The sequence below is a fragment of the Microcaecilia unicolor genome, chromosome 8 (genome assembly GCF_901765095.1).
Source record: "Microcaecilia unicolor chromosome 8, aMicUni1.1, whole genome shotgun sequence".
Classification (NCBI taxonomy): Eukaryota; Metazoa; Chordata; class Amphibia; order Gymnophiona; family Siphonopidae; genus Microcaecilia; species Microcaecilia unicolor.
In genome coordinates, this window is record NC_044038.1 from 218,197,725 (window position 1) to 218,447,916 (window position 250,192).

Consider the following 250,192-nt stretch of genomic DNA (forward strand, 5'->3'; position numbering starts at 1 on the left):
GAAGCCCCGCCCATGCTCCGCCCTCTTGTATTTGCACACTATGCCACTTATGTGTGCGGTTGTAGAAACGCACAAGCACCCTCTTAGCATTTTCCTGGGTTAGTGTACCCTTGAACGCCTAAGTGTAAATTATTGTATACATTATTGTGCACAACGGGGCATGTAAATTTATAGAATTGCCAGCCCCAACTCCACCACCTTTGGTGCCTATTAGGTCAATATTGAGATAGTGGCGGTCAATTCGCTGGAAGATGGAGCAACAAAGAAAAACGAGCTGGTGTCCACCCCAAATTAAATAGTTGCCTAGAACCTAGAGTTCATTCAGGTGGCAGTACTTGACATTTCTGTTATCTATCTATCTATGAAGCTACAAAGTAGTAAATTTAAAATGAATCAGAGAAATATTTCTTCACTCAACATGTAATTAAACTCTGGAATTAGTTGCCAGAGAATGTAGTAGAAGCAGATAGCTTAGCGGGGTTTAAAAAGAGTTTGGATGGCTTCCTAAAGGAAAAGTCCATAGACCATTATTAAAATGGACTTGGGGAATCCACTTCTTATTTCTAGGATAAGCAGCATAAAATGTAGTGTACTGTTTTAGGATACTGCCAGGTACTTGTGACCTGGATTGGCCACTGTTGGAAACAGGATGCTGGGCTTGATGGACCTTTGGTCTGTCCCAGTATGGCAACACTTATGTACTTATGTACTTGGAATTCTGAATGGAATCTTGCTACTCTTTGGGGTTCTAAATGGAATGTTGCTACACTTTGAAATTCTGCATGGAGTCTTGTTATTCTTTAGAATTCTAGAATCTTGCTACTCTTTGGGGTTCTACATAGAATGTTGCTACTATTTAGGTTTCTGCCAGGTACTTGTGACCTGGATTGGCCACTGTTGGAAACAGGATGCTGGGCTTGATGGACCTTTGGTCTGTCCCAGTGTGGCAACACTTATGTACTTGGGATTCTGAATGGAATCTTGCTACTCTTTGGGGTTCTAAATGGAATGCTGCTACACTTTGAAATTCTGCATGGAATCTTGTTATTCTTTAGAATTCTAGAATCTTGCTACTCTTTGGGGTTCTACATAGAATGTTGCTACTATTTAGGTTTCTGCCAGGTACTTGTGACCTGGATTGGCCACTGTTGGAAACAGGATGCTGGGCTTGATGGCCTTTTTGAAGTCAAACATAAGCAATAGATGATTACAGCAGTAAAGATATTCAAACAACAATACAAAGTATGGCATACTATGCTTCATTACAATGTCAACACAATACACAATAAAACATTTTAATAGATAGCATAGGGTATAAGCAAAGATGGAACATATAGATAAGATAGAGTAACAGGAAAATAAGGAACTAGATAAAAAAAAAGTTGCTTGATCATTATCTTAGCTAGGGTAGGAGAGGATAAACATGTCCTGCTATAGTATGTGTAGCCGATGTCATTTACTTCTTCCGTTAAAGGCTTCGTTGAACAGCCAAGCTTTCACCTGCTTCCTGAAGTAGAGGTAGTCTTGTGTTAAGCGAAGCCTTCCACGAGTGCATTCCAGAGCGTGGGGGCTACTCTGGAGAAGGCTCGCTAGTGTGTATCACATTGTGTGATGTCCTTTGGAGAGAGTGTGGTCAGGGATACCCCTTGGGAGGACCTTAGTGTCCTTGGAGGTGTGTAGAGGGTCATCCTGATCTTCAAGTGCTCAGGGCCATTTCCTTTAAGGGCCTTGAAGGTCAAACAGAGTTTTAAATTTGGCTCTGTATTGTACTGGTAGCCAGTGAACTTTATGCAAAAATAGTGTGATGTGGTCACGTCACTTACAAACTTGTATTAGTCTTGCTACAGCACTCTGAATCTATTGGAGCTGGTGCAAACCCTTTATAATCAGACCAGTGTAGAGTGTATTACAATAATCCAGTCAATGTTATCATGGCATGCACAACTAAGACAAGGCTTGCCTTCTCCACAAATGCAATAGAGGCAGTGCAAGCACATCTAACGCATTAATATTCATTGCCGACATGTTTGTACAGCGCTGCGTATGCCTTGTAGCGCTATAGAAATACTAAATAGTAGTAGTAGTAGTAGTAATATCCTGAAAACCTGACTTGCTGCCGTATGCCCTCTTAATGGAATCCTTCCTAGCAACTAACAAAACCTGAGAGACCCTAGCAGGCAAGTTCGTGGAAGACAAGGTCAAGCTATTTACATCCAAGCTGTGAGGTGCTACGGACTGCAAACTGGGATGGAACAGCATACTTTGATTTTGTGTTATCAGCATTGGAAAACACTCCAGTCTCACAGAATTTTTGATGAAAAGGTCCAGCAGAAGCATGAACCAGACTTGCCTTGACCAAGAAGGGGCTATGATTCCTCGATCTTGCTTGAGTTTCTGAAAGGTCCTTGCTATGGAGGGGATTGGAGCATATGCATACAGAATACCCTCTCCTCAATGCAAAAGGAAGGCATCAGAGTTGTTTGCTGTGCAGCTCTATGCTGGAGCAAAACAGGTACATTTTTGTTGGAGTGGAAAATAGATTTACTGAGTGCTCCACTCTCAAAAGATCCCGTGGACGACATTGAAGTCCAGTCACCACTCATGGGGGGTCGCAGGACTCGACTCAGTTTGTCTGCTAGGATACTGTCCTTACCTATCAGATACCTAGCAGAGAATCATATTTTGTGAGAAATGGCCTATTTATACATTCCGATAGTTTCGCAATACAGGATGTATGACCCCATTCCGCCCTACTGCTCTTACCTCTAGGAAGTTTCCCTAATGAGGTCTTTCCTAAGCAGACCATAGACTTTGGGTGTGAAACCCATCCGGATGAGCTGCCCAGCCCGAATTTGGAAGGAGATTCCTTTTGCCATTGGAATGCAACATCTACCAGAGTCCAATATGAGTGGTGACAGGTAAGGAAGCCTGAAGGTTCCCAGGGTGAATAGGGTCTATTGAATTTATCTCAAATACAGGCATGCTATCAGAGTGGCATTAAGTGTTGATGCTATGTGTACCAACATCTGACCAACTGATATTACTCTCTTGATTTTTTTCTTTGGCTGTGGAGGAAAAATCAGATGACTTAATGGTGACAAAAAGGAGACTCTGACCAGGAACTTACAAATGGCCCAAACCAAGTTTGATGCAAAAAAAGAAATAAAACTCACCAAAAGAAAAAAAAAAAAAGGAACAACCAGTATTTACATTGACAAAGTTTGTTTTTTTTCCTCATTTCTTCTTTCAAGTCTGTAAGGCACTGAAGTGACTTGTGATAGAAAACAGTAGTAGTAGGGCCAATCTGCTCCACGGAAAAGATTAGACTGAGGAGGAACCACAGAACAGTGGCAGGCAGAAACAGGCTTGCATGTCTGGTAATCCTACCCAAAGTTGCTGGGGCGGGGTGGGGGGATACTGCATCCCATGCTGCACTCTTGTCAGTAAAGTCACTCATAGGTGAGGATTTTTAGTTCTGCTTGTCCTCAGAGAAATCTAGTTCCAGCACAGTTCAAACATTATGAACATCCCAGACTTATTCAACCTAAATTCAAATATTTGAGCACAGCACCCTCTGCAGATCTTTAATTAAATGCTACTCACTAGCAAGAGTGCAGTTAACATTTCCTAGTTATAAGATTAAAGGCACCAGCTGCTGAGAAATGGTAACACACACACCAATCAGATTTAGATCTTCAGTTCTCAACCCAGTCCTCAGGACACACCTAGCCAGTCAGATTTTCAGGATATCCACAATGAATATTCATGACATAGATTTGCATACAGTGGAGGTAGTGCAGATCTCTCTCATGCATATGACCAGCTTGGTGTGTTCTAAGGACTGGGTTGAGAAGAACCCTTGCTTTATTTATAATCTATAGAGGATAAGAGTACTGTATCTTGATATACTGCCTCTCTGTGGTACAACAAAAGTGGTTAATGAATGCAGGTTCTCTCTGTCCCTAGTGGGTTCACCATCTATGTTTTTGTACCTAAGGCAATGGAAGGTTGGGTGGTTCACCCAGTCACCAGGAGCCGCAGTGGGAATCAAACCCAGGTCCCCAGGACAGGAAGTGTTCATGAAAATGTAGAACCCTTTCGAAACATGGACAGTTCTTAAAACTAATTTACCACCCACAGCCTGTACCAATTCTTTTTCGTTATCATGCATCTGCTTTAACCTTAATAGCTCTCAGGTAACAAAACTAATACAAACCACTGTGAATGAAAATAGCAGTGTTTGTGCTTCATTTCTCTTAAGTTAGTCCAATAAAAAAGGTATCTATTTAGAGTATCATTTTTAGGTATCTGTTTCTGAACCATTAGCAGGGCCTTCTACTGGCCTGCCATGCTGCTGCCCTCTTAAAGATGCCTGCTGTGCCCTCCAGGAAATCCAGACCTATTAGCTCTGCTCACAAAGGACATGATTCAAAATGTCAGCAGATATATATTGCTCCACAGAAAAAAAGTTAATGTTTTGCAGATATGCAAATAAATCCCCAAGATCACTTGTTTACACTTGCTAAAACACTCATCAACCTGAAGAACCTGAACAAGTTCTAGTTCTGCCCCACTGCGTGCCTAAAAATTAATTCAAAAATCAATAAATCATTATCTTTTTGTATTAAACCAGCCTGAGAACTTTGTCTCCCTTCATGTGCAAGCAGACATCTCAATCTCAAGTCTTAGGAGGCCACAAGCTAGGTAAAAATGTGGAAATGGAAACCCAAAACCCCTCCCTCATCAGGGTTACAAGTACCTCACCTCCTCCCCCAAAAGAAGACACCCTAACCTAGAAAGAACTTGGGAAGGAAGAAGGGGGCCAGGCCCTGGATTTTTCTGTTGTATTTTCTACTACTTCCGTTAACTTTTTTTTTCTGTAGCATACTCAGGCTTAGGGGTGGCTATATTTTTTCCAGCTTTAAATTAAAGCTGCCACTGCATTGGTACCCTAGTGCGGCAGGGCAATGTTTGTTTTCAAAAGCTGGAAATAGCAGTAAAGCAAGAAGATAGGACACAGAAGTAGCTAATCATGACTTTATAGCTACAATAAGGGGAAGAAGTTATTTTAGGATTAAGTACATGCTTGTATAACTCAAATGTGTGTTACATTCAGGTACATTTAGTATTTCCCTGCGCGTGAAGGCCATAATCTCAGCTTGTACCCACAACACTGAAGGGTTAAATGACTTGCCTAAGATCAAAAAGGTGCTGCAGTGGGATGTTGGTGAGGCTTCCCTTGTTCTCAACTCTGCTGAAGATAGCAGTGAGCCCTGATTAGCACCACCAGCAACAGGAAGGTTTAAGTAACAGTAAGGTTGATTTTTTTTTAACTTCAAAACATCCTCTAATGAAAACCCATTTATTCAAGCAAGCCTATCCAAATTGACAGTCTATCATACGAAACCATCTACCCTACACAAACCCAGGAGACGACTGACCCAGACTATATCTCCCTTACCTCTCTCTACCTACTTATTTCTATTATACTTAATTTTTATTCTAACAATATTCTGTATTCCCTATTACTATGTAAGCCGCATTGAACCTGCTTTGCGTGGGAAAGCGAGGGATACAAATGTAATAAATAATGAAGCATGGCTGTGATGGTCATGAATGTCTGGATATTAGTATAATATACCAAAGCACAACCATAATATTTCCCAGATCACTTGTGGAAGAGAGCTCCCAAGGGTAGGTACTACACAGTATACAGCTAAGAAACATTTAGTATGAAAGCAAAACCTAGTAAAGGGTGAAATACAAAGGTGTTTTTATTGTGCTTTAGTATGTTATGCTAATATACTACACTTACCACTTGATCTACCTAAGTGGTGGTGAGATGTGCAGGTATTATACCTCTGTTGGTTGGGGAGTGTACCAGTGCAACAGAGTGACATGTTTGATAAATGTACAACTGAAATCACACCCAATGGACCAGATTAGCCAGGTGGTGATAGCAAGTGCACTTATGAAGCCTTGACAAAACTGGACTACTGCAATGAATTGTATCTGGGGATTGCTAAAACTCAGTGCAAGGCATTGCAGGTTATACAAAATTCAGAAGTACAAATGATATTGGGTTGTGGAAAATTTGACAATATACCAACATTGAAGGTTAGTGGTTGCCACATGAGTACAAGATTGAAGCTGGTGTATGATGTTCAGTACTGTTGTACAAGCCATTGAGAATGTTAATGGCTGAGGGGGTAAGACAGCTGGTTGTACTATCTTTGATAGGTATCCATTATGCAGAGACAAATGGGATGGTTTTTCAGGACAAGGGCCCATGTTATAGAATTGCCTGGATTTGTTCAACTGTGTTCATCAATGCAGCAGTTAAAAAGGGACATTTTATTCAAGCCTTAATGTTTTAGACAGTTGAAGTTTTGTTGTGTTACATATATGTTGATCATGTCTTTTACAGAGCACCCACAAGCGGTTCACTAACACCCTCATAATCAAAAGCAAACTCCAGCGCTAGAGGCTGTAACGCCATACTAGCTCCGGAGTTTGCTGCCGACCCATGATCAGAATCCTCGAGCGCCTGAAACAATGCACTTGAGGGCTCTTAGCACAATTAGCTTGCAAATGCATGCTAATCAGCGCTTAACGCATTCATCCCAATGATCAGCGGCCAGCGCACCAAAGATTGGGTCACTGGCCGCGGCAAAATCAATGCCAGCTCTGAGTTGGCGTGACTTTGCGGATCAGTGGGGAGGAATGGTGAGCCCTGTCTAGCATGCAGTTGCATGCTGGCAGGCCCCTGTTCCCCCCCCCACCCCCCAAGCAAACGCAAACGGGGACTGAAGGTCCGGTGGACCTCCGGTCTCCCCCCCCCCCCCCCCCAACAATCCGGCCCCTCCATGGCCAGGGAGGGCTGGAGATCCACCGGACCGCCAGCCCCCACACCCCTTCGATGGATAACAGGGTGGCAGCCACAACGATTTCTGGGGGTTTGGGGGACTTGAGACCCACCGTCACTGAGTGGGAGGGTGGGACAGCATTTGGCTGGAGGCGGTCACCACAATTTATGGGGGGGGGGGGGGGGCTGGAGACAACATTCGGTCCTCCAGCCCTCGTTCGGGCCTCTGCAGGCTGTTTGACAGGTTTGGGATTTTGACAGCCCAGACCTGTCAAACAAGTGCGGGAGGATTGTGCTGAGCGCATGCTCAGGCACAATTCTCCCGCACTTAAACATGATAATCAAAGATATTAGCGCTGCTTAGATTTGTATGCATTATCTTTGATCATCGATGCAGAAAAGCCCTGCGCTATTTGGAACAGCGCGGGGCTTTTGATCATGATGGCATAAGTGTGTAAATATCCAGCAAATGAGAGAACTAGCAGCACTTAAGTGGCAGACCAATGGTCCATCTAGTCCCATATCCTGCTTCCAATAGCCAATACATGCTGTGGGACAACAAGGAAAGACCGGAACCTGACCACTTGCTTCACACCAGCACTGTAGAGAGGACACAGCTGCCACAGCATCAAAACAAGTTGGGGGAAGCCACAGCTGTGTGCTAGACACCTCCCTCTATGCGCTAGTAGAAATGGCTTTTAGCTCCCACCCCCAAGAAAAGGGTGTTGACACTGAAAATTTTGCCCAATATTCATAGTAAAAAGATGGCTTACATTGGAAAGCAAGCATGATTTTACTACAAAAATATTTCTATAGCACTACTAGACATACACAGTACTGTTCACATTATATGCAGCTACTTTGTCGTTACAGGGCTTATAAGTTTTCGTATCTGGGGCAATGGAGGTTAAAGAGACTTGCCCAAGGTCGCAAGGAGCTGCAATGGAAATCAGACCCAGGTCACCAGGCTCAAAGCAACTGCACAACCCATTAGGCTACTCCACTCAAGTTTATTAGTCTCATTTTCTTTTGTGACTAAGCTATAAGAGTTCAAACTTCAAGACAAGATATTTTTGCAAGTGAAAGCATTTTATTTTAGAAAGTTACTCCTTTGCATTACACTGATCTGCAGAACTCCTGGACTAAGCTGTTCACATGTGGCCCAGTCTTCACCTGGGAAAAAAAAAAAAAAAGTTAACATATTTAAACATTTTAGCTAAACTACAATGAAGAAAGAAAAACAAGGCAGATACAATTTGAAGTCACAACAGCAGTAGTGGGATTTGACCCTTTGTTAGGCTGCTACTTTAACTTCTAGGCTATGCCTCCAGCTCCACTTATATAAACCTGTTTAGAGCCTGTTTTGTTTCAGTACCAAAACCCAGGTTTGGCTAAAACTCCATCTCATGCCGGTTCCAATCTCAAAATGGTGGCTCTAACCTCCCTTGGGGAAGTCACAGCTGCAATTCTGACTACACAACAGGTGTGGCAGGAATGAATCAGGATCACTCCTGCTCCAAAGAGGCAATAGGTTCCAGCCCAGTCTCAAAATGGTGGCCTGACCTCCCTTGGGATAGTCACAGCTGCCATTTTGACTACACAGCAGGTATGGGTAGGAGCCAACTCAGGATCACTCCTGCTAAAAAAAAAAAAAAAAAAGGTCACCTTTACAAGAGGCCTAGGAAGGATAGGCTTGTTGCATAACTATGGCTTTGATTTCACCTCTGGCTAAAACCAAGCAGTGAATTTCAGTCCGAAATGAAAGCCCCAGTTTTGGCCACCCTCTAAACCTGTTTAGGTCACATAGGACGTGCTATCTGGAATACAGAGTTCATGACAGCTCATGTCATGTTGGCTGTATTTCTATCAAAGAGTTGCAGCTCACTATTACTGCCAGATAAATTCCTCCCAACCACACATCAAACTAAAGCTGTGCTCCTTCAGCTTTATTCCTACACGTCTTATAATATATCAAGAATGACCATCTATAAAAAGCTACCGAGTGCTGCATCACCACCAGTTCAGCTAAACTATAAGTCTGCTGGGTGGAAAAAGGTTGCTCACTAATTCAGAGCTTGAGATGCCCCCCAGTTTCAAATCAGTGCTTCATTCAAGTACAAAGGGCAACCAAGGTTAACTAAATCTTTCTGAAACAAGTCATCACCCTAGTCAGAGAAAGAAGCAGCCATTTCAAAAGCATGGGAGGGAGAAAAAAAAAAAAAAAAAAAAAAAAAAAGAGTTAAGAGCAGAGAAGCAGAAAAGTGAAGAAAAACCTCACAATTCAAAGTAAAAGAAAGCACCATAACTGCTGCACAACAGCAACTCAGATTTCATGGGATAAAATGATCACTATTTTACAGCCTTCTAAAGCTTTTGATACAAACTTACCATATGGCAAGCGCACCACCATCTTACTGTCTTCACATTCAGAAGGCGGCATTTCAAAACACCTAGGTGTGGGACAAGGCACTTGTACAGACCTTATAAAAGCAAAAAAATGAACTAGTGTTAGGAAGGTTATAGTAAAAGCAAACTAATCCAGTGGAGTTTGCTGATATATCAGATTCCAACTGGCTAAAAAGCATGATACAATTCAACAGGGTCGATCTGTTGGGGAAAAAAGATTTAGTCATCATATATATCAGCAAAAAAAGACATTTCATGAAATGGCAGAATATATCTGTTCAGCCACAGATACAGCTTCATAGAGTCTAAATGTTATATCCTATAAAGCAAAAGAGGTAGCACATACTACCAACACCCCCCCCCCCCAACACAAAGACAATAAGGTAATCCACTAAGCTTTAAAAAAAGTCTTACTTTAATTGTTTCAAGGTAGTTGCTCCATTAGGTCCAGAGGCTAGTATCCCTGTTTCCATCAGGTCACCATTTTGAGGACAGCTAGGCATACCATGTGCTATGGTGCGAGTTTCCCCTCAGGTCACCATTTTTTAGGATAATTAGATATACGATGTGCTGTGGAATAGTGGGCTTTTTTTCCCCCCATAAAAAAAAAAAAAAAAGCAGAGAACAAGATTTAGAATAACCATGAACATATTTAAGGGAGGAAAAATTATATAAGTTTCTGCTGATGTATCAGACATTTTCTGGCTGAAAGTATCAGTACAAATCAACATTATCGATCTGATGGGGAAAAAAGATTAGTCATCACCTACATCAGCAAAAACCTATGAGAATCATATTAGCTGACTGCATACCTTTGCCCACCCCCAAAGGTTTTAATACTGTAAAGTCTCCCACTCGAACATAGAAAGAACCAGATTATAAAGTACATCAAAAAAACCTACAAAATGCGTTACACCAGTTTTCTCACTAAACAACCACTGCTGAAATCCCCTATTCTTTCTATAGACATTTTCACCTTAACTTAGGTCCTCCCTCTCAAACAGTGCTCGGTCAGTTTCATTTTTAAGACGTTTTCCATGCTTTATCACTAAATAGTCACGGACAAAAATAAAGCATACCAGATCAGATACTTTACCCTGACCCGCCCCAGTCGTGTAATTCCATTTTTACAGAGAGAGAGAAAAAAAAAAAAAAAAAAGAGCCTCTCTTGCTAACCAAATAATATCTCTACGAACAAGAGCAACGTGCGAGTAAAGAGTACAAATCCAATAATAGGGACTTTTTAACCCATTTAGACTAGGCAACTCTAGACCAACACGAGGCCAGGCCGAAGAAAAACCGCTCAGGGACCGACAGCTTCTTCAATTAAAAAAAAAAAAAAAAAAAACTTCAAAAACCCTTCAATCATACAACCATAAAGTACACTTCATACTAAATACACAAAAGAACCCATTTTTCTGTTTTACCATTATGGATGGTATTGGATACACAACAGCACACAAACTCACCACCCTTCGCTGTTGTACTAACTCCTCCGAAAAAGAACACGCAAACTCTGTGCGCGATCATTTAAAGGGAGAATCGATCGTTTGCGCATGCGCACTGCGGCGCTCTCATGAATGCTACGGAGTTTGCGCGCTAATTGGCCACTATACCGTACGGCTGTACGTTTCTGTACGTGATGCGTCATGACCCATGTCGTGCGACCAGTCAGATATTGAAAATTGGCTACTATGCCAAAAAGTGCTTGATGACTTTTCATATGATAGCATTTATTTATTTTTTCTTCTTTACAAGGTGCTGTTTGTCATATTTTGTTTCTTAGAAGCAGAAAATAACACTCACTCTTTCTCCATATGCATATACCCGGTTCTCACAAGGGTCCTACTAGCATAGACTAGGCCATGTAGCCTGCAACATTAGGAAGTTAAACTTGTCTTAGGCATATACATTTTTAATCACAGACAACAAATATTGCGCTTCCATGTGTTCCTGTTATAGGAGGGAGACTACTACTACTATTTAACATTTCTAGAGCGCTACAAAGTGTAAGCAGCGCTGTACAAACACAGAAGAAAGACAGTCCCTGCTCAAAGAGCTTACAATCTAATAGACAAAAAGTAAAGCATTTAAATTTAAAATATTTAAGCAGTCAAGCACAAGAGAACAGTCACAGAAGGACAGAAGATGTTGAAGGGTGGTCAGTGTGATTAGGTGTAACTCTGGTTGGAGTAGTGGGAGAAGGTGATAGAAGAATAGAAATGGGTGAGGTAAAGTAATGAGTGGGTTGATAGGGAGCAGGGTTGCCAGGTGGAAAATTTTTTTCCAGCCTAAAGGAGCCCAAAATCCAGCCCAAAACCCGCCCAAACTCAAACCCCGCCCCTGACACCCCCGCCCCCGTGTCATCACCCCCGCCCCCGCCGTCATCAACCCCGCCCCCGCCGTCATCGGCCCCGCCTCCCCCGTCATCAGCCCCGCCTCCCCGTCACTAACCCCGCCTCCCCGTCACTAACCCCGCCTCCCACATCACTAACCCCGCCCAGAAACGTCATTAACCCCGCCCACCGCGGCCGAAAAAAGCCGGCGAAAAAACCGCCCCGAAGCCAAAAAGGAGCCCAAAAAACCGCAACCCGCCGCGGGCAAAAATTTCCCGCGGCGGGTCGCGGAAAACCGCCCACCTGGCAACACTGATAGGGAGGTTATATAAGACATGTCACTCTAGGGGTAGGTGGGTAGAGGGGTAGGGTGGGTGGGATTAAGTCTAAAGCAGGAGAAGGTATTCTCTGCAGCCTATCTGTGAGATGGAAAATGCTCTCTGAAGCTGCTGCTATAAGTTGTTAGTTTTCTCTCCCTGTTGTACATGTTGTACTTGCATCTTAAAGCAGTGTGGTAGCCCTTGTCGCCGATTGTACTCATTACAAGCCATGCAGCAAGTACTATAATACACGCTGATAGGATTATTAGAAAGCCACGAATGCAGTGGTGTGCTGGTAAATTTTTAACAACAGGCTCTCTCCCAGGTCCACCTCTGCGCCGCCCCAAAATTGCAGAGCTGGCTATAGCCCCCGGGGGGGGGGGGGGGGGGGGCGGTAATGCATTACTCTCTCCAGGAAAAAAAATTTAAATGATCCCAGGTTCCAATCTAATTCATGTTTAATGTGGGATAAAATGCCGTAAATAAATATAAACTTTTAATGTTGAGCACCCCATTCTCAAAGTGATCATATTCCAAACACTATAATGAAAATAAAATGATTTTTTTTCTACCTTTGTTGTCTGGTGACTTTGTTTTTCTGATCATGCTAGCCTAGTATCCGATTCTGCTGCTGTCCTCTTAACTCCGTTTCCAGGGCTTCCTTTCCATTTATTTCTTTCCTTTCTTCTTCATTTCTGGTCCTCAACTTCTGCCTATTTTCTTCATCCATATGCAGTTTTTCTCTTCTCTTCCTTTTCCCTCATCTCATCTCCTTCCTCACTCTTCCCTCCCCGCCATCCATGTCCAGCATTTCTTCTCTCTCCCCTCCTCTCCCCTGCCCTCCATCCACCCATGTCCAGCGACCCTCCTCTCCCCTCCCCTTCATGCACCCATACCCAGCAACCCTCCCCTGCCCTCCATGCACCTATATACCCAGCGACCCTTCTCTCCCCTGCCCTCCATCCACCCATGTCCAGTGACCCTTCTCTCCCCCTGCCCTGCATGCACCCAGAGACCCTCCCCTGCCCTCCATGCACCCATACCCAGTGACCCTCCTTTCCCCTGCCCTCCATCCACCCATACCCAGCAACGACCCTTCTTTCCCCTCCATGATCCACCCATGCCCAGCGACTCCCTAGTTCTCTCCCCTGCCACCCCCTCCCGAGTTGTTAATAGAATTCTCCTCCCTCCCTCCCGTCACCGATCTGACTCCTTTAATTCTTCGGGGCAGGCGCTGCAAGCACTGACTCAGTCCCCCGCTGGCGCTGCCGGTTCGCGCTTCAAAATGGCCACCGAGATTTACAAGGGCGAAGTCTCGGCAGCCATTTTTAAAGCGCGAACCTGCAGCGCTAGCGGGGGAGAGTCAGCACTTGCAGCAGGCAGGCAAGACTGCCTGCCCCGAAGAATTCGTCAGGTCGGTGATGTGAGGGAAGAGGGAGGGAGGAGAGCCAGCTCGCAAGAGCCGAGCAAAGTTAACAAGCGGCTCTTGCGAGCCGGCTCCAGCACACCACTGCACGAATGGCTTTAAAAATTTCACTCCTGGAATTGGGTAACGTAGCAGCAGCTCTGTAGATAACACTAATATGGATAGCCAGCAGAGGCATTACACCATCCACTAACCCAATTTATTAAAACATGAGTTTTAGAGAACTAACATCGACTGTGCTCCCCAAAAGCTTATGCCTCAATAAATTGGTTGGTCTGTAAGGCGCCTATTTGTATTACTCACCACATACTACTGTTGTCATTAGCTAGTGGCCATTAAAATTTTTTTTTACATGAGCACTTACTGCGACCCCATTTTGTAAGAAGGGCTCAGGCAGCATCCAGTTAGCACACAGTAATGTAGCTACACTAATATAAGCGCAGGCATGCCCAGTCACTACCCTGAAGTGACCCCCTCAAAAAAAAAAATTTTTTTTAATTAGGGCACAGCACACACACATTCGACAGTTACTGCAGAATGCCTGAGCACATTCTACTGTACACCATTTTAAGCTACATTAGGCACACATTATCACCTCTCTTTCCTAAGACCCCCTTTGTAACTTGAGGGTGCATCTTACCTTTAGCATGTGGGACTTTAAATAAAGTGGATCCAACTATTTTTCTGCTTTAAAAGGCACCTTGTGTTTTGGTTATGCAAGTTACAGTAAACAAACCTAACAATTACATGGATTTGATACATGCAGATTTATTTATTTATTACATTTGTACCCCACGCTTCCCCACACATGGCAGGCTCAATGCAGTTTACATAGTAACAATATAAATAATTACAAAGTAGATGCGGTACCAGGTAGGAATGGCCTAGTGGTTAGGGTGGTGGACTTTGGTCCTGGGGAACTGAGTTCGATTCCCACTTCAGACACAGGCAGCTCCTTGTGACTCTGGGCAAGTCACTTAACCCTCATTGAGCCTGCCATGAGTGGGAAAGCGCGGGGTACAAATGTAACAAAAAAAAATAGACAAATTTAAATAGCAATTGAGAGTTTTTCCATAAAAAAGGACTTTCATGTTGAACAGATTTTCATTTTTATTTTTAAACATTTAAAAATGTTTTTATACAGCTTTGGTGTGAGGTAACTATGTTAATTTTTTTGACTCATAATTTGTGCTTGAAACTTGTTTAAACAGGAGATCAATGAAAATGTAGTTTTACAATACCACTTTTTGTATATTTTATAAAGGTCCAAAAAGCAGTGTTCGCCCCTGGACCTTTTGAATAGGCAAAATACTTGGCTGATTTTACCAATCATTCAGCTAACTTAACTGAAAATGTTACAATACTGCACAGTAAGTCTCTGCCTGCACCCATCTACATCTTCATGGCAGCCACCTAGCATCCATGAGAACACTGTAAAAGGATTCAAGTTTAGTCTTCACTATAAAAAGTTAGTTAGGCACTCTTCATACCAGGACCTCTGGAAAAAGTAGTTGATGCTCATCTGTCTGGATAGGGTTACAAGACCTACAGCTACCTATTATGAAACAGGTTACAGCTGGGAAAAAAAGGTAATGTAAACCAGAGAAAGAAGAGGAACAAAAGGAATCACTCCAGCAACAGTACAGGCACCAAAATAAAACTCAGCAGGGAACACAGTAAAATCTTTCAGTTGCCATCCCAGAGAGAAAGAAAAAGAAAATAACACATGCATTATGGGGGCAATGAGAAGATTTACCTGATTATATATATTTGAGAGAAATATCTGCATTCATGTTAATAATCAGCTGGGAAACCCCCAACCATGAATGCATCTCCTGGTCCCCCAAATAATGATCATTTTGGTTCTGGCACTCCTTGGCAAGTGAGTCAAATCTCACACTTCTTGGCATGAGGCTCTGATTTATGGATTAGTTTTACATAAACCAAATACATGAATTTCTGTTAAAAATGAGATGTTTGCAGTTAAGACCTTCTAGGGTGGTACGTAACTGCAAAAGGTAGCTCTTTGAATCATTACCTGACCCTTTCTGAAAATTTCTTTACAAAGACTACAGTGACTACTTACAAGCAATCATTCTGCCAAGATCACCAATAGCAAAGTGAAAAGCATCCAGTGATACAAATATTTCTAGATTAACCGAAGATCTGCAGGCTTCTTGCTGTAGCTGACGGGAGGGCTCATGCATCAACCATCAGGAAAAACCTGAATGGGAAAGGTAGTCATAGACGGATAGCCAAGAAACAACCATTTCTCTGAAAAACACTGCTGCACACCTCAAGGTTCACCAAAGAACTTCTGAATAATCCACAAATCTTCTGGAATAATTGACCTTTTTTGGTCACAACTAACACTGTTTAGTTAAGTGAAAAACCAAATACTACCTTCCAAAGAATGAATCTTAATCCAAATGTCAAGCACAGTGGTGAAGTATCATGGTGTGGGGCTAAGTGATAGAACTGTGAAATCTATTTTATATTACAGAATTACAAAGGAGAACATTAGCCCATCGATCCCATGAGCTCAAGTAAGCTAAAAGGAAGTAATGCTGTGAGATAATCCTGAACCTTCAAGTAAATCTATTACAAAATGTTAAGATTCCATGTTTTCAATGGGCCGGGTAAAAGTCCCAAACTAAACCATACTGAAATATTGTGGCAAGACTTAAAGCAAATTTGAATGCTAGAGACTGAGCATGTGTCAAATGGGAACTCAACTGAATAGTGCTCAATTTCAGAAATTTTTGTAATAGACATTTAGTTGAAATCACTTGCATGAATGCCAAATACAAATTGCATTATGAAAACTCAGCCTGTCATCTCAGTTTTGAATGGATAGCTAGTATACTGTAACAGATCTACAGAAGACTGGCAAATTACCACATCCTGCTGATCACTTTTTACTTTACTAACCAGAACTTCAGTATATGAGATATTTGCTGGTGAGTTGCCAGTTTGCAAGAGCTTTGCTGGACCAAAGCCATTCTTATAAGTTAAAAACTGGTACATTGGTACACAGCATCAAGAAACTCTTTGCCTGTGTTCCTGATCTTTCCATTTTTTTTTTGTTCTGGGTCAAAATAGCAAGCAAACTACATAATGGCACCGCAGGCAGATACAGACAGTAGAGCTTTCCAAACCTATTTTGGTGACCTTACAATAAATATGCATCAGATATGCATGCTTATTCACTGTGGATACCATGAAATTCCAGCTGCTTGTAGGGCCACCAGATCTGGATTGAGAAACTCTGTACTGGGGGGGGGGGGGGGCTTAAGTACAACTAAAACACAGCATTCTTATTGCAACAAAGTTTAAAAGACTGAGAAATCCCTATGGTATGAATAAACCAGATTAATTCTCATACAGTCTAGTAAATGCATTTGGAGTGGAGAAGTGTAATAGACCTATGGAGTGAGAACCAAGGAATAGAGAATGACACAGGGACAGGGACACATGGTTAACTGTGAATACAGAGCCCATGGGACAGGGGCAGGGAAAAATTTTGTTCCTGTGTCATTCTCTAAAAGTTTGAGACCAGCCTTAAGTAGGCTGTTCCAACTAGATGGAACAGCATCAATAAAATACTTGCATCAATATGTAAAAACTTAACACATTTTAAACAATTGGCAACTTAATTCAATGATAAATTTAAAAGCAGCTTCTGCAGTTTTTTTAAATGAAGCACTGTTAAATATCATCATTTGTGTCTGTCTTTGATGTGGCAACAAGAGTCTTTGTCTGCCGATCAGACTCCTACCACCTGCAAAGACCTTCCGTCAAGTGCCCAGTTGCTCAAGCATCTGTTACTGCAACAGATTCATCCATTGTTGCTGTCATCAAGGAGCATGACCAACACTTAATTGACACATTTTTCTGTGCATCCACTACAGTGTTGGTTCTTTTCTACACCCACATCTGAAAGACAATCCAATTATCTCTCCAGATATTGTAAAAACACAGGCAACCAAATCTTTGAGAAGGCTGTACAAAAACCAGATCGAAATGGAAGGCTCAAGTCCATCAACAACTCAGGATCCTTCACAATCCACATTCCCAGAAAGTGTCACATATGCACCCTAAAAAAATATGGATGTTAGCAGTTTTGAGTGACTTTTATGGAACAATGCTTCCTTTGAAGGCTATTGTTAATGAATTGGACAGTTATTTATGTTTGTGTGATGCAGACGACAGTATTTTGACTTTTTTGGAAAGACAAGAAAAAGTGCTGGCTAAAACTTGGCATTTCTGTTACCAGCACATCTTCTGAGAGGACATTTTCTATTGTGGGAAGGACTATGGAAGACAGGAGGGCTAGACTGAATCCTGTTGATGACTATTCATCTACAGATTTTAAAAAATCATTACAGTGCTTCATAAGGCATATTTCTCCCCTGCTATGGCATATGATCAACCTCTTTGATATTAATGATCAAGCAATACCACTTTAAACCTTATGTTGCATAGGGTCTCTCTATAGTCGACGACCTAATGTATGTCACAATCCAATTTATTACTCAGGAACCTTCATGCAATACCATAAGTTATTCTTCTTTACCATGTATGTATGCACATGGTATATACCATGATCTGTTCCATATTTGTTAGGTTCCATGTATGTTATCATGTATGTATGCACCTTAACGCAATACCATTTGTAATTCTGTTAGCCGGAAATGGCAATCGCCATTACGGCAAATGTAAGCCACATTGAGCCTGCAAATTGGTGGGAAAATGTGGGGTACAAATGCTACAAATAAATAAATAAATACAAAGCAGGTTGTAATTTGTTTACTTGGACATTTAAACAGGATGGTTTAGAGTTCTTTGGAGTAGAAAAAGTCAGCTATTATTGGAGTTGGAAGGATAGTGGGTAGTGGTGGGGGTATTAGAGTTGCTCGTTATTGTTGTTTTCAATTTATGGTTTATAAACAGTTGTACAGAATATTGTCCCTTTTTATACTTTAACAAAAAAGATTTAAATATAAAATAAGTGTTTGAGGCTTGTGCAGATGAGGACAGAGCCCACAAGGATGGGGCGGAGACAGAGCCCATGGGGATGGGGGAAAACTTTGTCCCCATGTCATTCTCTACCAGGGAAGGCAGGTTCAAATCCCACTTTTCCTTGTGATTTTGGGCTAGTCATCTAGGCCTTCACTGCCACAGGTACAAAATTAAATTGTAAGCTCTCTGGGGGCAAGAAAATATCTGTTTTACCTGAATGAATTAACTTCCCTTCAGATATAACTGAAAAAAATTCCTCCCTCTTTCGCTATCACAAAAATGAAGATAACCATCCAGTCAAAAAAAAAAAAAAGGGGGTAGATTAGCAATTAGCAAGTACTATGGAATGCTAATTTTTGGTTTTGACATGGTAGTTTCTTTCTACCTTTTTGGCTTCTAATTCAATTGGAACTAGCCTATGTCACCACAGGCCTTCATTTGCTACTACCCAAGGATTTTTTCCTTATTTTCCTTCTCTCCCAGCAGTCCTTCTGGAACATTGCAATCATGGACCCTAAAACCATCCACTAGGTGTTGCCATTTACAATGGCTGGACTCCCTCCCTGCCACAGGCTATGAACTCTGTCCCTCCATGGCATCCTTGATTGACCCAAGGAGCATAAGACCTAACCCAGGAAAAATGCAGGTCCTCTGACTGTTTCCTGGACTTAGTGAAACATTTGCATTGGCAACATCAGGAAGATATCGCCAGCTGCAGGACTGTATTTTTCTTACTGCAACAGACAAATTTGCATTTTTGAAAATTGTGGCTCTGTTGATTTCTGTATAGCCTTTTTGTTCAAAAGGCAAGTCTGATTGGGATAAGGGCCTCTTCCCTTCCAATCAATTTCCTCAGTTCTCGTCTCTGTAAAGGGCCACATAAGCGTTCTACTACTTAGATTGCCACTGATAAGGGAGTGATGAAGGGCCACTTTTCAATAAGAGGGTCTTTTACTAAGCTGCGGCAGCAGTTTTAGCTTGCAGTAGAAATCAACTAGCAGTAAATGCTGAGATGCCCATAGGAATATAGTGGGCGTTTCAGCATTTACTGCCAGCCGATTTCTACCGCGAGCTAAAAATGTTACTGTGGCTTAGAAAAAGACCCCTTAAGTGATCATATCTCCGCAGATACAAAACCTGAATAAAAATGCCGAAGCAATTAAAAGGGATATCAGACCATCAATTATTTAGTTCTTAAAGACATTCCTATTTACGAAAGCCTACTCCATACCGAACTCCTCCATTTGACTCTCCCGTTGTCGTTTGAAGTGGGACTCTAACCCTATTGCACTTGTTGGGACAGTTTTTCCTTCCCTTGTCTTTTCTGTGAATTCATCCCAGCTCTGTCATCCTATGTTTATACCTTTCTTTTATTGTAATTTTTCTTGAACTACTGTACGCCACATTGTGCCTGCGCTTGTGGGAAAATGTGGGATAGAAATGCACTAAAATAAATTAATAAATAAATCATGTTGGCAGTAAGGCTTACAGCCTTTACAAGAAGGGGATCTGTGAGGAGCTTGAATTTGCCGGGAAAACTACAGCCAATTCCTCTGTTGAAATCTTTCAACTTGGCTGACAACAGAAAACAGATGTATGTACAATCTGTACATTCCCTTGATGTTTAAAGCACAAAATTTCCTCATATTCCAGTTCAAGTTACGTCAAATATACTACATTTAATGAGGACAGAAGATGATATATGTTATTTTGGGACAGCAGCCAGATCCCTGCTATCTTTCACAGGCAAAGTCATATTCCACTTAATATACAAAAGAACAAAAAACCCCAAAACAAACAAACAAACAAACAAAAAAATAGGAGAAAATACTTTAACAGATACATCCAGCTTAGAGAGGAGACACACAGGATATTCAAATATTTGAAAAGGTATACATCAAGCACAGGAAGAAAGTCATTTTTAGAGGAAAGACAACTAAAGCAAGAGAGCACAGTACAAAGCTGCAATAGGTAAGAGGACCGACTCAGAAGCAATATTAGGAAATATTTCTTCATGAAGAGGGCAATGTAATATGCGATGACCCTCCAATGGTGGCAACAAAACAGTAATGGAGAAATCAAGAAGGGTTGTGATATGATCCCTAATTGTAAAGAAGTGAAGGGAAAGACAGAAATGAATTAGTGTCTATGGCATTACACTAGGAACAAGACTGAGCAGATTAGAACTTAGGTCTTAAAAGCCCGTATCTGCCATTATATTCTGTGACTTCAACTTATATGAGCAAATGCCAGAGGTAAACAGGCCACTCAATGTGCAAAGCCACCTGCAATTATCATTAAAGTTAACTGACTCAAATATGAAAATGGTTTTATTAATGTAATAATAAAAGCAATAGTTTTAGTTTAGATTTTTTTTTTTTGTTTTATTGGGGACAAACACTATGTTTTACTTACATTCCATGGGGAGAAAAAAATTCCAGCGTAAACAATGAACTGAAGCAGTACTTAACTTGCAAAGTTATCGTGCTTTACTTGACCATATGCAAAAAACTTACTGCCCACATTTCTGTGCACAGTAACACAACATCAAAAGCAACACAGTTTTTATTTATATCTATATATATAAATAAATATATATAGATATAAATAAAACATAGGTAAATTTTCCAGCCCTACATGGATATGTAATCACAGTATAAAGCACACAAGGAAAATCAATTTGCAATTTTATATGCACAACACAGATCATATCATGTAAAGCGGTGATAAGTTGTGTGACCTACAGGTCTCATCTTTGAATAAAAAAAGCTCAACTTGTTGTATAAAATTAAAAGTCCTAAGAACTTAAATTAGCTTAGAATTCCTAAATTGTTCAATTTATTCAACTGTTGAAGATTTAAACTTATATTGTCAAAATGGCCCGAGTATTATTCTTTATCTAAGGGCACACAATTTGCTTCAATAAAAATTGTATTTTCCATCTTATTAAAAACAAAAATAACCACATACATGGATATGATCTTCTCTAGTTAACTCACCTCAGCGGCAAAGTTTCTAAACTGTGCTATATTAATAGATACAATTAAGAAACTTAAAATGCATTAAGGTTGTTTTAATTAAATCATAATAAATTTAACAAAATAAACTTATCACCAAAGAAAAAAAAAAGAAAAGCAACTGTTATGATTTAGATACTACAGAATACTGTAGGTGCTGTAGTAGTCTAAAACAGGAAAGTTACAATAATACAGGAAGCATTTGATTTTCTCTGGTGCTCTCTGATTTGGGTCCAGTCAAATGCCCATCAGGCAGTGCTGTCCAGTGTTTGTCCCAAAGTGTTTGAGTTAGCCGGTTTGAGGAGAGTCACTTTCCATTTCTGGTTTCACACATCTAGGACAGAAATACAGAGGTTTAAAAAAAAAAAAAAAGGAGCATAGCATAATATTACATCCTCCTCCTGGCAACAGCAAAACAATCCACCCTTCAATGAAAAGTAAAAGTAGAACCCCACGCATCACCACTGTCAAGTAATTACACTAATTTGAATTTGAAAATGATTTTATCGAGAGAGGTAATCAAACTTCTTAAGTAATCACAAGTAAATTACCAACACCTTATTTAATTTTAATCATTCACCCCAAAGACAACTACAAAACTGAGGTGCTGGTTCATATTAAAAATATTGTAAGTATTTTTTTGGGGGGGAGGGGGGTAAATAATTAAAAGGGAATAGATATCCGTGTTAGTAATTTGCTTGTGGTTTGTTCACCATTCCAATGACTGATTGTGACATTTGACCATCTTAAGAAGTTTGATTATTTATTTTGTTACATTTGTACCCCGCGCTTTCCCACTCATGGCAGGCTCATTGCGGCTTACATGGGGCAATGGAGGGTTAAGTGACTTGCCCAGAGTCACAAGAAGGTAAAATTATGTATAATCATACCTGATAATTTTCTTTCCATTAATCATAGCTGATCAATCCATAGACTGGTGGGTTGTGTCCATCTACCAGCAGGTGGAGATAGAGAGCAAACTTTTGCCTCCCTATATGTGGTCATGTGCTGCCGGAAACTCCTCAGTATGTCGATATCAAAGCTCCATCCGCAGGACTCAGCACTTAGAGAATTACACCCACGAAGGGACACTCTGCCCAGCTCACCACCGCCGAAACGGGGGAGGGGAATTAACCCAGCTCATCCCCACACAAGTGGGGGAGGGGAATCCGTCCAGCTCATCCCCGCGGAGCGGGGGAGGGACACCACCCCGCCGATGCGGGGGGATCTGGCTTATCCTGCAACCGCAACCGCGGGAGGAGCTGACTGACCCGAACACCGCCGAAGCGGGAGGGGTACAAAACTGCCCTACAGCCGCACGAAGCGGGAGGGAGTGCCGGCAGAATTTTAAGTCTCAATCCAGCCCCGGAAAACGGAGAGGAGAGGAATGCAGCAGCTCACTGTAACACAAACTCGTCTTAACTCTTGAAGAATCCAAGTGAAAAAACTTGAACACGAAGTCTTTCTGAAGTAACTGAAGACTAAACTTGAACCTGAAATGCAACCAGAATAAAACAATACAGATATCTGGGAGGGGCTATGGATTGATCAGCTATGATTAATGGAAAGAAAATTATCAGGTATGATTATACATAATTTTACCTTCCATATCATCAAGCTGATCAATCCATAGACTGGTGGGATGTACCGAAGCAGTACTCACCCAGGGCGGGACATAGAAATCCCTGACCGCAACACTGAAGCTCCAAACCGGGCCTCCGCCCGAGCAGCCACAGTCAAGCGGTAATGCTTGGAGAATGTATGGGCCGAAGCCCAAGTTGCCGCCTTGCATATCTCTTCCAAGGAGACGGAACCGGCCTCTGCCATCGAGGCCGCCTGAGCTCTTGTGGAGTGAGCCTTCAGCTGGATAGGCGGCACCTTCCCCGCGGCCACATAAGCCGCTGCAATGGCTTCCTTGACCCATCTTGCCACTGTAGGCTTAGCAGCCTGCAGACCCCGACGAGGACCTGCAAACAGGACAAACAGATGATCCGATTTCCGGAAATCATTGGTCACTTCCAAGTATCTGATGATGACTCGTCTCACATCCAGATATTTAAGAGCAGAGTACTCCTCTGGGTAGTCCTCCCTACGAAAGGAAGGGAGACAGAGCTGCTGATTCACATGGAAGCGAGAAACAATCTTGGGCAGAAAGGAAGGCACTGTGCGAATAGTCACTCCTGCCTCAGTGAACTGCAGAAAAGGCTCTCGACATGGGAGCGCCTGGAGCTCGGAAACTCTTCTGGCTGAAGTGATAGCCACCAAAAAGACTGCTTTCAACGTCAGGTCTTTCAGAGATGCCCTCGACAAGGGTTCAAACGGCGGCTTCTGCAATGCTCTTAGCACCAGGTTGAGATTCCACGCAGGCACCACTGAGTGCAGAGGAGGGCGCAGGTGATTAACTCCCTTGAGAAAGCGCACCACATCTGGCTGGGAAGCCAGGGAAGCACCCTTCAGGCGGCCCCTGAAGCAAGCCAGAGCCGCTACCTGGACCTTAAGGGAACTGAGCGACAGGCCTTTGTCCAGACCTTCTTGCAGGAACGCCAACACTGAAGAAATTGGAGCAGTGAAGGGAGAAAGTGAGCCTGCTTCACACCACGCTGCAAAGATACGCCAAACCCTGGCGTAAGCAGTAGAAGTAGAGCGTTTCCTCGCTCTCAGCATAGTGGCGATGACCTTGTCTGAGAAGCCCTTCTTCCTCAGACGCTGCCGCTCAATAGCCAGGCCGTAAGACCAAAGGGGGAGGGATCCTCCATCACCACGGGACCCTGATGTAACAGGCCCTGCTCCACTGGCAGCCGCAGAGGATCGTCGACTGAGAGCCTGATCAAGTCCGCATACCAGGGACGTCTGGGCCAATCCGGACCCACCAGGATTATCCTGCCGGGATGTCTTGCCACCCGGTCTAAGACCCTGCCCAACATGGGCCAGGGTGGGAACACATAGAGAAGCTCTTGTGTCGGCCATTGTTGGAGAAGAGCATCTACTCCCAGGGATCGAGGGTCCCGTCCTCTGCTGAAGAAGCGCGGCACTTGGCAATTGGCCGATGACGCCATCAGATCTAGGCTCGGCTGGCCCCAGCGCTTCGTGATGTCCAAGAACGCCTGAGCAGATAGCTGCCACTCTCCGGGCTCCAAGGTATGGCGACTGAGAAAGTCCGCCTTGACATTCATGACTCCGGCAATGTGGGCCGCTGACAGCTGTTCCAGGTTCGCTTCCGCCCACTGGCATAGACTCATAGCCTCCTTGGCTAGAGGGGCGCTCTTGGTACCTCCCTGGCGGTTGACATAGGCCACAGCCGTGGCATTGTCCGACAGTACCCGTACAGGCTTCAGCACCAGTACCGGGATGAACTCCAAAAGCGCCAACCGAATGGCTCTGAGTTCCAGGAGGTTGATAGACCACTTCGCCTCTGCAGGAGACCAGAGCCCCTGCGCTGTCCTTCCCAAGCAGTGGGCTCCCCAGCCCGACAATGAGGCGTCCGTCGTGACGACAATCCACTCTGGGGTCACCAGAGGCATTCCTGCAGACAACTTGTCTGCCTGCATCCACCAGCTCAGCGCCTTGCGCACTGCTGGATCCAAGGGAAGACGCACCGCATAATCCTCCGACATCGGAGTCCAGCGCTGCAGCAGAGAGTGTTGTAGTGGTCTCATATGAGCCCTGGCCCAGGGCACTACTTCCATCGTGGCCGTCATAGAGCCCAACAGCTGCACATAGTCCCAAGCCCGAAGAGGAGAGGCTACCAGGAACTGGTCCACCTGAGCCTGAAGTTTGACAATCCGATTGTCTGGCAGGAACACTCTGCCCACTTGGGTGTCGAATCGAACTCCCAGATACTCCAGGGACTGAGTCGGGCGCAGCTGGCTCTTCTCCCAGTTGATGATCCATCCCAGGGAGCTCAAAAGAGCAACTACCCGGTCCACAGCTTTGCCGCACTCTGCATAAGAGGGGGCTCGGATCAACCAGTCGTCCAGATAAGGATGGACTTGTACTCCTTCCTTTCGCAGGAAGGCCGCTATGACCACCATTACTTTGGAAAAGGTCCGCGGAGCAGTAGCCAACCCGAACGGGAGGGCTCTGAACTGGAAGTGTCGGCCCAGGACTGCAAAACGCAGAAAGCGTTGATGAGGAGGCCAGATGGGAATATGCAGGTACGCTTCCTTGATGTACAAGGAAGCCAGGTACTCCCCTGCCTTCACTGCCGCTATAACAGAGCGGAGAGTCTCCATGCGAAAGTGCCGCACTTTCAAGGCCCGATTGACCCCTTTGAGGTCGAGGATAGGCCGGACAGAACCTCCTTTCTTTGGTACCACAAAGTAAATGGAGTAACGCCCCTTGCCAAGCTGACTTTCTGGCACCGGAACGACCGCACCACCGGAGACTTGCAGGGAGAGAGTACAAACCCGTCTCTTAAGGGTCGGCAGAACTCTAGCTTGTAGCCGTCTCTGATGACTTCCAGCACCCAAGCGTCTGAAGTTATTGTGGTCCACTCGCCCAGAAACGAGGACAGCCGTCCTCCAATCTGCACTGGGGCGTGGACCAAGACCCCGTCATTGGGTACGAGACCCTGGGGGAGGACCGGAGGGAGCACCTCCGGGACGGCGGTCTCTGCGAAAGGAACGCTGCTTGGGGGAGAAATGCCTCTTAAAGGAAGAGGGGGCAGAAGAACCCGACCTGCCCGGGCGGTACCGACGGGCTTCCTGAAACCGTCCTCTGGAGGTACCGGGACGAGCACTAGCCCGAGCCCTGAGCTCTGGTAACTTCTTGCCCTTAGATGTGCCGAGATCGGTCACGATTTTGTCCAGCTCGACCCCAAAGAGCAGCTTGCCTTTAAAAGGCAACCTAGCCAGGCGGGATTTAGAGGCGTGGTCAGCAGACCAATGTTTCAGCCAAAGCCACCGCCGCGCAGAGACTGTCTGAGCCATGCCTTTAGCTGAGGCTCTCAAGACATCATACAGCAAGTCTGCCACATAGGCTAAGCCCGATTCCAGGGCTGGCCAATCATCCCTCAAGGAATGATCCGAGGGGGAAGCCCGCTGCACCATAGTCAGGCACGCCCTGGCCACATAGGATCCGCAAACTGAGGCCTGCAAACTTAAAGCAGCCGCCTCAAAGGACGACCTTAAGGCCGCCTCCAATCTCCTGTCTTGGGCGTCCTTTAGGGCCGTGCCACCTTCCACCGGCAATGCCGTTTTCTTAGTCACCGCAGTGATTAAAGAATCCACGGTAGGCCACAGATAGGCCTCACGTTCACTCACAGCCAAAGGATAGAGGCGGGACATAGCCCTAGCCACTTTAAGGCTCGCTTCTGGGACATCCCATTGAGCCGAAATTAAGGTGTGCATGGCATCATGCACGTGGAAGGTTCTAGGCGGGCGCTTCGTCCCCAGCATAATGGCAGAGCCAACAGGGGCTGAGGGAGAGACGTCCTCCGGAGAGGAAATCTTCAAAGTGTCCATGGCCTGTAACAACAGGTTGGGCAAATCCTCTGGGCGAAAAAGCCGCGCTGCAGAGGGGTCATCCGCTCCATCCGAGCGGGGATCCGTCTCCTCCAAGGAATCCGCAAAGGACCGTTGGGAGACCTCAGACACGCTGCCCTCATCTACATCGGAGGAGACAAATTCCTCCAAGGCCTGGGAATCAACCCGAGGGCGTTTACCTCTGGGAACCTCAACCTCTTTACCAGACGAGGGAGCGGGGGCAGCGTTGTGCATGAGGAAGGCCTGATGCAGCAGCAAAACAAACTCGGGGGAGAAACCCCCCAGACTGTGCACTTCCGCAGCCTGGGCAACAGCCCTAGGCGCACTCTCAACCGGCGCTCGCAACAGCGGGGGAGAGGCCTGCTGCGCATCCAAAATGGCGTCCGGCGCGAAACTCCGCGAAGGAGCCGCGCGGGAAGAACGGCTCTTAACTTTAGCCGCTTCTGTGCCGTCGCCCAAATTAAGGGCGTTCATGGCATTAATGTCTCCAACCTCAAGGGCGGCCCAAGAAGAAGCCGTCCGAGCCGCGTGGCCGGCCAAAATGGCGGAGGCGAGGAGCGGGGGATGGGCGTTTATGGCGGGAAAAACCGCCACGCCGGAGGAAGGACCGGGACATTCATCGGTCACGAAACTGCCCCCCAACAAGGGCGAATCAGGCTTTAAGACCCCCGCATCCCCTCTAGAAGCGCTCAAGCGACCCGGGGAGCGACCCTTTGCGCCCTCGCCCTCCGACGCCATGTGCCACGAGGAGAAGAATCGGGGAACCCCCGCCCGCTATAAAAAGGTAAAATTACCTGCTGTCCGCTCCGAGTTGTAACGACCTGGTGTCCCAGTGAGTAGCTGCAATAGACGCTTAAATAAACGTCGAAATAAACGCCTTTAAAGACGTTTAAAATTTTTTTTTTTTTTTTTTTTTTAACGGAGCCAGCGGGAGGGGGGAGAAAAGGAGGGACCTGGCACCACCAGGTTTGCACTTGCTCAAAAGAGCCCTCAACCCCAGGCACTCAACAAAACCTAAAAATTAGGCTTGGAGGCCTAGCCAGAGCTGCTGCTGCTGTGTGTGACCACCACCTGCTGAGATAGAGAACATACTGAGGAGTTTCCGGCAGCACATGACCACATATAGGGAGGCAAAAGTTTGCTCTCTATCTCCACCTGCTGGTAGATGGACACAACCCACCAGTCTATGGATTGATCAGCTTGATGATATGGAATCATTTTTTTCATTTGTGTAATAAATTAAGCCAGCGTGAAGTATGGCATTCTACTGGTCCAGCTGTGACAAAAGACTGGGGACACCGCAAATGTAAGCAGTGTTCCTTTTGTCCAATAATGATTGAACCTCAAATCTACAGAGATCCTGTTTATGATTACTCCCAAATGGCCTCTCTCCGTTATTAAACTAATTTGAATTTGAAAATCACTCTGGCAGTGGTGCTAGGTGGGATTTTACTTTATGTTATTGACAGCGGGTTTCATGGAACTCCATCCCCTTAGCCTCAGAGGAGAAACAATGAGGAAAGGCCAATGAGGAAAGGCTACCACCTCATTGTTTCTCCTCTGAGGCTAATATAGGAAACACATTTGTTGCTCAAATTTAACTTGCTAGAAAAACAATACATTCAACTGATAATTTATTGTTATGGAGAAAGAAAGTTGAACAAAGAGAAAATTAAGAAAAAAATCCTAGCCAATTATTGGTCGTCCACAATTGTAAGTTTGCTTCTGTTTGTGCAGTATGATTAGACACATGTGAAAGAAAGACTCACACAGACATTGGTCCATTTCCTGTTCTTGGCATATCTGTACTTTGTTGGTCCAGCTCAGACAGCAGCTTTAATATATTCAATGCAGCCTAAAATAAAATAAAAAAAGGCAACCAAAATGAATAGCAAGTATGTTGGCTCTTTCTACACTCAACATTTCCTGTTTGATCAATGTTTCCAGAACTTAAAAACACCTGATCGTCCCAAAACCATAACCCTTTCTAGCTGGGTTCACAGGTCTGGGTCACTCTGTCTGCCTTCAGCCTCCCCTTTACTTTCATATACATAAAGGAGTATGAGAGGTGTAGGATGTTTGGATATGGACCTGACTACAACTTTTAGCCTATAACAATGTTCCATATACAGAACTTTACTCTGTTCAGGGTTTTAGATGCAAATTCTAAAAGTGGCAGTCAACAGCTCCATCTCAATGCTACTGTGTTCATTTTTGTTCAGTAAGGAAACCCCATTCAGCCATCTCGGTTCTAACTGTCATGACTTCCCTCCACACTAGCTTGTCATTGAGCGTAAAGGTGCTACCCCCACCATGAAGAGAAGTGGTGGCACTAACACTTGGCTACTTAAGACTCCAAACGTTTAGACAGGTGTTTGAGAAAGTGACAGGAAATGGCATAATGCTACGAGTAGGACTGCATGTAACCCTTGATGTACCACCTATCTTACCATAAACACAAAAACTGTAAAGCAGACCATCCCACACTCCCACCCTTACTTGTTCAGTCCTATGCCAGAGAGCTTGAGCTAGCAAAGGGAACATCTGCTGGCTCTATAGATATGGCAGGTGGAAAGGGACTGGCTCTTTAAAAGCCCACTGCTGGCCCTCCCCAGCCTGACCAGAGTGCTAGGAATAAATCAGAAAGCAAAAAGGAGACCTCCTTTATAGTCCAAGAAATGAATAATGCAGAAAACTTTCAAGGCTTTAATTTCATATACCAGTTCTGTAAATATAAGTCTTGCAAATAGTCATCAACATTTAGAATTTTCCTAAAAATATGTCCAAGTAAACTTGTGGGATGTTGTGAGGCCACCATGTTGTCAACAATGAAGTGACCAGTGCTGAACAAAAAAAAGAAAAAAAAAAACACAGGACCACTGCCCACTTCTTAAAGAGATCAACAGAAGACAAACACAAAATCAAGCATAAAAAAAAACTAGGAAACTAGATCATGTACTATGAAAAGTGAAATATTGTACCCTAGTCTTCAAAGAGTAAGTTACTCTAGATGGAGGAATTTGCTCACATACCATATCATGGCAGGATTCCACATCCTTCCCAATTCCGTGGCTGATCAATGATGGCTGAGAGGAACAGTTTATAAGGGACACAAATTCATTTTTGTTGTTTTTAGGAAAGTCTTTGTATTCGATCTGAAAAAATAGGACACGTTGAAAAGGATAAGAAATGGTTTGCTCCCTTCCTACTAAAACCAGATGAAGTACCAAATGGTTCCCAGTGTAAAAACTAGCCACAAATACAGGATACAGTTAACGTGTTTTACATGTATATCCAGCCTAAATAATCAACCTCTCATATTTAAGGGTCCTTTTACTAAGCTGCCCTAGTAAATTGTCCTTACATGTTAAATTGTACAGTGCTGCGTAACCCTAGTAGCGCTTTAGAAATGTTAAGTAGTAGTAGTAGTAGTAAATGGGCTTAGCACGCCCTTAAGTAGGTCTGTCCCGTGCGCTAAGCCTATTTCTAGCACAGTCGTAAAATAGCCTTTTTTCTGTTGTTGAATTTCTGGCCGGGCACTGTCATTAGCGTGAAACTGGAACGGACTTTACCACAATGTTACGAAGAAAGCTTCCTAATACTTGGAATGCGGTTTTTGGTCGTGGTGCTTAAATACATATGAATAATGGAGGAAAAAAAGCCTCTATATCCCCGGTCAATATTTCAATTTTTTTATATGACTCGTGGGGTGGACTCCTCATTGGCTTAAAAAACCTCCGATTTTTCTTTTAATCTTTGTTGTTTGTGATTAACTCTGAACTTATAGTGTCTAATTAATATGTATAACTTTTAATTTAATTTGTGCGTCCCTTTAACATTTCAGCCCATGGCCATCTTTTTGAATTAATGAGCGTCAATAAATTTGAGCACCATTTTTAAATGGATTGTTGAGAACAGTGGAGAGGAGACACACTGCATAATAAGTAAGTCCTTACAGCGTCTTTTGCATAATGAATTATACAAGAAAGGGCTTTTCTTACCACATTGTGTTGAAAAGTTCCCCCAAACGGGAGCAAGAAATTAACAACTAAAGCATGACTTTCTGAGGTAACAGTTTTAATGACCAGAGGATGGCTGACTAATGTGGCTTCATTTATTACAGATACAAGCATACGGCGAAACGGGACCCTGTCGGACAATCAAGAGAACTGCTATATGCTCAAATTCAATTAAAATTTACAGATATTAATTAGTTCAGTTAATCACAAAAAATAAAGATTAAAAGAAAAATTGGAGGTTTTTAAGCAATGAAGAGTCCACCCCGCGAGTCATATAAAAGATTTGAACTACAGACCGGGGATACAGAGGCTTTTTCCCTCCATTATTCATATGTATGTAAGCACCACGACCAAAAACCGCATTCCAAGTATTAAGAAGCTTTCTTCGTTATTAGCGTGAAGCCATTTTTGAAAATTAACACACAAGCACTTACCATCACCAATTTTGGAAGTGGTAAGGGCTCTTGCGTTAAGTTTGCATTATTCAGTTAGTACGCACTTGTGTCAGTGCATTAGCTGAATAGCACATCCCTGCCCATTCACACACCCTCCCGAAAATCTTTTTAAAATTACCGTGCACAGATGGAAAAATGCAGAACGCTTTAACGTGTCCCACATTAGGTCATTTTTGCTGTGTTGGGCGCACATGTGCCTAATGCAGCTTAGTAAAAGGGCTTCTTAAAGCTTATCTCTACTTATAAATAGCTTTAAGACAACTTTTCTACATTTATTTCTTTGATAAAATTGCTGAAAATTAGTATGCCAACCTAGCTTCTTTAAAATCTGCAAACTTGAAATGCTTCCAGAAGGTGCACAAAACAATACAGCAATGTTCCAGGAACTGAGCCCCTTCCCCACTGAGCCTAACAGGAATCTGATGAAATAGGATTTAGCTCTGACAGGTTTAAACAGCTTACAATGTGTGGAAGAAAGGGACTGAGTTTCTGGCAATATCTCAAGTTTTTATTTACTACTTTCCCCCTGCGGTACTATCTAACACCAGTGAGTGCTTGAATTTAGCCACCTGCCAGTTAAGGTAAAGCTCTCCTCCAAGAGATATACTAACGTTTTTTCTTCAACTTTGCAAGCTGAATTTTAAAAAAATTATTTAACTTTTTGAATAATACAACCTGTGAAGTACTGTTGTTCCTTCAATATCCACTAGTATTAACAAGCAAACCAAACTCACGCAGTAACAAGGATACCCACTAACTTTCCCCCATTTAGCCCCCCTCCCCCAAGTACCAACATGGAGATGCACAGCCAATGTATATTATACAAAGTCCAGAAAATTGTCTCCATATCCACAAACATTGCACAGATAATGTCCATGAGCTATATGGACTATAAAGTCAGGGAAATAATCCCAGTACTCAGGATAGAAAATGTCGTGTTATACTACCTCTATCCCTCCAGGGTCCCAAACCAGGTGACCTATAAATACCAGTTTCTCAAACTTTTGTTCTCAGTGGTATTTATACACTCCTGAAGCTGGAGATAAATTTGTTTACAAGTTTGAGCAAGTCCAATTCTGGCCATAGTACAGGAGTGGCCTAGTGGTTAGGGTGGTGGACTTCGGTCCTGGGGAACTGAGGAACTGAGTTTGATTCCCACTTCAGGCACAGGCGGCTCTCCTTGTGACTCTGGGCAAGTCACTTAACCCTCCATTGCCCCATGTAAGCCACATTGAGCCTGCCATGAGTGGGAAAGCGCGGGGTACAAATGTAACAAAAATAAAATAGATACTATTGGAGATTCTACATGGAATGTTGCTACTATTGGAGATTCTACATGGAATGTTGCTATTCCACTAGCAATAGCAACATTCCATGTAGAAGGTTGCGCAGGCTTCTGTTTCTGTGAGTCTGACATCCTGCACGTGCAGGACGTCAGACTCACAGAAGCAGAAGCCAGCATAGCCTTCTACATGGAATGTTGCTAGTGGAATGGCAACATTCCATGTAGAATCTCAAATAGTAGCAACAGTGGAGGAGTGGCCTAGTGGTTAGGATGGTGGACTTTGGTCCTGGGGAAACCAGGTGACCTATAAATACCAGTTTCTCAAACTTTTGTTCTTAGTGGTATTTATACACTCCTGAAGCTGGAGATACACTTGTTTACAAGTTTGAGCAAGTCCAATTCTGGCCATAGTACAGGAGTGGCCTAGTGGTTAAGGTGGTGGACTTTGGTCCTGGGGAACTGAGTTCGATTCCCACTTCAGGCACAGGCAGCTCCTTGTGACTCTGGGCAAGTCACTTAACCCTCCCCATTGCCGTATGTAAGCCGCATTGAGCCTGCCATGAGTGGGAAAGCGCGGGGTTCTGGAACAGTTTATTTTATTTCTTTTACAAGGCATGATATATTGCCAATTGCCAAGAAATGGCTTAAGTTGTTTACAAAAGCAATACATGCTATAGAAAGCAAAAGTAATTAACAACTATAGAAGAGCTAGAGGTAGGGAGGGAATGAAACAGACTAATGGGGAATAGCATAAGCAAGAGTAAAAAGTTGAGTCTTCAAGGCAGATCTGAAAGAGCTGTAGGGGGGTTCAGACCAGAGAGTGGGTGTGTGTGTGTGGGGAGGGAGTAAGTTGCATAGCTTGAGTCCAACATAGCTAAAGGCAGAGGCTTGTGTGGCATCAAGTTGGACAACGGTGGAACATGGAAGCTGTAACAGTCTAGTGTTGGTTGAGCAGAAAAGAAAGGCAGAGGATAGAGTATGATAAGGCAGGAGAGGTAATCCGGGGAGATGGAATTTGAAAACCAGAACTAGTCTGAATTGAATCTGTGCTGATAAGTGCAGCCAATGTTCCTGAGAAATTAAGGAGTGATTAGAGTGTGGCATAGTGAAGAAAGCGGGCTGCAGTGGATTGCACTAGTTGGTCCAGACTAGGTATGTTTTTTTTTCCTACCTGCACTAAACTAGTTGCGACTTACACAGAGTAATTCAGTTTACATGCACAGTCTGTCATTGCCCTCAGCTTAATTTACATCAATCCAATGAAGGAAGCAGGACTCAAGTTAGTCACAGAAAGGCACTTAGTTCAACAAGAGGCACCACCATAGCTTGTTTAATAATTTCTAATAAAATAGGAGCATGCAATACTACTGCTTATGTAAATACAAAATAAGCTTTCCACTCCAGATAGTGGCTAGAGAGTCTTGCACCTGGGTATTTATTTATTTATTGCATTTGTACCCCACATTATCCCACCTTTTTGCAGGCTCAATGTGGCTTACAGAGTAAGGTTATGATAAAGTCAGTACATGATTTAAATACAGTTGATCATAAGCTGAGGTAAGAGAGGTGGTAGATGGGCTGATGTTGGGTAGGTTGTATGAGAAATGTTATAGGTGTGTTTGGGTGATTTGGGGGATGAATTGTATCATTGAGGGTGGTTATTGTAGGCTTTGTTAAAGAGGTGTGTTTTCAGAGCTTTGCGGAAGCTGGTTAGATTGTTCATGGTTTTCAGGGTTTTGGGTAGCGCATTCCAAAACTGTGTGCTTTTGTATGCAAAGGTTGTAGCATAAGCTTGTTTGTACTTCACTCCTTTGCAGCTGGGGAAATTCAGGTTTAGGAATTTGCGGGTACACAATAAGCCCCACTGAATAGGTGGAAAAAGGTTCTCTTTTAATTTAGGATTCAGTAATTATACTGTATGATCAAATAACCAGAGGAGGCTCACCATTCAGTCTCACGAACAAAGGATTACCAGTTTGGATACCAATCAAGAAATTCTATTCAAATTCAGGATACACAAATGCAAGACAAAAAAAATTAAACACATGTGTGTGCATGAATTTACAAGAACTAAACAAGTTACCTGGATTCCCTGAACACTGGCAAGATAATCTAGTTGCTCAGAAGGTCTAGTGAGGGGACCATGGGGCACATGGCCTGTGGAGTTATTTTTCAGAATGGTTTCAGCAGTAGGTGAAGTACCCCCATATAATAATTCTCTGGCAATCATGGCCGTCACAGTTGCCTTGGCAGGATTAGGAGCCGCACGGTTGAACTCTTTGGCGTTATGTCCTTGATTGGCTCCTACAGCTTGCGCAACCTCTGGCACCATGGGAAGAATTCCAGCAGGAAGCTGTTGATGACTAAGATAAGGCATTCTGAACTCATCCTCCTTATTACCTAACAACATAACAGGTATAAATTAAAAAGGGAAGAGCTCCTCACACCCAATCAGGAAGTGTTTACTCCCACTGTCTTTTCTTTTGCTGGTACAAAAGAGTGGAATCAAATTCCAACTCATCTCAGATTGCTAACCAACATTAGCACTTACAGGAAGTATTTGAAAGCATTTTTATTTTTGAAAAGATATGAAGAAGATTATGCAACAGGAAGAACTACTGTTAAATGAAAACTGTATGATATTTTATGCAATTGCATTTTTTATGATTATTAAAACATTTGTCTAGGTGTTCATCGTTATTGTGAATGTTTATGTACTCTGCTTTATTTATTTATATTCTGCCTTTACCAATATCAATTACAATTTTAGAGAATCAACAAAAATTGGATTAAGACTACAAACAAGGAGTATACTGATTAGATTCTACTTTGAGTAATAAAACTGTCCCATCTAATATTGGACTATGTGGATTATGCTATAAACTTGACAATCTTCTAAACTCTGAAACCTATAAAATGTATGCAAAACAAATTTCAAACACACAGCTTAGATACATAACAATTTACAGAATTTTATCTAGCTTTTAAATACAAGTCACATTCTTTACTACCTTTATTAGCTGAGCCATCATACTTACTAATTGCAGTTTCTTCTGCACCAGGTTCAAAAAAAGTTACTTTTCTTCCATCCCCTGGTTTCTTCATTGGTGTCTAGGGTGGGGGGTGGAAGGGAAATAGAACAATAAGACAATTTAGAATTATTTTCATCACTGAAGCTGGATCTAAGTCTACAGATTGCATACTTTAATTTTATAGTACAGCATGAAAACCAAGGTCAAATTCATATTAAAGGACTTCATACAATTTTTTCAGATGCGTTTCAGTGGAGATTTAATTCATAGTTGTGCGAGTCTCAGGCATATTCACTACTGGGATTTCTTGAATTGATCTTTACCTCCAGTTCCTGGGTTTGTTAAAAATATCAATCCAAAGACTCATTTTTACCCTTATTTTCTAGGTTCATATCGCCACCATGTAAGTAAACCCCACCCCTGAATAAATGGTTTGGAAACATGACTCGTCAAGCATAGGATTTCCCTATTTCTACTCAATTCTGTATATAGTGGAATTATATTAAAAAATATTGCTAGCAAACAACAATAGAAAATACATTGCCGCCTGTTATTAATCAAATAAAACAGCGTTCGGGGGAGGGGGGATACAGTTTGTTACCATGGATATAAAATATGAAGGTCTGACTTCCTATAGGCAGAAGACCATTGTATTCCATAAGTTGGTTATACTGCATCTTATAATAGGCCATTTAAGCCGTTTCCAGACAAACTATAACTTAAAAAAAAATGTTCATTTACATTGCCGGTGCTCTATTAATTCATCAATGCTATATAATTCCACTGTATGCGGACCCATTAACACTAATATAGCACTGAATATAACTGCAGAATTAGAAAAAGGTCAGAGGTAAAAATATTAGAAAAAAGCAAGAAGACATATGAATAAATAAAAGAAAATGCAAGTAGAAAAAAAAGAAAAGGAAAATGGTAATGGGTTTAGAAATGTAGGGGCTGCTGCTGCTTCAATCTCCGCAGCTACAACTTATGCTTGTTATCATAGAGTCATTTCTAACCCGTAGGGTCTGCAGTGGTTCTTCCCTATAAACAGGCCACAAAACGAGTGTCAAGAGGGCAAGAGATAACTTAGCAGGGATTTCCTACAAATTCTTTTTTTTCAAAGGATTTGTTATAAAGAAGGGCTCCTGCATGTCACGTACGTCCGTAGGATTACATTCTGAAAGGGGGTGTACAAAACAATACCTTTTCTTCTGTTTTAAGGGCCGGCTTTGGGGGTTGAGGCTGAGGGACTTTGAAACCTAAAAGCTCTAGCATATTTTCAGCTGCATTCCGTTTGGCCACCTTCTTATTGGTACCATTTCCTTCAGCAATGTGTGCACCAACTTTTACCTGAAACAAATAGCAAAGATCTAGTAAAAGCTCTGCTCCACCTAAATATCTACCAAAACATGAAAACGTATATGTTTACAAACCTGCATAACAAATTCCCTGCGTCTCGGAAGACCTCGTTCTGTGATAAGCATATATTCTGGTTCTTTTTCTTTTTTGGCTTGTTGGATTTGAGCAAGTCTGCTAATAGGGTTCATTCCCTGGCCATATTCTGGACTTGTCTGCAGCTATGGGGAGAAAATGTTGTTTAACAAAATACCAGGCAGATATTACCTAGATACTCGGAATGTGCTTTAACATGCAAATCTTTGTGAAATAAAACTAAAGCATTAAATCTTGTACTGAGTCCTCAATTTCTTTGCAAAAACAGCACATACAGTTAAGATCCTTTGCTGCGTCTTCTTCTTGCTAGAATGAAGAACACATGAAACACTTAAGTATGAGACCTAAAAGCAATCACATTTTTATTTAGCCACAAAGGCCACAAAATTAAGACAGCTGGCATAAAACAGGTGAACATTACATTCAACTTATAACATAAAACATGGAGAAAGAAAGTTACAAAATGTCATAAAAGAAAGTAGGAAGACTAAAAAAAACAAAGTTCTGCTGCATCCCAGGCCCTGATCCAATTTGCTCAGCAACAAAAAGCTACTGCATAATCAGGAGGGGAAGGGAAGCTTTTGTACAAAAAGTACGTTTTTAACCCCATTTTACATTTATGGAAAGAAATTTCCAAACACAAATAGCTAGGCAAGTCATTCCTTAATGATGGAGCCATTACTGTAAAAGGTACCAGATGAACAGCATCCAACTGAATGGATCAAAACAAACGTATCGCTAAGGCAAGCCTCAACAAATTTGTATAAACTTAGGAGCCAGCAATTGAGACCTCTCTTTGCCCCTCCCTAATGTACAGTGGGGGAAATAAGTATTTGATCCCTTGCTGATTTTGTAAGTTTGCCCACTGACAAAGACATGAGCAGCCCATAATTGAAGGGTAGGTTATTGGTAACAGTGAGAGATAGCACATCACAAATTAAATCCGGAAAATCACATTGTGGAAAGTATATGAATTTATTTGCATTCTGCAGAGGGAAATAAGTATTTGATCCCCCACCAACCAGTAAGAGATCTGGCCCCTACAGACCAGGTAGATGCTCCAAATCAACTCGTTACCTGCATGACAGACAGCTGTCGGCAATGGTCACCTGTATGAAAGACACCTGTCCACAGACTCAGTGAATCAGTCAGACTCTAACCTCTACAAAATGGCCAAGAGCAAGGAGCTGTCTAAGGATGTCAGGGACAAGATCATACACCTGCACAAGGCTGGAATGGGCTACAAAACCATCAGTAAGACGCTGGGCGAGAAGGAGACAACTGTTGGTGCCATAGTAAGAAAATGGAAGAAGTACAAAATGACTGTCAATCGACAAAGATCTGGGGCTCCACGCAAAATCTCACCTCGTGGGGTATCCTTGATCATGAGGAAGGTTAGAAATCAGCCTACAACTACAAGGGGGGAACTTGTCAATGATCTCAAGGCAGCTGGGACCACTGTCACCACGAAAACCATTGGTAACACATTACGACATAACGGATTGCAATCCTGCAGTGCCCGCAAGGCCCCCCTGCTCCGGAAGGCACATGTGACGGCCCGTCTGAAGTTTGCCAGTGAACACCTGGATGATGCTGAGAGTGATTGGGAGAAGGTGCTGTGGTCAGATGAGACAAAAATTGAGCTCTTTGGCATGAACTCAACTCGCCGTGTTTGGAGGAAGAGAAATGCTGCCTATGACCCAAAGAACACCGTCCCCACTGTCAAGCATGGAGGTGGAAATGTTATGTTTTGGGGGTGTTTCTCTGCTAAGGGCACAGGACTACTTCACCGCATCAATGGGAGAATGGATGGGGCCATGTACCGTACAATTCTGAGTGACAACCTCCTTCCCTCCGCCAGGGCCTTAAAAATGGGTCATGGCTGGGTCTTCCAGCACGACAATGACCCAAAACATACAGCCAAGGCAACAAAGGAGTGGCTCAGGAAGAAGCACATTAGGGTCATGGAGTGGCCTAGCCAGTCACCAGACCTTAATCCCATTGAAAACTTATGGAGGGAGCTGAAGCTGCGAGTTGCCAAGCGACAGCCCAGAACTCTTAATGATTTAGAGATGATCTGCAAAGAGGAGTGGACCAAAATTCCTCCTGACATGTGTGCAAACCTCATCATCAACTACAGAAGACGTCTGACCGCTGTGCTTGCCAACAAGGGTTTTGCCACCAAGTATTAGGTCTTGTTTGCCAGAGGGATTAAATACTTATTTCCCTCTGCAGAATGCAAATAAATTCATATACTTTCCACAATGTGATTTTCCGGATTTAATTTGTGATGTGCTATCTCTCACTGTTACCAATAACCTACCCTTCAATTATGGGCTGCTCATGTCTTTGTCAGTGGGCAAACTTACAAAATCAGCAAGGGATCAAATACTTATTTCCCCCACTGTATATGGCCAGCCTGTTCCCTCCTCTGTTTCCCAAATGCACACTGTCACCTCTTTCTGCCCCAAACACACACATACAACCAGAATATTTCTGTGCCTTCTCCCCTAACACACAGACACAAATACAGCCAATCTGTCCTTCCTTCTTCCATCAATGAACACAGCCAGCCTGTTCATCTATGTCCCAATTGTCAGTGCCATTTCGTTCTGACCCCCCCCACCCCCCATACATACACACACACACACACACACACACACACACACACACACAACAGCAATGCCCTAAATATTACTGTGGGCCCTAAAACATCAACACATCTATTGGGAAAACTGAACAAGCCATTATCACTATTGCTTAATCCTCTGGCTCAGCACTTTAGCCTGGGGAAGCAACCTACACACTAGTAACACCAGTCAGATGTTGAGCTCTGGGGGAGTAAGGGTGAGGAGTGCTTTCTATTTAATATTCTGTCTGACATTCCAAATCAAATATCTCCAGAAGCACACAAGTAAAATTTCAAGTCATTCTAAGAGGGAACCTTATTGTTTTATAAATTGTTACATATCTGCTTTAAAAAGAAAAAAAAAATTCTGCCTTACTTTAAGAGACCAAGGTTTGATAAGAATGGGGAAACAGAGGACATTACAAATTTAAAAGCGTAATTATGTTGACTAACTGATTGTTTGGCCCATGACAGCATGTCATATAGGTACAGAAAGTCCATATTTATGGGGTAGTATTAGATTGAAAACTCAGGACTCAAAGACTATACAGTAATAAAGTTGAAACATTTTCATATGGTGAATTGAGAAAGCTGGCACATTAAGTTAACACAGGTACTGGCCCCTTCAACGGGGAAGGGGGGAAAAAAAGAACCTAAGCCATAATTTGGCTCATCATAAAAATACCTGAAAATTACAGCCCAGAATAATATGAGCCATTGCTCAAAAAGATTACAGATTAAATTGTAGTGACATCATCACAGTACACAATTGCCACTTGCATCATGTTTAAAGTTCAGCTACCCATGGTATTCCTTTCTTCCATGACCTATAACACTACGGTTAAATGAAAGCCACTAACTTCAAATACAACCTTACAAGCACAATATCATTCTTTAATCACATAGAAATACTACAAGTTTCACAATCAAACAGTGGCGTACCAAGGGTGGGGTGGGCGGTACACTCCGGGTGCAAGCTGCAAGGCGGTGCAGGGAGCAGCTGCATGGCTGTTGGCTCCGCCGGTTCCCTGCTCCCTCTGATGTTACTTCCTGTTCCGAGGCAGGGAACCAGCAGAGCCACGCGACTGCTTCCAGCGGCCCCAAGAAGTGGGTGGGTGTGTTTGGAGGTGATGCGCCCAGTAGCAATCTATCCCGGGTGGAAGCTGACCTAGGAACACCACTGCATTCAAAGCAGCAAATTATCAAGAACACTTACAATACTAATCACTACTACTACTTATGATTTCTATAGCGCTACTAGACGTACGCAGCGCTGAACACTTGAACATGAAGAGACAGTCCCTGCTCGACAGAGCTTACAATCTAATTAGGACAGACAAACAGGACAAATAAGAGAAGGGAATATTAAAGTAAGGATGATAAAATAAGGATTCTGAACAAGTGAATAAGGATTTGGAGTTAAAAGCAGCATCAAAAAGGTGGGCTTTTAGCTTAGATTTGAAGACGGCCAGAGATGGAGCTTGACGTACCGGCTCAGGAAGTCTATGCCAGGCATATGGTGCAGCAAGATAAAAGGAACGGAGTCTGGAGTTAGTGGTAGAGGAGAAGGGTGCAGATAAGAGAGATTTACCCAGTGAATGGAGTTCCCGGGGAGGAATGTAGGAAGAGATGAGTGGAGAGGTACTGAGGAGCTGCAGAGTGAATGCACTTACAAGTCAATAAGAGGAGCTTGAACTGTATGCGAAAACGGATAGGGAGCCAGTGAAGAGACTTGAGGCTAATATGAGCATAGCGACATTGGCGGAATATTAGTCGTGCAGCAGAATTTTGAACAGATTGAAGAGGAGAGAGATGGCTAAGTGGGAGACCTGTGAGAAGCAAGTTGCAATAGTGTAAGCAAGAGGTGATAAGAGTGTGGATGAGGGTTCTGATAGTGTGCTCAGAAAGGAAAGGGCGAATTTTGGTGATATTATAGAGAAAGAAACGACAGGTTATAGCAGTCTGCTGAATATGTGCGGAGAGGATGGAGTTGAAGATGACCCCAAGGTCAATAAACTGCAAATATTTTGACAGTATGGCAGAAGATCATTTCATATTCAGACTTCCTAATACTTGGCGTGTGTGAAATTTGTAGATTATCACAGCACAGAAAACTGATGTTTAATCAGACGAACATGTATAGCATGAGCAGTGGCAGTGCCTACTTCCCCACACAGTCCTGGCAATGTGCTTCAGTCTTGCTTTATAAATAATCGCTTAGGGACAAGAAGGAAAGTGAAATCTCTACACAGAGGCCAAGTTGGGGGAGGTTAAGATTAACTGCCCACAAAAAGCTTGACCATTTACTCCATTCACACATGGGAAATACAGTTTCAGACAGTAATTTAAAAAAACAAAACAAACAAAAAGACACTTCAGTTATATGCTTGAGTTGGCATGTTAAACATGAAAAGGTAACTCCCATTTTAAATGCAACAAAAATCTGAAACTTTAAAGTAATACAGACCAATCTCAGGGAAAACCCACAGGTAGTACTAAGTATTCTACCTAATAAACCAAAATCAAAGAACAGCACAAAAAGAGAAATTGTGTCTTACCCAGGGGTGTAGCCAGACACCCAATTTTGGGTGGGCCTGGGCCCAAGATGGGTGGGCAGAACTCGGCCCTATCCCACAAATGATTTGGTCTCTCCCTCTCTCGCCTGCATGCCATATGGTCTTTCAAACATCCCCCTCCCCCGCATACCTTTTAAAAAGCAGATTTTCACTGGCAGCGAGCAGCAAATAATACACACTGCTCATGCTGGCCCCACAGCCTTCCCTCTGATGCAACTTCCTGTTTCTGCATAGGTGGGAATACATCAGAGGGAAGGCTGTGGGGCCGGTGTGAATAGTATGTATCAGTCACTGCTCGCTGCAGGCGAAGATCTGCTATTTACAAGGTATGCAGGAGAGACAGTTGTTGGGAGTTTTTGGCTGGTGGGGCTTGGGGAGCCCTGCCAGCCACATCATAGGTGTGCTGCTACTGGATGGGCCTGAGCCCAAAGTGGAGGCCCACCCTTGGCTACGCCACTGTCTTACCAGATAATTTTCTTTTCTCTAGTCAGTGACACAGTTCTGCACAAGTGGTTTTATCCTTTCCTGCCAGCAGGTGGATGTAAAGAAAACTGAATTCTACCAGGGGCATCACCAATATAAGCTGCGGTGCTCCCTGGAACAATCCAGTATGTAACTGCACAAGCAGAAGGTCCCTTTATAATGCACTCACGCCCTATCAACCACTGCAGCTGCAATGGTAGTCAAACGAGCAAAACAGCACAGAGTGCCACTCGCTACCCTGCATTTAGTAGGACAGTCATTCCCAATCCAGTCCTCAGGGCGCACCTAGTCCCATCAGGCTTTCTTGATATCCACAATGAATATTCATGAATTAGTTTGCATGCAATTGAGGCAGTGCATGTGCATATTCACTGTAGATATCTTGAAAACCCAATGGGATTAGGTGTGCCTCAAGGACTGGATTGGGAATGGCTGTACTAGGATATAACCATATCACGGGAACCCCGTACAGCAGCCAATCAGAAAATGGATTTTCTTTTGTTGTTGTAAGAGCTGAAAAGGAAGCACAGAGCACACCCAGGTCTTCCAAAGGTGGGACTGAAAAACAGTGTCACTGACTAAAGAAAAGAAAATTATCCGGTAAAACAATTTCTCCATTCTCAGTGTCAGTTCCACCATTCTGCACATTCTAAAGCAGATCTATTGGGCGGGGGAAAATAAGCCGCCCCCCCCCCCCCCCCCCAAATGACAGCTCTGGCAAAGTCCGAGCGGACTCTGGCCAGCACGTCTTATTTGTAGTACCTAGCAAAAGAAGGAAGTGATGACCAAGCACCACCCTGCAAACCTCCGCCAGAAGTGGCCTGAGCTCTAGTAGAATGGGCCTTCTGCCTCTGAGGCACTGGACTTGCAGATGTAGATGGACTCAATAACCACCTAGATCCACCTCATAATGGAGGCCTTAAAAGTCGTCTGGCCTTTCCAATGGCCCAGAAACAGCACAAAGAGATGGACAGACAAAACTCTCAACTCCTAAAAGTACTGGAGCAAAGTTCTCTGGACCTCCAGCCTGTGGAGTCTCTGGTCCACAGAAGTCAAACCTTCTGCCTCACAGGAGGACAGGCAGACCTCCAAATTCACATGGAATGGAGACACCACATCTGGCAAAAGGAGGGAACAGTATGCAAGGACAATGAAAAGGAAAGGGTCTCGGCACAAGAGGTCCTGCAGCTCCGAAACCTTCCAAGCAGAGGTGACAGCCACCAGAAACACTGCCTTGAATGTAAGATCATACATAGTAGATGACGGCAGAAAAAGACCTGCATGGTCCATCTAGTCTGCCCAAGATAAACTCATATCTTGAATTTGTACCTGTCTTTTTCAGGGCACAGACCGTATAAGTCTGCCCAGCAGTATTTCCCGCCTCCCAACCACCAGTCCCGTCTCCCATCACCGGCACTGGTACAGACCGTATAAGTCTGCCCTCCCCTATCCTAGCCTCCCAACCACCAACCCCTCTTCCCCCCACCTGCTCCGCCACCCAATTTCAGCTAAGCTTCTGAGGATCCATTCCAGGGAAGCTGATCACAGGGGCTCAAACGGGACCCCAGACAGCGTCCAGAGCACCAAAGTGAGATCCCAAAGAGGGAAGGTAGGACAGATGTGCTACTCTTTTAAGCAACCAAGTCACCTCTCTCTGTTTGTGCCAGAGAGCTGCCCTGCACCTTCCCCTGAAAACTGGAATTTGCAGCCACCTGGACCCTCAGGGAGCACAGAGCCAACTCCTAATCCAGGCCTTGCCACAGGAAACCAAAGATATCAGGGACCTGAGCCCTCCAAGGAGAAAGAGACCGCTCCCCGCACCATGATTCAAAACCAGACCTTGACAAAAGCAGGGACATAGAAAACTTCCTGAACTGGGGCAGGAGAGACCACTGCAGGGAAGAAACAGAGCTTCTCTAAATGCCTCCTCTCAATGGCCAGATGGAATCCGATCTTCCATTTTCACCAGCCCCTGCCGAAGCACAACTGATCCCTTGGCTAGGGAATAGGCTCCTCCACCAGAAGGCACAGAGATCTGTATACCAGGGCCTGCAAGGCCAGACAAGAACCACCAGCAGAACCACATAAAAATGACTTGCGATCCTGCACAGCATTCAGACTATCAAAGGCCATGGAGGGAAGACAAAGAGGCTCCTCCTCTGGCCAAACTGAACTAGGGTATCAATTCCAAGAGGCCAGCTCCCTTTGACGACTGAAGAAGCATTCTGCCTTCGCACTGACTCTGGACACCATCAGGTCGATGGGGGAATCCCCAATGGTCTACAATGAGCCAAAAGGCCTGATGCCCGAACTCTCATTCTCCTGGTTTCAAGAGAAAACGATTGAGAAAGTCCACTTATACATTGTCCTTGCCTACAATATGGACTGCTGGCCTCCGCGGCTGAGCCAATTGCTCTGACCCTCTAACACCACAGATGCAAAGTCACCACAACCTTGGAAAACATGGAGGTGCTGTAACCAGTCTAAAGGCCCAAAACTAAAAGTGCTGCCTCAAAAACACAAAAGTGCAGATCTCTCTTGTGTTGAGCCGCAATGGGAATGGCAGATAAATCTCCACGAGGTCCAGGGAGGCCAAGAACTTCCACAGCTGTACTGATGTGAAACCAAGCATAGAGTTTCCATCCAAGGAGCTGAGCTTTCAAGGTTAACCCCTTGAGGTCCAAGATGGACCACAAAATAGATGGAGTTACCTCCTCCGATCATGGTCAGCAGGTGGAACTGGTTCCAACACTCCCAGATCACACAAATGCTGCAAAGAGAGCACTAACAACTGGCACCTTAGGGCCAAGCCACATAGGAGACCCTAAGTAGCCAGGCTTAGGGTCTTGCACCTTAGGAATGGGAACTGGACAGTATCCCTGCTCGAACACCTGCAGGACCAACTGATCCGAGATAAAGCAGACCCACTCATCTCGGAAGGAGACAACCAGGTTCCCACCAGAATTAATGAGAGGCCCAGTACACCCACATTGGGCTGATCAAGTGACCGTGGTTTCCCTTTAAAAAGAACAGGCCTGCCCGCCCTGTCCCACTGCCTAGGCCAAAGAGCAGGCCAAAAGCAGCCCACCCATGTTGAAGACCTCCTAGAAGCGGAGGAACACTGGGCACTCTTCTGATGCAGCTCAGGGAGCTAGAGAGGCTGTGCCTCCCCCATGTCCTTCACCCAGCACAAGGATAAAGGGGGAAAGAAGGGGGAAATGCTTCTGGGACACCCTGAGCCCCTCCAGCAGCGGAACCCCCTAACACAGAGTCCAGTCTCCTCCAAGGGGATCACAGGCTCTGGCCCCCTCACCTTGGTTCCATATCTCTTAGTAACCAAAATTGAGCACTTGCTGCCCCCCCCCCCAGAAGTAGGGGGTCCCCTGTCCAACTGTAACTGCTGCTGGATCAACAAAGCCCCAGGGGCCCCATCGCCGCCACCCCCCAACAAAAAAAGGAGAAATTAAACCTTACCTGCTAATTTATTTCCTTTAATCCCTCCGGACCGGTCCAGGATTGGACTGATGGCTTGTGCTCGCCTACCAGCAGGTGGAGACTGAGAAAAAACTCTGACTCGAGAGAGCCAATAAGAGCCCTGGTCATGTGACCCTAGCCTCAGTATTTGAATAACAACGCAGAAAGGAAAAGAACAACCCATATTCTGTGCCGTGAGGAATGCAAGCAGCCAGGAAGCACAAGAGAAACGTGCTTAAACTACGGCGTAGCCGTGACACTGGGCCACCAACAACTCGCTTCAGAGCTGAGGTATGGCCAATTATGTACAGATTTATGTATTTCTTTAAACTGTTCAACTTGCATAACAGAGTTATGAAATTCTTCAAACTGTTCAACTTGAATATTATTATGAATTATTTAACCATTTAACTTGGAGAACATTATGCAATTCCTTTAACTGTCTAACTTGCAGAACAGCTCTGTAGATGTTAAGTAGTAGTAGTAGTAGACGACAGTTGAATGTCTGTACACAGTAATGTTGAACCTCGACTGAAAAATAGCACACGGGAGGGGCCTGGGCCGGTCCGGAGGGATTAAAGGAAAGCAAATTAGCAGGTAAGATCTAATTTCTCCTTCCTTAGCATTCCTCCAAACCGGCCCAGGATTTGACTGATGGGACATAACAAAGCAGCAGTCCTACGGGAGGGATCCCAGCAAACCCGCTGTGAGCACTCGGGATGCAAAGACCGCCTCCTGACGACACTGAACATCTAACCTGTAATGCTTAGAGAAAGAATGAAGAGACGACTAAGTCGCCGCCTTACAGATCTCCTCTGGAGGCACCAAGAAGCACTCCGGCCCACAAGGCTGCCTGCCCTCGTGCAGAATGAGCTTTAAGTGCCTCAGGAACTGTTCTGCCCGCCAAGAGATAAGCAGACGCTATCATCTCCTTGATCCACCGAGATAACGTGGGCTTAGAAGCTGACAAGCCCTTGCAGTGACCAGCAAAAAGAAGAAAAAGACGGTCTGAGCGACAGAAGTCGTCAGTAACTGTGAGATATCGTTTAAGAACTCTCAACATCCAGAGTACGCAACTTCTGCTGCTCCTGCGTTCCTGAGGCCGATCCCAGAACAGGGAGACAAACCGACTGGGACATATGAAAACGAGACATAACCTTAGGCAAAAAAGAAGGAACCACCGAAGGACCACTCGCTCTTTAGAAAATTCCAGAAATGGAGATCTACAAGAAAAAGCTTGCAACTCCGAGACTCTCCTAGCTGACGCGATAGCCACCAAAAACACTGTCTTAAGCGTCAAATCCTTCAGAGAACATGCTTGTAATGGCTCAAAAGGAGGCTTCGTTAGAGCCGAAAGAACCAGATTAAGGTCCCAAGATGGAAAAATTGGTCTGACCGGTGGACGAAGAAGACTAACCCCCTTCAAAAACCGGGCCACATCGGGAATACTAGCCAAAGACTTACCACGAATCCTACCTCTGAAACAGGACAGAGCTGCTGTCTGCACTCTAAGTGAAGAAAGTGAAAGTCCTTTATCAAAGCCTCGTTGCAGAAAATCTAACATCTGAGGCACGGACGCCCGAAGAGGTACAATGCCAGCATCCGTACACCAAGCCTCAAAAATTCTCCAGGTGCAAATATAACTCAGAAAGGTGGAGCGACGACGAGACCCCTCTTAGCTAAACGGGCCCGTTCAAGAGCCAGGCCGTAAGACAAAATCGAGCTGGGTCTGGATGAGGAACTGGACTTGTACCAGAAAGGCCTTGTGCACTGGAAGACGAAGAAGAGATGCCACCATTAGACGCTGCAGATCTGCATACCAAGGACGCCGAGGCCAGTCTGGTGCCACGAACACTACCGGCCCCCCGTGCTCCTCGATCCTCTGCAGGAGACGACCTATTAGTGGCCATGGAGGTAACGCGTAAAGAAGGCCGGAGGGCCACTGCTGCAAGAGGGTGTTGACCCCTACCGCTCTTGCATCTCTTCGGCGACTGAAGAAGCGAGGAGCTTTGGAGTTGAGACTTGAGGCAAAAATATCTAAAACTGGAGGACCCCAGTGGTCTAATATCAACTGAAATGCCCGATCGCTGAGAGCCCACTCCCCGGGATCGAGAGTGTGACGACTGAGAAAGTCTGCTTGAACGTTGTCCACTCCTGCTACATGCGAAGCTGATATGGCCGTGAGGTGAATCTCCGCCCAGGCGAGGAGACTTTCCGCTTCTCGACACAGCAGATGGCACCTCGTTCCTCCCTGGCGGTTGATGTAGGCCACTACCGAGGCGTTGTCCGAGAGAACTCGCACCGCTTTGCCCACCAGGAGAGACTTGAAGTGCTGCAGAGCTAACCGAATCGCTCTGGTCTCCAAGAAGTTGATGGACTGAGCTGCTTCCAGCGGAGACCAGAGACCCTGAGTCCACTTGTCTAGGCAATGAGCTCCCCAGCCTCGGAGGCTGGCATCTGTCATCAACGGTATCCATTGAGGAGACTCCAAAGGCATCCCTACAGTAAGATTCTTCATCCGTAGCCACCAAAATAGAGAGATGCGTTCCCAGTTGCGCAGAGACAACTTCTTCAGAAGATAATCCATTTGAGCCGACCACCGAGACACAACAGACCACTGAAGAGACCTCATGTGAGCTCTGGCCCAGGGCACTACCTCTATCGTGGCTGCCATGGACCCGAGAACCTGAAGATAATCCCGAGCACAAGGGATCTTGTAATGTATCAAATTCAGTATCTGAGACCGGAGCTTTAGAATCCTGCCATGCGGAAGCAAAACTCGACCCCTCGCCTTATCGAAGATGACCCACAAATACTAGAGAGACTGAGAGGGAAACAAAATGCTCTTGGCTAGATTCACCACCCAACCTAGGGACTGCAAGAACGCTACCACTCGCTCTGTGACTTGACAACTTTCTTGATAAGACTTTGCCCTTATCAACCAGTCATCTAGGTAAGGATGGACGAGAATCCCCTCTTTCCGGAGGGCCACTGCCACCACAACCATAACCTTGGTAAATGTGCGTGGTGCCATCGCAAGACCGAAAGGCAAAGCTCGAAACTGGTAATGACGGCCTAGAACCGCAAATCGCAAGAACTTGTGGTGAGCCGGGCGAATAGGAATATGCAAATACGCCTCTGTAAGATCTAATGCCGTGAGATATTCTCCTTCGCGCACTGCCACTATTACAGACCGAAGGGTCTCCATACGAAAACTTGTAACTTTGAGAGCCTGGTTGACAGCTTTGAGGTCTAGAATAGGACGAAAGGTATCCTCTTTCTTTGGGACCACAAAATAAATGGAATAGCGACCCCGCTTGTGCTCCGTCGGAAGGACAGGGCAAATGGCCTGAATATCCAAGAGCCTCTGTAGAGTCTCCCGAATCGCCTCCGCCTTGAGACGAGAGTGACAGGGAGACTCCAGAAAGGCGTCTGAAATAGGCCTTGCAAATTCTAAGGCATAACCATCTTGAATAACTTCCAAGATCCACTGATCCGAAGTAATTTGGGCCCACCTCTGATAGAACTGAGCTAGCCGAGCTCCTACAGGAATCAGAGGAGAGCCCCTCGAACCTTCATTGGGAAGCACGCGATGGGGAGCGAAAACTCACACCTGAGAATCTGCCTCCTCTGCGGTAACCGCGAAAGGATTGACTCCTGTTGAAAAACCGAGATCTCCGAGTCTGTACGGAAAGAGCGCATGCGACCACGACCAAACAAAGCCCCGCGACTAGACTGCCGAGGTCTATCCTCCGGAAGACGCGGAACCTTAGAATCCCCTTGGGAATGAACCAATTTATCCAATTCTTCTCCAAACAAAAAGGAACCCCTAAAGGAGAATTTACTTAATTTAGACTTGGAGGCCGCATCCGCCGACCAGCCCTTCAACCAAAGAGAGCGACGAGCTGCAACTAAGGCCAAGGACTTAGAAGAAGCCCTCAACAGATCATACTGAGCATCGGCTAAAAACACAGAGCCCGTCTCAATCTTAGCCACTTCCACATCAATTGCTCCTAGATCATCAGAAGAACGGTCCAAAACTCTTTCCGCCCAACGAAAACAAGCTATGGCCACCAGAGAACCACAAATGGCCGCCAGTACAGCCAGAGAAGAAACATCAAAACTATTCTTTAGAAGAGTGTCAAGTCTCCTGTCCTGAGCATCCCGCAGCACCGTTCCTCCATCCACTGGGACCGTGTTTCACTTAGTAACAGTCAAAAACACGGCATCTACCACGGGAAGTTTAAGCAGAGCTCTATCAGCCTCTGGGACAGGGTAAAGGTGATGCATCGATTTAGAGGGACGAAAAGCCGCATCCAGGACCTCCCATTGCGCTTTAATAACATCCCAAATATCCTGATGCATCGGAAAAGTTTTTGTAGAAGCTCTGGATCCCTTAACCAAGATATCAACCTTTCGCACCTCAGAGGCAGGAAGAGGATCCTCAAAATGCAAAGTAGAGGATACCATAGAAATGAGATCCTGCAAGTCCTCCCTATGGAACACTCTAGCCACAGCGGGATCCTCCCCCTGAGACAAGGGCACAGCGTCTGGATCTAAAGAGGAAGGATCTTCCCAAGAATGCTCCGCTAAGTCCTCTTCCTCCTCTAAAAGGGGCATTTCATGATCCTGAGTGGAAAGAAAATCTAATTGCGTGTCCCAATCCCTAGGTCTCTTGGGAGGGAGGATAGTTGTAACAGGCTCCTCTGACACTCCTGTTCCTGAAGTGCCCCTCTGCATCAGAAAAGCCTGATACATCTGCAGGACAAACTCAGGAGGAAACCCCCCTGCCTGAGTGCCTGCACCATAGCTCCTGAGTCAGGATCACTTAAGGTCGCTGAGCTGCGCAAAGCAGACGGACCCCCTGCAGGAGAAATCGGAGCTGGACTTAAAATGGCCGCCGTTCGTGCCAAATTCCCAGCGCCACCCCCCGAAGCCGAGCCTGAGGCCTCTGCAGTAGGGGCCAACGACCTCGCGGGAGAAGAAGGGACAACCGCCAAACCGGACCCAGAAGTCGACGGAGGGAGAGGAGCAGAGGAAACTTCGAGCGCCGTGCAATATTTACAAACGCCGGAGGCATTAACGCCTCGACGCTGACATACAGAGCACCTCTTCAACTTCTCCGACATTTCGGAGGAAAAACGTGCTCGCGCTGACGCGATTCGGGCGGGTTCCCTTTTTATCTTTTTTCTTAACAAAGAACTACCCAGTAGACAAGAAAAAACGGAACTGCTTAATAAAATACAGCACTACTAGAAAGGAGGGCACAAACGAAATGCTGAGTAACTGATGCAGCTTAATTAGTTTTTTTTTTTCACACAGCTGAGTCACAGCAAGCAAGGCATACCCAGACCATCAAACGGAGCTGTCTGCTCGTTCAGTCAGTGAGGAAAGTTTTTTTTTTTTTTTTTTTTTAACAACACTGGCTGCCTCTCTCAAAGGCACACACCTTTCCTCAGAAAGGGTGGCCCTTCCCTTTTTTAATAATTAATAATTATTAATAATTATTTCTGATTTGAACAAGGGAGATGAGGAGGAATGGGGGAGGGACCCGGGGACACCCGAGTGCGACACCCCAGAGGCTGAGAACGGAGAAGTAGAATAGAAAGCCTCTAACAGTATTCCCCAGGCACAGAAAGGAAAATAAAGAGAAAACAAGAATATATAGATATATATCCTACAAAGAGAGACTAATGGGCTCACTTCCTACCTGCTGGGAGACTGAGAAAATACTGAGGCTAGGGTCACATGACCAGGGCTCTTATTGGCTCTCTAGAGTCAAGAGTTTTTTCTCAGTCTCCACCTGCTGGTAGGCGAGCACAACCCATCAGTCCAATCCTGGGCCGGTCTGGAGGGATGCTAAGGAAAATCAGATTGCCCCCCCCCCCCCCCCCCCCCAAAGTCTCAAGAGTGAAGAGAAAACTTCCTGCTGCAGAACAAACCGCAGCAGAACACTAGATGCAGTCAAAATAGCTGCCATTCCCGCTGAAGATATTAGGACCGCAGGAGGGAGGGAGGTCAAGTCAACTCCAGCGGATCCCTCTATCCCAGGTCATTTACGAAGTCATAAATGGCCCTTTCCACTGTGTGCAGAGTCAGCAGCTGCATATAGCTGCCAGCTCTGCAGGCAGCACAGTGCTTGCCAGCCAGCATGCCCGATCATGTGGCAGGCCTGCACAGACCTGCTGAGTATCTGGGCCTACCTCGGCCTACAGACTCGGCATTTCCACCATTCCCTAGCTCCCTGGGGGTGCACTAGTAGAGAAATACCTTATACATCAATAAAAGGGATTTCCCTGTTTGAATCTGCTCTCTGCCTCCCCCCCCCCCCCCCCCACAAAAAAAAAAAACAGAGTTCTTAAAGCTGCAGTACACCCAGTGGCACTAATAACTGCAACTGGGGACCACAGAGCCAAGCTCTGCATTTGACCAGTTCGGGCAGGAACCGTGACTCTGGGAACAGCTGTTAAGCTCAACCTTGCTATGCAGCCATAGCCATCAGATCAGGAAGGCAGACCAGGGACCAAGCGTCAACAGCACAACCTACCACCTGCTGAAGATTGAGAAAAATACTGGATTGTTCCAAGGAGCACCACACCTTAAATTGGTGATGTCACTAGTAGAATTCAGCTTTCTCTACCTCCACCTGTGGCAGGAAGGGATAACACCCATTTACGCAGAATGATGGAGCTGATGCTAAGAAAAGTGTTTACATCACCCCTTGCTTTGTGCTGTTCTTTGACTGTCTTCTGAGCACCAGTCTCTTTCATACTTTTTTGATCTACCTCATATATACAAGGAACTCGCTGAAGACCTTGAGTACTTTGATTTCCATTAGAAGCATTTCAAACTTGTAGGTCTGTGATAGGAATATGAGCCCACCTTTACTATCGATTTTGTTTTCTTTTTGATTCGTGGTTTCACTTTCTCGACTGCAGGCAGAGGCGGCAGTTTCCTCAGCTCTTCCAACACTGTGACAGCAGCATTTTTTTTGGATATCTTCTTGCTCTTCCCCTCTCCCTCACCCATAAATTCACCAACAGTCACTTTAGTTACAAAGCTTTTCATGTGGGGAGGGCCACTCTCCTTGGTAACCTGCAGACAAGAAATAAAAACCCCAAACGGGTTACAAAACCCAGGAAGAAAAGCACTGTTTCAAGGTTACCTTAAGCCAGGGCTTCCCAAACTGTGGGTCAGAACCCCAAATGGGGTCACAAAACCTGCATTTGGGATAAGAACCTGGATGGGCGGTCCACCAGTGGCCACTTGCAATCAAACCGTTTGTAGAACTGACAAAACACTAATTCAAAATGATCCACACGGTGCTTTAAATACACTAAACCAAACTAGTTTTAGGATTCTATCCGCAGAATGAATTACCTGTTCATGCCCTGGCGAGGCATTTACAGCACCAGATGAACTTGAATTTAATTTTTGCTATTGGATTAAAGTTAGTTATCTGTACAACAGGCCTACTTGTCCAATATCTACACATGATGTATGACAGCACAATCTGCTAAACAAATTTGCCCCAGAAGTGTACACAGCCAGCACAATGGTTTGAAATTCAGCACGACTTAATCCCAAACCACAATACTAGATTAATACATTCATGCCATCTGGGCATTTAAGAAACCAGCACAAGGAACATAACATCCTCACCCTGAATAATTTCTCAAGTCAGCAGAGCTCAATAACAAATACAGGCCCCGAACAAGGTAACGTAATGCGTCTGAAACTCTACTGCATGTAAGGAGTTCTTCGTCTATGCCCATGCTCAAAGTCTGTGAGGGTTGCAAATTAACTTCAGAGGTTCTGTGCTTTAACATGATGATAATTATTTTGGAAAGCTATTAGCATTGACTGGTGTAACTGTCAGAAACCTGTTCTAACTATGAAAACAATCTGCTTTGCTGATGAACGGTTTTCTAGGTACAAATGTTTGAAGTAGAATAGTTTAACAATATTTGAGACACAGCCCAATGGAGATTCCTCTGAATGATTATATGCACAAGGTACAAGTGATTTGAAATTGAAAGAAACAATTTTGTGTTACTGAAACACACCCATAAAAGCCTTGCATTTTGTAGGGGTGCATGCCAGGAACTTGCGTGTTCAATATCCAATATGTACAAGCTTTCTTCTAGAGTACTTCAGTTATCAGACAGCTTCAACCTACTTTAAGCATGCCACATCAGTAAAAAAAAATGCAACATAATATTTAAACATGCATAACCCAAAAGCATAATTAAAAGGAACCATTGTTAAAACATGTATTTAAATGGATGGGACTGCAAGCTAAAGAGTCATAGTAATGGAATAAACTGGACTGAAAAGTTCTGAAATTAAAAGAATGTCGTACAATTTTGAACAGTGCTCACATTTTTGTATTTTCCCATTCATTTATTTTGATAGATCGAGTTCTTTAAGAATAAATAATAAAAGCCTCTAATTCCATAATAATTCATTTTCAGACAGGACAGATGGCTGTCATGGGAAATTTAAAACATCAAATGAAAAACATGAAGTGAGAGAACATTTCTTAAAAACATAACTTTATACAAACATTTTTAGCATATTCACAATATAAGCAGCCTTTAAACTTTAAAATAATGCACTTAAAAGTGCCAGTAGCCCCAATATTAAAATATGGAGAAATGACATCTTACCCGATAATTTTCCTTCAATTAGACCTTCCCACTATTCCAGAACCTGTAGGATAGCTGTGTCCATCAACCAGCAAGTGGAGATAGAGAACTGAGAACTGAGCTGAGACATCTCTCTTGGCATCCAGTCCAGCTCCTCTGTATTTACACTGCTTGTCAGAACACACACACAACAACTTTAAACAACTCACTAAGTAACACTAACCAGATGAGCAAACATATGTAAACTTCTCTCACCTGTGGACACCTTGAGAGAACAAGAGGTATGTATGGAGGAAGCACCATGCAAGGTGACAGTCTATTTAGGGCATTACTTCACACCAACTAAACATCTTATGTCAGTGTCAATGAACAATTGGAAAATAAGAAATCTACACTATACCTAAATCTGTATCATTTATCAAACAAAAGTTTTTAGTTTCTTTTGAAATGTTAGATAAATATGTTCCAAAAGTATCCATGATGGTTACAAATTCCATAAGGCAATTATAGAGAAAGAATATAAAGTACTAAAAATACGCAAATACCAAAAACCCCAAGAACAGCTGCCTCTGGAGTAGTGGGAAGAACTAACAGAAAGAAAATTAATCAGGTAAGCCCTAATTTCTCCTTCCATTACGTAAATTCCCACTTTTCCAGAACCTATGGGATATATAAAAGCAATCCCTAGAGGGGGTGGGATCCTGGCACCACCACTCTTAGGATCAAAGCTCCAAAACTGACTTCTGAGCACGCTGCAATGTCCACCCTGTAGTGCTTGGCAAAGGTATGCAGCAGACCACATCACCGCCTTGCAAATATATGGTGGAGACAGTAAGGTGGTCTCCACCCTAGATGTCGTTTCATGCTTTGTAGAATGAGCGTGCAAGCAAATAAGCCGACACAATAGTCTCCAGCCATCTAGCAACTGTGGGCTTGGAAGCCATGAGGCCATGCCACCGTTTACCAAAAAGTACAAACAGTGCCTGATTTGTGAAACTCATTCATGACTTCCAGATATCTAATGAGGCCTGTACACACATCAAGAAGCTTCAAGGAAGAAAAATGAGACTCTTTGTCCTCTCTGCAAAAGGACAGAAGCTTCAAAGATTGGTTGAGATGAAATGCTGATATCACTTTCAAAGAAAGGAAGAAACTGTGCACAGGGAGTAACCCACCTCTGAAAAGCAAAGTAAGGGATCCTGTCAAGAGAGCACCTGAAGCTCTGAAACTCTACGTGCCAATGCAACAGCGACCAAGAACGCTGTCTATAGCATAAGCTCTTTCAAGGAGGCCTTCCAGAGTGGCTCAAAAGGATGCTTCTAAAGAGCCCAAAGGACTAAATTAAGGTTCCACTCTAAACACGGCAAGTCCCGCTCCCCTCAAGAATCAAACTATATCTGGGTGAGCTGCAAGACATGTCTTCTGTAGTCGTACCCTGAAACAGGCCAAAGCCATAATCTGAACTTACTCAGTGCCAAGCCTTTCTAAAGACCTGCTTGGAGAAACACTAGGATATGCGTGATCTGAGCAGAGAAGGGAGAAAATCCACACTCAAAACACAAGCCCTTTGTCCACCACACAGTATGGCTGTAGAGCTTTTCTGAGACAAAGTAACAATAACCAAATCAGAATAACCTTTTCGTCTCAACCAAGCCCTTACAATGGCCAAGCCGTAAGACCAAAAGAGCATGGATCCTCCACGAGCACCGGATCTTGCTTCAGTACACCAAGTACCTGCAGAAGATGGAGAGGACCCCCATCCAGAAGTCAAATCAGGTCCGCATACCACAGCCAATCTGGGGCTACAAGAAATATTCAACTGCAGTGCAACGTGATCCTTTTCAACACGCGGCCTACCTTGGGTCAAGGAGGGAAGACATATAGTTGATGTGTCTCCGGCCTGGGCTGCAGTAGGGCATTGATTCTGGTTCTTTCTGATGGCGGAAGAACTTGGGCACTTTCATATTCCTTTCATCACCATTAACTCCAGAAGTGGAGAACCCCATCGGTGCACTATCAGCTGAAAACCCTGGCTATTTTCTCATTCTCCTGTGTTCAAGGGGTGCCTGCTGAGAAACTCCACCTCCACATTCAAGGGCGCCATGATGTGAGCTGCCGATAAGCAGAGAAGATTTTTCTCTGCCCAACTCATGAGGGAGGCCACCTTCACCTCCACTGGATGACTGCGGGTCCTGCCTTGCTTGTTGATATAAGCCACCACCATTGTATTGTCAGAAGAAAACTTGGAACGTCCCGCCAGAAAAGGAGTGAAGCTGTGTAAGGGACTACACTGCCCTGAGCTCCAAGCAATTTATCGACCACTGAGACTCCTGTTCCATTCAGGTACCCTGTGCCAGATGTAATGAGATCCCTAACCCAATTTCTTGGAGTCTGTCGTCACCACCTCCCATTGTGTTATCAGAAAAGGAGTTCTAACGGTCAAATTCCTGGGTGACAACCATCACTGCATACTCCGTTTAGCAACCAATGTCCACGAAAGATGAAGGTCCTAGTTCTGTGACATTGGAGACCAGCAACTGAGAAGAGAGTCCTCTAATGGTCCCATATGAGCCCTTGCCCATGACACCACTTCCACTGCAGCCACCACTGACCCAGAACCTGGATGTAGTCCCAGAACCTGGGCCTGCCTTGACTGAGAAGACAAAACTGTTGAACCAGCTTCAAACTCCTGCATTCCATGAGGACAAAAGGTGCCTTCCATCCTTGGGAAAATGAAGTAGATGGAGTATCTGCCTTGTTCCTGTTTGGCCTGGGAACTGGAACAATGGCCAGGAATGACCTGGACCTTGACCGCCTTGGTTCCCTTTCGACAAGGAGACTGCAAGAAAAGAAGTATGACCAGGCAGGAGACCTCCAACGTAACCTTCTATAAGAATATCCAGAACCCACTGGTTTGATACGATTTTGACCCATTCCTCCAAAAATTCCTGAAGACGTCCTCCCACCTGAGGAGAAGAGTGAACCAGCCTCATATCATTGCAAAGCTCGGGAGGCATTGGGCGGTCTGGATGACAAAGGAAGACTTCCTGTTCATACAAGACTGGAATGCCTGAAAGAGGGACTTCTGACTGCTGTCTTGAAACTGAGAGCACCCTGAAGTCAGACGACCAGAAGTTTTTGGCTTATCCTTCGGCAACCATGATGGCTTAGTTTTCCCCAGTTCTCTCACCAAGTTACTGAGATCTTCTCCAAATAACCACTTGCCCCAAAAGGGCAGTTTAACTAAACATGACTGACTCTGCATCCGCTGTCCAATGCCGCAACCAGAGTTGCCGACATGCAGTGACAGCTAAAGACATACTACGGGCAAACATGCAAGTAGGCCAACCCTGCTTCCAGCTGGGCATGGCACCTGTCTTGTGCTGCTGACTTCTGTTGCCACTTCAGGCATGCTCTTGCCATAAACAAGCTGCGCACTGTCACGAGGGCGCAGAGAGACTACCTCAAAGGCTATTCCGGTAATGGAATTCAAACATGCGTGGGATAAACATAAAGGAATCCTGTTCGGAAGGAAGGGATCTTCAGAAGCTTAGCCAAGATTGGGTGGCAGAGCCGGTGGTGGGAGGCGGGGCTGATGGTTGGAGGCGTGGCTAGTGCTGGGCAGACTTCTACGGTCTGTGCCCTGAAAATGACAGATACAAATCAAGGTAAGGTATACCCAAAAAGTAGCACATATGAGTTTATCTTGTTGGGAAGACTGGATGGACCGTGCAGGTCTTTTTCTGCCGTCATCTACTATGAGAACATAAGAATAGTCATACTGGGTAAGACCAATGGTCCATCTAGCCCAGTATCCTATTTCCAACAGTGGCCAATCCAGGTCAAAGGTACCTGGCGGAAACGCAATTAGCAGCTTGCTTCAGTGAGCCTTCTAGCTTCCTAGTCTATAGGTCTTTTAGGGCAATGCCCTCTTCCACCGGCATGGTACTCTTCTTAGTCACCACAGTAATAAGAGTCCATCCTGGGAAGCTGAAATTTATTTTTCTCCTCCAGAACTAACGGGTAGAAGTGAGCCATGGCTCTTCCCACTTTCAGCTTCGCACCTGGTGAGACCCATTCTGCTGTAACACACCCTGAATGTCTAGATGATTCAGGAAGGCCTTAGAAGGACCTCCAAGCTCCCTCATGATCAACGAAGATGGAACTTCTGATGCCCAAGCAGAAGGCTCCCCATTGCAAAGCACTGCCAGTGCCTCAGGAATAAGAGTACTGAGCTCCTCTTTATGAAACAACCTTTGTACTTTCAATCATCTCCCTCCTCTAATAGCTCCTTCAACGAATAGACCTAGGCCACATTAGATAAGGATGGAGAAGCAGAGAGCCTCATCTGCCCATTCCTGGAGGTTTAAAGTTCTCTTAAAAGCTGGAAGGGAAGCGGGCCGAGAAACTGAAGCACCATACAACAACTCTGTCTCTGCTTCAGTAAATAGGCCTGGTGTATGAGCTATATAAACTTTGGAGAAAAAGATCCCGATGCAGCTGAATGCTCTGTTGGGCCCTGAGGCTGTAAAATGGCAGCTGTGTTCCATGTGTGATCAGACAGAGGCTGATCCTGCCAGTCAGCCCCGACAAAATGGCACCAGTTCCCATGCTCTCCTGCATCAAACTGCTCACCGGCCCGGTCAGAGAGCCCGAAGAACCTGACATACTCAGATGATGCATCAAATCCAAAGATGTGTTTCCACCGACCATTTCCTCTGTGTCCCGTGGGATTCCCGGCTTGCATGCACTGCAAGACACCAGACACTGGTTGGTGAGTCCAAGAGCGGGAACAACACTTAACTGCCTCCATGGGAGTTGCCACTCAACCCAACTGTCACAAGCGCAGCACAACGTGTCTCAGGAGTCAGGATCCCTCCCCTGAACCAAGTAGAACTTGCAGCCCTTCAAGAGGGTCAGAGTCAAATTTTAGTCGGACTTACCACTGCCAGCTGCTCCTCAAAAGCTCATAGTCTCCACAAGTCTTACTAAAGATGACAAAGGCTCAGGACTGATACTCTGCCCCATGCTCTCCAACAAACCTCTTTCCTTCTCCTTTTTTTTTTTTCAGGTTGTCGTGCGGAAAAAGGAGAGCTCCATAGGGAAGAGGTGAAGGGAGGGGCACAAGAGACAGGGATCTGAAGACCTCCAGATATGACTCTGCAGACTCAAGCCACCTGCAAATCTCAACTGGAGGCCAGTTGACCAACTGGTCAGAAGCAGAGGCTGAGAAGCGTGTCCATCCACCTGCTGGAGATAAAAAATACTAAGGAACTGGACTGGATGCTAAGACAGATATCTCTCAGCTCAGTTTTCAATTCTTTATCTCCACTTGCTGGTTGATAGACACAACCATCCCACAGGTTCTGGAATAGTGGGAAGCTACGTAATGGAAATAAAAAGTCCCCATAAATTAACCAAAAGCATGCACTTTCCTGGGACAGTTTCCTATTATGTAGATTTTTTTATTTTACATACACATCGCTGGTCATCAATTCTAAGGCTAAAAACAAAAATATACCTCAAAATTCACAGGCAAGTTCCTTTTAAGTGCAATCTCAAACACCTGGCTTATTTCAGATTTGTTGAGATTATCATCGGGCTCTCTTCCGTTAACCTTTGAAATAAAAATAAAAAGGAAATTTTCAACTCTTTTTAAATATAGAAGTCAGCAAGTGTCTGTTGGAGATGCAAGGACAGTAAAAGATTTTTTGTTTTTAAATGGCTGTGCAATGATGTATTTCACGTCACACAATTTAAGAACAGTGGTGTTCATTTTCAAAAGAGAAGAACATCTCAAGAGGAGATGGACTTTTTTTTTTTTTTTTTTTTTAGCAAAAATGTCCAAGTCGTGATTTTTGAAACTCATATTTGAGGTGTTTTTCTCTTCAGGTTTGTCTAAAATCACAAGGGGGTGTGTTCTGGGTGGGCCCAGAATTTGGACCTTTTCAGCAATAAAAAAAAAAAAAGATAAAAATGTCTAGGGCAAAAATTGGGCCCTTTTTATCTGGACCTGTTTCAATTATGACCAGGTCAGAAAAAAGTGCCTTAACTAGTTGACCACTGGACGGATTAAGGCATGACCACCACCCCCGCCTCCCTAAGATGTGACAGTACATACCAGGCTCTACAACAGCATCAGAAATTATGGCCATTCCTATTACAGCAGCAACCTGGTCCCAGAAGTAGCCTAGTGGTCAGTGCAGTGGATTATAGAGAGAGGGACCCAGGTCCAAATCCTATTCTAACTAGAATACTTGTTGTGAAAATTGTGAGCCCTCCAAAAATTGTAGACTGTACACCGCTCTGCTCAGACAGGTACAGCAGTCTAGCAAGTATAAATAAACTATAAACTACACACTGTACCTATACAAAGGAGACACTTGAAGGCTTCAGGTCTATTGTAGTGGTGTCCAGTTAGTAACAGTGGGGTTTTTTTTTTAAGTTTCTGGAGGGCTTAAAATACAAAATTATAGTGTTAAGGTGGGATTTGCACCTAGGACCTTTCACGTGAAGTCCACGGCTGCTCCACTGCTCTGCTAGGATGTTTGTGTGGCCAGTCTATTAAGAATGCTGGACCCCAGACATCCCAATGGCTTGTTTTTGTGTTTTTCTCTAGGACATATATTTTTTTTAATGGTACCTAGAAAGCAGTGAACAAAAAAACATCTACAAAATAGTGATTTTTGAAACAAAAAGTTAGACCTTTTTCCAGTTCGAAAATTGCCATGTTCAGGATGACATTTCTAGACATTTTCAGCAAAACATCTACAATCTGACTTGGATGTCATATCGAAAATGCCCCTCCATGCCATTAGATCGAGACCATTGCTATACCTTGTTTTAATTTTAAGTCCATGTACATATGCAGCTACCCTAGAGAGTAAATAATCCCCCGATTGACTGATAATGGCTTCATCTTGGGATGAGTATTCTAATTATATTTAACTAAACTAACTTTATTATAGTTAAATTACTAATACAAAGTATGAAAAAAATTGAACAAAAATTGCATAAAATGTTATACTAAAGGACAGATGAGGAGGTGGGTGCATAAATCTTGCTGGTTCAAATGTTATATTCAGTAAGTGGAACCGCTGAGGTCCATGGTATATTTGAACTATACTGGAAGTAATTTGTGTACTGGATTAGCAAAGACTTCTTGAAAGATTGCTGCAGTTGCATTTTGGTACTACCCTAGAGGGAACTTTTTTTTTTTTTTATACAAAGCTGTGCCCGAGACTCCCATGGATCACACACTTCAGATATCATAAAAAAGGAATCAAATCAATATTTATAGACCGAAATGCTTCCCCCCCCCCCCCCCCCCCAGAATTTATCATCTGCTTTTCAAGACAGTTTGACTTTAAAATGAAAGGAAAATAATTCACATGTGAGTGACTATTTCTGATTTTTCAACATTTTACCAAAGGTAGCTCTACAATACACACCCTTTGTCATCACACACATTAACATATATAATCATACTGCAATAGCAATACCATATTTTTTTTGTTTCCTTTTGGCTGTTGTATTGTAAATCTTCCCATTCATTAATAAGAGTTACAAAAAAAACAAGAACAAAGAACATTTATAGTACTTCTATACTACCTCTCTATTCAAGGAACATTAAATGGTTTACAAGATTAAAACACACCAATAAAAATTATAAACAAGCAAACATTCCCCAGAACCTGATGGAGAAGAGTCAAAATTCATACCCAGCAAGACTATCACTCCAACAGACAAAACTCATAGATCAGTCTACTACCCCATATTCAATTCAATCCAACAGCCTTAGAAAACAGGAAAAAAAGCATTCAGAGGTGACAAGAGTGTCCAAGGTTAAAGGAACTTAATAACTGTTTCAGCAACTTTCACAAAAAAGTAATTTTCATAAGTACAAAACTGGCCAGACTAGTCTTTCCACATTTTTTTTTTTTTTTAGGAATAAACTAAGATAACCGAGGTTTCATTTAAACTGAACAGGAGCTTTTTTTTAGAATTAATGCACCCTGATTGGTTATATCCAACTACAGAGAAGTATAGTACAAGGGTAATTTTATAAACCATTTTTGTGCAAATATTCTGCTTTATACAGGTAGAGTAAAATATTATGTGGGCCTTGACTATTTTTTTTCAAATTTAGGAGCCAGTAGCTGAGACCTATCTCCCCCCCCCCCCCCCCCCACCTCAAATACCACTGTCTTGTCTCCACTGAAATGATGGGGACAGGGGGGATCTGAGGTCTACTACTACTACTATTTAGCATTTCTATAGCGCTACAAGGCATACGCAGCGCTGCACAAACATAGAAGACAGTCCCTGCTCAAAGAGCTTACAATCTAATAAGGTCTACTGCATCTCTTCTTCAACCTTATTTACTAAGGCTGTTTTCCCATGCAATTTTCAAAGGAAACCAAACCTTAGTAAATATGACCTTTGCATATTGATTGCTTAATTCTATTATGCCACCCATGTTCTTTATGTAATACTAATTGTATCTTTTACTCTGTAATGGTGACTGCCGTGACAGAACAATGTTAGCCACATTGAGCCTGCAAAGTGGTGGGAAAATGTGGGATACAAATGCAACAAGTAAATAAATAAATCATGTCCTTAATGTACCTCCAAATAGCACTGGCAGAAGTACATCGCTAGAAACCCCCTTCCCCATCCAGTCCCCCTCCCTCCCCCAACCCTGTCGCCACAGTTTCTCTTTTAGCCCATTCTACACCACCAGACTTCCTCCACTATCCGCATCACCTGCCACCTCCCTTATATTGGCTGCTATTCCCCCTTCCACCCCAGACTTGTCCTCCCTATCCAGATAACCCTCACCCCCCAGCGAGCCAGTGTCTCTCCACTCCCCCAAGCCTGTACCCCAGCAAAGTAGTCAGCCTCCAACCCCCTTAAGCCTGTATCCCAAGCTAAGCAGTCAGCTTCCACCCCACTGCCAAGTCTGTACCCCAGTGAGCCAGTCAGCCGCCAACCCTAGTCCAGCAAGGCAGACAGCCTTGCCCCTCCTCTGCTAGGTGAATATTTTCATAAAAATTAACACAGAAACATGACGGCAGATAAAGGCCGTATGACCCAGCCTGTCTGCCCATCCTCTGTAACCCCTAACTCTTCCTTTTCCTAAGCGATCCCACGTTCTTATCCCACGCCTCCTTAAATTCTAACACAGTCCTTGACTCCACAACCTCCACTGGGAGGCCATTCCACGCTTCCACCACCATTTCTGTGAAATAATACTTTCTTAGATTACTCCTAAGCCTATTCCCGCTTAACTTCATCGTATGCCCCCTCGTTCCAGAGTTTTCCTTCAGTTGAAAAAGGCTCATTTCCTGTACATTGATGCCCTTGAGATATTTAAACGTCTCCTCTCTCCTTCCTCTCTTCCAGCATATACATGTTGAGGTTCATAAGCCTGTCCCTATATTTTTTGTGTTCAAGACCGCTTACTAATTTTGTAACTGCCCTCTGGACCAACTCCATCCTGTTTATATCTTTCCGTAGGTGTTAATAAATCCCAACAAGCAAAAATCCCTTACCTGTCTGTAGCCGCCACCAGGTGTTGAAACTTTCTCTTCTGCATACCATGCAGCTCTGTGCAAGTCCTAGCCATGATGTACAGAAACTCATGCAGGTCTCGCAAAACGCAAGACCAACGCTAGAGTTCCTGAATTGCATGGACCAGACTTACTCAGAGCTCTGGTGGCCTTTGCAGCAGTTTTCAACAACAACATCAAGATAAAACTACCACACACTTAAAAAGGGGCACCAAAATCCCAGGCCCTGGAGACAATTTCTAGTCACCACAGCAACCTGGAGCCTGGGATTAGTCAATCCCTGAAATTAAGTCACAGCTAAAAGGTATGCGCAGTGCTCAGGGCAAAGTTTGAGCACAGTCTGCAATTTATACATGCATTTTATATTGTTTGAAGAAGCAGAATAACATTGATGTTTTCAATCTTGACAAATTCTGCAGGATTCGCTAGTATTTCATAAAGAGAGGCCTGTGTGTCTTTATAAATATGCTAAAAATATGTAATTTCTTGTCCTATTAACACAGGTGGCCTGATACAAAGTTATCCCTATATGATACAACTGACAGGTAAAACACTTGCGACTTCTCTGCACCTGGTGGCAAGAAACCAACGCATGTTACAGATAAGCAGTGGATAAGAGCTCTGAGGAACATCCACTTACTGAGCTGTCATTCATCTCATAACACTAACAGTGGTGGGCATCTCTGGTCCTCAAATGCCACAAGCCAGCTGGAGGTCACAATACCCAGAAGAAATATCTATGATGTGCATCTGCACATCATGGAGGCAGTGCAGCATATATACTTAAAGGACTCTATTTCAACATGACAACTTTCAAATCGCACATTCTAAGGGATGAAAACAAATATGGTAAAGTAAACACAGCATTGTCAACTGCAAAAGATGACCATTCACCCAAAAGACATGTTGTAACAGGTAGCTAACATCTGAAAAACAACTTTCAAAATTGCATTTTAATTTTTATGTTACCTCTGTCTCCTTGTCCTACTGCTGAAATGACATCACAACACCTTTTTGAATGTACATGATAGGACACTATAAACAAAAACAAAGCAAACTGTCTACCACATAGTTACTTCAACAGCTAACAAGTCGTCCCTGGTGAACTATAAAAATAAGTGGAAAAAAAATAAAATTTGATATTTTATCTAAACCCCTGACCTCACTCTTTAAATTCCATTTTTCTGCTGAAAATGTGCGACCTACTGAGCAGTCTCCATTTCAAGGACTCTGGAGGAACTTACAAGTAAGTCAATGGATAAGTGTGTTCTCCACATTACTCCTAAACTAAGGGATTATATGACAGCGTTCTTACCTCTGGTTTGTCAGGCAGGGGCTCATTCTGCAGTATTTTCAGTGCTTTAGCAGCTGCATCATGCTTTGCAGCCTGCCTTGTCCTTCCTTTTCCATGAAACAGCTGTCCCCCAATAGACAGTTCAACTTGATAAAGTACTGGTCCAACAGGAAATGGATAAAAATACCTGAAATTAAAATCGTGTATCAATAATAAAAAGCAGCAAAACAAAACATCACTGAATTGTCACTTCAGTCACATGTGCCAATATAATTTTAAACATTTTTAACCTGTTTGCTTGCCCTCTGATGGGAATCAGCAATTTTAAATAGTGTACACAAAGCATTTGCAATGATTTTTTAACCACCAACACTAAGAAATTTATTTTGTATTCATTATAAAGCAGATTCTATTTCAACAACAATTTGTGAGCCTTTCTTACTAGCGTTATTTTCCACCCTCTCTAGTACTACTACCTATTACAACCATAGTTACTCCACCACCCCAGGTCTGATCACTAAAGTGTTGCTGTTGTGATGGAATGCCCTCTTACCCTCTCTCTCAATGGAGCTATGTCTCTAAGGCATCTGCAGCCCTGTCCAGCCTAAGAAGGAAGTGTACAAGTCAAGCTTAGGATATTAAATCCAGGCTTCCTACATGGCAGGGTATTGTGCATTTGCTGAATTATAAAACTGCCTCTATATAAGCTGTTAAATGTAGTCAAGTAAATGCACAAACTGAGACAGCATTCAGCTTTGCTTTTGCTTTTTTGCATTTTAATTTACATCCCAAGCAAGAGAAAAAGAAAATAAAGAAAAACAAATAGACATAAGGAATAAAAATAAACAAAAATTTAGCCCATGTTAAGGAGAGAAAGACAAAAAAATAGAAATAAATCAGAGACCCTTTATTGCCTCTTCATTGCACCTGCTTACAAATTCAAAACTCCCCTGAGCATCCATTCTAACTCCAAATTTATAAAAAAGAAATTTCTCCAGATGGGTAGGATCCGTGAAAAGTATACATGTCACTGATACTGCAGGATACATTTAAAGGAGAACCATAAAAAAAAAGTAACCCTGATCTCTAAAACCCAGGGCTTCAACTGCAGAAATAACTTGCTGCGCATTTGAGTGGCACATGATTTATCAAGGAACACCAATACCTTCTAAAGGCAAAACATAACATCTCTTTATTCTATCCAACCTACATAAAGGAGATGAAAAAAATGTCTGTCCATCCATATATCTGGTGACAAAATAACTGATGGAATGGGACCAGTTCAAAAATGGATCAGGTTAGACCAGGGCAGAGATTCCAAAGAAATAAAGCACCCCAAATAAACATCCCAAGTGCATTTCTAAGGGAGAAGCAGTTACAGCAGCTACATCAGACACCGATTTATTGCAACATAGCAGTTAAGAAATATCTCCTTTCAAAACTGCCATCTTATCTCCTCTCACAGTCACAGAGCCAAAACATAAAGGGATTAAACATTATTACAAAGCAAGCTTCCCCTCACCACACTTCTAAGCCATTATTCCTGATGGACTGGATCTTAATGATTCAGATCTCTCTTTTATTTTCTTTGTTGTAAATTTTGAGGAACCTTGGCCTTGTAAGTGAACTATATAGCTTTCTTACTGGTTGCTATGTATAGTGACATCTAGTGATCAAACCATGTAGTGGTGGTGAAGCTGCAAACTAAAAAAGGAAAACAGAGTCCTCACAGATAATCACATATAGCAGTGCAGCGAGGGTAATCCAAAAAGGCCATAGAGCCTAGGATGTCAGAAATAAAGTGAAGTTTATTCAAAGCAATGAAATCTAGCTGATTTACTGCCATTTCAGAAGCTAGAGACACAAGAGATTCAGCAATATGGACAGACATCTCCATCTCGAAGGAGGTATGCCTGGGCTGGGCCAGGATATTGATTCCTGACGTAGGCAATTTGCCAAAACACGGCCAAACTGAGCCTGGTTCCTCCAGTTTTGTGACTTATAGTTGATCCCTATTCCATGTGTTTTGATGAATAAACTTTAGTTTATTTCTAACATGCTTGGCTCTTTTACCTGTTGCCATGGGACAGCAGTACCCTGTGATTAAGCTGTCAAATCCATCCCTTGAAATCTGCTGACAGTGACATCTAATGGTGAAAAAGTATCTCAATTGGTTTCAATATTCTTTACAAAACAAAGAAATGTTTAAGTACTGCTCCATTCAAACCTATCTGCTTCAGGTCAGAGGCCGCACACAGGGGCAATGTGAATAGAAAGGTAAACATGCAAAGGAATTGCTTCCAACACCATTAGCTTTACTCCACATGCATTTTCCATTTCTTACACTGTGCAATATTTTGACTTCAAATTCAAATGTCACTGTAACATAGCTAATATTTATGATACATTTTACCTTTAACTAAAATGGACTATTTAGTGCGTTTTCAAAAGCCTAATACATGATACAGTACATACCGTGGAGGATAAGCACTGCCTCTCATATTATAATTGTACGTTGATCGCATCCCAGTGTATGGATCAATAGGTTTGTATAAGGGTTTCTTGCCAAGCTTCATGCAAAGTGCATTTAACTCCACTGTAGGTGTTACACTATCTGTAAATGGACATAGTTCGTTACTTTAACATTTGACATGGTTACAGAACAGCCTTCAATAACAAGATTTCCGTGAATATAGATTGTTTCATAGTATTCTATAGCAGGTGTCTAAGTGAAGTTTCAGATTTTATTTTTCTCAGGGACTTGAGCTACTTGGAAACAAATGTATTAAAGTTATAGGTGTGCTAACACATTAATATACAGCACTGAAAAAGTTCCAAGGATATTACCTGGAAGAAGCAAAGCTGGGGCAGAACACCTTACTTACAGAAAGTGGAATACCTGCCTCATGGGTACAACACCAGGGCTGTGAACCAAGAAAGCCACAGTTCAAATCTTACTGATGCTCCTTGTGACCTGGGGCAAATTACTTCACCCTCTATTACTTCAGGTACAAACTTATGCCCTCACTTAATAACCTGTAGTAACGCAAGTTACATCACATTTAACAAACCTCCTTATTCTCAAAGGGGCCTATTTACTAACCAAGGGGCCCTTTTACTAAGCTACAGTACCTGCGGTGGTGGCCGTTTTTGCCATGCCAGGGCCCATTTTACCGCAGTGGGTGAAAATAACCAAAAATGAAATGGCTGCGTGGTAAGTTTGCACGCAGCCATTTCGGAGCAAGGGGAAGCATTTACTGCCACCCACTGAGGTGGTGGTAAGGCCCCCCCCCCCCCCCTGCTAACCTGGTGCTAATTGGGCCCAATTACTGCTGGGTAAACCCTAGAGAAATATTTTTTTCAGTACTTCCACTAGCGCCAGAAATGGTGCATGCTGGGGGTGGAACTCACACCGGCACCTACATTGGGCTGATGGTAGTTCTGGGCTGCCATGTGGCAACCCCCAAGTGCATAATTTGCATTAATGAGTATTAAAATGTTAACAGCGCAATATTAAACAAAGCCCTTAAACTAAGTCCTCTAAGGCAGGGAAATACCTAACGCACATGAAAGTAACTCATCTTGAGTTGTAGTTCAATGAAAAGTCTACTAAATGATCCCCCTAATTTGGGGACTAAGATTGGATGATTTCTTTTTTTTTTTTCTATTTTGTTGAAATGTTTTGTAATGCTGTTTCTAGGGATGTTATCCATACTTTCTGACGAAAGTATTATTGCTTGCAAATTTGTTGAAACACTTAATAAAGAGAAAGTTAAAACAAATCTCATCAAAAAATGGAAGAAAAAAAAAAAGTACTCCACTTTGATGTGATGTGAATTGTGTGGTTATTACACCATCATACCTCTTTTCAGGTCAGCAACTAAGTTTAGTTGCTACTTGCTGCTAATTTCCTTGGGAGAATTTTTTGTTAGAACATTATCACAGCATGTTCATTTTGTCTCTAGATCAAGGGTCATGCATTTGATATACCACCTTTCTATAGTACAACCAAAGCAGTTTACATTTATTATAGGCTGGTACTTTCTCTGTCCCTAGCAGGCTCACAATCTAAGTTTTTGTATTTGGGGCAATGGAGGGAGTGGCAAATGCATGAATTATTTCTTCCCTTACCTATGCTGCTCCATATCCATTTCTGATCAGCAACAACTAAAGAGAGCTGCCACAGCATATATAAGGGAAGAAATAATCCATTCATTTGCCGCTTTAGTACACAATCAAAAAACTGAACCCTAAGTTTGGAGTCATCTGTAAAAGCTATACTACAGTCTAAACATATTATTTTATTTGTATCCCGCACTTTCCCACTAAAAGCAGGCTCAATGCAGCTTACATAGTATTAGGTGTACACACTGAAGCAGTTTACAGTACTCAGACTCACTAGTTCATGTAGGAAAACTGTATGATGCTAAGCCGTGTGAAATATTTCCTTATTTTCATCATTAAGTCAATACCAGAAATACATTCTACAAAAGGGGCTGGACTTCTCTGTAGGGACACCCCAAACAGGGTTGGCCCTTGGGGAACTATCAGCCTACTGTTTCTCTAGGTAGGCAGTATTCAGTTTTCGGGGGGGGGGGGGGGGGGGGAGCGTATTGCATGCATTTGCAACAATTAGTGAATTTTAGATGTCTATGTTGTGCAGCCCAGGTCAATCTTTCCCTAGAGGAAGATTTACATGGATTTTACAGCTACTAAAATGGTCAGTGGTCTTAGTCATAAAGCGTATGAGGGGACAGGCTTAATCTCAGTTTTTAAACTCCGGAAGAAAGGTGGGAGAGGGTAGATAAAATCAAGACATTTAAATACCTCCGCAGCATAAATGTACAGGATGTGTCTCTTTATTTATTTATTTAAAATTTTTTATTTATAACCATTTAAATTTTTACAAGCGATAAAACAACTTGCTGGAAATACAGAAAAAGTCATATATAGGAATTATTTCAGTCAGGTAATTCTATTCTCTTCCTTAGACCACTAAATAGGGAGAGTGAAACAAGACAAGGAGATCAATTAAACAGTAAACAGAAAAAAAACCCATAGTATTAAACCTGATTATCCCCAGATATTACTCGTCTAATTCATTATTCCACATTGATCGTCTGGTTGGCTTCTTCAAGGCCAATACGGTGTATAGTCAAATCATTTCATTGAAAACATACTTATTGTCCAATATTAGTTAGAAATAATACATCTGATTACATTCTCTCTCTTTTAAAAACCAGAATTTATTTAACAATACATATACTTAAGTCTCTAATTCAAATCCCACTGATTAAAGTAATCCCAGTTTTCACAGGCTTCACTCCTTTTAAAGTAATAATTGAGGAAATATTTCTGAGTAAACCGTGAGTCTCTTTAAACTGAAAGGAAGCTCTGGAATGAGGGGGCACAGAATGAAGCTGAAATGTGACAGAAGCAGGAGTAAACTGAGGAAAAACATCTGCACAGAAAGTGTGTTGAATTAATGGAATGGCCTCCCAGTGGAGGTGGTGGAGATGAACACCATCTGAATTCAAGAAAGCTTACAAGGGAGAGGAAAGAATAGCAGATAGCAAGGATGGGCAGACTGGATAGACCATATGTTCTGTATCTGCCTTCATTTTTCTCTGTTTCTTCGTTTGAATGTTTTGTATAAATTGTACTTAATCTGTATTTATATATGTTGTAAGCTGCTTTGTGTGGTCCTATAGAACAGTAAAAGCAGCATGGTAAGTAAGATTAGACAAGTCAATTTCTGTGCAAGTTAAAACATCTGTTATATCGTAGTTTATATAAATTGAATTTACCTGGATTCTTTCCTTCACCACGAGAGGGACGAGCCGTGGGTCTGGGGAATTTTGTCCCTTCCAAGGCCTTGGCAGCTGCTGCATGTTGGGCTTTTTTAATACTTGTTCCTTCAGCTTCCCAGTGCTGGTCTCCAAGTGTCAGCTGTACTGTGAACACCTACAAAAGTCACCAGTTGTAGGTTGCTCTTAAAATGAGAAGTCTCATTAATTTGTTAACACTAGAATACATTAAGAATTTGAGTGCAAGTGTAAAATTACATGAAAAGCACACACAGTATTAAAGATGTGACCAGCTAAATCTATTCAAAAGAAATAAAGAAACTTCATAGGGTATTTCAGTTATTTTGTCTTCTGTTCAAGACTTATTACACTGGCTGATTAGGTTATGTTTTGCTAAAAGATATTTGAAGTTTAAAAAACAAGGTCACTTAGTCCAGACATACCTGGCACATTACCCAGGCAGTAATATGTCAAAGTCAAACATTTTTTTGGGAGACTTATCATTTACCTAAGAGCATTTTTCACCAGAAGAAAATGCAATCAACCCAGATGGCATTCAAGTAAAATCCTTATCACATAAAGAAAAATTGTTTTCCCCTCTCAGAGCCAGAGGGCTTGGTCCTTATCTTTATTTTTTTAAGACATTGCTGACTAGTCCTCAATACTACAAGTGTGATTCTCTAAAAACCACATTTAATCCATCTGCAGTATTCTGCAACTGCTCCCTATCCTGCTCCCAACAGCTTCAGATGAATTGGTAAAAACTACCATTCATGCAATGCCTTTTCACTAGTGTCTATGGACACTCAATAGCAACTTATTTCATTCAGAATGAAGAAAATACATGCTAATCAATGCAAGGAAAACCTACGCATCAATTATGTAAGGAAAAGTAACAGACTTCCTAAAAAAAAAAACGGAGAAGAAAGCTTTCAACTCATTTATGTGTGTGTAATAACTAGGGATAACATCTTAACTAGGGTGATATATATATATATATATACACACACACACATATACACACACACACACACACACACACACACACATATACACACACACACACACATATATATACACACACACACACATATATACACACACACACACACATATATATATACACACACACACATATATATATACACACACACACACATATATACACACACACACACATATATACACACACACACACATATATATACACACACACACATATATATATACACACACACACACATATATATACACACACACACATATATATACACACACACACATATATATACACACACACACACACACACACACATATATATACACACACACACACACACACATATATACACACACACACACACACACACATACATATATATACACACACACACACACATATATATATACACACACACACATATATATACACACACACACATATATATATATATACACACACACACACACATATATATATACACACACACATATAGTGCACTCTATTTAAGTGCATGTCGGATACGCGCATGCTCTGTTTAACTGCATGCCGTACTTCGGTCCCGTTTTTGGCGCCATTAATTTCTATGGGGACAAACTTCGGTTTAGCGCACCACTGATAAGTGCAAGATTTGCTTATATGCATGGTTTAAGACCGCTCCTCTGCAGGAAAGACTCCTAATAAGTGCACGCACGGAATATGGAAGCCGATTGGCACGTGACAAAGGGGCAGTAAATTTGAAATCTCATTCGTTAACTGCCACAGGCAGAATAAGCGAAAGAAAGCTGTTAGAGTGTACACTGGAGTTGTCGTCGTCATCGTCGTTGCGCAACTGTAAGACTTTAACACTGGCTGAACGAATAGAAGTTCTTAAAAAATTAGAAAGCAAACAAAGTCAAGCATCTATTGCTAAAGAATATGGTGTCAATCCCAGTCAAATTTCACGTATCTTGAAGTAGAAAGATCAGCTTCTGGAAGACTGGCAAAACAATACAAATCCACACAGGAAACGAAAACGGGCGGGAAAAGCTGAGGATGTAGAAGATGCTCTTCTTCGGTGGTTTTCTCAAGTCAGGAGCAGACAGTTTCCTGGCAGTGGTCCACTGCTTATGGAGAAAGCTAATCAGCTAGCTGAAAGTCTTGGACTAACTGAATTCAAAGCCACTGCTGGATGGTTGGAAAGATGGAAGGAGAGGAACAACATAAAATTCAAGAAACAGCATGGTGAAAAACAAGACGCTGATGACTTCGCTGCTAAAAATTGGGTTGCTTCAGTTCTTCCTACCATCTTGAACGAGTTTGCACTCCATGACATTTTCAATGCTGATGAAAACGGTCTCTACTGGCGAGCGATTCCTGATGGAACACTTGCATTCAAACAAGCCGAAACTACAGGAAGTAAAATGTCGAAGGACTGACTGACGATCCTCCTTTGCTACAATATGGATGGGAGTGAGAAGTTGGAACCACTCGTCACTGGAAAGAGCAAACAGCCCCGTTGCCTCAAGAATGTTAAGCAACTTCCTGTGTCATACGAGGCTAACGCAAATTCATGGATAACTGGGGAAATTTGGAAGCAGTGGCTAAAGAAGTTAGACACTAGAATGCGGGCACAAAAGCGTCAGATTTTGTTGCTTTGTGATAATAGTGCTGCACACAGGGATGATGTCAGGCTGTCTAACATCAAGTTGGTCTTCCAATCCTGCCACAACACACTACCTCTCTGATCCAACCTATGGATCAGGGCATAATAGCCAATTTCAAACAACATTATCGGGCTCTTGTGCTACGTCGTCTGATGAGCGTTATGGATGACCAGACTAGCAAGGATAAACGTGCTGTTGAACTGACTCGTAATCTATCACTGTTGGATTCCCTACATATGCAGAAAGAAGCCTAGAATCTTGTTACACAGGCAACCATTGTGAACTGCTACAAGCGGACAAGCTTTGTTAAGGATGTGGAGAGGGACAAAAGAGATGTAGCTGTTGCAAACGCGTTAGATGAACAGGCTATTGACATCCCAGCTGGTGTTACTGAACAGGAGTTTCATCACTACGTAGATGTTGATTACGATCTACAAACAACTGACGACAGCACTGATGTCAAGATATGCGCCTACACGCAGGCAACGGCTGATGATGAAACAGATGATGAAATGAGCAACGAGGCACATGCTGACGAAATTCAACAACCTCCTGTCACTTTTGCAAGAGCGCTGGAGAGTCTCAACACCATGCGGGCCTATCTGGAGGCCACTGGATATCAGTGCTATGACAGTTTTTATCGTCTGGAAGACTAGTCTATGGAACTCACAGACACAATAGTGTACAGAGGACTATCACTGATTACTTCAAGTAAGCCTAACGTCAGTTAACGGAGACTGTATAACGTCAGTTAACGGAGACTGTATAATGTACGTATAATAAACAGTACTGTACATTTTTATCAGATGTCAAGATTCTTTGGGTCACAACGGTTAAGTGCACGCTCCGGTTAACTGCATGTATTTCTCTGGTCCCTGACCCCATGCACTTAAGCGAATTGCACTGTGTGTGCGTGTATTATGGCCTAGTTAGTCTAAAATTCACTTAGGTCAGAACATTATATTACAATCTGTCTTGTATTCCGCTACTACCCAATGACCACAAACAAGAAAAACTAGGTAACACACATCTAAGACCATAAAACAAAATTAAAAATTAAAACTTCAACTAAAATTTAGATTACATCACTTTAGAAGTGACATTCCCAAAAAAGAATAGCTTTTATCATTTTCCTAAATAGCATAAAATTATACTCTGTTCTCAGGATACCCACATTCAGTTGGATTTTCAGGGCACTCGATGAATATGCATGAGAGAGATCTGCATGTGTAGCCTCCATTTTATGCAAATCTCTCTTATATATTCATTGAGGCACTAACACTGCTATATAATCTTCTGGAACACTATATAGTTTTTTTTTGGCTTGCATGTTACCCTATTACATTTCAATTGCCTTACTAGGAAATAACTCCAGGAGCAGTATCTTAAGACAGGCTCAGCAAGGAGTTAGAGCATTACTGCTTGTGAAGAAAAGCGTTGACTTTTTCTTATGCTCAATAAAAACTGAATGTGTGTAAAACAACAACAAAAGTTACTGGTACATTGTAACCATCAAAACTGACCACTAGTAGTACTTCCATAAAATGCCATGTCTGTTGAAAAGACAGAAAGGAAAAAAAAAAACCCCTAAGAAAGCAGCAAAAATCTTGGGAACAGGAGTCGTCTAACTCTACTCACTCATATACAGAGCACTCTCTCCAACAGACAGATACCTTTTCGTCTTTCTAGCTATACAACAATGACCAAGTAGTTCATGAATTAAGTGTATCAGAGAGACCAGATTCCAAGGACTATTACAATATCCATATCCCCATACAATATTACAAACAAGATGTACTCTCAAGAATAAGTGGCCTGGAAAAACATGTGCCCAGGTTACACACACTCTTGAGCACACTGTACATAAAAACCAAGTACAGATTGGTGCCAGACTTTTGAGTGCCCAAATGGTGATGTCTTAAAGTCCCTTTTGTACTTCTTCACCTTCCCTCCCTCAGGTGCAAGGTACTGGGCCAGCAGCTGCAGGAAGCAGTCCTCAGAGCAGAAGGGAAATCATAGCTGTCCCAGGTAGTGCCTGTGGCGGAGGATGGCACAGGCCCCGTATGGGGCAGTACAATCTCACAGGCACCACCTGAAGCAGTAATGATCACCCTTCTACTCAAAGAAGCATGAGTACCAGCAGCTATGATCTCCTTTCTGCTGTGAGGGCTGCTGGCCCAGGAACAAAGAAAAAACTCCCCCAAACTCCCACTTTTAGATATCGTCATTTGGGCGCCCAAAAGCCATGCACCCACATAAAAGGAAGGGATTGTGTACAGAATTTTTTTTTTAATTGCTGAGAAAGTGAAAATATCATTTATTACCTTAGAAGATGAGACATACCAGATTCAGCTACATAGCCTGATATGATTATTTTTGTCAGAACTACAATGACATACTGAAATCTAGGACATATGGAATAAGAGCTTGAGTTTAAAATAATCACACTACTCTTCATGAGTGCCAAAGAATTCATATTTCAGGACAACGGGAACAAAACAAGCTACAAGAAATAATGGAAGCAATGCAGTCATAGAAAGCAAAGTCAAAAATGGTTAGGTGTCTAGGGACAGAATTCTTACATTCAAGCCCAGAAACCCACAAAGGTCAGATTCTAGGGATAATCAGTCTGCATGTGTCAGAATTTAACACATGGACAAATTATCCTGGCAACTCAGCATGACTGGGGTCTCTGATTGGAGTTAAATAATCTTGGCTTATGTCCACCACCTTGAGTGAATTCCTTCAAAAATGTAAGATTTCGGTAAACAAATCCTAATAAATAAAAATACTGGGCAGTACCCCAGACCTGTTCACATGGGACACATTCTTGAACAGAGGGGAGGGGACTAGACAAGGCACATGAGGCTTCACAGACCTCTGCTAAGTAGATTCATAATAATAAATAATACCCACTTGTCTTGGGTGATCTTCTCCCACTCTCTCAAGAAGGCTGAAATCCTGCCAGCGTCCTAGTGGAATGACCTGAGAAGTGGGAGACAAGGAGTCAAAAGCTCTCCTTAAGATTTATAGGGTATTCCAAAGATCTGGGGAAATGTCTTCAACTGGTGGATCTGTGATCAACAGCCAGTCTACATGCTTACAAGAAATATCTATAGGCTTTCCTCCCCCCTCCCCCAAACATGGTTCCCAAGTATAATGGAGTGGGTTAAATATGCTCTGGCAGCCTTAACACTATTGTGTAATTAATACTTCAAATAATGGTTTCTAATCCTATCTGGAATCTTCCAGTCAGTCTCAGCTTGGTAGTATAATGCAAAATTTAACATTTTTTATAGGTTAATGTCATTTTCCCATAGCAATACAACTGTATAAAGCTTAGGTTAAAATCAAAATAAGTTTCCTTCATTTTTCTAATAAATGAAAGTTATTCCTGAATAGCACACACACTTTATGGGTAGGTTGCTGCCAATCAATCCTAGTCAACTTCTACCATCCTGAAAAATAGAATCAAGGCTGCCAAGATATTTTTGAATGATAAAGAAAAGTTACTAAACACATTTAGTAAAACAGTTCTACACTCTAAATATTACACAATCGTAAAATCCACCTGAATAAGTTCATACCCTAATCCTGTAAATCTCAGAGATAAATGTAAGAATTAAGTGGTACAGGATGGGGAACACCTTGGAACCAGAGCCTTGGAAGATTTAGGCAATACAGGCTAGATAGATGTACTTTCCACTTCTAAATTTCAGCATGTCTGTACCAAACTCCCTGTATGCAGCTTTATGTATATGAAGAAATTTATATTAAAAAAGTTTAAATTACTGAAAAACTATGTTAGTAAGCTTGACAGTTAACCAATTTGGAGAAATTGCCCCCAAGAGAAATGTTCACACTGCAATGGTTTTGTAATGGCAAGCGGATGCTAAGCAGCTTTCCCCAATTTTTACACATATTCTGATTTACTGTTTACTGAAAACAAGTTCACCATACAGCAGACCATTCTAAACCCAGAAGCACATGGAAAAATTATGCCTTTCCTGATCATTTTCTTTCCTTTAATCACAGCAGCTGAATCCAGAGACGTGTGGGTTATGACCATCTACCAGCAGGTGGAAATAGAGAGGACTAAACTGAAATCTGTCTTATGGGATGGTATGCTCTATCAGTTAGTATTTCTCATTACAAAGAAGAACTACACTACAATTCTCCTTCCTCACAAAGGACAGAGATGAAAAAAAAATACGACTGGAACAAAGAACATGAAAATGCAACAACATTCTAAACAGAGAAATAACTTGAAATACAGCTAGCAGTGTTGAAAAAAGGGGTTCTGGATTCATCTGCTGTGATTAAAGAAAAGAAAATTATCAAGTAAGACAATTTTTCCTTCCTTGTCATCAGTAGCAGATGAATCCAGAGATTTGTGGGATGCAGCAAACCATTCCCCATAAGGCAGGAATCAGAAATAGCTACGGAGAGAGTATATGCCTCAGATGCCTCCAACCAAGCTGTGACCAAGCTGCGATATCCAAGCGATAGTGTCAAGAAAAGTATGCCATGAGGACCATGCGGCCTACAGATTTCTTCCAATGAGTAAGCCCAACACCCCGTCCAAGAAGTTGAATGAGCCCTAGTCGAACTTACAGAGAAGACAGTGCCTTCTTGCCAGATGGTGACCAGAAAAACAGACTTGACGGTAAGGTCTTTCAGAGTAGCTTACCTCAGAGGCTCAAACGGTGCCTTCTGGAGTGACCAAAGGCACAAGATTAAGATTTCACTCACAGCAAGGATGACAGAGAGGAGGCTACTAAGAAGTGAATGACATCTAGATGAGAAGTCAAGGAGGATTTACAAATATACCCTCTATAACAAGCTAGGACTGCTATCTGTACCCTTGGAGAATTGTAAGCCAGACCTTTAAGGCCCCCTTGCAAGAAGGCCAAGAACTGAGGTAAGGAAGCCTGTAAAGGGTCCAAGCCCTTTCAGAACACCATGCTTCAAAGATTCGCCAGACCCAAGCATAAACAGAGGAGGTGGAATGCTTTCTTGCCTGGAGTAAGGTTGAAATCTCCTCAGAGTAACCTTTCTTTCTTAACTTCAACTGCATAATAGCCATGCTGTAAGGCCAAAATAAAACGGATCCTCCATCTGAACGGGGTCTTGAAGGAGCAACCCCTGGTGCAGGGGCAGCCCAACAGCTTGCTCACTACAAGACAAACTAGATCTGCATAACATGGTCTCCTTGGCCAGTCTGGTGCATTCAGAATTACCAATCCTCGATGGAGGATTCTGGAAAGGACCCTGCCTATCATCAGCTATGGAGGAAATACATAAAAAGATGCAATTCCAGCCAGGGTTGGAGAAAAGAGTATAGACCCTCTGATCCAAAACTCTCTTCTTCTGCTGAAGAAACTGGGGACTTTGGCATTGAGATGAGAAGCCATAAGATCCAGAATTGGAGTACCCCACTTGAGTGAAGACTTCCAGCGACAACTCCCACTTCCTCGGAATCCAAGAAGTTCCTGTTCAGGTAGTCTGTTTGAGTATTCAATATTCCCACAATGTGGGCTACTGAGATATGCTGCAATTGTGTCTTCACCCAATGAATGAGCTGTCAAGTCTCTGTTGCTAGAGGAGTACTGCGAGTGCCTCCATGCCTATGTAAGCTACTGTCATTATGTTGTCCCAGAGAATGCGAACTGGCTTGCCCTGTAGAATGTGTTGAAAGGCCAAAAGAGCCTTGCAAACTACTCTTAACTCAAAAAAGATATAAAGGAATTGGAGAAGGTGCAGAGAAGGGCGACAAAAATGATAAAAGAGATGGAACGACTTCCCTATGAGGAAAGGCTGAGAAGGTTAGGGCTCTTCAGCTTGGAGAAAGGTGGCTGAGGGGTGATATGATAGAAGTCTACAAGATAATGAGCGGAGTAGAGCAGACAGATGTGTAGCGTTTGTTTACACTTTCAAACAATAATAGAACCAGGGGACACAAGATGAAGCTAGAATATGGTAGATTTAAAACAAATAGGAGAAAGTTTTTCTTTACTCAGCATCTAGTTGGACTCTGGAACTCATTGCCGGAGAACGTAGTGACAGCAGCTGGCCTTACGGAGTTTAAGGGGGGTTTGGACAGATTCCTGAAGGAAAAGTCCATTGAACATTATTAAAAAAAAAGTTTTTTTCTGTTTTGGGGTTTTGCTGGGTTCTTGAAGCCTGGATTGGCTGCTGTCGGAGATAGGATGCTGGGCTTGATGGACCCTTGGTCTTTTCTTAGTATGGCGGTGCTTATGTGCTTGATGAGCTACAACAACTCCATTTCACTCCATCAACCTTGAGCGTTGTGCTGGAGACAGCGTACCTCCCATCCTGACATGCTCTAAGACTACCATGATTCAGGATGGAGTGGCCAGAGATGTGCCGTGGAAGAGGCTGCTAGACTGAAGCCACCACACATACTGCTCTGTGCTTGAGGAATCCACAACAGCCGAAGGTTGTAATCCTGAGTCACAGGCAACCACCTGCAAAATAGGGAACAATAAAATGAAAGCATATGAGCTCTGGACCAGGGCACCAAATCCAATGTCACCACCATGGAGCCCAGAGCCTGGACATAATCCCATGTGCAAGGGCTCGTCATCTGCATCGAGGCGAATCTGGTTCTGTAGTTTGATCCTTCTTTGATCTGGCAAAAATACCTTGCCCTGAGCTGTGTCAAAACAAAACTTCCAGATAGTCCAGAACTTGTGCTGGAACTAGGTGACTTTTGGGGAAGTTGAATACCCAATCTAGGGATAGTAAAAGGAAAATCACCCTGGCATTGGCTCAACTCTCCTGAGCTAAAGAAGCCCTGATCAGCCAGTCGTATAAATAGGGATGTATTCCGTTATCTTCCTTCCTCAGAAATGCCGCTGCTACTACTACTACCTTTCACGATTGTGACTTTTTCTTGGTTTGTGCTCCTCTTGCCCTCTGGTGGCCAGAACCGGTGGCTGCCATAGACTTTCTAGACTCTCTTTTGGGCCGGTCCTGATATTTTAGCCCTCCAGACTTGGTTTGAAGTTTGGCAGCTAGCCTCACCCGTAGCTGCCTCGTGATTCCTGCAGCTCAGCTTCAGCTGCTAGTGGGCTTATTAACCACCTGGAAACCTTCTGAGTTGGCCTTTGCATCGCCTAAGGTCTCTGGGTATGTTGGTGTACTCTGTTGCACTTCTGCCTAGTCTGTTTAATGTCTGTAATCCTTGCCTGGTTCTAGTCTAGTCTTTGTGTAGTTTATCTTGTACTTTATTCCTTGTTTCCTAGTCTTGTATTTCTTTGTCTGGTCCCTGGTTAGTCTGTGTAGGTGCTGTTAGCATTTTTTTGCTAGTTCCCTTCCTAGTGGCTGCTGGGCAGCTTTCTGTTCTTGCCCTTTTGTCTGTCAGTGTTTTTCCCTACTGGCTGCTTGGCAGCTCTCTGTCCTTGCTGTTACCTGTCTTTGTACCCTTCTCAGTGGCTGCTTGCAGCTTTCAGTCCTGGTCCTTTAGCCTGTCCACTTTCTGTCTTGTGGTGTAGTGTTTGCCAGTGAGTTCTAGCCCAGTTCCCAGCCTTGTCTCCCATGTTTGTTTCTTTTCCCTCTGACCCTCAGTGTCTGTTCAGCCTAGCTCGTTTTGACCCACTGTGTCCTGTAAGTCCTGCCTGCCACCTGCACCTGGGGGCTCAACCCCTGGGGAATGGTGGTCAAGCGCAGGTGAAGTCTATCTGTTCCTGCCCTGCCTGTTCCAGCTTGCTTGCCTCAGTTGCAACTCCAGTCCAGCAGTTCCAGTCCTGTTTCTACCAGCCCATCAGAGTTCTGCCTTGTCTCTGGTTTGGGGGTGGTTTTGCCTGCCACTGCCGCTCCTTGGCAGTGGTCCAAGGGCTCACGAGTCCGGATTCTCCTTGAAAGCCTGACACTACCATAACCTTGGAAAAGGTTCTGAGAGCTGTCACAAGGCTGAAGGGCATTGCCTGAAACTGAAAGTACCAAGCCAAAATCGCAAACCTGAGGAAACGCTGATGAGGCAGCCAAATGGGAATGTGTAAATATGATTCCTTTAGATCCAGTGCAAGTGAGATACTCTCCGGGCTGAACCACCGCCATAACCAAACGTAAGGTCTCCATTCGAAAATGCCTGACCTTTAGAAACTTATTGACCTTCTTGAGGTCCAGCACAGGACAATAAGTTACTCCTTTCTTTGGCAGCCGAGAATGATTTCCCTCTGTTGGAGCTGTCGACTTCCCACGCAGGAGACTTGTGGCAGCATTCTCCTCAGCACTCACTCCCTGCTGCGGCGATTTCTTTGAAACCCACTGCCATCTTGCCTCACTGCGATTTATCTCCCGCGGGGGAAGGAACTTCTCTGCCAGTACAAGCTTCTAATATTACTTTACCTTCCTATTCTGTTATGGAAATAGCAAAGGTACAGAGAAGGGCGACGAAAATGATAAAGGGGATGGGACGACTGCCCCATGAGGAAAATCTGAAGCGGCTAGGGCTCTTCAGCCTGGAGAAAAGACGGCTGAAGGGAGCTATGATAGAAGTCTATAAAATAATGAGTGGAGTGGAACGGCAAGAGCAGCGTTTTCCAGTCTCAGCCGCCACTGGGAAGAATTGAAAGTAAAACGGTGAATAGCAATAACAATTTAAAGGTGTACTCACCAAAATAGTTAAAGAGTATTATGGAGTAATTTCTCTGCTAAAACAAGTATTGACAGCAGCACAGCCAAAGTCTCCTTTTAAAATAAGCCGCAGTGACAGAACTGTCTCAAACACCCCTTAGTTCCTTTTGTTAGGGTGTTTTTTTGTTTTGTTTTTTAAATCTGTGAGGAAGTAAAAGAGGGGAAGCAGGTGAAGGGAAGGTTGGGGAAGGGACCTGGCACCATCAGGTGTTTCCCTAAAGTAGGCACCACTTATCCTAGATACCCCAAAAGTCAACTGAACCAGGAGACCCAGAACAGGAACCAAATCCAAAATGAGACAGGAGCTTGAAAGACCATCCACTGCCTGCAGAGATATACTGACCAAGGAACATACTGTCCCATAAGACAGTTTAGTGCTCTCTATCTTCATCTGCTGGTAGATGGTCATAACCCATAAGTCTCTGCATTCATCTGCTGCTGCTAAGGAAAAGAGATTTTAAATCTGTGATTAAGAATCTTTTCCTGTTCAACCCCAAGATATGTATCACCTCAGACCTGTGGCAGTCAGCTAAAATTAGAGATCCTCAGCACATGTCAAAATAACACTGTACAGCTGTAATCTACAATAGATTCAAAATAGCTCTAGAAGTACACAGTATTTGGTATTTTCAGTTCTGAAAAAAATGTTGTGGATATTGTCAGCATGACTAGCCATATTTACCTTTGAATGAGCTGGACCTTGTTCACTGAGAAGCTTATACTCTGGCTGAACTTTGTTGAAACGGGCTAACTCATTCACAAGACACATTGGGGTTTTCTCTTTGGGGTTTGCCATGTTAGAAGAAACTGAAAGACATTTAAAAGGCATAAGAAAGATTCTGAGATCATGTTACACCAGAATTTTACTGAAAAAAGGTATATTTAAAGAAAAAAAGTCACAATTTGAACTACTGGTTTTGTACAGTATGACTGCTCCTCATACTGGAGGCAATCTATATTATCATTTATACAACGCATCTTGTCCCCATGTATGTATCTGCACTTGGTCCCTCAGCTATATGGTAAGCTGTATTTTAAAGAAACATTAGTATCATAGCAATGTTATTTGAATGTTCTAATTGTGTGCTTATTAGATACTCCATCGCTATTATGCTTACATCGTATTATATCTCTGTTATTTGAATTTCAGTGCTGTTAAATGTGTATATCTTTAATCCTGTTTCATGGTAGTCCTATTATTAGGTCTCAATTTGCTGCTTTCAGGTTTTCCTCTTTCATTCTGTCTCTATCTTTGTTCATTTTTCTATTGTTATGCTGTTAACAAAATTGCAAGTTTGATGTTAAACTGTACCTACTGTACACCGCCTTGGGTGATTCTTCATAAAGGCGATTAATAAATCCCAATAAATAACTAATTTATACACTAAATCTGGGACCAGGCAAACAATATCCTGACTGAACCATACTAAAGCATTACTATATTCCTTTATATTTAACACACATATATTGGAAGAAAATTTGTATGTTAAATCATTTTAATATAATAGTAACAGAAAAACCAACAGGTCCATCCAGCTTTCCAAGCTGTCTTCCTCCCCTCTTTTCTACCAAATAACTGATTCTTGGCTCTATTGCTTCCTCTTATAATACAATTTACCAAACTGCACTTTCAGAACAATTTTAGTTGGCAGCCGTTTATAGAAACAAGTATTAAAAGGCTGCATTCTTGGGGGCATGGCATTGAACACGATTGACAGCACACCTGAGCCTCCAGATAAAGCGCTGGAACACCATATTACTTTAATCCCCCAAAGCATAAGACAGTAACTTGAGTAATTTTGTCTGCAAAATTAGGTCACAGACAGATAATACAAGCCCAAAGGGTGTTTATACACTTTGTACAAGAATGCCTAAGAACCATTTCTGAATCTAATGTTCTGCTGCTCAAGCTATACATACATTTCAATTACCCAATTCATAATGGGAGCAGGTTTCAAAAGTAATCACTCAGCTCTAAATAAGGAAGAGGCTTGTAGGTTGTTTTAACTGCTAATGTAATGGTTTGAACAATTAGTTAGAATACTGCATCACTGAACACTAAATGCTTTTTTTTGGTTGAATACTAGAAACATTTATCAATTATTTCAGTTGGCTATACTGCCAAATCTAGGAACAGGTCAGGGTGGTTTACATAACATTTATATTACCATGTACTAGCAGGTGACATGGGAAATGAAATACATGCACAACATTAAACTGACAGTGGGTCACCCAGTGTTTCAGAAGCTAATACTGTGCATTGCTTTATGGAAGGCCAAAGTTCAACTCCTAGATCAGACTCTCACTCCCTAGGCTAGTAAGACTGCACAGGCAGCAGTCACAGTCCCTAGGAAGTCTTGTTTTCAAGAGAAATATGGATGAGATGTTTGCAACACTCTTGCACGTTCATTGTGGATACCCTGAAAATCAAAACTTGTTTGTAGCCAAGACTGACCTTCCAGACTCTATGGAAGCCATTCCCAACCCAGTCTTTGGGGCATACCCAGAACCATTGAGTTTTCAGAATATCCACAATAAATGTGCATATGAGATATGATTCTACTGCCACAATTGCATGCAAATCTAACTCATGAATATTCATTGTGGATATCCTAAAAACCCGATGGGACTAGGTGTGCCCCGAGGACTGAGTTGGGAATGGTTACTCTATGGTAACACCTATTAGCTGGAATTAGGTGCACATGTACCAGATTCTGAAGGGACTATGTCAGTGGCTCCTCATCAAGGGCTATCAAAGGAAGGTTATAAAAATCAGGGATGCACTCTGAATAACTGAAGGTTTAAGGCCTTGGTCTTCACTCCCATTCTGAGGACCACTAACAAGTCCAGGTTTTCAGGATCTCTCTAATAAATATGTATGAAAAGAGATTTGTATGCAAAGCTATCATAGGCAGAATGATTCCTAAAAACCTAAATGGCAACCTTTGAGGACAGGGAGTGAATAACACTGCTTTAAAGCATTGCTAACTTGTTTAAAGCATTGCTACCCAGTAAAAGCTGGTTCCAGAAAGGAGTTCAGAAAGGTTTAAAATACAATTACAAAAAACACAAGGGAGGAAAATATGCTGAAAACGGAACTTTTTTCTTTATTAGTACAAAGATAAAAACTCGACTTTCTAGCCCCATATCGGGAGTTATTTTTTTGTTTGTTTTACCAGTTTCTCTTTTGCCTTTTTTTTTTGTTTTGTTTTTAACGGCTTTATTTTAAATGTTTCTTTGCTCTTGTCTTCCCATGTCAATCTCCCTTCCTCTCTCCTTCCAGCTTTGTCTTCCCTCCTCACTAGCTGTACATAGCCTGGTAACAAGTAGCATCTCTGGGCTACAGAGGATCTTCATCTCTAGCTAGCCGCATCTTTTCTCCTCAAGCCTAAGACCTAGGCTAACTACATCAAGAGCTAGCCACAAAGTTTTGGGGATCTAGTGTCTGAGATTTTTCCAGCATCGAGTACATAGAATGAAATACTGACTGCCATAAACAAGTTTATCCGTTTCCTATCAAAACTGAAAAGACAGAGAAGTATTTTCCATTTCCCACCACTGTGTGGCAACTTACCTGCAGCTGCACTGGTGGATGTAACAGATGCAGAGGGTAAAGCAGAATTCTGTATAGGTCTACCTGCATTTTCAGAGGGCAGCAAATTGGTAGTAGAAGGAATACTCAGCAAAGGCTGGGAAACAGGAGATTGCTGGTTCTTGTTCAATATATGGCTCCCAGAGAGAGCAACAGATGTATTCTGTACTTGAGACATGTTCACGTCCAACCAAAGCAAACTATTGCAGGTAAATGGCTTTCAGTGTAGATTAGTGCTGTGGAACCTAAAGGTCAACCTAGAAAAGAAAGTCAGTGGAATATTTAACATGCAAATACATTAGAACAGTTCACACAAACGAGTAAAGACTATTTACTGAATAGATTCTAGTTAGCAACACTTCAGAGACTGCTTGCTTTAAAAATGTGAGCTATATCAAAGGTAAGCATATGTTGTGAAAATATTTTGGTACACAAAAGAGCGGGGAATGGAGGAAGGCTGGACAAACCATGGGATCAATGAAATTGCTATGATACTTATAAAACAGTACACGATAACATAAAAATCAATACTGAAGACTCAACATGGCACAGTGTTTCGGCACAAAACGCGCCTGCCTCAGGAGTGTACAATAAAAACAAAGATGAAAATATAAAAATAATAACATGACATGAATATCAATACAAATATCAAACACAAATATCAATATAGGTTAAAAATGTATGAGTAGAAAATGTGATAAAACATATGTAGATGATTCATAAAGTATATTGTTTAGACAAAAAAAAAATCAACTAATGACTGGATTCATACATTATAATCTATTTGCCATGACAATCATATTCAATTAAGAAATCATAAAGCACATAAAAGATTAATATAGTATACTGTTTAATAACGTGCTTTGGTAAAAAAAAAAAAAAAAATCAAAGTGGTGTTAAAACACTGGAAGAGTAAACGAAGTAAAATAAATAAAATACTGACCTGATGGTATGTGTTTAAGGGTAGATGGGAACAATGGTCTATCCAAAAGAGAAAGAGAAGAGAAAATATATGTATACTAGTAAAAAAGCCCCATTTCTGATGCAAATGAAACGGGGGCTAGCAAGGTTTTCTTCAGAGTGTACATGTGGGAGTGTGTGTGTCCCTGCCCTCTGCCCTCTCTCCCTCCCCCTTCCGAGTCCAGTCCTTCAGTGTTGTTTCCTGCTGTTCTGTGTTTGTGTTACAGAGAGAGTGAGGGCATCTCTCTCCCCTCCCCCCTCTGAGTCCTTCACTGTTTCCTGGGATTTCGTGCTGTGCTGTTTTCCTTCACTCATGGGGAAACCGGATATCTCTGGCGCTTCACACTTCCGGCTGGAGGCTTCAGTGGTGCCTTTTATATATTTTTTATTTTATTTTTGTTACATTTGTACCCCGCGCTTTCCCACTCATGGCAGGCTCAATGCGGCAGGCAATGGAGGGTGAAGTGACTTGCCCAGAGTCACAAGGAGCTGCCTGTGCCAGGAATCGAACTCAGTTCCTCAGTTCCCCAGGACCAAAGTCCAGCACCCTAACCACTAGGCCACTCCTCCAGTGGAATGGGCAGTAATGGAATGAAACAAAATATTATTTCTGTTGTCGTGCAAATAAATTGTTAAAGCAGAATAAAAGAAAAAAAGGCATAAAACTTTAAAGACCATACATACATGAACTGATGCACTATACAAAAAAACGCTTGTGGAAATACAAAGTCAGATACTCCTGTAAATAAAGAGAAGCAAATGATGTGCTTAATGAACTTAAAAATACTAAACCAAAAAGGAAAAAAAGGAAAAACTGAAAAAGAAGAATTGAACTCTATCTAAACCAAAATGTAGTCTTGTGGCGGTGGCTAAAATGAAATCTGCTGTGGACCAAAAGATGTGAATGAAGTGTGTGAGCTAGAAGTTGGTAAAACTTGGGGAAAAAGTTCACAAGAAGGTAAAATGGGCAAACATACTCAAGTCTTGTATTGGAACAAGACAAGTAACAAGTGCGGTGAGAAACATAACTCAGAAAGCTAGTGACAGATGAAAGTACCGGTAAGAAGTATAAGGAGCCAGCAATACTGTGTACAAGTGACAAATTGCTTACAATAGATTTAAAGGCTGCGAGACAGAAAAGTACCAAATATGATTAAAGTACACCCAAAACAGTGGTGGCTGCAAACACTACGAGGTTATACAGTAAAAAGGGAAGCAGAAGAGAAGCTGAATAAAGACATTTGTGCCTTTGCGACTGCAAATCCCCCTCAAAAAATATATACTAAACTTACTGATGGAGTTCAAAAGTTGGTGCTAATCTCCTTTGCACAGGAAAAAAAAAAAGGAATCTGTACCAGCTATTATTTAAAGTGGCGTCTAGAGCGCAGGAAAAAGATGCGCATGCTCATCGGGCAAGGAAGGCTATTGACTTGCCGGTAATACGGGGTTGTCTGCATTGAGGAAAGGCACATGCTTGCTGGTGGCACACTGTGAAATAAAAATGATACAGAACTAAAAGATGATGAAACATGTACAAAAAGAGATAGATAATATATTAACCAAGGAAGTGCTATACTTAAAAAGGTATGACAGCTAATAAAAAATAAAAGGAAGAAAAAAAAAAAGAGAGGAACTTGATGGGGAGTAGGGAAATGTACAATAGTATGAAATTAAAAAATAGGGGAAGTATATTAAATGGGAAACCAAGAATCCTGATGAATAGACCACAGAGGGATAGATGTATATGTAGAGAGAAAAAGATATATCTAAGTAAACCCTTTCCAATGCTTTAAACACGTGTAAAGACAAAAATAAAAATCTTGGTGTGAATGAATGGTGGCAAAAATATTTTCATAGAAGCTATGTATAGCAAAGTCTGTACTACACATTTGCCACTAGTATAAAAAGCTTTATTGTAATAGTGGCATAACAATATTATCAGGTTTGTTCTTCAGACCTCTTCAAATAATCCAACATTACTTACTTTTAAAGCAGCCATAGTACACTGAGCTTAAATTTCAATTAACCACAATGACTCCAAGATTTTAGGTGGTGACTTCTCTGGCCATCTACCATTCAAAGGCCCAGACCCTTACTCTCAAAAGTTTCTTTTGCAAGACCTCACAGTTCTCTGCTGTTCCTCAATAAGGAGAGAGGCAAAGAATTTCATTTGTTTATTTCCTTACCAACCCCTCAGTACTTCTTGGTTTTTTAGTAGTTCCCACTGACTCCAGACAGGCTTTTTCCAGAGTACTTGAAAGGAGAAATTATGTCTTACCTGATACAAATTTTCATTCCTTTAGTCAGTTACACTGTTTTGCACAAGTGGGTGTTATCCCCACCTACCAGCAGATGGAGGTAGAGAAAAAAAGATGAGCTTTACTAGTGACCTCACCGGTATTACCTAGTGGTGCTCCCTAGAAAAAACCAACATGCATCTGCCGACATAGCAGAAGGTTCCTTTTTGTAATGCACACAAGTCCCATCAATCATTGCAGCTGAAATAATCAAGCGAACATACTACCACGGAGTGGCAGTCACTACTCTGCAAACTCCAGGAAACCCATATTGCTGGAAATTGTAATACATGTGATTAAAATCTTTTTTTTTTTTTTTTGTAGGTTTTTTACACTGAAAGGGAAAGCACAAATTACACCCAGAGTCCCAGGCCTAAGTTTTCAGAGGACTGGATGCAAAACAGGTGCTTAGAGAATCGTGTTTTTTCTCCAATGGTGATTTCTATGTTGCTCCAGTCTTGGAAGTCCTCCATGTCTCTGGCTTATGTCAAAGTGTGGAAGGTTTTTGAAACCTGGTGTGCGGGACAGACTCTCTCCTTGGAAGACTCAGATTCCTGATATATAACTTTTTAAAAAAGTATTTAACTTTAAGGTATTACATCAAAGATTTATTGAACTTTTTAAAGGTCCACTCCATATGGGCTCAGGCCACGTCCTAGACAGAGACCCAGGTGGTGGCTCCTGAAAAGGTTTGTAGAGTGGTGACACGGTTGTTGCTTCTTTCATTTATTGAGCACTACAGATTGGACATGTTGGCCAGGGTCCATTCAGACTTTGGCAGGGCTATCATTCGGAGGGGGAGGGCCTTGTCTCCCCCCAAACAGTAGATCTGATTCAATACATCCCACCCTTGCAGAACAGTGTAGCTAGACACTAAGGAAGGAGAAATTGTCTGAAAAGGCTACACATAACTGCTGTTCCACCTGCTAATCATGGAGCTCTCTGAGAGCTGAACCGCCTTCAACGGGGACAGCGGTCACCTTAGTGACTGCTGTAATGAGAGTGTCCACCAAGTAGATCACCTCCTCAGGGGCGAAGGAATACAGGCAATCAAGGGCCCAAGCCCACCTGACAGCCCCATCCAGGTCCTTCTACTCTGCCAGAATCATGCTGGTAAGAGCCTTATGAAAAGTAACATGCTTCAGGAACTCCCACAAGGCCTTCCAAGACAGAATTCCCCTCAGAGGGGTCCACAGCAGGAGATATAAGCATCCCAAGTGTCTCTGTAACCTCATCAGTGAGATGAGAGCGCTCCTCATGATGGAAGAGCCAGATCATATGGAACTGCTCCTCTTCCTTTGAGGGAGCATCATCTAAATTAGAATCTGAGAGAGACTGAGTGTCAGAGAAAACTTACAGATCCTCCCCCAACTCCCCAGAGCTCACTGGAACATCTGTGACTCCCCCACCCCCTTGAGTGCCTGGGACCCTAGGGGCCCCACCACTGACCGAGGGGCCAGCCTCCTACTGCAGGACTTCTGACCATTTGGGTCAAGTTCTGGAGCCAAAATACACGGGGGGGGGGGGGGGGTCCTATCGGGATTCCGCTGCAGGTGTACCCAAGGTGGATGGGAAGGCAAGCTGCTCAGAAACAGCAGCAGGAGAAAAGATAAGTTGGGGTAAAATGGTCATCGTTCCCAAGGTGGGTCCCGATGCCTCATTGCAGGAAGAAAAAGCTCTGGTGTCCCCACAGAGGCAATTTCTCAAGTTGGAAACAGCTCATCACAGGAGGCATAGACAGAGCTGGCAGATGTGCTATCTGCTGGCTCTTGCAGATACTGCAGCATCTGCTCATAGGCATGCTTGGCCATGTGGACAGTGCATGTAGACCTGCCCTCCTGCTCAAGCAGACTTGGGCCTGTGGCACCGGCATATGCGCCAAACCGCCTGCTCTCTCGGGTGCACTTTGTATTCTTCCCACCCCCCCACAATACCTTTATAATCTGCACCAGGGAATAAAGTCAAGCCAGGCAAAGCCAATTAGGATTTTTTTTGTACTATGTCTCGGAACTGCAGGGGAGCCTGGAGGGATTACAGCCAAACAGGGTGAGAGGATGAGGACTCACACCCCCACACCCCTTGGAAAGGGTCACATAGGACTGAGCCACAAGCCTCACCCAGTGGAAACTAACAAGCACAACTGGGGGGGGGGGGGGGGAGCAGAGCCAAGTTCTACTCTCGACCAGGTACAGTGGTGATTGGATAACCTGGGAGCGATCCTTAGGCTCAACCAAGCTGTGTGACTGTGGCTAGCAGAGTAGGGAGCTAGGTCAAGGACCAGGAGCACCAGACAGCATGACCTACCATTTGCTGAGGTAGAGAAAATACTGATCTTTCCAGGGAGCAACACCAGTTAATACTGGTGAGGTCACTAATAAAGTTAAGCTTTTTCCTCTACCTTTATCTCCCATCTGCTGGCCTCATCTCAGCAGCAGTCCATCGAAAGGTTCGCCACGAGAGCCCCTACCCAGAATGCCGGGAGGAGCCCTGCTGTTGCTCCGGGTGGAGGAGACATTGGAGACTTGGGGCTAGATGTTACTCTTTCTCCCCCGGCTCTCCCCGAAGGACGTTTGTCTCGAGGCCTCCTGAACTTGAAGAAGTTGAGGGAAGACCTCCGGATCGAGGTACTGAGAAAACAGGACCCCAGGAAGGTCTGAGGCCTGTTTGTGCTTCGACTGAGCGCATAGCGCCATTAAAACAGCCAGAGTCGGTAACGCTGGAGAGCATTTGGGAAGCTCTCCAACAGTTGGATAATACAGTGGCTAGCTCTACAACTGACGTTTCAACTTTAGTGAGTACTGTTGATACTTTAATTCATTAGAAGCCATAAAGATGGAATTTAACACTCAAGTGAATAAAATTAAAGACGATTTAAAGAACTTACAAGACTGCTCCGCAATGGTGGTAAAAGATAAAATGATAATACACCGAAAGATTGAACAGATAGAAAATTACAATCGTAGATTAAATCTTCGTTTCCTGAACTTTCCAAAATCTACGGGCATTACCCCTTTGGAGTGTTTAAGAAATATTTGCTTGAAGTTTTGAAATTTACCCCGGAAACCATTCCACCGATAAATCGGATATATTATATACCTAATAAGAGAATCTTGGAGAACACTCTGGAAATGATTGGTCAAGAAAAGAAAGATTCATTAAATATATCTGAACTTTTAGAAACATCACTATCAGCAGATTTGGAAAGGATGACCTTATTGGTTTCATTTGTGTTCGAACAAGACTTGGAAGCGGTGAAAAGGCTATCCCTCCGAAATTTGCAAACTTTGTTCTATGGTAAAAAAAGTCTGAATATTCCCAGAGGTCACAAAGCAAACACAAAATAGGAGGAAAGCGTTTCTGGCTTTAAGAATGGACACTTTGGCATTGGGGGCTTCTTTTTATCTTAATTATCCATGCAAATGTGTTGTTAAGTATTGGGATAAAATATGTCTTTTTTCTTTCAGAACAATTACGTGCCTTCATAGATTTAAAAAAGGTCCACACAGTATTACCCACGGTTGAGAATAAATAATAAGGGGACGGTAATAGCATGTTATAGCGTTATTTGTGAATAATATTTTGAAGCTTATCTCCTGAGTTATATGTTACACAGGCCTCCTTAAATTGTGGTCTAAAAGAAGATTAACCATTTGCCTTTTCTTTGTATTATTGGATGTAATTTTTTACCTCTCTGAATTGCTTGTTCAAGTGTTATGACTTGTAAATTGACTATATACTAATAAATAGAAATTAAAAAAAAATAATAATCCTGGTTGCCACATTAAGAGAGAGAAAAAAAGGTACAGCACCTGCTAAACTGTGTGTCAACTCCAAATGGAGTCACAAAATTCACATTTGAAGTCATGGACAAGATAGGAACACACATTCCACTGGCCCACACAAGCATATGGACACTCTAAATGGGCTCAACTTGCAGCACGGGATTACAGCAGTACTGCAGCTGACAATACGTGATGGATTGGAGCATAGACACAGGTGGGGGGGGGGGGTGCATGCTTGTTTTCCCCATTAAAATGGGATCATAACCACAGAGTCCAGGAAACACTGACATAACAGAACTTGAAAAAAAATACAGAGAAAGGGAAATAAAAAAGGGGAATGCAATAGCTCCCCTTTAAAAAAGAAAAAAAAAGGCTGAAGAGGTTAGGATTCTTCAGCTTGGCGATATGACACAGAGAGGAAATAAGATCAAAAGATCTAACACATCTTGAGCAGAATGGAACAGGCAAACAACTGATTTTCTACTCATTCAATAAGTACAAAAACTAGGGGACACTTATGAAGTTATTAACTGGCACACTAAAAAATAAATCTGAGAAAATAGTTTCATACATAATGTAAAAATCAAGCTCTATAGCTAGAGGATGTAGTAGAACCAGCATAGCTGAATTAACAAAAGATTTGGACAAGTTCCTGGACGAAAGTCCATAAACCACTGGTAATTAGATATACTTGGGGGAAATTCACTGTTTATCCCCGAGTGGAACCAGCATGGAATCAAATGTGTAAAGCATTCAAAAATGTTGATTCAGAGCACTATCAAAAAGTATTATCTGTGCAATAATTCTTCTGATTACTGAAAGTATTAGGGAATCCCCTACTGCTTCTTTTTTGTTTTCTATCTTCATTTAAATAGTTAATGATGAGCTTAGAGAAGGTAACACTGAAGTACTGCTCAGAAACGTGTATCAGTACCACATAATGCATTCAACACAGGATTAGAGTGTGACACCTGAAGTGCAACAATGTAGCAGAAAGTTACTTGTTCCTTTAAATACTTCAGTTATCTTTGAAATGGGCTATATTATAAACTGCTAGAAAATGACATGAGGATGGGGATGCACAGTAAATCTGCAATAACAGTAATTTTATTTTATTTATAAATAGAAATAACATTTACAAGTCCACACTTGTTCTAGTAATTCTAACACTGAGGTCATTAGAACCAATTGCCTCTCTTCCTTAGACCTCAAAAAAAATTGGGAGGAGTATACAATAGAAGAGATGATCAAAAGAAACAAAAAAAAAAAGGCATTAACTTGAAAACAATAACCCCACTTTTCCTTCAAGCACATCAACTAATCATCGCTCCACGCCCACTGGAGATTTTCTTCATATCTATGAAGGCTTTTAGCAGATCTGAACAAAAAAATAAAACATATTTGACAGCTAACTAGCAAACCAAGCATTTACATGGGCATGCTAACAAGAAGGATGCCCCAAGGTCACATGATAGGGGATAGGAGGCAATGTTTCTGCTGTGGACTAGGAACTGGTTATTGGACAGAAAACAGAGGATAGGGTTAAATGGCCATTTCTCTCAATGGAGGAAGGTGAGTAGTGGAGTGCCACAGGGATCTGGTACTAGGACCAGTGCTATTTAATATATTTATAAATAATCTGGAAATTGGAATGACAAGTGAAGTGATTAAATTTGCAGGAAGACCTTAGGAAAATGGAAGACTGGGCATTCAAATGGCAGATGAAATTTAATGTGGACAAATGCAAAGTGAATAACATTGGGAAGAACAATCCAAATCATAGTGGTCCACCTTGTGGGTCAGCACCCAAGAAAAAGATCCAGGTGTTGTTGTAGATAATACGCCAAAATCTTCTACCCAGTGTGCAGCGGCCACCGACAAAAAACCAAAAAGGATGCTAGGAATTGTTAGGAAAGGGATGGTAAATAAAGCCTGAAAATACTATAATGCCTCTGTATCGCTCCATGGTGTGACCTCACCTAGAGTATTGTGCTCAGTTCTGGTTGCCGTATTAAAAAAAAAAAAAAAAAAAAAGATATAGTGGAATTAGAAAAGGTTCAAAGAAGAGCGACCAAAATGATAGAAGGGATGAACTCCTCTCATATGAAAAATGGCTAAAAAGGTTAGAGCTCTTTAGCTTGGAAAAGAGACAGAAGGGAGAAATGATTGAGGTCTACAAAATCCTGAGTGGTGTAGAATGAGTAGAAGTGAATCGATGTTTTACTCTTTCAAAAAGTACAAAGACTACGGGACATTCAATGAAGTTAAATGGAAATACTTTTAAAACAAATAGGAGGAAATATTTTTTCACTCAACAATAGTTAAGCTCTGGAACTCTTTGCCAGAAGATATAACAACAGGAGTTAGTGTATCTGGGTTTAAAAAAGGTTTAGACAAGTTCACGGAGGAAAAGCCCATAGTCTGCTATTGAGACAGACATGGGGAAGCCACTGGTTGCCCTGAGATTGGTAGCATGGAATATTGCTACTATTTGGGTTTCTGCCAGGTACTTGTGATCTGGACTGGCCACTACTAGAAACAGGATACTGGGTTAGATGGACCACTGGTCTGACTCAGTATGTCTATTCTTATGTCTTTCTCTCAAAGCCAGGAACAACTTCCTCCTATCCTGTATAGTTTTTGTCACATCTGGATATATCCAGATCATATGACCACAAAACAGTACACAAGAATTCCTGAAATACAGTCTCATTACAGCATCGAGGTCCTGTTCAAATACAAATGAGACAAGCAATGAAAACTGATCCAACACTTCAGATAAGGAATCTTCAAGAACAGTAGACAAATCTTTGTAATCCATTACCAACATCCTGTGCTTTAAATATATTTTATTAATCGGCGGCATAGCTGAAGAGGAAAACTAAGACTTCAATAATATATATATTTTTAAAAAGTCAATAGGGGCTACACCCATAGCTAGAAAGTTCAAGATATAAAGGTTCAGTCTCTTAAAATTTTCAACCTGCTCTATTCTCCAGTGAAGGGGGAGTAGGAGGAGTAGGCTTTCCTCAGATTCTACTTTTCGTAGGAATTTGTGTACCTCCACCCTTGTGGTGGTTTGGCTTGCTATTCTCCAGTGAAACATAACTTTGCCTTTCATGACAGCATTCACTGTTCTTTTCAACTTATTAACCTCCAGTTGTGCCTGATTAAAATGTAGAGCAAATTCCTGTTTTGTATTTTCCAAGGAATGAGATAGAATACTAGTAAAGTAGGTTCCTGTGTGAATAGCTACAGTAATATTAAGGTTTTGAATCGCCTTCCAGATAGTGTCCAATATAGCCACTATAGGGGTTACTGTCTCCAAGGCAGACCCATGGATCACATTCTCTGCAGACAAATCATTGGGTCTAGCACGGCCAACTTGGTAATCCACTTCAGCGTCTTCCGTCTTCAGGGAACTAGCTGCCATGACCCTGCAGGACACAGTGGTGGATTAGGCTCTGGGGGCTGATAAAGGAGTATTTGTCCTTAATAGACCAGGTGCTCCTCCACCTGTACTCAAGGCTTACTTTCCCAGTTCCCATCTGTGGGGGTCTCACACTGTACTTGCCTAGTATCTACTGGATTAGGGTTGAAGTTCTGGCCAGCAGAACTTCACTATCCCCTTGTATTTAGTGTGCAGCATATTGCATGAGGAATAAAAGAACAGAAGAAAAACATCAAGAGATACAACCTCCGGTAAGCACCAGCAGAAATTCAAGAAGCTGTCTTGACACTCCTGAGTAACAGTAATTTCAAACAGAATTGTGGGGACAGGATGGGGATAAGGACAAACTTTGACTCCGTGTCATTCTCTACTGTTCATGCCACAAGTTTAGGTGGAAGACAAGAGGTTGTTCCAGGATCTTTGTATGGATGAACTGACAGCTTACAGCTGCATAGTGCAAGCACGGTGTAACATTGTAAGAATGAAGTTATTCCTAGGGAATTGAGACTGAATAAAGCACCACGGATGTTTGAAGACAACGAGGAATGTGTGTTACAATGGAACATGATTTTAATTAGATGTTCACTGGGTTTGATGCTTCTTCTGATTAAAAGATTACAAGTTAAAATTCAAGGGGAGAAGCAGAATCATGAAGAACTGTCACAAACATCAGCTAGGGAAGTTGACTATTCCTCAGATTCAGTTTGAAGCGCACATTCACAAGACCCAGATAACGTTTTTGGATGTTCAATCGAGTTATGAAAGGAACCAGTTCTTCACCACAGTGTTTATCAAACCTACTGATAAGAACACTTTGCTACATTTTTCAAACATGCCTCTTTATCTTTGTACAAGTATTCCATTCTCTCAATGTTTAAGATATCGTTGAATTTGTATGTTAGATGACGAATATCAGCAGCAGGTAGCACAACTGAGCAAGATGAGTGCTCAGGTGGTGTATAAAGTGGTGAAGAGAGTCTGGAATAATCCATAGGACCAGCTGTTGGTTTATAGGAGAAGTGCAGTTCATTATGAAATATACTAACAGATCTGAAGAACTTTGCAAGAGAATTAGACTGTATTTGAATCTTTTAAAAGTTCATCTGTGTACTGAAAATTCTAGAATCATTTTTTTCATTTGTGTAATAAATTAAGCCAGCGTGAAGTATGGCATTCTACTGGTCCAGCTGTGACAAAAGACTGGGGACACTGCAAATGTGAGCAGTGTTCCTTTTGTCCAATAATGATTGAACCTCAAATCTACAGAGATCCTGTTTATGGGGAAATCTTGACAGAAAGGTTTTACTTCATGCCTTTCTGTGGGTATTATTTACCTTTTACGATGCCCTTGTGGACTTTTATACACAGGACAGACTTCAAGGATGTTGAAAGTTAGGCTAACAGAACATCAACATTGTGTTAAAGCATGTAAGATTTCAGAACCATTAGTGGAACATTGCATGGAGAAGAGTCACAGTTTTGATTCCTTCTACTGCACTGCTTTCGAACGAATATTACCTACAGAATGCAGGAGAAATCTTCAGCGGTGGCTTTGTCAAAGTGAGCAGAGATGGATTTTCCATTTTGACACTGATTCCATGGGGTTTGAACATCATGACTGAATAGGCGGCCATTTCCAATTCTGTTTTTTTGATTGGTGTTTGGTTATCAAAGGGATATGGTTTAATGATGCCAGAGAGTTTAAATCTTGGAATTTTGGTTATGGTGGCCACTTTGGATGCCTCTTGTGTCAGAAAAGTTAGAACAGCAGAAGAATGCTGTGATGCAGTGGTTGGTACACGAAATTGGGAATCCCTGTTGGGAACTTTGAAAACTTTTGTACATTTTGGATGATAAGAATCCTGGACTCTGAAGGCTCCATTCAACAGGAGAATTTCATCTAAATACTGTTCGAATTTTTAAGTTTCCTCGTTTTTTAAATTCTCCTCTGTTTTGCTGTTTAAGTGTCCTCACTGAAAATGAAGAGCGTATTGATACATTTTCACTAGCAATTATGTGGAATTGTTTTAATAACCTTGATGAGATAGAGTTGCCCTGTGATTGAAAGTTATCAGGCCAACTTGCTGAGGTCTTTTTTCACTACATTATTTTTGATTCTTCACAGTGAGTATACTTAACTGGGTGGTTTTTGGGAGCAGGGATTTTATTTTATATTGATTTTCAAGATTTTCTATTGCTTCTCCTTCTTACAGTAAGATTGGTTGTGCGACAAATTTTGCCCCCATGTCATTCTCTACTATAAGCTATTAAACAGAAGGGACTAGAAGGAAGCAATCGCTGTACTACTAGCATAGTTACACAGAAGGGAGATGCCCTAATAACTGGCCAGAGCACAGAAGACTTGAATGCCACTTCTATGTCCCTTCACAGTGGTTCAAGTGCATTATGTAACAGCAGCAATACAGCACGAGCAGACTTTCAACTGTTAATAAAGCTATGAAATTAAAGCTAAACACTTCCAATATTTTTCCTGTAAATACAATCTACCTCTTAATCTTATTTAAATCTTGCTATTTTTATGACAAACATTCCTTAGTTCTCATATAACTTAAAATTATATTTACAGCATTACAAAATGAATAGTGCACAAGGAAATATTTCTATTAAATGATTTTTATATGAAATAGGCTATGTAGACTATGCAGGTCTTGATATGTATCATCAATTTGAACTTCTAAAGAGAAATGGAGCTACGGAAAACCTTCAATATAATTGAAAACTGATCAAGAATGCATTTCATGATCATTCTTCTAGATCTGCAGAGACTAGTAAATGAGATGGGCATGTGGATTCTAGTCTTCAGTGTTCAAATTTTTGGCAACTATGTGGAAAATAAAGACTGATAAATTTATAATATATATATACACACACACACACACACCACATACAAATTCCTTCCCAACATTTAAATCCATTGATCATTACCTTTCCTGATTTAAGTCTAGCTATATTATACTTACCAATTCTACTTTTAGGTTCTTTAGAATTAGTATATAAGTGTTTTCATGGCATATGTACTATTGCTAGATACCCTTTCCTGTTGAATCAAATGTTCATGCATTCCCTCCATCAACCTGCACCCCAACCTAGGGCAATCTCCTATGCTACCCTACAGGCCCAGCACTAACACTCCTCCCACCATCCCCAAGATCCTTTCTTTAGGAAGTTCTGCCTTTTCCATGCTGACCATTTCACAAAGAGTGGAAGATCTAAGGCAGGCAAGGTGAGCATATACTAAGAGTAGTGGTTTTCCAGTGTTCTGTCACTTTTATACACACCTTGTGTGTGTGTGAGGTGCACTTAATACTTAAAAACTAAGGGGTCCTTTTAGATTGTAAGCTCCTTTGAGCAGGAACTGTCCTTCCTTGTTAAATTGTACAGCGCTGCGTGACCCTGGTAGCGCTTAAGTAGTAGTAGTAGTAGTACTAAGCCGCAGTAGGTTCTACATTCATGCAGCATGTGCCTAAATGAGACTACAACCAGGCCAGCACACACTCCTGTCAGTAATTTCAGATTTGGTGTGTGCCCATAACGTGTGGACGAATTATTTATTTCCTCCGACACACGCTGGTTCTAGCAGTAATTGGCACTTGGTGTGTGCAGACCGGTCACCACACATGTAGCGCATGAGCCTTTACTGCTAGATCAATGTGTGGTGTTAAGGTTTGTAGATGTGGTAAAAACTGGTCCGGAATATGCCCAAAACATGCACCTACAGAAAAGCAGGCCACTTTTTACTGTGGCTTAGAAAAAGAATCCCTAACAAAGTAAGACTTACATATACTCTTTCCTCGTATGCTGGTTATATTTTGTCACAGTCTGATTGTAAAGTACACCATTTCACATAATACTCTGAAGGTGGTAAGCACATATGTGTTAACCTGAAAAGTATGCCTCCCACCCCACCAAAAAAATTCCTGTATTTACATAGTGTAATGAAGTTCATCAAATGCCCACGAGAAGATTCTCTCTCATGTGAGAATTTAGAATAGTTCGACTCTTACAATTTTCTATTTAAAAAGCAAAATTTTGTTCTTTATTTAGAAAAGCAAAATAAGGGTAGAACTTGTTCCAGTCACATTTTATTTGCTCATTTTGTGCAGTACACCTTGTCCATGTGGATCAGTGTGTCCAAACTATAACAGTTTTGAAATATTTTTGTAATTTTAAACTCAACTTAGGAAACAAGCCATCTGCCAACATTACCCTGAAGAATAATGTATTCTACTTAAAAGATCAAATAATACAGTTTAATTAATAATCATTTTACCTAACCAAAAAAGCCACCCACTCAAATCAGAATTTTTCGCCTGAATACTTAGTCAAAGGTACAACAGGAGTACAAGACTGTGAGCCCACTAGGGACAGACCCAGTACCTGTAAACTGAAACTACACTAAAACTTAAATGAAATGAAGTTCTCAGTTAAGATTCTTTTATAAGAAATCTTATTGATCATGAAACTTTGGGCATTGTATGCAACGTTATTACACTACCATTATAATCAAATCCTTTACAGCAAATATTATAAACACCAACTGCTTATATGTCAAAGATGTGCTTCCCACTAAAGTGACGATTTCAATCTTTGTGTATAGTATTGGGGCCAAATTGCCAATTGATGCTAGAACACTTAGGATCGAATATGCTTTTAAAAAAATATTGCTATGTGTCTCTCAGGAAATTGCTTAATAAAGGCAACTCTTAATGATAGGGTCCAACTTTATACTGCTGGCCACAGCTGATCGACTTCCAGTAGTCCTAGTCAACTAGGATGTGTAGTCAACATACTATAAATGTTTTAACGTCACTGCAATAGCATTTAAAGGAATCCTTTTACATATCTCACGAAAAAGACCTCTGGTTTCCCATAACTTCTAGACAAGCTATTACTGGCGGTCATTTTTACTACTACTGCAGACCCTCCACGAACGCATCAGCCTAAACCTAAGCTGACAGTCTCCCCTATTGTCTCTTCTGTACAGAGAGCTCTCGGAAGCTGGGTTTTTCTTTTCCTTTCTTACTTTCCGGAAAGTGAACGGCAGCCTGCCCCGCTCGCCCATCTGTCTCGTGCCACAGTCTCTCTCTCTCTCTGTCCGCTGCGGCCTAGCCACAACCTTCCGCTCAACCACCAATTCCGAAGCCGTCTCTCGGCCCCAGTGGAGGGAGGAGGAAAGAGCCTGAGGTGACCGGAGCGCCCACACCCCACCCCCAATTCCCCCCTCCTCCTCTCCTCATGATTTATCTACCAGCGTCTCTTCCTCATTCTGCGCTCACCTCTCTTCCGTTGACTCCGAACGGGCCGCGGCACGGGCGTGTGGAGGAACGGGGGAGGGGGGGGCAGCAAGTGCGGTCGCCTGGGGAGAGAGGCGCTTTAGTCCATGGGTGGTGAAGGGAACGATGCTCCTCGGGGGCTGCCGGGCGGGTGCGGGGGGGCGGGGAGGGCTAGAGGGGGGCTTCTACTAACGGGGACTTGAATGAGAGACGCAAACAGGGCAAACACTAAAGAGAATGAGCAGGAGGCTCCCATCGGGCCCGGAAGTGACGTGTCACGCCGCCGGCCGGAGGAAGCGCGACGGGGGCTGGGCCTTCTTTATAGCCTGCCCCTCCCCCTTAGCGTCTTTAGGTGGATAACAGATGATTGTTCTTTGCTTGAGACGGAAATATGTTGCACGTAGGAGCCAGTCTGTACGTGCTGAGCACCCCAATAAATAGCAAGCTCACTCTGTGTCCAGGGAGGAGTCATTTGTACCGGTGTTTGGCACCTCCCCCCCCCTCCAAACTGCAGTCATGAGAGGGCCGCGAAGGCTGTCTTATGCTCTTTGAGCCCTTGCTCGCCTTCCTCAGACGCTCAGTGACAGAGCACAGATCCTGCTCACTTAAGTTCATTAGAGGCAAACCTAAAAGAAGAAAAGCCAAGAGGCTTAACCAGTAGGAAGAAAGCTGAGCCTACTTCAGACATACTACCTCCTCCTGCCTCAGCCCTTGCTAGCCACTGAGCAAATGCCTTTGAACATTGTCTCATATTGCTTCCATTCTCACTATGTCCTTTCCAGAGGCACCAAGGAAATATTTAGTGCCCCCCCCCGCCCCCCCATTTGTAAAGTAATACTACACTTACATCCTTCCAGATTTATACTCCAGACGCGAAAATAGCAATCTTTGAACTGGTCTGCCCTTCGAATTTCTTAAGGGTCTCACCTTGGTTAGATGAACACTTTTTGAGTTGAGCCTCCTCCAAGCACTGCCACTGGCAGTTGAAGGCAAATTTAAGAAATTATTTATCAATTATTCCGTAGTTCAAATCATAAATCACAACTTTCGTTAGACCAAATGAGATCAGCGAGAAATTGGGTTCAAGTACTAAGCCTGCCTCTGCCCGCACTGTTTTTATTTTCACACTTTAATAAACCCTTTAGGCTACATTTCAACTGCAACAGGTGCTGTTTTTTGATCAGGCTCCCCCTAAACTTTGTGATTCCAATTCAGACAATATAATTGCATATCTTGAAGGCCAGTGTTGTTTTTCCAAGGCTCTCTTTTAGCTTTACTGCACAGTGGTTAATTTATTTTTGTTGTTGTTTAAAGATGAGTCTGGCCACTATATTCTGTAACATATGAATTCCCCCTCCTCTCACCCCCCCCCCCCCCCCCCAAAAAAAAAAAAGTATAGTAGATATTACAGCCTACATGGCTATTACAACAATTAAATTGAAATAGTCATAGGAGCCAACTTTTCAAAATTGATTAGGGGTGCTAAACCCAATGGACATTACCCTCCATGGCCACAGTACATGAGGTTACTCACTATTGGGAGTGCTCAAGCACCCACAGAGCTGGCTCCTATGGAATTGTACCAATAGAACAAACTGGTTCTCATTAAAATAAGTGCAAGTAGCCCAAAGTTGTTTAAGCTTAACAAAAATACACCTTGTGCAGATGTTAATATGAAGTTCAAAGGTCAGTGAGTAGTCCAAAATTGATTTAACACTTCAACAGATCTTTCAATTGGCAAGGAAGCATATAAATTCAATAGCATTGCAGCAAACGATTCTTTATAATGACCAAGTCACAAAATGCTGGCTTGTGGCAGTGTTTAGCTTCAACATGTTTGAGAGCCCGCTCAATCTTACTACACTTTTTTTATACTTGAATAGGTCTGAGCTACAGCAGTAGATGCATTTAACACTATAAAAATATTGCCTACAGAAGAACAAAGGAACATGCCTTTATCCAATGATAATGGTTATCAACTGAAAACAAAAATATTAATCAAAACTAGAGATAAAGGGAAGCCCTGGCATTCCCTCTGTTGGTGGCTGCCAGGTCCAAGAAGAAATTCCAGCTTTCCTTACAACCTATGTTTGTTAACAAGGAATTTCTTAAATCAATTCAAACTACATCAATTAAACACTCAGTTTTTCTAATAAGAAATTATGATCAATTGTACTAAAACAGCTAATAAACCAAAAACCGTAAAAGAGCAGTCTGACATTGACTGATACCAATTTTGGACTACTCAATGACCTTTGAACCTCAGTTTAACCACCTCTACAAAAGGTGTGTTTTTGTTAAGCTTAAACAACTTGACTGATATTTATTGCTTCAGAAACCAAAGTAATCAAGATTCTGTATTATGCAAACTTCTAAAGCCAAATTGTGAAGGAAGCAAGCCAATTTATCCAGTATGCAAGCAATTGACAACCTATTAACTAGTTTTGTTAAAAAGTCATATTAGCTATTAGCCTATATGGTTAAAAATTAATATGCCACCTTTTGTAAGCATACAAAGCTGTTTACATAAAGTATATATTATAAAAAATTAAGAAAGGAAAACCCTTAATTAAAATAGAGGGAAAATAATAAACTGCCAAGTCTAAGATAGAAGACTTAAGAATGGGTGTTAAAACAATTGTGCCCATCAAAGGTGAACCCCCTCCCCCCCAAAAAAAAAAAAAAAAAAACATCAGGCAGAACAATTCATAAGAAGGGTGATTCAAGGTACAGGCACTTGAGGAAAGTTTCTTAGGAGGGTAACGGGCAAAAATACAAATGACAAGAAGATTTTGATAATCTAAAAAGAGAAGCTCCAACTTCATCTTCCATCACCACACTAAAATTAGACCAATGTCTGTCTGCTGGAATGTATAAAGGTTCCTGAAAGTGAATCAGAAGAATTGGATAGTACCCATTCCTGATAAGTGTAATAAGTGAGGTGACCTTTTCAGAAAAATATAGTGCAAGGTCAGCAGCAATTGGTTGATCAACATATTTGAATAATTTAGATGTAGTTAAATCTTTCATGATTAAATAAAACTTTGTTTTAGACGGGAAGTGCCTATTTTCCTGGCATTACAAAACTCAGACTTATAAGAATTTCTATGTTGTTTCCACTGAACCTTGTCACTATCAATACCTGTCTTACACTAGTTCCTGTCTAATCTACAACAGTCTTGTTTTTGAAAATGTAACTGAGACAAGCACCAAGGAGAAGACATAGTCATTGAAGACTTTCTGATGGCAAGAGGTATTATGGAATCCAAGGTACTGGTCACCACACAATCCCAAATTTTCATTAAACAATCTAGGTCTGAATCATAAACCTAAAACTTAGGAATAACCAGTTGCCAAAATGGTCTATTTTCCCTTTTGATAATGTGGCCTTACTTAGTGTCTGGTCATACAGACATATCACATTCCCCAATGTAATTGGCCGGACCATGGTACAGGAAACCAAGTGAGGAAATAAAGTGTAACAGGAGTCACATTAGAAGAGCGAGCCACTATATCTAATGAGTGGCCTCTCACAGAAAAGCAAGTAAAAGATACTATCCATTTCTTGTTGAAGTTGCAAGATTTGAAGCTGGAGGAGACTCCTTCCTGTACACATTGATTTGATTACTTTATTTTTTTGTCTATTAGATTGTAAGCTCTTTGAGCAGGGACTGTCTTTCTTCTATGTTTGTGCAGCGCTGCATACACCTTGTAGCGCTATAGAAATGCTAAATAGTAGTAGTAGGAAGTAAACTATTTGTTGGCAACTCAATGTACCTGTATTCCTCAACAAGCAGCAGTAGTACGTTTTGACTGATGTGTTGTAATTACACCTATGACCTCATTACATCCCTACATTTTTGTCAGATTTGATGAAATTGCCTTTACAATACAATCATTTTATTTTTGATAGCTGTATATTAACTGACATTACACTGGGTGCCTCTTTTGCCCCGTTAGCCAATTTTGAAGAACAGAGGGTCTATTCCTCCTCCACTAGTTGCTTTTTGAAATGTTGGTACCAATATATTGATGACATCTTTCTCTTAACCAACTCCAAGATTTTGTGCAAGTTTTGAACGCCTGTCATCCTACTAATTTTGAGCTTTGTTTCCCCCAGTCTGTTATAATTTTTTTTTTTTAGATATGACAGTTACATTAGATCATGGATCTTTCCACACTTTTTCATAACCCAGATAGAAATACAATTCTTCATTTTGGTAGCATGCACCCTAGACAAGCCAAGAGAAGTTTGCCTTTTTCTCAGTTCCTGCATTATAGGAAAATTTGGAACTCAATGGAAGAGCATTCCCTTCCTCGCTTAGACTAGAGCATAAAATGGTGGAGCGCGGTTAACCTGGTAAATTAGTGAGAAGCACTCGGAAGACAGCTTTATATAATCATCATGAATTTTTACTATTTTCCCACAACCAGGAACCTAAAGATATTTTGACTTGTGTATTAAGAAATATTGGCATGTGCTAGGTGTGCAAAAATGTTTTACTATTAAACCATTGTTTGCATACAATAGAAACAAAAATCCGAGTGGCATGTTGTGCCACTCTATTTGGTCTTCTAAATTTGTGATTGAACAAAAATGTGGCAGCTGCTCGGTTTGTTCAATCATAGAAGGATGTACACAATTGCTTGATATTGCAACAGGCTGTATTTTTAAGTTTAGACATTCCACTGCTTGTGCATCTCAAAAATGTAATTTATATGAGTACTTGTCCCTACCCCTTGAGGTATATAGGACATAATGTTTAAGACCCAGATTATAGAACATTAGCACTGTGGTTACACATTGTCTACAGAACATCATACATTCTGTGAATTACAGTGCACTTAAAGATCAAATGTTTGCATATTAAAAAAAAAAAAAAAGATCAAATGTTTGCTTTATCAAGAGGAGGAGACATTCATGTTTATGTTTATCTTTTAAGACAGAACAAACACAGATATGCCATCTTAATACAATTGAGTCTTAGGCCTTGAATGCCTAGGCTGAAGTGGGCTTTTTTTTTTTTTTGTTACTTGAAGCTGCTGCAGCAGCGCCGTCTACATACTGGTTTGGGATGGACAAGGGAACCTTTTCCTCATTCCCCCATTAAACCTTCCAGACAAGTTAGAATTAGGAAATTAAATGGCCAATAGCAATCCAACAAAGTATTTTTCATTCTAATTTCTTTATACACATGTACTTTAGCAAAAATCCAACAAATTGGCCTTATTAAAATTTGCCCTTTTGTTGTTCATTTCACAGGAAATCCCAAGTTCTTTCAGAAAGGATCCAACTGTTTAAAGTTGTATATACAGTTCTAGAAAAGTTATTTCCCCCCTTTGGTACACTGTAGTTATAGACTAGAACCTGTGTAATTAATCCACAGCCACAAAGAAGAAATTGAACTGTACCTTTTTTAATTTTCAGAATAATGAACATGACAAAAACTTCTTGCATTAGTGTTAAGAAAAATTTATATTTTGCTCACACCTTTTTCAGTAGTAGCTAAAGGTGAGTTACATTCAGATACACTGGGTAACCATAGTTAACTTACAAATAAAGTTGCAAGGGAGTGATCCAATATCCTGGCATGCTTATAACCCAAATTCAAGCAAGTCAAATAAGTGCTTAGCCAAAGAACCTATACATCAGTGGAACTGAATCGTTTAGTCACAAAGACATGTGGCTGGAATTGGCCAATGCTGGAAGCAGGATACTGGGCTATATGGACCACTGGTCTGACCCAGTATGGCTATTCCCAACCCCTATGCCTGTTATCTCAGATACATTTTGTGTCCCTTGCTGTTAAAGGCTTCCAGTGATCTGTGAGTCAATAATTTTCTTGGTTATCTTGTTTTGGCACTTCTACCTTCATAAAAAATTCTTTCCATTGTCCAACCTAAACCATCTGCTGAAATCTACAATTATTACTTCTTGTATATTTCATGGCAGATATGAATGACCAATTCCCAAGCTCATAGTTCATAGCATTTGAAGACTGCCATCAACCTATCCCTTAATCTAGTATAGGTTATAGAGATCTATAACTACTTTCTGTTATTCTCTGGACTCTAAATTGATCCATATTCTTCCAAGACCATTGTTGGCATATCAAGTGATAGTTTTCAGGAGGCGAGTACTCTTAATTTGTTTAATTTTGTATGCAATAATTGGTAAAAAATGGAGACAAAAACTGAACCTATGACATTAATGCAGCATAGCTTATGTCACTCTTACTGTAAATATAATTCTCTTGTTGCTTATGGTGGTTTATCACAGTCAACAGCAGACTTTTAACTCTCTATTATCATACGCAACCATGGAAAGTTTTCCGGAGGATAAGAAGCCTCAACTATGCACCCCTTGCTCTTATAGCAATATGCTCTTAGCTTAGCTCTCTGTCATCTGGGCGCATCCACTTTCATCATTGGCTCCGTCCCTCCTCCTCCTTTTGGTTGTTTTACTTTTTTTTTTTTTTTTCAAACTTTTTCAAACAAACTTTTTATTTTGTTATTGTACTTATCTCAGTGACTGTGTTAATGCAGACAAGAAAGCCACGGCCGACTATGGCCAGAGTTTCAATCCTTCTTCAGGGTCCGTGGCGTGTCTAGCTCACTGCATTAACCATTAGGCTACTCCTCCTATATTTAATATTGTTGAATGATAGAATGAGGTTAAAAAAATGTTTGAGTATATAATATATGCACGCACACCCCACACTATTAACCACAAAGATATACCAAAGAACTACTTCATTGCTGACTCAGTTTGCAGTGTAAGCCCTGGGTCCTTTTCTGTAGTTCTGCTTGGCTAGTTATTCTATATTCCTCTGCAGTACTCTGTCTGCAAAGGCTCCCCCCATCACTGGATGCTGAATTTACGGGAGAAAAGGCGATCAACATTCCTTTCATGGATCTGTGATTTCTGGGGGGGGGGGCTGACACACATACATGGGATTCTGAGAAGTGTGCATTTCTAAGGTGCATGGAAAACTCCATGCATAGTTGGAGTACCATGGTATTTAAAAAAATGGAGCTATATCATTTCACAATGTTTTTGTTATTTATTTTGGCAAAATAAATTTTAATTACCCCAAAATATTCATGCACAATGTAATCTTTAGAATCTTAAATTAACTTTTGTACAGGAACACTGCCCAAGAAAGATGACCCAACTCATTCTGAAGCTTTTAATTTATTATAAATTTCAGTGTCTTAAAAAATAACACCTCTATACAGTAGCTTTACGTTTCCATTGCTTCCCAGATAGAGCAAATTGATAAATTAATGTGGTGCTGTACAGCTGTCAATATGTTGACATCAGTTCATCTCCTGGTCTGATCCTGTGGGTACCACTATTAGGTATAATGCTTAGGTCAAACTTAGCCAGCAGTCAGTTTAACAATTTAACAAAAATGGCAGGACACAACACTGAGAAAAGCTGTTCTCCAGTTCCTCTTTGCCCCCTGTTAAAATGCCTTTATATAACAAAGAAAACCTAAAGAATAAAGATCTCAGCTTGCAAATGAAGATGCTCATTCTACTGTTGAACAGCTCACATTTTGAAAAGTCTTGCACTGTAAGACTTACAAGGAGAAAAGACAGAGCAGCATTACAAATTACAGCTTGATACACAGAAGCTATATAGTTGTCCTCTCAAATAACTGCACCATTTAGCACAAAACACAAATTTTTTTTAAGACATCGGACTAGACAGAATTCACAAATAGCATACTGATGCAATAAAGAAAGCACAACTCAGCAGCTACAGAGGACTGCAATAAGAGATCTTTGTCTCCTTTTGTCTAAAACAATAAGTGCACATTGCTAGATATTTTAAATAAATGCATCTTATTTATTCACATTTCAGATGAAGGAAAAAAATAGACAAAAAATACAGATAACAGCATCATAATGAAGAACAGGAAATGACATCTACAACCATTGCTTTCCATAATTTCCAAAATGTTATGTAAACACTGCAAATGCAAAACTTGGATCAATCTGTACAATAAGTTAACTGTCATTGCTATTCCTCTGAAATAAAATGGGAACCGCAGTTACTCAAAGTTCATCAACTCTTCCAATTAAAGCAACACCTAGAATATCTGACAAGATGTATGCCATGATAAGTCCTGAAGTAAGAACAATTTGTTTTATGTTAGCTCTGCTGAGAAGACAAAAGTTCTTTATAACCAAATGGGATTTGATCCTTGCTCTTCAAACCTACAGCTTTTAGAGCAGTGTGACATTTGCAACTTGAAGATATCCCTGCAAATACTGTAGTGCTTCTGCATTCAAACTAGTGCTCAGCATAGATGTGACCTACAAAAGATAATTAGAAAAATCACATTATCTGAACTGTGTATTATACAGAATACTGGAGCAGAAGTTCAATTGTGTCACCAGCAAGTTCTTATCCCATCCTGTAATTTCAAAGTAAAGACCCATCCTATAATTTGAAAGTAAAGACAGATACTGGTAAGATTAGCTTATAATTCATCTCTATAATCCAAACATCTTGCTACATGATTACTCTGATTAAAAGTGTAGTATGTCCCATGAAACAGTGGCATGACTTCCCCAACTGACTGCCAAAACCAAATGCATTATATGGCAAAGTTCTAGTACTAAGGGGTAAAAATCACCATCATCAGCCATTTCAAAATATATGCAGAGCTGATGAGCCTCTATTATAAATTGACAGCCTTCCTTCCTGTGTTTCTCTTAAGCTATATACCCAACTTCTGAAACCACAGTACAACACATGAGCAAGTATGGTTGGCATCAGTGCAGTGTGTAAAGAAGAGCAGAGAAAAAGTTAATGAGACAACATAGAATACTGGATGACAGTAGATAAAGACCTGTATGGTTCGTCCAGTCTATCCTATATATATATATATATATATATATATATATATATATATATATATATATATATATATATATATATATATAGTCTTTAGCTGCCTTTGCCATTTTCAGGGCACAGACATCTGCCCAGCACTGGCTTAATTTTTAACTACCAGAGTTGCCGTTGAAGCCTGCTCCAGCCCAACCAGATCTATCTAGCCATAACTGGACACAGACCATAGAAATCTGCCTGGCACTAGACTTAATTACCAACTACTGGATTTGCCACTTAAAAACATTTAAGTTGTTTTGATTTAATTCTCCTTCCATTTAGGAATCCTGTGCATTACATGCATTCTTGAATTCTATTACTGTTTTTTGTTTCTATCACCTCCCACGGGAGGGCATTACAGACATTCACCACACTCTCTGTGAAAAAGTTATTTCCTAACATTACTTCTATATCAACCTCCCCCCTTTTTACCCTTCTCTGGAAAAGGTTTGTTTGCATATTAATATCTTTCAAAATCTGTATCATATCACCCCTATCCCTCCTTTCCTCTAGGGTATACATATTCAGGTCCTGAAGTCTCTTCCGATATGTTTTTTGGTACAAACCCCATATCATTTTTGTTGCTTTCCTCTGAACTGCTTCAAGTTTTTTCATGTCTTCAGCCAGATACGGCCTCCAAAACAGAACACAATATTCCAAAAATGGGGTTTCACCAATGACTTGTACAGGGGAATTAAGATTTCCTTTCTTCTGCTGGTTATACCCATCTACATGCATCCTAGAATCCTTCATGCTACAGCCACACCTCATCACATTCGCTACCTTGAGATTCTCAGACACTACATCACACCAAGGTCTCTCTCCTCCAACGTCATACATTTCCTTTGTATTTAACCCAACTGCATCACTCAGCACATCTTCCCATTAAACTTTAACTGCCAAACTTTAAACCATTCTTCTAATTGCTGTAGATCTCTCATGCTTTCTACCCCCTCTGGGTTGTCCACTCCGTTGGTAATCAAATTTGTTTGGCAGATTTTCCTTTGGTAAAAGCATGTTGCTTTGGATCCTGCAACCCAATGGATTCCAGTTAGTTCACTATTTTTCCTTCAACAGCATCTCCATTAGTTTTCCAGTCATGTGAGGCTTACTAGCCTGTAGTTTCCCACTTCTTCCCTATCACCACTTTTGTGAAGCAGGACCACATCTGCTTAATCTTATGCAATACTTCCCCGTCTCCAAGGATCTATTAAATAAATCCTTAAGAGGCTGTGCCAGGATTTCTCAATATTCTTGGATGTATCCCATCTGGCCACATGGTTTTTTCTTCCTTCAGTTTTTCAAGTTGTTCATATACACTTTAGTCTGTGATTGATGCAGTATCTACTCCATTACCATATATACCTTTAGAAACTAACTGCGATCTTTCTTCAGGATTTTCCTCTGTGAGCACGTATTTATTTAGCACTTTATTTATTTATTGCATTTGTATCCCACATTTTCCCACCTATTTGCGGGCTCAGTGTGGCTTACAAATACATTGTGAATGATGGAAATACAGTGTGTTACAGTACGATTATGGGTTACATTGTGAGGAGTTATGGGAAGACAAAGTCAAGTCAAAAATCGTTAGGGCGTAGAAACCATGGGATGTTACAATGGGGAAAAGATAAGGCGATAGAACAATATCAAGAGAACATAGGTTATAAAGAGAACATAGGTTATAACATTTTATCTGTGCGTGGAGTTTGAAGTGAGGTAAAAATAAGGGGTAAAAGAAATTCAGAAGGGAGTGTATTGATGCATTTCTATTAGTGTGTATGGACTTCATTTGTTTTGATCCTTGCAATAAATTTTCTCAAAAAGATGAGTCTTCAATTGTTTGCGGAAGTCGGTCAATTCGTAGATCATTTTCAGGTTGCGTGGTAGTGTATTCCAGAATTGCGTGCTCATATAGAAGGTTGATGCATGCAGTACTTTGTATTTTATGCCTTTGCAATTAGGGAAGTGGAGATTGAGGAAAGTTCTGGATGATCTTTTAGCGTTTCTGGGTGGCAGGTCTATTAAGTCAGACATGTATTCAGGGGCTTCACCGTGGATGATTTTGTGGACTAAGGTGCATACCTTGAAGGTGATACGTTCTTTGAGTGGGAGCCAGTGTAGTTTCTCATGCAAGGGTTTTGCGCTTTCGTATTTTGGTTTTCCGAAAATGAGTCTGGCTGCTGTGTTCTGGGCTGTTTGAAGTTTCCTCAGTATTTGTTCTTTGCAGCCTGCGTATAGTGAGTTGCAATAGTCCAGGTGGCTGAGTATGAGTGATTGCACTAGGCTGCGGAAGACGGATCTTAGAAAGAATGGTCTTATTCTTTTCAGTTTCCACATGGAATAGAACATCTTTTTGGTTGTGTTATTCGCGTGTGTCTCTAGTGTTAAGTGGCGGTCAATAGTGACTCCAAGGATTTTTAAAGTTTCAGAGATTGGCAGATTTAGTTTAGGTGTGTTGATAGTGGTAAATTTATTCGTGTTGTATTGGGAGGTAAGCACGAGGCATTGAGTTTTTTCTGCGTTCAGTTTTAGTCGGAATGCATCTGCCCAGGTATTCATGATGTATAGACTTTGGTTGATTTCGTTGGAGATTTCATTAATGTCTTGTTTGAAAGGAATATATATCGTTACATCATCTGCATATATGTAAGGGTTAAGGTTGTGATTTGATAGAAGTTTTGCCAAGGGGATCATCATTAGGTTGAAGATAGTTGGCGAGAGGGGGGATCCCTGCGGTACTCCACACTCAGGTGTCCATGCAGCAGACGTAGTTGAATTTGATGTGACCTGATATGAGCGTGAGGTTATGAACCCCTTGAACCAGTTTAGGACATTGCCTCCAATGCCAAAATATTCAAGTATGTGTAATAGGATTCCGTGGTCAACCATATCAAAGGCACTTGACATGTCAAATTGTAAGAGGAGTATATTGGTGCCTGTAGCAATCATTTGTTTGAATTTGGTCATTAGGGTAATTAGTAATGTTTCTGTGCTGTAATTTGACCGGAATCCTGATTGGGCATCATGCAGTATTGAGAACTTGTTGAGATAATTTGTGAGTTGTTTGGTTACCATTCCTTCGGTTATTTTGGTTATTAGTTATTGGTTATCCGCTTTTTCCTCAACACACAGTGGTAGTCGGCAGCTTTCAGTCTTACAATTCCATTACTAGCTTTCCTCCTTTCTCCACCATATTTGAAAACGTATTGTCACTTCTCAGCATCTTTAGCCATTTTTTTCTTCTGCCTATGCTTTTGCTATTTCCAGTCTTTACTTCTTTGAGTTTTACCCAGTAATCTTGTGTGTTCCTCTTGTTGGAGCTGCATTCCCGAAATACAGAAGAATGCCGCCTTTTGCCTTTATTTTTTTTTTTTCAGCTACTTGTTTGGAAAACCATATAGGTTTCCTTTTTCTCTTGCTTTTGTTTACTTTCCTTACATAAATGTGTTGCCACACTAATAGCTCATTTCAGCTTGGACCACTGCCCTTCTATTTTTCCTATATCTACCCATGTCAGCTCCCTCATTTTAATAAAGTCAGCATGTTTGAAATCAAGTACTTTTAAGTTTTGTCAGCACTCTGCTTTAGCTCTTATATCAAACCATATCATGTGATGATCACTTGCCTAGGTGGGCACCCACCTGGATGATGCAAACACTTTCTCTATATGTGAGCAGTAGGTCTAGCAACACCCCTGCCCCTTTTGGGTTCCATTACCATTTGTCTGAGTAGAGTACTTTGGCAGACATCCACAATTTCGGTGCTTCTTTCTGATTCGGCAGATGGGACTTTCCAATCCACATCAGGCAAGTTGCAATCTCCAAGCAACAGAACCTCCCCTTTCATTCCCAGTTTATGAACATCTTCGATCAGCTCTTTGTCCAGTTTTCTCTATTTGTGCAGGAGATCTGTAGACACCTGTAAGATACAGGTTTCATCTTCTCTTTCCAGGATGATCCATATCGCTTCTTTTCTCCAGGTTCCCTGCATTTCAGCCTCTTTAATACTGTCTTTCACATAAAACGCTACTCTTCCACCCTTTTGGTCTTCCCTATCCTTCCTAAAAAAAATTATAGTCTGGCATTGCCGCATTGAACCAGGTCTCTGTGATAGCAATGATACTCAAGTTTGCCTCAAACATCAGGCTTGCAAATCCTGATGAGTCAATATCATGCATAAAGGCTTGAAAAGATGTCCACACAATCTCAGAAGGGACACATAAAGGGTTAGAGGTAACACTGCTCCCTACCAGGCAACAGAACAGAGGAAGTGAATTTTAAGCTCTTATTGAAGAAAAAAAAAATCTACTAGCCCGTCCCTGAACTAAAGGAGTGTTCTATACACAAGGCTCTATAAGAAGCACATCACCATTCAACATGGCACACAAACGCTCAGCACTCTTATATATCAATAACCTCAGCAGCGACTCTTCATGAGCCATCAGCTCATGACTTGCCTAACTCTTCATCAGTCAGAGATGCTCTATATGCAGGCTCTTATTTAATATTTAATTACTCTCATATTCAAATATTGGTTAAAGCTTATTTAGCTACTTAGCTTTTGTAATAGGTCTCCAGCTGCATCAGGATGCGGACCTATATGCTACATGCCGATGAAAAGACAGGAGAGACATGAGCTGATAGCAACGACTTTTCACATAAACTAAGGTCATGGATATATATATATTTAAAAAACAAAAATGATAAGAGTGCCAAGCGTTTGTGTGGTTCATTTAGTATAGCTCCCACTCATTTATAAAGGTAAGTGCCCGACCATTTAAACTGGACCATTCAATGCGGCTGCATTCTCCTGCTGTCTACCAAAAGCTCCCGTTAATTGTTGCTAGATACTCAGCAGACAAATTATTTCCTCTAGTTGAACTTGATATTTTCTTCAGCTTTCAACTAACATGCCCCACATCATTAAAAACCAGAAACCCACTTACCCTTCCAGGACATGCTGTAGAGAGTTTATGTAGAGACTGTGCCAGAAGAATCTTAGGATTGCTAACCATTTGACCAATAGGATCATGTTCCTTTTTCCCAGCAAATGCAAGCTGTGAGAAAGCAGCCTGGTACCCTGGTGTATCCTCTATATCAATAAAATGTTCTTCATCAGGAATAGTATCATCTTCAGGCAGTTCAAAAAGACCAATTAGGGCCTGCAGTAAGGGAGCCCTATGGGAGTAAAAATATATGAGACGTGACATCATACAACACATCTGGAAATCAGAGTACATACAAACAATTGAAAGTGATGCATATGTTTATTTTATGTTGTATCTAACTCTGGACATTTTCTTTTTTTGAGGGGGGGGGGGGAAGGGAGGGGGAATGCAAGTTGAAATAAATTGAAATTGTATATGTACACGCACAACTACAGCTACAGGTCATGGCTACCATTGTGAAGCCAGAGTCAGCATGGGCAGGAGCAGCTGGGGGAGTGGGAAGGAAAACAGATTTTATACAGCGTATCTTAGAAATAAGCAGTGGATTTTCCTAAATATATCTTAATAATGGCTTATGGACTTGTAGGAAATATACAAACCTTTTTTAAACCCTGCTAAGCTAACTGCCTTTATCACATTATCTGGCAACGAATTCCAGAGTTTAATTACACGTTGAGTGAAGAAATACTTTCTCTGATTTGTTTTAAATTTACTACTAAGCTTCATTGCGTGCACCCTAGTCCTAGTATTTTTTAAAACAGTAAAGAAGCAATTCATGTTCACCCATTCCACTCAGTATTTTATATACCTCTATCATAAAAAACAGTGTTCATTTTATACTGCTGCAGTCTGAATTGCGCATTTCCTTCCCACTCCCCCAGCTGCTCCTGCCCATGCTGACTCTGGCTTGACAATGGTAGCCATGACCTGTAGCAAGACGCAATTAGGATCAGCCCTAGATCATTTGAGGGCGGATTTGACCACCAGAGTAGCGAGGTAGATGGGACCTCCTGAATCCGGGAACCTTCTGGATACGATACTGAGTATCCACCTTCTTAGGTGCAACCTGCACTGGGAGATTCCCAGTCAGTACAGCTTCAGGTCTCCCTGCCACCAAAGAGCCTCTACCCCTACTGCAAAAACTCCACTGGCTCCCCATAAAGGCCAGAATAAGCTTCAAGCTACTACTACTTAACATTTCTAGAGCGCTACTAGGGTTACGCAGCGCTGTACAATTTAACAAAGAGAGACAGTCCCTGCTCAAAGAGCTTACAATCTAATAGACAAGTGAACGGTCGGTCCGATAGGGGCAGTCAAATTGGGGCAGTCTGGATTCACTGAACGGTAAGGGTTAGGTGCCGAACGCAGCATTGAAGAGGTGGGCTTTAAGCAAAGACTTGAAGACGGGCAGGGAGGGGGCTTGGCGTAAGGGTTCAGGAAGGTTGTTCCAAGCATAGGGTGAGGCGAGGCAGAATGAGCGGAGCCTGGAGTTGGCGGTGGTGGAGAAGGGTACTGAAAGGAGGGATTTATCCTGTGAACGGAGGTTACGGGCGGGAACGTAAGGGGAGATGAGGGTAGAGAGGTAGTGAGGGGCAGCAGACTGAGTGCATTTGTAGGTAAGAAGGAGAAGCTTGAATTGAATGCGGTATCTGATCGGAAGCCAGTGAAGTGACCTGAGGAGAGGGGTGATATGAGTATATCGGTTCTGGCGGAATATGAGACGTGCAGCAGAGTTCTGAACAGACTGAAGGGGGGATAGATGGCTAAGTGGGAGGCCGGTGAGGAGTAAGTTGCAGTAGTCCAGGCGAGAGGTAATGAGAGCGTGGACGAGAGTTCGGGTGGTGTGTTCAGAGAGGAAAGGGCGAATTTTGCTGATGTTAAAGAGGAAGAAGCGACAGGTCTTGGCTATCTGCTGGATATGCGCAGAGAAGGAGAGAGAGGAGTCAAAGATGACTCCGAGGTTGCGGGCAGATGAGACGGGGAGGATGAGGGTGTTATCAACTGAGATAGAAAGTGGAGGAAGAGGAGAAGTGGGTTTTGGTGGAAAGACGATAAGCTCGGTCTTGGACATGTTCAGTTTCAGGTGGCGGTTGGACATCCAGGCAGCAATGTCGGATAAGCAGGCCGATACCTTTGCCTGGGTCTCCGCGGTGATGTCTGGTGTGGAGAGATACAGTTGGGTGTCATCAGCATAGAGATGATACTGGAAACCATGAGATGAGATCAGGGAGCCCAGGGAAGAGGTGTAGATTGAGAAGAGAAGGGGTCCAAGGACCGATCCCTGGGGAACACCAACAGATAAGGGATGGGGGTGGAGGAAGATCCATGAGAGTGAACTTTGAAGGTGCGGTGGGAGAGATAGGAGGAGAACCAGGAGAGGACAAAGCCCTGGAACCCAAATGAGGACAGTGTGGCAAGAAGTAAGTCATGATTGACAGTGTCAAAAGCGGCGGATAGATCCAGGAGGATGAGGATGGAGTAGTGGCCTCTGGATTTGGCAAGGAACAGGTCATTACAGACTTTAGAAAGTGCTGTTTCTGTCGAGTGAAGAGGGCGAAAACCGGATTGAAGCGGATCAAGGATGGCATGAGAGGAGAGAAAATCAAGGCAGCGGCTGTGGACTGCGCGCTCAAGTGTCTTGGAGAGGAAGGGTAGGAGGGAGATGGGGCGGTAGTTGGAGGGACAGGTAGGGTCTAGTGATGGTTTTTTGAGGAGTGGCGTGACTACAGCATGCTTGAAGGTGTCGGGGACAGTTGCAGTGGAGAGAGAGAGGTTGAGGATATGACAGATGGAGGGGGTGATAGTAGGAGAGATGGTGTTAAGTAAGTTGGTGGGGATGGGATCAGAGGAACAAGTGGTGCATTTTGAGGAGGAAAGAAGGCAGGCGGTTTCCTCCTCGGAGATATCAGGAAAGGAGGAGAAGGAGGTCTGGGTTGGTTGGTTGAGGGAGAGGGTTGAAGGGTGAAGAGGAGGAGGTGGCTTGGTAGTGAACTCAAGGTTGATCTTTTGCACCTTGTCGCGGAAGTAGTCAGCCAGTGATTGAGGAGAGAGTGATGGGGGGGTGGGAGCGGAGGGCACTTTGAGCTCCTAACGTCTTCATGATCCTCCAGGGATTAACCCCCACCTACATGATCACAATTGACCTCCCACTCAAAAATGCCCTGATGGATGCTCAAAACTACTTCTACTCCATTTCCCAAACTGCAAAGGATTATTATACAAATATCTTCATAGCAAAAGGTTATCCTACCTTGCAACCCAGTTCTGGAACTCCTTACCCTTAAACATTAAGAAGATTACCTTATATTTCACAAAATACTAAACTAATACCTCTTCACAAAATTTTTCTCTGACACGGATAAGCATCCGGAGACCGAGCACACAACCTGACCATAGTTTCTTGCCTCTCGTTGACTGAATCAATAATATAATTTCCCTGTTTGTCAGACCCAGAATCTTGTTCTCCATAACTCGCAGACACAATATGAGAGATTTACCCAGAGAACGGAGTTCCCTGGGAGGAATTTGTAGGGAGAGATGAGAGTGGAGAGGCACTGAGGAGCTGCAAAGTGAATGCACTTATAGGTCAATAAGAGGAGTTAGAACTGTATGCGGAAACGGATAGGAAGCCAGTGAAGTGACTTGAGGAGAGGGCTAATATGAGCGTAACGACCCTGGTGGAATATTAGTCGTGCAGCAGAATTTTGAACAGATAGAAGAGGAGAGAGATGGCTAAGTGGGAGACCTGTGAGAAGCAAGTTGCAATAGTCTAAGCAAGAGGTGATAAGAGCGTGGATGAGGGTTCTGGTAGTGTGCTCAGAAAGGAAAGGGCGAATTTTGCTGATATTATAGAGAAAGAAACGACAGTACTACTACTAGAAACGACAGTACTACTAGTCCTTTGTTATGTTGTAAACCTGTTGATTGCAGTTCCTTACTACAATGTAAACCTTAACTGGTGTGTTATACTGTAAGTCACATAGAACCAAACTCGATTTGGATAATCTGGGATACAAGACTAAATAAATGGAAATGCATCCTTAAGGATAGAATGCAATGGTACTGTGACCCCTTGGCTGAGCCTCAGGTAGAATCTGGGGCTGATCCGCAGCTGGTGCAAGCAACCTTGATGCCGGAGCAGTTTGCAGCTGCAGCATCTGTACGAGCTCCTCCCCGAGTGTGGCTTGGAACCGCTCAAAGGAAGGCATCAGCAAAGGTAGGGGAGCCGGGAGAGAGGCAGCCTGAGTGTGTCGGTGCTGAACCGGTAGTGGGGACCTGGCTGCCTGGAGACTTGCGCATCAGCACCTCTTCCAAAGAGAAGGAGCGCTCTCCCAGTATTCTTTGACTACTGGAGAAGCCGATGCCCCAGTGTTCACGATACCGTGCAAAGACCGATGCTTTTGAGAAGAGGAAAACTACCCATACCGGAAGGCACTGCAAAATAACACATACACAAAGAAGAACACAAAACTTGTCCTCTTTGCTCTGCAGAAAAAAACAGAGGGACCCGCACTTGTGTGGCACACAAAAGGCACCACCACATCAGGTGGGACGCTGCTAGAAAGTTCTTAGTCTTGTTAGTCACTATCCACACTGGGCTCCGGCTGACGACGTCAGCAGCTCTCAAAATACGAAGGCCTGCTTGTCCTCTGAGAACCTCATGTTCCATGAGTTAAGTAGTGTTTAATTTGGGAATGTTTTATAAAGGAGCTATTTTGGGGGCAAAGGGCTCCTTGACAGGGACTGCACCTCCGGGGGCATATGGCAGGTGTTGACTTTGGTGGGGGTTTTGTTATATTTTTCTGATCGGGTGGGGTTTCTGCACCTGGATTTGGGAGACAGATCCTTGATAATTGTAATCTGTGGCTTCTAATTACTTGGGAATTCTTTTTTTTTTTTAATTGATGTTTGTCGCTCGGTTTAATGTAATGTTTAACCTACTATTCTTTCTACAATGCCTGTAAAACGCCTCACTATAAATGTTATATTTGCTCAGGCAATGTTTTCTTCTGTTTTGAGAATTCGAGAGGCAGAAGGTCCAAGTTGCTTTTGTTCAGGAAGGAAAAGTTAATCAGGTAAGACAACTTTCTTTCCTTTAGTCTATCAGACCAGTCCAGACAAATGGGATGTAGCAAAGCAGCGTCCCCTAATATAGGGTGTGACTACAATAATGAAACACGAGGTTTTTGCATATAAACACATCATTAATCTCCACAAAATAAAATAAAATAACCGACAGAGAAACCGGAATAAGCTTTAGAGATCCTTTACAGTAGAACTCAGTAGAAAGAATCAAGGCCAATCAGAAGGACTCTGGAAAGACAAAGGGTATGGAAAAGAAGGAAACTAGTCTCATGACAAATAGGAATAACAGAAAAAAAAAGGCACTGATAGACCATGAAAAGCAAGAAAAAAAACTCAACTAATGATTTTTCTTATATTGGTCTTTGAAGTTAAACAGCTTAAGAACAAAACACATCTACGAAGGGAATATTGTAAATCCTGGAGGAGTTGAATATCCAGAAAAGGGAATATAAGAAGAAAGCCATCAGGAACTGAAAAGCCACTGTGTTTCCCTGTCTACATCTGACAACCAGGAAAATCCATAAGTAAACTGAAGAATCACTCTTTGTGAAGAGTAAAGAAGGGAGATCAAAAACAGAATGGATACTGAGTGGACCTGGTGCCAAAGAATGCTCTATTCAAACATGAAAATCCAAGTGTTATAAGAGCAAGAAAAGAAACATGCCACAGAATATGATAGGACTCGGGACAACCAAGAATAGGAGCCTATTAGGCTCAGAATAAAACCACAATATCAGAGACTCCCCTGAAGTTGTGTAACAGTGTTGGTTAATGCCAGTGCTATTAAGTTAGCTACGCAAAACAGCTAGACTGTAGAACCACACAAAGTAGGTGGTTTATACAGCCTGAGCCCTATGAGCAACTGGTGAAACTGTACTAAATAGTGAGATGAGGCACATAGCCACTAAAACAAAAAAAAGACAGTCTACTGATGTAGCTGAGCACCACAAGTAAATGCATCAAGAAGTGATATACATGTAGCCGCGGTAGTGGAGCTATAGTTGTGGCTGTCAAAACTGGGACATCCAGACCCCTGCTGCAGAAGGAGTTACAGAAGCGAGTGTGCAACTGTATCCACAGTAGCTGCTGACATATAATCAGCCATGGTATCTGGTGTCAAAGGTGCTGCAGTGACTAGTGTAATACTGTTGGTGCAATGGCTGGTACCAGTCCGGCAGCAGAGTGGTAGAGGTAGCCATGGTAACTTACATCATATAGCTGGCTGCTGCATCTGAAGCTAGGTCTACAGATGCTGCATATGATAGCTATGGAATGGATCCTGCATCTGATACCCTACTAATGGGTACCCCAAACAGGGTCACGCTATCAGTTTCTGCCTGGGAAGTCTCACAAATGTGCTTCTAATGCCCTACAGACAGCTGATAGGGAGTTTTGCAACTGTGCCATATACACAGCTTCCATAAGTAAGCCATACAGACAATTGCTGGAACTGTGCTATATAGGCAGCCGGTTCACATATAGGGTGACAGAGTAGCTGGCTAACTAGAACAGTGCTATACAGATGACCTGGGAATGCTACATGTAGGTGATTGCTTATGGTAAAGCAGAAATTCGGCTATTTCAACCGCACCAACACAGCCGATTGTGCAACTGAATAAGATAGATGGTTGTAGCGTCTATGAAATGCTGGTACTATGCAACCCAGGTGATTCTTGCAGGGATGGAAAATAGCAGCTGCTTAAGCTTAGTAGTATCAGCAGTTGTTGCAGCTATGCAAACAGGTAACTGCTGTAACTATATAGAACAGGTGGCAGCAAGAGCCACGCAAAGATGCTGCAAGACAGCAAGACTGGCAGCCACTTAGGAAAGCAATATAGATGGTTGCTACGACCGGGAAGAAACCCAAACGGGTGCTGCAACTGTGCCTCCGAGAAACCCAGATGGCAGGTGCAATTTGCAACCCAAGTGGTCAACTGTGCCACACAAGGACTATGAAGTACAGGAAGATGTAGTAAGAACTGTGCACTACATGTGGAAGTACACCACTACTGAATGGAAGAACTGTGCAATTGGGCAACTAAGTCAGCTCCGAACAGTCACTGCCTACTAAACTTCTTTAGTCCTATTATTTCCGTAACTGAGAAAGTGCTACCATGCTGAGTCTGGTTAAGCCAGATGAGTAGCTCATGTTGAAGCAGATTGTGCCCATCTAATTTAGTAGAACATAGCCAACAGCTTAAATTACAGCTTTGACCAGAAAGGAAATGAAAACAGAATGAAAAAAAAAAATACACCTGTTTTACCTTAGAAAGGTGCCGACTGGGACAGCTCTATGCATAGTTGAATAATTCAGCTCAGAAAATGTTTTAATATTTTAATATCTCTAGGACACAAAAAAAATGGATTTTTCCTTGCTGAAACAGAGAATCAGTTCTTGTGAGAATCCAGCTGAGGCCAAGATAAACAGTCTGATCTCCAGGACATCTTACGCTGCAAACAGTAAGACTTCATAAGGTGCAACATACAGTTGATATGACAACCGACATATAAATGAACAGCAGTATGTTATAGAATACACACAAAATTAGCAATTTGCTGACCTCAGGATCCGCACAAGAATAAAAGGGAGAGGCACTTAATGTGATAGTCAGGCAGCATAATTAAGAAAAAAAAACAAACACCAGCTGACAAACAGGAAGAGAATTCTGGCGGGGAAAAACACAAATTTAAAGCAGAACAGAAACAGAGTCACAGAGAAATATCAGAAGCGTAAAGAAACTGGAAAAGCAAGGCTGTCTGCCAGTAACTAATGCAGCTGAGCAGGAGTCCTTGCTATAAGGAATGAACAGGCCAGATACCTGTGTATTTTTAAAAAGGAACAAATACAGACAACACTAGTGCACTGAAACAGCTGAAATAAATCAGCAGACATCTGCCACCAGCCTCACTGGAGCACAGCCGCACACACCCTTGAAAGAAGTGGCTGCCTGAAGAGTCCCAAGAGTGGATGCCACGGACTTCTGCGTGCTTAGACCACATGGCCATGTATGCCACAGTCTACTGCCAATTGACTACCGCTACTCTGCACCCCCAATCCACCCCGCTATCAAAACGCTCCACCTGGTTTTTCAGCTAAATATAAAAACTTAGCTGCCAAAAGCTCAAGAGGGCTGTAAAAACTTGCCTTTTTTGTGATAAAGCAGTTGAATACTGTTCTTGGGGGTGGGGGGGCTCTCAATGTACCCATAAGGGGCGGGGCAGGGCAGACCGAGGCACTTGCAGCCAGTCTCCTGCTTGAGAGGCTAGGTGAAATAGGTATTTCAGGTTGTGCATTCAAGGAGTTTCAGGAATACTTAGTAAATCGGAGTTAATGTGTACAACAAAATAAAGCGCTTTCTAAATATTTGGTCACCTGGATGTGGAGTCCCCCAGGGATTGCCGCTCTCTCCGATGCTTTTAAATTTTTTTATGACTTCATTAAGTTCAGACTGAACCTTGGTGAATTATTGTTGTCTTATGCGGATGATATTTTGCTTTTGTTACCGGTCCCAAACTGAATCCAAACAAGATAAAGGTTCTTTGGTTCAAAAATCCAGGTATTACAGTACCTTCTTCAATTGCTTTGACTGATAATAAAGTATTACCAGTAGACTGAGTCTAGAGTACTGAGAATTACTCTAGATTCTTTGTTGACTTATGGTTCCCAAATTAATCATTTATGCCAGAAGACAATTTTTAAATTAAGACAACTGTGATTAATAAGATCATTTTTCAACCAAGAAGCATTTGGGCTTTTGGTCCAGATGATGATACTTCCATATCTAGATTACTATAACGTTCTCTATTTGGGATTACTTTCTAAACATCTAAGAAAGCTTCAACTTACATAAAATACTGTAGTTGACTAATCTTAAAACTTAGTAAGTTTTCTAGTATTTCTGATCACATAGCTAAACTTCACTGGCTTCCGATAAATGAATGTATTTTTTTTTTTTTACATTTGTACCCCGCACTTTCCCACTCATGGCAGGCTCAATGCGGCTTACATGGGGCAATAGAGGGTTAAGTGACTTGCCCAGAGTCACAAGGAGCTGCCTGTGCCTGAAGTGGGAATTGAACTCAGCTCCTCAGTTCCCCAGGACCAAAGTCCACCACCCTAACCACTAGGCCACTCCTCCACTAAGCAGCTTGTTTATTATTTCAGATTATTCATGGCTCCATAAACATGGCTTATAAGACTGTTTGGTTTTTCTCTGTTACAAGATCAATTAATTCTCTGTCTTCTCATTTTTAGAAAAATAAGCTTCTTGAAAATAAATACTATATTCTCAGCTGTTGTAGTTTGATTATGGAATTCCCTTCCTTACCACATTAGGAATGAACAGAACTACTTGACATTCTGAAAAAAAAAATTGAAGACACATTTCTTCGATTAACCTTAATAGTTAGGTAATTGATTCAGATTGTTCAGTTCATTTTTGTTATTTTGTATTTTACATTCTCAGTGAGTTATTGTTGTAATTTCCCAGGGGAAATGGCAGTTAAGAAGACTATATTGGTGGCTAGAGTGTGAAGATTCAGCATCACTGTCTGTAGCACTCCTGAACCAAGGAATAGCCAAGTTAGACCAAGCCCTGGGAAGAGACCAGTGTCTTCCCTCTAAATATTTTGACCTTTTAGTCAAAGGAAAGCGTCAGCCTGCATTAAGTCCCTCAGACCCAGCCTAGTGGATAAGTCACAGACTGCACAGGATGCCTCATCTACTATCTGCTGGTCTCTAAGGGAGAGGAACAGATAGACAATATGGATAGGCAGACTTCATAGTGTTCTGCATAAGGTAAGAGGTATAGAAAATTTCCCAATGTAATAAACTTGATGAGTCATATGGTCTTTATCTGCTATCATTTTCTAAGTAGTCACTAATTGTTAGGTCTGACTATCTGTTGGTAGAAGGCAACAAACCCACATGTCTGGACTGTTCTGAAGGAAACGAAGGAATCTCAGTATTCAGCAAATGCTGTGAAAAGAAGTTACAAACTGCCCAATATCAGATTTCACACATATCTTTGAGTAATTCTACAGCACTGGAGCTAAGGAAAAGCTGGGCACTTTAAGCTAATCAGAAACAAAAAATAAAAGGAAAGAGTCTGAAACATATAAATTTGTGTTACATCAGCAGGTATCTGTACACAGGTTACTCACCACAGCAGATTATCCTTACCAAAGTTTAGTATACTCTGTATCCATCATGGGAGGGCACTCGGTTAATACTTTGGTAATGCCAACAGCACATATCTTCTTCTCTATTTGTCCAGAAACTTTCTGTATTTCAGGAATGACAATTTTCTCCAAAACCATTCCAAACATTCTATTATAAAAATGGTTAACAAAGTGTTAGTACTTGAGTGATTTATTGTTAGTTGCTAATGTTTTGTAAGTTTGTCTATTCTTGGTTTCTGACCAGTTATAACTTATGTAATCCACACTGAACTAATGGACTTAGCGCAATAAGTGGGGTTGCTTACCTGTAATAGGAATTCTTTGCAGACAGCAGGTCAATGCAGCCACACTTCATCCTGAACTCTCCTCTTAGCAGGAGCTCTCTCCCAGTTCAAGTAAAGCCTAAATTTTAGCTTCTCATGAGCATGCACAAATCCTCTTGATTCAGTCAGTCCATAACTTGGCTAGAACACAAAAATGTAGAAAAACGAAGGACTGAAGTGGAGAAGGTGGGAAGTTAAGTGTGGCTTCATTGACTGCTATTGTAAGCAACTCTGCTCTCTCTGCAGACAAGCAAGTCCAACACAGGCACAATTGATGGTGACTCCAGAGCTGAGGGTTGCTATTATAAAATTTAGACTTCTAACCAGATATACGACAGGTAGATGGAGATGAGATGTTAACAAGCAAATAAGATTACATTGGTCACTCTGTTCTAAGGTAATATGTTGTGAAGAGGACTAGTCCAAGCCTGTCGGCTCCACTGGCTCCCTCGGAACAGGAAGTGACCTGTTCTGGGGCAGAGGGAGCAGGGAACCAGTGGAGTCGACAGGCGCGCAGCTGCTCTCTGCACCCTCCAGCAGCGTGCACCCGGGGCTGACCGCCTCGTCCTTCCTACGCCACTGCTCGTTGCATGGGAGAGAGGAACCCTAAATTGCTTGTTCCCATGCACAGAACTGGCACTGCTACCTGTGATTTACATTTTTTTTTTTTTTTTTGAAAACTGACAGGACTCTTACAGTGAAGCACAACTTTAGCATGTAGGCCCTCAACCACTCAAGTCGTAGTCTGCCCAACATGGCTGCAGTTCCAACATACAGAAACAACCTGGTAAGGAGCACTGCAACCTGATATTACTATTGGCAAAGAGCCTCCCCCTTCAGTAACCCAAAGGCCCAACTAACTTCTCTGCCGCAAGCTACTAGGTGTATCATGACATCAAGCTGTATCGAAGACCATGGCTTGCCACAGAACTGCACAAGCCCCTCACCTGCATGTACCTGCACTGCTCTGACTCAACCCAGACTCTCAGCATTTCATTTACTTCACCTGACTCTCCCCTTAAATGTCTATGAGCCTAAGCCCAAAGAGGGACCTTCAACACAGCAGCCATGGAACAGACACCCCTAACACTTTTAAAGTGGGAGCCAGCCGCTCCCTAAGAATCTCTTTTACTGGGCTAGATACAGGAGAAGGCAGGAAGCTGGAAACCAAGAGGAATTGCAGTTCCGTGGGGCAACCTCTCACCTCTGCCACTGAAACTGGCACCCAGCTGTTGCCATTGGAAGAGATGCAACCCATGGGACCGAGCTCTAGCCATCCCATCCCAAGTGGGATAGGAAGAGTGCCCTCACATTCTGGGTAAGACCTTGGGAGTAGTCTCTCCCTGCAGTAAGACCTGTAGGCCCAAGCTTGGGGCAGAGATGGTTAATCAGCCCTCAAGCTTCAGCAGGGAAAAGGTTCATTAACTGATCCCTGGGAGTGCTCCTAGGCCCAGAGACTCTACCAGCAGATGCAGGTAGGCTCCTAGGAGTAAGGCCTTCTTCAATCATTGTACTCCACCAGCCCTTCTATACTATATGCTGTAGGCAGAGAAATACTTACCATGAGGTCACTGAAATGTCAGTGTTCTCTGTCTCTATCTGCTGGTCTGGGGATATAGTCCACTTGTTTGAGCTGGTATATGAGAATGATAAGGAAAGGAGGGCTTTTGTACAATCCAGCATATATAAAAGCATCTTCTGCTTAACTGGCATGAGGTGGTGGAAAATAAAACACGGGAAGGACAACAGTTTGAGGTGAAATTGAGACATAATCTTGGGGAGAATTTAAAATGGATAATAGGAAAGAACTGTGTATATGGCAGTTAAGTTACTAATGCCTGAAGTTCACCCACTCTTCTGAGACATAACCAGGAGGAACACAGTTTTCCAAACTAAATGTTTAAAGAAACTGTCAAGACATAGGTTCAAAAATAGATTTCATAAGACAGATATTATAAGGGAGGTTTAAGGTTTAGCAATCACCTCAAAATGAGAGACAGAGGATGTGTAGATAGGGATTTTGTGTATTGATTCACAGGTGTAACCGAGGATGTACTATTTAAGCCAGAATTCAATAAGTGAAGACAGATGGTACTGCACATGTTATAGAGTTAGCGCAGTGATTGAATTGAAACCACTTAAACTGATATGACCTTCATGTATAGGGTTTGCTGGATGCTAAGAGAATGTTTGACTTCCTGAGAAGCATAGGTAGGGTCTACAATTTTCTGTAGATTCTCCATGCCCTCAATGGCTGAAGAAGTTGAAGTATAAGAGATGGCCCTGATACTGTGTTGTCCTAGGAGAACAGGCTTAGAGTTGCAGAGAGAAGGCAAGGAAACAAAATCTGTCTAGGCTAACAAGAAGCAATGAGGATTAGTTGAGCTTAATTTTTCAGAATCTTCTGCAGAACAAGAAATCAAAAGGAATGGAAAAATACATAGAGAAGTTCCTGACTCCAGTTAGCTGGAAGACATCCTGATAGTGACTTTTCAGATCTGGACAAAACAGTTGGCTACATACTTGCATGGTCTGCTGTAATAATGAGGTCAAGAACTAAACCCCCAGCGCTAAAAAAAAAAACATTTATGAAAGGCGACACCATTTGTGAAGTTTAATTGACAACTGAGAGAATTTGCTATCTAGTTGTGTTGCCCTGGAACACAAGCAGCTCGAATTAGTGGTGACATTGAGGTGGATGTCAAACCTCAAGGGCATCCTGACTAGGATTAAAATGGTCCTTACATATCAGATCCCGGTGACAAGAACAGGACATTTGAAAAGCAGAGAAGAGGTCGAGTACAGAGACTAGCTGTGATTGAAACTCCAGATGGAGCAGGAATAGCAGCATAGGTTATGTAAGGTTGGCACTGAAGAGGGAGCACTTTGAAAATTGCCAATATCTTGCATAAATTCCTGGAAAAGTTAGAGAAATGCTCCTTGTTAAGTTCATAACTACAAAATCATTGCCAAACTGGGACAGACCAAAGGTCCATCAAGCCCAGCATCCTGTTTCCAACAGTGGCCAATCCAGGTCACAAATACCTGGCAAGATCCCAAAAAAGTACAACACATTTTATGCTGCTTATCTCAGAAATAAGCAGTGGAATTTCCCCAAGTCCATTTTAATAATGGTCTATGGACTCTTCCTTTAGGAAGCCGTCCAAACTTTTTTAAAACCCCGCTAAGCTAACCGCTTTTACCACATGGCAACGAAAATTTAGGCATGGCTGGAGGTGGAAGTCCTTAAGTAGATTTAAAAAAAACACATTTAGGTTTTTCTTTAGCCTTCCTAGATGCCTTGGAATAAGAATGAAAAAAAAAAAATTAGAATGAGCAGGTCCATGGTCTTCTTGGGTCTATAGGCAGCCAACAGGAGACATACAGTTTAACCACGAGCAGGAACCTCTGCAGAAGGTTAGACTGTGGGGTCCTTGCACTTTTCCAGAGTAAATATTTGATTCACTTTTACCCATTCTACACCACTCAGGATTTTGTAGACCTCAATCATCTCTCCTCAGCTGTCTCTTTTCCAAGCTCAAGAGCGCTAATCTCTTTAGCCTTTCCTCATATGAAAGGAGTTCCATCCCTTTTATCATTTTGGTCACACTTTTTTTTGAACCTTTTCTAATTCCGCTATATCTTTTTTGAGATACAGCGACCAGAATTGAAATCAATATTCAAGGTGAGATCACACCATGGAGAGATACAGAGACATTATAATCTTCTTTACCATTCCTTTCCTAATAATTCCTAGCATCCTGTTTGCTTTTTTTAGCAGCTGCCACACACTGGGCAAAGATTTTAGCAGCTGCCACACACTGGGCAAAGATTTTAGCATGCAAATTTGGAATGCATTGCCGAAATCCATAAAAATAACACACGACACAGTGACCTTCCATAAACTTTTGAAAACTTATTTAGTTAAGAAAGCATACAACAACAACTTATCCTAAATGCAGATTAACAAAATGCAACTATATAACATGTATTTTCTCTCTCAATTGTTTTTTGCTAATTATCTTGATTTCCAGTCTAATGATCCTAATTGTTCAAGCTACTTTTGTCATGAATGAAGTTTAACCTATTACCTTTAGTTCTTATCCTAGGACGAACTTTCCTCCTGTAACCTAACTTAATCTGTCCCTCTACCTCAACTATGTATTTCTCCTATCCGGAACTGGTAATCACCACTTACGGAACTATGTAAGCCACATTGAGCCTGCAAATAGGTGGGAAAATGTGGGATACAAATGTTATAAATAAATAAATTATATTAGGCAGTAACTTTTTTACTTTCACTTAAGTAAATGTTTTAATGCATTTCTTCAATGTATTTTTACTTTTGCTTAAGTAATAAAATATACATTTATTTTTAACTTTTAAGTACTTTGACCTGATACTAACACTGGTTTCTCTGCATCGCCCCCCTTGAAAACCCATTTCTGGTACAAGCACATCTCTTACATCTTCTTCTGTAAAGACCAAAGCAAAGAATTCAGTCTCTCTACTATGACCTTGTCCTCCACGAGTGCCCCTTTTGCTCCTTCATGATCTAATAGTCCCACAGATTCCCTCACAGGTTTCTCCTTCTGATAACCTGAAAAAGTTGTTACTGTGAGTTTTTGCCTCTGTGGCAAGTTTCTCTTCATATTTTCTTTTAGACTTCATCAATGCTTTGCATATAACTTGCTAGTGCTTATTTTGCTTCTTATTTTCTTCATCTGGATCCTTTTCCCATTGTTTAAAGGATGTTCTTTTGGCTCTAATAGCCTCTTTGACCTCACCTTTTAATCATGCTACCTATTTACTCTTCTTTCCATCTTTGTAAATACGTGGAATACATCTGGTCTGGGCTTCCCAAGATGGTATTTTTAAACAGTCCCCCAAAAGTGTCAACACTGGGCCTGAAGGGAAGTTGAAGCTGGCATGTCAAGCCACTTTAAAAATAAATAAATAAATAAAAACAAAGAAAAATCCTAAAGAGGCAAGTTTGCATCAAACAAAGGCTTGAGAGAATTCATAATAATTTGAGAGGAGTTTTTCTTTTTGCAAATCTTGTCAGAGAGAGGGAATGCAGCATCCATTGAGGAGCACAGAAAAACATTAGACTGACAATCGATATATTGAATGTGGGAGGATTTGTGCATGTTCAGAAGCCAAAAAGCTTCTTTTCAGCTGGAGGAAAGCTCTGGCAGACATCAGAATGCCTGCATTGGACCTGCTTGTTTGCAGAGAATAAAACATATTAGACTTAACAGAAAATATATCATATGCTAAATACTCGTTTAGCAAGTCTATTTCTTAAGCTATGAGACACACAGACTGCCACAAAGGGGAAGAAAATTAAAAGGACTAGATTTCAGTACCTAGGTTAGGGGCCCCTTTACTAAGGTGCACCAAAAAATGGGTTGCACTAGTGTAGGCGCGTGTTTTGGGCACGCACAAATCCATTTTTTAGTGTGCCTGTAAAAAAGGCCTTTTAAAATCTTTTTGCCAAAAATGGACCTGAGGCAAAGTAAAAACTGGCGCGCATCCATTTTGGGTCTGAGACCTTACCGCCAGCCATTGACTTAGCGGTAACATGTTATGCATTAACTGTGCAGTAATCATCTACACGCGTAGAATGATGATTACCGCCCGGTTTCTGCTGTGCACCAGAAAATAAAAATTATTTTCTGGTGCACGTAATGGACGCACATAGTGCAAGGGCCACGCGGCAACTCCAAATTGACACGTTAGGTGCATAGTAAAAGGGCTCCTTAGACTGGAAATTACCTGGTTATGAAGGCACATAAGATGTTGTTGAACAAAAGCATAAAAATGTTGAATAAAAGTATTAAAAATTGAAGTGGAATGCTTCAAAGAACAGCAGAGCTAGCTGGTTCAACACTAAATCTCCTGGGACATGATGGGGCCCACATCCATCAGCCAAAGGCAGGCTCCAGAAAGTCTGTGGGCTAAATAGGGGGGTAATAGAAAGCAGATGTTCTGCACATGATTAACAGTTTGTGGTATTCAGAGACTTGCACAGGAATGTTGTATGAGAGAATTAGTCAGAGGCCCGGTATAAAACTAGAGGGAACAAAGAAATAAGTAAGCATTTTGAATTTCTCTTTGTCTGTCTATAGCATTGCTTTAAGCACTCTGATTTCTCTCTCTGCTGTACATTGCTTTGTTTTTAAGCATTCATTCTGACTCCTTAGCTTTAAGCATGCTAATATCTTTGCTGTATATTGCTTGTGTAGATATGATTTGAGTACAGAAATGCTTCCTGACTATCCCAATTAAGGGTAATCAGTAGAATTGTAAATAAACTGTTATATTAAATATGAAATTCGTCTAGTCTTCTCTTCAAAGTGGCGAGCCAGCCAGGAGTACAATTAGGCCGCACACGGAAAAGAGAAGGCGAGACGAATAACAAATTAAGTGTTTGTTGTTAACGAAGTTTTTTACAGGATTTTGAGAGAGCAAGCGTTGTTTACGCCTGATTACTGTGCTCCACTGATGTGGGATTGATCAAACTACTGACGTGGACATACAGGTGACAACTCCTGGGCTTGCTAAAAAGAGAAATAAGAAGACGCGTAAGTAAGCTTACATTGTGGACTTATTAGTAGTATATTTGTTTAGCTTTGTAGTTTTCTGTTTTGTATATTTTCTTGGTTTAGGTGCAGTAGTATATTTTTGTAGGTTGTGGCTTTATAGGAGAAATTGTAATAGTCAGAATAAAATGAAAGGAAAAGGGGCAGATAAGAAAGAAAAGCCTCCTGTATATGCTATGTATTTAGATTTAGATAGTTCAAAAAAATGCACCCCTTTGCAGCATGTCATAGAATTATTCCCATTAGAAAAAAAACAGATTGAAAAAATACATGAGAAATGGGTTAAATATGAAGGAAAAGATTCTGTTTTGAGCTGGTCTCAGGATGGATCATTTGATCGTCCAAAATTATTCTCTCTCCTGAGCTATTTACAAGAAAATAAAAATAAAACTAGGCAGAAGAAAAGCTTAGAGAAGCATCTTACAATTTGGAATTTATTTTCTGTAGCAGCAGATCTCTTTCATGCTGATGTAGATAGGATACAAAAAGAGGCAGAAAGAAATAATCCCCCGTCATATGAATCTAGCAGGGACACGTTGTGCCCCCTAAGGGCGACTGATAAAATGAAGGAATTAAAGTCAAAGCGCTCTGTGCCATGCGCTGGGTATTCGGCTCTTGATGACCCCCCCAGTGAGTCAGAAAGTGAAAAGGGAGGGGATAATGAGGACAGTGATGTGGGGACTAGGGAACAGAAAAAGGAAAAAAAACGGGTGAGACAGAAAGAAAAAGGAAAATCTAGTGCAGAATCAGGCACTTACCCTGATTTGAAAACCCTAATTACATCAGAACAATATGATCTGGCAACACAATTTGAAATTGAGGGACGGCTTCGGCTATGTACCGAGTCACCCCCTGAACCTTCCCTTAGAGTAGATCCTCAGACACCCACGTTTAAAATCAGGGAAACACCGCCCAAATTGACACCCAGACCGTCAAAGGCAATTTTTAAGGAAACCCATGTAGCTGCAGAACTTGTGAGATTGGATAAAACTAAATATGGGGCAGAATGGTGGGGAGTTACTAAGAACCTGTTGGAAGTTAAAGATCTCCTTTTCCCCTGTGATAAGGGAGGACCTACCTCACATGAGGACGTACAGAGTTTGACAAAAGTAATAAATAAATATTGCCCCAAGGCGGGAAGCCTGGGCTTTATTAAAGCAGGGCTGGAGTACTGGGACGATTGGTTTTACAAAATGAAACAGGCTGAAGAAGAGGTGGAAGAGGAAGGTAAACAGGAGATTTGCAGTGCTTTAGATAGTAGTGCTTTACACATGCCAGTTATGACGCGCTTGGACGCAGCTGGCAATCGAATACAACATTACAAACCATACACCCCCGTAGATGTTACAACTTTAGTTGCAAAAATTCCCAGTATAGTGAAAGGAGCTCGTATGTGGTTAGATGGGATAGAACAGGCAACTGCAGGGACTCAATTGACTATTGGAGATTTTAAAGCTTTATGTGCAGCATCGGGTATCAGTATTTCTCAACTGGCAGTGCAGTGTGGATATCAGCGTCTGCTGTTACATACTGCAGATGGGGATGTATATGCAGGGAATGTTAAGGCTGCTCTTTCTGCAGCTCTGCATGTAATGTATCCAACCCCGATTGATTTTTCAGCCATAACGGCAAATAAGTGGGACCCTAAAACTGATTTTTCGGCACATTTGACAAAATGTATAAATTTGTATAAGGCTCAAACAGGGCAAGATGCAGATGTGGATCATAATGTAGCAGTATTTTTACACCTATTTATGTCCACACTGCCTGATAATATGCGTAAGAATTTAGATGCTGTTATTGCCCTGTCCTCAAAGCCGTGGCCAGAAATAAGAGAGACATTGATGCATTTTAGTAATGTGCATCGTAAACTGATAGAGACCCCACAGAAAGAACAGGCTAAATTAACTTCTAAGTTAATGACTATGCAGTTAAAGGATTTGGAAAGCAAGGAACAGGATAGAAATAAAAAACAAGAAACAATTGTAACACCCTCTGCCTCACCTCCACAGGTCATTTACTATGTACAACCGGGATATAGCCGGCCGTACCAACCAAGGGGACGAGGTATGGTTAGAGGCAGGGGTAGAGGTCGAGGGATGCAAGGATCAGGACTATCACCTAATAGAAGGGCACATGTACAATGTTGGGGATGTCAGCAATTTGGTCACTATGCTTCAGAATGTTATCAGAATGCAGGAATGCCCCAAGTACAAATGCAGACACAGCAAGGATTGATGCCACAAGTAATAGGGATGCCTGTGAGTGCCCCGCAGACTGCAATACAGCAGCCAGCGATGCAATCACAGGGACCAAGAGCGGCAGTACAGAGACAGGGTACTGTAAATGCTTTTCCAACTTGGCAGAATATTCCAGATCAATGCTATTGACTGGAAGCAGACCAGTGTCAGGAGGAGGGAATGATTTTCAGATTAGACACAAGGGAACCCTTTATTACATTGACAATTGGAAAATATGGAACTCCTGTGAGATTTTTGATAGATACAGGGGCGAGTACTTCTGTGTTGTGTGCAAAACCACTAGGAGTTAAGCTTTCAAATCAGTATAGAACAACAGTGGGATTTACGGGGATAGAACAAAGAAAAAGGCTAACAGAACCGATTCTGGTGCGCTTGGAATGCCAACCGCACGGTTCAAGGGAGGCTGTGGTACCCTTCTTAGTGGCACCTGATTGCCCAGTAAATTTGTGTGGTAGAGACTTATTGTCTCAATTAGGATTGTGTTTAGATTTTGGAAATAAAGAAATACCAAGTTTGCTCACCATGGTTCAACAGTTGAATAATGAAAATAAAGTAAGGGTTATGGAAGAATTACCACAACATATTTGGAGTACAAGTGATTCACCATATGGACTAGCTGTAAATGCAAAACCCCATAAGATAGAATTAATAGAAGGGGCAAAGGGGCCGAAGCAAGACCCTTACCCCATACGACCTAAATTAGTATCCAAAACCCTGGAGCACATTGATAAATTATTGAAATGTGGTATTATTGAACCTTCAGTATCCCCGTATAATACCCCATTGTTTCCAGTCCCAAAAGGGGAAAACAATGTAAGGATAGTACATGATTTAAGAGAGCTAAATGAGGTTACAAAAAATCAATTTCCGATTTGTGCAAATCCTGCTACACTTTTGCACACCCAGAATATATATGCATATAACACTGTTATTGACTTGTCTAATGCATTCTTTTCAATACCTCTTCACCCAGAGTCTAGGGATTTGACGTCATTTATAGTACAGAATGAGGCATACAGGTGGACTAGGATGCCTCAAGGCTTTACTGATAGTCCATCGGTATTCTCAAAACAACTAATGATGGATTTAAAGGATTTCAGGAGTCAATTGCCTGACACGGTGTCATTGTTTGTCTATGTAGATGATATTCTACTGTCTGCTGAGACTGAAGCAGAATGCCTAGAATGGACTAGAAAATTATTTTTGTTATTAGGAGAGCTAGGATATAAATGTAACAAGGAGAAATGTATTGTAGCTCAGTCTACTGTCACCTTTTTAGGACAAAATGTTTCAGCAGAACATAAGGTCATTATACCGGAAGTTATATCTATTTTAAATGAGACTCCGGTACCGCAAACAGTTACCCAGTTACGTGCTGTTTTGGGAATGTTAAATTACTGCAGACAATGGATACCAAATTATACACAAAAAGTAATGAGACTTTATAAACATTTGAAACTGCCCGCAGCCACACCAAAGAATACACTAATTGTATTGGAAGAACAGGATAAGATGGTATTGGCTAAGATTGTGAGGGATTTATTATCCCCAGGACCATTAGCAGTAATAGATATCCAATCACCTGTGCATCTATGGGTAAAAGACATGGGAAACAGTTGGGCAGCTATGATTAATCAAAATAATGAAGTAAATGCACCAGTAGCTTTTTTGTCAGGCTCTTTTAATCATGTGGAAAAGGGAATGAAAGAGGTACCAAAGTTACTGACAGCTATAGTGGCTGCAGTAGGTAAATGGAGAGCACAAATGCCTTTTGTTCCTATTGTAATACATACCAACCACACGATTAAAACGCTGTTGAGCCCTAGCCAGACGGCATTGACAGCCACTAGATTTGGAAAATATCAAGCAGTACTTTTAGGACAAGATATAAGAATAATACCATTAACTAAAGAACAGAGAAATAAAATAGATCTGCTTTTTCCTGTCAATTTGGAGGGTGAGATTGATACTATAGAAATTCCTACATTTCACTGTCTTACTTTTGAACCCTTATCTGATGGATTAATATGGTTTACAGATGGAGCTTGTGAAAGGACTGTTGCAGGCTTTGCCTGCGTGCAGGTAGATGAGAATCTAAGAAAGATAATGCAAGTACAATATAAAACCCCTCCTGATCATACTGCACAGCATGCTGAACTTTTAGCCGTTATTACGGCCTTACAACACACTGATATGACTCAAAATGTCACTATATATACTGATAGTGGTTATGTTGCAAGTTCACTACAGTATCATATATTAAAATGGCAGCGTAGGGGGATGATAACCAGTGCAGGTAAAAATTTACAACATTACACATATTGGAAATTGCTGTTTGAAATTTTGGCAAGAAGGGAACGTGAAGGTAGAAAAACTGCAGTTGTGTGGACCCCGGCCCACACTGAAAAGCCAACTTTTGAGGCACTAGGTAATGCAATGGCTGATGCAGCAGCAACGGAGGTGGTTAAGCAAAGTGAAAAGATTTTGTATAATACTAGACAGACACAGGAAGGGCCACTTACGAATGTAGATAAGATTGAAATGTGGCAGCCAGAGGGACAGGAAAGTGAAAAATGGTTGAAGAGAGGATGTATGAAGTTGGGAAGTGAATGGTTTAATGAGGAAGAAGGATTACCTTGCATGCCAATGAGCCAGGCGATTAAGGTATTGGCTGAGTGGCATGCAACCATGCATTGGAATAAAGATACAATGAAACAACAGTTTGAGCAAAGATTTTGGACTTTAAAAATTGATAACTTGATTCAACAGGTTGTGCAGAATTGCATGGTATGTAATATTAACATACCTAAACGAGGTCCTAAAATATCACCTGGGACACTTCCAATACCAGAAGGCCCAGCAAAAGAATGGTATATTGACTTCACTGATATGATTATTCCAGTGCAGGGAAAAAGGTATTTGTTAGTTTGGGTGGATGCTTTTTCAAGGTGGGTAGAAGCATTTCCATGTAAAAGGGAGACAGCACATGAAGTGGTACAATGCCTGGTAACTCATATTATGCCAAGACATGGGTGTCCATCTAGAATAATTTCTGATAACGGGACACATTTTAATAACAGTGTTTTGAAAGAAATGGCAACGATTATGGGTTTAACACACAGAAAGGTATCAGTGTATCGCCCCACCTCCAATGGTTTGGTGGAACGCTACAATGGCATTTTAAAAACAAAATTGAGAGTCTTACTAAAATCTCTCAATAAAGAAATGGTGGGAAAATTATATACCTGGCTTGATTTGTTACCATTAGCTTTGATGGTTATAAGGGCCCAACCTAATGGGCGTACTAAATTGACCCCATTCCAAATTCAGACAGGACGTCATTTCTTCCCGATGCAGACAGCAAGTACTGATAATACAACTCAGTACTGGCAAAAATTACAACCAATGCTAAATTTGACCAGTGACATGATTCGTACAAATGTATCACATCAGGTAGGGAATAATGATGTTTGTGCTTTTAAAGTAGGTGACCTAGTACTGCGAAAGAACTTTACACATAAAACATGGAAGGATCCTGTGTATGTAGGGCCTTTTGCTATCACGGCCCTTACTCAGACCTCTGCCCGTCTGGAAGGTCATACTTCTTGGATACATTTAGCAGATATTCGACGAATTAATAACATTGAAATGGACAAAGAATAAACAAACATCATGTCCCTAAACATGATGGTATTGGACTGTTGTTGTTTGTTAATGGACAATGAACACATATGATAATAGACTTGTTGCAGCGGCCAAGATGTTGAATTTGACTGAGTGTATCATATGTGCACATATCCTTGTCCTTGCCAACTATGATATATGGGACTACAATGATAAAACCATGACTGTGATCCTAATAATACCTGTGTAAGAGATGATGAAAACCTTCATTGGACAAATGAGACTATTTATAAGCAAGCCTTGCTTATGGACAAGTACCCACAGACATCATGTTGGTGTCTGATTAATAGTATGACAACTGAACACATTCCCCCGATAAAGTGCACTTACACGCAGAATGTTGTAACAACTGTTAATGAATGTTATGCTTTTAATTTGTGTAATTTTTAATGCCACATCAGCTAATGAAAAGTAAGAATGAATGACAGTGTACTTCCCTTTGATGAAGCTCACTGTCCTATAAATTATATACCTCAAGAAATATGTACCCTAGTACAATTGAATCTGTTTAATGTTGTATAACATGTATTAGCATGTTTGCAAAAATGTGCCAGGATGCTTTTAAAATGATAACTGAAAAAGAATGAATAGAACTTTAATATGTCAGCCAAAAATATTGAAAAAGCGTGCAGAAACTGAATGCCACAAACAAGGGGGGAGGAGATTTAGAAGGGAGGTAAGGAAACAACAGACTGGAGCTGAAACAGATGTTTGAGGCCTGAAACAATTAGTCCTCAAAAGGGAGGATTTGTTGAACAAAAGCATAAAAATGTTGAATAAAAGTATTAAAAATTGAAGTGGAATGCTTCAAAGAACAGCAGAGCTAGCTGGTTCAACACTAAATCTCCTGGGACATGATGGGGCCCACATCCATCAGCCAAAGGCAGGCTCCAGAAAGTCTGTGGGCTAAATAGGGGGGTAATAGAAAGCAGATGTTCTGCACATGATTAACAGTTTGTGGTATTCAGAGACTTGCACAGGAATGTTGTATGAGAGAATTAGTCAGAGGCCCGGTATAAAACTAGAGGGAACAAAGAAATAAGTAAGCATTTTGAATTTCTCTTTGTCTGTCTATAGCATTGCTTTAAGCACTCTGATTTCTCTCTCTGCTGTACATTGCTTTGTTTTTAAGCATTCATTCTGACTCCTTAGCTTTAAGCATGCTAATATCTTTGCTGTATATTGCTTGTGTAGATATGATTTGAGTACAGAAATGCTTCCTGACTATCCCAATTAAGGGTAATCAGTAGAATTGTAAATAAACTGTTATATTAAATATGAAATTCGTCTAGTCTTCTCTTCAATGTCCACATCACTTACTGGCTAGCAGTGTGATATTGGAGAGAGGACTATAAAACTACATGAATAAAGTAACAACATTTCACATAAAAAGGGGATGGATAACTAAGAGGCTTAATTCTTGGGCTATGCTCCCTATTAAACTAAGCCAGTAACATGTAAGCTGTGTTAAAACTTGTACACATTACAGCTAATGTGCATGAATAAGGATTTGGTGTAGTACATAGAGGGAACAAAAAAAAACAAAAAACGTGCAAAACGTTGAATGGCAGGAGATACTTGACATCAAAGTTTTGGTCAGTAGGCTTCCTGGTGGATAGCTGACATTTGTAGAACAAGATTACAAGCATACAACCCCCCCCCCCCCCCCAAAGAATGTTAATTAAAACAACAACAAAAAAGAGATACTAACTTTGGCTGTATGCTGTCAAATATTTCCTGAAGGGCTATCGCTCCATATTTTATGCAGTACAAGTTAATAAATACTAAGAAACCTGTTTTAAAATAGAAATAAGATACACAAAACATTCGTAAGAGCATATTTAATGGTATACCATCACAGAAGAAAATGAACAGAAAAACTAAACGTGAACTTTAAACAGCAATATGAACATTTTATATAAAGCCACATTTTACCACACATTTCAAAAGAATGAACTAGCAATTAAAACCGGTTACTGAACACACTATCTCACCGGTTCTCTATGAAGAGTGTTATGGCACAGGAAATTCAGCAGCCAGTATAGGACAAGCAGAATTAATATGGGACTTTGTTCACAATAATTCAGAGGAATTTACAAGCAGCTCTAATATTTTTTAACAGCACTAAGTTATCAGTACAGGTATCACAATAGATTCTGTGTATGTTAAAAAATGCAGCTAAGTAGAGAGGATCAAACTTCCTTTCTAATACATAGCTATTTAATATTTTATTAAAAGGTAGTTGATGTAAGCTTAGAATTAGGAAGGGTACAAGGTGCATGTGACAAATTTTGGATCTGCTCCATGGGAAGAAGAAGATTAAGTGTTACACAAAAATCTGCTATTTACTGTTGTAACAATTTTCTTTTCAGTTATACTGTGGAGTAAATTCTATTATATTTAATATTAAAATGAAATTCATAATGCAATGGTAACCTAGCATGAAGGTTAAAAAAAAAAGTAAATGAGAATGCATCAGAAATAGCTACATATGTTACATTTCAAAAATATTATCCTGAATATTTAACATGCCTCTTGAACTCCTTCATTCACATCTCTACTTCAATTTAAAGCCAGAAATCTAACTTATTAATTCTTACAATCACTCTTCCTATATCCTAGTCTTCCATTTTAAACCTTGATCACTGCAGTACATAAACTTCCAGAGGCTAGCCTGGTGGCAGTGCTTTGTGCTGTCAAGTAAACGGCCCTTGGTGTGATCTGTGAATCAAATACTCTCTTCTCTGAATCACCTGGGAACAATGTAAAAACAACCTTTACAGCAGCTACTGAGCGTGTGGGAAAAAATCATGGTCACTGCTTAAATGTGATATCTGAATAGCCAGATTCAAGATCCACAATTGTAGGGTTCCAGAATACATACAGGTGGCATCACTCTAGGCCCAGGACCCTCACTGCAATAAACCAAAGTACATAGGTGAAAGATATAAAAGAGGAAAAATCCTGAATAGTTCCTGGCACTAAATAACACCAGCTCTGCTTCTGACTGAATTGGAAATATAAGGGAATAGGAAGAGAACTGCTGGGTCAAGTTTTTTTTCCCCTGAAACCTCCAATTTTTAATATATTTGGACTATATTGTATGTTTCTAGTTACTGCATTTGTAGATCACTAAAACAGCCTTTTTTGTAGCGGGGGGGGGGGGGGGGGGGGGGGGGGAGGGAAGCTACAGCAAGAACTTCCATCTTTGAGGGCCAGTAAAGCATATAAAACTTACTTTTGATGAACTTTGTTGTTTTAGAATTTTGTAGCCTTTGGAATAACAGAATGAATATTTGCTTCCTGTACTGGTCAACAGAATTTCTAGAAATAAAACAGCCTGGAATTATTAATTCTACAAAACTTTGAAGAGTACCATCAATATAATTAGTTTGTGGCCACACAGGTGAACATTCGTTTTTATTAAATAAAACCATAAAACAATTGCATGCTACAACTCTATACCCACAATCATCCAATTATTTTTGTCTCCATGAATTATTGCACAAAGGTTTTGAGTCTTAGCCCAGTGGTACTCTCTCTGTAACCTGTATAATGCACCCAACTCAGAAGTTTCCCAGATAATTTCTATTACCCAAAGTAGGACACCAAACCCTGGTCTCACTCAAGGCAGCACCTAGAGATCTGTGCTAATTATGGAGAAATTAGACATTACCTCAAAATTTGCTTTCTTTTAGTCCCTCCAGACCGGCCCAGAATGTGACTGATGGGTTGTACATGCCATCCAACAGGTAGAGACTGAGAAACTGTGACTCCAGAGAGAGCGTCAATAAGAGCCCTTGCAAGCTAGAGAAAGATCCAGTAAGTCTCCAGCAGGTGAAAGGTGGTGAGCCCTTCAGTCTCATTTCTTACTCTTTTCTATTTCCTTCTGTAATTCTCTTGGATTTTACTTTATCCTTTAGTTTGGTATTTTAGCTTTTCTTCTGTGCATCTGGTTAAATTTTTTTTTTTAAAGAAAAGCCTGTTAGAGGAGGCAGAGGCCCGGTGGGGGTCTCTTTGTGCCTCAGGGGTGTCAAATTTGGGTGGCCAGGTCTCTCCCCCTACGTTTCAGAAATCTCTTGACATCCAAACATTTCAAGCGACGTTGTTCCTCTGTTCCAGAGGAAGAACCCTAGCACAGGCAACACTACTGGCTGAGATAAATGGATCCTGGACATCCTTCAGGGCAGTACAGCCATCTAAGGGAACCATATTCCATTTGGTGACCACCGAGGCTACCACGTCAATAACTAGAGGCCGCAGGACCTCCTTATCGGAATCCAGGTCAGGATGAAGACTGACCATAGATCTAGCAGGACGAAAGGCAGAATCAGGAACCTCCCACTGCGCCTGAATGATGTCCTCATATCGATGCATAGGAAAAGTCTTACCTGGCCATCAAATACCCTTCATCAGTAAATAGACTTTCCTGACCTCTGCCGCAGAAGTCTCCTGCTCCTCAAAACACAAGGTAGTGGAAACCAAACAAATGAGTTCCTGAAGGTCCTCTTTATGAAAAATTCTCACCACCGAGCGGTCCTTCCCCAGAGGGAGAGTCTCCACTCCAGCATCAGCCTGAACCAAATCCTCAGGTGGCTGTCCCTCAGAAAACATTTCTGGCTCTTCCAGGAATGGCATCCCCTGGTCAGGCTAAGACAAGTCCTCCTCTGAGCCACTTTGCAGACACTAATTGGTCCTACTGAGGCCTCTTAACAGTATCTTCCACAGGATTAGCTTTGTGGAGTAAAAGGTAAAATTATGTCTTACCTGATAATTTTCTTTCCATTAGTCCTTCAGATCAATCCAGACACTTGTGGGTTATGCCCCTCCTCCAGCAGGTTAGATAGAGAGAACTGAAGTTTCCCTCTAGAGGGAATGTGCAGCCTGCCTAACTTCAGTATACATGATACCAAAGCAGTAGAAACAAGCAAATACAGTTTCCTGCCTCTAAAACAGCAGCATAATCCGGAATAAAACTCCTTGCTGCAAACAAGTAACAGAATGAATAGGAAATGGAAACTAAAAACCTAGTAACCGTTCAACAAAAGAAACAAGAACATGAACAGAACTAACTGAGTAGCTGAAATATCTGAAATCATGCGTTCACCTTACAGGGAGGGACTCTGGATTGATCTGAAGGACTAATGGAAAGAAAATTATCAGGTAAGACAATTTTACCTTCCATAGCGTCCCTTCAGATCAATCCAGAGACTTGTGGGATGTACCAAAGCAATCCTCAGCCAGGGTGGGACCGCACTACACCGGCCGCCAACACCAAAGCTCCAAAGACCGTGTCTGCCCGCGCTGCTACGTCAATCCGATAATGTCTTGAAAAAGTATGTAGCGACGACCAGGTCGCCGTTTTCGAGATATCGTCCCACGTCACCAGACGAGATTCTGCCCACGATGTCGCCTGAGATCTTGTGGAATGTGCCTTAATGCTGATCGGAGAAGGCTTCCCCATCAACAGATAAGCCGATGAAATCAGTTCCTTAAGCCATCTAGCAATGGTCGCCTTAGAGGCCATGTTGCCCTTCTTTTCTCCCGCAAACAAAACAAAGAGATCTGATTTTCTAAATGAATTAGTTACCTCCAGATAAGCGCACAACGCTCTCCGAACGTCCAAACAATGTAGAGCCCGAAAATCCTCCGGGTAATCTTCCCGCTTGAACGACGGTAAAACCACCTCCTGGTTAAGATGAAAACGTGTAACCACCTTAGGCAGAAAAGAAGGAACTGGCAGAACCGAAACCCCTGCCTCTGAAAAACGAAGAAAGGGATCCCGGCAAGAAAGTGCCTGAAGCTCCGAAATCCTCCTAGCCGATGCCATGGCTACAAGAAAGACCGTCTTCAGCGTAATATCCTTCAATGACGACTTCCTGAGAGGTTCAAACGGAGGCCGTTGTAAAGCCCGCAGAACCAAGTTCAAATTCCATGTCGGCACTAGTGGAGCTCGAGGGGGCCAAAAGCGACCAACTCCCTTCAAAAAAACGCGTCACGTCTGGATGAGAGGCCAAAGAGTGCTTCCCCAAGCGACCCCTAAAGCAGGCTAACGCCGCCACCTGCACTTTCAGAGTGTTAAGAGACAATTCTTTTTCCATCCCCTGCTGTAAAAAGGCCAAAATGGAAGACAAGGGAGCCGAATGAGGAGAAACTCCAGCCGCGTTACACCAGGAAACAAAAGTTCTCCAAACTCTCGCATACGCTGTAGAAATTGACCGCTTACGTGCATGCAACATGGTAGAAATAACGTCTTCCGGGTAACCCTTACGTCTCAGTCGCGACCTTTCAATAGCCAGGCCGTAAGCTGAAATTGAGCGGAATCCTGTTTGATTACTGGGCCCTGCGAGAGCAGATCCGCCTGAGGGGCGAGATGGAATGGCTCGTCTATTAGAAGTCGAATCATATCCACATACCATGGACACCGTGGCCAATCCGGAGCCACTAGAATCACTGGACCAGGATGTCGCGCTATTTTGCCCACCGTCCGACCGATCATCGGCCACGGAGGAAAGATATAAAGAAGTTCCATCGGCCACTGTTGAAGCAAAGCATCTACACCCTCGGAACCGACCTCTCTGGCCCTGCTGAAAAACCGGACAACACTTGACTCTCCAGTTTGAAACAACGTTGATCCGGTAGAAATACTCTGCCCTGGGCGGTGTCTAGCCTCACCCCCAAATATTCCAAAGTCTGAGTCTGGACAAGATGGCTCTTTCGAAAATTTATTACCCAACCTAACGATTGTAACAGAGCTATCACCTGCTGAGTGGCTTGCACACTCTCTGCATAAGATGGGGCTCGAATCAACCAGTCGTCGAGATAAGGGTGAACCTGTAAGCCCTTGGTTCTTAAATAGGCCGCCACGACCACCATCACCTTGGAGAACATATGAGGAGCCGTAGCTAGTCCGAACGGCATGGCTCTGAACTGGAAATGCTGACCCAATATTGCGAACCGCAGAAATCTTTGATGAGGAGGCCAGATGGGAATATGCAAGTAAGCTTCCTTGAGATCGAGAGCTGTTAAAAACTCTCTGGGCTGAACCGCTGCCAACACCGATCGGAGGGTTTCCATGCGAAAATGCCGAATCCTTAGGGCTTTGTTGACCGCTTTGAGGTCCAATACAGGCCGAAAGGCTTCCTCTTTCTTTGGTACTACAAAGTAAATCGAGTAACGTCCCTGACACACCTCGTCTGCCGGCACAGGAACTACTGCCCCCAGACGAAGTAACTCTGCCAAGGTGTCCTTTACCGCCGCCGATTTTACTGCAGACTTGCACGGAGACTCTAAAAAGCTGTCTGCGAGAGGCCGCGCAAATTCGAGTTTGTACCCCTCTCGTATAACGCTCAGCACCCATTCGTCTGAAGTTACCCTGGCCCATTCCTCTCCAAAGTCGGACAGCCGCCCTCCTATGGGCGGAGAGGACTGGACCAGGGCCCCATCATTGCGGACCTCTGGCCCCAGGCTGACCTCTTGGAGCTGCGTGCGGAAGCTTACGGTCCTGATGAAAGGGCTGCTGCTGCTTCTGAGAAAAACAGGGCTTTGAAAAACCGGAGACCCTACCAGGTCTATATTTCTTTGCTTCCTTAAAACGTGGTCGAAACGGTCTCCCTTGGTTCTTGGATTTATCCTCAGGGAGACGACCCTTGGACTCTCCCAAGTCCTTAACAATCTGTTCTAGTTCCTGACCAAACAGAAGCCTTCCCTTAAAAGGTAAGCGCGCTAAGCGGGATTTAGAAGGGAGATCAGCAGCCCAATGTTTCAACCAGGTCCAGCACCTAGCCGAGACCGCCAAAGAAACGCCTTTAGCTGACACTCTAAGAATATCATACAGAAGATCAGCTAAATATGCCAAACCTGACTCCAACATAGGAAGGAATTCAATCAGGTCATCCGGCGATGCCGCTTTCTGTACGCAGGAGAGGCATGCTCTAGCCACATAGGACCCAGACACGGAAGCCTGCAAAATCAACGCGGCCACTTCAAAGGAAGACTTCACCGATGCCTCAAGCTTCTTTTCTTGAGGATCTCGAAGAGCCGAACCGCCTTCTACTGGCAAAGCGGTCTTCTTGGTAACAGGCGTAATTAATGAATCCACTACCGGCATCCTCAAAGAGTCCAAATCCTCTTCCCGTAATGGACAAAACTTGCCCATAGCACGAGCCACCCGCAAAGAAGCCTCAGGAGTTTCCCCATTGAGCCCGAATCAATACCTGCATAGCCTCGTGAATGTAAAAAGATTTCGGGGGCGCTCTAGTACCTGACATTATCGAGGTACTAACCGGAACCGAAGGCTCAGGAGCGGAAAGGTCCAAAATTTGCAGAGCGTGGACAATAAGCGCATAGAGCTCCTCTCTTTTAAAGAGCCTGGCCGCTGTGGGGTCATCACCCTCAAGCTGGTGGTATCTCCCCTTCTTCCAGCTCCTCCGGATTTGAATCCAGCGATTCCACTTCACCCTCCAAATCTGATTGAGCGAAATACTCAGGAATGGGGTGCTCAAAATCAACACAAGACCTCTTAGCCTGCTGCCGAGGTGGCTGCGAGTCTAAACCCGCTTGCGCTGTTAAAATGGCTGCCGGCTGTCGGTCTGCCTCAGAGCGCAACAAAAAAGCCTCATGCATTAACAAAACAAAAGCTGAAGAAAAGCCCCGATACCGCTGGCGTCTCCACCCCCGCACCAGCGCTAGCCTCCGGAACTGCGATTCCCTCTAACGAGGCTCGCCCTGCTTCTGGCCTGTCAGGCTGTAGAGAAAAAATGGCGGAGGCACGCGCCGACCCGATACCGACGCTTCCCGCCAAACTCGCCTCACTTCGCTGCGGGGCCGCGGGGCTCAACTCGCGGTCAGTAACTTCGGCACCCGACTTCTCTAGACCTACTGAACACATCTCACAAACCCCCGACGCTTACCTGCGCGCTCCGCAGCGTGAACAGCGTTTCACCGACTCCGAGGGAACCGACATAGTAAGTCAAAACTCTACTTACAAGCTGCTGTCAGCACTGCTCACATTCAAAGAACGCTGAACAGCTATTCTTCTAGCACTGTAAATACTTAGTGCTTGTAGAGGGCACTGCTGTCGAATGAAAGGAGGTTTTTTTTTTTGGTTTGGTTTTTTTTGTTTTTAAAGAGGCAGGAGACCACCTTTTATCAAATTTGTCCGCTTGTCAGGGGGAGAAGGGTAGGGACCTGGCACCACCAGGTGTATCCCAAATGTGCCTCTGCACCTCAACCCCACCAAAAGCTCAACACCCCTGAGGGAACGGGATAAGAGCTTTGGAATCCAAAGCTGCACAGTATGTCCTTCTACCTGCTAGATAGAGAGAATACTGAAGTTAGGCAGGCTGCACATGCCCTCTAGAGGGAAACTTCAGAGTTCTCTCTATCTAACCTGCTGGAGGAGGGGCATAACCCACAAGTCTCTGGATTGATCTGAAGGGACGCTATGGAAAGGCCTGATACATTTGTAAAATGAATTCAGGAGGAAATCCTCCTTCAGATACTGCAGGCAAAAGAGCTGGACTCTGTACCGGCTGAAAGACCGGCACTGCAGACAGGGACGCAGAAACTAAAGACGACGACAAGATGGCGGCATTTCCCGCCAAAATTGGAGCTGACCCGACCATACCATAAACACCAAAATCAACACTGGCGCTGACGATCTCAAAGTCCCTGCTACTTCTTCTGCTGCCCTCCACCACGATACAAAACTTACAGGAACCGCTGGAGCAGACTCCCTGCCGCCATGGTGGGTGTTTTTTTGGCGCTGGCAACAAAAGCAGTCAGAGAAGAGAAGAGGTCAGCCACAGTGAAGTGAGAACGGAAGCTGTACTGTTCGTTCACACCACAGAACAGCAGAGCACTGAACAATAAACACAGCTGGGAAGGATTTTTTTTTTTAGCGGCTGCCTCTCAAGCTCTTCCCCTGAAGAGCTTGAGGTAGCTTCCTTTCTGTGCTTCCTTTTTTTTTTTTTTTTTAACAGATTAAACACAGAGCATCCCAACGATGCCAGGGAGGACGTGGGAGGAGGGACCCAGCCACACTAATTTGATACCCCCCGAGGCACAAAGAGACCCCCATGGGCCTCTGCCTCCACTAACAGGCTTTCCTTTAATTTTTTTTTTTTTTTACCAGCTGCACGGAAAAAAAGCTAAAATCCAAACTAAAGGATAAAGTAAAATCCAAGAGACCTACAGAAGGAAATAGAAATGGAGTAAGGAATGAGACTGAAGGGCTCACCACCTTCTACCTGCTGGAGACTGAATACTGGATCTTTCTCTAGGTAGCAAGGGCTCTTATTGGCTCTCTCTCTGGAGTCACAGTTTCTCAGTCTCCACCTGCTGGAAGGCGTGCACAACTCATCAGTCACATTCTGGGCCGATACGGAGGGATGCTAAGGAATGTTATAGTTATGCTAAACTTAGTCAAAAACCTAAACCACACTGAAACACACCAGTGATTTTTTTTTTTGCCATATACTACAATTTCATTAGTAACAACTTTTCTATCAATTTACATTATTTAACTTAAATTTTAATTCTACAAAGTATGGCAGCAAAACAAGCGATAAGATTCATAATTACCAGTGTACCTTAAATGCTATTTTACTTTCTAAATTACAAAAAAAATATTTGTTGACAGTGTTACTTACGGTGGCATGTGTTCTATAATGCTGTTAAGTAGATAGAAGCCTTGATGATCATTAGTTTTAGAAGCTATTAACTTCTGGAATACACCTAGCAATCCAGGCTGTAATTAAAAGCAAATAAAAGAAAAAAAATTTCCTATAAAATATTATGTTTGAGCCTTACACCAAATTTACTCTAGTTAACAAGCCAGAAAGAAACACTGGCTTGACACACAGCCTATTACCAAGAAGATATTCTAGCTTCTAAGACAGAACAGTTATTATTCACCAATCACTAGAATGTGACAAGTAGAAAGCAACTTCCAAAAACGTCATAGCTGAAATTATAATTTTTCTATTGTATAATATGAGCTGAAGAGGATACCTCTACAACATGTAACATGGATTACTGAATTTGCATGTTACATGTCATAGCTGAAATTATAAACCAGAGAGCAGAAAAACCAGAGATGCTGAAATCCTGCCAAAGAGATTCGCTGCACCAGAAGCAAGGAAACTGCCAAGTGTGCTTCCAGCCACTGATGCTCAGTTCATGAATGAGCAGAGCTTGTACAGGGAGTGCCAGTGTTGGTGGCTGAAAGCACGCTGCTGAGTTCCTCCCAAGGCAGCATGAGGGGGAGGGGGCCTACGCCCAAAGTAGGGGGGCGTAAGGCCCCCAAGCCCCCCCCATGGCTACGCCATTGATCCCAAGTCTGACTCATCTAATACAGCACAGATGTCATTTATCTATAATGTAGAATTTTTATTATTTATTTTTGTTACATTTGTAGCCCGCGCTTTTCCACTCATGGCAGGCTCAATGCGGCTTACATATTGTATATAGGTACTTATTTGTACCTGGAGCAATGGAGGGTTAAGTGACTTGCCCAGAGTCACAAGGAGCTGCCCGTGCCTGAAGTGGGAATCCAACTCAGTTCCTCAGTTCCCCAGGGCCAGAGTCCACCACCCTAACCACTAGGCCACTCCTCCACTGTCACTACTGTTTGAGATTCTACATTCCATGTAGAAGTCGGCCCTTGCAGATCACCAATGTGGCCGCGCAGGCTTCTGCTTCTGTGAGTCTGACATCCTGCACGTACGTGCAGGGCGTCAGACTCACAGAAACAGAAGCCTGCGCAGTCTTCTACATGGAATGTTGCTAGTGGAATAGCAACATTCAATGTGGAATAGCAACATTCCATGTAGAATCTCCAATAGTATCTATTTTATTTTTGTTACAGTTGTACCCTGTGCTTTCCCACTCATGGCAGGCTCAATGTGGCTTACATGGGGCAATGGAGGGTTAAGTGACTTGCCCAGAGTCACAAGGAGCTGCCTGTGCCTGAAGTGGGAATCGAACTCAGTTCCTCAGGACCAAAGTCCACCATCCTAACCACTAGGCCACTCCCCGAGCAGCCCATGCACTACATTATAGATAATGATAAGAATAGTGTAAAACAGGAAGTGGGGGTGGGTGAACTGCTCAAACTTGTTCACCCAGGATCACTGGAAACAAATTAAGATTTCATACAGCTCAAACTTACAATTTTATCAGTAGCAGTAGAGGCTATTGTATTTGCCCCTCTTTCCAAGTATGCCTGAAGAAGTCTCACAAGGGGAGGGATATTTCCTGTCCGTTCCCACAACACTGGCTGAAGAAGATGAGGGAACAATGCCATATATGATGCTGGGATGTCGTTTTTGTGCATTTCCAGAAGCAAAGACATCACTTGAAACACATATGGAATAAACTCTGGAAATGATAACAAGCCTCTTTTGTTAACCACATTTTTATCTGGGGAGAATGTCATATACTTTGTATTGACACCGAATACAGTAGTATGATTAATTTGACTAAACAATTACAGCAGTATTTCTAGATACAGTGCTAGCATTACTTATTGATAATGCGGTATTCAATCCAATTTTTTTTTTAATAATTCTTATTTATTGCAATTCAAAACTTGAACAATAGTCAGACAGCTCATAGTACAATATATAACATCAATTTAGTCACCTTAGTTTCTAATATTTATCCCCACGAACTCCCTCCCCTCCCCCCCCTCCCTCCCCTTCCCCCCCCTTTAACATTAAACATTCAATATTTTGCTTCTTGCTACAGGAGTGTCCCAAAATGGTCACCAGGTACGACAGAATTGGTCGCCTCTCTTAGAGGCCAGGTCCCGTATCCCTTTCTTCTCCAATGCACATGCCTGGATCATTGCCGATCTCCAATGGGCAAAATACTCGGACGATCCACATCCAGCCACATCCAGCCACAATTCAATCCAATTTTAATAGGTAAAATATACCATGCAGGCTTTACTTTTCTTGTACCTTGCACATCATTCTGCAGAATCTCTGTGAACACCATAAACAAAGCCTCTTCAAAGCTTCCTACAGCATCAGGATTTGCTTTGCATGTGATCCTTATTGACAAGCATATGGACTCAAACAAGTAGTGGTTAAAGTGAGGTTTGCTTGGATTCTTAAAAAAAAAACAAAAAAAAAACAAGTTTAGTCAAATTCAAATATCATTATGATTTCCAAGTATATACCACAGTAAAACAGAACTGGCTCAGAACTGTTATAGGTAAGTTATTTGCCAATATGTTTGGTTATCAGCCTTCAACGCTACCAAACCCAGGAGCTGCTATGCTATTTTTCCATCTTGAAGATAGGGTCTTTCAGCCACTACACTTCTCTTCCCCCTGCAATCACCATGACTTACAGGTAAGTGAATACTGGGCACATGTGTCAGTAGAAAGTTAAGAGAAAAATATCTGCAGTTCTTGCCCCTTTGTTACCTTGCTCACGGCAAGCAGTTTTTGGGTAAGCTGAGAGATGACAGAAGGGATATACGGGATGATAGATTCCTGAAGCAGAGAAAAACTTCTCATGATAGCTGTAAGCAGAGAAAAAATAATCAATCTGTTTAATGAAATAAATTGTAGATTCTGCATCACAACAGGTAAAAGAGGCTTCACATGAAAGATCAAAATAAAATAAATTCTGAATTGTAGTCAAAAGTCAAACCTTTAAATGTGCATATACCAAAAGTATAGTTTTAATTTGTATATACAAGTTATAAAAGATGTGGCTACTATTCTTGATTTTTAGAATGAAAAAATACCTTACCTTTCATTATATACTCGTTTTCAGAAGAGCCAGGTAGTGCAAGTGATTTGAAGAGGTTTGTTAAAAGCATCTCTACAAATGGTTGCAGTTCTGCTGGTGTAATGCTGTAGGAGTAAACATCAGATTTAAAAGAACTGGCTGGAAAGATTACCGACAAAGTTAACATTGATAGGTAACACCACTAACAGAATATCCTAATTAACATATAAAAACTCACTGAGTAGTGTTGTTGGGTCCCCTCATTGTAAACAACCTTTCAAGTGCATGGGCTGCATACGTATGAACAACTATACTTTCTGCTTGAAGATGGTTAATCAAGAGAGGAATCGACACCAAAAGTTGTTCTTTTGGTACCTGTTAGAAATAAGTAGCCATATGTAAGCTTTAATGAAAGACAGTATTTTAACATTTCTTCAAAAAAACACCGTTAACGGAACCGAGGAATCTTAACAGAGAAATTAGGACTTACCCAATAAAGCGAAGTTACTTACCTGTAGCAGGTATTCTCTGAGGACAGCAGGCTGATTGTTCTCACATATGGATGTTGTCCACGGCAACCCCAGGTCCGGAAAATCTTCCTAGCAACAAAGGTTGCTAAAGCCTTCGAGCTGGCAGTATCGGGATGTGTGTATAAGCATCCTTCAAGTCCAGGGAGCATAGCCAGTTGTTTTTCTGAATCAGGGGAAGAAGGGTACCCAGGGAAAGCATCCTGAACTTTTCTCGAATCAGATATTTGTTCAGGGCCCTTAGGTCTAGGATGGAACGCATTCCCCCTGTTTTCTTTTGCACAAGGAAGTACCTGGAATAGAATCCCAGCCCTTCTTGCCCCGGTGGCACGGGCTTGACCGCATTGGCGCTGAGAAGAGTGGAGAGTTCCTCTGCAAATACCTGCCTGTGCTGGAAGCTGAAGGACTGAGCTCCCGGTGGGCAATTTGGAGGTTTGGAGATCAAATTGAGGGAGTATCCCCGCCGGACTATTTGAAGAACCCACCGATCGGAGGTTACAAGAGGCCACCTTTGGTGAAAAAATTTTAACCTCCCCCCGACTGGTAGATCGTCCGGCACGGACACTTTTACTGCCGCTATGCTCACCTGGAGCCAGTCAAAAGCCTGTCCCTTGCTTTTGCTGGGGAGCTGCAGGGGCCTGTCGTGGCGCAGGCTGGCGGGAAGGTGGATTGTACCTACGCTTATTGTAAGCATAGGGAGCATTCCTCCTTCCCCAGTAAAAACGTCTCCCTGATGAGGTAGATGCTAAAGGCGCCCAGTGGGACAGTTTGTCGAATGCGGTTTCCCGCTGGTGGAGCTGCTCTACCACCTGTTCGACTTTCTCGCCAAAAATATTATCTCCCTGGCAAGGAACATCCACAAGCCGCTGCTGGACTCGATTGTTGAGGTCAGAGGCACGCAGCCATGAGAGTCTGCGCATCACTATACCCTGAGCAGCGGCTCTGGATGCCACATCAAAAGAATCATTAAGTACCCCTGGACAGGAATTTATGACACGCCTTCAGCTGCCTGACCACCTCCTGAAAAGGCCTGGCCTGCTCCGAAGGGAGCTGATCAACCAGGTCCGCCAGTTGCTTCACATTATTCCGCAAGTGAATGCTCGTGTAGAGCTGGTAGGACTGGATTTTGGAGATGAGCATAGCTGACTGGTAGGCCTTCCTCCCAAAAGAGTCCAAAGTTCGAGCCTCCCGTCCCGTGGGCGCTGAGGCGAACTCTCTCGTACTTTTGGCGCTCTTGAGAGCAGAATCCACAACCCCTGAGTCATGAGGCAACTGGGCCTTCATCAACTCCGGGTCCCCGTGAATCCTATACTGGGACTCAACCTTCTTAGGAATGGTGGGGTTAGATAATGGTTTCATCCAGTTCCTTAACAGTGTCTAAGGACATTATGTAGAGGAATAGTGGATGACTCCTTAGGTGGTGAAGGATAGTCCAGGACCTCGAACATCTCAGCCCTGGGCTCATCCTCAGTTACCACCTAGAAGGGAATGGCCGTAGACACTTCCTGGTTAAAGGACGAGAAAGACAAACTCTCCGGGGGGGGGGGGGGGGGGGGGGAAGAGCTTTCGCTCTGGCGAAGGAGTACGATTAGAGGGAAGGCCACAAGACTCCTCTGAAGAGAAATATCTTGGATCTCCTCTGCCTCCCACAAGGCCTCTCCTTCAGTATCGGACAGGAGTTCTCTGACTGCAGTCCGAAGCCGAGCCCGTCTCGATGCCGAGGAGTTATGTCCTCGATGGCGATGCCGAGAAGTTGACTGCCGGTGGCGATGAAGCTCCCTCCATCGACGTCGAAGCAACTCGGGGGGGGGGCAGCCAAGGCCGATGGACGTCAAGGGCCTCACCACAGACTGGGAGCCAGCCGCCACATCTATCGACGATACCGACAGCGCAAGCACACCCGGTACCGGAACAGACGGTTGCAGCAGCCCTTCCAGGATGCCTGGAAGAATGGCTCGGAGGCGCTCAAGAGTGTCTGTCGAGAAAAGCTGTGGAGTCGGTACAGGAGTCGAGGCCAGAATCTGTCGAGGAGGCGGTGGTGGTACAGGGCTATCCGGAGACCGGCGCATCAACACCTCTTGTATGGAAGGTGAGCGGTCCTCCCGGCGTCGACGCTTCACGGGTGCCGATTCCCTAGACGCCCCGGAGCTCTTGGTACCGTGACGAGGACAGATGACTGTGCTTCTTTGCCTTCGCTAGAGGCACCGACGAGGACATGGAATCCACACGCCTCCTCGGGGTCGGGTCCGAAAGGGGTCGGTCCCGATGGGCCTGTACTGCAGGAGCCCTCAAAGCAGGTGGAGACCCACTCAATGGTTCACTGCTGCCAGCATGTGATGGTCTCTGGACAGCCATTACCTGCGCTCCCGAGGTCGATGCACTCTCCGGTGCTGACATCGACGCCAAAGTACCGGGCAACGCTCCAAACAGGCATTCCCATTGAGCTTGTCTCGACGCTTGTGTCCGCTTTTTAAGGCTGAGACAACTTACATGCGTCTGGGCGATGGTCGGGCCCAAGGCACTGGATACACCACGCGTGAGGGTCGGCGCCTCAGATTAACCGGTTGCAAAGAGTGCACTTCTTGAAGCCGCTGGCGAGCCTCGATGTCGACGGAAAAATAGCGGCGGCGAAATCAAAATTTGCGATGGTGCCAAAGGAAAGGCACAAAAAAGGGAGAAAACCCGTACGGGCGGCCAAAATGGCCACACACGACAACGAAAGGAAACTTGAGGGCTAAACTAGAGAAAAACTACGGGAAAACTTTTTTTTTTTTTTTTTTTAAAGAAAAATGAAACAGCTCATTCTCGAGCACAAACGGAGAAGAAAAAAACCGGTGAAAAGCCGGCTAAGACGAAGGCTCTTCTTTTCTGGGGCACAGAACCGCCGTAAACAGCCGCTCTTGACCGCGGAAAAAAGAAGACTGAAGCAGGACTCTCGCGAGACGGGCAGGAAGATGGCCGCGCATGCACGGTGTGCGAACCCGCGTGCTCGAAGGCTTTAGCAACGTTTGTTGCTAGGAAGATTTTCCGAACCTGGGGCTGCCGTGGACGTCACCCATATGTGAGAACAAGCAGCCTGCTTGTCCTCGAAGAATCCTCTTTTCTTTAGTACTACCAAGCTAATCCAGGACCTGTGGGTCTGTGGCCATTAACCAGCAGAAACCTGTGCAGCTACAGATCTTCAGTATTTTGAATAAAGCAAGCAATGAAGACCAGGTTATCAAACTAACAAAACAATCCTCAAGGTGTGTGGAAAGAAGAAATCCCTGCCTTAAGAGCTTCCTTGGATAGTTGGTATTTTATCTCCATTAAAGACAGACAGCCCTGGAAGCGAGACTACTGAAAAGTCTGCCTTGGCTTGTATTTTCTAGCATCTCTAATTCTCACTTTGGAAGCTGACTGTTGACAATCTGACTTTGGCTTATTCTCTGGCAACTGGTGAGGTTTGGGCACCCTCAAATCCTTAGCTAGCTTCTCCAGGTCCTCCCTAAACAGCAGCTTTCCCCTAAATAGGAGCTTGCCAAGGTGAGAAAGCTGTATCCCCTGACCAATTTTTAAGTCACAACAAGCAATATGCTGCCATTGTCACAGCCATCCCCCCTCCCCCCACAAAGCAGAGGTTCAGGACTGAATCATTTAGGGCATCTGTTATATAAGCCAGCTTCATCTCCAAGTGGTATCAAGATCTGGAAAGAAGCAAATATGTAACCAGTAAGCTGACACTTAAATATTTTTTTTGGGGGGGGGGGGGGGGGGGGTGATCCTTGAGACAGCTGGGACAAAACATGATTTATGCCAGCTAATAGCCCCCACCCAACAGAGTTTTAAACAGCTACTAGTACTGCTTTGAGGTTTTGAATTAATTTTTAAGTCAAATAGAGTTAAATAGTTTTTGAACTGCCTGATCGATGAGATGGGTGCTGTAAATTTTGCGGTTCAAAATTACATACAGACAAGTTGCACCGCTGACATTGGCAGTTATAGTACTCCTCTCAATGTGCATTCAAGCATCCTTCTAGTTTTCGCCATAAACTTTTCTACTTGTTTGGCCACCTTAAGATCATCACATATGATCACACTCATGTCCTGAGCCTCTTTCATGCACAAATGCTCTTCACCCCCAAAACTGTACCATTCCCTTGGGTTTTTTTATAGCCCAAATGCACGACCCTGCATTTTTTAACATTAAACCTTAACTGTCAAATTCCAGACCATTCTTCAAGCTTCGCTAGGTCCTTCCTCATGTTATCCACACCACCATAGTGTCTACCCTACTGCAGATTCACTTGGGTCCCCGAACTCTGCTGGGACCCATGGGAAAAAAGCTGACACTTCCACTGGTTCCCCAGAGGAAAATGCAGGAAACCTTGTCTTAGATGTTGAGCCTCCCTGCTCCAAATTTGTTTCTCTTGAACCCGCATTTGGACATGAGGGATAACTACCCAATGCACTCCAGCTTCCCCCTCAACAACTGCAGCACTCAGTGCTTAGCGCGTTCAGGTAGCACCTCCATCACAGGTGTCTAGAGTTCACCAGGCACACCAAATAAACTGAGCTTGGGGGATGTGGCCTACTCACAAGCTAGAAGTCTGCCAACCTACACCATTGACCCCCCCCCCCCCCCCCCCCCCCCCCCCCCCACACACACACACACACACAAACATGGTTCCTGTGGTAAGAAAGTCCCAACAAACTCCTTTGGGAACAAAACTAGACAATCACCCCCACAGCTCTGTTGAACTGACTGCTGAAGCATGTCTAAAAATTCCTTTTCTGTTTCTGAATAATACAATGGGGTGAGGGAAGGGAAGGCAGGGGCAGGAAGCCCATACTCCTCTGGGCTATCTTCCTAGCTCACAGAAAAGCAACATTTTTTTTTTTTTTAAGATGAGCTTTTCCAATTAAATCTTTAGGTAATCCCTTTGATTCACCAAGTAACCAGTTCTCCAACTAGCCCAGCAGAGTCCAGGGCTGCATGGGTAATCCTCACCATCTGCAGACAGAGACATACTGAAGACCTGCAGCTGCATGGTGCCTAAATTGGGCAGACTGCAGCAGTCTCTATTCTGTCTCCATCTGCTGATTGACAGCCACAAACCCGCAGTTCTTAGACTGGTCTATTATGGATGCTAAGGAAGTATTTTTTTTTCTTACTTACCTGGTTCACTTTGGAATTACATGTATTATACTTCAGACAATAAGGAAATAAAAAATATTTGTTGTAATAAATTAAACTAGTTGGCAACAAAAAAAATACTTCATTCACTGTACTGTAGGTCACTGTTTCAAAAAACATCTTGTGGAAAAGAATAATATTGCTTCTACAGAATAACCACTTTTTTTTTTTTTTGCCCAGTTGTACTTCCTGTATTCTCTCTAATTCAAATCAGAACCAGGGCTAGGATTTGGTGCTATGAAAGTTTTCCACACCTTTAATGAGCTTATCATTCTCTGGTCATCACAGCAACAGTTCAGAGGCCAGGAGCCATGTATCAGAATTGCTTCCAGAACTCTGGAATTAAGACTATAAATCTCACTATTAGGTCTTTACCTTTAGATATGACCAACCACTCTTTTCCCATCTTACCCTCAGCGGCTATACATTGCCTGCACAGAATCACTACCCTCAACCAACCTGAGACCTGAATCAGATCTCAAACCAGAGCCCATTGTAGCACCACCTGTAAAGTCAGCCTGAGTGACCACGTCTAGTTTGACATTGCCCTTTGTTAAAAACAAACAAACAAAACTGATGGTAAGATTACAAATTGTATGATTTATGAAAAAATAAAAATCTTGTTTCAATTCTGATTTTTAAAAACATTTACCCTAGGAAACACTTCAACCTAATACGGTCATAGTCTGCGCTATCGATGACGACTCCACAGCTCTCAGAGAAACATCCAAGGCAGCTAACCATCCCATGTGAAGAGAAAATGCTGACAAAAGAACAAGCGACTCTATGCGTGAAATTTTATCCATCACAACATGTAGTCATTTGAAATGCTATTTTCTCCACACAGTTTTCTTTTTAACTTGCTTCTGCTAAATGTAAGAAAAGGTTCAGCAAACCTACGTAAGAGCTATGCAAACCAATAACATTAACAATAGGGTAAAAAGAAAGCACTGTACCTGGTTCCTAAAAATCATGACATACTTGATGCCATCAGCTTTAAGTACAGGAAACTCATTGACTGAAAAAAACAAAAACAAAAAACACACCAGAAATTGCTTAGCCTTGGTGTAATATACAGCTAGAGAGTTACAAAGAAGTGCTACTACATTAAGGTGTACCAACTGTTAATGGGCATTATTAACTATTTAATTTCCTAAAATGAGACCTGCATAAACTAATGCATGCCAACTCAGTACTAAATATTAGCTGTTAGTGAGCTGTGGCCTAGTGGTTAGGGTGGTGGACTTTGGTCCTGGGGAACTGAGGAACTGAGTTCGATTCCCACTTCAGGCACAGGCAGCTCCTTGTGACTCTGGGCAAGTCACTTAATCCTCCATTGCCCCATGTAAGCCGCATTGGGCCTGCCCTGAGTGGGAAAGCGCGGGGTACAAATGTAACAACAACTCACTGTATTTCAAATTTTTGACGTATTTTCCAATGACAGCATGCCAAACCTTGAAAGATTCAGGTTTAAGAACTTTTATCGTTTATTTACTAGACCGTTTATTACACAATAAATCAGAACAGTTTAAAATCAAATATAACATTAAAACAATTAAAATACACAAATCGGAAATCCATATGTAATAGAAAAGCACAGCAAACCATCAAAACTAAAAATATACAATAAAAACATTCATATATATCAAAAACAGCAAGGGGCATTAATCCAGTGTTTCCAAAAGATTCTTGAAAAAAATGTCTTTTAAGAATTTTACAAAAATGAGTGTAAGAATCCTCAAGCCTAAGTTCTTTAGGAAGGCAGTTCCAAGGGTTGGAGCCAGAAAAAAAAATGCAAATTTTCGAGTAGATTCCCATCTAGCTTTATACGGTGACGGAATTACCAATCTATTATCTGTTAATGATTGAAGAGTCCGAGTTGGCGTATAGGGTATAATAAGATTAAACAGATATGAAGGGCTAGATACCTAGAAAGCTTTATGAGAATGTTCACTACTAAAGATTATAAATACCCAAAGATACCTTGCCATGCCACTGAATTCATAATCTAGTGGAAATCAGTTAAGAAAAATGCTATGATTACTTAAAAATTAAAAAAAAAAAAAAAAAAAAAAGCATAGCATTTAAAAAATACAACGAACTTACCATTTACAGATTTTAAATCAGGTAGTATATGATTCACAAAGAATTCAGACAGGTTTACAAGTTCATTTGCTTGCGTTATTCCATGCTTTAAATGAAATTATAACAAAATTGGTCAGTGTTAAGATCACTCAGCTGAATAGAAAATTAAGATACTGCTTTAAAAAGGTTCTATTACATTACTGAGATCATCTCCCATCTAACATTTATTCTGACTGGCAAGAATCTGTTTATAGCTTGTTTCTGGATAAAACTTCATGTTAAAATACCAAAAGAAAATGTAGTAAGAAGATGGTATATGGCGCTGAAAGAGAGCCAGAGCCTGTCAAACCCTCAAGGTACATTCTGAAACTTGACATCAGTCAGGGAGCTGATGGTGGTTTCATTTTCAAGAACACTGTTGTACCAACAAATTTATTGATGATTGAAAAAAGCCTCTGGAGCTGTGTAGTACGATGGTTTTGATACATGAACTGACTTTTAGTCCCTATGGATTTATTGTACTTATAGTAAATAACAGGACAAGAGGACATATGGGACTGACGAATGAAAAGCTATTAGCTTTTTAAAAGGCTCACTAATTTTCTGGGGTTGTTTCTATTACATAAAACTTGGGGCAGTGCTGAGTCATGTTAGAATACATGTAGTTTAGTATGTTTTATTTTGGTATATCTATATGATTTTACTGATTTTTGTTTTTTTGAGAATACTAAAAATTAATTACAAAGAAAATATTTGCACAGCAAATATCCTTGCCAATCTAACACATAAGAAATACAATAAATTAGGTATCATTTATTGAATTTCATATTACTTCTAAGTTCATCTATGCAATTTTATTGAATTTCTGTTTGTATTTTAATGGTGGCTTACTCAGTTCTCAAGCGTATTAATATTGAGCAGTAAATAAGTCTAAATAAAAACTACTGATTGTAATTCCCTCATCCTGAAAATCTTCACTATGGAAATTCTACACATTCTGGGAGTAGTAATTTACTCATGCTTTCCCAAAACATTCATAAATACAATTTACTACCTTGAGCCTTAATGAAACAAACAAGCATGTACCTTCTGCGTCTGAGCTTTGGATGCCAAAGATGTAACAAGGTAAATTGCAGAATCTTTGTGCTTCCAGTTCACAGATGGATTCTTTGCATACTCTTGTAGCATAGAATTAACATAGCCAGAAAAGATCCCTGTTACAGGTCCTTCAAAAAACTTGCACAAGCCACGAACCAGATCACACGCTGCTCGCCGCCTTGTGTCAATGTCTGCAAAATACAGGAAAAAATTAGCCCTCAGTTATAAACATCAAAACTGAATTTTAACTTTGCAGTGTAGTATATACATTTATGTTATAGTTTACAGCTGGGTTTGATGGTCCGAACTGTAGTGATTTGTGAAAGCATGTATCGTGGACCATGTAGCTGCACTGCAAAAACATGGCCCATTGTTGACATAGACCAAAAATTGTGAGCTGTAAGTCATAACAGAAGGCCATAGAGTCAGCAATCCATGAGGACAGAGTTTTTTATGGATACTGAAATTTGATCCTTTTTTTTTTTTTTTTTGGATCATCAGATATGAAACATTGAGGACACTGCCTACTTGCTGTTCTTCGAAAATATTCTTGCAGTGTTCTATTGCAGTCTAGAGTGTGCAGTCTTCTGTGGAGACATGTGTAGGAGGGTAGTAAAGTGCTAATACTAGTGGTTGATTCAGATGGTAATGTGAGATCAGTTTCGGCAGAAATCTTGGATGTTTTCACAAATGTGTATATGCGATGGATAAAAAACTAAGGCTTGACCCCTCCAAAGGGACACCACCTTGTAGTGGTGGAGGGGCTTCTGTGTTCCAATGACTCAGAGGGCTATGCTGAAGGGCTACACAAATTAGACAGGCCTCTGAGGAGAAACCAGACAAAGAGTGTCCCAAACTGGGAGAGTGGTAAGATGGTGACCTGAAGTTCGTATGCCCTGCTGCCCTCTGAAGTTTTGTCTTTTTTATGTAAATTCCCTCTCCGCAACTGCACTTTCCTTAACTGAAAGGAAGGGAACAACCGGCGGTCAGCCGCTGATGGCCAGCGTTTTGTCCGCTGAGCAGCAAGTGCGGGACTGCTGCGTGTCGAACTGCCCACAGATGAAAGGGTTGGCAAGTCCTTTGATTAGCGCCGGCGAAGGAGCGTCGACGCTCTTGGACCTGGAAAAACAACTCCATCGCTCCCAAATTATTCAACCACCATGTCCAAAGGAGTGGAGGAGTGAGTTAGAGGCATATGCTGAAACAGAGGACGTTTACAGCAGAACCCGAATCGGCGGAATCACTCCTAAACACCTCAAGAGAAATCACCTTGGAGTTTTTGGCTTCCGTGGAGGTTACATTGAATGGCATTTGGAAGGCACTTCGGGACCTGACGGCAGTAGTAAATAACTTTGTTTCCGATATAGACTTATTGGAGAGTTACATGGACAATTTGACTGAACCCTTTGAGAGTGAAAAATTGATATAATAAATGAAGTTCTACACAAGCTAGAAGTGGTTATGATCCTGAAAATGATAACGGACCAGAAACTTTGAATAAGGTGGACGTTATTGTGGATGATTAATGTCGAGATTATTGTTTTTCCCAGAGTTCCAGGTATGACTCCTAAAGTTTTCCTCAGAAATATTTCCTTAATTATTACTTCGAAAGGAGTGAAGCCTGTGAAAACTGGGATTGCTTTAATCAGTGGAATTTGAATTAGAGACTTAAGTATATGTATTGTTAAATAATTTCTGGTTTTTAAAAGAGAGAGATTGTAATCAGATGTATTATTTCTAACTAAAATCTGGACAATAAGTATGTTCTCAATGAAATGAATTGACTATACACAGTATTTGGTCTTGAAGAAGCCAACCAGATGATCAATGTGGAATAATGAATTAGATGAGTAATATCTGGGGATAATCAGGTTAATACCATGTTTTATTTTTCTGTTTACTGTTTAATTGATCTCCTTGTCTTATCTCACTCTCCCTATTTTTCTTCACTTTGTGTTCTAAGAAAGAGAAAGACTATATAATCCATATATCTAGTTGGGATTGTTTTCTTCTTATCTTGTATTAATGTGCAGTCATCTCTGTATTACTGTTTGAAAGTAACCCTTGTAAAATGAAAAATTACAAATAAATGATTTAAAAAAAAAAAAACAAACTAAGGCTTGAATCTTACTGATTCTGTGTGCCGATGTGATCATTATAGAAAAAATTGATTTGCAGGGAAGAAACTTCAGAGGAGTTTGGGCCAATGGCTCAAACGGAAGTCAGGTTAATTGCTGAAGAATCAAGTTGAAATCTCAAGCCAGTGTAGGAGGACATCATCGTATATTCCATTTCATGAAACATTTTGTTAAGTGGATGTTTGGATATTTCTGTATCATTTATAAATTTGTGATATACTGCCAGTGTAGCTAAATGTGATCTAATTGAGGAAATTGCAAGGTCGGTATTAGAAAGGTAGAGTCTAGTATTGTAGGTATTGAATACTCTTCAAAACGTAAATGGTGAGCAGAAACTATTTACTGGCATAGCTTTTCCCTGTACAATCTTTATTGGAAGCCAATAAGATGTGTAAAACTCCTGGAAAGAAACGTCATTATATACTGGGGTAAGTTGTGAGTGCAAGAGGATGCAGACACAGGTGGACAAGCAAACCATTATTTTGGGTAAATAGGTTTGTGTCCTGGCAAAAATAAAACTGAAGGATGTATGGACATTATATGCAGGTAAGGATACCTGCAGTTGACTAGAGGATTAGCATTGGTTTGTTGATTTGAATCTTTTGCATTGTTCTGGACATGAAGGAAATGATGGATATTAGGAATGTTTAATTCCATAGGATGGTAAATGCGTTTGGGCAGGCCCAAAGGTGGATACACTTGAGTAGGGAGGAAAACAGAAGTATGCTCAGGGAACCCCACATTTAGAAGAGAAATTACATGGTGGTGTTCTATAAGGATCACTGGTGTGGCTGTAGCTGTCAACTGGCTATTTGATCATGGAGCAGGTGACTGGAAAGTCCAGAAGATGCATCTGATTGCCCTTAGTTCAAATGAATTCACGTGACAAAAATTGTTTTCAGGACATCCACTGCCCCGAGTCTGGCGATTGTTATGTGATTTCTCTGACCATGTCACTGACACATCTGTAATCACATTTACGATCAGAGTGGTTGGGTGGCAATACTTCCCTATTGTGAGGTTGATGCCATCAAGCCACCAGAGAAGGGATTTCTTCAGTCTGTGAGACAACTGCATGTGCATTGACAGAGAGATTGGGTGTGCTGGTTCTAAAACCCCTTGAGAAGGCATTATAAAAGGTCTCACGTATAGACGAGTTACAGGGAGTAATATGTACTTTTATATTCCAGATATTGCATGGACTGGCTCCAGATTATATGAAATAAGGGGAAAAGTCTCATCAAACTGCGGCGTGAACACGTTTGTCAATTGCACACAGTATAAAAAGTAATCATCGCAAAAAAAAACCCTTTGTTCTTTTTGCAAATAAGTTTACATTTTTCCATCCAATTTAAGTCAAAAACAAGAACAAAAAATGGCTTCTCAATCAAACGTCCTTATATATCAAATAGATGGAATAATTAGGACTTATCTTAGCTCCATGTCCAGTTATGTCTAGAATGGTAAGTTCCAGCTTATATAACGATTCAAGACTTTTCCCCTTATTTTGTATAGACACTCTTCACTGTGTGGTTGTTTTTGAGGCTATCAATACTAGTGAGCAGTGGATTGGATCTGTGTTGATTATTACTCCATATTATATGAACCATTTAATAGAAATATGTTCAGCTAAAGCCTTCCTTGGAGTTAGGGACCCTCTCATACTTTGTCCACCAAATTTTAAAAATGTGGTATTTAAGCAGTTCTTTCTGCTGATTTCATCTATATTGGAACCAAATATTGGAACTCTCTCCCAAAATCTATTAGATATCATCCTAACTACTCACAATTCCGAAAGCTGCTAAAAACTCATCTCTTCACCAGTTCACCCCAGAATCCATTATGTTAATATAACAACAACCAGTTAATAGATTCACAATACAGAAAAGAGAGGAGATTGTATGGACACACTATTTGTAGTTTATTTGCTAATCAGTTACTCTCAGCCACTTCATACTTCACTATTGTTGAAATTCAAACTGTATTTTTAATCTAAACTGTAAGCCACACTGAACTCCAGCTTGTTTTGGAGAAAATGTGGGATATAAATGTCATAAATAAAATAAAATGTAACTCGTATGTCCAAATGTCCTCACGAAACAGACATTTGCACCGGTCTCTGCTGGTCTCCTCTCCAGACCACTTGCCCCACCTACCAGAACCAACGTCATCATCGGTACCGTAATCACCTCGCACTCTAGCAGCACATGCTGCGTAGGTGCGTGCCTCGTGCACTGAACAGGCACACACAATAAGTTGGTCGTGCTCCTTTGTGCGCACCCTTTTCACCACCATGGTTAATCTCTTCACTCCTTCAGAGAAACTTTCATCATGTTGCCTACTATACTACACACATACACACACTTAGATGTGCTTCCTTTATCACATCCCTGTCCACTGGGCCATCACCCTCAGCCCCCCTTACCAATGACCACACCATCCCCAGTGACAGTTAATCGATATCCCCCATACCCACTCAGCCCTCTCTTCATGCAAACCCCCCCATTAAACCTTAACAATGGAACTCAAACTATCGCTCTGTATGCGGAAAAGTTCTTAATTGGAGACCTCATTACGTTACACAATCTGGATATTTTGTGCCTGACAGAAACCTGACTTACAGATACTGATGCCTCCAACCTAAACCAGGCTACCCCTTCAGGCTATAAATAATACATTCACAACTGACCTTTGCAACGCGGTGGTGGGTTAGCCATGTTTTGGTTTAACCTACAAACCCTTCAGCAAGTCACAGACCCACACCCAATAATCAAATCCTTAAAATTTACCAACAGATCAGCTTCCTAAGATTTTCTACTTATATACACCACATGCCACCTCCTATCTTCAGACATTTCTAATTGAACATTGCCTCAATAACAAACACTCCATTATTCTTGGAGACTTCAACATTCATGATTGCCAGACTCTACAATTAGCCCAAATCATAGTTCTCTTAAAAGCCAGACACGGATCCCCCTTTGCCCAACATCTTACAGGCAGATTTCTTTATTAATTTTGAAGTACAATTATTTGCTAAAATACTGGCCAATAGATTTACAAAAATACTCCCTTCTATAACAGTGTATCCTCAGGTGATGGACGAAACAGTGGCAAAAAAATTTAAGAGCAATATTAACTTCAATTGAGTGGTACACCATAGAAGACAGCCTTCCCTGCTGTCTTCTATGGTGTACCACTCAATTGGTGAGCTTTGACGACAAGAAGGCATTGGTATTTTAGATTTATATGGTATACAAGTCATTTGAATGACTCAAGTACCTGGATGATGTCATTAGTAAGTTTTTCAGCTCTCAAAGCTTCTATACACCGAATCCTGACTAATCTTTAAAGGGTCCAATGAGAACACAACTCTCAAAAGGATTTAGAGATGTAAAAACGTTAATGGGTTCAACAGATTGGCCATTTGCATCTTCTGCAGCGTTCAAAATTCTCCAGGGGGGGGGGGGGGGGTGTGAATCATTCTCACACAAGTTTGAAACTGGCCTGGCTGTTTTTTTTAAATGGCACAATAGAATATTGTACTTCAGAACACATTCAGTTATGGCAGTTATTTTGACAGTTAGCACTTAACATGTATTAAAGCATAATTAGTAAATGACTCAGACTATGTCTAGCCATTAAACATTTTTAAAGATATGGTTTTTAGCATCATTTGATGTCATTTTAACAGTTTGTAAGCTGTTGGAGAGATGAAAGACTGAGCTTATCAAGCTACTTTCACAGCGTTGCAGACTAGTAAAATGGAACAAAGATGACTAACAACAGAACAAATGCACAATGAATAATGGACACACAAACTTACTCATTTTCAGGATACCATAAAAACTGATAAAATCTGAATCCTGCCAATGACAACTCATTTACCTGATCCTTCCAAATCTCTTCTTATGTACTCTTCGGAATTATCTTCAAACGCCTCCTCATCAGCAGCTAAGAAGAGAGGCATGTCAATATTTATTACATTTAATTCAAAAGGCAAACTACTTTTTGTTATTTACTGCTGAAAAATCAGAATTGTTTCACAGCAAAAATACATTTGTCCTCAATCGGGTACAGCTATTACTGATCATCACATTCTCAGCGGAACTATTTTATCTGGCTTACGATAAATAAACTCTAGTTTAGGGGCTCCCGACCCAGTCTAGTTTTCGGGACACATGGGCTAGATTTGCATGCACTGCCTTCATTATATGTAAATCTCATGCTGAAAACCTGACTGGCTGGGTATGTCTCGAGGACTGGGTCGAGAACCCCTGCTCTAGTTGTTATACAGCAAAATCAAAGTACCTGCACACATTGTTAATGAATGAAGGCTTGACAAGGATGGTTGCTACGCATGCAGAAGTCTCTGAAGTTAAAGAAAATCCTTGTTTTCCTACCACTGTGATGTCTGTATTTACTATCCTGATATATTTAGACTGAGTGTAATCACTGTGACATATTCCATCAACAAGTTGGGGTAGAAAAAATGGTCCTTTTAAGGTGCATTTAAAATTTACTTCTGATATTTCATGCAAATTTTTTTGGATAAGGGAGAGGTGCTGCTTGAGGAAACTACTATATGCAGACATTTTTGTTGACGTCAGACTTGTCCTCAACAGCACTCCTTTTTCCAGTAGGAATCAAAGCAGCCCTCTTCCCTCCCCGAGGCTGACTGCTGCTGCACTCTCCAACTTCACTGGTGCACAAGACAGCAACTTTACACAAGTGTAAAGCAGCAACTATATCTGTATTATGCACCAATAAGATGTCATCTTGAAGATTTAAAAAATAAAAATCCAAGTTTTTACTATACATAACGGACTACAAACTATAACAAATCTAGATGTTTTATACTAGTCTTAAAAAAGAAAAAAAAAAAAGCGCGGTAGACTGGGGAGGAAGCAGAGGAGTTTAAATGCAAGTTGAATTTCCTGTCTTGAGCTTGTTCCAGGCATAAATAGCTCTCTCAACCTATCCCTTTACTAAACAGGTTGCTAAATCAAGCAGAAAGGCAAAAATTAGTTGCGGCATCTTCCATGTAACAGAGATTTTTCACACAGAACCGATTGAAGAACTTGTCCTGCAATACCAACATTGTGTGCTTACTACATCTCTGTTTTACTTTGTGCTTAATGACTGGCAGTTATTCACAAATAATTCTTACCTCTGAATTCCATGTTGGGTACTATAACTTTTTCACAGATACTTGTCAATGTACTTGGGTCTTCAAACAGATTCTTGTAATGAGGTCTTTCACAAACCGATGCTAGGAACTGAATTGCATTACTTACCAACTGGAACAAAAGAAATGAGCATTTTTAGCAAAGTAATATTTTCCTTAAACTTATTTTACAGCAGCTTTAGACTATCCTACTTACCAAATCATATTTTACTTCCTGGCCTGTTGTGACTAACAAATTCCAGATTGCTGTGACAAAACGAGGTAGGTATGGCTGAAACTCCTCGTCGTACTTCTGAGCATACAAGGCAGCATTATCACAAATCTGCGATTTCAATAGCTCCAACAATCCAGCTTCTTCTTCATCCTAACAGAAAAATTCCAAACACAAAATGTCACAGGAGAGAAGTTTTCCTAGTGCTCATGAGCTCTGCTGCATTCTAAAAGATTATCCCCACTATGAGCATATGAAAACCAGAAGCCTTCAAAATATATCCCTTCATGAAACTCACTGTATTTTGCCCTTCTCTGGGGGAGTCTCAAAGCAAAATCATATCCCTTTCCTTGAAGTACAGATGAGGTTTTGTTTTTAAACACACTTAAAATTATACTTTTCATTACAAAGAGATTTTTGAACACCATATTTCCTGCACTGCTTATTAACCTCTCTCTCTTCTCACGTGATATTCAATCACTGATCTTTAAGAATTTAAACTAAAGATGTCAGTTGGTTCCACAACCTACTCAGGTTGCATATTAGTTACTTCCTTGCAACAAAAGGTAGTTGGGAAGAGGGAGGAAGACCTATCATGCTAAATAAACTTTGTAACCAACATGGTAGATCTTCAAATTGGTATATATTAGCCTTAAGCCTTTGAATCATATTTTGACAAACTCTTAACATAGATTTGCAGTTGGGGGGGGGGGGGGGGGAGGCTACAAGAAAATCTGGTCCCTGGGTGGAAAAGTTAGCTAAACCCAGAGGGAGATTAGATATCATGGAGAGCTTCATTGCTGGGAAGTAGAAATGGCAAGACATATGTATCTGGATGGGGGAACTGCAAACAACTCAAGTCATAGCTGATGCCTTAGTTTCTCGTTTCTCAAGAGCTGAAGGACTGTGTCTTCATGTGCACCAATGCTGACTGTACAATCTTAATTTTAAAAAATAAGACTTCAAAAGCCTCTTAAGGTAGGCTTAAGAAATAAGCAAAGGAAAATAAAATGCAAGGTAGAATTAGAGTCACTGATTGAGGTGCCCCTTTAATTAAAGCCCCAAATCAAACTCAGTGCTTTTTTTGTGCCGGTACGCAACGGTACGGCGTACCGGCACCTTTTTTTTTTGCTCCCCCTGCCCCGTGAGTCCATGTCCCGCACGCAGTGCCAGCCCCCATTTCCGGCCGCTGCTGCTTCTCCTGTTGAGCAGCAGCGGCCGCTACACAAAGAAAAAGATTTTTTAAAAAATTGAAACCTGGCTGAAACGCGGCACCCCGGCACTGTAGACAGCCATTAGGCATTGGCTGTTGCCCCGCAGCCGCTCCTCTTCTTGCCTCTACGTCACTGCGCTCCTCCGGGGTCTTCCTCCAGGGGCAGTGACGTAGAGGCAAGAGGAGGAGCGGTTGCGGGGCAACAGCCAATGCCTAATGGCTGTCTACAGTGCCGGGGTGCCGCGTTTCAGCCAGGTTTCAATTTTTTTTTAATCTTCTTTTTCTTTGTGTAGCGGCCGCTGCTGCTCAACAACAGGAGAAGCAGCAGCGGCCGGAAATAGGGGCTGGTGCCGCGTGCGTCGCGTCTTCGCGCCGTTCGCGCCAAACTTGGCAGGGAGAGGGAATTCAACAGAGGGAAGGATTGGGGAAAGAGGGAAACCAACAGAGGGAAGGATTGGGGAGAGAGAGGGAAAACAACAGAGGGAAGAATTGGGGAGAGAGAGAAAGAGGGAAACCAACAGAGGGAAGGATTGGGGAGAGAGAGAAAGAGGGAAACCAACAGAGGGAAGGATTGGGGAGAGAGAGGGAAACCAACAGAGGGAAGGATTGGGGAGAGAGAGGGAAAACAACAGAGGGAAGAATTGGGGAGAGAGAGAACGAGGGAAACCAACAGAGGGAAGGATTGGGGAGAGAGAGAAAGAGGGAAACCAACAGAGGGAAGGATTGGGGAAAGAGGGAAAACAACAGAGGGAAGGATTGGGGAGAGAGAGGGAAACCAACAGAGGGAAGGATTGGGGAGAGAGAGAAAGAGGGAAACCAACAGAGGGAAGGATTGGGGAGAGAGAGAAAGAGGGAAACCAACAGAGGGAAGGATTGGGGAGAGAGAGAAAGAGGGAAACCAACAGAGGGAAGGATTGGGGAAAGAGGGAAAACAACAGAGGGAAGGATTGGGGAGAGAGAGAAAGAGGGAAAACAACAGAGGGAAGAATTGGGGAGAGAGAGAAAGAGGGAAACCAACAGAGGGAAGAATTGGGGAGAGAGAGAAAGAGGGAAACCAACAGAGGGAAGGATTGGGGGGAGAGGGAAACCAACAGAGGGAAGGATTGGGGAGAGAGAGAAAGAGGGAAAACAACAGAGGGAAGGATTGGGGAGAGAGAGGGAAAACAACAGAGTGAAGGATTAGGGAAAGAGGGAAAACAACAGAGGGAAGGATTTGGGAGAGAGAGGGAAAACAACAGAGGGAAGGATTGGGGGAGAGAGAGAAAGAGGGAAACCAACAGAGGGAAGGATTGGGGGAGAGAGAGAAAGAGGGAAACCAACAGAGGGAAGGATTGGGGATAGAGGGAAAACAACAGAGGGAAGGATTGGGGAGAGAGAGGGAAAACAACAGAGTGAAGGATTGGGGAGAGAGAGAAAGAGGGAAAACAACAGAGGGAAGGATTGGGGGAGAGAGAGAGAAAGAGGGAAAACAACAGAGGGAAGGATTGGGGAGAGAGAAAGAGGGAAAACAACAGGGAAGGATGGGGATAGAGAGAGAGGGGAAAACAGGGAAGGATTGGTGAGAGAGAGAAAGGGAAAACAACAGAGGGAAGGATGGGGAGAGAGAGGGAAAAACAGATGGAAGGATGGGGAGAGAGAGGGAAAAACAGATGGAAGGATTGGGGAGAGAGAGGGAAAAACAGATGGAAGGATTGGGGAGAGAGGGAAAAACAGATGGAAGGATTGGGGAAAGAGAGAGGGAAAACAGGGAAGGATTGGGGAGAGAGAGAAAGGGAAAACAACAGAGGGAAGGATGGGGAGAGAGAGGGAAAAACAGATGGAAGGATGGGGAGAGAGAGGGAAAAACAGATGGAAGGATTGGGGAGAGAGGGAAAAACAGATGGAAGGATTGGGGAAAGAGAGAGGGAAAACAGATGGAAGGATGGGGAGAGAGAGGGGGAAGATGCTGGATGGAAGAATGCAGAAAGAAATAGGGGAGACACTGGAAGGATGGGGAGAGAAAGCAGAGCTGCTGGATGGAAAAGGGGAATAGAGAAAGACTGGAGAATAAGAGGAAGGGGCATGGGGAGAACAAGGGTGAGGAAAAGATGAAAAGCCACAGGTAGATGAAGGAAATTAAAGAATGGATAGTAAGAATGAATTAAATCTGGACAGAGAGAGAGCCTGAAAAATATTGAAGAAAGCAAAGAAAAAGGAGACAAAAATGACAAATGGCACAGAAGAGTTAAGCGAAAAGAAAAGAAAGCAGAATCACAGACTGGGACCAATATGGAAAGAAAAACAGTCACCAGACAACAAAGGTAGAAAAAAATCATTTTATTTTCATTTTAGTGTTTGTAATTATGTCCAGTTTGAGAATTTACATTGGCTGTCTTATTTTGCACTGGGTATACTGGAGCTGTAAGAGCTTACAGAGATTATTTATAATGAAAAAAATCACGTTATTTTTTTCTCCTATAGTACTATAATATTTTCAATGATGTCTGTTTATATGCGCCATGGCTGGTATAGGGGGTGTGGTTAATGTGGGTGTGGCTATCATAGGGGTGGGGCCATATGTGGTGACCCCGCCCATAATGAGTACCGGCACCTTTTTTTCTACAAAAAAAGCACTGATCAAACTAGACTATGTGGTTACTTTGTCCTTTTGCACATGGAGCATTAACAGTAGTGGTTATCAAGGCCAGTCCATTAGGCAGATCAGCCAGCCATAAATATTAAAGCAGCAGCTTCTAGGAAGCAATAAAGAGCAGCTGCAGTCAAACAATACGCTTAACAGACACACAAATTCAAAGAGACATTGGCATATACTTTTACCGCAGGGAGGGTCGGCAATTCTAAAATGAGTGGAGGAGTAGCCTAATGGCTAGTGCAGTGGGCTGAGAACCTAGAGAACTGGGTTCAATTCCTGCTGTGGTTCCTTGTGATCCTGGGCACATCACTTATACCTCCATTGCCCCAGGTACAAAGCAGATTGTGAGCCCACTAGGGGCAGAGAAGTACCTGAATATAATAAATGCAAACTGTTTTGCTGTACCACAAAAAGGCAGTATATCAAATCCATCACACCTCATTTACCTGAGCAAATAGTTAAACTGACATACATACATATGTGGGAAACAAAGTAATATTTAGAAGTATGAAGTCCAATAATGCATCTTTACAAGATCATTCTGAGAGGGGCAGGATGATAATGACTGATGAACTAAATTATGAAAATGTCAATAGGGAACTTAGGTGTACAAAAGATAATTGAGGAAGGGCACAAAGCTGAAAGTTTGCCTACAACATCAACATCTAATATCCTTGCACTAGCCTGAGTGGCATCCCATCTTTCATTAAGCCTGCCAATGAATCAGTGAACATTAAGATATACATAAATGGTTACAAGAGTACATTAACAATGCCATGTCATTTGTAACAACTCAATCTTTATAAAGATGAAGCCATTAAAACTAACTGGCAGTACAGTCAATGCACAGTTATGCTGTGGAATTTGTTGAGACAGGATGTGGAGGTATGGCTGGGTTTAACAAGTTTGGGCACGTTTCTAGTAGAGTAAAAAGCAAGCTGAATATTTTAGAGAATCAGGTGCACTGGGAGGGCTACTACTGCCTTTCCATGGGCTCCAAAAGACTGCAGGATAGCTTAAAGTCTCACTTGTCTGGTGTTGAGGCAGCCATTAGTTCCAGCGCTTTTGTAAGTTTCTAAAAGATGCATAGGTGGGGAGTAGTCTGACTGCTCATCATGGACAGTGTTGATGTTAGGAGTGTCTAGATCCATGAGTCAAAGAGGCGTGATAATCTTCTGGCTTACTCCAGATGTTATCTAGTGTCTCCCTGAAGGGGGGCACAGAGTATGGAGATTGGGGAACAAACTTTTTCTATAGTGGGTAAAAGATACAGCAGTGACTGCAGAATTGGTTTGCAGCGCAGGATTAGGGGTTTGTGACCGAGACTGAGAATAAACTTGTACTAGAAACAGATAAACTTCTGGAGCAGGAGGAGGAAAAAGTTGCTTCTGTCAGCTGGGGCTGTAGGGGAAAACAGGAACAATTCAGTAGTAAAAAGGCACAGACCTCAATAGGAGTCTACAAACTTTTCCTCCAGAACTTGTCCAAATCTTTTTTTAAACCCAGATACATTAGCTGCTGTGATGAGACTGCCTAAGCTTTGGAGATCTTGATTTTTTTTTTTTTTAGCCTCCTTACTTCTATGTTCACTCTATCAGGCCCCATGATCTGCTGGGCTGCCTTGGGAGACAGAAAGGAGCTAGCGGCTTTAGAGGCTGTACGTTTCCGAGACTGATTTGTTGCGCTATTTTTTTTTTTTAAGAGATATTGGGATGGCTGCAATTGTTAAACAGTGTCAGGGTGGACCAATGGTCTGAGAGCTGTCACCTATGCATCCCTCTTGATCAAGTTACTGCCAGGATGGGTACTGCATCTGGGCAGGCAGAAGGGCTCTACAATGCATTAACACACTGGCTGGCCACCCTCAAAAGTGTTAAAGCTGAGCCCGGGCAACCAACATGGTCAAGGTAAAAACTGTGGCTATGGGGTCAGAAGAGAAAGCAATCTGAGGGGAAGACTTCTCTTCTGTTGGACTTTGTTTAGCAGAGGACGAGAGCTGCAACCTTACAGGAGCAGAAGGGAAAACCCTGAAGAGAGGAGCCAACGTCCTGGGCACAGGAACACTTACACAAGTGCTGAAAATCCAAAGGCTTTACCATAACTAAGGGACAGCTCCAGCACACAGGTTCCAGAAGACATAACCGATAATTGCAACAATATTTCCCCTGGTGTCTACAGATGAGGACATTTATGGTTTCCTTCCTGCATTTCCCATGAATAATCAACCTAGACTTATAAAGAGTAAGAAAGCACCTTAAATATGAAATAAGTCATTTAGAATACTGGCTAAGAAGAGATACCCGGGGGGGGGGGGGGGGGGGGGCGCGCGGGGTTCAAGTTGCTATTTGCAACTTCTTCTACTAACCTATAAATGTACTCATTCTGCTGCTCCCCAGTATCTCTCCACACTCGTCCTTCCCTACACCCCTTCCCGTGCACTCCACTCCATGGATAAATCCTTCTTATCTGTTCCCTTCTCCACTACTGTCAACTCCAGACCGCGCCTTTTGTCTCGCTGCACCCTACGCCTGGAACAAACTTCCTGAGTCCCTACGTCTTGCCCCATCCTTGGCCACCTTTAAATCTAGACTGAAAGCCCACCTCTTTAACATTGCTTTTGACTCGTAACCACTTGTAACCACTCGCCTCCACCTACCCTCCTCTCTTCCTTCCCGTTCACATTAATTGATTTGATTTGCTTACTTTATTTTTTGTCTATTAGATTGTAAGCTCTTTGAGCAGGGACTTTCTTCTATGTTTGTGCAGCGCTGCGTACGCCTTGTAGCGCTATAGAAATGCTAAATAGTAGTAGTAGTAGTAGTAATTAGATTGAAATGTTAGTAAGCATGATTGATGTATATTGTAAAGCTTTACTAAATAAACAGATGTTTAAAAAAAAAAAAAAAAGAATACTGCCTAAGTTTAATACAAACACTTACATCAGTTTGCAAAAGTTTATTATCCAAAGTTAGAAGGCTATGGAAATTAGTCATCCAAGTCTCCATATTGTCTTCAAAAAATTCAGGAAGATCCTAGAGACACAAAATGTAATTAAGTATAGAGCACATTTTCAACCCTCCCCCACCCCCCAAAAAAAAAAAACATTATAATGAAACAGCAGGTTAAGAAATTTTACAAAAAAGTTAAATTACCTGAAAATTTAAGCTGTAAAATAGTTTTGCAATCAGAATGAGAGATGAAAACAGAACTTTCAAAGCGCCAGCATCATTTGCATGTGTATTGCAAAGTTCGATGGTGGCCTACAGAGAAGAAAGCAATCATGAACACTCCACCCTCATCTGCTACATCTTGAACAAATCCATTGGAAAACAAATATAGCACAAGTATAAATGGCACCAGAGACACACCCAATTGTACATCTATTTTTGATGTTCTGCAAATTCAGCTATTTTTTTTAATCACTGCAGCATCAGCCCAACAATCCCTGTAGCCAAAGCTGATAAATTAAACCCAATGTACTAATATCAGTACTAGAGCATGCCAATATTATAAACACACAAACAAGTAAAATTTAAGAAATAAAATAATTTATAAAAACAAAATAATTGTGTATCACACAAGCTCTTAACACATTCCCATATTCTTACAAAAGCCTAGTGGTTAGTGTAGCGAACTGAGAACCAGAAGGCTTAAATCCTACTATTTTATTTATTTAAAATATTTCTAGACCATCCATTCCTTGTAACCTTGAACAAGTCATTTCCCTCTACATGGCATCAGGTACATTTTAGTGGCCTACTTAAAAGGTTCGCTCATTGTGTTTATGGGGAAAAATGCTTAATAAAAACTGGGCTCCTACATTGTATCTAATTCACCTTGAATTCAGATTTGAAAAATTTTAAAATCCAAACTCAAGTCTTTTCAAACATAAAACCCCATCTTCCCCTTATTTTTTTCAGCTGTACTGTTTTTCCTTGCCCAAATTTCTGTTGATCAAATATATTTAATGCACAGCATTTTCTTTCTTAGATATCTGCATTCCCCAATATCCAAGAAGTGTGTGGGGAAAGTTTACTCAACTGCAACATACCTTAAAAAGGTTTGTCAAAGGTTCTGCAAAGGCATCAAGCACAAGTTTAATTTCTGTCCATAATTCATTTGATTTAAATTCATGGCGGTATCTAGTAAAGAATAAGAGGTCAACTTTCAGTAATTTACTTAATTCTAAAGGTTATTATAGTAAAGCTAAACCATATGAGCCAAAAACAGAAAATGCATATCTGAAAAGGTCACTAAAAGGTCAATTTCCCGCCTTAATCTGTATTTCACTTAAAGTACAGCCATTTCATATAACAGAGGTGCCTTAACACTAAAATGTCATTTTCTCTGAAAACCTATAAAAAAGGAGATATTAGATCTTACCTGCTATTTGTCTTTCCTTGAGTCCTCTCCAGACCAGTCCAGATGCATTTCTCTTTATGCCACATGGCGGTAATAGAGAACTACTAAACTAGCGATATCGCACTTAAGTATCCTGTGCAGTCCCCCACTAGTCAGTAGTTCAATAAAGCAGAAAAGTCACCAATGCCCAAGGTTTTCTAGAAAAGCCACCAACCAAACACCTTAACAACCAAGGCTATAGTGTCCATCACAGAAAGACAAAGCTTTCAATGCTGGATACCCAAACAAGCATACAGAATTCTTCCTATCACAGTATTTTCTCAAACAATGATTACGCTCTAGACTAATATGGGGCAACTCAAGGAAAGAAAATTAGTAGCTAAGAACTAATTTCTTCATCATCCCACCAGACCAGTCCAAATGCTTAGAAATATCAACACAGTAGTCATCATAGGCAGGAACCAGGCAGGCCTGACCCTCCAAGATTTTAGCCTCAGACTGTATCCTGCACTGCCTGAAAATCCAAACTGTAAGGATGCACAAAGGAACTGAATGACCAAGTGGCTGCCTTTCAGATCTCCTGCAGTGGAATCTGGCTATATTCTGCCTAAGAGGCAGCGGCTTGACCTCTAGTTGAGTGTGCCTTCAGTCCCAGAGGAACTGAGCAGTCCTTGACAACATATGCAGAAGCTATTACTTCTTTAATCCATTTGGGCCACCGATGCCTCGGGGGCTGCCTCACCTTTTCTGGCCCACCAAAAAAATTTACAAATAACCTATCAGACTGCCTAAATTGATCTGTCTTCATCCGATAAGTGCAATGCCCTCCATTCATCTAACTGATGAAGCTGATATGTATCCCTTCCCACATTATCTTTTACAAAACAAAGGAAGACAAACACTAATACCATTCTAGGGAGAAAGGAAGGAACTGGATGAAGCACCATCTTCAAGGTGTAACTAGGAACTGCTCCCAACAAGACTATTTCAGATATCCTCATCACAAAACAAACAATGACCAAGAACACTGTCTTCAGCCCAAGATCCTTCAGCGAGGCTTCTCTAATAGGCTTTAAAAGGTGCCTTCACTATAGCACCAACACAGGTTCAGATCCCAAGGGCATCTCAAAAACTTAAATGCCTCAAAAACCTTACTAAACAGGATTAGATGCCACATACTGACCAAAAACTGATCTAGTATATCAAGAGAAATGGGTGCTAGCACCAATCCCTTCTCCAACTCTTCCTAGAACGAATCCAAAATAGTTGACTTTAAAGGAACCACTACTCAAACATTTGCCACACATTTACATACGCCAAGGAGAGTCCCAATCAGAATAGACTCTCCTTTGCAACCTCATCCTTTCAAGAGCCAAGCCATAAGAAAATCAAGATGCATCCAGCATTCAAATCGGCACCAGCATTAAACAGGCCTTCCACTGTTGGCAGCACTAGGGGCTCCTCCACTAGCAGCTAGATGAGGTCCCCATAACAGGGCCACCAACACGTTGGGTCCTCAATGGCTCAGCCCAGAAATGGCTACAGAGGGAACATACAACTATCACACCAGGAAGTCAGGACTGCACCAAGGCCATCTATTCCTTCAAAATGTTGGTCTCTTTGACTGGAACACTTCAGAGCCCTTGCATTCTTGCTCAATGCCATGAGATTCATCACCAGTGTCTGACCATTGCTGGGCAATACTGACAAAGACTGCTCTGCTAGACTACTCAACTGGATCCAGGATTTAACTGCTCAAGTAGAAACATAGAAAAATGTAGGCAGATAAAGACCATTTGGCCTATCCAGTCTGCCCATCCATGCCATCTACTCTCCCTATTGCTTCCTTAGAGATCCCATGTACTTGTCCCAAGCTCTCTTGAATTCAGATACTGTTTTCGTCTCCACCACTTCTATCAGCAGGTCATTCCACGAATTCACCATCCTTTCCATTAGGTAGTATTTCCTCAGATTATTTGTGTATCTCCTTTTAATTCACCTATACCCTCTAATTCCAGAGCTCCCTTTCAACTGACTCGCCTCCTGTGCATTTATACCACATAAGTATTTAAATGTCTATCATATCTCCCCCTCCTGCTTTTTTTCCCCAAAGTATACATATTGAGATCTAAGTCTGTTCTCATATGCTTTATGACGAAGACCACTAACCATTTTAGTAGTTGCCCTCTGGACTAACTCCATCCAGTTTGCATCTTCAAAAAGATATAATCTCCAGAACTGTACAAAGTATTCTAAATGAGGTCTCACCAGAGTCTTGTACAGGGGCATTATCACACCCTTTTCTTACTGGCCATTCCTATCCATATGCACCCAAGCATCCCTCTAGCTTTTGCAATCGCCTTGTCTACCTTTTTGGCCACCTTAAGATCATCACATACAAATGCACCCAAGTCCCGCTCCTCTTTCGTGCACAAAGTTCTTAACCCCTGAACTGTACTGTTCCTTAGAATTTTTACAGCCCAAATGCATAAACCTGCATTTTTTCTTTTTTAGCATTAAATCTAAGCCACCAAATTCCAGAACATTTCTCTAGCTTCACCAAATCCTTCATGTTATCCACACCATCAAGGGTGTCTACCCTATTACAGATTTTGGTATCATCCGCAAAGAGGCAAACCTTACCTGACAGCCCTACAGCAATATCACTTACAAAAATGTTAAAGAATCAAAACTTGCAGCACACCTCTGGCAACATCCTTTTCCTCAGAATAAGCTCAATTTATCAGTACCCTCAGCTGCCTTCCACTCAATCAGTTCCTAACCCAGTCAGTCCCTTTAGGGCCCGTATCAAAGGCACTCAATTTATTGGTTGTCTATGCGAAACAGTGTCAAAGGCTTTGCTAAAATCTAAATACACCAAAGCTGGCGCTCTCCCTCGATCTGGTCACCCAATCAAAGAAATTAATCAGATTTGTTTGACAAGACCTGGCTCTAATGAAACCATGCTACCTTGGGTCCTGTAATCCACTGGATGCCAAGCACTTTATTATTCTCTGTTTTAAAAGCATTTCTATTAATTTACTTACCACAGAAGTCAGACTTACCAGCCTGTAGTTCCCAACTTCTTCCTTACTTCTGCTTTTGTGCTCTTCTCCAGTCCACCAGGACCAAACCCAACTCTACAAAGGCATTGAAAAGATCAGCCAGCAGAGCCATTAGAACTTCCCTAAGTTCCTTCACTACCCTCGGATGTATGCCATCCGGCCCCATCGCTTTGTCCAACTTTAGTTTAGCCAGCTGTTCACCTTACCAGGTGCTTATATTCTACTCACAACTTGAGGGGATCGGAGCGGATTACAGAGTAAAGAGTTCAACAGTAATTACATTGGGATGTCAGTTTCATAGCAAACTATAGTTTAGCTAGCTCCTCACTTTACCAGGGGCTTATATTCTGCTCACAACTCAAGAGGTTCGCAGCGGATTACAGAGTAAAGAGGTCAATGGTAATTACATTGGGATATCAGTTTCACAGCAGACTATAGAATGGGTTAAGAATCGGAAAGTCGGTGGCAGTTCACTGGGGCCTCAGTTAAATAGTACAGTAGAAAGACAACACTATCTGGCGGGAAATGCCATTAACATTATCTAATTCAAAAGGATCAGGTACAGGAACACAATTTTATGAAGAATTTGGCAGTACCTATTTCTGGAATAAAACAGATTTTAAGGCTTTACGGAATTGGGTGTAGCAATTGATGTTGAGCATTAGTGCTGGTAGGGAGTTCTAAAATTTGGCAGCTTGGTACAAGAATAGGCTTGAGAGAAGTCTCTTGAGGTGAAATTCTTTGTAGGATGGAAAGGCTAGTTTAAGAGATTTTCTTGTCCCAAACCCTGAGTGTAGAGTTGAGATCAGAACATAACCCTGAAAGATTTTGAAACAGAATTTAAAGAAAATTCTAGCCTCTATAGGGAGCCAGTGTAGCTGAGCATATAGATGAGAAACCATGTCCAACTTTTTCAGGCCTTAGATAGTCCTACCACCCCTCCATTCCTTTTTGTGCTTGCCTTCTGCAGTCCTGCTCTCGGCCCTTCAGCTGTGAACACAAAACTGAAAAGCGAAGATACTTACCTGTAGCAGATATTCTCCAAGGACAGCAGGCTTTATATTCTCACAGATGGGTAACGTAGGCATGCATTGCCACACTCCACCACACATACACAAGTGCTTTCCCACCCACCGTGAGAGTGCAGAACCAGCAGTACAATGTAAAGCATTAGAAAAAAAAAAAAAGGAGACAACTCCAAGGGGAGGTAGGAGGGTATGTGACAATAACAGGCCTGCTGTCCACGGAGAATACCTGCTACAGGTAAGTATCTTCACTTTCTCAGAGGTCAAGCAGGCCTATAATTCTCAAAGATGGGAATCCCTAGCTACCAGGCTTGCCAAAACCACCACCAGTGGGTCAACTGGACCTCTTAACAGCAAGGGCTAAAAAAAAATTAACCTGAAATTATATACAATCTGAGTGCAGCCTGGAACAGAATAAAACGGGCATAGAAGGGTGGAGTTGGACTCTAGACCCCAAACAAATTATGCAGCACTGTCCAAACTGACTGTAGCACCGGGTATCCTCTCAAGGCAGTAACGCGATATGAATGTGTGGACCGAAGACCACGTCACAGCCTTGCAAATTTCTTCAATGGAGGCCAAGCTCAAGCGGGCTACCGACAAAGCCATGGCTCTGACATTGTGAGTCCCGACATGACCCTCAAGGGTCAGCCCAGCCTGGGCATAAGTGAAAGAAATGCAATCTGCAAGCCAACTAGAGATTGTGTGTTTTCCAATGGCGAGTTCCCCATCCCATTGGGATCAAAAGAAACAAAATGCTGTGTGGACTGTAGGGCCTAGTCTGCTCCAAGTAAAAGGTTAGTGCTCGCTTGCAGTCCAAGGTGTGCAGTGTGCTTTCGCGTGAATGAACATGAGGATGGGGGAAGAATGTTGGCAAGACAATCAACTGGTTCAGATGGAACTCCGACACAACTTTAGGTAGAAACATAGGGTGCACGCAGAGAACTACTCCGTTATGATGAAACTTTGCATAAGGTGGATCTGCTACTAGGGCCTGAAGCTCACTGACCCCGAGAGCTAAAGTAACAGCAACCAAAAAATATGACCTTACAGGTCAAGTATTTCAGATGACAAGAATCCAGTCGCTCAAAAAGAGCTTTTCATCAGCTGATGAACCATGACACAGGTGGAGGTTTGAGAGGGGGCACTGTGAATAGCAAACCTCTCATGAAGTAAACAACTAGAGGCTGTCTAGAGATGGGCTTACCATCTACATGATAAGCACTAATTGCACTAAGGTGAACCTTTACAGAGTTGGTCTTGAGACCAGACTCGGAGATGCAGAAGGTATGCAAGCAGGGTCTGTGTAGGGCAGGAAATAGATCTAGGGCCTTGCCATTACACCAGACAGCAAACCTCTTCCATTTGAAAGAACATCATCTCGTAGTGGAATCTTTCCTGGAAGCCAGCAAGACACCCTCAGGAAGATGCAAGGAAGCAAACTCTAAGCTCTCAACATCCAGGCCGTGAGGGACAGAGTCAGCATAGGTTCAGCCGAGAGAAGCGTTGCCTCACCAATTTGCTTTATTTCTTAGAAGGCATGAATAAACAAATGGATAAAGGTGAGCCGGTTGATGTAGTGTACCTAGATTTTCAGAAAGCTTTTGATAAAGGTTCCTCATGAGAGACTTCTGAGATTCATGGAATAGGAGGCAAGGTTCTGGTGTGGCTTACGAATTGCTTATTGGACAGAAAAGAGAGGATAGGTTTAAATGGTCATTTCTCTCAATGAAGGAGGGTGAACACTGGAGTGCTGCAGGGATCTGTACTGGGACTGGTGCTATTTAACATATTTATAAATGATACAGAAATCGGGACAAGCGAGGTGATTAAACTTGCAAATGCTACAAAACTGTTCCAGGTTGTTAAAACATGTGCAGATTGTGAAATATTGCAGGAAGACCTTAGGAAATTGGAAGACTGGGCATCCAAATGGCAGATGAAATTTAATGTGGACAAATGCAAGGTGATGCACATTGTAAAGAATAATCCAAATCATAGTTACCTGATGCTAGGGTCCACCTTGGGGGGTCAGCAATCAAGAAAAAAGATCTGGGTGTCACTGTAGATAATACGCTGAAATCTTCTGCTCAGTGTGCGGCGGCGGCCAAGAAAGCAAACAGGATGCTAGGCATTATTAGAAAAGGGATGGTGAATAAAACTGGAAATATTATAATGCCTTTGTATCGCTCCATGGTGCATCCACACCTTGAGTATTGTGTTCAGTTCTGGTTGCCATATCTCAAAAAAGATATAGTGGAATTAGAAAAGGTTTAAAGAAGAGCAAACAAAATGATAAAGGGGATGGAACTCCTCCTGTATGAGGAAAGGCTGAATAGGTTAGGGCTCTTCAGCTTGGAAAAGAGATGGATGAGGGGAGATGATTGTCTACGTAAATCAATTTTTTACTCGTTCCAAAAATACAAAGATTAGGGTACACTCAAGGAAGTTACATGGAAATACTTTTAAAACGAGGAGGAAATATTTTTTTCACTCAACAAATAGTTAAGCTCTGAATCTCTTTGCCGGAGGATGTGGTAACACCAGTTAGTGTATCTGGGTTTAAAAAAAGGTTTGGAAAATTCCTTAAGGAAAAGTCCATAGTTTGCTATTGAGACAGACATAGGAAGCTACTGCTTGCCCTGGAATTTGTAGTATGGAGTGTTGCCACGATTTGGATTTCTGCCAGGTACTTGTGACCTGGCTTGGCCACTGTTTGGAAAACAGGATACTGGGCTAGATGGACCATTGGTCTGACCCAGTATGGCTACTCTTATGTTCTTATGTAGGTTGGGATGCAGAAGAGATCCCTCGTTCTGCATGAGGACTGGGAAACATTCTAATCTCCACAGTTCTTTGGAGGATAACTCCAGAAGGGGGAACCAGATCTGCAAGGGCCAGTAGGAGCCAAGATCACGGTCCCGATGTCTTGCCTGAGTTTCCGGAAAGTCTTTCCCCACAGAGGAATGGGAAGATATGCATACAGAAGTCTTGTCCCCAGTGGAGAAAGGCATCTGATGCTAGTCTGTCATGGGCCTGGAGCTTGGAACTTTGTGATTGAATTGAGTGGCAAAGAGATCCACCAAGGGGGTGCCCCACACTCAGAATATCTTGCAGACAATGGCCATGTTGAAGGACCACTTGTGTGGTTGCATGACCATGCTCAGTGTTGGCCAGGCTGTTGAATTTGCCCACCAGGTAAATGGCCTTGAGGAGAAACTCGAGCTGGTGTGCCCAACACCACATCCGGCCTCCTGACACAGAGGGTGTGATCCGGTACCTCCCTGCTCGTTCATATAGTACATGGCAACCTGATTGTCTTTTTGAATGAGTACAATTTGGTTGTTCAGTCGATCCCTGAAAGCCTTTAGAGTGTTCCAGATTGTTGATTTGAAGATCTGTTTCATGGGCTGACCAAGCACCTTGAGTGTGAAGCCCATCTAAATGAGTTCCCCACCCTAGATAGGACACATCTGTCATCAGCACCTTCGTGGGCTGTGGAATTTGGAACGGGAGTTCCAGTCAAACTGGATAGAATTGTCCACCAGAGAAGGGACTGAACCAGATCTGGCGGAACTCGGATGATATCTTCTAGATTCCCCATGGCCTAACACCACTAAGAAGCTAGGGGTCACTAGGCAGTTCTCATGTGGACATTTATGTCACATGAACAGCAGAGACCAGTGGCCAACAACCTCAACATCTGCCGGGCTGTCAACTGCCAAGCTGCTCGGACTCAAGCGGTGAGGGTGACAAGAGCGTCTGCCCATGCCACAGGGAGAAAAACCTAAGCAGGTTGAGTGTCCAGCAAGGCTTCAATGAACTCCAATCACTGGACAGGGAGCAGATGGGACTTGGGGTAGTTTGAAACGAAGCCTAGTAGCTAACACCTGAATAGTCCTCTGCACAGACTCCTGAGCACAGTCCTGAAATGTGCTCTTCACCAGCCAGTTGTCGAGATACGTGTACACATGGACTACAAGTCTCTGTAGCGACACTGCAACTACTGCAACTACTGCAAGACACTTGGTGAAAACCCTTGGAGCCAACGTGAGGCCAAAAGGCAACACATGATACTGGAAATGACATGTCCCCAGCCAAAACCGAAGATGCTTCCTGTGAGCTGGAAGTAATGGGATGAGTATGAGCATCCTTTAAAGTCCAAAGAGCATAGCCAATCATTTTCCTGAAGCATGGAAAGAAGGGTGCCCAGGGAAACCACCTTGAACTTTTCTTCAACCGGGAATTTCTTCAGGCCCCTTATGTCTAAGGATGAGACGCATACCCCATTTTCTTTTACACAAAGTACTTAGAATAGAATTCCTTCCCTCCCCTGGTGGAATGAGTTTGACCGCACGGGCCTTGAGAAGAGCGGAGAGTTCCCCTGCAAGTACCTTATTGTGCTGAGAGCTGAAGAGATGTGCTCTCAGTAGGCAATCTGGTGGTTGCTGTAGCCAGTGCAGGGCGTAACCGATATGGACTTACCTGAAGAACCCACCAGTCAGAGGTTACAAAGTGCCACCTTTCAGCCTCCCCCTCAGCAAGTCATCCAGCATGGTCACTTTTACAGCAGCTATGCTCTGCTGGAGCCAGTCAAAAGCTCACCCCCTGCTGTGACTGGGGAGCCGTCTGGGCCTTAGGTGCGTGCTGTGGACAAGAACGAGCTCGCTGGGGCTGAGCCTGTCGAGATGGGGTGTACCTATGCCTCTGGGAGTAATAAACACTCCACTTCGACTTGCAAAAAGAAACCCTTCTAGAGGAGGCAGCAGGTGCAGAAGGCACCTGGCGGGAGAATCGATGGTATCAGTGTTTCTTGATGAGGTCAGCAACCTTCTGCACCTTTCCAAAAAGGACCATCCCCTAGGCGCATGTTACCTGCCACTCTCTGCTGGACCACTGGGTCCAAGTCAGAGATACAAAGTCATAAGAGTCTGCGCATTGCTATAATCCAGGCAGAGATCCTAAAGGTCACATCAAAAGTGTTGTAGGCGCCTCTGGCTATGCCTTCTGCTGCTTGACCAGCTGGACAACAGATTCAGCCTGCTCCAATGGGATGGGGTCTGCTAAAATTAGACATACTGTGCACCAAGGACTGTAAGTATAGGATCGTGTAGAGTTGGTACAACTGAATACAGGAGTTGAGCATGGAGGCCTGATACATCTTCCACCCAAAAGAATCCAGGGTTCTATGCCAGGGGGAGCCAAAGCATAGTCCCTAGAACTGGCCCTTTTAAGCGTGGATTCCACCACCAGGGAATGAAGAGGCAATTGGGGCCTATCAAACCCAGGTGAAGACTGAATCCGGTACGTGATGTCTATCTTCTTGGATGTCCTGTAAAATCTCATGAGGCAGGACAGTCATAGTCCAGGACCTCAAACATCTTAGCCCTGGGCTCATACTCCAATTCCAAAGGAATTGAGATGGCAGCCACCATCTCCTTCACAAAAGAGAGGAAGAAAAGGTTCTCAGGGGCAGACTTGCTCCTTTCCTGTGAAGGGGAACAATCAGACAGGATGCCATACAACTCCTCCTCCAAGAAGTACCATGGATCCTCTTCTGGAGTCCTATGAGCACTACTCATTAGTGTCAGCCAAGATCTCCTCATGGGAGGGCTTAAACCGAGCTTGCCTCAACAAAGAGGTACCATGAACCCAACATGGGCATTGAGATTTTGGCTCCAGCCTCAACTCTGGCAAAGCTCCCTCCATCGACACAGAGGGTGTGCCAACAGGTGGCAGTTGACACTGTAGCATTGGCATCGGAGACCTCACTGTAGGCTGATGGCCATGTGAGACTGAAGCAAGAGGAGTGGCTGGCAGAAGCACCCCAGACACTGATGCACTCTGCAATAACACCGCCAAAAGCTCAGAGAACAGGTCCCAGAGGAGCTCAGAGGGCCGAAATCAGGAAAGGCTGGGGCGCCAGTGCAGAAGCAGGCGGCTGAAGTTGTGGGGCCAAGTGGGTGCCTGGTCCTGGCTATGTGGAGACTTACGCATCTGCACCTCCTGTATGGAGGGGAGCAGTCCTCCCTGCAACAATGCTTCTCAGGGACTGGTGAAACCCTTGGGGCCCCAGTGCCATACATCGAGGGGGAATCGATGCTGATGCTTCTTCTTATGTCTGGCATCGATGCTCCCAGGTGCCAAAGAAGACATTGACTCTGACGCTGTTCAGTCCCTGGGGGGGGGGGGGGGGGGGGGCTCTGCATAGCAGGTGGAGACCCACTCGATGCATGGTCACTCCTCACATGCAAGGGTCTCACAAACATATGGACCAACGCACCATCCAGTGCAAATGTCTACGCCGATGTCAAGGCTTCAGACCTGGCTCCAAAAATCTTCTCTCGCTGAGCCTCTCTGGCCAACTGTGCTTTCTTTTTCATACAAAGACAGAGAATACAATTTGCCGGGGTATGAGCAGGACCCCAAATAATGTAGACACCAAGAATGAGGTCTACATTGTCTTTGCAAGATATGGTCCTGTTGTACCGAGTGCCGCGCATGAAGCCACTGGGAATCTTCGATGACAAGGGAAAAACACCCATGGCCAAATCAATTGACTCAATGGTACTGAAAAAAGGGGAGAGCACCAGGAAAAAGAAGAGGGAGAACCCCAACTGGAGCTCAAGCCTAAATGCAGCCTAGTGAGCATGGTAAAACAAAGAAAACTTAAAAAGGAATAAGGAAGACACAAAAAGACCAATTCCGAACTAGCTGTGAGGAGTGAAAATGAACGTGTCCTCTCCTTACCGTGGAATAAAAAGAGAACTGCTGGTCCCGAACTCTTGTGGAAGGCAGGAAGGCACTTATGTATGCACAATGGAGCACGTCTCGCACTCAAAGACCTATTTTAAGATTTCTACAAGTTCCGGACTGGCATTGCAGACCTGCGTTATCCATCTGTGAGAATTATAAGTCTGCTTGTCCTAGGAGAATCTCTGTTAAGCAATTCCATCATTATCTATCAGTTTCTACATATTCTTCCCCTTCACCTCTCAGCCTCACAATGCCACTTTTGCACTTCTGATCACTAACATATCTAAAAACATGTCTTGTCCCACCCCACCATTTTACCGTATTGGCTATGTTTTCTTTTATTTGCATCTTTGCTTTCCTAACAGCTTCTCTTAGCTTTTCCAGATATTGTCCCCTGCCTTACTCTCTCCACAATCTCTTGTGGTTTATAAAAGGTTAACTTCTTTTTCCTTACCTTTCAGCTTCTAATTTTATTTTTATTTGCATGAAGTCTTTATTAACAGGTTAAACAAACAATAAAATGAAAAAGAATAAAGCACCAAGCCTTTTAAAATCATTCAACATTCACCTTAACTGTTTGGTACATAACATTCACAATCCTTGTTAACCTTGCAGTTGAAAACGAAAGACACTCCAAGTTTTATGTAACATTTTTATGATTGGCCAACAGCTTCTAATTTTGAGAACCAAAAGAACTCTGCCTGGACAAAGTAATCTGCCTGGACATTCTCCACTCTGGCCACATGAGCTGCCAACAACTCCAAAACGTTACTCTCCACCCAGGACATTAGCATCTAATCCTCAGCTCTTGATTCCTACCTGCCAACTGACATACTCTACTGCCATTGCATTGTCCAATAAAGGGTACAATGCCTTATGCAAAGGCCTGCAGCGCCAAGAATATGGTCCATGCCACCAAGCAACTCATCAGCCAAAGGCTTCCAACACTGACCACTGCCCTTGGGCCTCCTTGCCTCAACAAAGAGACCTTGAGGCTGGCATTATCACTAATGTCCAGATTAGGGTCTCCAGTTTCATTCTTTGCCTCAGCTTCAATGTCTGAAGCAATTAAGACTACTTTTCACTTCCCACTACAAGGCAACAATGAAACTGCAATCTTGACTGTCAGGAAACTAATGGGAAAGTAAAGCCCTCTGTATCAGGTGCATATGAGCCCTGGACCAAGGAATTAGACCTAGAGCAGCCGCCAGGACCTGGAGATAATCACAGGCCTGAAAATTTCTGAGCAGAATCCTGACCAAGTTGAGCTCCTTATTCTTGGTCAAAAATACCTTCCCCTGCCAGGCGTCCAAAAGGACTACCAAATACTCTTGTATGCCAAAAAAACTCCAGAAACATTCTCGTGCGCAGTGACCTCCTTGCTCTCCTAATATGACTTTGCTCCTATTAACCAATCGTCCAAACATGGATGTACTACCACCATTACATGATGGATGTCTCCCTATCATCTGCTGGAGATTGAGAAATACTGACTAGAGTGGGACTACACAGGATACCTCAAGTGTGATGTCACTAATTCAGTGGGTCTAAATCTCCTCTGATTGCAGGAGAAAGCAAACCCAAGCATCTGGGCTGGTCTTGTAGGACAATAAGGAAGGGTACAATCTTTCAAATCAACCAACATTTCACTCCTCAAAAAAATGCAGATGCAAATGTGCATCCTCCTTTTAAATTACTACTAATCATTTCTAAAGTACTACTAGGTTTATGAAGCAATAAATACAACTCAAAGGAGCTTACAATTTAGTGAAGACAAGCATATGAGAGTTTACAAAAATGTATTACAAAAAAAATTAGTTAAGATTTAAAGGCAATCTCAAAAAGCGAGTTTGACAGGATTTGAATACGGCCAGAGAGGGAACATGACGCACCGACTCAGAAGTCTGTTCCAGTCATACAGCACAGCAAGGTAGAAAAACCAGAGCCGGCAATGGAGGAGAAGGGCACAGATAGGAGTGACTTGCCCGATGGCGTTCACGAGGAAGGACATAGGGAGAGAGACCATAAGATAGGTAATGAAGAGTTGCAGAGTGAATACATTTGTAAAAGTCAAGAGAAAACGAACTATATGTGGAAGTGGATAAGGAGTCAATGTAATGACTTCAGGAAAGGGGTTAATGGTTCTAGTGACACAAGTCGTGCAGCTAAGTTTGAATAGATTGTACTGTAGGATGGATTCAGTGGGAAACTTTCAAGAAGGGGGGGACGTGATAAACAGCATGCTCAGGAAGGAAGACACATTTTATTCAGTTTTGAGGAGGAAGAAATGACATGTTTTAGAAGTGTTTTGGATGTGTAGTATTAAACACTTGATACCTTTTGAACAAGGAGTGTGCAGTGCGAAGGACACCATTAATCACATGGAAGTCTCCACTCTGAAAACGATTCACCATTTCCCTTAGCAAATCTGGCCATTTCTGAGGGAAATCCTCTCTGCCAATAATGCTAATCGCATCACTCAGCTACAAAGAAAATAGAACTCTGATAAAGTTCTTGGGATGTCACTAGTATAAGTTATAATCTAGTAAATAAATTTTAATTCCTTACCTGCTTTTGAATTTGTTCTGGACTGCTAAGCATCAAGTGTACAATGTTGGCTTTGATTGCTATTCTATCAGCTTCACAAATTTTATTAGGTTCATCTTCAATCTTAAAACAAAAATCATTAAAGTACTCAGTATTTAAAAATCAAAGAGGCACTTTCTTCCCCAGCCCCACATCATTTTTTTTTCTTTCATTTTTAAAAACACTCCTACTTTCTAACAGCCATATCAAGCTAATTCAGTTCATACTCCTGACTAGAACTGGAAAGGAACACCCCTCTGTAGTCAAACCTTTCCATGCCCTTTCTTGCTAATGCTCCCTGTGTCATGCAGGGCATTTGAATCAATAGCTGCACTTAGTACAGCATATCAACCACTAGGCCGACTGCACATCCATTTACACCCACGTTCATTTTTGCAATAACGTGTTATCTTGAGTGCACCAGAAAGACTGAAACAACACAGATCTTCACAGCTCAACCCTGCAAAAACAGCAAGCATGAAAAGCACCAAGCTTCATGTTAAAAACTGAACTACTCCTAGGCTAATATGACATTTTCATAATTGTATCTTTCATGCAATAACAAGTGCTTCAGTGTAAAACACAAGAAAAATAAGCCTTCCATATGCCGTATTATACATATAATGGAGGCCTTCATTTCAGAAAGTAATGACTGCTACACACTAAACTTGCATGTCTACATACAACCATCTTGTCTGTCTATATGTCAACTGCACTTATCCCCTGGGCTGCCTCCTATTAAGATGTTTCATTGTATCCCACTGACATTGTGAGTCAACATATCTGTGCTATATGAATGCTTTAAGGCATTGCCTATTAAGGTGTTGCATCTGGCATTGTGCTTACATCTATCATACCTGCCATATGAATGTTCTTCCATGAGCCTATTACAGTTATTAGTACACTGTCATTTATCATGTCTGTTATGAGTGTTCTATTGTACTATTTTAATACGCATATTTCTGACAGTGTAGCATGTTATTGCTAGTACTAGAATTTAATTTGCCTGTCTCCAAATTTATCTCATTGACTATTTATGCTTACATTTGCTCATTTTACTACTACTGCGCTGCTAACACAATTGCAAGTTTTATGCCAAGCTATACCTGTCTTATACTGCCGGGTGATCTCTTCTTAAAAGCAGTTAATAAACCTCAATAAATAAAAATAAAACTTGAAAAGATATTACATAGCTCAATATCATCTCATGCATTGCAGCCGTAAAATCACTGCTCTCAAATATTTCCTTTTATACAGATGTTTTATTTTCTAAAACTAAGACTTAATCACCCCTTTGCTCTCCACAAGTTTTAATTGGGTGCCTCATCTTTTCACACCAGGCATATATATACATCCTTAATTCTTAAGTAAAATTACTCTCTCGATGACAGTACTCATAGTCAAAGACGACATTAGCAAACGGCCTTTTTACATTCAGACAATTTCTGAAACTCAAATCCCTTCCCCCGATAAACATGAATGCACTTGTCTACAGCAATTAAATCTTACAGTTCATGTGTGTTAAAAGTCACTAGGATACCTACAATTCTCCAGTTCCTTTTAATATAGTTCTTGAATGTTACAGAAGAACACACTTTGATGACATTATCTTGTGACTTCTCTAGGAGTGTTAAAAGTAACAACGGGTAATTCTGGTTTCCTTCAACCGATTCAAGAAACTTCTCAGCTGGAAAAAAAAAATCTTGCAATATAATTTCCTGAAATGCATTCCACTGAAATGAATAATGTTAGTTCACAAAAACAACTTGATTAGTAGGCAGAACAAATACAGTCTATGCTAGCTGCCTGTTTTCCCAAAGAGAACAGAATACCCACTGTTAGAAAACACCCAATATTATATTCAATCAATATACATTCAAAGCCTTACATTTCTGAATGGAAAAAATAGGACAAACTGCTTCTAACAGTATCAATCAAGTACAGTGGACTAAACAAAAGCAAAAAGTGACAATGCACACCTAGGAAAATTAATATGAAATCTATAAGGTACAAAGTTGATGTAAAACCCAGAGCAATAATGTTCTAAGAAAAACTAATAAAAAAAACCTGATGTTCATTTCATATACTGCTTCTTCAAGTGGTCTGTCCTCTTTCTCTCAATGTGACTCATATGCTGTATGTAATACTAAAACTGGTAAATAGAGACATGTGTAGAACAGTGTAGCTAACTAAAGGAAAGAAAATTATCAGGCAAGACGAGTGAGTGGTATCCCTTCCTATCAACAGATGGGAGAGAGAGAGAGGAAAAAAAGTTACATTTTACCAGTGTCTTTACCAGTATTAGTCTGTGGTACTCCCTGGAAAGATCCAGTATGAATCTGCCAAAGTAGCAGAAGACTCATTTTTGTAATGCACCCATGCCCCATCAACAACTATATATGCAATGAGAATTAAGCTAGCAAAACCACCAGAGTGGCACTAGCTACCCTGCATACTCCAGCATACAGCAATCTCATGGGAACCCAAATTACTGTAAACAGTGAAACAAACTTTTTTTTTTTTTTAACTGTTAAGGGAACAGTGTAGATAATACTTCCAATGGAGAGTTGCAGAGAAGTGTAGCTGACCAAAGAAAAGAAAATGATTAGGTAAGAATTTCTCTTTCCTTAGCATCTGGCTACACTGTTTTGCACAAGTGGGATGTACCAAAGCAGATCTACGGGTGGGAGAACAAGGGCCCCTGAATGACAGCTCTGCCAAAGTCCAAACAGAAAGTCCAAACAGACCCGGCAAACACATCCAACCAATAATGTCTGACAAAGAAATGGAGCAAACTAAGTCATCACCTTACAAATCAACTCAGGAGCCACTGCTCACAAAATGCCCTGAGCCCGTGTGAAGTGGGTCTTCAGACCCTAAGGTACTGGACGATTCCTGCAAATGTAGGCAGTCTCGATATACCACCTTGATCCACTTTGCTATGGAGGCCTTAGAGGCCACCTGGCCCCTCCTAGGGCCATGAAAAAGGACAGAGGAGATCAGAGGGGCAAAATTCATTCATCTCTTTCAGGTACTGTAGTAGCGTCCTCTGGACATTCAGCTTGTGGAGTCTCCAGTCCACAGAAGTAGTAACTTCCACCACAAAGGAGGGCAAGCAAACTTCCTAGCTCACATTTCATTTTCCATGAAGGAAAGAAGGAATGTATATTTGGGAGGGGGGAAGAGTACAAATGTATCATCTCTCAGGAAATCATTCATAAAGGATGTGAAAAGATGTAAAAGGTAAATACATAAATGAAACAGAGAAGACAAATAGTCAAATAATTACATCCAGACTTCAAGCAGTTCTTGAATCTCTCACTGCAGGATCATCCACAGCTAAACTGAAAATGCCTGTTGAAAAAGATGAGTCTTTAAAAGAGTGCGGAAAGGGAAAATTAGGTTCTTATCTTGGTAATTTTCTTTCCTTTAGTCACAGCAGATGAATCCATTAACTGATGGTTGTATCCACCTACCAGCAGGTGGAGATAGAGAACACTGGAAAACCACAGTGACCCTTGGACAGCTAGCCCCAACTGCCCTCAGTATTTGAAATTTCCAAAGCAGAGTGAATCATAAAGGTAGAATAACAAACTTTCCTCACAGCGAACAAACGCCCCAGAACAGGAGCAATAATAAACACAAAGGAGGGACGATCTCAACCTCCTGTAATAAAACTATGTAGAAATTCTGAAAACTGGCTTCCAACTTCTCCCGATGAGATATATATCTGCATGAAAGAACTGAACAAATAAGTCAGCCAGGGAGGGATCATGGATTCATCTGCTGTGACTAAAGGAAAGAAAATTACCAAGGTAAGAACCTAATTTTCCCTTCCTTGTCATCAGCAGCAGAGGAATCCATTAACTGATGGGATGTACAAAAGCACTCCCTACTTAGGGTGGGAACAGGCCACTCCACGAGCAAGCACCTGTGCTCCAAAATGTGCGTCCTGCTTCGCTGCAACATCCAGCCTGTAATGCCGGACAAATGAGAGCTGAGAAGCCCAAGTAGCTGCACTACAGATCTCTTGAAGAGAGGGTGCTCCCGTTTCAACCCACGAGGAGGAAATCGCTCTTGTGGAATGCGCCCTAAACACGTCAGGCGGAGACCGCCCTGAAAGGAGATAGGCAGAAAAAAATGACTTCCCTGAGCCAACGGGCTATAGTGGCCTTAGACGCCGGGCCGCCACGCCGCAGACCTGACAACAATACAAAAAGGTGATCAGAGGTCCTGAAGTCATTTGACATCTGTAGATACTGCAACAGAGCCCTGCGGACATCCAAAAGATGTAATTGCCCAAAAGGAATCCGGAAAATCTTCCCTAGAAAAGGAAGGAAGAAAAATGGGTTTGTTCAGGTGAAATGCTGAAACCACTTTAGGCAGGAAGCCACCTCCTGACGCACTATGTCAGTTCTGTAATGCCTAGAGAACGTATGCATCAATGACCAAATGGTCGTTTTATAAATCTTATCCAAAGAAATGAACCAGTACTCCGTAAAGGAAGTAGGCTGTGCTCTGGTAGAATGTGCTTTACGGTGCGACAGAGGTGACTTCCTCATGGCTAAGTACACAAACGAGATCGCCTCTCTGAGCCACCGGGTCACCATGGCTTTTGAAGCCATTTCACCTTTCTTGCAACATGAAGCACAAAAAGATGATCAGACTGACTGAAATCACTTGTGACCTCCAAGTATTTGATAACAATGCGCCTAACGTCGAGACACCGGAATGCCTGAAACTTGGTTGGATAATCCTCTCAGCGAAATGCCGGAAGGAAAAGTGGTTGATTCAAATGAAATCACAACACAACCTTTGGGAAAAAAAGAGGGGACCATCTGAACGGCAACATTGGCCTCCATAAAACGCCTCTCTGAGCCCCGGGCCACCATGGCTTTCAAAGCCATTTCACATTTCTTGCAACTCACATGAAGCACGAAAAGACATGAAGCATGAAAGATGATCAGACAGAAGTCACTGGTGACCCCTAAGTAGTTGATAAGAATGTGCCTAACATCAAGACAACGGAGTGCCCGAAACTCGGTCAGATAATGCTCTCAGCAAATCGCCGGAAGGAAAAGAGGTTGATTCAAATGAAATCGCAACACAACGTTCAGAAAAAAGGAGGAGGCCATCCGAATGGAAACCCCAGCCTCTGTGAAATGAAGGAAAGGATCTCTGCAGGAGAGAGCCTGCAACTCGCCTAGCTGAAGCAATGGCTACTAAAAATACCGTCTTCAGTGCGAGATCCTTCACCGACAAGGACCCCAATGGCTCAAAGGGAGGCCTCTGCAGAGCATGCAGTACCAGATTGAGGTTCCAAGCTGGAAGAATAAGCAACCATGATGGCTGAAGATGATTCACCCCACGGAGGAAATGAACTATGTCTGGGTGAGAACCCAGAGAAGTACCCTACAGACAGCCCCGGAAGCATGCCAACGCGGAACGAAGTCAGGGACAAAGACTTGTCTAGACCATCTTGCAAGAAGGCTAGGATAGAAGACACCATGGCTGACAAAGCTGTAAGGCTCGCAGCAGAGCACCAGGACTCAAAGGTATGCCAGACTCGCAGATAGGCTATGGAAGTGGAGCGCTTTCGTACCTTAACATTGTAGTAATCACTTTTTCAGGAAAACCCTTCCGTTTTAAGCGAACCCTCTCAAGAGCCAAGCTGTAAGATCAAAGGGGAATGGATCCTCCATGGACACGGGCCCCTGCCTCAGCAGGCCCCGATGACCCGTAAGACTCAGAGGTCGGTCGACCAACAGGCGAACCAAGTCTGCATACCACAGACATCTGGGCCAATGTGGAGCTATCAAAATCACCTGACCCAAGTGCCAGGAATTTGCACCCCATTACCCATCCCACCATAGGCCATGGTTGGGACGGGTAATAGGTTGACTTTGGAGGCATGTCAAAGATCACCCCCAAGTACCCCAGAGATTGCAAGGGTGTCTGGTGACACTTGGGGAAATTGATGACCCAACCAAGGGACTGCAACAACTTTCTCCATTGCCTGCACGCTGTCCTCGTAAGGAGGAGCTCGAATCAGCCAGTCGTTCAAGTAAAGATGGACCCGTATGCCTTCCTTTCGCAAATAAGCGGCGACCACCACCATGACCTTGGAAAAGGTTCTTGGTTCTGTCACTAGACCAAAGGGCATGGCCTGAAACTGGAAGTGTTGCCCCAGCACCACTAAACAAAGAAAACGCCGATGAGGGGACCAGATGGGAATGGGCAAATAGGCCTCCTTGAGATCCAGTCAAGAACTCTTCCGGCTGGATCGCTGCGATGACAGACCGGATGTTCTCCACTCAAAAATGACGCACCCTTAAAGCCTTGCTTACGAACTTGAGGTTGAGGACGGGCCAAAGTGCTCCACCTTTCTCGGGAACATGAAGTAAATGGAGTAATGGCCGAGGCCGTGCTCTGCCGAGTCTACTGGTCAAACTGCCCCCAAACAGAGGTGCTCGGCTAGAGTCTTCCGAACTGCCTCCACCTTGGCAACAGTCTTGCAAAGTGACTCCAAGAAGAAGTCCGGCAGAGACCGAGCGAACTCGAACTTGCAACCATCTCGAATGACTTCCAAGATCCACTTGTCTGAAGTTACCCTGGTCCATTTCCCCAGAAAAAGGGACAGCTGTCCCCCCAATGAATGATGGACCAGGGCCCCATCATTGAGAACCTCAAGCGGCAGGTTGCATTCGAGGGGCTGATGCTGCAGAACTGCGATTTCTGCTGAAAACAGGGCCTCTGAAAGGCTCATGAATACCCAAGAGCGATACCGCTTAGCCTCCCAGAATTGGAGATGAGATGCTCCAGACCATCACGCAGATCAGGACCTATCCATGGGAAGACACTGCCCTTTGGAGTCCCCAAGGACATTCACTATCTTTTCCAATTCCTCACAAAGCAACAACTTGTCTCTTAAAGGTAAGTGTGCCAGGCGTGAATTAGAGGCTACATCAGTCACCCAATGGCGTAACCAAACCCAGCATTGAGCCGTCACCGCCAAAGAAAATCCTTTGGCCGAAGCTTGAAGGAGATCATAAATGAGATCCACTAAAAAGGCCAGCCAAGATTCCAAGGCCAGTAAAGAGGCTGCTAGGTCATCAGGGGAAGATGACTTCTGGAGCGGCAAGTGTGGGCCACATAAAAACTGCAAACCGAAGCCTGAAGGCACAAGGCCGCAACCTCAAAAGACATCTTGAGGGATGATTCTAATTTCCTGTCCTGAAGGTTCTTAAGAACCATACCCCCTTCCACCAGTAGGGTGGTCTTTTTTGTGACAGCTGTGACAGCTGTAGGCAAACATAAGGTTGCCAGTTCATCCGATGAAAACTGGTACACGCGCCATAGCACGGGCTACCCTAAGGCCAGAATCCAGCAAATCCCACTTTCATAGTCTCATGAATATGAAAGTTTTTTGAGGATCTTTTTGTGACGAACATAATAGAAGGTGCAACTGATGGCCCAGCCGCTGACTCCGAGGAGGAAATGTTTACAACTCCTAGAGCACAGATAATGAGCTCCAGGAGTTCCTCCTGCCTAAACAATCTCACTGCCGTGGGGTCATCCCCTTCGTCCGGCAGCAATTCCCCATCTTCAAGAGGTTCTAAGCTTGTTGCAAGTGAAGCCCCTGAGGTGTCATCCCACGTATCAGATTCCCCAGAGGCCACATCAGAATCCTGCAGACACTCTAAGCGCTGCTGCTTAGGCAAGCGTGCTGGGGGGGGGGGGGGGGGGGAGGTCTCTGAGAAGAGGGTAGGACAGTGGATAGCTGAGGGTTTCCCGCCCCCTTCAATAAAAAGGCTTTGTGAATGAGAAGAACAAACTCCAGTAAAAAAAGGAGCTGCTTCAAAATTAAATCTCCTGCAGCTTCCCCCAAGATCTCCAAACTAAGGGAAAAAGTATGGCTGAACTGCCTTATCTAGGCCTAACCCAGCCACAGGTGTTGCACATTAGTCCACAGAAAAAAACAGTGGTCGCCGAAGCGCACATCACTGAGAAACTTGACATTCCCGCCAAGAGACTCAAGACACTGCACTGCCTTCCGTAGTACGCTACTCAGCTGATTCATCCAGTGTGGCCTGCGCGGACACCAGCACACAGAAGTTACATGATCCCGACGCTGATCGCCAGTTCCCACACCGGGAGCAGCGCTTAACCACCTCGAATGGATTAGACATGAACTTTCACACACCCACTAAGAGGCTGCGCACCCAACACTGCCGGAGCTCAGAGCACCGCCACTTAATGTCGGTCCTGGCTTGACAATTTTTTTTTTAAGAGACAGAAGAGGAAGGAAAAGGCCAGCACTCAATCAGAAGCTCAAACAGCTATGGGACTGTCGGGAGGAGGGGAAGGAAGGGACACAGCTCCACTGGTTGTACCTAGCAAGATGCCTCAACTCCAAAGACCAGGCTACTACTACTACCTGGGGACGGGAAAGGAGCCAGTCAATCCAGAGCTGCACAGTTATAGCCCTCCTCTACCTGCTAGATAGAAAGAATACTGAGGTTCTGGCAGCTGCACGTGACCATATATACCAAACCTCTGAAGTTCTCTATCTCCACCTGCTGGTAGAGGGACATAACCCACGAGTCTCTGGATTGATCTGTGGGACAGTATGGAAAGTTTTATTACTTTATGCATCTTTGTAAGTTACCAGCACAAAAGCAGCTGATATGGCTAAAATGTGGCTGCATCACTTATACTAGTGCAAGAGCTAGCTAAGTATGTATGTATGTATTATGTGTACATTTTCTAACACATAATTTATTTTGTGATTGCTCTTACCTGAGTTGCACATACGCCTACTTGTAATAGCACTTATTTATACATATGAAATACACTAGCATAATCACAAAATATCCTTTATAAAATTACCTCCTAAAACTAGACCTACAAACTAACTTCATAGTGATTTTATTTTTTTTTTAACAAAAATGCAAGATAGTGTGTTTAATATTTTCCACCAGTGATACCATAAACAATCCAAGACTAGTTTTCATTTATAATACATCAGAACATGCAACTGCAGCATTCCTTGATCTATTGTAGGTACACACCACGTCACAAACACAATTAACTCCCAGAGTTACAGTACAGTAATACCTATGGTCTTCAGCTAAGTGACGGCAACCCCCGCCCCCCCCCCCCAAAAAAAAAAGACCATCACCTCAAAGCACGAGGGCAGAACTACTGCTACAGCTACATTTAGCACAGCTATTAAGAAGTCGCAGCCTCCTCCCTTCATACCACCACTTATCAAGTTTTTTACTTCACAAATCTTTTCTCTTCTCAGTTTTGAATTCCAATATTTTTTCTCCATTACATTAACATACCCCAAAATGATAGAACATACCAATAACATGCGTGGGATATGCATAGAGGAATCCTGTGCAGAAGGAATGGATCCTCAGAAGCTTAGCTGAAATTGGGTGGCGGAGCAGTTGGGGGGAAGAGGGGGTGGTGGTTGGGAGGCGAGGATAGGGGAGGGCAGACTTATACGGTCTGTAACAGAGCCGGTGATGGGAGGCAGGACTGGTGGTTGGGAGGCGGGAAATACTGCTGGGCAGACTTATATGGTCTGTGCCCTGAAAAGGACAGGTACAAATTCAAGGTAAGGTATACACATATGAGTTTGTCATGGGCAGACTGGATGGACCATGCAGGTCTTTTTCTGCCGTCATCTACTATGTTACTATGTAATTTCTGCTATGCTTTCTACAGCTCTGGAACAGATACCTCATTGTATCATAAGAGCTGCTTTGGTATAGCAAATACATTACCACGGATTCTTCTGAATTCAGAACTTTCCTTGTTTCAATTTAAGACACAAAAGTATCACTGCATATTGAAGGCTGAAAGAAGAGCAATAAAGATGTAATTTTCTGCTTTAAGAGTTTGGATACCTGGACGTCTTATAGCAGGATCAGGATCCAGTGTCTTCTTCAGGTATTCTGTCAAAGTCTGTAAATTGGCATCACTGAGCTCCATAGCTAAAAATCATGAAATGCATTCATTACACATTAAATTTAACCAAAAGCAACTAAGCTTTTACGTCATACTACATAAACATCCATATATGCAAAGTGCTGGTGAACCAGTCTGGTTAAGGACACAGAATAAACACCCACTCTGTTGGAACAGACATTTAAGATCTGGCCATAGTTACATTTGCATGGTACTAATAAGAAGTGTATGAGCTGGATACCAAGTTTTAGAAGACACTAGTATTTATTTCATTTACACCATGTCTTTTTTGAAAGCAAAAGAGGAAGAAGAAAGTTGCTACTGCTGCTTCTCAGAACTTTAGAGCAGTGTTTCCCAAGTCCAGTCCTGGAGTACCCCTTGCCAGTCAGGTTTTCAGGATATCCACAATGAATATAAATGAGAGATTTGCATATAATGGGGGCAGTGTATGCAAATCAAGTTAATGAATATTATGAATATCCTGAAAACCTGACTGGCAAGGGGTACTCCAGGACTGGACTTGGGAAATGCTGCTTTAGAGTACTTATAATAAAATAGTAAAAGGTGTTCAGTAAACTTTTCTAACACATCACACTTAGAGAAAGCATGCAAGTACAATTAGGAGGGGAGAAAATTCCACGTCAAAATATTAAATCCAATAATACATTTTATTGGTTGTAATAGGAAAACAGCAAACATGCATCAATTGGTCTTTAAATGTTTCCAACGTTGAAAGGTGAAGAAACAGCACTATGGAAATGATTAAAAAAAAATCTAGAAAATGCTTCCAGGAAACATTTGTATATTCCATAAATTTTTCAGTTAAGAATTCAGTGAAATTCTTAAACAGTGCATAAACAGTACAAAAGACTACATTAAAGGGTAGATGGTTAAATTAGGTTCTTACCTTGGTAATTTTCTTTCCTTTAATCACAGCAGATGAATCCATTAACTGATGGGTTGTATCCGCCTACCAGCAGGTAGAGATAGAGAACACTGAAAAGACACAATGACCTTGGACGGCTAGCCGCTTCTGCCTTCAGTATATGAAATTTCCAAAGCACAGTGAATAAGAAAGGTAAAATAATGTAAACTTTCCTCACAGTGAACAAACGCCCCAGAACCAGAGCAATAACCAAACAAAGGAAGGACGACCTCAACCTCCTGCAATAGAACAGCATGTAGAAACTCTGAGAACTGGTCAACTACTCCCGATGAGATACAATATCTGCATGAAAGATCCAAACAAAAAACAAAACCAGACAGGGAGGGATCATGGATTCATCTGCTGTGATTAAAGGAAAGAAAATTACCAAGGTAAGAACCTAATTTTCCCTTCCTTGTCATCAGCAGCAGATGAATCCATTAACTGATGGGATGTACAAAAGCACTCCCTACGTAGGGTGGGAACAGGCAACTCCACGAGCAAGCACCTGAACTCCAAAATGCGCGTCCTGCCTCGCTGCAACATCCAGTCTGTAATGCCGTACAAACGAGAGCTGAGAAGCCCAAGTAGCCGCACGACAGATCTCTTGAAGAGAAAAGACACCCATTTCAGTCCACGAGGAGGAAATCGCTCTCGTGGAATGCGCTTTAAATGCTTCAGGCGGAGACCGTCCTGAAAGCAGATATGCAGAAAAAATGACTTCCCTGAGCCAACGGGCTATAGTGGCCTTAGACACCTTACACCTGCGTTGAGGACCTGTCAACAATACAAAAAGGTGATCAGAAGTCCTGAAGTCATTTGACATCTGTAGATACTGCAACAGAGCCTGCGGACATCCAAAAGACGCAATTGCCCGAAGGAATCCGGAAAGTCCTCCCTAGAAAAGGAAGGTAGAAAAATGGGCTGGTTCAGGTGAAATGCTGAAACCACCTTAGGCAGGAAGGAAGGCACTGTACGTACCGTTACCCTGGACTCCGAGAACTGGAGAAAAGGATCCAGACAGGAAAGCGCCTGAAGCTCAGATACGCGTCTAGCCGATGTCATGGCCACCAAAAAGACTGTCTTGAGAGTCATATCCTTCTCAGAAGCTCGCCTAAGCGGCTCGAAAGGTGAACACTGAAGAGCCTTCAACACCAGCCCCAGGTTCCAGGCCGGACACGGCGACCGCATGGGAGGACGGAGCCGAAGCGCCCCTCTGAGAAATCGGACAATGTCCGGATGAGCAGCAAGGGACAAGCCAGAGACTTTCCCTTGGAAGCATGCCAATGCTGCCACTTGAACCCGAAGGGAATTGTAAGCCAGGCCATTTTGTAAGCCATCCTGCAAAAAGTCCAGTACCGGCACGACTGTAGCCCGCGTGGGTGTGACCGCTTTTGAAACACACCACGCCTCAAACTTGCGCCAGATCCGAGCAGAAGCTGCAGAGGTAGACCGCTTGTGGGCCTGCAAGAGAGTGGAGATGACCTTGTTAGAGTAGCCCTTGTCTCTCAATTGCGTCCTCTCAAGAGTCAGGCCGTAAGACCAAATCGGCAGGGATCTTCCATAGTCGCCAGACCCTGAACCAACAGGTTCGGCACCAGAGGCAAAGGAAGTGGAGCCTCCACCAGCATCCGACGGAGATTCGCGTACCACGGATGCCTTGGCCAATCCGGAGCGATGAGAATCGCCAATCCTCGGTGCAGTCGAATCCACAGGAGGACTCGCCCTATCAAGGGCCAAGGAGGGAACACATACAGGAGGCCCGAGGACCAGGGTTGAGCCAGTGCATCCAACCCCGCCGAGCGAGGATCTCTCCTTCTGCTGAAAAAACGAGGGACTTTGGCGTTTATGCTTGACACCATAAGATCCAATCCGGGAGTCCCCCATTTGGCACAAATCTGAAGAAAAACTTCTTCTGCCAGTTCCCATTCATGCCGGGTCAATTTGATGTCTGCTGAGGATATCGGCTTGCACGTTGCTCTGACCTGCTATGTGAACTGCGGACAGCAGATGCAAGTGGAGCTCGGCCCAGTGGAAAATCTGAGCAGCCTTCACGGCCAGGGCCCTGCACTGAGTGCCGCCCTGACTAATGTAGGCCACCGCTGTCGTGTTGTCTGACAGAACTCGGTCAGCAAGCCCCTTCAGAGTCTTGTGGAAGGCCATGAGAGCCTGGAATATCGCTCTCAGTTCCAAGCGATTGATGGACCACCCCGCTTCCACTGGTGTCCACTGACCCCGAGCATAGCTTCCCTGGCAATGAGCTCCCAAGCCCGAAAGGCTGTCATCCGTTATCACCAGGCACCAAGCTCGAGGGCGAGGCATCTGCAGGAGCAGACGGACCTGATCCTGAAGCTTGCATCGCCTGTGGTCGGGGAGAGAGATGAACCCCGAGGCCGTGTCGAACCGGACCCTCAAATACTCGAGAGACAGAGGGGGTCAGGTGACTTTTGGGCAAATTGATCACCCAGCCCAGAGTCTGAAGAACAGTTATAACTCTTGGTCGTGGCGATTCGGCTCTCGTCTGCCGAATCCGCCCTGATGAGCCAGTCGTCGAGATACGGGTGAACTCTGATACCCTCTCACCTGAGAAAGGCAGCTACCATCACCATCACCTTGGAAAAGGTACAGGGACCTGTGGCTAGGCCGAAAGGCAAGGCCCAAAACCGCAAACCAAAGAAACCGCTGATGCGGGGGCCAAATAGGAATGTGCAAATACGCTTCCTTGAGGTCTACAGACGTGAGAAACTCTCCTGGCTGCACCACCGCAATGACGGAGCGCAGGGTTTCTATGCCAAACTGTCGCACTCTTAGGGCCTCATTGACTCTTCGTAAGTAGAGGATCGGTCTGAAAGACCCGCCTTTTCGAGGGACCACAAAATAAATAGAGTAGCGACCACAGCTGCGGTCGGTGGGAGGCACCGGAATCACCGCTCCGAGCTGCAGCAACACTTGCAAGGTCTCCTCTACCGCCACCCGTTTGACGGTAGTGCCGCATCGGGACTCCATAAAAGCGGCTCTCACTGGGCCACCGAATTCCAATCAGTAGCCCACTGATCCAAAGAAATCTTGGTCCACTCCTCGAAGAAGAGGGAAAGAAGACCCCCTACTGCAGGAATCGACAAGTGGACCAGTGTCCCATCATTGTGGAGGACGCCCCTGAACTCCTGGCTGTTGACTGGCCGCTGCGGAACGTTTGCCCGAGCGAAAGGAGTTCCTCTGCTGAAAACGGGCACGTTGAGAAAACCCAGCAGAGCGCCCCGGGCGATACCTGCGAGCTTTGCGGAAACGTGGCCTGGAAGAGGAGGGAAAAACAGGACTTTTGGAAGAAGACCTCGGCCTATCCTCAGGTAACCGTTGGGACTTAGAGTCCCCTAGGTCTCTAACAATCTTTTCCAATTTCTCGCCAAATAACAGAAGGCCCCGAAAGGGTAACCTCACCAGCCTTTGCTTAAGAGGCCATGTCAGCCGCCCAATGCCGCAGCCAAAGAAGGCGGCGGGCAGAAACCACCACAGACATCTGCTTAGCTGAAGCTCTGACCAGATCATAAAGGGCATCAGCCAAAAAGGACAGGACAGACTCCATACACAGGCCAACCTCAGAGAGGGAACCCGCACCATCCTCGGGCCGATCAACCGCCTGCTGTAACCAGAAAAGACAGGCCCGGGCTACATAGGAACTGCAAATAGCTGCCCTTAAGGAAAGGCCCGAGATTTCAAAGGACCGCATCAGCGTGGATTCTAGTCGCCAGTCCTGCATATCTTTCAAAGCGACCCCTCCCTCCACCGGGAGAGTGGTCTTTTTAGTCACGGCCGTGACCAACGCATCCACTTTAGGCATCCCAAAAAGGACCAAGTGATCCTCACTCAGAGGGTAAAGATGACCCATAGACCTGGCTACCTTCAAAGGCCCATCAGGGTCAGACCACTGAGCTGAATTAAGCTCTTGGATAGAGTCATGCACAGGAAAAGCCTGAGAAGGCTTCTTAGTACTAGCCATCCTAGGATTAACAGAGGCGGAATCTCCCTCGGCCGGATCTTCAATAGAAAGGGTCTGCAAGGCGTCAGAAATGAGAGCTGGCAGCTCGTCGCGGTGGAAAATCTGTACCGCTTTAGGATCATCAAAGTCCTATGGCAAACAGGCACCCTCATCTGGATCATCCGTCCATGAGGGCCTGCCAGACCCCTCCGACTCCCCACAGCCTGATCACAGGGGGGAAAAGGGAGAGGCGCCATCCTCAGACGGGGAATTTACCCGTCTACGTTTAGCATCAGTCCAACGCTAGGGGGAAGAAGGAAACTCTGCAGCCAACACTGAGCTATCAAAACCTGGAGGGAATCCAGTCCGCCACGTAGTGTCAGACGCCTCCGGCGGAGCTCTTTTTAACATAAAGGCCTTATGCATAAGTCGCACAAATTCAGGGGAGAAAAACTCACCCTGGCCCTCCGCCCCCGAATTAGGAGAAGCGGAGGAAGTAGCTCCTCTAGCAGCCTCGGAACGAGGCATCCCCCTGCACTCAGACTCCTCCGCAGCAGCAAGGGTCGAGTCTCGCGGTGCTTCCAAAATGGTGCCCACTGCCAGCTCCATCGACCGGGAAGAATCACCGCTCGCCATGCTCATACTAGCATGAGCATCTAAGGAGCACATACTACAAAGCCAAGCTGCTGACCTGCATTTACCACAGCGGGAGCAGCGCTTAACTCCTTCAGCAGCCATCGCCCAGCTGGATGGAAATATAGAAATAAAATGTCAGCTTCACGCCAAAACTTACCCCTCACAGAACGCTGTCCACGGGAACCTCCCCGGAGGAGCTTGGCACCACTCTCACCTCAGAAGACCGAGTCAACGAGCTCCAGTCAAGCTGCACTGAACCAGAATCTCTGGAGAAAGCCTCAGAAACAGCAACGCATATAAGCGCGCCCTTTTTTTTTTTTTTTTTACACTGTGAGGAAAGTTGGAGGCAGTCAGCAACAGAGGGACTCTGGGAGGAGGGGGGGATGGGGTAAGGCAGGGACAGGGAACAAAACCAAGAATGGCTTCAAAGTGGGCACCACCAGCCATAACACCCCCGCTCTATTGGCAAAGCACAGGAGCCACCCCAGGCAGAAATCCAGGAGCTGATCAAGCAACATCCACACCTGCTGGGAGATAGAGATATAATGAAGGCAGAAGGGGCTAGTCGTCCAAGGTCACTGTGTCTTTTCAGTGTTCTCTATATCCACCTACTGGTAGGCGGATACACCCATCAGTTAATGGATTCATCTGCTGCTGATGACAAGGAAATTGCCCTTCGTCAAATACGTAACCTACAGAATAGAGATGTTGCTATGCCTGTGTTCCTCTCTTCTACATTTGTGACAGCACTATCAGTTGCAGTGTCCTGGATAAAGCAACATCACTAGGTGAAGGGAACCTATAGCAATCATGGAAAAATTAGTCCTTCTATGATAATTTTCTTTCCATTAGTCCCAACGGCTCAGTCCAGAGACTTCTGAGTTATGGCCCTCTGTCAGCAAGTGGAGATAGAGAAAACTTCAGAGGTTTGCTATACGTGGTCAAGTGCAGCCAGCTTAACTTCAGTATGGTTGATACCAAAGTACTGGAAGAAATAGGAATCCAAATGAAATGAACACTCTCCTGCCCCCAGAAAGACCAATTAGGAACCTCACCGCTCTAGCGGGAGACACCACCATGGCATTTTTTTTTTTAAATAAACCAAATGAAGGAATCTGTCCAGAACCAGGAACTAAAAACAAATCTGCAACAAACTCTAAAACAGTATAAGCAAGGGCAGGCCTCTGAATTGATCTGTTGTGACTAATAATGTTTCATTCCATAGAGTCCCACAGATCAATCCAGAGACTTGTGGTATATACTAAAGAATTCCATATAGGGCAGGAAAGTGCCACCCCAGAAGTGAGGACTGATGTGCCAAAGGCCAAGTGCTGACACGCCAACGTGTACAGTCTGTAATGCTTAGAAAAGGTATGCACAGAAGCCCACGTAGATGCCCTGCACATGTTGTCCAAAGAAATCAAATGAGACACGGCAGAAGAAGCTGCTTGTATTCTTGTGGAATGCGCTCAAACCTGCAAGGGCGGAGACCTTCCCATGGCTATGTACGCTGAAATAATCACCTCCCAAAGCCAACAGGTCATCATGGCCTTCAAAGCCATTGCCCTTTTTTTGCGACCAGCAAAGAGGACAAAGATGATCAGAACAATGGAAATCATTGGTGGCTTCCAGGTAACGAATGAGTATGCGTCACACATCCAGACAATACAGTGCCCAGAAATCAAATGGATGGTCCTCCCACCAAACGCCGGTAACACAAGAGGCTGATTTAAGTGAAAAAGCAACACAACCTTGGACGAAAGAAAAAGGTGGGACCGTTTGCATGCAGACCCCCACCTCCATGAAACGGAGAAAGGGATCCCTGTAGGATAAGGCCTACAGCTCCGACACTTGCCTGGCTGAGGCAATGGACACCAAGAAAACTGCCTTCAACATGAGATCCTTCAAAGAAATGATCCAAAGGCTCAAATGGAGGTCTTTGCATAGCCCGCAAAACCAGGTTCAGGGTCCAAGACGGGACAATGGGTAACTGCGGCGGCCGTAGGAGGTTTACCACCCGGAGAAAAAACAAATAATATCTGGGTGTGCGGCAAGCAAGAAGCCCTAAAGATGGCACTGAAAAAAGGCCAAGGCCACCACCTGAATCTTCAAGGAGCTGAAGGAGAGAGACTTATTGAGATCGTCCTGAAGGAAGGCTAGGATCGCCATCACCGAGGCTGATGCCACAGAGACACCCGATGAGGAACATCAAGATTCAAATGTGCGCCAAACTCAAGCGTATGCTGTGGAGGTAGAGCGCTTTCACGCCTGTAGCATGGTAGAAATGACCCTGTCAGGGTAACCCTTCCTCCTCACACACACACTCTCAAGGACCAGGTTGTGAGACCAAAAGGAGGAGGGATCCTCCATGGTGATGGGTCCATGAATCTGAAGACAGCGCTGGGTGGACAGGCGCAGCGGACTATCGACCAGCAGACAGATGAGATCTCTGTACCCTGGGCGCCAGGGCCAATTCTGGGCCACTAGTATCACCCTGACCCTGATGTCTTGCAATACGTCTCACTACTTGCCCTACCGTGGGCCATGGCTGGAACACACAGAGGAGAACTGAATTCCCTGCCTCTGCTGAAGAAGCGGGGCACCTTCGCGTTGGCCCTGCAGGCCATCAAATCGATCACAAGAACTCTCCAATGGTCCATGATCTGTGCAAAGGCCTGTGGCGAGAGCTCCCACTCTCCCAGGTCCAGCTTAGCTCGACTGAGGTAGTCCGCTTACACATTCGAAGACTCTGCAATATACGCTGCCGAGAAGAGGGACAGATGTTTCTCCACCCAAAGGCAAAGCAGATGCCTCTTTTTGGAAGCGGAGCATTCTTGGTGCCCCCTGTGATGTATGCTACCGCTGTTGTATTGTCCGAGAGGGAATGAATCAGACAACCCTGGAGGAGAAAAACTCCCGGAGCACCAACCAAATCGCTGGCAGTTCCAGCCAAATGATCAACCAGGACACCTCCACTGGGGACCAGTCCCCTGGGTTGTCCGAGACAATGAGCTCCCTAGCTGGAGAGGCTCCAATCTGGCATCACTAGGGGAGAACCCCTTTGCAGGTTCTCTGGAAGCAGCCACCAGCGCAGGGCCCACCTGGCACGTGAGACCACAAGACCCGGCCCAGGTAATCCTCTGAAAGAGATGACCTGACTAGAAGCAACTGAAGAGGTCACATATGGCTCCTGGCCCACACCACCGCATCCAACATGGCTGCCATGGAGCCCAACACGAACATAATCCCAGGCCTGTGGCACTAGCACCCATAGCAGTCCCTCCGACTCTGCAGCCATAACTTGCGTGCTGCCAGTAGGAATACTGCCCCTCCTCAGTGTCTAAAATGACCCCCAGGTACCAGAATTTGAGAAGGAGAGGGGCAACATTTGGGCAGATTGATCACAAAGCCTAGTGACCAAAAAAGACCATCACCCTGTCTGTTGCCCATAAACTCTTCTCATAGGACAACGCCCGAATTAGCCAGTCATCCAGATAAGGATGGACTTGAATACCCTCCTTTCTGAGGAAGGCTGCGATTACCACCATGATCTTGGAGAAAGTCCTGGGAGCTCCAGCAAGACCGAAGAGCACAGCCTGGAACTGAAAGTGCTGACCGAGTACTGCAAAGCGAAGAAACCGCTAATGAGGCTGCCAAACGTGAATGTGTAGATAAGCCTCTTTGGAGAGTGGACAAACTCCCCTGGCTGTACCACAGCAATGACTGAACAGAGGGTTTCCATTCAAAAATGACAAACCCGCAAGGCCTCATTCACAAACTTGAGGTCGAGAATGGGGCGAAGAGAACCTCTCTTTTTGGGAACTGCAAAGTAAACGGAGTAACGGCCTAGGCCTAACTCCGTCGGGAACACAGGCCGAACTGCTCCCAACCACAGCAAGTCAGCAAGGGTCTCTTGGACCACTGCAGGGCCTTGCAAGGAGACGCCAAGAAAAAATCCACCAGGCGGGCAAACAAGCTTTCGGCCATCTCGGATGGCCTCCAAGACCCATTCATCTGAAGTTACCCTGGTCCATTGGGGACAGCTGTCCCCCAACAATCGGCAGGGGATGGACCAGGGCCCCATCATTGGGAACCTCTAGCTGCGGGCTGGGCTCTAGAGATCAAGGCAGAAGGAAAGCGCTCCCCATGAAAGGGCTGCAACTTTTGCAGAAAATGAGGTCTCTGGAAGGTCCCCGAACAGCCTGGATTGTAACACTTCGCCTTTCTGAACCAAGATCGGGATGTTCCAGCTTGGAAACCCACCCTGGATGTCCTCAGGGAGATGCTGACCCTTGGAATCACTAAGCACCTTAATCTTTTCCAGATCCTCCCTGAAGAATAGATTCCCCCGAAATGGTAACCTCGCAAGGAATGACTTAAGAGGCTACATCAGCTGCCCAATATCGCAACCAAATCCAGCGTTGAGTTGTGACCGCCAAAGAAACTTCTTTGGTCGATGCCAGAAGCAGATCATAAAATAGATCTATCAAGTAAGCCACGCCAGATTCCAGGGCCGGCAAAAAGCCAACGAGCTCGCCTGTCGCAGAAGCCTTTTGCACCTATGAAAGCCACACAGGACTCCTTGAGACTTAAAGCCGCCACAAAGGAAAGTTTGAGGGAAGACTCCAACTTTTGGTCCTGTGGGTCTTTAAGAGCAGTGCCACCTTTGACCGGTAAAGTGGTCTTTTTAGTGACTGCTGTGATTAAGGAACTACTGTGGGCAGTCTTAAGGACTCCAAATCTGATGTAGGCAAGGAATAGAGGCGCGCGTCACCCTCAGCCCAGTGTCCGGCATATCCCATTGCATCGAGATAAGGACTTTCATAGCCTCATGAATGTGAAACAATTTTTTTTTTTTTTTTTTTTGGGGGGGGGGGGGCTCTTGGTCTCTATGTGGGGTGGGTGGCAGCCAGGACACTGATTCTGGAGAAGAGATCTAAAATCTCGAGTGTCCGGACGATAAGGATGGAAAGCTCATCCTTTAGAAATAGGCTTGTCGCCGTGGTCACCCCCTTCCTCTGGCACCAGTTCCTACTCTTCCAAAATATCTGAGGCCCCCAAAAGACACAGTCATCCACGTCTGAAACAATAGAGACATCATCTACATCTGGCAAGGTCTTAACCCGTGGCCGCTTGGGCAAAGGCGGCTGCTGAATGGGGGGAATAAACAGAGGGGGAGGGGTAGATGTCAGAGCACCGAGGATCCCCCGACCGCTTCAGTAAGAATGCTTTGTGTAATCACTCTCACAATTCCTGGTCTCCCAACACTCATTTCAAGATTCTCATGTGCTACCTAAAAATACCGGAACATTGCCTGCAACGCCTTCAGGTGCCCAGCCTCACTGACAACGAAATAATGCATTGTATTATTCTCTGCCACCAGTTTCTCCCTCTTCCTGTTGGCCCACTAGCATATTACATCCCATTATCCCCTTGTGCAGTTATTTTAAACCTTATCTGTTTCCCCTTGTAACCCTCCTCTATCTTCCCTATCCCCTTCCCAAAATCCCTCCCAAAATAGTCCCCAAGAAAAAATTCCCCATCGCTCCTTCGTACAATGGAAAATCGGAGAATACACTTCAATGTATAAGGTCCCGCACTAGTGAATCCTTAACTATACAGATATTCTATTTGATGACTGATAAAAACTTTTGTATTGTGTGCATGTACTCTTAATATCGATGTCTTAGCTTAAGTAGTAGAGTCTACGTTATCCTTTATCTACTGCAAACACTCCTGAGCTTCCCCTGGAGATGCAAAGATTCTCCATTACCCTTTGTGAAATATCTTCAAAAGTGCCGGATAAAGAAACATATAGAGCGTTCTAACATATTGGGGAAAATTGCCATCTGCGCTTTTGCAGTATAACTGAATAGTCCTGAAAAATATTCACTTTTGTCTCTTCATAAGTGAGTGTGTTCCTTTTCTGGCGAAAGCCCTGCAAAATTTCTACTTTATGTTATGAAGTTTTATGATTACCACTGTTGCCATCTTGCAGCCAGCCCACGCAGTGCTCTCTTTCCAGGAATAATGGTGCAACACTGTCTGACAAAATGAACTCCAAAGTCAATCAGCTTGTGTTCTGGCACTGTTTTGGATAGGCCCACTATCCAAAACAGTTCTCTTTGAGAACGTCTTTCAAGATTGCCAGTCTGTAACTTGAGCCCCACTACCTTATTTTCCAGTGCTGTGATCTGCTTCACGGCTGTTGCATCTATATCTTCTGTGGCGGAGACCCGTTCTTCCAGATCTGTTGGATTGTCTCTGCGACTAGAGATTCTAGATGAGTTAACTGGGTTGATAGCTGTTTCATCTGAGGCTCCAATACTTGTCACACTGCCTCTTTCAGCTGCTGGATTTGGGCTGTAGTGAAAGCCCAAGTGTATGACCAGCTCCGTGGATGCCATCTTGTCGTCCTTCGTACAGAGTCTTTCTTTCTCTGCTTTTGTCTTCGGCAGGCATCGATCCTGATTTTAAGGGGAGAAATTTGTCCATACAGTGCTTCACCTTCATTTCTATGGGTTTCTCTACATATGTATCTTGGAAAACGTAGGTATTAAAGCAGAAGCACTCTATTTTTAATCTGACACTGAAATATTAAGTCTGTAAATAAAAAGGTTATCACCGGGGGATGTGATATGAGGAGCAGATGCACACTGCTTCTTCTCTGGGATTCCTGCACCTCTGGCACAAAAAAAAGCTGCACGATTTTGGGAATAACCTCCCCCATCAAACACGCAAAAATCTTGGGGGCACTGAATTGATATAGAGCAGATATGATTTGCCTGCAAGAAACTCACCTCTTGCACCAGAAGTCGAGGTGGCAATAGGTGGGTGAAGTCTTTTGCTCCTTCAGATAAGCATCAGGGAGGGTAGCTATTTTACTCCAGAAAACCGTTTTGTGCCCTGCTCGGCAGAATTTTCAATACACCCGGGGTCGTTATTTGGGGTTGCACCTTGATCTACAGGGCCTCGGCTGCAGGTGGGGGTATATGGCCCAACACCTAGAGACCGATCTTTTTATTGTAAACTGAAGTAAGAATGTAACCACTGTGTGGCGCTACCCCTTATAGTGGTGGGAGATTTTAATCTAGACCCTAGAATGGACCACTCTTTGGGGTGGTCACCCCCAACAGCAGACACTGATAGCGAATTAAAATCATTCTGTAAAACCTTTATTCTCCTTGACCCTTGGAGAGGGGGAGAGAAATACTTTAAACTGTTTTGATGGCTATGATTTCATTGTATTTGGTTGCTGTATGAAGTTTATTGCACAGCTGTTTCTTGTTCTAATAAAAATTTATATATAAAAGTTATCACCTACAATCTGTCTGTTGACCCTTATTCAGACATATTCAAGTGGGTTAACAGAAACCATAATTCTATTGCAATTTTAAATGTATTTGCTTTTACAAACTCACACTGCTGTGTTAACCACACCTTCCAATATTTGCCTAATATGAAAACCTATAAGAATTTGAGTGAAACATTTATAATACAATAGTATAAAAATGTCATTTATATTAGAAGATTAAGAACATAAAACAAGCACTAAAGCACTAGTTATCATATCTACCATGAAAACTAAGTTAATCTACTAGCTTGTAGGATCCTCATAGGAGAAAGCAGGAAAAATTATATACTCCAGAAAATGCAAGATGGCTAACTTCTTATGCCAGAGAACAATGTTCCCATAATAAGCCATATGGGAACAGTGGGCACTAATGGGTTAAAGCCACCTATTTCCCATAAAGCTGAGTACAATATTTTAGCTACTTAAAAAATGCATTTAGCACATGAGTCATTGCCTTTCTAAGATGCCAGGTAGTCAAATAGGATCCTCATGTCACAAGCATAGTGTGTGTGTGCGTATATACAAACACACTATACTTGTGATATGAGGATCTATATATATATATATATATATTTGTTTGTTTGTCACACACGACATTTCTCGGTCCATCCGTGTCCCCTACGATACAGGAACTAAACACAAGAACGAACGATCTGGAATTAAACAATACTAATAATAAAGCAGAGGCCTCTTGCATTTATTATTAGTTCTTACCCCCAACGTTACGAACCAAATCACTGAAACCCCGATGGGATTTAAAAGTGTAATTGACAGTGGGGAGAACCCCAATACTTTTGAAGGTTTGGCTGTAGTAAAAAGGCTTCACCACCAATCAGCTCGTCGCAGGGGCGGGAACGGAAGCAGATCACACTCATCACCACCATTACGGCCCGTAAGTCCAGGACCCAAAGGATTCTTTCTAACAAAACACATTAAACAGCGCCATTCCAACTGTTTTTGAACAACTAAATAAAGTGGCAGTGCGTCCTGCATTTCCAGCTTCCGCCCATGCCAACAGAGTTGCAAGAGCAGAACAGGGTACGCAGTGACACATCCCAGTCGAGTCCTCCCCCTCCTCTCACCCCCAATTAAACAACAACAAGAGAACCTCTTCCAATCACCAACCCCACAGAACAAAACGGTATCGTTTTCGCCCCCACTGTAGTAGTGCGAGGAGTGGAAAAGGTTCAGGAGGACGGCCAGCCCCTGCCCTCGCCCCAGGTTCAGAAAACGAGAACCCCCCCCCCCCCACCCTAATTCGACCAACTCCCTCCCCGAGTAAGGTGGGGGGATACCCACACACCCCGGGTAGAAACGACAATTCAGCTTATTTTTGGTTTAATTGGGTTTCTTTTCCACATTTCTAACTCTACAACAGCTCCGGTTATGCAGCCCTGGCCACCGCTCTACTACGACGGAAAGTGGTGCACAGAGAGAGAGGTGCCTATTTCTCCCTCACAGGCTTTTGTCAGAATAACGGCCGCAAATACCGTGTGCACACCTCGGGCAGGGGAAAGAGGAAGACGGCACAACACAGGCCCGGGCGCTTGCCGCAGACCAGGCCGAGGTGAGGCCCTGTCCGGGAGAGAGAACTAAAAAAAAAAAAACATCACCACAAACACGCGCTGTGGACCCGCCCAGCGTTTCCCCGGAACCCCAGACTTCATCCTACCTGACTAACGGGCGACAAGCGTTGCAAACAAACAAAATAATGCAAAAGGGAAACAAAAGATGAAATGACTGTGGCCACCGAGTAAAAAGTCCTTCCCAGGCCCCGACCACAAGCAGCGCGCTCGCTCCGCACCTCACATTCAAACGCCGGCAAAATGGCGCGCTGACCTCATCGCGCAGGCGCAGTGGCGCACGGGGAAGCCCCCTAGCTCGAGGATGCGGAGACGGAAATGCGGCGGATCGTCTCTCCGCTCGCGCTTCACAGTTCCGGCAGGTGGGTGCAGCAGCAGGACGACGATTCGCTGAGTTGAAACGTAAAGAACGTAGGAACAGCCATACTGGGTCAACGCATGACCAATGGTCCGTCTAGCCATAAGTAACTTGTTTCCAACAATGGTCAATTCAGGACACAAATGCCATGCTACCAGTCCCAGGGGTAGATGCACTAAAAAAACACAAACGAGCCATTAACGTGGGTTTTAAACTGGTTCAAGCCAGTTCAACGAGCAAGTGCAAGTAGTAAACCGTGCCATGCACAAAAGGGCATTTTCCTGTCACGGTAGCAGCTAACCAAAAAGAAATGCAAATGATCCAAAGGGTATTATAATGAGCTGCACTACTGTTGCAGGCTATTTTAATGAGATGCACTAAGGTATTACGATCCCCTTACCGTGGGAAACCTAACGGGAGGTCTGTACCTCCCATTAGGCTGGGGCTGCTGTGAACGGGACCCATGGAGACCAATAGGAAAGCGCCTAACAGCCAGCTAAAAAAAAAAGAACAAGCTGCGTGTCCCAAATGCTCATGAGGAACCTTAAAATTTTTTTTTTAAGTTACGGCACCTTCGCTATCCCTGCGCCTCCCTGTGCAGCCCGGGAAAAGGAAGACGCCGCGCCGCTCACCCCCTCCATGGTCTGCTGCAGGAAGGCTTTGGGGGTTCCTCCCTTCCGTGATCCCAGCTCAGCCGCCACCCCTGAGAGCCCACCCCAGGCAAGAAAAGTGCAGGATACCGCAGTTGAGGACGTCCATCGGCCACATCTTCAACTCCTGTCCATCTTCCGCCGCTAGGTCTCTCAGCCAGTGATTGGAGGGGGTGAGCGGCACGGCGTCTTCCTTTTCCCGGGTGGCGCATGGGACGGCCACAGGCATAGCGAAGGTGCCATGACTTTTTAAAAAATTTGTTTAAGTCCCTTACGGGTACTTGGGACACGCAGCTTGTTCTTTTTTTTTTTTTTTTTTTAGATGGGTATTAGGCGCTTTTTGGACGTATTTGGCATGCGCAGAGCAGCCAGCATAGCGCTTGGCTGCTCTGCGCATGCTCGACTGGCTTCCGAGGGAATAGAGAATGCAATTGAGCTACAACAAGCAGCTCATTTGCATTCCCTTTCCTTGATGCATTCCTGTTGCTTACCGATTCACTAAGGAATCGGTAAGCAGCGGGCATTAACGATTGTTTTAGTGCATCTTCCCCCTCCCCCCGTGCCTTCTCCAAGTCTGTCTCAGTAATCTCAATAGCAGACTATGGACTTTTCCTCCAGGAACTTGTTACCACATCTTCTGGCAATGAGGTTCAGAGATTAACTATTAGCTGAATAATAATAAAAAAAAAGCTCCTATTTGTTGGGTTGTTTTTTTTTAATTCCATTGAGTGTCCCCTTGTCATTGTACTTTTTTTTAAATGTTTTGATGCTTTGATGTTTCTCATATATACTATCTGCTAACACATTTGCTTATTTCCGATCTGACGAAGAAGGGCAACCTTCGAAAGCTAATCAAGAAATGTATTAAGCTATGTCCAATAAGAAAGGTATCATCTTATTTTCTTTTCCAAGTTTTATTTTGTTTGATTTCTGTTGTACTTTTTGAAAGAGTAAAAAATCAATTCACTTTTACTTGTTCTTTTACTTGTTCTACATAACTCAGGATTTTGTAGACCTCAGTCATATCTTTCCTCATATGGGCGGAGTTCCATCCCCTTTATCATTTTGGTTGCTCTTTTAACCTTTTCTAATTACGCTATTGCTCTTGAGATAACGGTGACCAGAATTGAATGCAATAATCAAGGTGAGATCACACCATAGAACAATAGAGGCATTATAGTATTCTTTGTCTTATTTTCCAAATAATTCCTAGCATTCCGTTTGCTTTTTTGGCCGCCACTGCACACTGGGCAGAAGATTTCAGTGTACTGTCTACTGTGACGCCTAGATCTTTTTCTTGGGTGTTGACTCCCAAGGTGGACTCAAGTGCATCATTTTGCATTTGTCTACTTTAAATTTTCTTCTGCCACTTGGATGCCCAGACTTCCAGTATCCTAAGGTCTCTGCAATTTTTCACACTCCTCATGTGTGTTAAACAACCTTGAATAGTTTTGTGTCATCTGCAAATTTAATTACACTTGTTCCAATTTCCAGTGGTTAGGGTGGTGGACTTTGGTACTGAGGAACTGAGTTTGATTCCCACTTCAGGCACAGGCAGCTCCTTGTGACTCTGGGCAAGTCACTTAACCCTCCATTGCCCCATGTAAGCCGCATTGAGCCTGCCACGAGTGGGAAAGCGCGGGGTACAAATGTAACAAAAATAAAAATTATAAATATGTTAAATAGCACCGGTTCCAATACAGATCTCTGCGGCACTCCACTATTCACCCTCCACCATTGAGAAAAATGACCATTTAACCCTACCCTCTGTTTTCTGTCCAGTAACCAATTCCTAATCCACAAGCGAACATTGCCTCCTATCCCATGACTCCTTAATTTTCTCAGGAGTCTCTCATGGCGAACTTTGTCAAAAGGTTTTGAAAATCTAGATACACTACTGGGCTCATTTTTTAAAGAGAAAAACATCCAAAAAGTGCCATAAGGCAGCATGTGGACAAATTTATTCTAAAAACATCCAAATCAGTATTTTCAAAACATATTTTGCAGACATTTGTCTATGTAATTCATCTGCAGTGCGTCCAAATCACAAGGGGGCATGTTGGGGGTGGGCTTAGGGTGTTTTGATCTTGACCTGTTTTTAGAATGAATAAGAGGATACACGGGGGGGGGGGGGGGGGGGAGTAAGGAGGGATCATCCTGATTCCCCCCAGATAACCACTAGAAGGAATCAGGGATGGTCCCTCCTTACTCCCCCAGTGGTCACTAACCCCTGAACCACTCCCCAAAGATGTGAATAAAAATAGTACTTACCAGCCTCTATGAATCCTTCAGAAGTTATAGCCAGTTCTATTAGTGCCGCATGCAGATCCCAGGAGTAGTGTAATGGTCAGTGCAGTGCACTGTAGAGAAGGTAACCCAGGCCTGTATCTCACTCTACCTGTCACACATGGTGGAAACTGTGAACCCTCCAAAACTCACCAAAAACCTATTGTACCCACATATAGGTGACCCCTTCACGCATAAGGGCTATTGTAACATAGTAACATAGTAGATGACGGCAGAAAAAGACCTGCACGGTCCATCCAGTCTGCCCAACAAGATAACTCATATTTGCTGCTTTTTGTGTATACCCTACTTTGATTTGTACCTGTGCTCTTCAGGGCACAGACCGTATAAGTCTGCCCAGCACTATCCCCGCCTCCCAACCACCTGCCCCTCCTCCCAACCACCGGCTCTGGCACAGACCGTATAAGTCTGCCCAGCACTATCCTTACCTCCCAACCACCAGCCCTGCCTCCCAACCACCGGCTCTGGCACAGACCGTACAAGTCTGTCCAGCACTATCCCCGCCTCCCAACCACCAGTCCCACTGCCCACCACCGGCTCTGGCACAGACCATACAAGTCTGTCCAGCACTATCCCCGCCTCCCAACCACCAGCCCCGCCTCCCGATCTTGACTAAGCTCCTGAGGATCCATTCCTTCGGCACAGGATTCCTTTATGCTTATCCCACGCATGTTTGAATTCCGTTACCGTTTTCATTTCCACCACCTCCCTCAGGAGGGCATTCCAAGCATCCACTACTCTCTCCGTGAAAAAATACTTCCTGACATTTTTCTTGAGTCTGCCCCCCTTCAATCTCATTTCATGTCCTCTCGTTCTACCACCTTCCCATCTCCGGAAAAGGTTCGTTTGCGGATTAATACCTTTCAAATATTTGAACGTCTGTAACATATCACCCCTGTTTCTCCTTTCCTCCAGAGTATACATGTTTAGTTCAGCAAGTCTCTCCTCATACGTCTTGTAACGCAAATCCCATACCATTCTCGTAGCTTTTCTTTGCACCGCTTCAATTCTTTTTACATCCTTAACAAGATACGGCCTCCAAAACTGAACACAATACTCCAGGTGGGGGCCTCACCAACGACTTATACAGGGGCATCAACACTCCCTTTCTTCTGCTGGTCACACCTCTCTCTATAAAGCCCAACAACCTTCTAGCTATGGCCACCGCTTTGTCACACTGTTTCGTCGCCTTCAAATCCTCAGATACTATCACCCCAAGATCCCTCTCTCCGCCCGTACCTATCAGACTCTCCCCGCCTAACACATACGTCTCCCGTGGATTTCTATTCCCTAAGTGCATCACTTTGCATTTCTTCGCATTAAATTTTAATTGCCAAACCTTAGACCATTCTTCTAGCTTCCTCAGATCCTTTTTCATGTTTTCCACTCCCTCCGTGGTGTCCACTCTGTTACAGATCTTAGTATCATCCGCAAATAGGCAAACTTTACCTTCTAACCCTTCGGCAATGTCACTCACAAATATATTGAACAGAATCGGCCCCAGCATCGATCCCTGAGGCACTCCACTACTCACCTTTCCTTCCTCCGAGCGAATTCCATTCACCACCACCATCTGGCGTCTGTCCGTCAACCAGTTCCTAATCCAATTGTAGTGGTGTACAGTTGGGGGGGGGGGGGTTGAGTGGCTTTTAGAGGACTCAGCAGAGAAGATAAGGGGGTAGTGGTGAGATGTGTATCTGGGAGCTTTTATAGGAAGTCTAACCCCTAGGGTGCCCCATTGCTCTCCTGGGATGCCTGTGTGGCCAGTCTACTATGACTGCTAGCTCCATCTGCATCCTAATGGCTTGATTTTGTGTGTGTTTGCATTGATTGGGGGTTTTTTCCCCCCAAAATGGGCCAAAAGATAAATGCACAGAGCACATTTTCGAGAAAAAAAATAGATGTGCTGTTTCAAAAACAGCTATATTTCCTATTCATATTTGGGATGTTTAGTGCAAAAATGTCCAAAGTCAGACTCATATCAAAAATGCCCCTCTGCAACAACTGGCTCACCTTTATCAACATGCTTATTCACACCTTCAAAGAAATTATGCAAATTGGTTGGTGAAGCAAGACTTACCTTGGCTGAATCCATGCACACTCTGTCCTATTAAACCATGCTTATCTATGTGTTCTGTAATTTTATTCTTTATAATAGTTTCCACTATTTTGCCTGCCACTGACAGCAGGCTTACCGTCTTTAATTTCCTGTATCACTCCTGGAACCCTTTTTAAAAATCGGCACTACATTTGCCACCCTCCAATCTTCAAGTACTATGGATGATTTTAACGACAAGTTATAGAACATTAACAGCAGATCAGCAATTTCATATTTGAGTTCTGTCAGTAGGTGCATGACATCCGGTCCAGGTGATTTACTACTCTTTAATTTGTCAGTTTGGCTCAGTACGTCTTCCAGGTTCACCGAGATTTCTTTCAGTTCCTCTGCATTATCACCTTTGAACCCAATTTCTGGTATAGGTAGATCTTCTTCCTTAAAGCCCGAAGCAAAGAATGCATTCAGCCTCTCTGCTATGGCCTTGCCCTCCGTAAGTGCCCCTTTTGCTCCTTTTTGATCTAATGGTCCCGCGGATTTCCTCACAGGCTTTCTGCTTCTGATATACCCACAAAAAAAAAAGTTGTTACTGTGAAGTGTGTGCCTTTTTGACTGTAACTGATCTGCTGTGCTCTACTGCTGAATGCACACCCTCAACAATAGTATATTGGTTTCTTTTTTGGTAGACCAATATTTGTGATATTTGGTTTACTGCCTGTTAAAGATTTATCCTTTCCCATTTAAAATTGCTCTGTCACCCCAGGCCAACTAGAGTGATCCACTTCTGGTTTTGTCCCTTTGCATTGTATGGAGTTGCAATGCTGATTTTTCCCATTGAGAGGGCCAGTGCAAGATTGTTGGGCACACCCAGACAAGCCTTCTTCAGTCCCACACCCCCTCTTTTAACTTTCAGGTTCTTCCTCTCCTGCAATTTTGATAATTAAAATCATGATTACTTCAATACCACCTTTCTCAGAACAACTGTAAAAAAAATGTAACTAGACAACATAATTTTAAAATATTAAAAACTTTTGCATATATGAAGGTAGTTTCCAAAAGTCTATCCCACACAAATGGGATATTTGAAAATTCCATAACTCCTTGCTTTGTGTGGCTAGCAGGATATATATATATATTTTTAATTGCTGCTGCTTTTTGTCCTCTCTCCAACTGCCCCCCCCCCCCCACAAAAAAAAGGCCGCTCTAGGCAAACTGCCTGGTTTGCCAAATGATTTACTAAATAAATTAAGGGGTCCTTTTACAAAGGCATGCTGAAAAATGGCTTGTGATAGTGTAGGAGCGGGTTCTGGTGTGCGCCAATCCATTTTTCAGCACGCCTATGAAAATGGCCTTTTTTGGGGGGGGGGCCGAAAATGGGCGTGCAGAAAAATCAAAATTGCCTGGTATCCATTTTGGGTCTGAGACCTTAGCGCCAGCCATTGACCTAAAGGTGAAGAATCTGGGCAGTAGTGACCTACACACATCAAATGCCACTTGGCGCACATCCATTCCGCATGTCCAAAAATAACAAATATTTTTGACGTGCATATCAGACGCGCACCAAAAATGAAATTACTGCAAGACCCACGCAGTAGTTTGGCGGTAAGTCCATTTTGGCGCATTGGGCGCGCGTAGACGCTTATATGGCTTAGTAAAAGGACCCCTTAAAATACAAATCGACACATGAATGAGATCAAAACAGGATTCGATCAGACTGTTCATATGTTTTGGGGTGAGGGAACACCTTTAGACCTTGGTATAGTTTTTAATATTTGGCAGCTGTTCACCTCCTCCATTAAGTTTTACAAAGGGAAAGGGATATCTCTCTCTCTCTCTCTCTCTCTCTCTCTCTCTCAAGAGGTTGTGATCATCTAGGATATTGCTGTTCCCACCAATAAAAAGCCTAAAGCAAGAAAACCAGACATACCAGTAAAGGAGAAAAGCATGTACAAATGTAGTAGTAGTAGTGAGGGAACCAATTGTACTAAATCTAGAGAAAGAGAACGTCCTCAAATATGAATAGATGAGAGACCAAGAAAACCTGTCCAAGTTAGAAGAAAGACAAAGAAATAGTACCAATTGTAATAGGTGCCGTTGACCTGGTTGAAAAGAATTTCCATGGAGTAGCTTGATATGTCTGTATATATTATACATTATCCAAAATTCCGCTACTCATTTATTGGCATTCCTAGATTTGAGCATGTCACTCCTATTTTAAAGAAAGTACATTGACTACCAGACTCATATTTGGAAAAACAAAATATGAAAGTGCAAAACCCCAAAGAAAGAACCTACATTGGCTCCCACTGAAAGAACGTACCATGTTCAAGATATGCACGATTGTTCATAAAATCATTCATGGAGATGCCCCGAACTACATGCTAGACCTAGTGGACCTTCCACCCAGAAATGCTAAACGATCTTCCCGCACCTTTCTCAACCTACACTTCCCCAGCTGTAAAGGGGTCAAATACAAACGAACACATGCGTCTAGCTTTTCCTACATGAGTACAAAGATGTGGAATGCACTACCAACTCACTTGAAAACGATCAATGAATTAAATAGCTTCCGCAAAGCTTTGAAAACCTATCTCTTTAACAAAGCCTACCACGAGAACCCATAACTACTTGAACACAACCCTTACACTCCTTTATTCAGAATGTCTCACTGTACAGCTGCATAACCAGATCCTCTTGTTTTCTTTTATCTCTTTGCAACACCAATTGTATTTCTTCCCTGTTACGGCGCTGCCATAGCAGATCTTTGTAAGCCACATTGAGCCTGCAAATAGGTGGGAAAATGTGGGATACAAATGCAATAAATAATAATAATAATAAAATTTCAAATTGTGTTTAAGGTTCTTGTCTTGATCCATCAATGGGTCTATATTTTTCCTGAGTGCCTTATCCATGTAGTAACCTACTTGATCAGCGCATTCTGAAGTAACCAAACAATTGTGTGTTCCTGTATGCCATTTTGCAGAGACATGTAATCAAACTTTTGCTATCTGTTTTTGAATTGTGGTAGGAAATAATTGTTAGTTTTCTAAATTATGTGCAGTTTTGTATTCCTGGATTGTCCAGTTTTTTGTATGTAACCTGCATCGAACTGTGAGGTATTGTGGGCTAGGAAAATAAAATGTTACATTATGTTACCAGTGGGACAAATTTATGGAACAATTTACTTGGACATTTGAGACTTTGTTTCAAACAGCAGCAATTTAAGAGAATTCTGAAAACATATTTATTTAATTAATTTATTTATTTGTTGCATTTGTACCCCACATTTTCCCACCTATTTGCAGGCTCAATGTGGCTTACATAGTACCGTCAAAGGCGTTTGCCCAGTCGGTGGATAACAAATACAAAGTTGTATAGTGATCGTATGAGGTATAAGTGGCGGGTCGGAATGGATGAAGATTGCGTGTTGTCCTGTTCGATCATAGTCATGCTGTGTTGGTAGGTGAAGAGGGTTACGTAGGGTCGTTGGGGTAGGCCTTTTTGAAGAGGTGATTTCCTGACGTTCAAGTGGTCGTGGATTGTTTTCACAGCTTTTGGGAGCCCATTCCATAGTTGTGCGCTTATGTAGGAGAAGCCTTCCTTGAACGACTTATGCTTTTCAACTTTGGACAATTTTATTATTGAAGAAAATGTTTTTAACTTGTTTTGTGTTGTGAATTTATGTATGTATTACTGTAACATTTAATCAGAAGTAAAAATAATTTATGTCTTAATACGTAAGTACAGTGAAGAACATTTATTTAAAATTTTAAATAAGTGAAAGTAAAAAGTTTATTGCCTAATATAATATTTTTTGAGTAAAAAGTAAAACTACCATAACTACAGTGGATACAACTGTTAATGTTTTTATCCCAACAACTTTATTGCTGTACAATTCAATCCAATTTGTCAGTAAAACTCAATTTTTGAAAATGTCACCCATGCGAGTTCGCTTACGAGTCATTAATCCAGCACAGCTAAAAAGGCGTTCAACAGCTGCACTACCAGGAAGTAGATTGTTCAGTCTGATTAAAAAAAAAAATTTAATTCCTTCAAATTAGGCCAGGTTGCAATATTACTGATGTCTTCTGACTGGGGTTGGAGGTTTTGATTGAGGGAATGTCTAGAACACAACTTCCGTATAGCAAAGAATACTCTATCATCATTATTTTGTCATTATCATCTGCATTAGTAGTTGTGCCCCCCCCCCCCCCCCGGAGCGCATTCTTTCTTCAATTAGGAAGCGAGGGGCGGGCGAGAGGGCCGATCCACCCCCGAGTGCACGTCGCTGGGAGCTGCGTCCGCTCTGCTGGTACCTTGCTCTCTCTGCTCCAGAACAGTAAGTAACCTGTTCCGGGGCACAGGGAACCAGCGGAGCCAACACCCCCCCCCCCCCCCCCCCCCCCCAGCGACTACGCCACTGATTAGTAGTAGTACTATCTAATTTATCACTTGCATTTTCATCTTCATTATCATCATCATGCTGTCCAATTACAAAGGCAGCTTTCACAAAGCTGGAATAATTGTCTGTTGTTCTAACAATTTTTCAACTGAAGGCAAACTGAGTATCTTTGAGAACTGATGCAAGAACGTCAAATGTGTGGGCACCTTTACTACTACTACTATTTACCTTTCTTACTTCCTCTCTAAAGACACTATCAATCCAATGGTCACCCCGTTTTAAATTTTCCCATGGGATAAGCAGCAGTCCATTTTATTAGACACTAGCCGTTAAGCCCGTAAAAACAGGTGAGTATTGCAGCCCTCCTCTCTCCCCTGGCCTCACCCCGTCCACCGATTCTCCCCCCCCATATCCAGTGACCCTCCTCTTTCCCTTGGCCTCCCCCCTCCCCCCATGTCCAGCAACCCTCTGTGCCCTGCTGTCACCCCAAGTCCAGCAACCACGGCCTCCTCCCCCTGCCCTCCCCCCATGTCCAGCTACCCTCATCGCTGCCGCTCCCTCCCCCCCCTGCCGTGCCGGGCCCCCTGCGCTGACCTGACAGCGCCTTTCACCTCTGTGTGAAAGCGCTACAGGCAGCAGCAGATCGCTCTACTGCTGCCTGCAGCGCTTCCACACAGGTGAGAGGCGCTGTCAGGTCAGTGCAGGGGGCCCGATACGGAGGGGGGGCAGGAGCGGTGACGGGGATGGGGGGAGGGTGGAGGTTGTTTCACGATGTTCCTTTCCAGGCGGCAGCGGCGGAGTCCGACAATTCGATTCTGTTTCCCTCTCTATTCCGCCCTCTGACATCATGACATCTTGACGCGAGGGCGGGACAGAGAGGGAAGTCTGTACGCGCATTTGCAAGTGAGTACAGTCACTTGCCATTTATATGTTTGATATGTCCGTTCACCAAGAATTGCTAAAAGCTCCATCTCCACTTTAAAGTGACTCAAGCTCATCACTATTCTGTGTGGTTGGAGGAGGCCAACAGTTCAACAAACACAGGCAACTACTCCACTGTTCTCATAGGCTGTGTTCCCTAGACACAGTGGCGTAGCCTGGGTGGGCCCACTTAGGGCTCAGGCCCATCCAACAGTAGCACATGGTAATGAAAATGCTGCTCTCCACAATACTGGCACCTTCACATGCTCAGTTTTCAGCGCATGCCTGCTGCAGACTACCAAGGTGGAGACTGGAGAGAAGCATTTTCCCATCAGCTGAGATATTTTTTTGGTGTGGGGGTGGGGGAGAGAACATTTGGTGCCCACCCACTTCTTGCCTAGGCCCACCCAAAATCTGCTGTCTGGCTACACCCCTGCCTAGACAGCAACATTTAAGGTGAGATGATCCACTGTTTGCATGACGAGGTTTGCAATAGCAAAATCTTGTTCCCGGTTTTGCTGTTTCATTTGGTTTGCTGTGGAATCGTCATTTACATCTTCTGCTTTTACTTTTAACTGCAAGCATCACATGTAACTGAGTAAAAGTAGTAAAAACTGGCAAAATTATTACTTCAGTAAAAGTAACAAGTGTTCTCCTGTACTGTAAAAGTAACAAAAAACTTGAACTTAGTACAGTAACTATTTACAGTTACAACACTGAAGCAAAGTAGACACACACTTCTCATTATAGAAAAGGATCCAAGCGGCATATAGTAGACATGCCTTTATAGAATTACCATCGTAGTGGCTAGAAGAGCAGGCCAGGAAAGCTGCTTGTAACCTTGGACAAGTCTCTTAACCCTCAATTACCTCAGATACATGCTTAAACTGTGAGCCCTCCAGGGATAGGAAAGGTACCTGCTTTACCTGAATGTAATTCACCTTGAGCTAATTCCAAATAAATATTGTTAAAGAGAAGCAAGCTAATCAATCTTTTTATTTAGGAATGAGCACAAATTATAAACCGTGAAGGGGTTTATTTAGCCTAGTGACTGTGTTATATACACAGCCATGAGGAAGGGCCCTGGTTCAATCTCTGAATCCACTTTTTCACTCCTTGAGTTAGCTGGGGATGGTACAGAAGCATCATTTATAGTCCTGGAGGGCAGGAAGAACTGAAGCTCTTGCTTAAGAGTAACACCTACTATATATCATGATGCAGCGAAGGTCACTTGAATGTTAATGAGCTACTTTGCAGGCAGCACAAAATCTCTCCAGCACATTCTACTACTGCTTCATTACTAGCACAAATTGCAAACATACACGACTAGAAACACTTTAAAAAAAATGCATTGAGTAACCAGTGAACATTTGATGCTATGTTAGCTAATCTGCTAACAAAGATTCTGAGTATGTGACCAACCAATCCCCTTTTATGTTGTTTTTGTCCAGGACTTTTACCAAGATTCTTCCCTCTTTTACAATATACAGTGTGTCTAGAAAAAAACAGGACCCCTTACATAGTTTCAAAATACATTGTTTACACATTTATTATGACCTTTGAATACAGTTTGTGTTCAAAGTGTCCTCCTTCAACACTGACTCATTCACAAAGTCTTTGACGCCACTGAGCTGTCAGCTCAATTAATTCTTGGGTGTATATTAATTAAGAGCGCAATTGTTTTGCGAGCTTGATGCGCTGGAGCTGCATCCTATTGAAAAATACTCTGAAATGTCTCAAATTTTAGGGCAGAAGTTTCTGCTGCAGCAAGACATTTTTTGGGTTATTTGGGAAAAATGTTGGGGGGTCCCATTTTTTCCCAGATGCAGTGTACATGGTGGAAAAAAAAAAAAAACATTTTATCATAGAGGATTTACAGGATTCAAGGCAAATTGTCAGACAGATCACATATTTTGACTAGGTGGCCAGAGACATGCCCGACAGTGATTCCCATACGCTGCCCTGCTGCCGCCAGCACTCGCCTCTTCCCTTTACTGCAGCTGCCTGAGCCTCTGATGAAACAGGAAGTTACAACAGAGAGGTGGCCGCAGTAAAGGGAAGAGGCGGGTGCTGGCGGCGGCGGGGCTGCGTATGGGAATTACTGCTACTGCCGGGTTTGGAACGTCACTGTGAGGTAAAACGCCACGAAGGGGGAGATGCCGCCCCTCCGAGGTGCTGCTCCTGATGAGTGCCGCCTGAGGTCCCTGCCTCAGGTGGCCTAATGGCAATGACGACTAGTGGTAAATGAAGTTCACTGTATGGAAAGGAGTCTACCAGCTGCGTGAAACAAACAGCAATTCCCTTCAATATTTTTATACATAACATTGCAGAGAGGCCATTGGAAAAGCTTTACATAGTATATGATGGCAGATAAAGGCCTCATGGTCCATCTAGTCTGCCCGATAAAGCAGCCAGAGTTGCACCTGCTACTCCTTGCAGGTTACATTCCGTGATGATCAAATACTGACATAAGAAATGGGTCAGTCACACAATCAAGAAAGAGTGGATTTCTAATTTTGGACAGTCACATTTATTGTCAACAAGCAACAGAGGAAACGGGCCCTAGGAAGGCTCTCATCTAAGCGATTTCTCTTCTCTCCCCTGCCCTCCCCTCCATGTCCAGCGATTCTCCTCTATCCTCCCATCCCATCCAGGTCCAGCGATTCTCCTCTGCCCCTGCCCTCCCATCCATGTCCCACGATTCTCCCATCCCATCCATGGCCACTGATTCTATCCTTCCTGCCGCCCTGCTTTGAAGCTGTTCATCTTAGCTCAGGTCGCAGCGGTGGCAGGCTGGGCTCGCATCACCTCCAGCCTTCCCTTACCTGCCCTCTCAGTGTACTGCCCTCCTCTGACATCATTTCATCTTTACGTGAGGGCGGGACTCTGAGAGGGGAGGGAAGGTAAGGGAAGGCTGGAGGTGAGCTGACATCAGCTCATTTGCATACAGTTACAAGCCAGCCAGCCACCCAGGGACGCAGATGGACAAATTATTAGAGAGAAGAGATATTTGAATAAACCAGTATCCAACAATGTTGCAAATCAACATTTTACTTGCTATTGGCTCCTGCTCATCAGAATTTAGAGGGGACTTTTATAAATATTGGGAATTGCATACACAGATTAGTGAATGGGCTTCTTCACATTGTCTCAAACTTTATCTTGGGGGACTTATTACCCGCCTAATCTCTTAATAAGTTTCAAAGTAGGGAAACAAAAGAAATTACTGGTACAATAGCCAGGAATTACAATATAATCATCGCTAACACAAAGAGATAAACCTATTATAAAAAATTAGGAAATAACTTAGAAGAGCAGATCTCATTAGGCAAGTTGTTCCAGAGTTTTTCTGATAAATATGTAAAAGAATTTGTTACTAATCATTTATATTTAACATTTTTAACAGAGGGGAATCCCAAAAGCAGATAATTACACTTATGACTTTCTATAAATAAACCCAACAAATTAATCATAGGGACCAAAACATTGGGAAAATGGCCTTCTAAGATTTTGAAAATTAGACATACCACCTTAAAATGTATGTGAGCCAGTGCAGTTCTCTAAACAGCGGAGAGACTGGAGGGGCATTTTCGATGACGTCTGATTTTGGACGTTTTGCATAAAATGTCCAAAATCTGAATAGGAAAGGAGGTGATTTTCAAAAAAGTTTTTTTTTTCTGAAAATACTGTTTCAAATAAGTTTTTTTGCTTTGGATGTTTTGGGTTTTGGTCCATTTTCAAGGGAAAAAAAAACAAAGTAAGTGCAAAACATAGAGATTCATGCCATTGGGATGTAGTAGGAGTCAGCAATTTTAGTAGACTGGTCTCCCACTACTATGCACTTCATAAAAATGCTCCCAGGTACACATCTCACCTTTGCTTCCTTATCGTCCCCTGAGCACTACAAAACCCACTAACCACCCCCCCCCCCCCCCCACTACAATAGCCCTTAAGGGTGAAGGGGGCACCTATTTGTGGATACAGTAGGGTTTTGGTGAGTTTGGAAGGGGAATCAGTTTCCACTGTGTATGATAGGTAAGGGAAGATAGGGAACCGAGTCCTCACACCATAGTGCACTACACTGACCACTACACTACTCTAGGGACCTGCAATCTAATAGCCTGACTTTAACATCTGAGGCTGTCATAGAGGCTGGTAAGTCATATTTTTATTCACATCTTTGGGGTGGGGGTGGGGTGGAAGGAGTCACCCCCAATTCCCTCCAGTGGTCATCTGGTCATTTAGTACACCATATTGTGCCTTATTCGTTATAAAAACAGGTCTACTACTACTTATAATTTCTATAGCGCTACAAGGCATACGCAGCGCTAGCTCAAAACGTCTTAACTTACCACATCCCCTTGAGTTTTTTTTTTGTGAGAAAAACATCCAAATGCTGCTTTATGACACTTTTTAGATGTTCTCTTTTGAAAATGCGCCACTTGGTCAAACGTAGACTTACAATAAATCAATCTTGCTGCCATATTCTGAATAAAGTGAACCCTATGTACTAATTTAGCAGACATACCTAAAGAGAATTGCAACAGTCAATTAGTGACAAAATTCTCAGCTTCACAATGATTTTATAATGACCAGAGAAAACACATGAATGCACTGTGGCCCTTTTACAAAGGTGCAGTAGGCTGTACCCGCATGCAGTGCATTTCCATATTCCATTCAGATAGGGGACCTTTTACAAGGGTGCATTAGGGTCTATGTGCATGCTGCGTATGCCAAAACGAGACTACCACCAGACTAGTGCGCCCCCTGGCAGTAATTTTGGATTTGGCACGCACCCATACAGCCAAATTATTTTATTTCCTACCGTGTGTGATGTTTCAGACATTAATTGGCAGTTGGCGTGCACCGCCCAGTCACCACACGTGTAGTATGTGAGCCCTCACCACTAGATCAATGGGTGGTGTTAAGGGCTCAGGCCGTCAACAGGCACGCGCTGGTTTCAATTTCACCACAGGCCCTTTTCCTGGCCCATTGAAAAAAAGCCCTTTTTCCCCAGATGCAGTAAAAACTGTCCCAGCATGCGCCCACACTACTACTGCAGGCCACTTTTTGCTGCAGCTTAGTAAAAGGACCCCTAAGCGTAATTGTTTAAAAGCTTTCTGGACCAAAGTATTAACATGAGGCTCCATCGTCAATGAGGACTCCAAAATCGTTCCCAGGATCCTTGATTTTTCTACACTAAATTGGATTCCCTCAGGGTTTGGATTATTATTAAAATTCAGACCAAACCAAAGAATTTTATGGTTTAGTTTACCTGAATACTATTCCTAAATTTATCTCACATAGAGGCCACTTTCACAAAGCCACGGGTAACATCCACCAAATCGGCACTACCGCCAGGATAGCTCAAGTGCCCAGTGGTAATTCTGAGTGTGGCGCATGCCGAATCCCTCGGTAGAAAATAGTTTTCTATTTTCTACTGGGGGGGGGGGGGGGGCATTCCCGGTGGTAATCAGCAGCATAGCCATGTTGTCGCATGCTGTATGGTTACTGCATGTGTACCATGTGAGCCCTTACCATAAATGGGTGTGCACTAGTTTTCATTTTTGTGCATGCCCACTTCTCGGCCCATTAAAAAATGGCCTTTTTCCCAGCCGCAGTAAAAAGTGGCCCAGCATGCACCAAAAAGACACGCCCACACTACCACAGGCCACTTTTTACCATGGCCTTATAAAAGGACCCCTCAATGATGGGAATTTATTTTGGGTTGAGAGAGCTTCTAGAGTGCTAGGTTTAGTATTAGATTCTTCACTTATGATGGAACCTCAGATTAACCAGTTGGCTCGAAAAGTATTTTTTGAAGTTCAGGCAATTACATTTAGTACGTTCTTATTTTTTTTCCAGATCAATTTAGAATCTTAGTTCAGTTTACAATTTTGCCACAGGTTGATTATTGCTACTCTCTGTCTTGGTAGTGCTGTTACATCTATGAACAGGATTCAATTACTCCTGAATACTGTGGCCCATGTCTATTTTAAAGTAGGATGTTTGTTGTATAAATGTTCAAAACCTACATATAACTATATTATAAACCCAACACAAGTCTATCACCTACAAGTTGATTGTTGTCTTATTTCTATGTTAACTTTTGAAAGAGAACAAGAATCTGGGAAAATTCATCTTCCCCTCCAAACTTGCCCTGAGCCAAAACAAACAAACAAAAAAAAAATTCCTAGGTCAGACCTAAAATACTGGCCTCCACCCAGGGCTATGTGATTGGTAGTTATAAATTAGAAACAGATTGGCTGGTCTGATGCATCAAGGCACATCAATCAATCTATTTTTTTCCAATATGCCACTGAATATGGTTTGAATCAGACCCTAATTGGTTTTTGGTAATCACAATTTTATGGGAATTTTTAAATCTACTAGTTCTGAACTCTCATTAAATCCTACTGTACCACAGCTTTGAAGGACGTTTATTGGAACAGACTTCCAAAATCTCTGATGCGAGATTGAATACATACATCACTGCCCTCAGGGTGTCATTTACTAACAACTCCCTGTGGTAGATAACCCATAACAGCATAAACTTTCTTCCCTGTGCTATTTATTGTTTTCTTAAGTCTATTAGCTATTGTAATTCAGGAAGCTGGAGCCAGCTTTCAAATTTATGCTAACATTTTATTTGCACATGTATCCCCCAAATCTGCGCAAATTGGGTCATTATTCAATTCAATTGCATGTCTGATTCAGATATCTCAATAGTTATCAGATAACCAATTAGTGCTTAACATGGCAAAGGGCGTTTTCTCTTACCTGATTTAGTACTGTTCTTATGGGGAGTGCCAGTGACTGCAGTTGTCTTAAATATTTATTTTATTTTCATTTATTTGGATTTTGTGCACACCTTTTTTTCAATAGTAGGTCAAGGTGAGTTACATTCAGGTACACTGGGTATTTCTTTGACTGTTACAGTGGATTTTCATTTGTCATTCTCAGAACAAATTTCTAGTGTGATGAAGAAAGAATCCTGTGTGTCGTGATAGTTATGTTTGCTAAAAGGACTTTTAGAAGCCGAGATGCTATACTCCCTGATTCACGCACTCCTTATTTCCCCAATTGGTAATTTGGTTTACCTCTGAATCAGCTGAGGCATTCAACAATCTTTATAAAATACTGCTATATGTTTGTTGGGTGAGATATGTCATAGGGATCATATAACCCCATTATTTGTATAGTTCCACTTGTAAGATTGAGTTGACTTTAAAATTTTGCTAATATTTTGTTACATTTGTACCCCACGCTTTCCCACTCATGGCAGGCTCAATGCGGCTTACATGGGGCAATGAAGGGTTAAGTGACTTGCCCAGAGTCACAAGGAGCTGCCTGTGCTGGGAATCAAACTCAGTTCCTCAGTTCCCCAGGACCAAAGTCCACCACCCTAACCACTAGGCCACTCCTCCATTCCATAGTACATAGAATATATTATGACCAAGTTCCAAGTTGATGAAGTTGGCTTTACCTTATGTTCCTAATTGACCGTTAAGGTCTCTTTTGGATCCTAGGATGGTTGTTCCACACCTTGCAAAAAGCTCGTTGGGTGTCTATGCATTGTTTTGGAAAGCATCCATGTTATGGAATGCTTTACCTGCTGATATATTATTATTAGCATTTGTATAGCGCTACCAGACGCACACAGCGCTGAACACATGATACAAAGAGACAGTCCCTGCTCAAAAGAGCTTACAATCTAAATAATACAAACAGACAAGACAGTTACGGGTGAGGGAAGTAATGGGTGAGAAGGACGGAAGGGACAAGGGGAGGGGAATTGAGTAGTGGCTAGGAGCTAAAAAGCAGCAGTGAAAAGGTGGGTTTTCAGCACACATTTGAAAACAGGTAGAGATGGAACTAGACGTATAGGTCCAGGAAGTCTATTCCAGGCATAAGGTGCCGCAAGAGAAAAAGTCTGGAGTTAGCAGTGGAGGAGAAAGGGGACGACAAGAGAGATTTGTCCAGTGAGCGGAGTTCACGGGGAGGAATGTAGGGAGAGATGAGAGTGGGGAGGTAATGGGGGGGGGGGGGCTGCAGAGTGGATGCATTTAAAGGTCAGTATGAGAAGTTTAAACAATGCGGAAGCGGACAGGGAGCCAGTGAAGTGACTTGAGGAGCGGGCTAGTGTGGGTATAACAATTCTGGTAGAAAACAAGTCGTGCCGCAGAATTTTGGACAGATTGGGAGGAGAGAGATGGCTGAGCGGAAGACCAGTGAGAAGTAAATTGCAATAGTCCAAGCGAGAGGTGACAAGGGTGGAGATTAATCACACTAATTGTAAAACTTCTAAAAACGTATTTATTTTTGTTTAGTATAGCTTTTCTGGGGCAGTTCAATGTTTTAGTACTGAATCTGATCAGTGGAGATTCTATTGAGATGTGAGAAAAAGATAAACCAGCCATATCTACTACCCCTCTCCTCAAGACCCTTCACTGGCTCCCTATCCGTTTTCGCATCCTGTTCAAACTTCTTCTACTAACCTGTAAATGTACTCACTCTGCTGCTCCCCAGTATCTCTCCACACTCGTCCTTCCCTACACCCATAAGTACATAAGTACATAAGTAGTGCCATACTGGGAAAGACCAAAGGTCCATCTAGCCCAGCATCCTGTCACCGACAGTGGCCAATCCAGGTCAAGGGCACCTGGCACGCTCCCCAAACGTAAAAACATTCCAGACAAGTTATACCTAAAAATGCGGAATTTTTCCAAGTCCATTTAATAGCGGTCTATGGACTTGTCCTTTAGGAATCTATCTAACCCCTTTTTAAACTCCGTCAAGCTAACCGCCCGTACCACGTTCTCCGGCAACGAATAGTCTAATTACACGTTGGGTGAAGAAAAATTTTCTCCGATTCGTTTTAAATTTACCACACTGTAGCTTCAACTCATGCCCTCTAGTCCTAGTATTTTTGGATAGCGTGAACAGTCGCTTCACATCCACCCGATCCATTCCACTCATTATTTTATACACTTCTATCATATCTCCCCTCAGCCGTCTCTTCTCCAAGCTGAAAAGCCCTAGCCTTCTCAGCCTCTCTTCATAGGAAAGTCGTCCCATCCCCACTATCATTTTCGTCGCCCTTCGCTGTACCTTTTCCAATTCTACTATATCTTTTTTGAGATACGGAGACTAGTACTGAACACAATACTCCAGGTGCGGTCGCACCATGGAGCGATACAACGGCATTATAACATCCGCACACCTGGACTCCATACCCTTCCTAATAACATCCAACATTCTATTCGCTTTCCTAGCCGCAGCAGCACACTGAGCAGAAGGTTTCAGCGTATCATCGACGACGACACCCAGATCCCTTTCTTGATCCGTAACTCCTAACGCGGAACCTTGCAAGACGTAGCTATAATTCGGGTTCCTCTTACCCACATGCATCACTTTGCACTTGTCAACATTGAACTTCATCTGCCACTTGCACGCCCATTCTCCCAGTCTCGCAAGGTCCTCCTGTAATCGTTCACATTCCTCCTGCGACTTGACGACCCTGAATAATTTTGTGTCATCAGCGAATTTAATTACCTCACTAGTTATTCCCATCTCTAGGTCATTTATAAATACATTAAAAAGCAACGGACCCAGCACAGACCCCTGCGGGACCCCACTAACTACCCTCCTCCACTGAGAATACTGGCCACGCAATCCTACTCTCTGCTTCCTATCTTTCAACCAGTTCTTAATCCATAATAATACCCTACCTCCGATTCCATGACTCTGCAATTTCTTCAGGAGTCTTTCGTGTGGCACTTTGTCAAACGCCTTCTGAAAATCCAGATATACAATGTCAACCGGCTCCCCATTGTCCACATGTTTGCTTACCCCCTCAAAAAAATGCATTAGATTGGTGAGGCAAGACTTCCCTTCACTAAATCCGTGCTGACTTTGTCTCATCAGTCCATCACCCCTTCCCGTGCACTCCGCTCCATGGATAAATCCTTCTTATCTGTTCCCTTCTCCACTACTGCCAACTCCAGACTTCGCGCCTTCAGTCTCGCTGCACCCTACGCCTGGAATAAACTTCCTGAGCCCCTACGTCTTGCCCCATCCTTGGCCACCTTTAAATCTAGACTGAAAGCCCACCTCTTTAACATTGCTTTTGACTCGTAACCACTCGCCTCCACCTACCCTCCTCTCTTCCTTCCCGTTCACATTAATTGATTTGATTACTTTTATTTATTTTTTGTCTATTAGATTGTAAGCTCTTTGAGCAGGGACTGTCTTTCTTCTATGTTTGTGCAGCGCTGCGTATGCCTTGTAGCGCTATAGAAATGCTAAATAGTAGTAGTAGTAGTATATCCAGAAAACAATCTGATTGAGTTCTGTATTTTCTTACTTCTATGTTATTTTATATTTATTGTAAACCACTTAGATTGTTTGTAATGGTAAGTGGTATATACAGTTTTCTTAAACATTTGGGGCCGTTTACTAAGGTACGCTAGCGGTTTTTTTTAAGTGTGTGCTAAAAATTAGTGCGCAATAACCATATAGATGCCCTTAGGATGGGCACCTACATGGTTAGCGCACGCTAATGCGCCTCTAGCGCGGCTTAGTAAACAGGGACCTAAACATTCACAGCTACTGTGTCCCTCTCAATATGTACTTGCTGCATGATTCAGAAGAATTTACAGCTCCCCACAGACATTAATACTGAACAAAATGCAGTTTAGTTACTACATTAATAGTTTAACTTTTTAACATTTTTATTGATACATATTTTTACATAAAAATAACTTTACATTTTTCTTTGTTATATAATTGTTCTTCTCATTCTTCCAAAAAAGTATACATTCACTGGGTAAGAAATACCTTTATATTTGAATGATCAATGTTTAAATGTACTTCGTAATACAATATATGTTTATCTATCAAAAAATAACTAAAAATCCACATTTTTATACACTTTTACATAGGCAAGATATATATTTTTGATGTAAGAAAATGGAGTTTTAGACAATAGGTGAAGACTATTTTGTTAAACTAACCTGAAAAATGAGCTTCTGGTCTCATGATGTATAGCATTTAACAGATCCCACTTGTTTATCCCTTCACGTCGATCGTTCATATTGTTTTCCTTTTAATGGGCAAGAACTTAAAGTTCACATTTTACCAATATTCCTTTTCTCCAAGGCAATGGTTCTCAACCTAATCCTCAGAACACACCCAAGCTAGTCTGGTTTTCAGGATATCCAATTAATATTATGCACGAGACAGATTTGCGCAATTTTGTCTCATGTTGTTCGCTGCTCAGCCATAACTATTTGAAGAGGCGCCCTACACATCATAACAATTAGCTAAAATAAACTATAGATGAACAGATTCAAGAATCTCACCTGCCGTGAATACAACTATCCATTTTATTCTAGACAGATTTGCTTTACTCCTTAGATTTTTAGATAACGCGAGCTATCAATTTTTAAATAAAATACAAGAAATGTGTCCAGGTATATGGACTATAATATCTAGTCTGACATTTTGAGATCTACAGTTAGGACTTTCCAAACATCCAATCAAATAAAATTCAACAACTAATATAAGCATGAAACATGGAATGCACAATTTTCTTCTAAATCCTAGTCTCTTGTTCAGATGTCTTGAGTAAATAAGCCTATATTTTGGCAAGGAATGAATATCCTATATGATCTATTCCAAAGACATCCATCTTCTAAAATAAGAGCTACAGATCTATCCATGCCACATGCTTAAAAATATTTTTAATCCAAAAGGGACCCAAACTACATACACATTCAGGACTAAATTCTATAAATGGTGCCTAAAAAAATGGCGCTTTGCGCTATTCTGTAAACATCACGTAATGTTAGGTTCCATAAATGGGCGCGTAGGTTGGGAACTGCGACTACATTTAGGTGCGACCATTTACACCAACAAAACCTTGGTGTGGATCCCCTTTATCCTAGAACAATGTGCATAAATTAAAGGAACACACCTGATCTGCCCATGGTTGCAACCCCTTTTTGGACCTACACGTAAATTTTTATTAAATCCAATTAGCACCTATAATTGCTTGTTAAAATGTCAATTGTGTTATTTGCACATGTATCCTCCAAATCGGAGCTGAGTTATTCAATTAAATTGCATGTGCAACTTTTAGAGACTTTGGGGATCAGTGCATTATTTTATTGATTATGCTAAGACAAAACAAGAAATTGTACATTCAATGAAGCTAAAATTATGATGTACATTTGTTTTGATTAAAATCTAGGAGTGGCCTAGTGGTTAGGGTGGTGGATTTTGGTCCTGGGGAACTGAGGAACTGAGTTCGATCCCCGGCACAGGCAGCTCCTTGTGACTCTGGGCAAGTCACTTAACCCTCCATTGCCTGCCGCATTAAGCCTGCCATGAGTGGGAAAGCGCGGGGTACAAATGTAATTAAAAAAAATGACCAAGAACGTATTTATCTTTTACTGCTTTTTCTCTTTTCTAATCTCTGGAGTGATGCAAGTAACTTTTAGGTAGGGGTAAATGCTCAATGAGTCTTCTAATGCACATCATTATCCAAAGTATGGGTCACATTTTATCCACCTAAAGTGCCCAGCAGATGGAAACATTAAATGTGTGGTCCTTTTACCAAGCTGCAGTAAAAAGGGCCCTGCAGTAGCAGTAGTGGCTTTTTTTTGCCATGCGTCAGGACCCTTTTTACCGCAGCAAGTTAAAAAAAAAAATCGACATAGCCAGGTGGCAGTAAGGGCTCCTGCAGTAACTCAGCAGCGCTGTCCGATTACCACTGAGTTAGCGCCACGCTAATAATTATGGGAAAAAGTTTCTGTAGTGCCAAAAATGGTGCATGCTCGAGGCGGAGCTACCACCGGCGGCCGCTTTGGGCCAGCAGTAGTCCTGGGTTACCACACGGCAACCCTTTAGTAAAAGGGTCCCTATATAGGGAAGACCAAGAGAATACAGGAGACGATTTTTCATTTCAGTTTTGTAGTTTTCAACTATTGTGTCAGACTACATCTACAGGCAGCTTCTTTTCTTGCTTTCCATGTTATGATCATCGTGACACTGATACAAAATACTGACAGATAACACTCTGTGTTGCTTTTTCATTCAATGGTCTTTTTACTAAGGTGCGCTGAAAAATGGCCTGCGGTAGTGTAGGCGCAGGTTTTTGGTGCGCGCAGATCCATTTTTCAGTGCGCCTGCCAAAAAAATTATTAAAAAAAATTTTGCCGAAAATGGACATGCGGCAAAATAAAAATTGGCGTGCGTCCATTTTGGGTCTGAGACCTTCCGCCAGCCATTGACTTAAAGGTAAGGTCTCTTGCGTTAAATGTGTGGTAATCACCTACGTGCATCAAGTCAGAGTTACCGCCCGATTTTCGCCGCGCAACAGAATATAAAATATATTTTCTGACACGCGTAAAAAATGAAATTACCACACGGGCCAAGCGGTAGCTGGGTGGTAACTCTGAACTGGCGTGCGTAGGTGCTTATGTGGCTTAGTAAAAGGGCCCCTCAGTTGTTAAGTATTAAACTAGTAATGATTTTAAATAAAAACAAACTGCCAGTTACCTTCAATCTTAATATATTCTTCAAATAGCCTTATATTCACTTATTTCCTGATTAATATACACCTTTTCACCTTAACTTAAGTAAAATACATTTTTTAAATTTCTGTGTCTTTGGTAGAGAAATAAAGAGGCAAACTCCCCCTCCTTTGATCAGGGAGCACAACTTGGTCAAGTAAAAATATATTAACTGTGGAAAAAAATTAAGACATTTTAACAAGCTGAAGCACCACTTTTATTTAAATGGTACACTACTATATACATTGCACTGGAAATCTGTAATTCTTAAAATGCAAATTCTAGGTAAAGTCAATTAAGTAAGGACCAGAAACAAAGCAGAAGAAACATCTTCAATGCACCCAGTGCCAAATAAAGTAACGTTAATGGGATTTGATATACCACCATTTCTGTGGTACAATCAAACTGGTTTTAACAGTTATTATATGCGGGTATTAACACAACCCCTTTCCAGTTCCAAGTTTGTATTTATTCATGTAGATGGTTTTTATATATTGAAAAGGCCACTCTATACCAACCAGTGTTTCCTAAGCCTATCCTAGTAACCCCACACATGGTCTCGTTTTCAGGCTGCCCACAAAGAATATGATCGAGATATTTGCAAACAGGAGAGACACCCAGTGTATGCAAAACTGACTTCATGCATATTCATTGTGGATATCCTGCAAACCTGACTGGCTGTGGAGTTAATGGAACAGGTTCGGGAGCCACGGCTCCACATGGTTCAACAAAAATCTGGACCCTGAATATTATAATTAACTTCTACTGCACACGTTTTGCTGATAAGAATGTTAGTCTAGCATATAATACTTTTCTCGATAGCATTCTCAATACCCACATGGGTTTTGCACTTTGTTCACGTAAGCCACATAACATCGTTCACATTTACAGACTCTGTATCCCATTTACATACACACAGATTTCTGTAACAAAATTGCACTTACAGGTTAGTCTGAACTAAAACTGCATCCATCACCTTGCACTGGAGGATATCACTGATAACATGGCAGAACTAAAAGGAATCAAGTCAAATGCCCACTTTAATTGTCTATTCTGTAATCACAATACTGTACACTAACACTGCTATATATTTTTTTGATTACTATTATAGTTATTATAATTGTTCACACATATATATGTTATCTTCAGACCATCAGAGGCGGTACACCGTTATAAATTCTCATACGGTAAATATTTCCCACCTTTCTCGTCATTGGTCATGGTATATAATATCTATATGTATTTCTTATTGTATAATTTTCTTAGATTGGTATTTAAAGAAACCTTTCACTTCTAGGAAAAAATTCATCTTTACTTATCTTTTGACTGGTCTTGATATCTTATCAGGCTAGATATCGGGGCTGCATACCGACTCAAAAAAAAAAAAAAAAAAAAAGAGTACCCAATCTTTCAACCCCTTCAGCCAAGATCTGAAGGGGTTGAAAGACTAGGTACTCTTTTTTGAGACATAAAGGGGCATACCTTGAAAAAGCTGAACAAGCAAAACACGTGTCGGTATGCAGCCCCGATATCCAGCCTGATAAGATATCAAGACCAGTCAAAAGAAAAGTAAAGATGAATTTTTTCCTAGAAGTGAAAGGTTTCTTTAAATACCAATCTAAGAAAATTATACAATAAGAAATACATGTAGGTATTCTATACCATGACCAATGATGAGAAAGGTGGGAAATATTTACCGTATGAGAATTTATAACAGTTTAAAATTATACAATAAGAAATACATATAGGTATTCTATACCATGACCAATGACGAGAAAGGTGGGAAATATTTATCGTATGAGAATTTATAACGGTGTACTGCCTCTGATGGTCTGAAGATACCATATGTGTGAACAATTATAATAACTATAATAGTAATCAAAAATATATATAGCAGTGTATAGAACTAAAAGGAATGCCAACCCTGGTTTAATAGTCGCAGACATGCCTTTGGGATAATGTCAATAAAAATACAAATATGGCTCAGTTCAGTCCTTTCTTATGGGCACAGATCTCCTGCATAAAGGAGGTTTATATTCCAGAGAAAAAGGCCAAATTTGAATTGACCCTTGTACGTCCACAAGCTCCTTATGTAAAACAGGGGGAATTTAAGGGTTGATACTCAGGGCAATTTAATCAGGCAGGGATATCACAGTAAGTCACCTCGGATTTTCAGTGGCACTCAACCACAAAGTAATACTGAAAATTCAGTCTGCCCGCTATAACACTTGCGGGCTAGTGTCTGGGCAAGTCCAGGGTTACAGATGGGGAGGAGCCACGAATTGTGGGCACCAGTGATATTGAATGCTGGTGCCCACACAGCTAATAGTTCTAATTTTGCCCAGCTACGACACTGAATAATCGGCTGTACACCATGACTTCTGGGCTCTGTCAAAAGACCTGGCTAATCAATGCTGATGCCGACATAGATAACCTCACAAGAAGTGAAGTGATGAAGAGACGGCTTGATCCTGAGTGTTTGTGTGGCCTTAACCCAAGTCCCTGATGAAAAGATTTCTTTAAGCCCGCAGTGTCGGGCGTTTCCATGGGAAGTTGACCAACTGGTCTTATACATGACCAAATGAGGGCAAAGTGATAGTCGTCAATCAATATTGTTCACATAAGTTTTTCATTTTTAAATTCTTATATTTAGCCATTTGTGTAGCATTTTGCACGTTGGCACACGTATTATAGCAAGAAATATGAGAGTAGCCCGATGAAAGAGGTGCTATGCCACTCAGCAATTGAACAGTATTGCCTAAAAATAGTGGTTGTTGCTGAGGGCACTCTTTAAAAAAATGTCTCTCTAAAAATAACAAAATTTTAACAACGAAAAAGCATATGTTTAAACAAAATATTGTTATTTCAAAAAAGGTTTTACACGTTGTGCTGATATGTGTGGATTGATAGCACTGACTAATATGTTTCAGCAGTAGAGTCTGGGTTCTGTTGGGCCATAGATAACCGGGCACATAGGACTGAACAAAAGACAGCTTTAATTTTGCCCAGTCAACTATGTGGGTATGACACTGAATATTAGTTGTACTCAAAACGTCTGTACTCTGCCAAATACCTGGATAATTCAGTGCCGGTGCTCAAATAGGGCCCAACACTGGCTGAATATGGTAAAATTATGTATAATCATACCTGATAATTTTCTTTCCATTAATCATAGCTGATCAATCCATAGACTGGTGGGTTGTGTCCATCTACCAGCAGGTGGAGATAGAGAGCAAACTTTTGCCTCCCTATATGTGGTCATGTGCTGCCGGAAACTCCTCAGTATGTCGATATCAAAGCTCCATCCGCAGGACTCAGCACTTAGAGAATTACACCCACGAAGGGACACTCTGCCCAGCTCACCACCGCCGAAACGGGGGAGGGGAATCCGTCCAGCTCATCCCCGCGAAGCGGGGGAGGGACACCACACCCGCCGATGCGGGGGGATCTGGCTTATCCTGCAACCGCAACCGCGGGAGGAGCTGACTGACCCTAACACCGCCGAAGCGGGAGGGGTACAAAACTGCCCTACAGCCGCACGAAGCGGGAGGGAGTGCCGGCAGAATTTTAAGTCTCAATCCAGCCCCGTAAAACGGAGGGGAGAGGAATGCAGCAGCTCACTGTAACACAAACTCGTCTTAACTCTTGAAGAATCCAAGTGAAAAAACTTGAACACGAAGTCTTTCTGAAGTAACTGAAGACTAAACTTGAACCTGAAATGCAACCAGAATAAAACAATACAGATATCTGGGAGGGGCTATGGATTGATCAGCTATGATTAATGGAAAGAAAATTATCAGGTATGATTATACATAATTTTACCTTCCATATCATCAAGCTGATCAATCCATAGACTGGTGGGATGTACCGAAGCAGTACTCACCCAGGGCGGGACATAGAAATCCCTGACCGCAACACTGAAGCTCCAAACCGGGCCTCCGCCCGAGCAGCCACAGTCAAGCGGTAATGCTTGGAGAATGTATGGGCCGAAGCCCAAGTTGCCGCCTTGCATATCTCTTCCAAGGAGACGGAACCGGCCTCTGCCATCGAGGCCGCCTGAGCTCTTGTAGAGTGAGCCTTCAGCTGGATAGGCGGCACCTTCCCCGCGGCCACATAAGCCGCTGCAATGGCTTCCTTGACCCATCTTGCCACTGTAGGCTTAGCAGCCTGCAGACCCCTACGAGGACCTGTATACAGGACAAACAGATGATCCGATTTCCGGAAATCATTGGTCACTTCCAAGTATCTGATGATGACTCGTCTCACATCCAGATATTTAAGAGCAGAGTACTCCTCTGGGTAGTCCTCCCTACGAAAGGAAGGGAGACATAGCTGCTGATTCACATGGAAGCGAGAAACAATCTTGGGCAGGAAGGAAGGCACTGTGCGAATAGTCACTCCTGCCTCAGTGAACTGTAGAAAAGGCTCTCGACACGAGAGCGCCTGGAGCTCGGAAACTCTTCTGGCTGAAGTGATAGCCACCAAAAAGACTGCTTTCAACGTCAGGTCTTTCAGAGATGCCCTTGACAAGGGTTCAAACGGCGGCTTCTGCAATGCTCTTAGCACCAGGTTGAGATTCCACGCAGGCACCACCGAGTGCAGAGGAGGGCGCAGGTGATTAACCCCCTTGAGAAAGCGCACCACATCTGGCTGCGAAGCCAGGGAAGCACCCTTCAGGCGGCCCCTGAAGCAAGCCAGAGCCGCTACCTGGACCTTAAGGGAACTGAGCGACAGGCCTTTGTCCAGACCTTCTTGCAGGAACGTCAACACTGAAGAAATTGGAGCAGTGAAAGGAGAAAGAGAGCCTGCTTCACACCACGCTGCAAAGATACGCCAAACCCTGGCGTAAGCAGTAGAAGTAGAGCGTTCCTCGCTCTCAGCATAGTGGCGATGACCTTGTCTGAGAAGCCCTTCTTCCTCAGACGCTGCCGCTCAATAGCCAGGCCGTAAGACCAAAGGGGGAGGGATCCTCCATCACCACGGGACCCTGATGTAACAGGCCCTGCTCCACTGGCAACCGCAGAGGATCGTCGACTGAGAGCCTGATCAAGTCCGCATACCAGGGACGCCTGGGCCAATCCGGACCCACCAGGATTATCCTGCCGGGATGCTTTGCCACCCGGTCTAGTACCCTGCCCAACATGGGCCAGGGCGGGAACACATAGAGAAGCTCTTGTGTCGGCCATTGTTGGAGAAGAGCATCTACTCCCAGGGATCGAGGGTCCCGTCCTCTGCTGAAGAAGCGCGGCACTTGGCAATTGGCCGATGACGCCATCAGATCTAGGCTCGGCTGGCCCCAGCGCTTCGTGATGTCCAAGAACGCCTGAGCAGATAGCTGCCACTCTCCGGGCTCCAAGGTATGGCGACTGAGAAAGTCCGCCTTGACATTCATGACTCCGGCAATGTGGGCCGCTGACAGCTGTTCCAGGTTCGCTTCCGCCCACTGGCATAGACTCATAGCTTCCCTGGCTAGAGGGGCGCTCTTGGTACCTCCCTGGCGGTTGACATAGGCCACAGCCGTGGCATTGTCCGACAGGACCCGTACAGGCTTGAACACTAGTACCGGGATGAACTCCAAAAGCGCCAACCGAATGGCTCTGAGTTCCAGGAGGTTGATAGACCACTTTGCCTCTGCAGGAGACCAGAGCCCCTGCGCTGTCCTTCCCAAGCAGTGGGCTCCCCAGCCCGATAACGAGGCGTCCGTCGTGACGACAATCCACTCTGGGGACACCAGAGGCATTCCCGCAGACAACTTGTCTGTCTGCATCCACCAGCTCAGCGCCTCGCGCACTGCTGGATGCAAGGGAAGACGCACAGCATAATCCTCCGACATCGGAGTCCAGCGCTGCAGCAGAGAGTGTTGTAGTGGTCTCATATGAGCCCTGGCCCAGGGCACTACTTCCATCGTGGCCGTCATAGAGCCCAACAGCTGCACATAGTCCCAAGCCCGAAGAGGAGAGGCTACTAGGAACTGGTCCACCTGAGCCTGAAGCTTTACAATCCGATTGTCTGGCAGGAACACTCTGCCCACTTGGGTGTCGAATCGAACTCCCAGATACTCCAGGGACTGAGTCGGGCGCAGCTGGCTCTTCTCCCAGTTGATGATCCATCCCAGGGAGCTCAAAAGAGCAACTACCCGGTCCACAGCTTTGCCGCACTCTGCATAAGAGGGGGCTCGGATCAACCAGTCGTCCAGATAAGGATGGACTTGTACTCCTTCCTTTCGCAGGAAGGCCGCTATGACCACCATTACCTTGGAAAAGGTCCGCGGAGCAGTAGCCAACCCGAACGGGAGGGCTCTGAACTGGAAGTGTCGGCCCAGGACTGCAAAACGCAGAAAGCGTTGATGAGGAGGCCAGATGGGAATATGCAGGTACGCTTCCTTGATGTCCAAGGATGCCAGGTACTCCCCTGCCTTCACTGCCGCTATAACAGAGCGGAGAGTCTCCATGCGAAAGTGCCGCACTTTCAAGGCCCGATTGACCCCTTTGAGGTCGAGGATAGGCCGGACCGAACCTCCTTTCTTTGGTACCACAAAGTAAATGGAGTAACGCCCCTTGCCAAGCTGACTTTCTGGCACCGGAACGACCGCACCCAGGCGGATCAGATTGTCCAAAGTCTGCTGCACTGCCACAGCTTTGACCGGAGACTTGCAGGGAGAGAGTACAAACCCGTCTCTTAAGGGTCGGCAGAACTCCAGCTTGTAGCCGTCTCTGATGACTTCCAGCACCCAAGCGTCTGAAGTTATTGTGGTCCACTCGCCCAGAAACGAGGACAGCCGTCCTCCAATCTGCACTGGGGCGTGGACCAATACCCCGTCATTGGGCACGAGACCCTGGGGGAGGACCGGAGGGAGCACCTCCGGGACGGCGGTCTCTGCGAAAGGAATGCTGCTTGGGGGAGAAATTCCTCTTAAAGGAAGTGGGGGCAGAAGCACCCGACCTGCCCGGGCGGTACCGACGGGCTTCCTGAAACCGTCCTCTGGAGGTACCGGGACGAGCACTCGCCCGAGCCCTGACCTCCGGCAACTTCTTGCCCTTAGACGTGCCGAGATCAGTCACGATTTTGTCCAGCTCGACCCCAAAGAGCAGCTTGCCTTTAAAAGGCAATCTAGCCAGGCGGGATTTTGAGGCGTGGTCAGCAGACCAATGTTTCAGCCAAAGCCACCGCCGCGCAGAGACAGTCTGAGCCATGCCTTTAGCTGAGGCTCTCAAGACATCATACAGCAAGTCTGCCAAATAGGCTAAGCCCGATTCCAGGGCTGGCCAATCATTCCTCAAGAAATGATCCGAGGGGGAAGCCCGCTGCACCATAGTCAGGCACGCCCTGGCCACATAGGAGCCGCAAACTGAGGCCTGCAAACTTAAAGCAGCCGCCTCAAAGGACGACCTTAAAGCCGCCTCCAATCTCCTGTCTTGGGCGTCCTTTAGGGCCGTGCCACCTTCCACCGGCAATGCCGTTTTCTTAGTCACCGCAGTGATTAAAGAATCCACGGTAGGCCACAGATAGGCCTCACGTTCACTCACAGCCAAAGGATAGAGGCGGGACATAGCCCTAGCCACTTTAAGGCTCGCTTCTGGGACATCCCATTGAGCCGAAATTAAGGTGTGCATGGCATCATGCACGTGGAAGGTTCTAGGCGGGCGCTTAGTCCCCAGCATAATGGCAGAGCCAACAGGGGCTGAGGGAGAGACGTCCTCCGGAGAGGATATCTTCAAAGTGTCCATGGCCTGTAACAACAGGTTGGGCAAATCCTCCGGGCGAAAAAGCCGCGCTGCAGAGGGGTCATCCGCTCCATCCGAGCGGGGATCCGTCTCCACCAAGGAATCCGCAAAGGACCGTTGGGAGACCTCAGACACGCTGCCCTCATCTACATCGGAGGAGACAAATTCCTCCAAGGCCTGGGAATCAACCCGAGGGCGTTTACCTCTGGGAACCTCAACCTCTGTACCAGAGGAGGGAGCGGGGGCAGCGTTGTGCATGAGGAAGGCCCGATGCAGCAGCAAAACAAACTCGGGGGAGAAACCCCCCAGACTGTGCACCTCCGCAGCCTGGGCAACAGCCCTAGGCGCGCTCTCAACCGGCGCTCGCAATAGCGGGGGAGAGACATGCTGCGCATCCAAAATGGCGTCCGGCGCGAAACTCCGCGAAGGAGCCGCGCGGGAAGAACGGCTCTTAACTTTAGCCGCTTCTGTGCCGTCGCCCAAATTAAGGGCGTTCATGGCATTAATGTCTCCAACCTCAAGGGCGGCCCAAGAAGAAGCCGTCCGAGCCGCGTGGCCGGCCAAGATGGCGGAGGCGAGGAGCGGGGGATGGGTGTTTATGGCGGGAAAAACCGCCACGCCGGAGGAAGGACCGGGACATGCATCGGTCGCGAAACTGTCACCCACCAAGGGCGAATCCGGCTTGAAGACCCCCGCATCCCCTCTAGAAGCGCTCGAGCGACCCGGGGAGCGACCCTTTGCGCCCTCGCCCTCCGACGCCATGAGCCACGAGGAGAAGAATCGGGGAACCCCCGCCCGCTATAAAAAGGTAAAATTACCTGCTGTCCGCTCCGAGTTGTAACGACCTGGTGTCTCAGTGAGTAGCTGCAATAGACGCTTAAATAAACGTCGAAATAAACGCCTTTAAGGCCGTTCAAAATTTTTTTTTTTTTTTTTTAACGGAGCCAGCGGGAGGGGGGAGAAAAGGAGGGACCTGGCACCACCAGGTTTGCACTTGCTCAAAAGAGCCCTCAACCCCAGGCACTCAACAAAACCTAAAAATTAGGCTTGGAGGCCTAGCCAGAGCTGCTGCTGTGTGTGACCACCACCTGCTGAGATAGAGAACATACTGAGGAGTTTCCGGCAGCACATGACCACATATAGGGAGGCAAAAGTTTGCTCTCTATCTCCACCTGCTGGTAGATGGACACAACCCACCAGTCTATGGATTGATCAGCTTGATGATATGGAATGACCCATTAGTGTTTTGCCAAGAAAGACTATCCCAACAGAATGTGGGAATGCATGAATGAGTAGTCATTCACTGCATCGTCATCAAATTTGCCTACAAAAAGCCCAGGTGTATACCTTGCTGTCCAAGGCACATCAATCCCCCACCCAAAAGAACAGCTAAGCCTGCTATAAAAAGCCCTGGGTCATCCTCTCTCACTATTCTGAATTTAAATTATTCACCTTTCCAAATTCAGCCTCAAAGTGAGTTATAAAGGGCTCAGCTGTACAATTGCCAGTTGGCTCCACAATTTCCCAACACGGCTGACCCAGTCTTGGGTTTATTCCATTACATGCAAGGGCTGTCAGTTTGGATTTTCTAATTGTATTCTCTAAGTAAAGCAAGACTCAGTCCCCTGTATGCAAAACCATTAGGAAAATCTGGAGTCCCAGACATGATCTTTTCTAGAATCCATGGAGAACATGTTAGTTAAGGTGGTGGGTGGAGAATTTCCATAAATATAAGAATTAAAAAAAAACAATCAAAAGAAACAACTCATAAAGCTCTAAACTTCATTATCCCATAAAAAAGACCCCCAATTCCAAGACAGATTATGTAGTTAGAGGTAATTTATTATTGCTTTTTTATATGTTTAAGAGGAAAAAGGCTCCAAATCCTTCATGACGTGCCAGGCGACTTTCAATTTCAGTGATTTTTTTTTTTATTGGACCCCCTTCAATATACACTTCAAAAAATAAATTATAATATACTTCATTTCATTTTTTTTTACAGATTTATAGATTATCACTAATTGATTCCAGCAAGAGACTACACCCTTTGCAACAGGACAAAAACTGACAAAGTTGAAAAAAAAAATCTTTCAGAACAATTACTAAAACTTAAATATATTTACACACACGCATACAATCATGATGGGGGAGGGATGAGAATTCTTACTCTGCCTTCTTTGTACAATAAAACCTTTATCGAAATTTACTATTAGAAGAAAAGTTTCACTTTAACCATCCAAAATCTCCCCAAGAACAGGTGAGAAAAATACTTTCCATTTACAGTTATGATAAATTAAATCCACAAACTGTTCAAAGCAAACTGCAGACTTAAAGGGGAGAAAAATTAAGCAAATTAACACAGGTGGCAATGAATCCTTGGAATATATTTTAATATGTAACATCTCTAACCTATATTTATGATCAAGATTCCAAGGATACTATCACCTCCTGGATACACATTTACAATGGTCTGTAGGGGTTTAATGAGTGTGAAATATAGACACTATTTTGCACACTCTCTCTCTTGCTTTATATATATCTATTTGTATAGACATATTGACACATATGCAACAGTTGCAATATCACAAGCCAGAATTTCATTGCAATAAAATGGTATGAGCTTAAACAGACTAAAATAAATCTGTTATTTTCTACTTTG

At 43.1% G+C, this 250,192-nt stretch overlaps 2 protein-coding genes and 2 non-coding genes across 6 annotated transcripts; all 4 read right to left on the bottom strand.

Annotated features, from left to right (window-relative positions):
• Positions 1–9,415: 9,415 nt before the first annotated feature.
• Positions 9,416–9,511, bottom strand: LOC115477020. Its single transcript, XR_003943268.1, has one exon. It is a non-coding gene; the product is annotated as a small nucleolar SNORD12/SNORD106 (small nucleolar RNA).
• A 441-nt stretch (positions 9,512–9,952) lies between these two features.
• On the bottom strand, positions 9,953–10,047 carry LOC115477019. The gene has a single exon (XR_003943267.1). It is a non-coding gene; the product is annotated as a small nucleolar SNORD12/SNORD106 (small nucleolar RNA).
• A 10,686-nt stretch (positions 10,048–20,733) lies between these two features.
• Positions 20,734–102,458, bottom strand: STAU1 (staufen double-stranded RNA binding protein 1). Its single transcript, XM_030213062.1, is given in 17 exon segments — positions 20,734–21,698; positions 21,700–21,726; positions 28,645–28,730; positions 29,908–30,030; positions 34,718–35,034; positions 35,673–35,745; positions 36,870–37,016; positions 37,100–37,243; positions 53,163–53,375; positions 60,450–60,545; positions 65,816–65,981; positions 68,270–68,408; positions 71,602–71,758; positions 77,164–77,232; positions 83,591–83,715; positions 86,483–86,757; positions 102,288–102,458. Coding segments are annotated over 16 exon segments (2,136 nt in total). The 5' UTR covers positions 86,679–86,757; positions 102,288–102,458; the 3' UTR covers positions 20,734–21,640.
• Positions 102,459–109,460: 7,002 nt separating this feature from the next.
• CSE1L (chromosome segregation 1 like) lies at positions 109,461–215,839 on the bottom strand. 3 transcript variants are annotated; one of them, XM_030213060.1, is made up of 25 exons: positions 215,760–215,839; positions 201,004–201,090; positions 192,631–192,773; positions 191,069–191,170; positions 190,838–190,983; positions 177,344–177,434; positions 176,445–176,552; positions 176,232–176,324; positions 169,433–169,600; positions 169,219–169,348; positions 167,937–168,002; positions 161,899–162,101; positions 160,834–160,918; positions 159,684–159,745; positions 153,263–153,399; positions 153,046–153,149; positions 152,715–152,812; positions 152,245–152,395; positions 151,452–151,660; positions 149,932–150,029; positions 142,518–142,603; positions 140,991–141,072; positions 126,408–126,554; positions 116,138–116,369; positions 109,461–110,609 (listed from the first exon to the last, which is right to left on the bottom strand). In XM_030213060.1, the coding sequence occupies exons 2-25, from the start codon at positions 201,086–201,088 to the stop codon at positions 110,520–110,522; spliced, it is 2,916 nt and encodes a 971-aa protein (XP_030068920.1). In that variant the 5' UTR covers positions 201,089–201,090; positions 215,760–215,839; the 3' UTR covers positions 109,461–110,519. The 3 variants fall into 3 exon arrangements, with proteins under 3 accessions (XP_030068920.1, XP_030068918.1, XP_030068921.1); XM_030213058.1 differs by lacking the exon at positions 215,760–215,839 and adding an exon at positions 215,628–215,753; XM_030213061.1 differs by lacking the exon at positions 215,760–215,839 and adding an exon at positions 215,457–215,503.
• Between the last annotated feature and the right edge of the window lie 34,353 nt (positions 215,840–250,192).

What these genes read in the sequence shown, in the direction of transcription:
- CSE1L (XM_030213060.1), bottom strand. Translation starts at nt 201,088, where the DNA reads ATGGAGCTCAGTGATGCCAATTTACAGACTTTGACAGAATACCTGAAG. An exon ending in ACCCAACATGGAATTCAGAG is followed by an intron (nt 168,003 to 169,218) that starts GTAAGAATTATT and finishes CTCTCTTCTTAG; the next exon opens with CTGCTGATGAGGAGGCGTTT. An exon ending in CCAAAGCTCAGACGCAGAAG is followed by an intron (nt 160,919 to 161,898) that starts GTACATGCTTGT and finishes TTTCATTTAAAG; the next exon opens with CATGGAATAACGCAAGCAAA.